The sequence below is a fragment of the Haliotis cracherodii genome, unplaced genomic scaffold (assembly GCF_022045235.1).
Source record: "Haliotis cracherodii isolate W230 unplaced genomic scaffold, xgHalCrac1.p SCAF_6, whole genome shotgun sequence".
In the NCBI taxonomy this organism is placed as follows: Eukaryota; Metazoa; Mollusca; class Gastropoda; order Lepetellida; family Haliotidae; genus Haliotis; species Haliotis cracherodii.
The window spans coordinates 1614923-1903280 of NW_027266319.1; the positions used below are offsets into that span (position 1 = coordinate 1614923).

Genomic DNA, 288358 nt, shown 5'->3' on the forward strand with positions numbered 1-288358 from the left:
CCGTTCATACTGCCATAACACAACGTTATAGTATAGTCGTTCATACTGTCATAACAGAACGTCACAGTAAAGCCGTTCATACTGCCATAACACAACGTTATAGTATAGCCGTTCATACTGCCATAACACAACGATGGGGTATAGCCGTTCATACTGTCATAACAGAACGTCACAGTATAGCCGTTCATACTGCCATAACACAACGTTATAGTATAGCCGTTCATACTGCCATAACACAACGTTGGGGTATAGCCGTTCATACTGCCATAACAGAACGTTAGAGTATAGCCGTTCAAACTGTCATAACAGAACGTTAGAGTATAGCCGTTCATACTGCCATAACACAACGTTAGAGTATAGCCGTTCATACTGCCATAGCACAACGTTATAGTATAGCCGTTCATACTGCCATAACACAACGTTGGGGTATAGTCGTTCATACTGCCATAACAGAACGTTACAGTATAGCCGTCAAACTGGCATAGCAGAACGTTATAGTATAGCGGTTCATACTGTCATAACAGAACGTCACAGTATAGTCGTTCATACTGCCATAACACAACGTTACAGTATAGCCGTTCATACTGTCATAACAGAACGCTATAGTATAGTCGTTCATACTGTCATAACAGAACGTTATAGTAGAGCCGTTCATACTGCCATAACAGAACGTTATAGTATAGTCGTTCATACTGCCATAACAGAACATTACAGTATAGCGGTTCATACTGCCATAACAGAACGTTATAGTATAGTCGTTCATACTGCCATAACAGAACGTTATAGTATAGTCGTTCATACTGCCCTAACACAACGTTATAGTAGAGTCGTTCATACTGCCATAACAGAACGTCACAGTATAGCCGTTCATACTGCCATAACAGAACGTTATAGTAGAGTCGTTCATACTGCCCTAACACAACGTTAGAGTATAGTCGTTCATACTGCCATAACAGAACGTTATAGTATAGTCGTTCATACTGCCATAACAGAACGTTATAGTAGAGTCGTTCATACTGCCATAACAGAACGTTACAGTATAGCCGGTCATACTGCCATAACAGAACGTCACAGTATAGCCGTTCATACTGCCATAACACAACGTTATAGTAGTGCCGTTCATACTGCCATAACAGAACGTTAGAGTATAGCCGTTCATACTGCCATAACAGAACGTTATAGTATAGTCGTTCATACTGCCATAACAGAACGTTACAGTATAGCAGTTCATACTGCCATAACAGAACGTTATAGTAGAGTCGTTCATACTGCCATAACAGAACGTTATAGTATAGTCGTTCATACTGCCATAACAGAACGTTATAGTATAGTCGTTCATACTGCCATAACAGAACGTTATAGTAGAGTCGTTCATACTGCCATAACAGAACGTTACAGTATAGCCGGTCATACTGCCATAACAGAACGTCACAGTATAGCCGTTCATACTGCCATAACACAACGTTATAGTAGAGGCGTTCATACTGCCATAACAGAACGTTAGAGTATAGTCGTTCATACTGCCATAACAGAACGTTATAGTATAGTCGTTCATACTGCCATAACAGAACGTTATAGTATAGTCGTTCATACTGCCATAACAGAACGTTATAGTAGAGTCGTTCATACTGCCATAACAGAACGTTACAGTATAGCCGGTCATACTGCCATAACACAACGTCACAGTATAACCGTTCATACTGCCATAACACAACGTTATAGTAGAGTCGTTCATACTGCCATAACAGAACGTTAGAGTATAGTCGTTCATACTGCCATAACAGAACGTTATAGTAGAGTCGTTCATACTGCCATAACAGGACGTTATAGTAGAGTCGTTCATACTGCCATAACAGAACGTTAGAGTATAGTCGTTCATACTGCCATAACACAACGTTATAGTAGAGTCGTTCATACTGCCATAACAGAACGTTATAGTAGAGGCGTTCATACTGCCATAACAGAACGTTAGAGTCGAGTCGTTCATACTGCCATAACAGAACTATTCAACTAACACTCGTCTCTGCAAAAGTTTGTATAAAGTAATCCGTGGATGGGAAGTTTTGTGTAAAAATATATTGCTTTAATGAATGATTGGAATAAGAAATGAATTTGTAACCACATTGAGAGAGTATATATTTTAAGAAATAAAGCTGACTATTCGCCAGTACAGTTCAATATTTGGATATAATATTGCTAACTTAACATATTTTCAATTGAAAATCAAACATGATCAAATCAACTGGGAGGTATAGTTTATAAACAAAGAAAGTGAGTAAACACAGCGTTGCAGCGAACTAGCGACGCCTGATTCCCTTGTTCAAACACAGCCTTAAATACACTACTGTTGACAAATACACTGTTGGTTTAAATAGACGAAAGATAATTGAGAAATGTCAGCAAATTCTCACGCAGACGTTTCAAAATAACCAGCAAATTGGTTTATAGTGATGGTATCAAATTTACATTCCTGGTCCGGTTCTGACAGATACTGCTCATAAATACAGCTCGACCCACCTGGCGCTACTCTCGAGGGCAACGTTCGCCTCATCCCAACTTGGTTTGGCTGAACTGTACAAAGTCGCGTCTCCCCCCACAGAGACAAAATTGCCAGCGGAATTTATTTGATACATTTAACGATAATATCACCTTTAATTTGGGGAAACATACACCTGGGAAATGCCAGTCATAAATCTGTACCCCTCTATCTCAGACGAACTGCAGCCCAGTACATCTACATCATTACACGTTCAGTAATTAAACAGCCTGAATTGTTTTGTTATATTTCCACACCACCAATTGTCCGACAGTTTCTTAACTCTGAAAGTGACAAAACAATCAACCTTGTATACGTATAATGCCGCTCAGTGGGGGGTCGTGCACGTGACTTAGTTCGCTTTCGAAATGTCGTCACGTATGTGTAGAGCGATATAAGTGCATGTGTGTATATATATATATGTAGATTAAACAAGATCTCACAGGGAGTCGTGGTGAACCTCCGCTACGCTCACTGAAAATAGCACTTTTCATAAGGTAGGTAGTGGGTTTTTTATGCTATTATTCTTGATAAAACTTTTAATGTGAAACACTTTAAACATTTATAGTCATTATTTGTATCCGCTATAAAAGTAATCGTTGACTTTGTCAAACGGAGTTTGTGTTTAATTTTTCATCACGGATCTATATTGTTGCATATAATATTTATATTATAAATTTATATTTATACACGAGATTAGTTTTCTTCGCAACTTTCATATATTTAAACGACTCATGTTTGCACAAAACTTAAAACCTGCGTCCAGATGTTACATTTCCAAGGTGGAACGCGTAGTCTGGCTGTATAGATCATTGTAGATATTCGAAAGCCGGGTATTTCATAGAGATACGCTTCCGGTTTTTTTATCACTGTTGGGTAAAACATAAATAATGTTTGTTGTTTTTTAGAAAAGCACAGTTCGTTTAAACAATGAATACGCACTTTGATTCAGTATTGAAAAAAATCAAGAAATGTCTGAAACTTCACCCTCAGAAATCTGACTTAATAAACACTATACAGGTAAACAAGGCGACACCAAGTATCCCTGCCTTAATCAAGGGTCTAGTGAATAAAGTAGACATTTCTCAGCTGTTTGCCTCTTATGATTAAAATCTTGGCTTTAAGCCAAATCCCCGAACGATTTTAAGATAAGGTGCATGACGTGTATCCCTTGAAATATTATCGAGGCAAACAGCACACAAGAAGGTACACCAGCTCAGGAAGTAAAATAACATTGGTTACTTAACCTCTGAGATTCCCTGTAGAACTTTGGTTAAGGTATATTTACTCCTCGCAAAGTCAAATACAGGCAGGACAGGTTTATTGGATGTTCGAACATTTAATGAGATATCCCTTGATTGATGAGGTCGTAAACAAAGGGAGATCACTCCAATGTTCAAAATCTGACGCATATAAATATGGCACTGTTTGATCAGTCATACAGACCGTCCCTGTGTATGTTTCGTGTATGTGCTGCTGACCCGTGAAGATGCGGAGTAGAATAGGTCTTCAGCAACCAATTCTTGCCGTAAAAGGCGACAGTGCTTGTGGTAAGAGGCGACTAACCGGATCAGACTCGCTGACTTAGTTGATGCATGTCATCGTATTCCAATTGCGTGGATGACACTGGATTGTCTTGTCAAGACCTGATTATTTACAGACCGCCGTCATATAGCTGGAATATTGCTGAGTGCGGCGTTAAACAACAAACAAGCAAACAAGTATGTGTTGCAAAGGGAAAATACGTGTGCATTTATCAATTCTACGCGGCTTTGTAGATAGTGGGCGAGTGAGTGAGTGGTTGTTTGTTTTTAACGGAACAGTTATGTCAGGCAGCCTGCTGATAATCAATACTTGATGTGACAAACAATAGTGGTTGATAGCATGAACAACTATCCGATCCTCATTTCCGACAGCTCTTTGTATAAACTACCGGTGACCAATTCCGACCTCCGAATCCCAAGTGGGTGTACATATATCGTAGAACGAAAGCATGGTTACATGTATTTAGCGATCAAGCACAGGATACTGAGGACAGGATATATTATGGGCTTAACTTGAACATGGTCATCTCGTAATACGATATGGTACCGCTAGGCTACCCGACCGCCCCTCGAACCCCGATATAACGAAGTAGGATATGCCTATCGATCTAGCATAATGTTATATTAACCCCCTAAACTACACACACACACACACACACACACACACACACACCACCCCCACCTCGACTCTGTCTCTTGATTTAAACAATAACTAATCTCCACAAATGCTGAATCTTCGTCTAACTCTTAATAACATTCCTATAACTTTTGAAGTCATTTTTCATCTGGTTAAAACTTCAGTGGCTCAAGATGCTGTGTCGTTCCATGCCATTAAATAGTTTATGTGCAAGTTTCGCCTTGCCATGCAAGAATTCAACAATCGTTGGTCAAGCAAGGTTTTTTTTATGTGATAATGATAATCCATTTTTTTCTGTGCTGAACTAGATCATAACGCTTTGCAGTACAGTGATTATTTAATGACCTGATTCAAACTTGCGCTGTCCGTCCCAAACTACGTACTCACTTTTATTGCTACATTAATATCTCAAATTTACAGTTAAAATCTACGCCGGGAGCAAATACCCACCGTGGGAACCTAGCCAAGTGATAACATTATGTTTAGGGTCAGGTGGGGGGTGGGGGTCAGGCTCGGTGATTGGCTGATTGCGACAAAGTAGCTCATAATATCAGTCATTGGTTAATACATCACACAGACTCGATTATCAACGACCACCGTAATACAGGTCGAATACTGCGGACTTTGGTGTAAAATAAACACACACAACATATGGGGAGATTTATTAAGAATTGTAGAAACGTTCAAAGCGTAAAAATAAACATAACGAAAATATATATTGTTTACAAACGCTAAAATATCGCCTAAAGCAGGCTGTAATTTCCGATCTACATATGTGAATATATTTACACAGAGCAAAATAAACCCGACTCAATGGGCGTGTACCCTTGGAATTGGGTTCAAGATCTTTCAAAGGATTCAAACCCAAATATCACGTTTCAAATTCCGGATCTGGCCCCTGTTCCGCAAAGCGATATTAGCGCGAAAAATATATAAACGTGTAGGCTTCCGACTAGCCTTGCTCAAAAGCTGCACTGAATGATGAGTAGTGGTGGAAAGTAATTCCATCCTTATCATATAGGCAAGTCTAGATAAGTGGACAGTGGAAGACGCCGGTCTCCTATAGGGACAACTTCTTATTATAATTTATATATCAATAAATAATTATTTAAAATATTAGTAATAACTATTGCCTTAGAGACTTGCGCAAGTCTAGCTTCCGAAAATCGTAGCGCTAACATCAGTTTGTGAAAGTTTGCCACTCTGTCATGTTATATGCCCGATTTCAACATCATTCTTTCCCCTGTAACCCGAAGCCAGAAACAGCCCGGTGTGCTTGTGTAGGTGTAAACCCTTTGTATTTGTGATCATTACGAACGTGAGAAGAAGCCTGGTTGAGGCTGTGACAATAGAGGCGGGCATTTTATTTCAGTGCCAGTGAGACATACCTATACCACCGTTAAAAAAATGTTTGAAATATTTTATTTTGACATGCACCTCCCATGGTTAAAGGGACTATTCCGTCGAAATTTAGAATCATATGAATAACTATTTGATTTAGCAGTATACCTTCTCAAATCGTAATGCTCGCAATAACTGGATATCACAAACGAAATCTGAGAAATTGTGGCTTGTGGTCACCTGTTAAAAACCGCCATTGCGCGGCCAGACATGTACGTGAGCTAGAGGCGCCGAGATTAGTAGTAGATAAGTGATAAGTATCCATCCTCACATCCTCATTTGATGACGTCACAGGTGCACCTACTAACCTCACGTGACTGATGACGTCACATAACCTTGACCTTGGGGGGGTGGGGGGTGTTGATGTTGTTGTCATGCGATCAATGACCTCGTATAACCTTGACCAATAACCTCGTTTAACAGTTGTATCAACAAACCATTTCCGGACAGTTGAAAGGAAAAACACTTGTGTAAACACGAGATTGTTTTGAAAGGAAACACTTAAATCAACGAGCGCGTATTTGAAACGTCTCCAGTTACTCAGATTATTTTTTATCAGTTGTATCAACAAAGCATTTCCGGACAGTTGAATGGAAAAACACTTGTGTAAACACGAGATTGTTTTGAAAGGAAATACTTAAATCAAAAAGCGCGTATTTGAAACGTCTCCAGTTACTGTTAGTCGAGTGAGTGAAGGTACAGATTAGATTTTATCAGTTGTATCAACAAGGCATTCCCGGACAGTTGGAAGGAAAAACACTGTGTAAACACGAGGCTGTTTTGAAAGGAAATACTTAAATCAACGAGGGCGTGTTAGAAACGTCACCATTTACTGTTATTCGAATGAAGCTACAGATTATTTTTTATCAGTTGTATCAACAAGGCGTTCCCGGACAGTTGAAAGGAAAAAACACTCTTGTAAACACGAGGCTGTTTTGAAAAGGGAACTACTCATATCAACAAGGCCGTCTCCAGTTAGTGTTTGAGAAAGGTCACATGTATATGAAAAAAAAATATATGAATAAATGCAGGAGTTGGTGATAGTTTTTTTCATTTACCATGGAGGAGTCAGCAGTACACACATCCATGCCTCGTTCCACCTCAACCGACTCATGGAAGCTCTTTGGGAAAAGAATACCCAAAACAGAAGCTGTCTTTTTTTCTCAAATCGTTATCATTTATATCGTAGTGATAACTTGCATCGTGAATTTGAGTCTAAACCAAACCAATTCCAACATGTGGACCGCATTGCTCAGTTCGTGTCTGGGTTACATACTACCTAACCCAAAAATCAAATCTAAAAGGAGCGACGCTTAACCCGTACGTGTGATATCGATAAAGAAGCCAGTGGTTTTAATTTCATTAAAGCAGAACGTTTTAGACACACAGAACAAGTTACATATTTTTTTCCCCGACTGTTGAGATGGAGGACAGTGAACCTACGGATTTCACATGAGTGAAAGATAACATCTACGTCAACATTGTGATGGTGCAGTTCCCACGGAAGGGCCTTCCAAAACAGCTGAAAGGAAAAACACTTGCGTAACCATGATACTGTCTTGAAAGGAAATACTAGGCGTTTCCCGGACAGTTGAAAGGAAAAACACTTGTGTAAACACATGATTGTTTTGAAAGAAAATCCTTAAATCAACGAGGGCGTATTTATAACGTCTCTAGTTACTGTTATTCGAGTGAACCTACAGATTATATTTTAACAGCTGTATCAACAAGACGTATACGGACAGTTGAAAGGGAAAAAAACAACAACACACGTGTAAACACGAGACTGTTTTGAAAAGGGAACTGCTGATATTAACAACACCGTATCTGAAACTACTGTGACACTCCCATCAAGTAAATAACCCCTGTGAGAAGAAGAAAAAACAAAAAACAAGAAAGACTATAAAGAACGTATATTTCAAGTCTGAACACATTCTATCTGATCCACGCCTAAACACCATCACCACCATCCTCAAATTATGGCAAAGTCTCTAAAGCGGACGTCAACAGAAGTTGATGATATCATCGTCACCAACAAGGTCTTTAAACCCGAAGTCGTTATTGTTTCAAAGGAAGAGCTTATGTCTAAGCTAGACGATAACGGTGGTCTCCAGGAATGTACAATCCGATGCAAAGTGAGTGATCTACCCAAAAACATATTGTTAGAGATCTTGTCCTCTGAAACTTTCAAAATCCACGATGAAGATGTTTGCAAGACTATCCTATCGACTGTCGAGAAGAAAGGAGGTGATAACAGATTTGATGTTCTCCTGAACCATCAATACTTGGATGCCCTTGAAGATTCCACTCACATGGTATTCACAGGACAGGGTACTTCCAAAAACAAAAGGAAATTCAACATCCTGAAGTTCTTCAAATGCGTCGAAGACAGACGTATCTCTATGGGAGAACAGATTCAAAGTCAGAGTGAGGTGAGAATTATTTTTCAATTATTTATGATAATGGACTGGTTTTATTCTACTCTTAAGTCAACACGCATTATCAATCACATCTGTTACTATACTAACATTTAAAAACTATTTATTTTTCTGTATAGACAATGTAGAATTATGTTTCTTTGTCAAGTTAGATTTACTATTATGGATGACAATGTCCATATTGCGAAATGGTGCAACGTTTCACTGTTCTCAACCAAAGGTGATATATAATATAATAATAATATGCATGCTAAACTATTTGATGGAATTTTAGAACTCTGCGTGCTATGAGCTTTGGTCGTGGCTATCTGTGACCATGACAACAAAACACTACGGATGACGCAGGTCAACCACTCATGCAAGACCTAATTGTCTGCATACAATTAACAAGAAAGAATTAAATTGAAAGATAATAGGACTTTTTATTTTATATATAGGTATAATATTTGACAAATATTTCATCGATGTAGGATTAAGTTTCATAGTTGTAGTTGATCTTGTGGACTACTGTTGAAAGCAATAACTACCTTTCAAATCGAACACTCGTGCATGGACAGGTTAGAAATTATTTATTGCCTAACTAGTTCACATGTCCATGATATCACAATTTCTCATCCATGAGTTAATACATGCATTGACGTATGTAGGTTAGTCACACAATCGTTTTATCACTGAGTAAATGAGCTAACTTAATGTGATTACATTAACAACCCTTAATGAGTTTGCTTAGTAACGCAGCAATTAACTTGTGATTCAGCCCATACAATACCAATCTAGGTACTTAGTTTCATAATATTATTAGATCACAGAATAAATATTGTTTTAAAGAATGAGTGTTTGAACAATTATCTGTTCGGTTCTGTTGTTGTTCTATACTGATTTAATGCATTGCTTACTTCTTTTTATTTTCAGTGACCAGTATCCACAGCTCAATAGAGAAAGAGGATTTCCCTGTGAACTTTCATGAAAAAACTTACAGAAGTTAGCAGTAGAAGAGGCCTGTAATCATAGAACTGTGTATTCAATAGAGGACGATGTCAATGTTCGGTTTTTTTTATTAAAGAACTATGTAATCTTCTTTGACCCTGTTTGTTTTTTTATGTCTTAAAACGGGGGGGGGGGGGGGGGGGGGGGGGGGGGGGGGCACGGGGGGACCAGTCGCTGTGCAGAGTTGCATCCCTTGGTCACGTCAGAAAAATGTGGGTTGGAATCCCGGTTCGCCCCGATTATGTTTCTAGGTTTTGTCGGCAACATACCCTAGCTCGTAGGTTTCACCGAAGTGGTAAACGTCCGAGATCTGCATCAATTTCGGGCTTTTCCTCCCACATTAAGCTGACACGCCGCGATATAACTGGAATACTGTTAAAAGCGGGCGTTAACCACAACTCACTCACTCACTCACAAGTTCTTAAAACAAAAAAACAGTCTATTGTCTCAAGTTGAATGTGAGTGAATGAACTGAGCAGGAGACTGGAAACCTTAGAGCTTATTTAGACAGCTTATATCGAAATTGAAACTCGTTATTTGACAAACAAAACCTGTATGAAATTTCATATCAGGTGTTAAACGTGTTTTTTTTTAATAATTCAACTGGAGTAATCTTGAAAACTTACCTTAATTCAAATGAAAAAAATCTGTTCCGAAACTCGGTAAGTTGGAGTGTTGTGACGCTTGAAATGATCTGCTCGACGGCTTCCTTGAGATCACTAACATCCAACAGAGCGATATGGTTATATCCCGTGGTTTTTGAACAGATAGTGTTTTCATTTGCCTGTCGCAAATGAATAACGTGTCGTCGATGGCGAGTGATAATTGGGCGTTGTATGCCATGGAGAAACTTTTCTGTTGGAAACTGTCAATTTCGGACAGGAAGTAGATGAAAATATCCTTCACTTGACGAGATACATTAAAGTCTAAAATCTGATTACTCAGACCTTGAGGATCATTCCCAATTTGAAACCTGAAATTCGATGTAGTATCATCAAAGATTAGTGTGAACGCCATGATTCGCAAATTCCCTCTTTTGAAAGAAAATTCCCTAAACCTTATTTAAAATATACGCAAAACTTATTATTATGCATGTGTCGAGAAGAAATGCACTTTGTCGCCACCCATCTCAAATATATGAGATGTACAGATGTAAAGTTTTGCTGGTCTCAAGTTCTAGGGATGTTGATGCAATGTCAAGATCATTTCGTCGGTAGGGAGCAACAATGAGCTTCAAATTCGCAACATTTCGGAAAACACATCAGACGTTTATTTACACGAACACATAGGTTTGAAACAGTATACCCAATATAGCTATAAAAACCCAACAAAAAACAAAACATACGACATATACGATGCAGTGCAATGTCTCCCGATATTCTATACGACTCTCGAAAGCTACAGGCTTACCGAATTTCCTCTATTTGAAGCTCTGAACAGCTGAAGAAAAACTAAAAGCAAAAAAAAAACACACCCAACTATTACTTACAATAGAACTCGGTTCTCCAATACAGACCGGCTTCTGATATTGAGGAAAATACGGTAGTTGGCAAATGTCAAACATGTGGTGTATACATATGTACATCGAATAGGCGTGGGACACTCAGCACACTCATTGCAGAGAGCGTATAAAATTTGTGATTTTAGGAAACAGAATGCTTTCCTAAGCATTGCAAGAGTTGTTTTTCACAAAGAAAGTATATTATAACGTTTTCACTTATTCATCCTGTGATATATAATCATGGCGTGTCTCTCTCTCTCTCTGCGTGTGTGTGTGTATGTGTGTGTGTGGTCGTTTTTCAAGACGTTCATCAAAACTTGAACTTTTATTTTATTGAAATAGAGAGGCCACTGACATTACAGCAAGAACGGTGTAGTGTGTGTGCGTGTGTTTTATTTTCCAAAGGATCGTACAAGGACTGGGGTTTGTAACCAGCATATTCATTCTCAGTTCAGAAACATTACTTCGTGAACTTGCGTCCTTGGAGTCAAAACTGTTGTTGTTTATCATTTTTATTGTGTATATTTTTTAAAATTTCATTAAGTTTTTGTTTTGAAATAATTTTTAATTTTATCTTAATACATTTTGTTTGAAAACATGGCTGAAAGGGAGATCATTTCTAAGTACGATTTGCTTGGTGTACCTCAAAAAAGAATTGATAAATTCAAAAATGATATGAGTTTCCGTGTCGATAACGATTTGATTCGACGAGTAATGGGAAGAGGACGTGGGCACTATTTAGAAGGTGAACGTGTACTGGATAAATCAATGATCGCATCTGACTTTCGAACTAATGAAATTTGCAAATATCTCATAGACAGTAACGAAGGAACTAATCGAATTATTAATCAAAATTCAAACAAACCCGTGGCAATTGTTCCTCCATTTAATAATATATCTGTAGGAGAAAATTCAAGACTACCTAGACAATAATGTGATGTATTTTTTTTTTTTTTTGTCTTTCTTTCAAGACGGGGAAACACCAAGTAGATCATACTTGAAAGCTTACAAATTGTCATTTAAGTTATCTTTTTTTTCTTCGACAAGCATTTTGGTTTTCACTCTTTTTATTTTTTTATTGAAAGTTTTAGACATATTTAAATAAACAACATCAGCAGCAACCGACAGTTATGAGAACATTATGGGAAAACATATGATGGATCCAGGGACTTAAAAGTGTCACATCATATTTGGAGAGCGGGATTTTCACCGTGAGATGAAGGTAAAACATTTTATTGTTCAATTATACAAACAAAAATATTTGCTGCTTACTATAGAAGATTATTAGACTATTGTGGGATAATCCGATGCCGTTGCTAAGCCATTTGAACAAAAAACAACAACCAACAACAACGTTTCTCGTGTCTATTTTCATTGTACGACACGACGTTTGAGATAATACTTTCCTTCTAACAAGTGGTTTTATATGAACTAAACATATATGTTGAGTGAACTTACATCAACGCAATTCTTATACATTTATGTCACTAAAATCTGATTCAATAATCTTCTTTTTTTTAAATTTTAGTTATTGAAAGCATCAAACATTAGAAAAGAATACCATTACAAATACAACTGTAATTAAATCTTCATTTTAAATAGCGGTAAGGGGAATAGTTTTATCAACAGATCATCGCTCACGCTGCGGGACAGTGGTGACTCAGCATAACACCGCTTCTTACAGGCATGAGAGATCAGTACAGAACGGACTAATGCAACTAATCGGAGGGTGCGCTTTACATATTGTTTTGCATAATCATATAGATAGGCTACTGCACCTGCGACAGTGAGTTGCATGACAATATATATATATATATTTATACACCAAAGCGACCGTATCGCTAGCTCTCCGTTTGGCTTCGATGAGAGCACGTGGAGCCGCACAACCGAGGTAAACAAAGGCCGTATTACCCTCACTATAAGACGCCTAGCATTAATTTCAGGGGTGTTTGCTGGAAACCTCGCCTCCGTGCGTTATAACAAAATCAAGTGGGAAACATGATATTCGGTGGGAGAATACAGCGTTTTGCACGAGAAATTAAATTCGGAGAGAGGATGTCTTCCCAAGTATGTGTCTATTATGCTTCATTCAGAGTATTTGTAATGACAGGAGAAACCAATGAACGACTATTTCACGAGTTGGAATTCAAGCATTTTACTTCAAACACTGCCCGAATGCATCTGACCCTTAACCATACTTACAGTTTGAGTGTATATATTCGTATTCCTTTGCAGTTATAAGAATAATTTTCATTAATTGTTATGTTTATGTCTAATATCTTCCAAAATAGATGTAGAAGTCAGAAGATCATTTCAGCAACGTGTGCATGATTTCCATAAGCACCTTTCCGTAGTTTGGTTATCGAATAGCACCTGATTAACATCCGTACATACTATTTGGGATTTAATAAATACATCCATTTTGATTTGGAACGAAAATACTAATGCGAGTTCGTCTGCGAGTCGGAAAATTTAAATAATCCATGCTAAGTGACATACATTGTATTTTACCAAATCAAGAGTTTATTGATACCAATTATTGTATATTTTTTCTGTTATTTCACCATGTCACATCACAGTGTTCATCACCTTTAACGCACAACCTCTTGCAGCGAATATCACAGGGTTTTATTGACTGTTTTGTATCAGGTTTGGGTATATGTTAAAAAAGAAAAACAAAACAATGGCAATACACTCCCATCAAGAATATTTATTCGATGCATGAATACAAACGTGATTAAACAATGATATTTAACCCTAAACAGTTTTACAAAGATTCCAATTTTCTAAAGTCTCCTCCCGGCACGCCAAGCACAGATTTGCGTTTTATGTACAGTCTTTTCACACGCTTGTTTTCTGGGTTTCTATGGTGATTTCTCCTCACAAGATGCTTCTTCAGAAGGGTCTAGAGTGTGATAACGAATCAGCTTCGTGAGGTTTGAATCTTTTAACACGTTTCCGTTTGGCAACACAATTTCCAGATTACCCGTCACTGTTAAGTGACCCATGTCAATTTTATGTTTGAGAAATAGAAACAGAGACATTAGTTTTCCTATAGTTCTTTTAGAACTAATGTTTTTGAGAAGATGATCGGGAACTCGCAACAAAAAGTCATTGTTGTTTAAGGGTTGGTTTTCATCTCGACCATCCCTTGTCGATGTGTTGTCGTCCTCCGATTCATTCGCTGTCTGAGGAGGTGCCGGTGTCCGATGATTTTGATTCGCTATCCGATTGGCTGTCATCTTCTTCTTCTTCTGTTCTTCTTCCTGTTCGGACATCAGTCTCTGGTAGGTATCCCTTGCCAGAAGAATCATCGGCTTGCTCATCGTGAAGGGTTGAGAGGTAGGATCGATAGGATCTTATGCAAATGGGTAGAATCGAATGATGCGTGATTAACAACTCCCGTTTGACGCGTCGGCCGATCGTCTTGCTGGCCAAGATACGAATGTACTTCTTGTGTCGCGACAGTCGTATTTTATCCTCTTCCGGTAAGTGTATGTTTCCTCTCAGAATGTTAAATATCAGAGTAATCACTGCCATAAACTGGTCGCCCGACGCGTGTTTCAACAAAGCTTTTCTTTGTCCGGCATTAGCTTGGTTCAACATCAGAAGAAAAGTCACGTGTTTTTCTAGTAGCTCACTCATGTTGAGATGGTCGATCACAAATGTTCCAGCGTGCGTCGACCGATGTCGTTTTATAGCATTTTTGTTTGGTCTAACCTTTCTTGTTGACTTTGGGGCTCGTCCACCATGTGGATATAGCTACAGTGAGGAGAGAGTCGGAAATGTTCGGTCATCGGATCATCTTCTGGTATCCAACGATGAACGCGTAGCTTGCACTTGAAACAGTAGGCTACATCAGTCTCTGGTAGGTATCCCTTGTCAGAAGAATCATCGGCTTGCTCATCGTGAAGGGTTGAGAGGTAGGATCGATAGGATCTTATGCAAATGGGTAGAATCGAATGATGCGTGATTAACAACTCCCGTTTGACGCGTCGGCCGATCGTCTTGCTGGCCAAGATACGAATGTACTTCTTGTGTCGCGACAGTCGTATTTTATCCTCTTCCGGTAAGTGTATGTTTCCTCTCAGAATGTTAAATATCAGAGTAATCACTGCCATAAACTGGTCGCCCGACGCGTGTTTCAACAAAGCTTTTCTTTGTCCGGCATTAGCTTGGTTCAACATCAGAAGAAAAGTCACGTGTTTTTCTAGTAGCTCACTCATGTTGAGATGGTCGATCACAAATGTTCCAGCGTGCGTCGACCGATGTCGTTTTATAGCATTTTTGTTTGGTCTAACCTTTCTTGTTGACTTTGGGGCTCGTCCACCATGTGGATATAGCTACAGTGAGGAGAGAGTCGGAAATGTTCGGTCATCGGATCATCTTCTGGTATCCAACGATGAACGCGTAGCTTGCACTTGAAACAGTAGGCTTTATCAGATTGCCCAGTGTATATAAATCCGGCCTTAGCCATGGATGTTGGTGACTGCTTCATCTGCAGTGGCCACTTGTCAAAAGTCTTTAGTCTGTCACTAAACTTTTGTCCATACACCTCAGTAGAGAGGTCTGCTTTGGCGCAGTCTGGAACTACGTCGTCAAATCTTCCACATACATCCATAATGACGACGACGACGAGAAAGGTCTGCTCGCTTCGAGGGTTGAAAGTGAAATGTTGGAACCCCGGTGCAAAATCACCTTTTTTTTGCTGTTGTTGTTTAGTAACATCACTGGGGCAAGTACACCGTACACACTTCATCGGGAAATATTCCAGTGCGCAAACGACCATACTGCGGATCAGCATAAGGCGAAACATCCAAAACGAGATACCCATATTTTTTTCCCCCAACGGCATCTTGAAAGGATTCCGCAAAATATTTTGCCTGTCCCGGAAATATTTGCGATGCCAAGATTTTGTATTCGTGCGCCGAACGCGGGTTGGATAGCAGAACGAAGTAATGGGTGTTCAGAGACATGGTTCTGTTGCATTCTCCTTTGGGATAGGCGGATTGTTGTATGTTGATGACCGAAATCCCCAGATGATGCGATAGCGTGGTGTAAAGATGTAAAAACAACTGATTTTTGCAAACTTGCTGCATGAAGTCATCTGTCACGAGAAGACATCGTTTGCCCGACTCTGACGAGTAAGATTTTAGCTCGTCTTCTGTAGGTAGTGAATCTTGAAATCGAATATTTGGAATGGTTCTTTCCATGTCATTGTAGACATCTTGCCAGACGGCGTAACAGTAAATAATCAGGTTGGGTGGCGGATCAAACGTGGTATCGGCTTGTTTTAAGAGTCGAGCGGTCCAAAACGTTTTTCCGCTCGAAGTTCCACCTAACACTGATATGGTAGCTGGTGTGTGAAAAGGTATCAGGCACTTCTTTTCTTCCATGTTATCTCTACCGCTGTCGACCTCGGAACTGATCTGAATGACTACCGGTCAAAGTTATTTATACACAACAAAGATATGATTGGAATTGAACTACTTTTTATTTTTTTATTTTTTTACAAGCACGGTAATTTTTTTAAAAATCAATACAAGGAGTGCTCACATGAGTGCAGTATTTGAAGTAGTTACAAATGAAGCTAGTGACAAAGGCGTCATTCCATTGTAATTCATTGACATCAAACTGATGGACAATCTGGTTCAATCTTAAATGATCTTTAAATATACAAAGTAAAAAATACAAGCAGTAAAACCCACAGCCCTTGGAATCTGTAGATTGTAACTGTTGAATATTGCGAGTGTAAGAACCGACGTAGGACTTTAAATAACGATCGAATACAACGTCAACCGGTTCTGCCAAACTGTCAAACAGTTCTGCTCTGTTGTTTCCTCGGAGATACATAGCAATCCAGTGGCGACCTTTGTTTTGTCTAACATCCGTATTGACGATGAGACTGACTCCCTTTTTCAGCAAAGAAGGGGAGAGCACGGGTAAAGTATCTTTTGCATAAACGCCTAACACGTGTCTCTGTAAGCTCGAGTCGCACTGTATGGCGCACATCAACTGAGAAGCCTTCATCGCCTCGCTTACTTGACGAACACGTTGCGGGCTCGGTCGATTTCGATGAGGGAATTCCTCTGAGTCAAGACGACGCAACTGAGAGGATTGATCAGTGCCGATTTAAATTCCAGTTCCAACCTGACGGTGCCTGATTTCACCAGGTTGAGGTACTCCGAATCTTCGCACATCTTGTCCAGGTCGAAGACGAACAAGGCGCTCCCCAAGAGAAAGTCGCTTCTGGTGATGGCGTTTCCTTCGTCCTTCTTCCAGAGATCCATGCCGTCGAGCATGTTGACGTAAGACTCGACATCGTCCGCCTCCGTGGGTTGACTGGGCACACTGACGCCGTCGACGTACAGGGTCACTTTTTTAAGCATGGAGGACTTGAAATTAAAGGGGTTTCCGGCATACGACCCGTTCAAACTGGCGCTCTCCACCAGTCCCACGATGTATCTGTTGGCCACCGGGTTGGACACGTTGTCGATGGAGTGCGTCTGCTGGCTGGTGGGGATGCTGGTGACCTTGACCTCGGTTTTGGTGTACGGGTAGAGGGCGTTGGACTTTTCGAAGAGTTCGTTGTGAGCCAAGATCAGGGCGGGGTTTACTTTGACTTTGCACACCTGCAGGTAGGCGTCCAAGATCTGAACTTTGAATTCGTGGTCGATCACGCTGCTCATCAAGCAGAATTTAGGATCCGATCTGTACATCTTCAATGTCAGGTCTACCTCGTTCAGCAGGTAACGGTTAACGTCGAAGATATCTTCGTAGATGGGTCCCGACATGGTCAGTACTTTGCTGTCCGCTATGTAGGAGGCTCTCGACGACATTCCGCCGTTGATAGATCCGGTGACGTTGCTGCTCTCCAGGTCAGAGTTTTGTTCGGCTACGTCCTTGTAGAACAGCTGCGTGGTCAACTGGGTGCTCTTGGCCTCGTGTCCATACTCCAACAGGGTCTTCATCATACTTTTGTAAGCGTAATGGTTGTTGGTGGAAGACACCAGCTGATTCTGCAGGTAGACCGTCACTTGAGAAAAAAGCGACTGTAAAAACAAATTCACGGGGGCCACGTTTTCATCTTCTGCCAAAGCCGTACCGTCCGTTTGAGTGACTTTGACTTTGAGGTGTAGACGGGTGCGCTTCAAATCGACGTAGTCGCCTCCGGAATTGGACACGTGAAATTCCAAAGGCGTGGAATCGTTGATTTGGCTCAAAGGGCGAACGTTGACGAAGTAATGTTTCTGAACGCTAGTCTGATAAGGGGGTAGAGTGAAGAGGTTCAAAGTTTCTGGCACCAGCTCTTCAAATTCTTTATCGTTCAACAGAGCCATGATTACTTTTAACTAAAGATATCGTCTTCTTTCACCGGGGTACACTTGAGCACTTTTGCCGTCTTGGAAGGTGTGGCGTTGATGTTGTCAGTTCGACGAATTTTCTTCGTAGTGACGCATTTGACTCCTGCCTTTCGTTTTAAAGCCTTCACCCTCTTGCCTTGAGCCTCTGCCCTGTCAACCTCGCTCTGGGATTCGGAAGTCATTTGAACGACCATCTTAGATGCATCTGACCGTTGCGCTGTTTGTGCTGCTGCTGCTGCTGCTGCTGCTGCTGTTGGTCGATGGGGTTGGATCACCATCCTTTGTAATTTCCCGTTGACTAGTCTAGACGACCGCTTTTTGTCAAAGTAATGTTTAAACTTGGCGTAGTCGGGAAAGTACAGCGGACGGGAAGACGAATCCATGGTCACAATACTCCTACTACTCCACGAAAGGATAACGTCTCAAATGAAGTGTGGCGTAGGTCTCCTCCGTTAAGAATGAAGGCATGGAGGTATTTGCCGACTTTAAATACAACTCGATATTGTCGGTTTCTTTCAATTTGATACGAATGTTAAATTCGGTACCAAAAGTGTACGAGGGTCCCTGTCTCAGATCGATACGTCTCAATAAGGCCAGTTGAGTTTCCCCCACCAACGAACTGTCGCCTAAGTTGCATAACACGTCCACGTAGGGGTCACCACCGGCGATATTTGTCCGATTCAGCTTTCCAAAATTGAGCTCGACCAAAGACACCGTCCAGAATCCGTCGAAGGTTAACCTTTGATTTAATTTGACGCGGAAGTGATAAGGAGAATTCTCCGGAAAGGCTGTCGTTTTGGAATCGGTGCTTTTCAGAAAGATGTACTTTTCCATTGTGTATTTTTTTATATTTTTATTTTAGAGGTCTTTCAGTTCGCTCTCTTCTACGTAGGAATCAAAAGACGAAGGCCAGCCGAGCCAACGTACGAGAGCGTAGGTTTTCCCTTTCACTTTTTTTCTCTTCAGAATTTTCTCCACCTGCCACAAGACATCCGCAGCTTTGTCGACCTTCTGCAGTTCGCTCGCGTAAAAGCTGCCTTCCAGGGGTTCGTCGTGAAAATCTTTCAGCTTGTACTGAGGGAAGGTTTGTTTCTTGTAACGTTGGGCCACTTTAAACAGTTCTTCCGTCCACTTGAGATCGAGTTCCTTGCTGAAAGGTTTCCTGAGGTATGAGATGCGAACCAGGTCGCCCAATTTAAATAAGTATTTCTTGATGACGGGTTTGACTTTTCTCAGAGGTTCCAGATAGACGTGATTCCACACTTTCACTTCGTTGGTTTTATCGACATCTGCCGGAGAGAGACGTGGTAGAGAAGAATGTAGGGTATGATTATAATTGGATACTAAATCCGCCAGAACGTCCAGATAATGTTTGGTGTTATTGTGGGTCATGTATCTGGTGATCAGCGATTTCAGTGTTCTGTTGAAACGTTCCACGTAATTACTTTTGATGTTTTCGTTGCGAGCTATGGTGAGTTTTATCTTTTGTTTTTGTAAAAACATCTTGAACGCGCCCTTAAATTCGCTTCCACCATCTACTCTCACTTTCTCGGGACGTCGCTGCTCGAGGATTTGTTTGAAAGCTTTCAAGACGGTTTCTGGTTTCTTATCGTTTAACGGAAGGGCGAATGCAAAGCGGCTCAATATGTCGATGGCCACCAGCAAGTATCTCACACCATCGTTCCACTTCGTAAACCTAGACAGGTCGGCCAAATCCACGTCAAACATTTCGTGGATAGAATTCACTCTGACTTTCATTCGTTTGAAACGGTATCTGACGGGTTTGTGTAAACTGTAAGCATCTTGATTGTTGACAAACCGTCTGACACCCCTCGCTGGAACTTTCAATTGACCTTTCAACACCTTTTTGAGTTTACCCGGACCCCAAAACGCCCCCGGATTTCTGGGAGTGAAATAATAATCTTCCAGTACTTTGTCAGAAGTTATCTCTCTCGAGCTCATCGTGTAATGATAGAATATAAAGGATGATGTTTCGTTTTATATCATTGTCATCTATGCGTGTCTGAAGATGAAATACAAAACAAAACAAATTTTCGACATTGATTTTTATTTTCAATATCATACTTAAAATAAACAAACAAACATAACGCTCGAGAAAACATCTCACCATTCGGCTGTCAAAAGGTTATTTTTCTAAAAATGTACATTCACATTCTTTTGTCTAACTTTAACATTTTCTCGACCCGTTCTTTCAATCCCTCCTTCCATTGAGACGTTTTAAATTGAGAGTCACGATAGTCTTTGCATCGATACGGGACCAAGTTAAAGTCCCTCACATCTCGAAAACTCGGGTCTTCTAGCAGCAGTTTTCTCCAGCTTTCGTGCACCTCTACATCGTCTACGTCGGATAATGTCATGTTAAAGTATTTCTCCACCAGTTGTTGTTCAGACATGTTGCAGGTGTGGTCCCGTTCACCTTCCGCATCGAACATGCACCCGAAACACAGTTCACGAGACAGTCGTTTGATTATCTTGGTGACTTGAATACAGTAGCATAAAGTCAACAGGTTTTCCACGAGTTTCATCTTCTCCGCCATAGCGACCTCGTCCGCGGACAGTGCCCAGCGAGATTTCTTGATGATGACTCGCTTCGTGACGTTGAATTCGTCTTCAAACTTGCGCTTGGCATCCTTCACGCATTCGTCTCGACTTGGAAACCATTCGTGAGATTGACGAATGACTGCCTCGTTTAGGGTGTGCGGCATTTTCACGACCTGCTTCCAGCAATAGAAAGTAGATTTGTCTTTTCTTCCCACTCTGTTTAAAGATAGAATGACTGAATTTAGAATTTCTGCGACAGCTCTTTGATATTTATTTATTTTATTCTTTAAAAACCAAAAAGTGACAAATACCAGCATTAACAAATTAAAAGGCAATATCTATGTCGAGTGAATACTAAAACTATGATTAACAACTTAAAAGAAATTAGCTATGTTAATTGTAAATCAAAATGGAGTGAACACTAACCTTGTTTCCATGATACAGTAACCGTGTTTTTTCTGACACAACTCGAGTCTCTGAAGGTACAGGATGAAATGCGTGTGATTTAAGCGCAATGACGAGCATGACACTATTCTATTATTTCAAATTCATTGGTTGGTTGGTTAGTTTGTTGATCACGTGTTCATGAAAACCTTTGATGATTGGATCTACATGAAAAAAACATTTCATTGGTTGTTGAGTGGGTGTTTATGTAGTATATTTATGGGTTGAATACTATTCAAACTCTCTCTGATAACCTTTCTGTTATCTCTTGTTCATAATACATTCGACAAAGAAAGACAAACACGCATGAAAAGAACACATTATTCTTTTATTCTAACTTTTATTCACACTGAGTAACAGACATATTATTTATTTACAATATATCAAATCAATTCACTGACTATGCATTGTTTCATCAATTTATGATACGTAAATGAATACTTTCATGATCTCATCATATGATCGCAATCAATTTGGCCTCCAATCGTTCCTTCCTACTGGAAGTTAAAAAATGTCTGTTCAAGTCATCAACATTCTCATAAGGCAGGTTTTGAATGTCCAGGAAGTCAACTCCAGAAGAATTCTTTTGTGTCCTCGCCTCTTCGAGGATGTTGCCATGGGACACAGCTTCTAAAGCATCGTCAAAGTACATCATCGCACGTTCATCCGGCTCCATCATCAAACACTGATGATTGCGTTGCGATGGGTGATTTATCTCACACCCATAACAATTACTATTGCACAATTCATTCACTTTGACACATAGGCGGTCCAAGTAAAGCTTTTCAAGGACCATTTCAAATTGTTCTCTGTTTGATCGAAGATTATGATTTGGTTCGGGAATACTCACTTCCAGGACGCTAATAGTGAAAGGTCCTGTTAATATATCCGCTGATGTGCTATTCCGTTGACGATGAGTTCTCAGGGTTCTCTCCAAAGATCGACATCCAGCAAGATAAGCAGCAAGGAGAGATCGTCTCGATTGTGCCCCATCTCGGATAAGTTCTCCTCTTCCCCCTCTCACCCTGTAGTGGTAGGAAGTTGCTCGTCCACTCATCCTGTTTATAGAAAAAAACATTTTTTAAATTTTTTTTTAAACTTTATATCCTGGACATTTTTTTTTTCTGTATGAGTTTTGATTTTATTTATCAAACATATTTTGTTACTCTCAAACATATTTCTAGTGTTTTATTTTATTTGTTTGTTTTTTGTTTGTTTTTTCTTTTGATAAAATCTATTTTCAGTTTTATGTCAAACCAATTTTTTTATGTGTTGATGTCAAACCTATTTTGTTTCTGCCATTTTTTTTCTAGCTTTCATTACTAACTGTTTTTAAATTTTTTATTTCACAACATATTTTTCCGAAAGTATTTTTAAAAACAACAAAAATGAAATGTGTTTACTACCTTTCACGTGTCGAGGAACACTCCAGAGGTTTCATCATTTCGTGGATGTGGTCATTGTTTGCTAGACGATCTCATTTTTCTCATATTTTCTTGGAATGGGGAATGTTAGTTACAAAGTTCTAAGTAGGGTTGAATCCATAGGGTCGAGATTCGATGCCATCTGCCAGCAAGTATCGCTTATCATCTTGAGGAGTTAAACCCAATTTGGTCACTTTGACTGTCAAGAGTGTGTTATGAATGGATCGAATTTGATGAAATGTTGCCATGTTTTGTTGGTGTTTAAAAAGACAATCTTTAAACATCCGGTGACGCAGATGGTTTCGGACAAAAGCTTTCTGCACACCTTTAGCAGTGCGTTTCTCTACCCTTTCACCGGGAGTTTTGTCAAAAATAAAACTATAGTTTTTGGGACGAAGTCCGACAAACTCTCTGATGGTTTTGCCACCCACTTCATCTTTCATCAAACCGATGACTTTGTGTCTCTCCATGGAATGAAGTGGGTGGTCTACAGGATAGTTTGAGGTGTCAAAGAGGTGGGTGTTAGCTGACATAAAGTCTTGAGGATCGCGGACAGGAGTACCCACGGGGGACCAGATTTGATAAAACAAGCTATCCGTGTCTGTCATGAGGACCCTGACATTGTCACTATCGTATTCCTTCAACATGACATTGTAGTGAAAGTCATAAAGAAGTCTTTTTGCGTGTTCCAAAATGGTGAAGCCAACGGCGACGGGTTGGTTCAAAGTCACAGACACCTTTTCCATGCTCACCACGACCAAATTTTCCGAAAAGATGTTTACACTTTTGAAATTGGGTTTTGATGAAAACCGTCGCAGTCTTTCCTCGGTCGCAATTAATTCAATTTGTTTGTAATTTCTTACATTTTGCAACTGTTTCCCATACACGGCATTCGAGAGCAGTTTAAACAAATCTTTCGAAAAGTCATCCGTGGCTTCTTTTCGTTTCTGAGTGTTAAAGTCAATGTAGGGCTTCATCCATTTGGACTGAGTAAATTTCAAAACTTTGTGTACTTTTTTCAGTTTCAAACCCAATTGTAAATATTGCTGCAAAGTAGCAAAGTAAATGATATAATTTTCTTTGTCTTTCAATGTGCCAAAAAGTTTGGTTCCCGTGGCTTTCACCCCTTTGATACCAAGCTCTGCGAGCAATTCTCTATGATAGGGGGACATATCTTCAAAGGGAATGCTTTCTTTGGTGGGAGCGAGGGGCAGAGACTGATGGACAGAATGAAGGTGACGTTGATATTCCAAATCACACTCTACAATGTAACCCACGCTACCTTCGGGGTCGAGTTGCAACCAATCAATAGACTCTATTTCCGTTTCGTCTACCCAGTCAAAATGACCTTGAGGTAAAGGACAACTCATGGCTGCACCATACAAATTGTTAATGTCAAAGTACATCAGGTGAGATTCGGGTTTGGAGGGGTCGAAATCGGACATGTGTTTGTTATTGGCTTGAGCGTGGCGATGATTGATACTCGCCACGCCTCCTCTCACTGCGTTTGAGACAAAGTTATACATATCTGGATCAGTCATAAGATCTAAGCTCACCCCCGTCATCAAAAGACAAGCATCCATGGCCATCCCCGGGAGAGTAAAGTACTGACACGGGTCCAATCTGTAGTAGCTCAGACACATGTCACGGAATGCTTCGAACACATCGGTCAAAATCAAAGTGTCTACGGCAACGTACAATTCCATGAACTGTCTCACCGATGTAATTTTGAAAGTCTCCCAAATGTGACGGGCGAAGGCATAGTCTCGTTCAGAAATGGTGTCTTCCGATAAGGAAGAATAAAAGTCGTCACGACTCGGAAATTCTGTTCGATCTAATTTTTCAAAACTATCCACATACTCATAAAAGTAGGGTAACTTTCGAGTCAGCAATGCCACATGTTCGGGGAAGTTCTTTGCCAAATAGACAAATTCTTCTTCTCCTTTGCTTCTCAAATTGTTGGCCAAATTTTGTAAGCTGGTGTTTAAAAATTTGAAACTGTCCAAGAAACGAAGTTGGTCTATTTGAAACATGATGAAGTGTTCCGAATTTTGACCTATGCACGTCAACTTTCGATCGGCAAACAGTTCTGCTGCTTGAAGAATCAAATGATTGTCATACCTCGAAGCATTGTGACAAATGACATTGACAAATTTGGCTTCGTTGTAGTTGACGTTGCAGTAATTATGACACAGACCCCTGACTCGACCCGTCAAATGATCGTGATCGATGTGTCGCTCATTCTTCTGTACTTTCTCCCCGCAAAGATAGCAATGGGTTTCCGAAACAAAAGCTAACTTTTCCTCATCTGTTAATGTCATGGGCACGGGATGATTTAAGATGTCCATGATTTGATCGTAATCCTCCAAAAGATGCGTCATGAAATGCTCTGAAGCCCGTTCCCCGCTATAGGTTCTCAATGGAAACGAGTACATGTCGGGTTCCCGACATACAATTTGATAACTGTAACCGCATGGAATGTGCTCATGGACGTGGTGGTGACTTCCTCTCCTCCCCGGTGTCTCATTATGTTCTAAAGGTGACAACACGGATTCAAAATCGCAGTAGATCACAAAGGGGACTTTGACTGTTTTGGCATAGTGGCCCAACCCAAATGTTCGAAAAGCTTTGTTTGGTTCAGGCATTTTAATTCGCTGTGCTTTGTGATAACAGTAGGGGGTATGCCTTTGTAGTCTGTCTTCAGCGGTGAAAGACCACAAACATTTTCGACAAATGAATTTGCTGTGACAGTCTCCGGTTTTTCTGATCAAAGCTGGCAAACTTGAGATCAGAACATAATGAGACAGCGGGGGTTCGTCTTCCTCCTCTACTTCTTGAGTTAACAGGAGGAGATCGATGTGACGCTCTTTGGGTACTTCGGAAGTTACTGAACTGATTCGTAATGGAAAGATGACATGCTGTTGGTTCTCATCTTCGTCAAAACCATAGACATTGATACTTACATTGTTTGTTTTTTCAAATTTTGAAATATGACTGAGACTCATAGGAAATTCACACCCTTTCAAAGCTAACTCGTGTAGTTTGTCCTTGTAGTGACTCACTTGTTCTCTGACCAGTTGAGACTGAACGGGGAACAGATGAGCCAAAACGCAATAGGCAAAACAGAGGTTGTCGTCCACATTTTTAATGTCTAACAGGCAGTGTTTTTTCTCTAACGAAGGGGGGAGGGGAAGATATGAACTTCCGCGAAAGGGTTGAAATTTGACCACGGATAATTTCACGCTCAACACAGTTTCAAAGTTTAAGTTTGAACTATCTCCTTCGTAATTGTCCATTAGTTTCATGATTGTATTTATGACTTCAGCGTACAACGCATCCAAATCATCAGCTTGGGTGGCTGGAGACATTTTGGTTCTAAAGTAAGGCTCACTAAATGTAGTCAGACCATCAGAGTTTGTTTTGCTGAATCTAAATTGGGTACAAAGTCCCCACTTGATACTATGTTTTGTTTCAATTTCTGTTTTCAAGTGATGAATCATGTCAGGTTGAATTTTCACAAAATAATAGTAGGGATCATTTCCCTCTTGGCCCTGAGGAATAAAATCAAATTCCCTGACATTTTCATTTATTGCTTGTCTGGAACATGACTGTTGATTATCTACATTAGTTTTCCTACGTTTAGCTGCCGCCCCTCCACCACTTTGTTGATTTGAATGGGTTTGTCTCCTGTGTTTAGTGAGATCTTTCACAGATGGGAAAGTGGTCGAACATGTATGACAAGTAAAAGTAAAGGTAGAAGTAGAAGTAGATGGTTGTGGATCTTTGTGTTGACTTTTTATGTGTCTTTGTAAGTTGTCACTACGGTTGAATGATTTGGAACATATTTGACAATCAAAATGTTTGGAAGCTGGGCCACAATTTCTCTGATGTCTAACAATGTTCTGTTTGTTGCTGTAGGAATTTTGACAAAACTCACATGTATACACAGGTGTTGTAAATGGGGTAGACATTATTTTGTTTTTACATAAAGTCTAGCAAACAATGTTCTTGGAATACTTTTTATCTTTCTGAAATAAATAATAAAAAATAGATAAAAATAGATTGGTATGTCTGTGTAGACTAATGAAGACAACATGATGATTTCACAATTATAATACATCCTCAGATAATGTTTTTACAAGAAATTGAAACAATGATATGAAATACTTGTAATAACATAAAACGTATTATGAAAATACATTTTAAAAAAGATATGGTCTATTAATAAAAAAATTAAACTGTTACCTTCACACAGAAAATATATCTCCCCCAAATTGAGACCAAAAAGTCCTGTGTAATGGAGAATAAGCACAATGTTCATTCATGAACCAAGAGAGACCAAATGCAGTATTTTAGGTCACAACACTGTTATTTATAGGGTAAAAAAACCAGGTGTATTCAAATTACAGTAGGGCTCGAGTAACGGTAACTAGAGACGGTCTCAGAAACGCCCTTGTTTTTCAAGTATTTCCTTTCACAACAGTTGTGTTTACACAAGTGTTTCCTTTCAACTGTGCTGGGGAGGGAATCAGTCGTCCATCTCAACAGCAGAGGAAAAAAATATTTAACTTGTTCTGTGTGTCTAAAACGTTCTGCTTTAATGAAATTAAAACCACTGGCTTGTTTATCTATATAACACATGCGGGTTAAGGGTGACTCTTTTAGATTTGATTTTTGGGTTAGGAAGTATGTGAACTGAGAAATGCGGTCCACATGTTGGAATTGGTTTGGTTTAGACTCAAATTCACGATGCAAGTTATCACTACGATATAAATGATAACGATTTGAGAAAAAAAGACAGCTTCTGTTTTGGGTATTCTTTTCCCAAAGAGCTTCCATGAGTCGGTTGAGGTGGAACGAGGCATGGATGTGTGTACTGCTGACTCCTCCATGGTAAATGAAAAAAACTATCACCAACTCCTGCATTTATTCATATATTTTTTTTTCATATGCATGTGACCTTTCTCAAACACTAACTGGAGACGGCCTTGTTGATATGAGTAGTTCCCTTTTCAAAACAGCCTCGTGTTTACAAGAGTGTTTTTCCTTTCAACTGTCCGGGAACGCCTTGTTGATACAACTGATAAAAAATAATCTGTAGCTTCATTCGAATAACAGTAAATGGTGACGTTTCTAACACGCCCTCGTTGATTTAAGTATTTCCTTTCAAAACAGCCTCGTGTTTACACGAGTGTTTTTCCTTCCAACTGTCCGGGAATGCCTTGTTGATACAACTGATAAAATCTAATCTGTACCTTCACTCACTCGACTAACAGTAACTGGAGACGTTTCAAATACGCGCTTTTTGATTTAAGTATTTCCTTTCAAAACAATCTCGTGTTTACACAAGTGTTTTTCCATTCAACTGTCCGGAAATGCTTTGTTGATACAACTGATAAAAAATAATCTGAGTAACTGGAGACGTTTCAAATACGCGCTCGTTGATTTAAGTGTTTCCTTTCAAAACAATCTCGTGTTTACACAAGTGTTTTTCCTTTCAACTGTCCGGAAATGGTTTGTTGATACAACTGTTAAACGAAGTTATTGGTCAAGGTTATACGAGGTCATTGATCGCATGACAACAACATCAACACCCCCCACCCCCCCAAGGTCAAGGTTATGTGACGTCATCAGTCACGTGAGGTTAGTAGGTGCACCTGTGACGTCATCAAATGAGGATGTGAGGATGGATACTTATCACTTATCTACTACTGAGATTAATATTAATTAGTATTAAACTTAAAATGCATATGGTTCTTAGGTACACGTAAAGTACATACCATTCTTGAGTGGAATATCACTTAATTGCATTAAGGCAATAGTGAGCGAGTATGATTTTACGCCGCTCTTAGCAATATTCCAGCAATATCACGGTTGGGGACACCAGAAATGGGCTTCACACATTGTACCCATGTCGGGAATCGAACCCGGGTGTTCGGCGTGACGAGCGAACGCTTTAACCACCATGTTACCCAACATCGCCCCCATATTAAGGCAAGATCTAAAAAAGGGATAAAATACGTATTTTTGTTATTAGCACATTTTTTTTAAAATTAGGCCGGATTATTTAATATTTTGTTGCTCAGATTTCCTTCCCCTAACAATCAAGATGAAAAACGCTAAAGAGGATACGAGTGGAAGGATTATTCTATCGAATGAATATGTCATGTAAATTATTAATATAACATATCAGGCTATCATTTTGAAAATATTGTTGATTAAAATCTCAACGAGACCTGATAGGAGACTGACATAAGTTCATTTCAATCAAACACCTGTGATTTGGCAGGTTCATCTGAAACAACGAGAAAAAATTATACGGTTCAGAAGCAGTCATTATTTAAAGGTGGCATATCTATTATTGTTATGTGTTTTGTGTTTGGTCGTTTTCGGCAGTTTTCTAAGATCCGGGATGTCGAGTGTTGAGTCGTGTTAAGGTCTCTTTCATGTTGCTACGGGCGGGAGGAACGTGAAAGTCAAAAAACGAACCCTTAAGCACTAGTCATGAGTCACGACTGTTTTGTTTGTTTGTTTTTGTTGTTTTGTTGTTTGTTTGTTTTTGTTTGGGGGGTGGGGGTGGGGTGGGGGTGGCATTATATGGGAAGAGACACATGCCTTAATTCAATGATGACAACACTTCGATGTTTTGTTCCGTTTCAAAATCTAGAAGCTTATAAAGCGCAAACAAAATATATATTTCACGGCACAATATACAGAAATATCATTTGATATAGAGTTGCATCCCTTACTGATGTAAGGATACGAGGTTCGAATGCAAGACGATCCCGTTTCTTGCTTTGTCAACCCAGTTCACGTGATCATATCTCTCAAGTGGTAGCTGTAACAAATAGCGCGTTCCTTGTCCCCTACCTTTGATGCGAACGGGGTCTAAACATGTTCAGGATTGCGTAAACAGATCAACGTGGGGCAGGCCTGGCGGTCGGTTAAAGCGTCGGCTCATCACACCAAGACCCGAGCTCGATTCCCCACATGGTACAATGTGTGAAGCCCATTTCTGGTGTCCCCCGCAGTGATATTGCTGGAATATTGCTAGAAGTGGCGTAAAAGAATATTTACTCACTCACTCACTCCAATATTAAAAGGCGTCCAACTCAAGTCTAGAATTATTTGGCAAGTCTAGATTGCCTCAGCCCTTTATTTTCTAAATATACATTTTTTTAAAATGATAACTTTATTTCTGGGACTAAATGTCAGTTTCATCATGGCGCTGCGAGGGACAATCGTGGCCTCGTTCCACCAGCTCATCACTACGACTATCGTAACCGTCCAGCAATGCGAAACTCACCCACTCACCCACTCACTCACAGTCACGCAGGCATTGACGTTACATCGATTTTTAATTATATAGAGATACCTCAGAATGGAATCAATCTTAACACTATTTATCAGCAACTTTGGTATACAAAAATGCCTGGAGGCAGAGGCACATATATTGCTTTCATGTTCCTGGATCGACTAATTCCTCGATCTTGCATATTTTGATTGATCAGAGTTGATCAGAGATGCTGTCCGCATGCAGACACACAGTAATGCATCACGGAGACCATTAATAGATTCCAACCCGCCCGAGGGGAGCGGACTGATTCCCACGCATTAAACATCATCTTGTGTGAGCCCCGACATTTACAGTTCTGACGTCACATCGGTGAGGCCCAGGAAATCGGTGTGTGTGAACGCCTTGGGTTGGGTGCTGAGGGGCGAGGATTCCTTGGTCTGTCCTGAATTCAAGAACTGTTCGTTTGGTCAGTGTTTTCTCAAAAAAGGTGACTGTGATAAGTGCAGAGGGTGGAGTTAGTGGCTTGTCTGGGTAGAGATAGTGGCTTGTCAGGGTAGAGATAGTGGCTTGTCAGGGTAGAGATAGTGACTAGTCAGGATAGAGATAGAGGCTAGTCAGTGCGGAGATAGTGACTAGTCAGTGTGGAGACAGTGGCTCGTCAATGTGGAGATAGTGGCTAGTCAGTGCGGAGATAGTGACTAGTCAGTGTGGAGACAGTGGCTCGTCAATGTGGAGATAGTGGCTAGTCAGTGCGGAGATAGTGACTAATCAGTGTGGAGACAGTGGCTAGTCAAGGTGGAGATAGTGGCTAGTCAGGATAGAGATAGAGGCTAGTCAGTGTGGAGATAGTGGCTAGTCAGTGTGGAGATAGTGGTTGGACAGGGTGGAGATAGTGGTTGGACAGGGTGGAGATAGTGGCTAGTCAATGTGAAGAGAGTGGCTAGTCAAGGTGGAGATAGTGGTTGGACAGGGTGGAGATAGTGGTTGGACGGGGTGGAGATAGTGGCTAGTCAATGTGGAGAGAGTGGCTAGACAAGGTGGAGATAGTGGCTAGTCAGTGTGGAGATAGTGGCTAGTCAGTGCGGAGATAGTGACTTGTCAGGATAGAGATAGTGACTTGTCACTGCGGAGATAGTGACTAGTCAGGATAGAGATAGTGAATAGTCACTGTTGAGATAGTGACCAGTCAGAGTGGTGTATAATGACTAGTCAGGGTGGGAATAGTGGCTAGTCGGGGTAGGGAATATCACACTATAAACATCCACCTATATCAGTACATGACCTGTACCTCGCGACGTGAACTGACATCCCTGTATCGGGCAACACCATAGTCGCGTATCCCGCCACGGACGCGGACGCTCACCCTATGCGTTCAGTGGCCTTTAAATCTACCTGCAACACAGCTCTGCCTCAGATGCTCCACCACCCGCTTGCTACAAGGATATATGTCAGTGACGAGCGTCTAAAGGTGAGTCCCGCCACAAGGGTGCCGTTTTACAAAACAACCTTAGCGGCACGGCTGTCGCAAGTCTTTGTTAAAGCATGGGTGTTAAGATCACCCTAGCGCTAAGATCTCTTCATACAACCGCACCCTGTCCAGTATAACATCATCAACATGTTTAACAGAACTGTTACGTGAGATGGAACATCAATATTGATACCGGTCTTCCAATTTTTTCAACGTTAAGATATAAGACTTTAAGTGGGACATGCGTTGCGTTGGACATTCCTGATTATAAAATCGGCGACAGTCGAGCAGTCGATCTTTACTACATGCCGCACTATAATTACCACACGGGGCGGTTTGGATATAAATCATTAGATGTAATCAACCGTTAAAGCGAAAGGGGCTTATTCGCAAATATGCATCGGAGATGCAAATAACAATTTTTTTAAACTGCAGATTGACACATAACAATATTGACCAGAAATATTAATCAAATAAAACATTGGAACGTAGTTTTATGTCTCCGAGATGACGTTGCTCATTGAATTCATTTCGATGCTAGTGAATTATAAAACTGATCGAAAACATTATTTAACTTTAATAACACACAAATGTTAAAAATAAATAAAAAATCATCTATTATGTCTATTATTCCGGTTTAAATATTAGCAGCTGGGTTAAATATGACGTTTAAGACATTGTTTCGTTGGAAAGAAATTCTCTTACGATCAAAGTGTCTTTATATCATCAACACATATATATCAACAGTTGTTGGTCATAAATTCCTCATGTTTAGAGCTTGTCTCATTATACCTCTAATCTTGGCATTCCACTATAGATAGTACATGAAGCGATAACGTGAACTATGGCATGGGGTTATCTGCCCCTTGCTGTGACAGTGTTCCAAAGGTCAAGGACACGGTTGTCACAGTTGACCTGACCTGGAACCTTTGGTGGATACGCGACGAGACCGTTGCTACTAATTTCAGAAATTCAATGTTTGGAAATGGGGCTGTTATTCCGCTGTTATTTCAGGTGTTGAGTCAGGGGTACTGATAACACAACGTGTTGAGAGATGGCGATGTGGTTATGGAGTTTCTATACCCCTGTCACAACAATGGGCTAATTAGGTTAGGACCTCACATTTACATTCGAACCCGGCTTTAGGGACTCAAGAGCGATCGCCCTTCCCAAATGGCGAAACCACATTCATCGGTTTACTAAAGACATGCTACTATTAAAACACGTCATTTGTAAATCCTTATGGAGGCTCGAACCCGGACTTGGATGAGCCGAGCGAACACCGTATCCACTGGGCTATACCACCACCGCCTGCTTATAGACACTAATGTGAAGGGATAAGGTTTTTATTAAAATTATCGTCAACCCTTTATAAGACCATGTTTAGTTATACAACTTGAAAAGAGATAGATATTGTTTGGCGGCATATTCAGACAATAGGTATTTATTGTATACTGAGGAGCAAAAGAAACTATCAGTTGATGTTTCATTTTCATTTGAAAATATCTTAAGTTAGCGATATTCTATTTTAAAAATGAACTGTACTGGCGCTTAATCAGCACTCAAAGAACACCTCTACATTGTATCATTTTTTAAATAGAATTGATTTATAATTTTTAGAAATTAAAACTAATATTTCGCGTATTAAACAGCTTCTAATGGGTATCTGAGACACCTTATTTTAGAAAATCAATTAATTTACTTTTTCCGGCACAAATGTACAACATTTCAAACATGGTGGGGATTATGTGGTTGCAAATTCCTTTCTCACCAGAGTCCTCATTGAACCAATCTAGCTTTACATTAACGTGCCTAGCCACTGACTACTTCTTACGAACGTGCAGGAATAAGTGATGGTTAAATAGACATAATCGAATATACCAAAAGACGCTAAAAGATGGTACATGTTGTTACCATAGCGCTCGGGGTCCAAACAAGGACTGTTCGGCTCTAAATCAGGGCACAGTGTCTGAGTGAGGTACCCGTGTTGAACCGTGGCATGGTATCTCTGAGGGCTAGCACTATAGAACCGACTTTAGTCCTGCCTAGTACTAGTCGGGGCTTGAGAGGGAATTTGGAAATGAATTCACCATACTCTCAGAACATATCTGACTTTACATATCCCGTCCTAGTAACCGACGATGTATTAGGGCCCCGTTCCACAAATCGATTTTAGTTTAAGCGACTATCGTAAATCTATGCTATAGTATGGGGTTTCATCTTAGCACAAAGTGTCTGGTCTGGTTTAACGCCGCTTTTAACAGTACTCCAGTTATGTGACGGCGTGTCAGCTTAATGTGGAAGGAAAGCCAAAAGTGATGCATGTCTCAGACGTTGACCACTTCGGTGAAACCCACGAGCACGGGTATGGTGCTGACAAACCTAGAAACATAATCTGGGCGAACCGGGATTCGAACCCACAATCATAGGTTTCTGTCGTGCCCAAGGGACGCAACTCTGCACAGCGAATCGCGGCGCCTTAGACGACGAGGCCACCCATGCCCCATCTTAGCACGAAGATCGCTCCGTAACCCAAGTTGTGAGACTGGCAATTGTTATGACTAGTACTTGAACTCTCACCTTTGACCTGACGGATGTCACCATAGCAAGATGGCGTAGCTAGGACAGTCAGTGTTTGCCTGGGTCATGGCCCGTCCCAGAAGCTATCTCTATGATTGGGAGTTACTATCGACAAAGCTCCATGATCGCTTTGAGGAAAGGGGCCCAGTGCCCACTTGCACAAAACGATCTAAGCGCTATGAACAGCATAACGCCCATACTCAATTGCAGACTTACCACTTATGAAGATCCCTGTTCGAATCTTCAGCAACACTTGCTCTTGCCGTAAGAGGCGACTATGCTCATCAGAAGAGGCGACTAACGGGATTGGGTGGTCAGGCTCGCTGCCTTCGTTGATGAATGTCATCGTATCCCAGTTTCGTGGATCGATGCTCATGATGTCAATCTCTGGATTGTCAAGTCCAGACTCGGTTATTAACAGACCGCTGCCATATAGCTGGAATATTGCTGCGTGTGGCGTTAAATAACAAACAAAGTAACAAAATACTGTAGACTTACAAGTTAAGATTGTGCATATTGACGATGGTAACGATGTATATATTCTTCATCTTCTGCACTATCGATGGGGCACGGGAGGTCAAGTGGTCCATGGCATTACATATCGATGTGCAGAGTTGCCTCCCTTAGTCGGGCCCGGATCCTCCATGATGCCACCCAAATGGGGTCACCGATCTGTCAATACAATACCTTGGGTCGTAGGTTTTGACAAAGCTTGCCACTATCTTCATTTCGGGCTTTCCACCCACATTAGTGAGTGAGTATGGTTTTACGCCGCTTTTAGCAATATACCAGCAATATCAGGGGGGGGGGGGGGGGGGGGAGACCAGAAATGGACTTCACACATTGTACGCATGTCGGAAATCGAACCCGGGTCACTTATCACTCACTTCGTCAAACATAAAAAAAAGATATTTATTGATATTAAAATCACGTTAGTATTGCTAAAGAGACGGAATTAAAAAACAGCGACAATTTCAGCCGCTATCTAAACAACGGCCATGGAATTCGCGGGAAGTCATAATTCGTCACGTCATATAAAGGTACTGTCAAACGTCCTTGTAACTCTAGCGTAACATTGACAGACTAGCTACAATGGCTGTCACGGGTCGGGCGTCACGTACAGACAGTTGGGGGTAAATTGTTCACATAGACGTCATTCATCCAGCGAACGAGCCCGGAAACGACCACGTATCTCCAAGTTAATAAAAATCGAGGTTATTATTGTATGGAAGGGTATTTTAAAATATATGTGGAATTCAAACAACGACATTGGATGTAACGGTTTAAACTTCACATTTAAGTCACAGAGAGATCACAGCGAGTATATTTACATCACGGCACTGCCATGTCGGTTGATGTTGGAAAAAGACCGTGCTGCACGTGCCTTATATGACAGTTGGCCCTGACTGCGCATGATGGCTTTGTTGTGCATTTTTAATACTCGTTCGATATACAACTTTGTGACTTTTGGAAGATTCATTTTTTTTATTTGGAGATTCATTTGGAAAAGCTATATGACGGCGGTCGAATCTGGACCAGACAATCCAGTGTTTGCCAACATGAGCGACGATCCAATTGGGACACGATGACATGCATCATCCGAGCCTGACCACCCGATACCGTCAGTCGCTTCTTGACGACAAGCATGAGTTGTTCAAGACCAATTCTAACCATGTTCAGGGCGGTCGGGTAGCCGAGTGGTTAAAGCGTTCGCTCGTCACGCCGAAAACCCGGGTTCGATTCCCGTCATGGGTACAATGTGTGAAGCCTATTTCTGGTGTCCCCCGCCGTGATATTGCTGGAATATTGCTAAAAGCGGCGTAAAGCCATACTCACTCACACACTCACTCACTCACTCACTCACTCACTCACTAACCATAATCAAAGAGGTTCATTTCTCTAACATACGAAACGGGATTGACATTTTCAAGATTCAAAACTCAAAACTATATTTTCCCATTAAAATTTCAAAACTCATATTCACATTCGTGTCACTTCGGGACATTTGAGTCCAGTGCTCTGCCCCTTCGTCAACATTCAGAATGCACCTGGGGAATGTTGAGGGAAAACTCCTCACAAACCAGAGAAACTGTAGCAAGTGTTAAATGATTGTGTCATGCGCCCATTATAGTAACCTCGAGGGGACGGACTTGACTTTTATTATCTTTCTTGCGATAAAAGTTGGGCGTTGCATGTGTAGGTGCCATTCATAGCCTAATGAGTTTATTTTTGTTGTTGATGGATGAGGGGAATGTATCATTTAGCCAGTAAGAATAAGTTACATTGATAAGTGGTAGCGTTAACAGCTGGGTAGTTTTGACGTTCACTGTTTCCACGTGTCCGTGAGGAATTGGTTTGACGGTGCATCATGGGAAACCCAAATGGCCGTATTTTCCTTTCCTGACGACTCGCGTCATTCCGGTTACGGAAAGGGACGAGTGGTCGTAATCATTTATTTACAAAACACAGCCGTGAGGGAGGGAGTTGTAATTAACGCCGTTTCGAACAGAATTTCAGTAGGAATGGGTGCTGTCCATCCGTACTTCCGTCCGTCCGTCGCGTTTCGTATCCAGAGCAGAACTCAAAAACAATGATAGATATCTCAATCAAACTTGGTGCATATAGATAGGTGTAGTTATGAACTGGTGCCTTTTGACAGTTTGGAGATTTCTGAAAAATATATTTTTCGAGTTTTCATGGCAACGACTTTGACCGGACTAATGTCAGTTTTCAAGTGCTAGCCCACTGAGATACCATGCCGCAGTTTAACATGAATACCCCACTCAGACACAGTATACTGACTCGACGCCGACCAGTCCTTGTTTTGCCCCTTAATGCCGAGTGCCAGGCAGGGTAACAACAAGTGCCATTTTTAACGTCTTTTGGAGTTTTGAAGCTCCCCGGGCGAACGCTCTACCACAAGACAACGGAGGCGGTTTGAAACAATTGAGATTTATGAATAAATAGAGAGCCTCGGAGTTTTTCCACTTTTATCAACTCGTGTTGATATATTTGATATCGAAAGACACGAGGGTGAGACTCTCTATTTATTCATTAATCTCAATTGCCGAGGAGTCTTTCAACTTTTATCAACGAGTGTTGATATATCTGACATCAAAATACACGAGGGTGAGATTTTATTTATCATCCAACAGCATTCTTCCATCTTTTCAGTTTGTAGACAGTAATAAGCAGGGTCTCTAGTGTTAAAAAGTACTGATAACAGCTTCAGCAGCTGAGCCATTAGTGATGTCATTTGATTGTGACGTCATGGAAACCAATGACGTCACAATGGTCTGCAAAGCATTATGATGCAATTTTATTGCTGCGATATCTACAATGAAGATATCGCTTGATCTCACCCCAGGGATATCTCCTGTTCGAACCACTTTTGGATGATAAATGAAGTTGGAAAGAAATTCATTGATGTGGCCGACACTATGACACGAATGAGATATCTGAGTAATGTTAGATTAATTATATCTCTACATTGTCTCTAGGTGTTTATTGTTTGACGAATGCGTGTGGGAATTGGTCCTTTGCACTCCCTGAGTTCAACTGTACACTATGGATCTGTTATTATGTGTTGACTTACGTCATATCAAACATAATCGAAGAAGTTTTGTTTTGGCGATATTTTTAGAGGTGTGGAAAGTCTAAGATCGATTTGTGGAACGGGGCCCAGCCTCATTTGTTCGCAGACATTTAGTCCCTTTTTTTAATATATTCGTAACAAGTACTAAGTACATAGCTTTGGCGGCAGTATATTGTGTACGTCCTTGTTTCTGATTGGTCAGTCAGAGTAACAAGGCGCCAATAGCACAGCATATTGTGTGACGTCATGGCAGGTTGAACTTGTTGCTCAAACATGCGGTTTGCGTTTGAATATTTTTTTAATTTAAAGTTTACACGATATACAGCTTTTCCATTGGACGAGAGGTCCATGGGTGTATAAACGACATAATTCTTTTTCACGAGACCGTGTTCTTGATATTACGTAAACACTATGTCCACATTCCTTGGACACCCCTGGAATTCCCTAGTGAGGGTCAAACATTGTATGAACGTCGTCACCAGCTCCTACAGTTTGACCTTCACTCTATGAAGGTTCATGCTTCAAAAGATAAAAAAAATGATGCGTCAATATCAAAACGAAAATCACAGATCGTTTTTGTGATTAAAAATACCACTTTTGTACAATACCCTAGACAAGTAGACTTTGACTCCGGTCAAGTGAATGTTTGATGTTCTCTTGTCCAGCGAAAAATAGGTGGCCCTGCAAAAGTTTCTTCGCAGTGTATATTGATAGAAAATAATCCTTTTTTCGTTCAATCACTATGTTTCTTACCCTTAAGGGAAGCCTGACAGAGCGTATTAAATGTTCTGTAATGGTCTTGGGAATTACAGTTTTTCTATAAATAATTCGGCTTTTCATTGGTCACCGGTACTACATTCTATTCGTTCGTTCTGTCAGTCTATCATCGGTCCATGTTCCGATATGGAAAGAGACGTCACATAATTCTGGACTGTGATTCCGAATAAATAACTGCAACTTCATAAATATTCCATATCCATCCATCATTCATCCATGCATCCGTCATCCATCCATCATCCATCCATCATCCAGTAGTGGTATACGTGTCTGGCATCCACGTCGCGGTTCATGTCCCTCAACTTGGCTTAAAATTGTTAACTTGCAGTTGTTAATGTGGATGAATTAAATGCTACAACACGTTTCTTAGGTTCGGCATGTTGTGTTTGTATAATTGTAAGTGATACATATATAATACATTTGAATGGTAACAGCGAGAAATTTTACGCAATCCCATGTGACGTGAGAAGTGGCGCTACTTTACCTTTGCGTAGGAATACATTTTGGTTACAGCCGCTTGAAATTTCGAATTGGTTAGGGATGGGATCTACAAACGTTTGCATTAAATATAATGCTAGGTTAAAAATGTTAAAAATGACCAACACGAAATTCGCAATTACTGTTTATCGTCCCCTCGGATGGAAATACCGCAATTCCTTTTCGTAAGATCATAAATCATTTGTCGTTCTAGGTATTTTCCCCAAAGAATTTGAAAAATACCTGGAATAGGAATTTAGTAAATCGTCGACAATTCAATATTCGTAGAGTGCTTAATTTTCAGAGAACGAATTAAAATATTACAGAACAGTTCAGAACTGAAAATATATTTCATTGCGTGGTATTGGTATCCTTCCGCCATCAACAGTCATCGTGACTTGCATGACGCGATAAATAAGAGACATATTTGATAGATTACATTCAGAGAGCAGGGGGGATATCGTCTATTTGTGTGTCATGTGGATCAGCTGATCTTCTATTTTGAGTGACAGCTCATCATTTATGTATTTTTAAGATTTTATGATTTAAACATGAAAGAGGGTTTTCAAAGTGAGTTAATACCGCCACGCACTAAATGTTACAGAGCAAATAAAGAGCTGATAAACTCGTCGTGCACGTAGCCAGGTAACACCGCGATGTCGCTACAAGTCGGGGAGAGGATGTTGTTGTGACAGTTGCAGTTGGTGATGTCGCAGTAGTAATGGAATCACGGCCGTTGCAGCTCATCGTCATTATGGTGACACTTGAGGTTTACATTTTCGCACACCTGTTCCAAGACTGTTGACACGTTTACTAATTTAATACGGTAATAAATGATAAACACGTGACGTGAATGATGCGGTGAAGCTGCTAGACATGTTTCTCGTCTTACAGGTTGTCGAGGTGAGTGTACAAAAAATGAAGCAAATTAAAGTTGAGGATTGAAGTAGCTCAGCTGATATTGCGTTTTCGTGAGAAAAAAAATGTGTTGAGAATGTAAATACATTCCAGACATTTAGGAATGTGTGTAAATCCTAAACGGAATACACATTTGGTGTGTTTCCTCCAAACACGTTCAGGCTCTAAACTCATGACATGAGCTTTCGCCTCACGGCCTAAACACCACCTAAACACAACATCCCTATAATCTAAACATGTTTAGATAAAATGCATGTCATTGGGCATTGCGTCAAATATAGATCAGATGTATAAAATATACAGTCGAACGTCGTTGTGTCCCAAGTATCCAAACTAAGCATGCATTTACCTGATGTCTCGAACCCCGGATCACTCGAAGTCTTTTCCAGGTCCTTCATGTTCGACTGTATCATAATGCAAGTCCGGTTGACATGCATATGCCACTAGGACCTAGAACGTGGTGCAGTATTAACATTACTATGTACAGAGAAACCGAGATCAGTTAATGATGACAAGAAAGATTGACACTTGTGGCAGCAACAGTCTCCGTAGCACAGTTGTAGCGTGAAGGACTGGAGTGAGTGAATGAGTGAATATGGTTTTACGCCGCTTTTAGCAATATTTCAGCAATATCACGGCGGAGGACGCCAGAAATGGGCTTCACACATTGTACCCATGTCGGGATTCCAACCCGGGTCTTCGGCGTGACGAGCGAACGCTTTAACCACTTGGCTATCCGACCACCCCGTGAAGGACTAGAAGTAGAAAGGTTGCAGGTTCGTATCCCGCAGAATGTTTCAAAGTGTTATGTTCATAGACGTGTTGTTGCTGAATGACTGATAGTATTCCTCGCATGCAGGAAACGGAAGCTGACAATGAAAGTATTTCAGGTTTCTACGACAGACCCTTAACCTTTATTAAGTTACCCAACCCTCACTGCTTCTATCCCAATAAAACGCTAACTACATATTTATTTAAATATTTATATTTATCATATTACCTACAATGAATTTCAAAGCGTATGCAGGTCTTTACCCCATTTAGACCCTAAACATGTCAGCTACTAAACAAAACCATAAACACGTTTAGTTTTAACATGTCAAAATAACGGGACAAGAGACGTGTTTAGGTTTGTGGTTAGGTCCCAAACACATGTTTTACAGAGTACTTAGCAAGTCCGGGTTCGTTCCCTAAATAGGTATTCTATTCCTAGTTCCAAGTTCTCTCGTCACTGCACAGGTCCTGTTCGAACCCATTATTACCAGAATATATATTAATGAAACCAAGCCTTAGTATTCAACATTTTAATACGGCCATGAAGGCGCATGTCAGCATAATTGATAGTGTGTTCGCTCGCGACTAAACAGATCCGGGTTCGATACCAACATTTCCAGAACGTGTATAGGTGAGCCCCGATCTTGCTGTGTTAATGTGTTGCTTCTTGAAGTATGGGATACAGCCCTGTCAGAACTCTCACAAGCCCCCATACTATATATCGTTCAAAATATATACCAATATCTACGTTCCTTAAATATTATATACTGTCTTTTCACTCACGCGTTTAATTTCATTTTCATATATTTTTATTACCTTGGCCCCGTTTCACAAAGCGATCTTAGCGCTTAGACGATCGTAACTCCCATACTCTAACACAGACCTGAGACAATCGTACGTTAAAATCGCTTTGTGGAACGGGGCCCGGTACACTAAAGACTGGAATGTCTGTCTGTCTATGTCTTTCGCAATGTTTTGTCCTAGAACCCCACTAACCCATTTCACTTGGACTAGGGCTATTGATGCTCTTCGCCGTGTAGGACAACAGTCAGAGACAATGGTCCCGATACTGCAGACCCCTCAACATTCTCCTATCAGATGTGTCATGTCTCGTCCGCTCCGACCTCGACGATGGACAATTCATTCGTCCCGGGCGTAAAAGTCTCCCGCGGTGTGTTCCGAAGCTACAGTGTTCCCTTCTTTTGAACTAATTTACAAATATAAATATTTGACTACTAGTTCGGTGAACTGGCGATGACAAACACCCAGGCAATTACCTCGGTCAAGTCGATGTATATTGGGAAAGTACACAACAATGTCAAGGGGATCGTGTTGCCCAGTAGTCACCGCAAATTCGTTGTGAAGAGTTGCGTCCCTTAGCTACTCTAGTATGCGCTGATTATGACCCTTGCTGCGTTAGGGACCGACCATTTGATATTCTGGGTGTGTGGGTGAAGAGGCGATCCCGGAATTTAACGAAAAAAGTATTTTGTCCCCGAAAATACTTGAAGATAGCTGTTGACAGCGGGGAAAAAAAGAAATGGCCTTTCACCAAAATAACCTCGTTGCATGGTGTTTCAATATCATTTGGATCCTAAACAGGACTTATGGTACTGTTAGTACCCTCTGTACCGACTCAAAGTTGGCCTTGACAAATCTCTATGGCGTGAACAGTTCGAAGAAAGGTTACTAGTGACATTAAACGTTGTAACAACAGAACGTAAAAACACATTCCCCTACGGCGTTTTGTGAACGTAAACAGGTTGCGCTCCGTTGCGTTCAGATTTTGTTAAAGATTTGTCAACCATGGAAAAAAACAAAGTAGCGCAACATCTTTCCATACTTAATTCAACAGGAATTTCTCCATGGATATGTTCTGAACAATATGTTGGTATGAATGGCACAAAAAGTCTGTCTCATAATGCCAAGTGGGTTTAGGTTTTTTAGACTGGTATATGTTTTTAGCTTGTAAAATGTGTTTTGATAGTAGCACAGGCGGAATGCATAATTGTGAAAATAACGGATTCAGCTCTGCTGTTTAAATGTCTAACATTGTGAAAAATATATAAGTTACTCTCTTAACCGTGTCAGACCTAGATTCGTCGATAAAGCTGTGGAGTAAGTCAGTGGTTAAAGAGTTGACTTGTCACTTCCGAGACCCGGGTTCAATCCCACGTGTGTACAATGTGTGAATAACAATGACAGCCTCGTTAATACGGACAGTGAATCCCCAGAGAAATCTCTGGAATGAGTTTATATTCATACTTCAGTTTCCGTCTAGTCTGTCTCCCAGGCCCTAGAGAATAAATTGAAAAAGGAGTCCAACTCAATGTCTAGAATGATTTGGCAAGTCTAGATTGCCTCAGCTGAAATTAAGGATTGTTCTGGCCTCCTTTTGGATTTGGATTTTTTTTATTTTGTAGATATATAATTTATTTTTAAATTTGTTTTATTTATTTCTGGGACCATATTTCAGTCTAGTTTCCTTCATTAGCTATTCGAAAGCTGTGTTCCAGATTAACAGAGTCCGGCCTAAAGAGGGCTCCCTGTGTACGGGCGGACCTTGGGTCTACGTGCGAATCCACATCGATATGAATGTGGCAAAGATTATCATCTGTCATTATCTCAACGCAAATAGTTTTCATATGCACGGATTCCTTGTTCACCTAGTTTCTGAATTTTCATGATAAAGATTGCTTATGTTTTCAAAGCAAATAAAGTCACCATGTATACACGTGCTCGTTACCACTTTATGATTTAACAATCAAAACTACGTGAAATGCGTGCGTCTTTGTTTCCCATAATGCATCACGTGACGTCACGGTGGCACATTCCGTCCTTTGTATTGTTGACAACCAATAATTCACATGAATTGACATAATTAACGATATATTTTTATTTAAAGCAAGTTTCAATACTCTCGCTATTCATTGGTTTAATTAGTGGATCGTCTCAAACGACTTTGTAATATTTATTCATTTTACTTGATTAACTCGTTTATAAGTATTCAGATTGATATTTTTATGAATTAATATCTTTAATGACATTTTAAATGTATTATTGATTTTATAAAATCGGGAATACATCCCGCGCTGATTTCGGGTCCCAAGCTCTCCTGCTGAATGAAATGAGAATCAGATAATGCCCTGAGTATATTTTTAGGTCGGAATCCCCATGAAGATCCGGGTTACAATTTATCTTCAGCAACCCATGTTTGTCTTAGATGCGACTAACGGGATCGGGTGATCAGGATCGCTGACTTGGTTGATTCATGTCATCGAAACGCAGTTGTGCAGATCGATGCTCATGATGTCAATCACTGAATTGTCTGGTCCAGACTCGATTGTTTACAGACCGTCGTCATAAAGCTGAAATATTGCTGAGTGCTGCGTTAAACAACAAACAAACAGGTACTTTTGACACGGTCCCCAGAAAGTATACAAACGTAGACAATATATGCATGGAACAAATTCATGGCAATAAAAGGACCAGGTCTCCATGGACTGTTTTGACTACCTACCCAAAGTCGGTAACTTGGCGGAGAGAACAATGCGACCCCCTGACAACGTGACCAGGGGCTTCATACTTGGGCCGACTATCTAATAACTTCATTAATATATTATCACATACATCACACACGTGACGTGGGAAGGCCCCGCGTGTGTCGATGTATGGGTATATATGAATGGTCCAGGTGATACTATGTATCTTTCATTGACGTGGGGACGAGCACATGTAAGTAGTGGGAGATTTATATCTATGCTTGAGTACTCTAGTTATACTGTAACTCACGGCGGCCTTTAAATCAGCGCGTTATAGCGACGTGGTCACAACTACTCTGTAACTATTGCCGCTACCTCTACCCTCTCCCAATATGTCTCTCTCTCTCTCATCTCGGTCTCTCATATCCCCTTCTCTCTCTCTCTCTCTCTCTCTCTCTCTCTCTCTCTCTCTCTCTCTCTCTCTCTCTCTCTCTCTCTCTCTCATCTCGGTCTCTCAAATATCCCCTTCTCTCTCACTCTAGCTCTCCCTCTCTCTCTCTGCATATCTGTCTCTCTCCTCTCTCATATATCTCTACCTTTCTCTCTCTCTACCTATCTGTATCTCATCATCTCTCTCTCATATATCTCACTTCTCTCTCTACCTGACTCTCTCTCTCTCTCTCTCTCTCTCTCTCTCTCTCTCTCTCTCTATATATATATATATATATATATATATTTATATATATATATATCACTCATCTCTCTCTCATACATCTCTTTCCCTCTCTCTTTCTCTACCTATGTCTCTCTCTCACCCCTCTCTCTGTGTCCCTGTCTCTCTCAACTCTCTTTCTCTCTCTCATATACCTGTACCTACCTCTCTCTCTCTCTCCATACATCTCTTTCTCTCTCTCTCACCTCTATCTGTCCCTGTCTCTCTCTCTACCTATCTGTCTCTCATCATCTCTCTCTCATATATCTCACTTCTCTCTCTACCTGACTCTTTCACTCTCTCTTTCTCTCTCTCTCTCTCTCTCTATCTCTCTCTCTCTCTCTCTCTCTCTCTATATATATATATATATATATATATATATATATATCACTGATCTCTCTCTCATACATCCCTTTCCCTCTCACTTTCTCTACCTATGTCTCTCTCTCACCTCTCTCTCTGTCCCTGTCAACTCTCTCTCTCTCATATACCTGTACCTATCTCTCTCTCTCTCCATACATCTCTTTTCCTCTCTCTCTCACCTCTCTATCGCCTCTCTCTGTCCCTGTCTCTCTCAACTCTCTCTCTCATATACCTGTACCTCTCTCCAGTTGACGGTAGTTTTAATACGCATCTTTCTATATGTATGTATGGAAATATCAACGACGGGTATCCTAAACAGCATTCATGTTTTGTTTCTATGTTTCTTCGTATGTCAAGGTACGACTTGACCCCGGGTGCTCCTACCCTACTCGTCAATCTCCACACCTACTGTCTTAAACCCGTACATTGTCGTGTCACCTGACCTTTGAACCCGGCGGAGCTGAATCACAGATGCGCGTGTCAGTACCCAGCTGTGCAGCAGATTACAACAGCCGCGACGTGGGTCGGGCTCAATGGCTCAACGTGGTGTACGTATCGATAGCAGGGCTGAGAGCATTGGGCCCAGTGACAGGACCACTGAATAGGATGGATAGGATGAGCATCTCTCCATGGTTACGGTGTGGCTGTACCTGGAGTTGTGACCACAGGGACACCAGGCCGTCATGTGATGTTATTGAAGTCGCTTGACCTTCACCTTGTTTCTTGGGTCTTGTTTGGTTCTTGTTAGGTTCATAAGTAGTTTTACGACCGCCTTGTCCGTGGAATCCCCGCTAGACTGGGTTTTCCAACAACTCGGCTGAGTAGGAACAGAACTGACCCGTGAAGATCCGGGGTAGAATAGGTCTACAGCAACCCATGCTTGCTGTAAAAGGCGACTATATTTGTCGTAAGAGGCGACTAACGGGATTGGGTGGTCAGGCTCGTTGACTTGGTTGATGCATGTCATCGATCCCAATTGTGTGGATCGATGCTCATGATATTAATCACTGGATTGTCTGGTCCAAACACGATTATTTACAGACCGCCGTCATATAGCATGAATATTGCCGAGTGCGTCGCTACAAACAAACAAACAGCAACAGAACCCAGAACGTTTGTAGAACCAGCTAACGCTATCCATTGTGCTTGTCATTAACCTCCCGAAGGTTTCTGTTTACATGGTGGGCGGTCGGGTAGCCTCGTGGTTAAAGTGTTCGCTCGTCACGCCTAAGATCCGGTTTCTGGTGTCCCCGAATTCCTGGAATATTACTGAAAAGCCCTGAAACCAAACTCCCTCACTCGCACTGTTTACAGGTCGTCATAGTTACGGTTCTAAGTTTGATTTTTTTGCATTTCATATCAGCGTTACATGTTACGGTATAAATTGTGCTCTCCGTTAATTATACATTACGTCTGACTTTTAAGCCGATGCAATGCGCTGTGCAAAATTACATCCCTTCGTGGTGCCTGGATCCGAGGATGATTCGTTCCAATCCTAGAGTCGACCTCATTATTCATGCTTTGTCTAAAACTCATCCACTCACTCACTGTTGAAGTCAGTTCAGGGTGATGGGGGTGGAGATTCGGGTGGCTTTGCGGGTGGCGACTAACGTACCGACTCATCAGATTACAGTCGGTCCCCTGTATCTCGAACCCAGCTGTAACCTCGAGATTTCCCGACATTCGAGATAGTGAGGCATGGCCAGCCAGACAGATCACGTAACAGTGGTATAGATACACAGCAATACGATTGCATACCCAATCACGATTGTAAGAACACAACACCTGTATGTGATGACAAATGAAAATGTGTTTCGCAGGCAATTATCAACAATCAGTCGAGATAACAGGGGTCGACTGTATAGCGAGTTTCACATCAGATGTTATCGCATTCATTTTTTTTCAAACGCGGAGGGAAAGGTTGGTGTCAAAGGGTATGTTCATGTATCTGTGGTTTGTCCGCAAACTACGCCCACCAGGTTGCCATGACAATAGTCACGTGACTGGAACCAACCAATCACCAATGATCTTTACCGGGGCAGAGATTTAAAGGAGGACCATACTCCACACTTTTGTCAGTTTTTGGTCCGGATGTAGATTTGTAATTACTGTCATTTGTGTCTCTGTGTAAACAGGGCAGCGGGGGTAACCTAGTGGTTCCAGCGTTTGAACGTCACACCGAGGCAGGGTATAATGTGCGAAGCCCATTTCTGGTGTCCCGCGCCGCGACATTGCTGGAATATTGGTACAAATAGTGAAGTCGGCAACTTCCGGACTGATATTTTAGATTTCAGTTGAATACCAGGACTGCCATGTAGACCAAGTAAACACCCCCCATCCCCCAACATACAGTAATGGTGATCGGGGATTACAACGTGTTAGAATGCTACTTGTTCATGCTGACTACCACTGGATTGGCCCAGGTTTAATTATTCACACCCAGTCATGATAACATTCTGACATACAGTCTATGAATTCCTTACTTATACAATATAAGTATCGATCTCCACTGATTATATTCTTTTTCCTGATGACAGATAGCTAGATTTGATTTATTGATAATCTAGATTTCCTTTGGTTTCATATGATACAAATATTCTACAGTTATTAAGCAGGACTGTGGCAGTTATTGCTGCGGTGTAAAACAACAGTCACTCTCACACACGTCACCCGTCGACTCAAACAGACGCGGACGCTGTGCCAGTTCTAGCGCAGCTTGCCGACTTGTCCGTGAGTGTCGTGCCTTCACATATGCAGGTGGTCGGATCTACTTGTCAGTGTATAGTATAGCCAAGTGAAGCTCCAACATAACAACCCTCACCCTTCACCCCTCACCCCTCACCCCACTCCTGTGGGTCCGGCCGTGGTCAGTGACTGTCAGATAAGATTTAGCACAAGCCACACGAGAGACCCTCCACGGTTGCGATATGCTAAGGGCGACAGCTTTACGACGTAAACACCACTAGCGCGGCGAAAAGACGACGGACGGCCCTAAAACCGTATATTAACACAACCTTAAGTAGCTCAACAGCCTCATCCCAGATGAAAGTCCTGAATCCCGGTGATCATAGTCCTATAATGACGACAGCCGTATCGTATGTTGGCCCGAATTTCTCTCGACCGAGTTAAAGGTTCTTTACGACGAAATCAGTTGTGTTGTTTGTCAGAGTGCGACACTTCCCCTTCGAGATCAGAGAAGCTATGTTAACTGTAGCTAGCGAACGATGACTTTGATTGACAGTCATGAATTTCTGAAGTCACGTGGTTATGATAGTACGGATCACAGTTATAAAGTAGTGTACTGACACATATATTAGATTTTCCAGTAAAATGAGGTTAAACCACATGTGCCCAAATTCCAGTTATATATCCTGTTTCTCTGTCAACGGGAACTAAACCCGGACTGTATGCGTGACTAGCGAACACGCTACCTACCGTCTAGTCGGAGTAACACGCAAAACATCCCTGCGGTTTTGTTCGTATTACGGAGGATAACATATTTGGTTTGTTTATTTGTTTGTTTTGTTGTTTAACACGTCACTCAGCAATATTACAGCTCTATGATGGCGGTCTGTAAATAATCGAGTCTGGACCAGACAATCCAGTGATTGACATCAAGATTGACATCAAGAGCATCGATCTACGCATTTAGGGTACAATGATATACATCAGCCAAGTCAGCGAGCCTGTCCACCCGATCCATTTAATCGCCTCTAACGACAAGGGGGCACGGGGGGCCCAGTCGTCTAAGGCGCCGCGATTCGCTGTGCAGAGTTGCGTCCCTTGGGCGGGCCAGAAACCTATGATTGTGGGTTCGAATCACAGTTCGACCCGATTATGTTTCAAGGTTTGTCAGCACCACACCCGTGCTAGTGGGTTTCACCGAAGTGGTAAACGTCTGAGACCTGCATCACTTCGGGCTTTCCTCCCACATTAAGCTGACACGCCGTGATATAACTGGAATACTGTTAAAAGCGGCGTTAAACCCAACTCACTCACTCACTCACACTTACGACAAACATGGGTTGCTGGAGACCAAATCTAACACGGAATCTTCACGGGACTGATAACATGTATGGTTGTCGCGCTGTCTGTGTGTGCGCTGTAACGCCAACCCCGCGGTGATCCTGCGTTAGAACTGATTGCTGTAAGAGGCGACCAAATGGATCAGGTGGTCAGGCCTGGTGACTTGGTTGTTTGCCGGTCATCGTATCCTGACGGCGTGGATCGTTGCTCACAATATCGATTACCGGACTGTCTGGTTCATTTTCGGCTATTTACAAGCCATTTTGCTTGAATATTGCTGAATGCGGCGTTAAACAACAAACACACAAATAAATATTAATATAAATGTTTCTAAGAGTATAACACATAATCCACCTAATATTTCTTTATACGCATACAGTGTAACCTCGTTAATCCTGACGACGCCGTTCCCTGTGAAATTGTACTGATGAACAAATTTGCGGTTTAACGAGTCGCGGTTTCGGATTAAGCTCCTCTGTGTAATACCTAGACGTCCACGACAGTGATGATGCTGGCAGTGTCTTAATCTGATCGGTGTTACTGTATATTAGTCACAGATTACAATTCTTTAAAACGGTTTCCTACACTCGAATACGTTTTTAAACTTTATTAGTTTACTTATACCAGTCGATATACAACCTACACTAAAAGAAGTGGCCTCACGTATAAATATCTTCAGTTTGCCAAATTACAGTGCACAGTAAGCTCACAGACAATCATAACTAAATGTTAAAAGCTGCGTTAAATTCTAATTCACTCACTCGAATGGTAAAAAATCTCTTCCAAAAATGTTAAATCGTAAAAGGACAAATCAACAAATAACAGTGTTAACTAATCATGTTCTGCCACAGACAATAAACTATTCCCTTTGTAGATGTAACTGTTTGATGGACGTTATGAAGACGTCCAACCTATAAAAAACCACCTCGATCTCAGCGAAAGCACTGAAATGCTTGTGAAAATTTAAAAAATAAATGTCAAGACCGGGAAGCTAGAGATAAGTATAAACAGTCCACGTCCCGAGAGCGACATCACCTCAATTCATTATGGCGGAGGTAAAGGGGTACTCTCTGTTGTAGTGGAATGGCATAAAGGGCGCTTATCAAGCTTAAATGTCTCTAAACTCGGATCCAAATCTCGGTGTTTGCACGCAAACCCCGCTAGACCTGGTTTACATCATCTCACAAACAAAAGATTAGAAAACATATTCCTTTCACACAAAGCATTCTCAGTTGAGCAATGATAACGGCATATTGCAATTCCTGGTATTCGTGGTGAGACGGTTCTATCGGAAGCTGTTAGCGAGATGGAAAAGCGCTAAGAGGACGCATTGTTGATTTTGACTCGAAAGCAGAAATATGTATTTTGTTGATTGGCGCCCCACGTGCGGGTAGGAGACGAGGTTCTTATCAAAATCCATATACAAGACAATCAGAATTTGAAAATATCTAAACCAACCATAACCAGAACACGCGTTGGACCTCAGATTCCGGAAAAGAGGGGGAAAAGATCGCAGGCGTTTACACAGCTTCGAGCAATATTGTATCTATAGGAGGTCTTTAAAGGCCGGATCCAGCATTTTAAAAAAGGGAGGGACCGAAAATACCAAAATCCACTCTCTGGATAATTTTACTGCCTACAACATGCTCTATTTGGTGTTCAAAAAAAAAAAAAAGAATGGGGGGGGGGGGGGGGGGGGGGGGGAGGAGGGGGGCTCCGGATTCCCTGGACCCCCTATGCCATTTCCTCATACAGGAAACAAACGTATTCAGCGTGAAGAACGAGCGCGTTGACCTCTGGGACATGTCCACCTCCTTTGAACTTCAGAGATTCTTTCTGTAGACAGACTTGTGCTGTTGTTAGAACGTGAAACTGTAGTGACTGTAATTTCCACTGCAGTTGCCATGACTACAATAAGTCTACATCAATCATTTAAATGAATTCGTACCGGTTTGTTAAAATATTCTCCATGTTATATTTATAGTACACGCTAAGTTAGATCTCGACTTTATAATAGTGTCATTGCGACTGATTTACGACTACCATTGTCTGAAGTACATTTGACTCCAAAGGCTTAGTTACCCTGTAGCCATTACATGTATATGTCTCCATAACTTAATTGTCATTATTTATAAGACACAAATCCCCGTTGTTAATCCTCACCAACATGTCATTGTATATTTACTGACAGCCAACCTGGGCTACTTCATCACTTCCCGTTCATTACTGTTATTTACAGTATGACATTTATTGCCTTAATTGTTCATCCCCTAAGCTGTGTCACCCCAGAAGTCCCATGTCCAGAGCAACGTCATCGTCTTTCCATTGTTGTTCATTACTATATATGTGCTACCATTACACAGTTACTACGGTGTTAGTCAGGCTTGGTATTCCGAGTGCTGGCATAGGGACGACCTCGAGCAGGATGTGCCGCTCGTAGGAAACACCCTGAGGTGAGCTGGAGCTCCGCTCACCTCTTGTATGCCTGAGCTGGAAGGTCCGCTCATTGCTGTGTTTGTGTTGTCAGAGCAGGTATTCCGCTCATTGTGCAATTATTGTTTATTGTTTACATGTTGTGCATAAAGCGTTCCGCGACAGTGATGTCAATTTTGTCCTTTATTCCCCCAAGAGCTAAATCCCCATCAACATGCGCGTTGACAATAGCATTTTTCAATAGTGCCCTTTTCATTCTTCTGTGCAAAATCCCTATCCAGTATATAATGTGCAGTTGTAACATAACGTGTCTATGTTTTTTTGTAAATGTATACAATGTCCAAATTCATGTAGATATTCATGTAGACTGGTATCCCGACTGGTCGATGACCGGAGCGGATGTGTTCGGACGTGAAGCTGGAAGCCCGTCCACCGATCGTACGAGCAGGTATTCCGCTCATTGTGTATTTCATGTTTATTGTTTTTGTTTTACATTAAATTTGCCGGCACAGTGACAGCAGCTCCAGCCTTTTGTGTCTACATTTCTCATTTTTTAAGGTACAATGGGTGTTGACAGATATTTGGTAGATTTTGACATGTTTTTAACCGAGGTGATCAGTGAGTGAGTGAGTGAGTGAGTATGGTTTTACGCCGCTTTTAGCAATATTCCAGCAATATCACGGTGGGGGACACCATAAATGGGCTTCACACATTGTCCCCAGGTAGGGAATCGAACCCGGGTCTTCGGCGTGACAAGCGAACGCTTTAACCACAAGGCTACCCGACCACCCCACCAAGGTGATCAAGTGATTTCTTGCACTTCGCGCGGTAAGACCCGTTTTATTACAATATAGATCTTGATTATCGATCAGATCGTCTTGACTGGACGCCGCCATTTTGTTTGAAGCAAATGCATGTGATATGAAAGATGGCATCTAATTGGTCAGTAGGAGGGACATAGAAGGGACATAACTCGTAATAGCCAGTGGTGGCGCTAAGATCGAGCCTGGAAATTCCAGCCCCCTTTTTCGGCAAGGGTGGAAACTGGACTTTTATAGATAATGCCCTTGCCTCGGGAAGATGAATGGTACGCAGTGGTACACAGTGGTACGCAGTGGTACGCACCGGTACACAGTGGTACACACTGATACACAGTGGTACACAGTGGCACTCGTCTCCACCTCACGGATTATCTCCGCCCGTACATCTGATTGTGAACACGTCACACTGGCAGGTGTGAAAGTGACTGTATACTCAGACACTTGCTCTATCTACTGGGCCTGTGCATGCCTCATCATCACGTGACCAGATACCGTGGTGTGTCTGCAGCGCTCGCCCTGTATATGTACACGGACGCAGGACACACCTCACTGTTTGGCTTATACACTGCACAGCAGGGACAGGTAAAATATAATCTTACCAGACAACATTCCTTAAACCCTTCAACGGTGTAAACAGGCATATTTCCATGCAATCCTAATTATTTACGTGCAATATTTTTTGTTTAAATAATAATGTAATAAACGCTTGAGGGAGTGCTTCACAGAACGCTATTATTTTCCCTCCCGTCCAGCCCGTACTGTAAAGCAAGTCTACATTTTCTCGACATACTCTAGGTATGAGTTTACACGAGAGATACTGAATACAGATTATCTTTCTATCCAAAACGAGATCAAGGTTTATTCAATAAGTTACCAGCGTCTTTGACCGCTCCAACATATTGTGGAATCGCCCCGAAACTGATGATGACTGTCAGCGTGAAGGATAAAGCCCTACCAGTTTAACTACTGTGAGGCACCATTATGGATTAAAACTATTGATTGACAGATTTTGAAACCATAAAAGATTACCACGGTCTGATGCACTATAATAAATTGAACGCAATACGATATGACGGTATACGGAACTATGGTATGACAGCAGTACGATATTTTGACTGCACAACGATATGAAATGTGCCCTGCATGTCGAGCAATGTGCCATGGTTTCGTCGAACAATATGTCTTGTATATGTCGAGCTATGTTTCCTGTATATGTCGAGCTATATTTCCTGTATATGTCGAGCAATATGACTTGTATATGTCGAGCTACGTTTCCTGTATATGTCGAGCAATAAGTCTTGTATATGTCGAGTTACGGTTCGTGTATATGTCGAGCAATATGTCTTGTATATGTCGAGCTACGTTTCCTGTATATGTCGAGCTATGTTGCCTGTATATGTCGAGCTATGTTGCCTGCATATGTCGAGCAATGTGTCTTTTATATGTCGAACAATGTGTTGGAATATCAATGTCTAGAATGTTCCCATATTGTCAACAATTACCGGATACAAAACAGAGGATTAACATCGGGGCTCAAAGGTGCGCCCCGAAGAGCGAGAGATAGCATGCATGTATTAGATCTAGAAGAGAGGGCGTGAGTTGGTGATTCATGTTGATACGTATTCCCTGTTGCAGGTTGAGATCTCACTGCCTTCCAAACTATGGGCGACACCGCGACGAATAACAACGTTGACTCCGATGACTCCGTTGTCGACCCTGCTACCGGACTGACCCTCCGTCAGAAGAACCTGATCATGGACAGCTGGGAGATTATCGGTTCGCGTCAGATGCAGAAGAAGAACGGAGTTAACTTTTTTCTCGAACTCTTCAAAGCTTATCCCGACCAGCAAGAGTTCTTCCCCTTGTTCCGCGACAAGTCCCAGGAAGAACTGGCGACCAGTTCCAAGATGCGTGCGCATGCAACTACAGTGATGTATCAGATCGGGTCCTTTGTGGGGAATCTGGATGATCCAGAGTGTCTGGTGGCTCTGGTGGAGAAGGTGGCGCGCAACCACCTCAACAGAGGCATCACGATAAAGGAGTTTGAGGTTTGTTTCTTTAGTTTTTGGTTGGCAGTTGTTTAACGTCGGTGTTGATTAACGCAATTAGCATACTGACATGCATCAACCAACAGTAAAAATGTGTTTTGAATGTAAACACATACAAGACATGTCTTAGATCTGAACGTGCTTAGGAATGTGTTTAATCCTAAACGGAATTCACATTTGGTGTGTTCTATCTAAACACGTTTAGGGTCTCACAGCCTAAACACCACCTAAACACAACATCTCCACAATCGAAACATGTTTAGAATTTTAACATGTTTACGACAAAAGGCATTTCCTTATGGTTTATCCTGATAATCTAAGCCTGTTTAAATAAAGTGCTTTGGGCATTAAGTCTAATATAGATAAGATGTATGAGATATATTGAAATAGGGTGTGCAAATCAGATTCACAGGCACTTGCACACATAACGCATATACCACCAGGACCTACAACGACCGCTGTGCCGTATCAACATACAAGTGTACAGACAAACCAAGCTAATGGTGACTTGGAAAATTTAAATTGATGAAGACAACAGTCTCGGTAGCACCATCTTCCCGAGCCAAGGACGTTGACTGAAGAGTTAACTCCCTTGCCTCGCGAAGATGCTCTGTGACCTCGTACTCAAAGACACAGACACTTGTGTGTAGTCCCTTTATAAGTGCAGTAATCACGAACGCGGTGTTAAACTCCATTTCACCTCAGCTCAACTGTCGATGCAGAGGTTTTTGTTTTTTGTTGTAGGAGTTGAGGATAATGTTTTCTCCGTTCCTGAAGAAGTATCTTGGAGATGAAGCGACGCCGGCCCTCCTCGAGGCGTGGGACAAGCTACTGGCTGTCATGAACACCATCGTTGGAGGGGTTGCCAAGGAACAGGGGTTGCTTAACAACACGACGTGAACCAAGGGAGACAACCCGGATAATGACATTTACAAGCAATAATTTCAGGGGGACTTTGCATTTAGTTGTTCAACACATGTGACAGCGCGCGCGTTAGCGTGACGTGTGGGCGGAGCCTGTAAAGTTGGTTTATGTTAAAGGTTCTTTAATAAATTCTTCGTGTCGAATCCTTCATGTAAATACCCAACACCCAACGTCAACAATTTATGAATTAAGACTGGACGCTTTGAGAACTTCGACCTTGTTCGTGACCTTGTAGTTGAAGTGAGTCACGCGACAGCCATCAATTATCTACATACAGTAAACTACGGTTATAACGAACACGCTTATAACGAATTAACGGATATAACGAACTAACTGTTTAGTCCCGACTATATGCTGTAGTTATGCTGTATATATGCTTGTAACGAATTACGGTTATAACGAACTAAAATTAGTAGTCCCTTTGAGTTCGTTATAACCGTAGTTTACTGTAATACACATTGATCATGTCAGACACCACGTATGTATAAGTGACTGTTTCAAAGGTGCATTTTTCAGTTTTTCAATTGTCCAACATGTACAAAAACATAATATTTTTAACTGTGCGGGGAAAACGAACGTTATATTAAAGGGCATCTACATCTTCACATAAATGTCAGTTAAAATATATTTATCTGATATGGACCCGACTTATAAATCATGAAGCTGTCGCATGGCAAGTTTTGCCCCGAACCAGTCTGTCTGAGAGGATTTCATGGAAGTAGTGACACGTTCGTTAGGCTTTTGATAGGAAACGGAATCCCCTGTAGGGTGCTTGAAGGAACTTCTGTACACACAAAACCGTTGTTGTTGGCGCGCGTCATGGAGCTGTGTTTTATTAATTATAAGTTTTCTATGGCAGTAAAATGTCACAAAACTGAATTAGTTATCAAAATATTTTTTCTTCAAAATTTAGAAAAAAAGGCAAATCTACCCTCGCATCTTAAAGAATATATTCTCGCATGACGAAAAGGGTTGCAGGTTGTACACTTGAATATACTCGCATCATGTAGTGCATTATACTGTCAGGTCTGATTCCCAAGTTGAAACGAAGGTTAACACTGAACTTAGTACGTACAGAACTAAATCGTGAAAAGTGTACATAACAAAATCAATAAATAATTGACAAATTATATTGAAACACATAGGCTTATGTTTTTAACTATGCATATGTTTACTCGGATAAAAAGCTGCCTGGCATTGGTTATACCGGCGAAACTTTGTCTTTTTGACCAACAAACTAGTGACAGTTTTGACAAATTGTTCTGTAGTAACCAGTCATACCCAGGAGTGGCTTTAGTTGGTCGGAACTGGAAAATTGCAATAGCTTCTATTTTTGTATTGACTGGTTGTATCTGATCTTGATGGAGTAAATAACAGAAGAAAATAACATGGGCCTTGGCAAGTTTACACTTGGCCAGATTTACTGTTAATTTTTGCCTGTGATATCCCCTAAGTAGGCCAGATCCTCTTCAAATGATCGCCCCACTCCATTGAATGATTGGTATTGTCGTCGATGTAAGTCTCTGTACCTTGAATGCCAGACGTGACGTCACTGAAGGTAGCCGGTGTATTTCAAATGTCTCCACCTTAAAGCCCATGTTATAGCTACTGCCTTGACAATGACACTGTCCACACTTGTGGCAGCAATGTCACTGAGAGTGTCACGAAAATGTTTAGGCTTGTAGCGAGAGGGTAACAAGTGTCTGAAGCCCTTGTACGAAGCTTGCGCTGTAAACGCTAAGGGAGGTCACATTTTATTAGCGCCTCATTTACGAGCGCCTCAATTACCTGCCACTAACACTCCTCCGAAAACAACCTTACTATGTAAACTTACAAGTATATATACTTAAACGGCCACATAACAATAATAATGCGTCAAGTACATTTCTGGTGTCTTCGATGAGGTATTGCAAGCATGTGGCTCAAAGCGGGGTAAAAACCAAAATTCCACTATTACAAAGTTTCTAAAGGGACGTTTAGGGTATTTCGTTAGGGACAACACAAATTCTCTCCATACAGAGGTACAGACTTCACTTAATTAATTTTGATCTTACTGTATTTTTTATACGAACATATGTTTGTGATTAGGCTCACAATACGTTCAGTCATCTGGAACCCCAAAACTTTATCAGTACTGTTTTCTGAGGAAATGATACTTAGAGAGCCAAGAATGCATTTTGACAACAGCACCCTGAAGTCGATGTAGCCATGAAATAGATCACGAGTGACTGACTTACCTGAAAACGACAGTCACCAAAAACCCATGAAGATCTTCAGCAACCGATGCTTGTCCTAGGAGGCGACTAGCGGGATCGGGTGGTCAGGCTTGCTGACTTGGTTGATGCATGTCATTGTCCCAATTGCGTAGTTTGTTGCTCATGATGTCACTGGAGTGTCTGATCCGGACTCGATTATTTACAGACAGCCGTCATATAGCTGGAATTTTGTCCTTGAATGAATGGCAATGCGTCATTAATGTGCATGGCCTCCTCGTCCAAACATACACGCGTCTAATGACGTCATCGGTATTTGCCCTTCGTTCCTCTCTCGGTGTCTGTACCACCTGACTTCTTGTCATGAAAGATTGGGACGGGTTCGGATCTTCTGGTCAAGATGATCCCATCATGTTCCATGGGTGACATGTCTGGTGAAAGGGCTGGCCATGGTCAAATATTGACGTTGTTCGTGGCCAGAACATGATTTGTGTGAGGTCTGGCATTGTCTTGAAACAGGATCCTGGGGTTGTGCTGCAAGAACGGTAACACGACGGGACGTAATTGCCAACGTTGGACTTCAACGTAAACTCCGAAGCCGATGTGGCGTCAGCGTCATTCCTCTGAATGGTCGATAGGGACCTTGTACCATTCTCTCGTAGTCGGTGACGTATGGCGTGCGGATTGATGACACGTTCAAGCGCACTCAGTGCGGAGGAGTTTAATTCGCCTCAAGAGCCATGCCGGTTTACGCGCTGTCTTCCGCAGAATCGACCATGGTAGGATGGAGATAAACGCAATGTGTTTAGATTAGATTAATGCTAGATCGAATTCATCGTCTCTAAATTTCATTTGAAACCAAACCTTAATAACTCTTGCAACAGAGACAGGCGAATACAGTTCTCCAAAGAAACCTAATTTACTTTGTGTGGTTCAGCTTCAATGGTCGTGTAGTCTTGAAGGACTGTGGCTCGGTGTCGCCATTGTCGTATCCGAGGCGTATCTCACATAACCCACATTCCCAATCTGGGTTGATGTCTGATAACGTAGATGAGGGGATATTGTCGTGTAACGTTCGTGGCGTGACGAAATACCCAACACTAAATATAGCCGTTTAATCAAATGACTAGCGAGACGAATATCTGTACGGATTTACAGACGGAGATTTCTTTACGTCACTTCCTGTACGCTATGTATGACGCAAGGGTCAAGGGTATATATAGTTATATCAGACAGCTACGCCATAAACCACAAAGAACAATGAAGGACGAAGTGTGGTTTATTTCACTGTAAAACGTCGTTTTTGTCATGACGTCATTTTTTTAGATTCGCTCTTCCCACCGTGTTTCATTTTGCGATCACCGCGAGCGCCTCGTGGTTCCCAACTTACTTTTCTGAAACGCATCGAAATATCTGCCATCCATGGTATAAGTACTTACGCTTTATTCTTAAGAATCCTTTCAAGTGTTTTAGTGTACATTGAGCTGTATTCAGTAAGTTAAATATTCAGGTGTTACGTACATCAGAAACCGCGTGTAGAGTTCTTGATGCGCACGTAAAATCTCCAATAGAACCACTCCGGTTGAACTTTATGTGATATTTTCCAGGCAAATTAGTAAAACAAGTTGTATTCATTAGGAGTAACCGTTCGTGATATTATAGAATCTGTTCGCCATCCTATAGTATAATAAAAATAGATACCGCTCAAGACAAATACACAATTTACGTGTGCCTCGTGGATCCCGAGGGTACTTGTGTCGGGGGTTTGGGGTTGTTACCCCCAACTCTTGGATTAGTCTTGGATCTTTCAATACAAATAGTGGCGAACTTATTTTATAGCGGCTGCTAATCATTATTAAGAAATAAATGAAACCCTTGAATCACCTCCAGCCTGGTGTAGATGCATGTGTGGTAGTGTAGTAAACAAATGATGGACAGATTATATTATTTCATGAATTTGTTTAGAACGCAATTTCCATTTCTGACTCCTCAAAAACACTTAGACAATGATAGATCTTATCATTACCTTGGGCACTGGACAAGTGTGCACGCTCATTCCCAACTTCATGGGGAGTATACTACGCAAGCAGCCTATGAGGCGCTGAGGATTGACAGTCACATTACAATCTCCTACTGTACCCATTCAAACAAATTTACTTAGACACCAGATGTATTACATGTGTTTCAGTGTGGGTCAGGACGGAAGACCCATAAAGTGGGGCTGGATCAGTTCGTGTATATACCATAATAGCTTTTTGGGGGAGGGGGGCACAGAGCTTCTTTGAAAAGCAGTGGCAGACTTAAAAATGAAAAATGAATACCAATCGTTATTTTTTGAATATTTGCTACTGCCACCAAGATCTGCACCTGAGGCGGACTTTATAGTACTTTTGGTAGTACATGTAGGTGCATTTTGTTGCAGGTGCCATCTCTCCCAGAAACATCTCCACAATATAAAAGCCTGACCTATATTATTTCCATTCAGAACTACCCTTGATGTTCGATACAGAAGTCAGATATGTTGCCCTGAATGCTTCCCTCTCACATGGGGGATATAGAAGCCTCGACACTCGCTGACTGGAAAGTTCCCCGATGAAACAACCTTCATAGTTTGCCAGATCATCATGAAGAGAGAGTGTATCTGCTTCTAACCAAGTAGCACATAAAAACGCCTGAAGAAGGAAATTTCAGATCAAGGTGCAACCTTGCGCCTTCTAATTAGATCTTAGTTCTCGCTACCACTAAATGAAGGTCTGAGGTCATCTCATTACAGGTCAGGTCGGAATAATCTTTCATACGACCAATCAGAGCGTCACTTACCAGATCGGGAAAGTGATTGTCGGAATATGTTACTAATCATGCAACCTCCACATGGTTAACACAGAATATTCCGAAAGACCGTTACATCAAAATTATTGTCTATCTCTCGCTTGGGATTAACATTTGCACGTGTGAAGTACTGCCATACAATCTCAACCATATATTAGACATTCCAGAATGTTCTTTTGTTCAGGTTAAAAAAATTAATCAAGAACATTGTCAACATATTTTACAAGCGTAGTCTGAAATGGAAGTCCCCAGTTTGAAACAAAAAGATCATAAAGCTGCTTTCTGCTTGGCTGTCAACTCATTGTTAGTCATTTCATTGGTCGGTCAAAGTTTGCAAAAGTTTGTTCTGATGTGATACCCTAAGATCTTTGTTTAGCGGTAGCAAAAAAAAAGATCTGATTTAAATGAGATTGAGGTGCAACCAGATCATCTGTGTACGACACAACACATCAACAACGGACACACATATTGATGACAATGTTTAATATTGAGTCCATCATCAAACTACCCCACACTGTGCTCCCACAATGCAGTACAGGTGAGGTGCAAAGAGCATAGAGATAAAGATGGAGTCTGTCAGCGATCACAAAGCTGAACACAACTTGCAGTCACGTAACAAATAACACCATTCTGCAGCCAGTTGTCATCAATACCTTGAACATGTTGGAAACAATGTCCATTCCTTGCATCAGAAACTGTTTTGACTTTATTGATCTAAAATATGTGCTGTCTTTGAAAGTTATTTCTGTAATGGGACGTACAATCTCACTCAAATGATGACAACTTCCTCCACAAAACCCACACAAGAACTCATCAAATACGTAGTTATTATTCTGCCACGGATACTGCACAAATCAAGCTTTTTGGATGGAAATCCAAACATGAAAACACACAAGATAATGAATATCAACATGGCAGGCTACACATCTCATTCACACGCAAGGATGTACAGGTTAGTGTTTGTCAAATCAAGATCAATGAAATAAGGATTTATATGCTTTTGGTTGAAAAATGTCTGAACAGAATAAAACAATAAATTCAGAAAATTCAACTTCTGATTTATGAACTTTCGTCCTATCCGTTATGGGACAGGTAAGAAGTTAAATGTATCTGATGAGAGACTGTGTGGCCATGTTGTTAGCACTGTGATCTGTGGGTGACTGATTGAATCGGATATACACATGAAGCATCTCTCACAGGTCCTTTATAACATCCTCCAGTTCCTCCTTGGAGAACATGTGGAAGTTGCGCTGAGGCGTTACTGTCGACATCTGGAAATACATGACATCAAATAAGTTCCACTTACTCTGAGAAAAGAGTAGTCCAATGATTGAAACAAATGAATTACTAATGTGTTCGTTTGTTGATTGTTTAACACTGCACTCAGCAATATTCCAGACATATGACTGGAATAATCAAGTCCGGACCAGACAATCCAGTGAATGACATCATAAGCATCAATCCTGTATCTGGGATACAATGACGCACATCAACCAAGTCAGCAAGTCTTACCACCCGATCCTGTTAGTCGCCTCTTACAACAAGAATAGTCGCCTTTCACGGCAAGCATGGGTTGCTGAAGACCTCTTTTAACCTGGATCTTCATGGGTATACAAATGAGTAAAAACATCCTTAAAAGGTGTCAATGTAGAGTCAGAAATATTTGCAATGCACCAACAGTTTGATCTGTGTTAACCCACCTCAATATTTAAAAACCATATATCAAATAGGTTTAACCATGTTTAGGGCGGATTAAACAATCCAGTTGCCATTATTTACGAAACTAGGCACTGTCACAGTGGAACCAGGGGAAGAAGGCGGTAACTGTTTGATCAACCTTGAAAACTCGAACCACTCACCTCAACGTTTGTGGAATTAAGTTTCTCCTCCATTACTTGTTTTAGAATCGTCAGAGCTGACTTACATGCCTCTTTCAGTGTCAGAGACTGGAACAATCAAAACACATTCACATAGAGTAGAACTCATCAGGGAATGGACTCAATCTATGTGTCAATTCAAGCAAAATCAGACGTCCCCCATAACTATTATTATTCAGATAAGATCAGTAAATGCCTTAGCAGTTTCAAGTGACGTGTCTCACCCACTTCATGCGACACCCTCAACCTTGTGCGACACCACAACCGATCTTATGCTACGCCACCCACCTTATGGTACACCATCCACCTTATGCTACACCATCCACCTTATGCTACACCACCCACCTTATGCTACACCATCCACCTTATGCTACACCATCCACCTTATGCTACACCACCCACCTTATGCTACACCATCCACCTAATGCTACACCACCACCCACCTTATGCTACACCACCACCTTATGCTACACCACCACCCACCTTATGCTACACCACCCACCTTATGCTACACCACCCACCTTATGCTACACCACCACCTTATGCTACACCACCACCCACCTTATGCTACACCACCCACCTTATGCTACACCACCACCTTATGCTACACCATCCACCTTATGCTACACCATCCACCTTATGCTACACCACCACCACTTTATGCTACACCATCCACCTTATGCTACACCACCCACCTTATGCTACACCACCCACCTTATGCTACACCATCCACCTTATGCTACACCATCCACCTTATGCTACACCACCACCTCATGCTACACCACCACCTTATGCCACATCACCACCTTATGCTACACCACCCACCTTATGCTACACCACCACCTTATGCTACACCATCCACCTTATGCTACACCATCCACCTTATGCTACACCATCCACCTAATGCCACACCACCACCCACCTTATGCTACACCACCACCTTATGCTACACCACCACCTTATGCTACACCATCCACCTTATGCTACACCATCCACCTTATGCTACACCATCCACCTTATGCTACACCACCACCTTATGCTACGCCACCCACCTTATGCTACACCATCCACCTTATGCTACACCACCTAACACTTGATGCTACATCACTTACACTATAGTATGTTGCCCCTTGTATGGTACACACTCAACCTCAGGGTACACACTCAACCTCAGGGTACACACTCAACCTTAGGGTACACACTCAACCTCAGGGTACACACTCAACCTCAGGGTACACACTCAACCTTAGGGTACACACTCAACCTCAGGGTACACACTCAACCTCAGGGTACACACTCAACCTTAGGGTACACACTCAACCTCAGGGTACACACTCAACCTCAGGGTACAACCTCCGGGTACACACTCAAACTCAGGGTACACACTCAACCTCAGGGTACACACTCAACCTCAGGGTACACACTCAACCTTATGCTACACCACCACCTTATGCTACGCCACCCACCTTATGGTACACCACCACCTTATGCTACACCACCTAACACTTGATGCTACATCACTTACACTATAGTATGTTGCCCCTTGTATGGTACACACTCAACCTTAGGGTACACACTCAACCTCAGGGTACACACTCAACCTCAGGGTACACACTCAACCTTAGGGTACACACTCAACCTCAGGGTACACACTCAACCTCAGGGTACACACTCAATCTCAGGGTACACACTCAACCTCATGGTACACACTCAACCTCAGGGTACACACTCAACCTCAGGGTACTCCACCCACCTTATGGTACACCTCCTGTAGAGCTTGCTGGGCCCCCTCGGACCCGGACCCGATGGCCTTGGCATCGTACTGGATGAAGGTCCCAGAGGGGTCCATGTGAAACCTGGCAGAGAGAACACAGGGTACAGGTTTCCTCCTTACATCACTGACTACTTCACGTTAGTCTTCTACACAACAGCTGGTTACTGTCTCATCATGCAGTCACACCACTCCGATGTGAGTAATTCCTCCACTTTAACAATACAATGACATAGATGTGCCCCTGTTGTGTACAGACACTGTGGCATACCGAGCAGCATCATGGCTACTAGAAGACATGAAGACACGGCCTGTGACACAATACAACACAATAGGGTTGTCACGATAAATCGGAATATCGATATATTGCTATTGGTCAGCTCTAAAAGTCAATAAATCGATTGTTAAATCAGTTTCCGATCAATAGTACCGATTTCAGTTAGGAGTATCGATAGTTTCGATTGTATTTACCATATCAATAACATACATGCAATGCTGTTCAAATTTGTTTTTCTTTTGATCATGAGTGGTAGTAATTTACACATGGTAATGTGGAAGTTTCTTTTTCTTAAATTATTAGGGTAAAGAAAAAACAAATCAGTCATATTTTAAAATTTACTTTTTATTTATTGTTAGTGTCATCACATTCAAAGGAAACCTCAGTTCCAAGGTTTAATTCAACTCTAAAATCCATCTAAAATGGTATACTGAAACTATCAATATTAATCGCAATAGTTGCTTGCAATATCAATAGTTATCGCAATAGTTTCTTTCAATATCAATAGTTATCGCAATAGTGATTTCCAGAACAATAGTCTCCCCTACAACACGGACAATGTACAAGTCAGCATCTATCAGCAGTGAGAAGCAACACTTACAGTTGCGGCCCCTTCTTGTCAATGCCGGCAAACAGCAGCGCTACTCCAAATGGTCGACTCTATCAAAGAAGAAACTAGGTATCAGCAGAAAACAAAAAGTTGACACGTTTATCATGTTTATGACACCATTTTACATTTGTTTTCAATGACATTACACTGATTATCTGACAACATCAAGAGTGTCAGTGCTCCAGATAATGTTTAAGCCAGTGGGTATTTACTCATAGGAAATCATTCCATTGAATATTTCAACTTTCTTTGGATATTCTACAATTTTTTACCGTTGCATCCATTCTAAGGGGTATTTTCAGATCAATGAGTTAGAAATTTGAAAAAATAATCATACTTTTGGTTTAACATGTTTAATGAGCAACTCGTGATATTTGGCTTCTTAAACCATGTAAGTCAAGCAGCACACACTCCAACATCAACAATGGCTTCACTTGTCTAAGTTACAACAAGCGACAGGTAAAGCTTCTGTGCATCATTTACTGCAGAGTTCATGTATGTGATGCCCGCATACATTCATCACATAAATACCACACAGTGTTGAAATACTATTAGGTAAGGAAAAGATTAACATGATAAAAGATGTCATGCATATTTGGGTCATGATTCTTTGGCAAACTTGTGAGGAGAACTCAGAATGAACTCCAATTTGGTAAGTATGTAAAGCCTTGGCTTGCCTCTGGGCCACCTTCTAGTCTTCTTCTGAAGGGGCTTGGCAAGATCTACACAATACAACAATATATACAACTAAACTATGTCAATGTCTGCTTGTCCAAATGTAATGATAGACTTGAGCAAATGGGGCATGGTATTACAGCCTTGTTGAGCCCTGACCCACATGCTGCACACTGACCATAGCTCCTGGGTCTGCATCATCGTCCCCAAAGGCCAGGGCGAGGTTACTGACTGCCTGGGTCACACTCTCCACGGTCATCTTCTCATTGTAGGTGAACCAGTGATTCTGAAACACAAAGTGGTTGCACCCATATGTCATCATGGTCATAATGATTGCAACTTTCTTCTTTCTACAGTGGGTAATGATACTGATTACACGATTAAAGCTGTACAAAAGCAGATTCTTATTCCTAATGGTGTTTTACATGTACAAAGAGTGAGTGAGTTGGGTTTTACACCGCTTTTAACAGTATTCCAGTCATATCGCGGCGTGTCAGTTTAATGTGGGAGGAAAGCCCGAAGTCATGCAGGTCTCGGACGTTTACCACTTCAGTGAAACCCACGAGCACGGGTATGGTGCTGACAAACCAAGAAACATAATCGCGGCGAACCGGGATCTGAACCCACAATCATAGGTTTCTGGCGTGCTAAAGGGATGCAACTCTGAACAGCGAATCTCGGCGCCTTAGAGGACTGGGTCACCCGTGACCCCTACATGCACAAAGAAAATTAGTTTTGGGAATTGTACAGGGCATTGGCATTGGCATTGCAACAGTTTGGCTGGTTACGTCAATTGTGAGAAGTAGATTTCTTGCACTATTGGATGTGATGATAAAGCCAAATGCATATTATTCATAAGATTCTGTAGACTGTATGAAAAATTGTCAGGTAAATAAGAGAGGTACCTTTGAATTACAGTCTGAGAAATATATACATGAATGTGGAAGAATGGACATCCACGTCTCTTCAAGCAAAATGAAAAAACAAATCTGCCATGATCAACAAAATTGTTTTCAGTTTATTAAGGCCATGGATACAATCAACAGTTTAGCTCAGAGACATTGTCAACAAAGGATGTTTTAGTTTTAACTAATCATCACTGTAATGCCATCGGACCACGGACAATTGTGACACATCAAAATTGGGATAAACTGTTGCCCCCAAGTGCAGACTTGATAATATACAGGCTACTGCAATACGAGTTATAGCTGTAATATTGCTCAAGTCGGGGTAAAACATCTCCCTGTAGAAATAACAAGACCTGTATTCTCACCTGTGCTTCTGTTCTTGCCCTGTCGATGAGTGTCCGGGAATCAGCAATGAGACCACTCATGGCACACCCTTCAGAAGAAAGTCATACTCTGGCTCATTGTGCATGTGACAGGTGAGAGGTATGTCTAGATTAATTGTGTCGGCCTGCTGCATTGACACAGACCAATGTTCATGGTAAGTAGGTGCCATTTGCAAGACATAGTAGTCCTGGCATGTAACCATGGTAACAGACTAATGTTCATGTTAAGTAGGGGCCATTTGCAAGACATGGGAGTCTTGGCAATGTTACTGACTCGATAAAGATTCATAAGATTTTCTCTCCATGCTACCAGATTCTCCTTGTATTTCACTTTGTATTAGGACTGGCTACTTAAATCTGCAATTGGCTAGAAAACAATGATCTAGCTAGTGACCATGGTGACAAGTCCAGTTGGCTAGTGCTGTTGCAAAATTATTTCACATACTGCTTTGGAGTGGTACATGTAGTAAGTTTATGACAGCCCAAATGTTTAGAGTAAACAGGGTAAAACTACTCGTAATATTTTTTTATAATGTCCAGGGACATGTTTGGGAAAGTAGCTGGGACACTATAGGTTGTACAATCATGGTGGATACATATTTGACTGAGCCTTACATGTCAGTTCGTATCAGTACAAGTAAACAGTACCTATATGGTTGTCAACCTCCATAATCTTCTCAATGCTGGAAGGCTCAATCAATGGGGAGGTGACTCTCTTTTCTACTGCCAGGACAACTCCTTCTCCTGTCTGTATGCCAATGGCAGTTGATCCAAGCTTGAAAACAAATGACGAAACTGTACAACTGAACATGCTGAAGCTGGTCATCTATAATTTGCTAACCCATCATTTAAGTTCTTTTCAGTGAGTGAGTGAGTATGGTTTTACGCCGCTTTCAGCAATATTCCAGCAATATCACGGCAGGGGACACCAGAAATGGGCTTCACACATTGTATCCATGTCGGGAATCAAACTCGGGTCTTTGGCGTAACAAGCGAACGCTTTAAGTTTAACCACAAGACTACCCCACCGCCCCATAGGTACTTTTCAAATCAAACTATAATCATGACAATATCTGGTTTAAAGTAGGCAAATTTGAAAAAAGGCATCTTTTAAACAAACCAAGGACAGTACTTTGCAATGACGATTTTATAACAGCATGTACAAGCTGTACCTGTATTTCCAGGGAGCCATCTAGACATGACCCTTTCTTACATTTATTCACATTCACAAACTTAACCCGAGTGGCCCCTTTGGCTTTAATACTACCAGGTCAAATGTTCTTTGTCAGGCCTTTTTGGTATGTAACATAGGGAACTACAGAAGTGAATAGGGTATGTATGGGGTTTACCCCTTCACAACTACATGTATCATCAAGCACCCTATTTTCGAACTACACCAATTTTCGAACAGCCTATTTTTTATATTGATTTGTTGCATTAATGGGCGATGTGTGACGTCATGAAAGCTGCCGACTGGAGAATGCATGCGTTCGGCATGTCAACATTGAGGTCATGCGAAGTACTGTACACCTGTCAGAACATTTCATTGTCAGTCAGACATTTTGGTGCCCGTGTCATGATGAAAAGGAAGAGTAAAATAGTGTGAACACAATCATGTGGCAAATATTCATATTTTGTGAAGAGGTTTCAAACTATCACTTACTTTTTAGTTTTAATGCCGAAATGCAAGAATTATGTAGAGAACTGTGTGACAAAACATGTCTCTTCATTCAAGAAAACCCCACTAAAGTACTAAGCCAATCGGGAGTAGTGCACTTTACCGGGCGCACTTTTTCACATCCAATTAGCGCTGTGGGGGCTCGAACGCGCTTCGCCGGCTCACCGGTTCTGCTAATTAATGCGTTAATTAGCCGACGCTCTACCACTGGACCACAGGCGCTATCACATGTAATCAGTGCTCGTTCAACGGGTCATTAGAATCCCCAATGACATGCACGCGTAATCAGTAAACAATGAATTGCGCATGCGTATGACGTCACGGTCCGCGCTCCCATTCATCTTTTCTTGAAACCACACCCGCAATTGTTTTTGTCAGCATGACCGACCAATGGGATTAAAAGGATTAACGCTTGTAAAGGTAAGAATTTATGGCTTACCCTTGCCCAAAGCAGGCTAACCCTAATGACCGAAAACGGGTGTTGGATCGTAAAGACGTGTAAGTTTCCCTAAGACCGATAAACAGGTGTTGGATCGTAAAGACGTGTAAGTTTCCTTAAGACCGAAAAGGGGTGTTTGATTGTAAAGATGTGTAAGTTTCCCTAAGATCGAAAACGGGTGTTGGATCGTGAAGCGAGAGTCACCAGAGCGTGAGGCATGGTAATGGTATAACGAGACAGCGATGGCACTATAGCGCGGTAATTGAGCGGATGGTAGAGCTTGGGCTGCGCCCGGTAAACTGCATTGTTGCCAGCCAATCAGGTGTTTGACAATAGTTGACATCACAGCAATGCAGTGGAAGTTTACAGACAAGGTAATGGAAGTCACACCGTTTATCAAGGAGTCCTTTTCTTTCGGAATGTAACTGATTTCTATTGTTGAAGCCATCACCTACTGGTATGAGGCAGAATTTGAGTTTTGATTAACTCTTCCCTCGAAATATCAGCAATGCCATCTTAACCATGTTTACAATAACCATTCGAAAATAGGGTACATCAGGATATAGCGTTGAGATGGTAGGATTGGGGTTGTTTTAAGGGTTAGGATGCAGTGCTAACTCAAAAGCAAAATGTGTGCCAGATAGAAGTTAATTGTTCCCATAAGATCTAGTATGCCTGTCCCTGTGTAGTGTACATACTTTGATGGCCTCAATGGCATATTCGACCTGGAAGAGGCGACCCTCTGGTGAGAAGGTGTTCACACCTCGATCATACTCAGATCTGGTTAGAAACATGATTCCTCTGGACCTGTGAAAACAAAAAACAACGAAAGCATGACAATTCCCTTTCCTTCGTTAATGTGATTACTGTAATATATACTTTGAAGAAATTGATCTCAAAGTGAAATTGTTTAGGGACTGCAAAAACACAAGTCATGCATCGACATCAACAAATGTTCGACGTATTTCACAGTCGACAAAACGCGCAGACACGTGTGTAAAGCACGATATGCAATTTTAACATCCCTTACACAAATCATCAGTTGACAGTTTCTCTAAAAACAGAGGAATATAAAACGGCACGCTTACCCAAACCTAGATATATACACACACCGGTATCCACGCGTGACAAAGCAAGGTTTGCTTTGCAATGGCGGAAAAAGTACTATATGACAGAGGAAAATTCGATGTGCTGTAAATACCAAACGAACAAGCATTTAGAGTAATCTCCCTTACACGATTTGGCGACAACGACCCAAGCCGAAAAGTGTATATTTCAGACAATCAGCAGATTTAACTTTACTGTTAAATGTAGCATCTGATTGGAAAATATTTCATAAAAACATGTTCTAGTGTGGAAATTCTTCCTTAAACTTATATTTGCAGAGACAGATATGAACATGGAGTCAGTATATATGAATTCTAATGAATATTTCATTGATAGTTTCAAAAATTGATGTGCATAAATCCTTTTGAATGAAACAATTTAATTTTAACATATTTTACTAGTGTAAATCATTTGATCCCTGACTGTAAAATAGCCCATATATCGTAAACGAAACTAATGGCGTGTTTTAACTATAATTACAACCCATAAGATATGAAAAAATAGAAGAAGAAAAAAGTACTACAATCTGTACTTTACTAAGAAAGCGTTATCCCAAATATAACATTTGTTAAACCCATAAGATGGTTGTCATTCTTTTTTTTCACATCCCGCAAATCACGGAAACCCCCTCACGTGTGAGAGGACACTCGGGCATCTTCTTTATAGTAATGGGGCGGTCGGGTAGCCTAGTGGTTAAAGCGTTCGCTCGTCACGCCGAAGATCCGGGTTCGATTCCCGACATGGGTACAATGTGTGAAGCCCATTTCTGGTGTCCCCAACCGTGATATTGCTGGAATATTGCTAAAAGCGGCGTAAAACCATACTCACTCACTCACTTTATAGTAACAGCCTCTGTGAAACACAGCGACACAGTGATGCCAATCGATTAATACATATTTTATACACAGAGGGCTGTGGGGCTCCGGTTTCAAGTGACAGACCTGCATGTTTGATACAAGTACTTCAAAGCCTCTTTCACTCACCGGCAAACCCAGTTTTAGTTATGCATATCACACCAACGGGTGACAAGGACTCTAGTATCACACAGGCAATGTCTCAGTTGACATATGTCAATGTTTTTGTCTTAACCGAGACTTGTGTTGACTCCGGTAACGTGGAGACCAGACTCCTAGATTTGTGTGGTGCTGTGTCCGCAACTTTTCCCCTGATCAAAGATTAAAAATACTTATACATCTTTTTAAATTATCTTGTCTTCTATATAGAGAGATGGAGTGACGTAGTTAAGTACACATGTTGTAGTTTCTATCATATTCGTTTTCCTTTACCACAAACTGTTATCTGTAACGGGAAAATGTATCATTTTCGGATAGTAATATTCCCATTAATGAATGGTTCCAGAACCTCTGAGTGACAACAAAGTTATACATTATTATTTATCAACTACAACTATAATCAAGACAGGAATTCAATTTACTAAAATAAAATCTTTAAACATTTTGAAGTCTGATCATTGTTAAAAGTGAACAGTAGAGAGCTCACAAACATCTGTTACGATATGGCCGCAAATGATTACCAATAAAAGAATCCTTGTTAATTACTTGTGAAACTGATACACGATGTGAACACCTGATGCAATGAAGTGTTTGGTTGGCATTTGCAGAAGTTGGTATTAACTCGGTAATTGACAGTATTGACAAGATATTTTATGGATGACAACCTCTTTATTCTGTTATCCTGCGATGTTTCGTCTGTGGTAGCTGGACTAGGTATAAATACGGACGACAGTCACAAATCATTCTGTGGCTGTCTGATAAACTGATTGTTTATTCACTCAAATAAGAAACGTTCCTATCTTGTACAGTGTTAAATCTTAACGGTATGCTATTACCCTTGGCACATCCTGCAAGTTTATATTGGTAGCTGAACATGTCATACTTGCGTGTATTACATATTCCTATTGTAATTTACTGTGAATAGATTATGACAATACTGTTAACTTTATTACGTTGGGTACTTTTCGAATATGTATTGTGGCCGAACTAGAATTGGTGAGTGCCCACTCGGGTAATGTATTAGTAAGAGTAAGTGAGTATGGTTTTACGCCGCTTTTAGCAATATTCCAGCAATATCACGGCGGGGACACCAGAAATGGGCTTCACACATTGTACCCATGTCGGGAATCGAACCCGGGTCTTCGGCGTGACGAGCGAACGCTTTAACCTCAAGACTACCCCACCGCCCGTATTAGTTAGAGTGTGTCGGGTATACTATATTCAGTCATATGTAAACTGTTGTATTACGTTGTGTACCTGGAATATGTATCGTGACGAATGTATGTATCCTGTGTAACCAGTCTATACCATGTCCATCGGATGGTCTTCGTATATGTGTACTTCTATTACTGACTGTAAACACGTTCTAATAGTTCACTGTAAACATTCTTTTGTTGACTGATTCTATAAATAATTATGTGGCTGTCTAATAAACTGATTGTTTGTTCACTCAGGTCGTGTGTTGTTGTGTGGGTTAGCCGTGTAACTCAGCTAGGCAAGCTGATTCCGGAATGAGTCTTCACTGTTCTTGATTGTTTATTAACGCTTACACACATCTCAGGATGACGTCAATTGGTCGAGATTGATGTCAACATGCTTTTGGTAGCTGTAGGTAACGAGTAAAAATTGAATTGCTTATACATATGACAATTTCTTAACTGAACTCAGTTTGTCTCTACTCAAACTGACTAAAATATGGTTCCTGTGGAGGCTTATTCTTACAATATAATTTGTTATTGCTCTAAATGATGCACAAAATGGGTTCTGGAAGAGTAGATCAACTACGGGTCATATTCACGCTGTTTGTACTTTTATTGAAACTAGAAAATGTATTAAAAATACACTTTTTCTGCTTTTATTTACTTTCATAAAGCGTATGATAGCATTAATAGAGGTGTGCTGTGGGAGAAATTATGTAACATTGGTGTGAAAGGGAAAATGCTTCTAGCACTTCAATCTTTATATGATAATGTGAAATGCAGTGTACGTATAAATTGTATACTTACACCCTGGTTTAATGTAAATCGGGTTAAAAACAAGGATGTTTACTCTCGCCAATTATGTTTAATTTCTTTATTAATGATTTGCTTGACAAGCTAACTGAAACTGGTATTGGTATTTGTGTTGATGATGTAACTATTGCAGCCTTAGCATATGCTGATGATCTTATTTTACTTGCAGAATCGGCAGATGATGTGAATCGTCTATTACATGTTATGAATACTTGGTGTGTTGATAATAGTAACCTTATTAATAATGACAAGTCCAAGATTATCCAGGCCTTCTTTTCACGGGGCATCTTGACTACAATGCTATGGCAAAAGCAGCAGCTAAATCGTCTAACAGAGCATTAGGCTTTCTTATATGTAAATATAAGGCAATCGGAGGTATGCAATCCACTACTTATTCCAAATTGTATGCTACGATGGTTTGGCCAGTATTGAGTTATGGGGCATCTATCTGGGGTCATTTCTACCGTAAATGCCGTTCACCATCGTGCTTTGAGATTTTGCTTAGGGTTGGGCAAATACCCTCCACATGTTGCTGTTAATGGAGATATGGGATGGATTCCTCCGATAGTTAATCACATCATGTGTTTCTAAACACAATGCGAATTTATTTGTATTAACGTGCTTTTCAGTCACGATTGATTTGAAAAGAAACACTTTTTCTGCAAAAGAGAAGTTTTTAAGATAAATACAACATAAAATAGGAGGAGGATATCCAATAGAAATCCTTTTTCGCATATCTCTACAATAAGATACAAACAATAATATTTCACATAACCGAAAAAAACTTAAGAGTTTAAAAATATTCGCAACAAATGAAAACAATTGAACAATTGGAACGAACTAGCCCAACAGCAACACGTAGAATTTATAATGGCCAGTGAGATTTAATGACATAATTGTCCCACATTAATGTATTCGTTTGGTGGTCAGTAGTCAAATATTAACGTTAGAAAAGTGCTTCTATTTGTTCATATAAATAACATGATAGAAATGAAACGTACTTTACTTTAAGTAAATTGTCATTATGGTTTGATGTCCAAAGCTTATGTCGTAGGCTGTGACAGAAACATATTTCTAAAAGTTTACGTGTTATCATAATGAATACGAATATGATGTTATATGTTAATCATTTTTTTGTGTTAAAATCCTATTTCGTTTCAATAAACGTAACAGGAAATAGACGGCCTTCACCTATATCCGACCTGGAAGTGAATCAAGATGGAAGCAGTGGGACAGGTTCGTGCAAAACAAATATCGTATTTTAGTCGCTTTCAGTTTTTAATAAGTGCTAATTAATGGATAGTAAGTTAATGACCTTTCAAAGTATACAATGGGATTACTTTGTATAACTGTCCACGAATAGTAAGATAAATCTCAGTACTTGGTGAATGGAGAATTCCACGTCTAATAATGAAATGACTCTTGAGAATGAGTCATTATTATATTTTACCATTGCTAATGTTATGGAATATATCCGCAATTTATTACTAGATAAAACACGGTGAACGGGACACAATATTCAACCGAAACACTGCAATGTCATGCTTATACTGAACATGTCAGTTAAAGAGTCCATCTGATTATGGTCTGTGATCTCCTGTGGAGCCAACCAGGACGCAAATGTTAGGCATTCGGTTTAGGATCAGAGGATGTCAAAATGATGAAGTTACTGTCCTTTGTCTGGTTATATGTAAAAAAGCAACCTGCCCATTACTGCAGTTGCAAGAACGTTTATGACCACAATAAACCATGTATACCAAATTTGACTTAATCATGGATGCATCACTTGTTCTCTTATCGTTGGTTCCCTATACTCACAGCAAAACATAGTTTTGTTATGAACAGAAATTTGAGGCCCCCCCTGTTGATTTTCTAGCAAGGAGGTCGGGAAAGATCAGGAAAATAATTTTTCAACATGTATCACTTTTGATGAGTACGGATGACGTAACAAAATCTTATTTCAACAGCGATCTGTGGAATCTGTCTCTATGCCCATTTTCAAGCAAGTACAACTGTTGATTGAAAATGAGTCGAGAAAGTTTCTGGTTGTTAGAAAGGTTTGTCTGCTTGTTTAAACAAACAGAGACCATATACCTAGGGACAGGCCTCAGAAGTAGATTATCATTAACAGTTACTACCGCGCTCATGAGAGTAATACAATGGGACATCCTACTGCTTTTTCCTGGCAACAGTCAAGATGCACGACACATGCTCAGATGCTCATATCTGAGGACTTCCCCTCGAGTGCACACTGATATTTCGAGTATGAGGCTAAGCGCAGTCAAAAACTAGATGGTACTGCTTTAGGGGAACAAACAGTCCATTGATGACAAAGTTGGGCTATGAAAATGTGAAAATTGCAATAAAACATCTCTAGACATGATGATTTACAATTTCAATTATAGTTCCAGTTCTGCAAGGCATTGTTTTCTATGCAGAGATTAAGATTACTGTGTGTATTTGTCTTGTATACTAAGCCGGAAATATCAACTCACTCATGATTATGCTAACTGCAGCAGTGCTTTTAAAGTGAACAAGGATAACACTATTTCTGGTTCTCAATTTTGAACAAGGTAAAGATGGATATTGTAAGGGACCTTGATATAAGTATACATTTATAAATAAATTATGTAATGTGCTATAAAGAACATTATGATACAAGCTACATCTGATAATTTCTTAACACACCTTGTATGTTGGTTTATTTTTTGTAAGAGGAGTGGGTGGGCCAGTTGTCTAGGGTGCAGTGCAGAGTTACATTACTTAGTCATACCAGGATCCTTTGATATTGGGTTTAAATCCCAGATTTTCCATGATAATGATTCTTGGTTTGTCAACACGATATCTGTACCACAATAAGCTGAATTGGATTGGCATGACTGACATAATGTTCAATAGCGTTAATCCAAACCTCATACTCATGCACACACGTTTGAGCAAATAATCAATATTGCTACGTGTATACATTGGCTGGGTGACTTGGTCGGTGGAATGTCATCATACCACATGCACAAGAACATTCACATGCACAATAACACACACAAGAACACACATGCATGCACAAGAACACGCACATGCACAAGAACTCTGTAACTTCCGTAATTTGGTTTCAGGCTTGATTTAGCTATAAAAACATGCCCAAGTGCAACCTAGTCGTCTTATTTACACTAGTTTTTGCGTCTGTGTGACGTTTGTCATATTTGTTTAAATGTTTTAGTGGAAGTTGATAATATCCTTACAAAGTAAGGTTCTTGATATTCTAAAATTTTGGTTGGCGCCTTGTGTTCTTAAAGCATGTAAAGTGTTAAATCATTAGGCGCTCTTCTGTACCTTCTGTTTTGGGTCCATGTAGCCATTTGTAACTCTCCACTCCATATCAATAACAGAAGCATCCATAGGGCGTCAGTCTCCTTATAATGTTAGTGGGTATTTTTTAAAGAAATATTCAAAAGTCAAACCCAATCTTTACTATTCAACAAAACATTGCTTTGGGAAACAATTTTTAAAAACCCTCCAGGTTTGAGCAATGTGGGTCCAGCCCAACATTAGCGTGACATCATCGTGACGGTTGAAGTCCAGTGAAAAAATAAATAGGAGTAAAACCTCAGGCCACTGAAAACCAAATGATATCCAACACGTTTTCTGCTGCATGAGGAATGTCACAGACAATTGAATTTTAAGCCATGACATATCACATTGAGCCAATTATGCATGGATCGTGAGATAGGGTAGATGTACACTATCCTTGACATTAGTCTGAATAATAGTGCCAGGAGACAATAGCATGCCATGAACTACATCCATGCCATAAATGTGCCACTTAACCTGTCATGGTTTATAAGATGGTTACCATGGTAACTGATTAATGGCACATGAAATAATGAAGTCCATGTGACGAAACTACGTTTGTCGGGCCAATATCCAGTGTGTCAATATTGAACTTGATGCCAGTCTGACACAATGCCATGGGAACTATGCTAGAGCGATGTATTGATTCACCCTTAAAACATGTGTCTACGTCATGGCCGATCAGTGTTGTCATTCATTGTTACTACTGAGTTGTCCTGACAATCTCATATAGAACGTAATGGTGTCCCATGTTAAAAGCTGTCACCAGCATGCTTGGCACTGGCATGGCAGAATTACAGGGATCAATAATTTGTCCTGTTTATTGTGTGAGTGTTTTGTAATCAGCTGAGTAGCATGTTAACATGTGTTAGAACATGTTCATTGATAAGGAATGTGACATTGATGTGAGGCCAAGGGGGAACCTGTCATCTCCTGATTCTGTCAGACCCAGTAAACAGGACAGACTGAGTCATATGAATTACATAGTAAAGTGGATGCTTAATATTTTAGCCCCCATGATAATCCAGATTAGAATTGGTCTTCAGCTCAACTCATGCTTGTCTTAAGAGGCAACTAATGGGATCTGGTGGTCAGACTCGCTGACTTGGTTGGTGCATGTCATTGCATCCCAATTGTGTGGGTCAATGCTCATGATATCAATCACTGGATTGTCTGGTCCATACTGTAATAATTACAGACTGCTGTCCTATAGTTCGGATACTGCTAAGTATGGCGTTAAACAACAAACAAACAAACTTTTACAATGCATACACACCTATTGAAATGTGTTCCAGAGCTCCAGAAAACTTTTGGGGTAATTGAGTTTTTACTGTAGGGTTTCTATTTTAATTGGGTTTTTACGTTTTTCATAGGGTAACCAATATGTTTTCATTCATCTATTCATCACTGTATTGGGTTTTTCCAAAAATGAATACCGGTAAACATTTTAAGATTTCAAAAAAATGAAGTAATGTTTTAGATGTATGTATGTACTACATATATATCTAAATATATAGGCTTGACTCAACAAGTAAATTAGCTCGTAATTGTTTTTTGGAAATTAGCTCCTTTGTACGCATGCTGAAAAAGCTTCATTGGGTATTTGTGCATGCTGTTTTTATACATTTGAGTTTTTCATTTAATGCATGCGTTTCTTGAAAGGAATTGGGTTTTGAATATTTTTGGGGGGGTATTTTACACAAATACGGAGCTTGTCTGTAGCTCTGTGTTCCATGTCTGTACACAGGTACGAAAGAGTAGAACATTAGTTGCATCATTCTAAACTGGATTGAGCTACTTCTAGCACTATGCAGTTCTAAAATCTTGTGTCCTTGCTGTTACCATGGTTACTCGGGAAGCCTTTTTCATTGCAGCATGCAATTAACCATCATGACTTAGGAATTAAATGTACTTGAAATATACTTAAGGTACAGCATATACTACATCCTGTTTGACTCGGAATGTTTCTAGGTTTGTCAGCACCACACCCGTACTCGTTGGTTTCACCAAAGTGGTAAACATCTGAGACCTGCATCACTTCAGGTTTTCCTCCCACATTAAGCTGACAAACTGTGATATAACTGGAATTCTGTTCAGACTGGCCTTGAACTAAACTAAACTCACTCACTCAAATAAGATAAAATCAAAGTGTTGTTTTCAAGAAACCTGAATGTCCCTGTTCTGAATGGTGAAGTCCTTCATGGTGATTTTTGAAAGCAAAATGCAAATAGGAATGAAAGGGACAGGACTTCGACCGTTCTGAAGCCTTGAAACTGATAACCATCAAGCTTGCTCTGCTCGCCTTATTCCCTGACAGATTGTTCTGTTCCACTGATGGTTCTAATGCAAGCCTTTCAGTACACTTTAAGTATTGTTTTGCACAATCGTGTGGATGTCGTAACAGGCGACTATGCTTGTCATAAGAGGCGACTAACGGGATTGGGTAGTCAGGCTCGCTGACTTGGTTGATGCATGTCATTGTTTCCCAATTGCGTGGATTGATGCTCATGATGTTTATCACTGGATTGTCTGGTCCAGACTCGATTATTTACAGACCGCCATCATATAGCTGGAATATTGCTGAGAGCGGCGTTACACAACAAACAAACAAACAAACAAACAATGAAAGTGATGGTTACCTAAATGTGGAGACTCGTCCAAAATGAAACAGTTGAAAAAACATGAATGGATTCTGTAAGATGTGTGAAGGGAATTCTGTGTGAAGGGAATTCTGTGATTGGCTTCATACGACCAAGGCATAGATATATTTTAATCTCGGCTTTGATAAACACTGTTGTCTTATTTAATCAAATTGGCAAATAGTATTTTGTAACCCATCCGTAATGAAAACACACATGCTTTTTCTTCAACATTGCTGAAACCAGTTGTACGCTGTGCAGAGCTTGCATTGTCGGCTTCTATGGTTTTGGTTTGAGAATTGAATTGTGCATGTGATGTCGCACTCGGACATTATTTTCATGCATGATTTAAAAACACACAGAACCTTCGACGTGCTGTCCCTTTAAGTACATTTGAAATGATATCTTTGTGACTACATATATTACATGAAAATGAAAAAAAAGTACTTTAATTAAATATCACCAGGTGATGTCTCATTTGGAAATGTATTCATTAGGAAATTCTTTCATGGTCCATCTGTTACCACTCAGGTCCCTCATGTTACATTGATAATGGTTACAGCAGGGACAGTAACCATGGTAACAGGAAGGAAGTGTTTGGCTCTGATTAATATTTTGTCATGATAGATTCTACCAGTTTGTTGGAAGCACAAGATCTGATAAAGGGTGTATCATGACTCTCTTGTAGAATGAATAAAAGCTGTCCAAATTCTTTAAAATTAAACTGTCAAAATGCAAGTAACATAATGGACACCCTTTAAGAGTACTCATTGACTAAGTCACCTCCAAGGCTTTTTTTTAGAATAATCTGTATCTCAGCTCTGAAATGACATTGTATAGCTAGGCAGCACAAAAGACCCTGAAAGAGTGGCATCATGGGTACAAAGGGAGGCTCAGTAAAACAATTTTAGTCTGGTAACAGGAGCAACCAAAAAATTGAATGGCAGAACAATCGTTTTCCTTGTAACACCGTAGATGACCGTAGATAAGCCAAATTTTGAGGTCCAGAAAAAAAGATTCTATAGAAAGCGGTCGGCTTATGTATGGTAACACTTTCATCAAACTCTTTCTGTTGGTAAAAGTACTACATCGTCTCGCTTCAGGTGAATGAACAAGGCTATAACAATCTTAGTGAAAATGTGCAATTTGCTATTAAATATCACTTGACATATTGATTTAGCATTTCGATTGTATATCTTGTCTTGCTAGGCATTGTTTTATATGCAGGGATAAAGATTACCATGTGTATTGTTACAAGTGCTTCCTTGGAAATGTTCCTAATGTGGGGTATCATAAGTAACCGATATAAACAGATAAACTAACATGTAAAACTTTCATTGACACTAGCAAATATGACGACACATTAGCAGTTTAATTAAGCATCAACTTCAGTTCTTATAAATAAATTCAGTAGAACATGGATATAATAAACTACAAGGGATCAAATAAATCAGTTTGTTATATATGTTTTCGCTCGGAAACGTCCGCCATCTTAGCAAAACACCATACACATACACATTTATACATGTTTCCTCCTGCATCGACCGCTGATTCAGTTAAAATGTACCTAATGATACAACTTCAAAACAGCCAATTGTCAGGGACACCTGGCACTGAGTGAGATTTCACAGTTCGCTATACACGTCACTAATTAATGGTAGATGGGCCTTGTCGGTGATTAGATATCAGTTCGCTGTATCTGTTAGTTCGCTGTAGAGAGTTTGTTATGTACGTACATTTAATATATGTATTATTGTATGAAGGGGCACAGGTGGCCTAGTCTTCTAAGGCGCAGCGATTTGCTGTGCAGAGTTGCGTCCCTTGGGCACGCCAGAAACCTATGATTGTGGGTTCGAATCCCGGTTCGCCCCGATTATGTTTCTAGGTTTGTCAGCACCATACCCATGCTCGTGGGTTTCACCGAAGTGGTAAACGTCCGAGACCTGCATCACCTCGGGCTTTCCTCCAACATTAAGCTGACACGCCGTGATATAACTGGAATACTGTTAAAAGCGGCGTTAAACCCAACTCACTCACTCTATTTATTGTATGAACAAATTATCTGTGCTTTGCTATTGACCCAGGTCCGATGGCAACATTTCATTGGCAAGTTTGAATATCATTGATAACACATGAACTGTAAACAGATGAATAAAATGAAAAAGTGCTGATAATCTTTTTCTCCACCACACATTCTTACATTGTTATTCACAACAATTTATTATAGAATTATCAAATTATATGACTTTCTGTCAACTTTTCTTGCACTATGGTTCGATTCCCCATATTTATTAACCTATTCATTGGGATCGCTATTAAGTAAGAGAGTTCTTTCTATAGGCATTAAAACCTATTGTGAGGTTTTACTTTCAAAGTAAAACTTATTATGAGGTTTTATTTTCGTTCTGGAGGTTTTACTTTGAATGTAAAACCTCAAATCCCAGATTTAACCAAGTAACTGAAAAAATGACTACAAGTAGCAATTCAAAATTTTAATTCAATTAAAATTGAATGTCATGTGTACAGTGAATGAAGACTGGGTAACAAAATGAAAGTCATCGTCGCTCATCTTTCCACTTCAGAGTCTCTGGTGAAAGGACAGCGAGGTTTCAAAACACATGCTTTTAAACAAGTGCTTATCAATGCTGCACAATTTGCACATGAAGTAACTGCTAGCCGTTAGGTCACAACTACCTCAATGTAACCATTGTTGTGGACACATCCAAGTGCTCTTGAACGCCTGGCAAGTCAGCGAATTTCACGTGGAAGTTATGATATCACGTCTTCAAGGGAGCGCTATAATTAAGCGCCTCATTTATAGATGCTTGTTATATTATTTAATCAAGTTAGACGGTTTATAAATAAGTATGGAAAAACACTTTCCCTTGGGTTTTGGTAGACAGAGCATGCCCTGGGGGTCGGGAAAAAACGCGGGGGCTTCGACCCCTTGGTTTTTCCCTCTCCCCAGGGCATGCTCTGTCTACCAAAACCTCGTGAGCATGTTTTCTCCAATCCTTATGGCCATCTTCCTAAGACATGGGAGTTAACTGAGTATAAAACTCCAGTTTCTTTCCTTGTCAAACAAGGCTGGAATAACATGGACCAATCATAGTGCCACCTGTGGCTATTACGACTTATGCCCCTTCTATGTCCCTCCTATTGACCAATCAAATTCCACCTCTCAAATCACTTGCATTTGCTTCAAACAAAATGGAATTCGTGAAGATCCGGGATAGAATGTATCTTCAGCAACCCATGCTTGCAGTATAAAGCTATGCTTGTCATAAGAGACGACTAACGGGATCGGGTGGTCAGGGTCGCTGACTTGGTTGATGCATGTCATCGTGTCCCAATTGTGTGGATCGATGCTCATGATGTCAATCACTGGATTGTCAGGTCCAGGCTCGATTATTTACAGACTGCTGTCATATAGCTAGAATATTGCTGAGTGCGGTGTTAAACAAACAAACAAACAAACAAACATCAACAATATATTGGAGCCCTGTCAAGGCGATCTGATCATTAATCATGATCTGTATATGTAATAAAAGGGGTCTTTGCTCACGAATTGCTCACGAACATTTTGTCAGCACAATTAATCTACACTGACTGTCTAAATAAACACAATAATAAGTGCTCTAATTTTAACTAGACAGGAATAAATTACACCGATCTCAACAGAAATGTTACAAGACTTTGGAGAGCTGGCAGACAGCTACGAGGGATGTTCATTAAAGATTTCCCCTGACCCACTTCCGATGGACCTAGTGGAATGAAACTTGGCATAGGTATTAGTCTTTCTCCACATAGGAACCACCAAGAGTTACACACTTCTCCCATCGTTTTATGCAACTATGGAGACCTCGATTGTAAAAGCCCTAATTTTGCGTCTCAAACCAGGACTTGACTTCAGAAATCAGTGTTTCATCATCTGTGAAACGTTTTCCCTTCAGAAATGACCACATGGTTGGAAAGAGGTGGAAGTCAGATGGTGCAAGGTCAGGAGAGTAAGGAGGATGTGGAAGGATTTCATAGCCACAGGACCGCGCTTGTCTGGGCAACATGAGAGTTGTGTACTGGAGCATTGTCTTGCAGGAGACGGACACCTTTGGTCAGCATGCCACGCCTCTTAAGCTTGATAGCGTCCCGCAATTTCCGCAGCAGTGAAGCATAATAAGCTCCTGTAATTGTGGAACCCTTTGCCAAGAAATCCATCATCACTACTCTGTGCTGGTCCCAAAACACCGTGAGCATGACCTTGCCTGCAGTGGGTTGGACACGTGCCTTCTTTGGGGGTGGTGACTCCACATTCTTCCATTGCATCGACTGAACTTTAGTCTCAGGATCATAGTGATGGACCCATGTTTCATCCTCTATGATAAGTCTGTCAAAAAAGTTTGCCTGTTTTTTTTTGGCACATGTCCAAAAGATCCTTCGAGCAATTGACTCGTTCCTGCTTTTGGAAAGGTGTGAGCAACCTGGGAATCCATCGTGCAGACACCTTATGCATGTTCAAATTATCATGGATGATTTTTTCCACAGACCCTACAAATCTGATCTTGACATCTTGTGCTAACTGGCAAACAGTTATACGTCGCTCTGCCAAAATGGCGGTCTCCACTTAATGGATAGTGTCCTCATCAATGGCTAAATTGGGGCGACCAGGAATAGCAGCTGTTTCCACAGATGTCCGACCACACTTGAACTGGCGATGCCAGTGTTTAACTACGTCATATGATGGGGCATCTTCCCCATAAGTTGCTTTCATTTCATCGAACATTTCTTTTGGTGTGCGACCTTTCAAATATAAAAACCTAACCACTGCTTGGTATTCTACTGGCTCCATTGTCACACCCTACTCGATCATAACACCTGTAAAAGTGGTAAGATTAATAGTTTGGTGCTGCAAATTCAGACATAACCCATAGATACATGTATCATTACACATGTGAAATTTCAACCAAATATGATAACCCTAAGTGGTTTAGAGGAAATCTTTAATGAACACCCCTCGTATTTTGGACAGAATTAACCCAGGTCCATGGTATAGCCTACCTTTCAAATTCGATATTTTGGGGAAACATTTCCATATTCTGGGTGGTGGATTTCAGAGCCTATATAAATAGCACCCTCAATTATCCAGAGTAATGTATCTCCATTCTATAATGACGAGAGACCGGGGACCAATCACTATGTGGCGCCACCGCCTCCATCTCTCTTACTGGTAACTTCTTCCAGAATTTCACATGCACATGTAGTGTTTCCGTTTACCAATAATTGCTGGTAATTTACCAGTAAAACAGGCCATGTATCGGTAAACTTTAATCCTGTCAGTCCACTGGACCGGGAGTATGTGTATATTACATTATTATCTTAAAATAGAAATCTTGAGTAAATCTCTATCTACATTTATGAATAAAAGCTGTCTAAAACTAAACAGTGTCTCAGCGTGTTTGTTATTGCAAGAGTCTAGGAAGTACCTAGTCCATAGTCAGCCAAGCTTAGTCTTTGGTGGATATGAATCATAGATAGGTACTTGATAGGAATGTCAATTTGAATGTATCAGTATTTGAAGAGTTGTAAGTAATTTATAACTGAATGGATACACAGACATGGGGGTAGTTCTAGCATTGTGTCATTCCAGTCTGACTAAAAATGCAACATTTGTATCGAATGGGTGAGAGTGTGTATAATATCACAATAGTGAGTGAGTGAGTAGTGTTTTACGCTGCTTGTAGCAGTATTCCAGCAATATCACGGCGGGGGTCACCAGAAATGGGCTTCACACATTGTACCCATGTCGGGACTCGAACCCGGGTCTTTGGCATGACGAGCAAACACTTTAACCACTAGGGTACTAGGGCTGGGACGAGTCCAAATTTACTACCCAGGTACCCACACCCATATTACCCGACCCTACCCGGGTACCCACTGTAGGTCTCAGGAGATGTCTCAAAATGTCTGATTGGGAACATTTTTAGCATAGCCCTGACAAAAACATATTTAGTATTAAACAATCTGGTCAATCACACACTGAAGTTGAATTAAGTTATATTTTTATTCAACCGTATGAAAAATCAGAAGGAATGGGTGCATAGTCAGAAAGAAATGTGAACATTAATGACTATTAGTTTAACCATTGAGTTATAGATATTTTTTGTCATTAAACAATATATCACATGACTAACCACGGGTCCGGGTAGTCCTGTGGGTACCCGGGTCCTACTCAGTACCCACCCAACCCGGGTACCCGAGTTACCCGTCCCAGCCCTATAGGCTACCCTATCACAATAGAAAGGAGACATGATACTTGAGTAATTTCTGTAAAGACACTGTCTTCTATATATGTGATTCATCATGTGTCTGTCTGTCTGTTATCCAGGTTGCATCTGCGTTCAATGGCCGCGTGCTGAAGGAGCCGAGAGGGTTCATCAGGATCATACTGTTTGTGAGTACAAATAGATATCACACTGCATCCCTGAAATAGTGGGGCATGGTCTAAGACGCCCGATTCACCTTACAGAGTTATGTCCCTTTGGCCATGTTGGCAGGCCAGGATCCGAGGATCATGGGTTCAAATCTCAGATTCGCTGTGATTAGGATGCATGTTTTGTCTAACATTTAGGACCCGCACCATTCAGGATTTCCTGCCGGCACACCTTGATGTGACTAACCCATTGTAAACAATACACAACTGCGTCATGAAACATGTCATGCTTTTCAGGAAGACAGCTGTGACAGAAATAATGAATCAGTCAGTCTTGCATTGCTCTCATGTATGAAAATTTTGTGCAAGGTCAAGACAGGGCCCTTCCTTAGTACCCATCATGGTACATGGGGCATGGGTGGGGGCACGGGTGGCCCAGTCGTCTAAGGCGCCGCGATTCGCTGTGCAGAGTTGCATCCCTTGGGTACGCCAGAATTATGTTTCTAGGTTTGTCAGCACCATACCCGTGCTCGTTGGTTTCATCGAAGTAGTTAATGTCTGAGACCTGCATCACTTGGGCTTTCCTCCCACATAAGCTGACACGCCGTTATATAACTGGAATACTGTTAAAAGTGGCGTTAAAACCCAACTAACTCACTCACTGGAATAGTACCCTATGGTATTCTGTCCCCATGTACAAGATTCATTGTTTTATTGATCCAGGTTCACTTAATGTGTGTGCATTTGACTGGACTTATATAGTCTTTCATCTGATGATGGAATGTCACTCCTTACGAGGCTGAAATCGAGTCTGCATTTATCATGTATGGAATATCACAGTTATTGGTATGGGCTAGTGTATAACTAAATATATAACATACTTATTTCATCATAAAAGAGTATGATTCTGGGGCAGGAGACTGCCTCTGTGGCCTAGTGGACAGAGCGTGTGCCCAGAGAGTGGAAGGTCAGGGTTGATCCCCGGCCGTGTCATACCATCCAAGGTTAACAGATGGTACTTGTTACCCTGCCTGATGCTGGGCTTTAGGGATCAAAGCAGGGACAGGTCAGCTTGGACCTCCACTACTGCGTGGGGTCGTTCAGTAGACCAGAACCTATGCTTATCCTAAGTGGTCTGGATCGAGTGGTCTGATTGGGTTAATTCTGTGTCATCACCCTGTTGGTATTATATCAGGAATCACTCCATTTACTTACCAGCTGACATTATATATCTGGAATATTGCTTCGGGTGGCATTAAATATCAAACAAATGAACAATGAACCCATCGAAAGGAGTTGTTTATGATATAGACATATTGTGAGCTGTATCAATATTGGTTGTCATGGGTGACTAGCTTTCTGCAGCAAGACCGTGCTGTACATGGGATCCATTGAAGTCCTATCATGCTGTCAGGTAGTATGGATTGTAGACGATTTACAGCTGTGCCGAAAATGTATTTCTAGCTTCAAGGGAAGTAACTCTAGCAACCTTGTGAGGAAGCTCTCGTAAAATATCTGGCTAACTTCTTAAGAAGCTGTCCAGGGATCGGTCATGACCTGCTCAGAGGCTGATAGTCAGCCCCAAGTCTGCAGCAAATGTCAGAAAAAAATCCCAAATTAAGAAGTTCCAATTTCATGTGTGCATGCATAACATACAGTCTTAAAATACCTCTTAATAGATATGTGAGAGAAAAAATCCCAATTTTGAAGGAACTATTTACGTTTTCCCCAATTTGCCTGCCAAAGACACGTCGTGTGGATTCCTAGTTATATCCCTGCTGTCCGTTTTTGCAGCCTTAGGTGAAGTAGTCCGTCGTTTTTTCTTACTTTGAAAGTAAGTTTGTCAAGATATGGAGTTCTTGGTATAATGAATGTAGTTTTTCAAATGGAAATGGAAGACTCAAAGTATGGATCCTTCCTGTATGTTTATGACGAAAAGGTTGTGATAGATTAGGGCTTCAACCCGTCTAAATTTTTGGTACCCGATAATAAACCATTTCGGATAGTCAGCTTATGGTATGCATGTCAAGACGTAACTTTCCTCTTATTTTGAATAGCAGCAAGTAATATGTTTATCAACCGTCAAGTAAGCTTTTGTGTTACATTTTCGTTACTGGTTAGTGTGTTTTTAAACTCTTTTATCACCAATGCCTCAGACAATTAGAGTGACAAGCTCCTTCCCAGCGCATGACACCTTCGTTACACTCTCGGTAGAATTGCTGCAACTATTGTGGCCATGACCATTACAAGAATCTTGAAATTTGCTATTAAACCCCAAATGTAGTAATGTTTATACTTTTTTATGTCTTTGGGAATGCAATCAAAGTGAATTTTGAAAAGGTTTACGACTGACCATATTTCCCAGATGAATTTACCTTTTTGTTTGTTTGATCAGCTTGGTTCGAGACGGATAGAAAATCAACCAACTTCCCCCTTACATTCTTACTATACCAATTACATGATAGTTGTAATGAAACAAAAATTCAAATTGACAAACAAAGAAAATAATTTAGCAGGGGTAAATAAAGAGTATTTGGCGTTGCGGCAGTCACCACTTGTTTGTAAACATAACGGTCAGTCGGTTGCGTGTTGAACTCCAAGCATGGTTGTAGCCACCTATCACAGTGGGAAACTTTAACTGGTGGCAGTGATAGTATAGGGAGCTCCGCAACGGGATATCACTGTGAGGAGCTTGAGTACGTGTGTCCTCAGTGACAGACTCACATCTTGCTGGAACCAACTCGACCTCAAGTACTCATGTACTTGTTGAAACCTTAATAGCAGAGGAATTTAAAGTAGGTGTCCGACATGACCATGGTTGTATATGTGCTACCATGACACTGATTTAGCCAGAAAACATTCATGACTTTCCAATGTCAAATTTTGTATTTTGTTATATATTGGTAAAGTTTATCCTTGAGGCTTGGTAGGTTTCATGACATTTTCCTTTAATGACTTAGACTTTTTTATTTGGAAAAAGCCACACTGACGAATGGATGCCTACATTAAACACATTAAAAACACATGCACAGATGATGGATTGTTGGAAAGGCCTTTACTTCCAGTGATGATTAAATCCCTGATGATTCCCAACTCCCCTTAAAAAATACACGTTACGTAACACATTATGAATACATGTCAAACTAAAGTGAACAAAAGACTTTAAATACATTTTTTATTAACAAGAAACTATTGTATCGTGAGACATACATGATCTAGTGATGCATCAGGAGGTGTATGATGTCATCACACACAAAAATGACCTGGTGATTTTTTATTTTTTCACCATCAGTTGCTAATGATATTATGAGGTATTTGGTGATAGCAAACTTATCTACTCCCCAAAATGCATGCAAATTGCATCAAATGTATTCTAGAGTCACTGGCTTGGAATTACCATCAGAAGGTAATTGAAATCAATCAAATTCCGAGCTAAGTTCACTTCAAGGATATGTCGAAGTTTACCTGTATTGATTATTTCTTCTCAGTGCAGCCTATTTTTGCAACAAGACACAACTTCGCACCACCATTCTTCCAAGGGCTTGGAAGAAAACTGTAAATTATGAATGACCTTTTTCACAGGCTTACTCATCTCACAAAGTCTTCAACAAATACCCCGGATGACATATGTCTAGGTAAATGAGTCCCAATGATGCTGCCAGGACAATAGAGGGGATCAACGGAATGGTTTTATGACGTAGCCTGACATCTCCATCACCTCCTTGTGTTTTAAGACTCCCAAGAGCTTTTGTGGTGATGAGGCGCCAATGGTGGTAGTCATAATCGGATCTACTTCAGATGCTTGTCTTTTAACATCTACAAAATGTCTTCAGGATTGGAGACTGATGAATAGCGCCTCTTGGGCCAAATCAGGCATTTATTATACTCATTTGATACCTGTGGCTTGAGACAAGGTTTGAGGCAACGTGGCGTACATACAAATGTAGAGCAACAGCTAGTTCTTGGTTATACTCGTAGTCTTGGAACATGGCTGCTATTCCAACTGTTTCATGATGGTTTGAACAATCGCATTGGTCGAGCAGATTTATGTTTCTCTGCAGATCGTGTTGACGTCAAGTGTCGTGTTGTGTAAATGAGTTTTTAGTTGACATGTTTTCAATAATCACTGACAACGCTGAATACACACCTGGGTGCACGGAAATTAGAAAACTAGAATTTGGTATCAAAAACATTGTGATAAGCATGATAAGTATTGTCGGATCATAGGTTTTTGGACATAATACGATTTATGACGGCCATGTTTATCGTGATTACTCACGCAGTAATGGGGGGTGTAGCATCACACAGACATTGTAAATACTCAGATGATGGCTTGTTTTTAAGAGAAAGTGAATGAGCTGTTTTACATTTGTTCATGTGATTAGAGAGAAAACTATGAATGTTCTTAAGCTTCCGAAAACCCATAACACAAGGATACTTGTCGTGGGTATTGGGAATGTATGACATGTGCTGAAGGCTGTGTGTTATGATGGTTGTGTTTGTGATTTGAGAAATATTTAGTCAATTACAGCAACACAACAGTCAGAGCATTTCATGATAACTAATGGCAGTTTGTGAACACATCGTTCATGTAAGGCTGAAAAAAATATAATAGTCTTGGTTCTCAGGCACCACCCTCATAATCACCCAAAATCTGCCACACATATAATTTTTATTTCCATTTTTCCCCCAAAATATAAAAATCCTACTACTTAAACACAGAACACAGAAATAGGCTTCACACATTGTACAGTACCCATGTGGAGAATTGAACCCAGACTGCTTAAACCACTAGGCTACCCCACAACCCCAAAACCATTCAACAACATGGAAATAATATAAAAAATGCCAGTTACCAACATTAATTGTTATGTTAATTATTCACAAGGTCAAAGGTCATTTCACACACACAACAATGTTTGCAATGTTGATATTTTTGTAGGATTACCAACAATGGCCACACTTCTTAATGGATGTTTCGACCCGTGAAGATTCCGGGGTAGAAAAGGTCTTCAGCAACCCATGCTTGCCGTAAAAGGCGGCTAACGGGATCGGGTGGTCAGGCTCGCTGACTTGGTCGATGCATGTCATCGATCCCAATTGTGTGGATCGATGCTCATGATATTGATCACTGGATTGTCTGGTACAGACTTGATTATTTACAGACCGCTGTCATATAGTTGGAATATTGCTGAGTGCGGCGTTAAACAACAAACCAAACCAAAACTAAGGGATGTTTCCGATGCGGCTGACCGCTTCCTGTCATATTCGTATTGCTGTTAAGCAACACAAGATGGATCATGTAGTATATGCACACTGCATCCTAGACTACATGTCAGCCAATGAAAATGTTTGTCACGCACTGAGGCACCAGTTTTGGAAGCCAATTATGCAGCACATGAGAGCCCAACATTCATTGATAAAAGTCACATGAGATGGGCCTTTATGCTGTGACGTATGCCATTCTGCCATTATTTAGCCGACATATTCAGGTTTAGAAATTCCTTGTATCAGAGTGCCAATGATTTTAATGCCTGTTCCACAAAAGCTGTGGGCGGTCGGGTAGCCTAGTGGTTAAAGCCTTCGCCGAAGACCTGGGTTCAATTCCCGACATGGGTACAATGTGTGAAGCCCATTTCTTGTGTCCACCGCCATGCTATTGCTGGAATATTGTTAACAACGGCGTAAAGCTGTCTTAGCACTAAGAAGGCCCATGGTTTAACACTGGCTTACAGTAGTCATTTTGCTAAGATGATTGTAACCCCCATTCTTTAACATAGGCTCTCAGTAGTTGTATCACTAAGATGATTTTAACTCCCATAGTTTAACACTGGCTTACAGTGGTCATTGTGCTAAGATGATCGTAACTCCCATACTTTAACATAGGCTTTCGGTAGTCATAGCACTAAGATGATTGTAACTGCAATATTTTCACATTATAAGGCTTATGATAGTCATAGCGCTAAGATCATTGCAATCCCAATACTTTCACGTGGGCTTACAATAGTCAGTGCTAAGATCATTTTGCCGGACAGGGCTCAGGTGCCTGAAGGACACACTTAGAATTTTTTTGTTTAGAAAAAATACCTTGTGACAATTGTGATGATGCATGTCTTAATAAGCCAGTGATAAAGGTTCTTTCGCAAAAATATTAAGACAAACAAGTGACATAAATGGACAAACAAATAATGCACAGTCTGATTGAGAAAACAAACCTTGAGATCCAGACATTAAACAGGATGTTAGTAATCTCAATGAAAAGGAAGGAGGCAAACTTTAATTACACCCACTTATTATCTTGGCAGACAGACGTCCGGGTCCTAGCTGTCAGACCGACATATATTCCGGATCATACACTCGACTCCGCTTGGACAGAGATTTCTTATAAATGTGGAAAGGGTTTTTGTCGCTTTTATTTCCATTCCGATCCTATTTACTGTGACTGCATTAATATTAATTTCTTCTTTGTATAATCCTCGTCACGGGGACGACGCGGGTTCGATTCCCAGCATGGGTAAATGTGTGAAGCCATCTCTGTTGTCCCCCACCGAGACATTGCTGGAGCATTGCTTCAAGTTGCGTAAAACTATACTCACTCACTCAAACTCATGGTGACAAGACATTTACCTAGTTTAAAAATAGATGGACAGTATTCCCCATCTTCATCTTGTTGGTACACTTACATTCAATAGGGAATGTCTAAACGTCTTTGTCAGTACCTGTAGCACATGGAAGCGGTACAATATCTGTCCCTGACATCAGTACACTGCGTGTGGGGCTCATGCCTTGTCTGTTCCCCATATTGGGATTTCATGTTTTCATAGGGTTTCAGTGTATCAAATCTGTGCGTGCCAACAGTGTTACCTTTGAGATACTCCCCAGGGAGCTGAAAATGAAAATGGCGCGCACACTGATCCATTGACCAGGGGAATAATAGTGTAGTGCCAGGAGCATACACTAGGAGTGGAATTTGGTGCATTATATCCTTGTGTTATGGGTTTTCGTACGCTTAAACATTCGTAATTAACTCTCTAGTCACATAAACAACTGAAAAACATCTCAGTCACTTATGAAAGACCAATTTATCTTATCTCCTCGTATTTACAATATCTGTGTGACAATACACCACTTGTTATAGTGCGAGTAATCACGATCTGAAAATGTATGACGTCTGAAAACATATGATCTGACAATAAATGGACTTATACCTTATTTTTGATATATCATTGCCAGGGAACCATTATTTTTTTAAAACTCAGAGGCCTACATTACTCCTTATGTCAGTGAGATAGTACTGGTGTCTTGACTGTGAGCAATGCCATCTTGTCTTGCTTTGCCTCGTTTCATCCCACTCACTGTCTCACATTCCAAAGCCCTTTACCTCAACCTCACATTGCCTGGTATTTTTTTCTGGCTGGATCTTCAAATTTGGAGTGTCATCCTCTTAGAAAGGTTTAAAGAAAGATTGCAAAAAGGATAGTTGAAAATCAATAGTTTTTCTTGCTCACTTGTTCAAAGTCTTGTGCTTCAGCTTTTTCTCGGTCTGAGTTTCAGCCTAATCTGACTGCTGGACTGTCTCTATAATATTTTAATAGTGACAAAACTTGAGTGTATCATTCATACGAAGCTTTGAAAACGGGGGTATTTCCTCATGTTACAGAATGGACAGCCACTGTTATCGGGAAATGGGTGATGACAGATAATGTTTAAAATTCTTTTTAAAGTAATTTTCTGATTACGTAAACAATGAAAATGAAAAAGAAATAGGATAGTGGATATTATGAAAATCATCACATTTTCGCTTCCTTGGTCCTTTGTCTCGATGCTATGACCGTGTTAGCTTACATTTTTGTATTTAAAACAAACTCAATTAAGTTATTTATTCATTATTCAAATAATGTGATAAACTTAATTTTCGTATGTATAAACGGTAGGATTAGACCTTTCGAATGGTGTATTACATGTACAGCAAAGATATTTTACAAGTAGATATTTTCCTTGATAAATGTTGGCTTCATCTATCACACAAGATTCTCGGGGCCCTCGATGTCACACAGGTAAAAGCTTCTGGTTGACTGGTGTTGAAACAGTTAAGGGGATATCAGCCACCGTGGTCACACCGAGGTTTGTTCATGGTGTTAAAACATTTTGTGGTTGTTCGTTCTTTTAACAATATAAAAACATTATAATGATCTTTACGAATCAAGTAACCTGCCAGGGACAGTTTAAAAAAACACACAAAGTTATCCGACACTTTTGTGTTAGCACTGATAGTGCCAGACAAAATGTCAGCGGATTGATATTTTTTCAGAAACACTGATCGATACCTACAAAAAAACCTGAAAGTAATTAATTTGTAATTCATGAAAGATCAGTTTAATCACTTTCTTTATCTAGGATACATTTATCGTGCTCATGACCCATCTCCTTCATCACAGCAATCAAATCCTGGTTCTTTTATCCCTCTAAGCCCTGAGGGAGGGGGATATAGAAAGCGAAGCTGTCCGTCCGTCCTTGCAAGCCATCAAACACTGTTTGTGCTATAAACTTAGGGAGGTATACTCAACAACAAAAGTTCCTGACACCTATATTTTAGTGTATTTTTCAAACAAGTAAAGTTTGGTTTTCAATATTGTAGTACATGTATGGAATCAAGGCACAAAAACGCAACTGCTACAGAAAAGCTTGCATTCCATGCAAAAGTTGACTTTTATGCAAGCCCCATGCATTTCACTACCCAAGAATGGATATAAAAACATGTGCATTAACGGGATTCCATATCCATTGTATAGCAATAATAAACATTACGAAATGCCACGCCTGTCCGAAAATGAGTGTCTGCGAGCCATTGGTATGCTTGAAGCAGGATCGAGTCAACGTGATGTTGCAAGACAATTTAACGTCCACAGAAACACCATTTGGTGTTTATGGCAACGTTGGCAACAGACGAATGCAGTCAGAGACCATCCGCGGAGTGGCAGGCCACACGTAACCAATAATCGACAAGACAACTGGATTTCGAACAACACACCTACGAAATCAATTCCAGCCAGCAAAAGTGAATATCTTCACAAATCGTAGGTCGTCACCTCAGATGTGCAGGGATTGTCGCCAGAAGACCCGCCAGACGTCCCATTTTGAAAGGAAACCACCGTCAAGCACATCTACAGTGGTGCAGACAGCGTCTACGCTGGACGGCCATGCAGTAGGGACAAGTTCTATTCACTTACGAGTCTCATTTTCACCTCAGCCACAGGGATGGACTGATTCGAGTGTACCGACGACGAGGTGAACGTTTTGTCAATCATTGTGTCATGGAAGAAGATCAGTTCGGGGGCGGCAGAGTTATGGTATGGGTTGGGATTACAGCAAGACAGAGGACCTGTTTGATAGTGGTAGAGGGAAATCTCAATGGACAGCTCTACCGCGACGAGATCATCGGCCCTGTTGTTCTACTGTTTTTGCGTCGTCATGGCCCAGGCATTACCTTTCAACATGCCAACACCCGGCCTCATATTGCTCGACTTGTTCAGAATTCTCTTAAAATAACAACGTGAATGTCATTCCCTGGCCGGCTCGCTCCCCTGATCTCTCACCAATGGAGAACATGTGGGATGAGATGAATCGGCGCCTTCGACGTCAACCACATGTTCCACAGACACTCCAGGAACTTCGAAACATGTTCCAGCATTGATTTGTAAATTGACATTTTGGCATGTTCATGTTTTTTATGAAATCACGCATTTTCTGAAGTCAGTATGGCAAATTGAACCATTTGAACACTTACAGGAGTCTTTCATCTGTTGCAAACCGAAATTGTTTCAGATTTGGTAAAAAACATAAATTTGCATTAAATCTTGTTCAATGTCACAGGACCTTTTGTTGTTCAGTATATTATTTGGAAAATGTATTTGGTGTTCTCGACATTGTTTTGGTAAGAAAGATATCATGTCGATTAATCCGATTCGATTTAACATGTGTCACAGAGTTAAGGCCCTTGTTTTTGTGATACCATTACAGCATGTGAACAGCATGAGAACAACGATGACCCTTGGAGATATTACAGATGCTCGGTTGCAGGGAGACTGTGATCAAGTCTTTTGTCCGGTGTCAGTCTAGGCCTTGACAGGGATGTATCTAGACTTGGTCAGAGGCCAATATTCAGCCCAGTATCTTAAACAATTGTCAGAAAAAAATTCCCAAATAGGAATACAAGATTGCTGAGTTAGGTTATTACAGTAATAACTAATGTTATTGCTTTGCAGTTGTGACTTGCAGAGCCATGACAACAGGATCAATAAACTAGAAAAGGCTTTAATGTTTAGTTTTATATTTCACATTGAAATATTAGACATTGTTAAAATACCCCTGAATTTAGGAATATATTACTTTCAAGAAAATTCCAATTTTAAGCAAAATTATTTTTTTCCCTGATTTATTCTGCCAAGGGCATGTAGTTTTTAATGGTGGATAAATCCCTGCTGGAATTACATGGATCAAACTTGTTTTGGCTGTAGAGCCTCTTCACCTTCAATGTTAGGAAATATGTTTTGAACAAATTCAAATCATGAGAATGTATTTTAAATACATGCATCTATTTTCTGACTAACTCTGTGGTGCACTGGATAGAGGTTCCGCATTGAAGATGGAAGGTCCGGGGTTTGATCTCCTGCAGTCTTATTCCAAAAGACATTAAAAGATGGTACTTCTTGTTGTCCTGCATTTTGCTCTGCATTAAGGGGCTAAACAAGGACTGGTCAGCTCGGAGTCAGTATGCTGTGTCTGAGTGGGGTATCCATGTTAACTGCAGCATGGTATCTCAGTGGGCCAGCGTTCTGAAACCAGCATTAGTCCTGACTAGTACAAGCAGATTTAAAGAAGATATTGGGAGAGAATCACACAACCTCTATTGAATGGCTGGAAAATACAATACACAAGCTGTGGTACAATAAAGAAATACTTCATCTGAGACAACATGTCATTATTTTCCTGTTAAAATTCTACTAATTAAATGTCTTTAAGTTAACGTTGCAAGATGTCACACTGTATGTTAACTTTTAAGTGTCTTGATAATATTGAATGTTAGCCAGAGATTCCCTTTGGACTGAATGGTATGCCAAATGATTTTCTTGTGATGCCAAAGAAATGTCTTGCACATGGGAACAGGCTGGCAGCTATCCTGAAGCCTCCTGGGAGGTCTCATGTCAGCTAGCATCATATTTATTACTAGCACTGGCTTTGTCTTGTCACACGGAAGACCCGGGTCCATTCCCTGTAATAATGTGTGAAGCGCATGCTTAGTGTCGCATGACATAATATGTCTGGTTCGATTCCCTCTAAGGGATATACGCGTGAAGCCCATTATGATCGGAATACTTCTTTAGGCAATGGAAAATCATCATGTCCTTGGAATGTGTTTAGAAATGATACACATAAAGAAGAGAATGTACACAACGTTTCAGAGTATATACTTGATCCTTCATAACGAGTATGTACTCCGAAATTGTGTAAAAGGTCAAAGGTGAAGGGTACACACAAATGTATGCCAATAAAATCTCTTGGATATTTATTGGTGGAAAAAAGAAAATTGACGACTAGCCATGGGATAATATTTACTCTTACTTTCAGAAACGTGCGGTATTAGATTTGATTTACCGGTAAAACTATATTTACCTTATATATTCTTTGCATTTACTCTATTCTTTCCTTGAGTTGTTTGTAATTTGAAAATGAAATGCAAATATTGTGTCAAGTGATGTATAAATATTCCATTTGAAATAACGTCCATGTTTCCTTTCCACGAAGACGTTTATTTGCTAAGTTCTTTATCTATGCTGTAGCTGTGTGGTTGGAGGTGTTACTGCTTGGCGTGTTTAAGCAACACAGTACCGATGTGTTTGCAGATGCGGTTCATGGTAAATGGTTGTGGTTATATTGTATTAGGAAAGGTCATGCATGTAAAAGTGTGTCTTTCTTATCAGGCGTGTGAGAGGTTATGTCGAAAAATCAATAAAAAAAATCTTGTGGACACTTATCTATAGGTTCTTTCCAGCACTGACAATAAAGTTCTAAGTGCGTTTTCTAGAAACATTCATCAATATTCACCAAGGGACTTTGTAAAGGACTGCCAAAGTTCTTATTACATCTTTAAATAGATTTTGAAGTCTAGTTCAATATTTCATTAAATACCTTAAGCGCAGATTTCAGCATTTTTGCTTTTGTAGTGTGATTGAGAAGATTACGTGTATTCCCTAAATGGACTCTGTCAGTGAATGGTGCAGCTTTCTGGAATGTTGAGATTAAATCTCTCTAATTTCACACTTTAATACATCATGGCTAAAGGACTAATCACAGTTCATTGTACTGCATCAGATCAGCTGAGAGTCTTTCAGGCTCAACAGTTGTGAAGCAAGCCTGAGAACCTCTCGGTATAAATAGGCACCCCTTGGTACTCTTCGTCTGGCACTGTTGGTGTGTTAAAGGTAGACGATCTCTGCCGCTCTCTGCTGCCTCGAGGACAACATGAAATGACGACCCTATTGAGACGAGGAGAAGATCAACGGTGAATCCGATTGGGTCGAATCTTTAAAACCTATTTTCAACAAATGGGATCGATTTGAAGCACATGCTGTTTATTGCTGTCTGATTGTCTTCCGGTTGTCTTTGTTGCCGATCTTGCCCCAGGTTATGGGATTGTCTGGTGTATGGAATATACTCTATAGACCTTCAGCACTGTAACAACACTTGCAACTCTGTAACAACACTTACCCATGTTTACTTAATGTCGTTAGAAAGGAAATATTTGTCTGTGATCTGCTGCAAAAACTTCCCCGAGTTAATTAAACCATGGGCTGTGAAAGCAATGAAAGCATGTGCACGACGACCAAAAGTTTTTGTTTGTGACAGACTTTTATTACTTTTCAATATTCTTCATGGTGGCATTGTTTATTGTTCCACTTCATGTCAGTGGAAAGGACATATTTGCTGTGATGTGCAATGAAAAACACCAGAGTTAATTAAGGCATAAGCTATGAATGCTCTGAAACCAGGTTTTATCTGACTAATGTCAGTAGTTTTTGTGTTGTAAACCCTCCTGTGAAGGACTCTGTGTCACAAAGATTGGACAATAACTGGCTAACTATGGATTATATGTCCCTAGAGAATGAGCAACACAACTTTCATTCACAGTGGACATGGTTGACATCTATACGCTGTGACATGGATAGTCTCTATGTTAGTAGTCACTGGCATTTAAGGGAAGAAAATGAAGAAACATGTATAGAATGACATTATTTAATGTTCAGTTGCTTGCATACATATTCTCATGAAAAATGAAATAGTCTAATAGTAATAGTTAAAGAACCCTAGTAATTACCCAACGTGGCCTTTTATGCCTATATTTCCTCTTCAGATCTTTCTTTAATGATCGGGGCGGTCGGGTAGCCTAGTGGTGTTCGATTGTCACGCCGAAGACCCGGGTTCGAATCCCACCACAGGTACAATGTGTGAAGCCCATTTCTGGTGTCCCCCGTCATGATATTGCTGGAATATTGCTAAAAGCGGCGTAAAACCAAACTCACTCACTCACTCTTTAATGATCGAATGATGACATCCAATGCATGAAGTCTACTACAGTGAATAATGAACAAAAGCTTTTCCTGGTGATTTAGACATGTGTTGCTCCTGTGAGCTTATGCATGCAACGTGTGACACACCAGGGCACCATAAGAACATGTACACGGGAAACTGAAACAGCATTTTGTGAAGATTTAATTTGACATAGGTCTACTCATTGGTTTAAAAATACTCTGTGAACAACCCAATGGAGTAATATGTATTGGATATCCAGAAATACCTATGCCCAATAAGATTGATAATACGTGAGTAAATAATCAATATCTCAAAAGATTATCTGGAGCTCTGCTTCCTATGGCATTATTCAGACTTTTCGTGGCAGAGAGACACCAGAAAGGGACTTCACCCATTGCACTGATGTCGGAATCATTCCCAGGTCATAGGCAGATCAGGCAAACACTTTAACCACTGGGCTACCCTGCCATTGCCTGTCTTTGTTCCAGATCCCAAGAGAATTAATGTGGAAATTATCTCAGTTTGACATCTGTCAGTGTCTTGCTCTTTGATGACTTCAGATATATGTCTTCATTATCTCTTCTCTCTCGTGCTGTCTCAAGTCCGGCAGTATTGACAGCAAGTCAGAAGGGCAGACCTCAGTACTGGATCCTGTCAGGTCTTACTGTCATGGAGCCATTACAGAACTGCCCTCGCAGTCAACCTCAGAATCATATCTCATTGCCATGGGATAATGGACACAGTAGACACTCTCTGTGTAGACTGATAGGGACCTAGACATAGTAGACCCTCTCTGTGTAGACTGGTAGGGACCTAGACACAGTAGACACTCTCTATGTAGACTGGTAGGGACCTAGACATAGTAGACACTCTCTGTGTAGACTGGTATGGACCTAGACACAGTAGACACTCTCTATGTAGACTGGTAGGGACTTGCATACAGTAGACACTCTCTGTGTAGACTGGTAGGGACTTGCATACAGTAGACACTCTCTGTGTAGACTGGTAGGGACCTAGACACAGTAGACACTCTCTATGTAGACTGGTAAGGACCTAGACATAGTAGACACTCTCTGTGTTGACTGGTAGGGACCTAGACATAGTAGACCCTCTCTGTGTAGACTGGTAGGGACCTAGACACAGTAGACCCTCTCTATGTAGACTGGTAAGGACCTAGACATAGTAGACACTCTCTGTGTTGACTGGTAGGGACCTAGACATAGTAGACCCTCTCTGTGTAGACTGGTAGGGACCTAGACACAGTAGTAGACTCTCTCTGTGTAGACTGATAGGGACCTAGACACAGTAGACACTCTCTGTGTAGACTGATAGGGACCTAGACACAGTAGACACTCTCTATGTAGACTGGTAAGGACCTAGACATAGTAGACACTCTCTGTGTAGACTGATAGGGACCTAGACACAGTAGACACTCTCTGTGTAGACTGATAGGGACCTAGACACAGTAGACTCTCTCTGTGTAGACTGATAGGGACCTAGACACAGTAGACACTCTCTGTGTAGACTGGTAGGGACCTAGACACAGTAGATACTCTCATGATTAATGGATGGAACGCATAACTGCTCTTGATGCGCTGTAGGTACAGTGGATATTATTGTGCATCCCTCGGGATGCTGTATATATTTCATCTGCATCCATTCTTTACATTTGTGCATGCTGGATGCACATTTATGTGTCGGGTAAAACCCTGGTCTGGCGTAGCCCAGCAAACATCCCTTGTTGTGAAATGTGTGGTGCATTGTCATGTTTATAAACATGAGACTGTGCTAGCTAGACAAACAAGTCGGCTGCTGGGGTGGACGTCTTATCTTCCTGCAACTCTTACGTCTCAACACATAGCTGGAACCTCTTATGCCATGATTGAGTACCTGCCTGATCCCCGTGTAATCTGACACTGCCTATAAGCTGATACTGTCACGACCATTTACTGCTTCTACATCATGTAGAGTCCATTGTACTTGGGATGACTTTGTAAATATGTTTTCTTATCTGCACCCAATACTAATTTGCCTCTCTTTTTTATCAGTGTCAATCTGAAGGCATGCTTTTATAAGGCTTGATTGTCCACCAGAATAGTCCCAGTTCTGAAGGCTTGTTATTAGAACTGAGTGGAATGGAATTTGTCGTAGTTCAAGGGATAATGGGTTGTTTGTCTCTGCATGACCTGTGTCATCCTACCCCAGCACCTGGAGTGTATGTCTGTACTGTCAGCCAGACTGTGTTTGTACACAGGCCGGGGCACAGGTGGCCAAGTCTTCTTAAGCACCGCAATTCGCTGTGCAGAGTTACATCCCTTGGCTGTGCCAGAAACCTATGATTGGTTTGAATCCTTGTTCGCCCCAATTATGTTTCTAGGTTTGTCAGCACCATACCGGTGCTCATGGGTTTCACCAAAGTGGTAAACGTTTAAGACCAGCATCACTTCAGGCTTTCCTCACACAATAAGCTGACATGCCCTCATATAACTGGAATATTGTTAAAAGCGGATTTAAACCCAACTCACTCACTCACTCATTGTACACAGGCCATCTTGATGGTGTGGGACAGATAAGCATAACTCTACATTTACTCGTTGTTAACTCGTTAACTCGCTGTTTCATAACCTGCTTTGCTTGTACAATCTGGCTTGACTGAAGATGTTTTTGCTCCATGAAATAATGAGGTTGGTTTCAGTGAGGATGCTCGACTCAATTACTCTCAATAAACATACAACAAACATTTAGAAAGACCTCAAAGCAGATGGTAGTTAAAAAAGTTATTATTCACTCGCAACTGATGTGAAAAATATCAGTTACCTAGTAGCGTCTTGTAAATACAAATATCTTCTGTCCTGGATTATGACGACAGGATGAGTTATCAACAAGAACACCTGATGGCAGCACAGAGTAGCTGTAATCATAGGAAAAAGTTGTTTGTTCTTGAACTTCTTTTTAGTAGTACATATTGGTATCTTTCTACATCACAGTACTGTATCTGGAGCTAGTTTGCAGTACAATAGAATTCCTTTAAATCAATGTATGTTATTGATGGCTGTGTTTCACATGAAACGATACTGTTGAACTATCGTGACGGCCATAATGACTATCTTTTCGTGTAGCACATGTTATTGATCTCAGCCTAGATAAATAACCCTTTTTTCCTTCCAGCTGACCGCAGGGAATATACAGCATTGGACATATCCCTTACAATGTTTGCTACCTAAAAAATTGCCATATAGACAATATTTCCAACATTTTCCAATAATTTCCACGGGTAATATCTGTGATAATGAGGTGTCGTGTGTGGTTTGCTGGAGGAGGGGGTCACAGACTCGGTGTACCTGTCTTGTCCGCCGGCTCATAGTTCTCTTGGATGCCACTCAACTCCCTTATAATGATGCTGGTTGATGCTGGTTGATGGCGGCGCAAGTCAATATCCAGCCTGGAGATACATGCTTGTTTTTGACATTTGACATGACTGTGGGCAAGAGATCCTCTCCAGCAGCCCGACTGATGGATTGGAGCATAAAAACAGCCGAAACTCTGACATCAAGCAGTCGACTGTGTCCAGCTGACACTGCTTTATTGAAAGGTGCAGACTTTGGAATATGCCTTACTCCTCCCAGAGATCTTCTGTTGTACTTTAGAGATTTGAGTTGATGGCTGTCTGAGAAGGAATCCTTCAAACTGGATTGCCAGGCAATCAACTGGGACTGAAATTAAAGCCCTTGACATGGTTAATTGTCTTTGAAAATAAAGATACTGCTTGAAACTAGAGTAAGTACTTTCATGAACAGCTGACAATGATTCACTGGCATCATAAAGATGTCAGCGTTTTATTACTTCAGTTGTTAGATAGAGGAATCCTTGTGCAGTTGAGAAAGTTTTGTTAGGAAGAGTGAGCAGTGGCAGAAACAGTTCAGCCACCTTTGTCTCAGATTGCTTAGTTTTTTGGCACATTGACTGATTGGGATCCAAACTGTCCTAAAAATATTTTTCGTAAAGTCATAGAACAATATCCTTTGAAAAGTTTATGAAATCATGAAAATGTCCCCATGCCATTTGTCTCAAGCAACTTCACAACTCAATGACTAGGTTCAGTTGCACTACTTGAAAGACCAACATTGTCAAAAAGGTTTTCAGCTATTTTGTTAGTTATCTATTGCATCAATTACTCTGTGTCTGAAGGTAGAGGCCACGGTGGACCAGTCATCTTGAGTCACCACAATTCTTTGTAGAGAGTCGCATCCCTTAAATGCCCCTCAAAGAAGTTATTTGTCGTCTTCATGGAGACATGGCAATCTCAACCATCAACCGACTCAAAAACCTTGAGAACAAGTACAACCATGAAGATCCGGGGTAGAACAGGTCTTTAGCAACCATGCTTGCTGTAAAAGGCGACTATGCTTGATTGATGGGTTCTTTTGATCATGGGTTTAAATCTCACATTTGCCCTGACTGTGATATTTTGTTTGAAAGCACCATATTTGTGGGAAATGGCAGGCTTCAAACTGGGAATTGGCTGTCCACAATGGCTGCGTCAAAGGAATACAACGTGCATGAATGACTACCTGGGAATGACCAGTGTTCAGCTGTGATGTGATTTCAGGCACTTGATGCTCCAACTATCAACCACCAGTTTACCTGCTAGTGGCCCAGTTGTGCCTGACAGAGTGTCCGTCGCCTAATGACGTCTCTGCCCGAAGTGGCTAAACATCATTACAAGGGTCGGATGAAGTACATCTAGTTTCGACCCACACAATGTCATGATTTCCATTCCGTTTCAGATTCATTTGTATAAGAAGGATGAAAGTAGCACTTTATAAATGAACTGCACAAAAAGGGTTATTTCTGAGTTGCTCTAATCTAAGGCACCAGGTGTTCCAGACATGGTAATGGAATCTCCGAGCCCTCATCTTGACCTGCACGGCACAGACGTACGTCCTGGACATGGATCATGTCGGCTCCATTTCAGATTGATACTCATGAGTTCTGGTTAGTCTTCCATGGCAGTGTCATGTACTTGATTATACTCATTATCATGATCACAAACTCACAATTCATTCTCAAATTGTGTCTGTCACATCTTAATTTGATGGACTATTATTGGATTTGGATTACCACTGTGGTATTATGGACCTATTAACATGATCACAAACGTACGACCGTGGTTCAGATTGTGTCTGTCGCATCTTAATTTGATAGACATTTATTCAAGTTTGACCTTCACAGCTGGAAGATGTATTAATGTTTTCAGAAACTTTAGGCACTATCTCGGATTCTGTCTGTCGCTTTTTAATTCAGTAGACATTTTCTGATGTAAGTGTTGAAAGACTGTGGTTGTCATGAGTCTGACTGAAGCTGACATTACAGCAAGACTGGAGGAGACGGGACCCAAATCAAATTCATCATAATTGGGAAAGAAGGAGACATTTTGTGATTAGGTTTTTCAGATGAGGCCATGTCGTACATCAAGTAGACCGACTTTACTTCTTTGAAGACTTACCAGAGCTTGCAGGCTTTTTCAAAGTGATTGAAGAGAGGAAATAGATCCTTCAACAAATGATGAGATGGCTATTTCAAGGTGGCTGATGATTGGACATTTGTCTAGAAAGTTGAATGACAATGCTTTTGTAGAATGTCGATTTAGAAGTTTTTTTCTTTCTTTTTTTCTAGGTACTTTTTTCAGAACCGTCTTAAACTTCATGTATGTATTTATGTTTACAAAGCTTTGACTCTTGGCACTTAATATGTGGTCTCCTGAAGCAGATCTGCTTATTGTCTTGTATCAGTACTGGTCAACATCATCAGCAGGTAAGATGATTCAAGGCTTCAGAGGACATGCAGTTAGATGGCTCACAGGTCAGAGTGCTTGCTTGTTATGGTTGCAGTCTGTGTTTGATGTTTGTCCATGCAGTTTCATCAGGACTTTGCTCATGACTTCAGTCACTGGTTTGTCTGGTCTAGTCTTGATTATTTACAGGCCACCGTGATATACCAGGACTACTGCAGGCTGCTGTGTAAGACAGCATCACTCTTACTCACTCAACAGAAGCCATGTCAGCGTCAGTCTCATACACAAAAACTTCTTTCAGTTATTCTGTTAGGGGATATAAGTAAAAATATTTCTTTATCAAGCCAAAGACCCGAGTTTGATTCTACAAATGGGTACAAACACCCAATTTTGGTGTCCCACGCCATGATTTTCCTCGAATTTTGCCAAAGGCGGCATAAAATACTCTCACTCACTCTCACTCATTCACTCACCCAAAACACAATCACTTATCTACCCAAAACACACTTGCTCACTCACACCATGTTCAACAGTGCTAAGCCTTTAGCAGATTGAAAGGTTCAGAAATGACATGACAGTGTTGCCAACGAGAGTCTCAGATGGGTGAATTGAGATGGAAGTGGGAAGTGTCTGACTTTGAAATTCGCGTTCACTTCCCTGCTGAATGTCACATGGAACACACATTTCCGGCTGTGAATGGTGGTGGTCACATATTAATGCAACCGTCAATCACGGATTGTGACTTAACAAACTCTGGCTGTACTCCGCCATCATCAAGGAATCGGACTGTCATGGCAGACACAGTTTCTTAAGAGATTTGTTGTGTGTGACAGGCTTCAACTGAGAAAGTCATTGGGTGATTAACATGTGTATTTTGGGCAGTGAGATCTCTCTTCCTGTGCCAGAGAGATGAGGAAAGGGTATGAATTCTTCTCCACTGAACGTCAACACCAGAGAAGTATTAGTCTCAATTATCGTTCGAAATGGATACCATTGGGTGTAAAAGGCGAAATAGTGTTGCAAATTATATAAATGGATCACTAAAAATTAGTGATGACCCATATGATCTACAATATCCTTAAGAATGTAAATCCGCCCAAGTATCTTTGGGCTTAAAATGCAGGAACTGTTGCAGGAAATGTCTGTTTGACCAACTGTCTCCTCTGCAGTTGCACTGGTTAACATTTCCGATGGTCACAAAGTTTTACCCTATTTGGCTTAAGGACAGTTTTTCATCAGCGAATGGCCAAGATTAATAGTCACTCCAATGGGCTATATTTGTGGAGGGCTATATGATAATTACAAGAATGACAAATGAATTTCGACAAATATTGATGAATGTTTATGGATTTTTAACAAATCCGAATGGGGGACAAGTGGTGTGTGAGACCAACTGAGGTTCATCATATGCAGTTCTTTGTTGTAATTTGTTTTGGATGTTTGGCCACTGCACAGCATCGTAGTTCCTTCTCCTGAAAAGTGGGGGACGGGTGGCCCAGTCGTCTCAGGAGCCGTGATTCGCTGTGCAGAGTTGCAGCCCTTGGGCACGACAGAAACCTATGATTGTGGGTTTGAATCCCGGTTCGCCCCGATTATGTTTCTAGGTTTGTCAGCACCATACCCGTGCTCGTGGGTTTCACCGAAGTGGTAAACGTCTGAGACCTGCATCACTTCGGGTTTTCCTCCCACATTAAGCTGACACGCCGTGATATAACTGGATTACTGATAAAAGTGGTGTAAAACCCAACTCACTCACACGCTCCTTTAAAGTGATCTCTGCAGGCTCTGTTAGAGAGTAATGTTTAAGTAGCCGTTAGGAGCTTAGTTTATGGTTCTCAGTGACTGCTTGATCAGATTTAGGGTGTTCTAAAGTCCTTTTCAGTGAGATCTAATTTACTGAATTTTGTCAATCAATATTTCTCTTAAATCTGTAACAGCTTTGCATGTAATTACATGTTTTTCTAACTGGCTTGAAATGATGATAAATACATTATGAAGAAGAGTGGCCTTATCAAATTCTAACATATATTCTCATCCAAATTTTACAAATGGGCATTCCAAAATAGATGCGATAATGAAAGTATTGAATTAGAAATGGAAGATCTGTTACATGGCTGGTTAGACTGCATGGATTGGTGCTCTTTCTATCTACCACTAGTTTGCCTAGCTCTGTGTGTGTGTTTGACTGGCCACTGTCAGGCAGCTGTCATGATGAGGTAATAGTAGCAGCTGTGGGTGGATTGGTGCTCTTTCTATCTACCACTAGTTTGCCTAGCTCTGTGTGTGTGTCTGACTGGCCACTGTCAGGCAGCTGTCATGATGAGGTAATAGTAGCAGCTGTGGGTGGATTGGTGCTCTTTCTATCTACCACTAGTTTGCCTAGCTCTGTGTGTGTGTTTGACTGGCCACTGTCAGGCAGCTGTCATGATGAGGTAATAGTAGCAGCTGTGGGTGGATTGGTGAAGCTGTCAAGTTCCCCGGGCTCCGGTCCTGCCCCACACAAAGCATGTGTGTATCTCCTTTAGCACAAGACTTTGTTCAAAACATGCCTCTGTCAACCACCCATCAGTGAATGGGTACCCGGTAGAAAGAGATGGTAATATGACTGTAAACCCTCAGCATTTCATACAACAGCATGGTTTCTATACTCCCCAGGGAGCTGAGAATGAGTGTACACTGAACCAGCGAGTGGGTAGTAATTCGGGGCCATGAACATTCACTTGGTGAATTAATTCATAAAGAACAGACTTATTATTATTATTATTATTATTATTATTATTATTATTATTATTATTATTATTTTAATGCCTGACCACCAAGTTATTTATTTGTTTTAAGTGATTCTTTTTTTAAATAATATTAAGATGCATGCAAGAATGGGGGAACAAGAGACAAAAAAAAGTGGGGGGATTTGTTCAAGTGCTCAAGGAAACAATCTAGAATTCTTAGAAATTTCTTTGGCTGTTGATTGAGAATTGTCAAATAGTTATAAGGCTTTTGTATCAATTACGGTATTAGAATTGGAGTTGCCCCCCTTATTTGTGATACAAATACATTGGGATAATTTTTATTTTACTTTTTCCAGCGGAATGCAAGTTGTGTTTGTGTTTTTTCTGCACAGTTTGGAAAAAACTTGATGGATGCGTTCCATCCAAAAAGTAAATAATTTGGCCTGATAATGTTAAGTAGAAAAACATTGCCCTTCTCCGACATCCAAACTTCGCTTCGCATGTCAATTTTATGTGAATCAATAAATATTTTTGAAAATGTGATTATTGAATGCCTGGTATCAATGATAATGTGATCTAACACACAATCATCATTATCAACGATCTATGTTAATAGTTTTCTTTGTTTACTGTTTACAATGTTTGAAAGTAATATTTACGTGGATTTAAACAAGAAAGCATCAACTTGAACACTAAATGTAACTGGAACATTTAATTGAACGTGTAATTGTTTAGGTCCTTGAGAGTTCCACACTTCACCTTGGAATGCAATGAGATCAATTTAGAAACCTTTTAACCTGTTACCAGCTGAGAGAGCACATTTTACACAAAGTAGTGCCAGAAAAATCATCATTCCAAACTGTATTGATGTCATAAAGTTTGAAGATGGTTACGGTGATGAAACGGTCGTTTTTATCCTCTTCTTTCTGGGAAACTAATGAGCAATTTGATGGAGCAATTATAAGCACTGAGTATTTGATGCTGTCACACACGACAGTCCTTGCATTCTAATTTACCAAAGGTATTTGGATGAAAATATCATTGGTGGAAACCCTCCACTGCCCTGATCAAAGATCCAGGCCTTCATTTCATGCACAGAGAGTTTCTTCGGGGACTGAGAACAAAAAAGGATCATTAGATTACCCGATACTGTTAAAAAAATCTCAGAGGAAGGAGATGACTTCTTTAAAAAATACTAAGGATTCAGATTGCCATCTTAGTTCTTCTCTAAGATTAACTTTTTCTGTATCTTTTTCTTTTCTAGAAACATTGAATGTTTTATTCCCATGATTGGCTATGATCATTTTCAAAGGGTTAATTTAATAAGTAAAATTATATTTTGTATAATTTGAGTTGTCTAAAAATATTCTTGATGGTTTTGCAAATATCCATGTGTTCAAGTTGTTCTTGAAAAAATACCTACTCTGCTGGCAAGTTGACATTCAGTGATATATATGAAACCGACTGAACGCTTTCGATAATCATCATTGCTTCTAAAAGCAGAGTCACTTGTACGATTCTGATGCAGTAAAACATTCTAGGTTCTGAAGAAAACAAACTTTAAGTTTGAAGAAATGTTTTTAGAAATAGTTGAAAATGCTCTCCTGCCTTGGATATGTTAGATGGGTTTCTGGTATTTAAGAATTGAGTCCAACAAGCTAGGATATCTAATTGTCTCTGGAGCCTGTATAATGTAAGTTTTTGATGAACGGCACCTAGTTACTTGTTCTGTTGTTATTCCAGGGCAGAAACAGTTTCTTGTGTTCCATTAGAAACAGTTTTCTCTGATAACACAAGGAAGACAATCGTTGTCCCCCAGGGCGAGGAAAGTGCAGACCGGGCGACACAGGCAGGCTTCATACTTATGGACTAATGACTGCCTAGTTTGTTCCTTCCCCCCAGCCCCACGGGTCTTCACAGTGCTTCAGAGTCCTTGACAGATGGTGCCGATGTTTGTGCTGCATGAGACTGGCCCATGGAACAGAGAGTTGCTGGGGGTTGTGATGGTGAAATGAGGTTTAATGTCACGTTCAAGATTATTGCACTTATATATGTGATGTGTGCTTGCGTGTACTAGTCCGGACTAATGCTGGTTATACAGTACCAGGCCACTGACATGGTGCAGTATTAACATGAATACCCCACTTAGACACAGTATACTGGGGACGGTCGGGTAGCCTTGTGGTTAAAGCGTTCGCTCGTCATGCAGAAGACCCGGGTTCGATTCCCGACATGGGTACAATGTGTGAAGCCCATTTCTGGAGTCCCCCGCCGTGATATTGCTGGAATATTGCTAAAAGCGGCCTAAAACTATACTCACTCACTCACTCACTCACTCACTCACAGTTTACCTACTCCAAGCTGACCAGTCCTTGTTTTATCCCCTTGATGCCGAGCACCAGGCAGGGTAACGACAAGTACCACCCTTTAACATCTTGATATGATGCGTTGGGGGATTGATTCATCCATCATCTGCTCTCCTGGCAGACAAATGTTGCTCCTAATGTAGAAAGTCTGGCACCCCTCATGGATTGTGCAATCTTTTCCTGCTCCAAGTTTGCGTTCTTTTACATGAACTTGTTTGTCTTGCTCACTCACTGGAAATATATTTACGAAGGATCAATTTAAAACCACTCCAAATAAGTAATGCCTATTGACAAATGATATTTTGTTGGTGCGAAGGTAACTGTTATTTCCTGTGCTTGGTAAGGAAGATGCTGTTGTGATATTTATGCAGGATCGATATGTTTGTGTCTTGCAAACTGAAGGTTTGTGTTTTCACTGAAGTGGGTTTTCTCAGTGTTGTAACTAACACTGGTAGCCATGGTAACAGCAGTTACAAGGTACACAGAGGTGGGTTTTTATTCCACAAATTTTTAAATTGAAGATCTATAAACACTGGTTGAAGATCTATAAACACTGGTTGAAGATCTATAAACACTGGTTGATGATCTATAAACACTGGTTGAAGGTTTATAAACACTGGTTGAAAGTTTATAAACACTGGTTGAAGATCTATAAACACTGGTTGATGATCTATAAACACTGGTTGAAGGTTTATAAACACTGGTTGAAGGTCTATAAACACTGGTTGAAGGTTTATAAACACTGGTTGAAGGTTTATAAACACTGGTTGAAGGTTTATAAACACTGGTTGAAGATCTATAAACACTGGTTGAAGATCTATAAACACTGGTTGAAGGTTTATAAACACTGGTTGAAAGTTTATAAACACTGGTTGAAGATCTATAAACACTGGTTGATGATCTATAAACACTGGTTGAAGGTTTATAAACACTGGTTGAAGGTCTATAAACACTGGTTGAAGGTTTATAAACACTGGTTGAAGGTTTATAAACACTGGTTGAAGGTTTATAAACACTGGTTGAAGATCTATAAACACTGGTTGAAGATCTATAAACACTGGTTGATGATCTATAAACACAGGTTGAAGGTTTATAAACACTGGTTGAAGGTTTATAAACACTGGTTGACGGTTTATAATAAACACTGGTTGAAGGTTTATAAACCCTGGTTCAAGCTAAGATCACCATTACCAGAGTACAGACAGTTGGACAGAGAGTTTAAACACTGCTACCATCATGTATGCCTGACCTGTACATTCACTGGCATTGTGCTTAGGGTGTCAAATGAAATGGATAAAAACATTTTTGTAGACATTTAACAAAACATTTTTCAGAATTCAGAATGTCCACTTGAGTATGTGTTAGGAACCCATATAGTATGGTTGTATGTGTTGTATGTGTTGTATGTGTTGCAGGCGTTCATTAGGAACCCATATAGTATGGTTGTATGTGTTGTATGTGTTGCAGGCGTTCATGAGGAACCCATATAGTATGGTTGTATGTGTTGTATGTGTTGCAGGCGTTCATGAGGAACCCATATAGTATGGTTGTATGTGTTGTATGTGTTGCAGGCGTTCATTAGGAACCCATATAGTATGGTTGTATGTGTTGCAGGCGTTCATTAGGAACCCATATAGTATGGTTGTATGTGTTGTATGTGTTGCAGGCGTTCATTAGGAACCCATATAGTATGGTTGTATGTGTTGTATGTGTTGCAGGCGTTCATGAGGAACCCATATAGTATGGTTGTATGTGTTGTATGTGTTGCAGGCGTTCATTAGGAACCCATATAGTATGGTTGTATGTGTTGCAGGCGTTCATTAGGAACCCATATAGTATGGTTGTATGTGTTGTATGTGTTGCAGGCGTTCATTAGGAACCCATATAGTATGGTTGTATGTGTTGCAGGCGTTAATTAGGAACCCATATAGTATGGTTGTATGTGTTGTATGTGTTGAAGGCGTTCATTAGGAACCCATATAGTATGGTTGTATGGTTGTATGTGTTGCAGGCATTCATTAGGAACCCATATAGTATGGTTGTATGTGTTGTATGTGTTGCAGGCGTTCATTAGGAACCCATATAGTATGGTTGTATGTGTTGCAGGCGTTAATTAGGAACCCATATAGTATGGTTGTATGGTTGTATGTGTTGCAGGCGTTAATTAGGAACCCATATAGTATGGTTGTATGTGTTGTATGTGTTGCAGGCGTTCATTAGGAACCCATATAGTATGGTTGTATGTGTTGCAGGCGTTCATTAGGAACCCATATAGTATGGTTGTATGTGTTGTATGTGTTGCAGGCGTTCATTAGGAACCCATATAGTATGGTTGTATGTGTTGCAGGCGTTCATTAGGAACCCATATAGTATGGTTGTAGGTGTTGTATGTGTTGCAGGCGTTCATGAGGAACCCATATAGTATGGTTGTATGTGTTGTATGTGTTGCAGGCGTTCATTAGGAACCCATATAGTATGGTTGTATGTGTTGTATGTGTTGAAGGCGTTCATTAGGAACCCATATAGTATGGTTGTATGTGTTGTATGTGTTGAAGGCGTTCATTAGGAACCCATATAGTATGGTTGTATGTGTTGTATGTGTTGCAGGCGTTCATTAGGAACCCATATAGTATGGTTGTATGTGTTGCAGGCGTTCATTAGGAACCCATATAGTATGGTTGTATGTGTTGTATGTGTTGAAGGCGTTCATTAGGAACCCATATAGTATGGTTGTATGTGTTGTATGTGTTGAAGGCGTTCATTAGGAACCCATATAGTATGGTTGTATGTGTTGTATGTGTTGCAGGCGTTCATTAGGAACCCATATAGTATGGTTGTATGTGTTGCAGGCGTTCATTAGGAACCCATATAGTATGGTTGTATGTGTTGTATGTGTTGAAGGCGTTCATTAGGAACCCATATAGTATGGTTGTATGTGTTGTATGTGTTGAAGGCGTTCATTAGGAACCCATATAGTATGGTTGTATGTGTTGTATGTGTTGCAGGCGTTCATGAGGAACCCATATAGTATGGTTGTATGTGTTGTATGTGTTGCAGGCGTTCATTAGGAACCCATATAGTATGGTTGTATGGTTGTATGTGTTGCAGGCGTTCATGAGGAACCCATATAGTATGGTTGTATGTGTTGTATGTGTTGCAGGCGTTCATGAGGAACCCATATAGTATGGTTGTATGTGTTGTATGTGTTGCAGGCGTTCATTAGGAACCCATATAGTATGGTTGTATGTGTTGCAGGCGTTCATGAGGAACCCATATAGTATGGTTGTATGGTTGTATGTGTTGCAGGCGTTCATTAGGAACCCATATAGTATGGTTGTATGTGTTGTATGTGTTGCAGGCGTTCATTAGGAACCCATATAGTATGGTTGTATGTGTTGCAGGCGTTCATTAGGAACCCATATAGTATGGTTGTATGTGTTGCAGGCGTTCATTAGGAACCCATATAGTATGGTTGTATGTGTTGCAGGCGTTCATTAGGAACCCATATAGTATGGTTGTATGGTTGTATGTGTTGCAGGCGTTCATTAGGAACCCATATAGTATGGTTGTATGGTTGTATGTGTTGCAGGCGTTCATTAGGAACCCATATAGTATGGTTGTATGTGTTGTATGTGTTGCAGGCGTTCATGAGGAACCCATATAGTATGGTTGTATGTGTTGCAGGCGTTCATGAGGAACCCATATAGTATGGTTGTATGTGTTGTATGTGTTGCAGGCGTTCATTAGGAACCCATATAGTATGGTTGTATGTGTTGTATGTGTTGCAGGCGTTCATGAGGAACCCATATAGTATGGTTGTATGTGTTGTATGTGTTGCAGGCGTTCATTAGGAACCCATATAGTATGGTTGTATGGTTGTATGTGTTGCAGGCATTCATGAGGAACCCATATAGTATGGTTGTATGTGTTGTATGTGTTGCAGGCGTTCATTAGGAACCCATATAGTATGGTTGTATGTGTTGTATGTGTTGCAGGCGTTCATTAGGAACCCATATAGTATGGTTGTATGGTTGTATGTGTTGCAGGCATTCATGAGGAACCCATATAGTATGGTTGTATGTGTTGTATGTGTTGCAGGCGTTCATTAGGAACCCATATAGTATGGTTGTATGGTTGTATGTGTTGCAGGCATTCATGAGGAACCCATATAGTATGGTTGTATGTGTTGTATGTGTTGCAGGCGTTCATTAGGAACCCATATAGTATGGTTGTATGGTTGTATGTGTTGCAGGCGTTCATTAGGAACCCATATAGTATGGTTGTATGTGTTGCAGGCGTTCATTAGGAACCCATATAGTATGGTTGTATGTGTTGTATGTGTTGAAGGCGTTCATTAGGAACCCATATAGTATGGTTGTATGTGTTGTATGTGTTGCAGGCATTCATGAGGAACCCATATAGTATGGTTGTATGTGTTGCAGGCGTTCATTAGGAACCCATATAGTATGGTTGTATGTGTTGCAGGCGTTCATTAGGAACCCATATAGTATGGTTGTATGTGTTGCAGGCGTTCATGAGGAACCCATATAGTATGGTTGTATGTGTTGTATGTGTTGCAGGCATTCATGAGGAACCCATATAGTATGGTTGTATGTGTTGCAGGCGTTCATTAGGAACCCATATAGTATGGTTGTATGTGTTGCAGGCGTTCATGAGGAACCCATATAGTATGGTTGTATGTGTTGTATGTGTTGCAGGCATTCATGAGGAACCCATATAGTATGGTTGTATGTGTTGCAGGCGTTCATTAGGAACCCATATAGTATGGTTGTATGTGTTGCAGGCGTTCATGAGGAACCCATATAGTATGGTTGTATGTGTTGTATGTGTTGCAGGCGTTCATTAGGAACCCATATAGTATGGTTGTATGTGTTGCAGGCGTTCATTAGGAACCCATATAGTATGGTTGTATGTGTTGTATGTGTTGCAGGCGTTCATTAGGAACCCATATAGTATGGTTGTATGGTTGTATGTGTTGCAGGCGTTCATTAGGAACCCATATAGTATGGTTGTATGTGTTGCAGGCGTTCATTAGGAACCCATATAGTATGGTTGTATGTGTTGCAGGCATTCATTAGGAACCCATATAGTATGGTTGTATGTGTTGCAGGCGTTCATTAGGAACCCATATAGTATGGTTGTATGTGTTGCAGGCGTTCATTAGGAACCCATATAGTATGGTTGTATGGTTGTATGTGTTGCAGGCGTTCATTAGGAACCCATATAGTATGGTTGTATGTGTTGCAGGCGTTCATTAGGAACCCATATAGTATGGTTGTATGTGTTGCAGGCGTTCATTAGGAACCCATATAGTATGGTTGTATGTGTTGCAGGCGTTCATTAGGAACCCATATAGTATGGTTGTATGTGTTGCAGGCGTTCATGAGGAACCCATATAGTATGGTTGTATGGTTGTATGTGTTGCAGGCGTTCATTAGGAACCCATATAGTATGGTTGTATGTGTTGCAGGCGTTCATTAGGAACCCATATAGTATGGTTGTATGTGTTGCAGGCGTTCATGAGGAACCCATATAGTATGGTTGTATGGTTGTATGTGTTGCAGGCGTTCATTAGGAACCCATATAGTATGGTTGTATGTGTTGTATGTGTTGCAGGCGTTCATTAGGAACCCATATAGTATGGTTGTATGTGTTGCAGGCGTTCATTAGGAACCCATATAGTATGGTTGTATGTGTTGCAGGCGTTCATTAGGAACCCATATAGTATGGTTGTATGTGTTGCAGGCGTTCATTAGGAACCCATATAGTATGGTTGTATGTGTTGCAGGCGTTCATGAGGAACCCATATAGTATGGTTGTATGGTTGTATGTGTTGCAGGCGTTCATTAGGAACCCATATAGTATGGTTGTATGTGTTGCAGGCGTTCATGAGGAACCCATATAGTATGGTTGTATGGTTGTATGTGTTGCAGGCGTTCATTAGGAACCCATATAGTATGGTTGTATGTGTTGTATGTGTTGCAGGCGTTCATTAGGAACCCATATAGTATGGTTGTATGTGTTGCAGGCGTTCATTAGGAACCCATATAGTATGGTTGTATGTGTTGCAGGCGTTCATTAGGAACCCATATAGTATGGTTGTATGTGTTGCAGGCGTTCATTAGGAACCCATATAGTATGGTTGTATGGTTGTATGTGTTGCAGGCGTTCATTAGGAACCCATATAGTATGGTTGTATGGTTGTATGTGTTGCAGGCGTTCATTAGGAACCCATATAGTATGGTTGTATGTGTTGTATGTGTTGCAGGCGTTCATTAGGAACCCATATAGTATGGTTGTATGTGTTGCAGGCGTTCATTAGGAACCCATATAGTATGGTTGTATGTGTTGTATGTGTTGTATGTGTTGAAGGCGTTCATTAGGAACCCATATAGTATGGTTGTATGTGTTGTATGTGTTGCAGGCGTTCATTAGGAACCCATATAGTATGGTTGTATGTGTTGTATGTGTTGCAGGCGTTCATGAGGAACCCATATAGTATGGTTGTATGTGTTGCAGGCGTTCATTAGGAACCCATATAGTATGGTTGTATGTGTTGCAGGCGTTCATTAGGAACCCATATAGTATGGTTGTATGTGTTGCAGGCGTTCATTAGGAACCCATATAGTATGGTTGTATGGTTGTATGTGTTGCAGGCGTTCATTAGGAACCCATATAGTATGGTTGTATGGTTGTATGTGTTGCAGGCGTTCATTAGGAACCCATATAGTATGGTTGTATGTGTTGTATGTGTTGCAGGCGTTCATGAGGAACCCATATAGTATGGTTGTATGTGTTGCAGGCATTCATGAGGAACCCATATAGTATGGTTGTATGTGTTGTATGTGTTGCAGGCGTTCATGAGGAACCCATATAGTATGGTTGTATGTGTTGTATGTGTTGCAGGCGTTCATTAGGAACCCATATAGTATGGTTGTATGTGTTGCAGGCGTTCATTAGGAACCCATATAGTATGGTTGTATGTGTTGCAGGCGTTCATGAGGAACCCATATAGTATGGTTGTATGTGTTGTATGTGTTGCAGGCGTTCATTAGGAACCCATATAGTATGGTTGTATGTGTTGCAGGCGTTCATTAGGAACCCATATAGTATGGTTGTATGTGTTGCAGGCATTCATGAGGAACCCATATAGTATGGTTGTATGTGTTGCAGGCGTTCATTAGGAACCCATATAGTATGGTTGTATGTGTTGCAGGCGTTCATGAGGAACCCATATAGTATGGTTGTATGTGTTGTATGTGTTGCAGGCGTTCATTAGGAACCCATATAGTATGGTTGTATGGTTGTATGTGTTGCAGGCGTTCATTAGGAACCCATATAGTATGGTTGTATGTGTTGTATGTGTTGCAGGCGTTCATTAGGAACCCATATAGTATGGTTGTATGTGTTGTATGTGTTGCAGGCGTTCATGAGGAACCCATATAGTATGGTTGTATGTGTTGTATGTGTTGCAGGCGTTCATTAGGAACCCATATAGTATGGTTGTATGTGTTGCAGGCGTTCATTAGGAACCCATATAGTATGGTTGTATGTGTTGCAGGCGTTCATTAGGAACCCATATAGTATGGTTGTATGTGTTGCAGGCGTTCATTAGGAACCCATATAGTATGGTTGTATGTGTTGTATGTGTTGCAGGCGTTCATTAGGAACCCATATAGTATGGTTGTATGTGTTGTATGTGTTGCAGGCGTTCATTAGGAACCCATATAGTATGGTTGTATGTGTTGCAGGCGTTCATTAGGAACCCATATAGTATGGTTGTATGTGTTGTATGTGTTGCAGGCGTTCATTAGGAACCCATATAGTATGGTTGTATGTGTTGTATGTGTTGCAGGCGTTCATGAGGAACCCATATAGTATGGTTGTATGTGTTGTATGTGTTGCAGGCGTTCATTAGGAACCCATATAGTATGGTTGTATGTGTTGCAGGCGTTCATTAGGAACCCATATAGTATGGTTGTATGTGTTGTATGTGTTGAAGGCGTTCATTAGGAACCCATATAGTATGGTTGTATGTGTTGTATGTGTTGCAGGCGTTCATTAGGAACCCATATAGTATGGTTGTATGTGTTGTATGTGTTGCAGGCGTTCATGAGGAACACATATAGTATGGTTGTGGGGTCGTGGGGTAGCCTAGTGGTCAAAGTGGTCATTCACGCCAAAGGCCCAGGTTCTATTCCCCACATGGGTACAATGTGTGAAGCCCATTTCTGGTGTCCCCACTCCTTGATATTGCTGGAATATTGCTAAAAGCGGGGTAAAACCATATTCACTCACTCATGCCACAATTTAACCACCTCCGTGGTCTCGTTGAGAGATCCCACATTGTCGCCCACAAAGAAGTCATCTCCCACATGGTCGCCTACGATGACGTCACCTCCAAAATGGACGCCCACAAAGAAGTCACCTTCCACATGGTCGCCAACAAAGAAGTCATCTCCCACATGGTCGCCAACAATGACGTCACCTCCAAAATAGACGCCCTCAAAGAAGTCACCTCCCACATGGTCGAACTCAAAGAAGTAACCTCCCACATTGTCGCCTAGTATGACGTAACCTCCCACATGGTCGCACACGAAGAAGTAACCTCCCACATTGTCACACACAAAGAAGTAACCTCCCACATAGTCGCCTACAATGACGTCACCTCCCACATGGTCACACACAAAGAAGTAACCTCCCACATGGTCGCCTACAATGATGTCACCTCCCACATGGTCGCCTTCAATGACGTCACCTCCCCACATTGTCGCCCACTAAGAAGTAACCTCCCACCTTGTCGCCCACAATAATAAGTAACCTCTTACATGGTCGCCTACAATGACGTTACCTCCCACATGGTCGCCCACAATGACGTCAAATCCCAAATGGTGGCCTACAATGACGTCACCTCCCAAATGGTCGCCTACAATGACGTCACCTCCCCACATTGTCGCACACAAAGAAGTAACCTCCCACATGGTTGCCCACAAAGTAGTAACCTTCCACATGGTCGCACACAAAGAAGTAACCTCCCATATGGTCGCACACAATGACGTCACCTCCCACATGGTCGCCTACAATGACGTCACCTCCCACATGGTCGCACAGAAAGAAGTAACCTCCCATATGGTTGCACACAATGACGTCACCTCCCACATGGTCGCCCACAATGACGTCACCTTCCACATGGTCGCTTACAATGACGTCACCTCCCACATGGTCGCACACAATGACGTCACTTCCCACATTGTCAATCACAACAAGGTCATCCTCTACATCAGCTTGTTCTGTAATGTTTTCTCTGATGTTTATCTCAGCCAAAGGAAGCATAACAAGAGTATCACAAACTATTTAGAAAGCTTGAATCATATCCGTGGTAATGACAGTGTGGGTTTTAGTGTATCATTTAATGAAGGTGAGCTTCTGCGTGTCTGCTTGACATCAGTTCCACAACAGTCTCCCTCCAGCAATCCCCACAACTAATGGTACATAGGTAAATAATTGCTTTGAAGATAATGAATGTCGCAAGATGAGCATTCAGGATCAATATATAAATACTCTATCCTCGGGTGAGCTACATGACCTCTTGTCTGTAACCTGACAGAAATGACTACTGCGAACAATATAATTAATGTTTTCTGTCTAGAAGCCAGTAGGTTCATTTAATCTTTCCCGCCATCACAGAGTGTATGAATATTGCTGTTGACCTTTGTAGCCAATGTTTTTGTTGCTGTGTGCATTTAATGCAATAAGATTGTCTGCTGGGTTTTTTGTAGGCATCCACAACGAATGCTTCTGTTAAGATTCCAATTGGTAGCTAAACTACTCTTATCCCACTCAGAGTAATAGAAAGTTAACTTGCTGAACAGGGCATCTCTCATAGGGGATGTTATCAAATTAACACATGGGAAGATGTGTTTCTTTGAACAGTGATGTATGGGGACTGCGACAGCACCTTCATCAGTCCGTTGTCTACTTCATCGTTCTCATATCAGTAGATTACCAGAGGTACCTGTAAACAGTAGGGCTGTTTATTGCGGACGCTGCAACTATTGTAGTACTACATATCACCATTGTGATAGCCATGCAACAGCTGAAAACATCCAAACATTTGTTTGGCATTTTGTCAAAAGAATAACGCCTAATATCCTCACTTTTCAGTCGATTCATTGGGTGTTGGTTGTGAGTTAAAGGGGGGCTGTGGGCCATTGTCTGCAGCCCAATGTCAGTCTGTGTCCAGGTCATTTGTGACGTGTTGACATCATCTAGTGATAATTGAGATGGTAGTTATCTGATGTATACTACTGAAATAAAGTTCAAGAATTCCTGATTCTTTCACATTACTGTCGTTAATCTGTCACGACATGAGTCATATGAAAGAATCAGGTGTTTTTTTACTTCTTTTGAGTAGTATTCATGATGACATTGGCATCAGCAAATTCTCTTATTTGAGTGTACTATAAAGTGAGCTATGAACTGTGAGACACATGTCTTTTTAAGCAAGGTTCGTTTTCGTTTGAAATAAAAGGTAAAATGCCATTGATTATGAGTATTTGGTCAGTTCATAAATTCATCCCGACTGTGACTTTAGTCACCTTCTGAGGAGGCAAATATGTCCCAGTTTGGACTACACTGGAGTGACCCTTGTAACTCTTGGAGCCCCAGTCTCAACAGCCCCACGTGTCCTATGCCTGTTAGAGAAACCATTGTTTGAACATTATGATCACTACACATGAGTTTCTTGTAGGTGAGAGCTGGTGAAATATTGTGATAAGATTACAAGGTATTTGAACAACCTGTGCATGTAAATATCAGGGTGGCCCAAGTGTCTGGTCCGCGCTCATTGATGACCTCATAATCAATAGACTTCAGACAAAAGACGACAGTCTTATATGGGGATTACATCTTCCCTCCATAACTGACCACGCAACTGACCACACAACTGACCACACAACTGACCAGTGATGAAGAGACTGCTGGCCATGGCTGTTAGAGTTTTAGAGCAAGGTCAAGGTCAAGGTCATTGGGGTTCAGTTTCATTTCGGAAAGAAATAATGTTGTTGCCATGTACCTGAAAGCGAGCTATAATTTTTATAATGGATTTATCGATCTACAGAAATTGTTTTGGAACAGAATATATAGTTCCTCAAATGCAAACTATGTGGAGCACATAAGATAGTGCATAGAATATGTTAAGACTGATGACAGTGTTAGGAACAGCCATAGCAATTTAATCAGATAACATTTTTTTTTACATATTATTTTCACAACTGCCATTAAGGACTTTCTAAACAACAAAATCAATAACCAAGAATAAAAGCTCTGACCACTGATTTCATGGCAAACCTGCTTCTCGTCGCTGTTTTAACAAGGTCATGCCCACAGCTGGTCGGCAGTCTTAATAATCACCAGGTCTGTACTGCAATGTAGCCATGATGGCAAGAAGTCAAAGAATACACACTATAGCTAATCTGTCTTGCCATCAGTTGTTCTATCATTTTTCTGTGTTGCAGATATTGAACATGATGGCTTGGTTTAGATGAAAATTTGTTTCAAAAGAAAAGCAACAAAACACTTTCCAATGGTTCCTTGTCAAATAGTGACAAAGTTTACAAAAGGTTAGCATATCCTGCCCCACTGCTGGCACATCACAAACACATGCAAAGGCAGGTCAAGTGTTTGCTTGAACCAACACAGGAACATATGGTACAAGTCAATGACAGGGAACTGCATCAGACATAATTTTAGTCACTGGTGCGTCAAATTTGGAAGATGGTCATGCTTGTAGTTCAACACTTCATGCCCTGGGTACCAGGTTCTGAATGACTTGTTGGAGGTTAAGTTGTGATATCTTGGATTGCAGCAATTTGAACAAAGGTGCTGTCATTAATAATTGATCAAAATTGTTTGATGATATCCTACATGTTCTTAACATTTCTCAGTGATAATCTGATATGTCATTCTGTTTAAGTATTCACTTGACATATCATGAGAATCAGTTTCATGGAAAGATTAAAAGATTGAAGTAGTATATTAACAATATATTTTGCATTGACATACATTCAGATATTGTTTTGTTTCTTTGATGGCCCAATGGCCAAGTTGGAACTGCTGCAACAGTTGTGTCCCTTGGTGCCATTGTCTGCAGCATGCAGGTTTGAATCCATGACTCACCCATGACTCACCCATGACTCACCCATGCATGTAGGTTTCATCAAAGTTGTGCAAACCAACACCGAAACTGTGTCCATTTGGGCTTTCCTCCCACACTTGCAGTAAGGAGACTAAACTGTGTCCATTTGGGCTTTCCTCCCACACTTACAGTAAGGAGACTAAACTGTGTCCATTAGGCCCTTCCTCCCTCACTTACAGTAAGGAGACTAAACTGTGTCCATTAGGCCCTTCCTCCCTCACTTACAGTAAGGAGACTAAACTGTGTCCATTTGGGCTTTCTCCCACACAGTAAGGAGACTAATCTTTATCCATTTGGGCTTTACTCCCACACTTACAGTAAGGAGACTAAACTGTGTCCATTAGGCCGTTCCTCCCTCACTTACAGTAAGGAGACTAAACTGTGTCCATTTGGGCTTTCCTCCCACACTTACAGTAAGGAGACTAAACTGTGTCCATTTGGGCTTTCCTCCTACACTTACAGTAAGGAGACTAAACTGTGTCCATTTGGGCTTTACTCCCACACTTACAGTAAGGAGACTAAACTGTGTCCATTTGGGCTTTCTCCCACCCTTACAGTAAGGAGACTAAACTGTGTCCATTTGGGCTTTACTCCCACACTTACAGTAAGGAGACTAAACTGTGTCCATTTGGGCTTTCCTCCTACACTTACAGTAAGGAGACTAAACTGTGTCCATTTGGGCTTTACTCCCACACTTACAGTAAGGAGACTAAACTGTGTCCATTTGGGCTTTCTCCCACACAGTAAGGAGACTAATCTTTATCCATTTGGGCTTTACTCCCACACTTACAGTAAGGAGACTAATCTTTATCCATTTGGGCTTTACTCCCACACTTACAGTAAGGAGACTAAACTGTGTCCATTTGGGCTTTCCTTCTACACTTACAGTAAGGAGACTTAACTGTCCATTTGGGCTTTGCTCCTACACTTACAGTTCGGAGACAGACCCATTTATACAACTGAAATACTGTTAAAAGTGACTTTAAACCCAAACTCCCACACACACCCATCTCTACAAAGGCCGGCCACTCATTCCAGCCAGATAAAGGTCGTGTGGTCGTCCCAGGTCGTCAGGTGTTTAATGACAATCACCAGGATCACATTCATACCCATCTGTCTTGTCGCCAGGGCCATAATGACATCATTATCATTTGACAAGGGATTGGCATTACTGATCGTTAGGTTTGTTATATCTGTCAGACTTGATGCAGTGTTGTGATAATGCTTGTCATCATCGGAAGATTTCAGACATCTTTTGGACTTCAGGGTAGAAGGGTGGCCTAATGGCCCAAGCGTCGGCTGGTCCAGCACATGATGTGTTCGAGTCTAACAGTATGGGTACAGTATGTGAAGCGACCCATGAAGATCCGGGGTAGAATAGGTCTTCAGCAACCAATGGTCGCCATAAGAGGTGACCATGCAACGGGATCGGGTGGTCAGACTTGCTGACTTGGTTCATGCATGTCATCATATCCCAGTTGTGTGATAGATGCTCATGTTATCAATCACTGGATTGTCTGGTCATGACGCGATTATTTACAGACGTTATCATACAGCTGGAATATTGCTGGGTGTGGCGTTAAACAACAAACAAACAAAAACAAACACTTGGTGTGACCGGAATACAATAGACATCCGACCCAATTCACTTCTGTAAACATCACAGTGATAAGCTGCTGCAGGGATGACAGTGTCAAGGTAGTGAGGTTTAATGTGGCAAGATAGTTGCATAGATATAGCACCGTGCATACAAGTGTGTGTGTGGTTTTGTGGACTTGTCCAGACCTCTGCCTGTTTAACTAGCCCACTGAGATCCCATGTTTCACGTAACATGAATACCTCACTCTTGACACATTATACTGACTCACAGCAGATCAGTCTTTGTTTTATCCCCTTAATGCCAAGTGCCAGGCAAGGTAACAACAAATACCATTTTTCATTGTCTTTTGGTATCATGCAGCCACCGGGGCGGTCGGGTAGCCGAGTGGTTAAAGCGTTCGTTCGTCACGCCGAAGACCCGGGTTCGATTCCCGACATGGGTACAATGTGTGAAGCCCATTTCTGGTGACCCTCGCCGTGATATTGTTGGAATATTGCTAAAAACGGCGTAAAACCATATTCACTCACTCACTCATGCAGCCACCACCCTGCTCTCCGGGCAGAGTAACAACAAGTACGATCTTTTAACGTCTTTAGGTGTGGCTCTCTATCAGGGGATTATAACAGCCTCATTTCCACTCATCCAGAGGTGTCAGTGTAAAACCTTGTTCACTCACTCACTCATGCCAAGTCATGTGACCAAGGAAAGTGTTGTTGCGTGCCAGATTGTCTATGCCAGATTGTCTATGCCTTAACACCCGTGAAGATTCCGGGATAAAATAGGTCTTCAGCAACCCATACTTGTCGTAAAAGGCGACTAACGGGATCGGGTGGTCAGGCTCGCTGACTTGGTTGATTCATGTCATCGATCCCAATTGCGTGGATCAATCGTCATGATATCAATCACTGGATTGTCTGGTCCAGACTGGATTATTTACAGACCGCCGTCATATAGCTGGAATATTGCTGTGTGCGGCATTAAACAACAAACCAACCAGCCAACCAAAGTCTATGCCATAACTGTGTGTTGATGAGACGGTCCAACTCGATGTTTGGAGGCAGAAGTTCTGCCGTCTCCTACTGATGAGGGCTGAATTTCCCTCTCAGCGGCTCACACACCTTCTCCCTGTGGAGCTGAACCACGCTTGTTTTATGGCTTTATTTAATTATCTAATTTGTGCATATTCTGAAATCTTTGCTGAACACATTCATCTTTTATCTAATAAAAAAAAATGCATGGTAGTTTTTCTATCAATTTACCCAAGGATTTAATGGCCAAACTTGATTACAACCAAGAACATTTGGCTGCAAGACACTACAAGTGTTCAGATGAAGGTTTCTTTGTAATAGAAATATGACATTTAATCCATCAACACTCAACTCAAGCTTTCATAGCGACCAGTTAGATAGAATTTCAACAAACCTCACTGCACATCGATTTCAGAAAAAAAGCGGCAAACTCAGAAATGAAATCAATTACCTATACATATGAAGACTTTGATACAGTAGGATGTCCAGCTTGGGGCCAGACTCTCGTGTTTAATGATGGTCATGTAGACTGTAGATGAAGGTGACGACTTGTTTAAAGAATTGGCACAGATCCGCCTGGACTTGAGGAACAATGCCGATGGTGTTTCCTTTTGAAGTATTTGTGCTCATGCCCATATCTTAACTTATCTTATTCCCAAAACCCCCCTCCCAAAAAAAGAAATTGGTGATAAAAGCTGAAACATAGATGAGCTGCTCTCTAATTGGAGAGAGGTTTGGTCGCCATGGCAACCCTTTTTTAAGTTTGGTCACTGCATTGTTTTCCTCATACATCAAATTGTTACTGAAAATTTGCAAGTTGGCAGCTACATTATTGATGGATAAGAAGCAGTAATTGGTGATAGTGTTGATGTAGTTGTTGATAGTGTTGATGTAGTTGTTGGTGGTGTTGATGTAGTTGATGATGGTGATGATGTTGGTGATGGTGTTGATGTAGTTGGTGATGATGGTGATGAGGTTGATGTAGTTGGTGATGATGATGGTGATGGGGTTGATGTAGTTGGTGATGATGATGGTGAAGGGGTTGATGTAGTTGGTGATGAGGTTGATGTAGTTGGTGATGATGGTGATGAGGTTGATGTAGTTGGTGATAATGATGGTGATGGGGTTGATGTAGTTGGTAAAAAAAAAGTAGTTTAATAATAGTTTCGTGTTTTTGCAAAATTTTAAAAAAATTACAAAAACGTATCAAAAACTATTTAGAGTCACAAAAATTCTTAATCGTACATCAAGATACGATTATATACAAAATCAACATTAACAAAAAAATATCCTTGAAACCTCTGTTGTAAGCTAAAGAATTATCACGCAGGTCAAGTAACAAAAATGGCGCTTTGCGAAATGAACAGTCTCAATTGACAGCTTAAATGAGAAATTTACATTTTGTAACGAACCTCCATAAATGACCACCTGTCATTATTTTGCCTTGTCAATGTAGAACTAACGTAAAAAGGATGTGAACAGTTTGTCTATTGGCAAGACACATATGATAAAAGGAGACAATTTGAGGGAAGGTAACTCTTGTATGACAAAGTGTCAGGTTTACTGCAGTGAAAATATCCCTTTTATCTACTTCAGAAAAGTCTTTGACTCTGAAGTATATAATAAATCAGGTTACTTGGGTAGTGTAAGACTGGGGGAGACATGGTGCAGCCGAGAATTACAGTCTTCCGCAGGATGGTTCCTCGGGGTCTGCCATGTGTCACACGGGTATCAGGGTCCAGTGTCACACAGGTATCAGGGTCCAGTGTCACACGGGTATCAGGGTCTGCAATGTGTCACACGGGTATCAGGGTCCAGTGTCACACGGGTATCAGGGTCCAGTGTCACACGGGTATCAGGGTCCAGTGTCACACGGGTATCAGGGTCCAGTGTCACACGGGTATCAGGGTCCAGTGTCACACGGGTATCAGGGTCCAGTGGATCCTGAGTAGGACCCGTGGTTAGTCATGTCATATAATGTATTGGATGTAACAATAAAAATAATCTTTCATGGTTACACAACAAGTTGCTAAATAAGTTTTTATGCATTCATTTCTTTCTAACTATGCTCACATTCCTAATGTTGAACAGTTTGCACAGATCAGTATGGGCAAGATAAATATGGACACACCACATAGCTGTAGTTTTCTTAGAAATTAGGAGTCCATTATACACAACAAAATATGGTGTTTATTTATGATCTGAATGTGAATTGTGTTCTTTGAGTCTACGAATGTAATTGTAAAGATCGGTATAGATGCGGGTACCCAGAGCGGGTAATAGGGCATCAGGAACCCGGCTAGGAAATTTGGACCGGTCCCAGCCAAGGTTCCATACAGTCACCGGTCCACTAGCCCAAGACTAGTACACTTTATAAGTCACTGGTCCACTAGCCCAAGTCTAGTACACATTATAAGTCATTGGTCCACTAGCCCAAGTCTAGTGACACATTATAAGTCATTGGTCCACTAACCCAAGTCTAGTACACATTGTAAGTCACTGGTCCACTAGCCCAAGTCTAGTGACACATTGTAAGTCATTGGTCCACTTGCCCAAGATCTGAGGACATCCCATTGGAGTGAGTGAGTGAGTGAGTATGGTTTTATGCCGCTTTTAGCAATATTCCAGCAATGTCATGGCGGGGGACACCAGAAATGAGCTTCACACATTGTACCCATGTCGGGAATTGAACCCGGGTCTTTGGCATGACGAGCGAACGCTTTAACCACTAGGCTACCCGATCGCCCCATCCCATTAGAGATCACGTCAGAATGACCTTTTATCGGACCAATCAGAGCACTGCTTACCAGATCGTGAAAGTGACAGTCGGAATGTGTTTTTTAATCATGCAACCACGAAACATTTAACACGGGGTATTCCGAACGACAGTTACAGGTTTCATTATTATATCCATACAATCTAGGCCATCTATAAGCCTTTCCAGAGAGTTCTTCTTATCAGTTTTAATTTTCTTAATTGAGAATACGTCAAAATATGTTTCGAAACTTAGTCGCCAGTTTGAAACTGGTGTTGTAAAGCTTGAGAAAGCTGCCTTCTGATTGGCTAATGTCGATTTCTTGTCAGTCATTTCATTGGTCGGTCAAAATTCACAAAAGGTTGTTCTGATGTGACCCGTAATGGGATGTCCTCAGATCTTTGTTTAGCGGTAGCAAGAACTAAGATCTGATTTTAATGAGATTGTAAGGAGGTGGTCCCCGGTCCATGTAGGTCCGGCCATTGTATGGTTCCTGCTGCAGAATGTGTCAGTTAGCTAGCCTCCAACCACAAGGGAGTTCCGAGCCTCGAGTCAAAGTGAAGAGTGGTTCTTGGAGGACTGCAATCATGTCAGCTCGGACTGCCTGTCGTCCTTTCAAGACCACTTTAACTTCAGTCCTTGTCTTTTTTACAACTAGATTTGCAAAATGAATATTTTAACAATTGGTAATGATTGGTTAAATTCACAGTGTTTGTTAAGAGCAGTTCCAGTTTTATTTTGTTTTTATCTTCTTCTCCTTTATGAAGAACTCAAATCAATCCTGACATACATGGTTTCTAATTTCGTCTCACAGCATATTGAATATCTGTACAACAAGAAATATAATTAGTCTGGCACAAAACACATTAAACATTGTTTACCTTCACTGCTTGGCACTATATTTAGTGTTAGAAATTGTGCCATTTTTAAGGGCTTTGCTACATGTTATCATTATAATGACTAGTGGACAAAAACTGTTACTTTCTATCTCTGATTTTTCAAGCAGACATGGGGGCAGTTGGGTAGCCTAGTGGTTAAAGATTTAGCTCGTCCCTGCGAAGACCCGGGTTTGATTCCCGACATGGCTACAATGTGTGAAGCCCATTTCTGGAGTCCCCCGCCATGATATTGCTGGAATATTGCTAAAAGCGGCGTAAAACCGTAATCACTCACTCAAGCAGACATGTTTTAAGACTAAGGAGAGAGGATATCCTAGTCGTGTCATACCCAAAGACGTTAAAAGATGGTACTTGTTGTTTCACTCTCTGGCAGGGATAACGTGATGCTAATGCAATTGAGGCTTACAGAAGAATCATCCACAGCGTTATCAAAGTGGAATAATTTTCTCCTGGACTAGTAAAATTGCTGTTTGTGATAGTCAAGCCTCTCTTAGATATCATCGGGGTCTGTAATCAGTGTACAAAGTACAGGAAACAGCGCCGTGTCTATTGGCTGAATGACATCCAGTTATTACATAGGCGGACATATCAGCTACGCAACATTGTGCCACCGTTGCCGCTATGCAGGATTGATTTGCCAAGGTCAGCATCTTCACAATTCTTATGCTGCCTCGTAACTTGTACCTTAGATATGTAAATGACCGATTCCATTTGGGCAACTTCATCAGCAGTGAAAGCTCCTGGACCAAATGAACACAGATTTGGTTGTGTGAATCGGGGAGATTACGAGACTTGTATGAAGTTTTATGTCTGTCTGCGTATTGGGCCTGATGTGTGGGTGTCTTATCAGCCCACGTTGCCTGCACCAAGATCGGGCTTCATTAATCTGCGACAAATCTTCTATGTCCTTTCTGATTGCCTTTCTGGTTTGACTTGATAATTTGCCCTTAGTCTGAAGGGGGATTTGTGTAGGTCGTTTACTCTTCTCACTCTCAACAGCCTTCTTGTTATTCATTTCGGGATAAAATAATGAGAGAGAAATCTCCATTGACAACCCGAACTGTGACATGAGGGGTACTAGTCACGCAGTCTTGCTGATGAATATTCATGTAGGATCGTGTTGGCAGAATGTATTGTTCTTTTAAATGCTATGTCCCTACTTGTTTGCTTGGGGTTAGACTTGAACTGCAAGAATTTTAAATTTTTTGGTTCAATCCCGCAATCATGTGATTGACATCATGAGCATCAATCTAAACAATTTTGATAGGGTGACATGCATCAAGCAAGTCTACAAGCATGACCACCTGATCCCTTTAGTTGTCTCCATGACATGCATGGTTTGCTGAAGACCAGTTTTAACCTCGGGTCTTCATGGAGCAAGGAAATTAAGATGCTTTTGTTAACACGAGGAGACTGACAGGTCTGCAGCAGTTTGAGCTGATGCCCGCCAACAACAGCTTGCTTGCACAAGTTCGCAACCATTGCCTCAGACAGGAAAAGCAGGCGATACTATCCAGACAACACATTCTGTATTGGTGCTTTTTGCTGATGCTGAGAAACTCTTAAATTGGATTTGTAAAGGCAGGAACAGATTTCAATTTATCCTCATCCATTCTCAGATTAGATATTTTTTGGAAGTGAACAGAATGTGAATTGAAAATATGTAAAAACTTGTTTTTCAGATTTGTTATTTCTCAATCCCTATACGCTAAACATTCACACTCTTAAGGTTTTCAATTTTGTGAGTATCAAGTTCTTGCCATTTGCTTGAATGAAATTATAATTTGGAATAGATCTTCCCTCTTTAATTGGTGCTTTGTTTCCTGCAGTGTGAATGGTGTCCCAAGTTCCATTTGCCAACCAGTCATCAAACATGTGCCAGTCACAGCAGGCAAACAGTGAACCATGTAACACTGCATGCATTTGGCCTGCTGACAGATTTAGCTATCAGAGAATGTGTGTTTCAACTAAAGATATCTACTGACAAGCACTGATTGGAATTTGTGAACATTGCACATCCCATTTTGTATATGGCCGTGCGCTAACAACGTATTTCATTTGAAAGAAGTTGATTAATTTCATTTTTATGACAGGTTTATTATTGCTTTCATCTGAAGTGAATATGTGTCCACTGCAGGAGGTGTCCATATTAATATGATGTCATCAAATAACATCACTACATATCAAAAGGAATGGGAACAGTTAGATGTTTAAGAGTTTAGTTGCTTCTTCAAAACATGGTTTGTTTTAGAAGCCTTGACATTCAGCAACAAGAATTAAGAACAATAATTACCGTATTCGCGGTAATAAGCGCCCCGCTCTAATAAGCGCCCACGGCGTTATTTGCTAATATATTGGCTAGTGAACAATCCCCATTAGTACCCCTTCTGATTGATCAATGTGCACAAGACTTATTTATTCGTGTATAATACACACCCGTGTGTTATATGCACCCTTAATTATGGGCAATTAAATTATGGAAAAATATGTATGACGTGTATAATACGCATAGACTTTTCTTTTGTATTATTTCAGACTGTCAGCATAAACCATGAAATTTATGATTTTTCGACCCTGTTTTTTTTCCACCAAAATGTTATTCTAATGAGAGCCCCCTATTTCTTTTTTTGAGAGCGCCCTGGGCGTTTATTACGTCGAATATGGTATGTCATTTTTCTTTGCAATTAAAAAGGGTTTGCTTTTTCGGTTCATATCCAAAGTGTTGAAAATCTTTTTTATGGTAGGACTAAACTATCGAATGGAGAAATTGTAATGTTGTAATGTATTGAAAAGCCCAGTTTCACGCATCGGTGCCCAGGACCCAACTGTCGACAATGTGAAGGGATTAGAAGAGATTAACAAAACAATTAGTGGTATTTTATTGACTTCTGGGCTCACCAGCAATTCTCTTCTCCCAGCTTACGATTATTAATGACCAAACTGACGACAGTGTTAATTACAGTGACAGTGACAGTTAACTTATTGCTTCGTTGGCATTTCTCTTCTCCTGAAATCTCCCTACTAGATTACAAGAGTCAAAATAAACATAGTTTTATGAATTATAAAAGTAAAAATATTATGAAAATATGCATAGTTTTAAGATCCAAGTGATCAATGTTACTTCTAGACAGGACACAGGAGACAGAGGAGACCGACCATGAGAAAGCTACTCACAAAACCATCGGAACTGTTCCCAAACTCACAAGTAGGAGGATGTTTCTTTCATTTTAGTTTTACCATGTGGCGACTGCCCAGAAACTAGGTCTTGTGGGTGAATACAAAACCTGGACTACCTCGACTGTGTCAGCCACCTGGTCAGTTCAGACGGATGACTTTTCCACGCAAAGTGCATTTGTATATGAACTCTCCTAAACTGTATAATGATGGTATAATATGAAACAGTTGTTACTTACATTCTATCAAATGGTGGCAATCTATATATAGGTCTTGTTTTTTTCTGTACACAGCACTGAACTGTCCAAAATACCTGGTGCAATTATCGCCAAGAGACACCAAACTGTCGAAAATATTTGTGTGCATAAACCCATGACCGGCATCGAACTGTCGAATCTAAAAACTGCCTCTATTTTAGATTTGTGACACTTTGGGCCGGCACTGTTTTTTCACAGAGAATCCTGTAATCAAACAATTGCTCCCTTTCTGCCCTAGTTGCCTGCAGGGGCGGTAGCCTAGTGGTTAAAGCGTTCGCTTGTCACGCCGAATGCCCAGGTTCGAGTCCCGACATGGGTTCAATGTGTGAAGCCCATTTCTGGTGTCCCCCGCCGTGATATTGCTGGAATATTGCTAAAAGCGGCGTAAAACCATACTCACTCACTCACTCACTCACTAATTGCCTGCAGTTAATCTTACTACCACATTTCACGTATTATTAGCACCCCCAAATATAGCATTCATGTGTCCTTTATTTAGATAACATGTTAAAATGTCCCAGTGATACATTTTTAAAAATAGAATAGAGAAAGATTTCAGATGCTTAACTTCATTAAAATGATGTATGAAGGTCCTATGTAATAAGCATCAATTGAACCAAGTCGGTAATGAAGGGGATACAGTATGGTGGCAGGGCAGCCATGTTGTTTTGGCTGCTCTTTCCTTAGTAAGTACCATTGTTTGTAACCAAGGTTCCTCTCCTTTGGGAGAAACAATCCAATGAGGACATGGCGAGCGACACACATGGCACCATGCAGCACTGAGGTAATCATTGACCAGTGTTTGATGCCACGGTATGTCTTCTACAAGCTGTTTGTTCAGATAGGATCCGACTCCTCCCCAGATGAGAGACTTGATGGATGCTCAAACACTGCGTGTTGACAGTGATCACACGGCCCCGGCCCTGTTTAGTGCATTGTGTGTGTCCTGAGGAATAACAGCATGGCCACCGAGGAGCCTTGACAAACAAAGACAAGATGGTAGCAATACTTCCGGCTCCATTTCCAAACTACCTCAAAAAGAACATTCCTATTTGTTTTGTCTGAGGTTTCCTGTTTCTTTGAGTTCCAACATTAATTTGTATTGAAGATTTAAGGACAAATGTGGTTCTTGATTTCATATTCTGTGGCGTCCTCCACAATGATATTGCTGGAATATTGCAAAAAGCGGCGTAAAAACTAACCTCACTCGCCCACTGATTTCATATTCTTTGGACCAGAAACTGCCTACATCAAGGAAAGTTTCAAACTTGGAAATTAGGAATTTTTATTATTTGTAGCTCAAGAAGGTTGCAAAATGGTTTACAGAAAATATATCAATCAATAGCATGAGACCTAATCACTGTTGAACAAACTGTGCAGAATTGTCCCCCTTAGCCATGATAGGATCCACTGATTATTGATTTGAATAATAGATTTCCCCAATTGTTATCCTTTGTCTATAAACAGCACTAAACTGTGGTCTGGGTTAGCACAAAGTTGTTACAGGTGATTTCCTTCCACACCATGAAATATCTGAAATACTGATCAAAGTAGCTTTAAACATAACTCACTTACTCACTGACATTCCACACCATGAAATATCTGAAATACTGATCAAAGTAGCTGTAAACATAACTCACTTACTCACTAACATTCCATGCCATGAAATATCTGAAATACTGATAAAAGTAGCTGTAAACATAACTCACTTACTCACTGACATTCCATGCCATGAAATATCTGAAATACTGATCAAAGTAGCTGTAAACATAACTCACTTACTCACTGACATTCCATGCCATGAAATATCTGAAATACTGATCAAAGTAGCTGTAAACATAACTCACTTACTCACTGACATTCCATGCCATGAAATATCTGAAATACTGATCAAAGTAGCTGTAAACATAACTCACTTACTCACTGACATTCCATGCCATGAAATATCTGAAATACTGATCAAAGTAGCTGTAAACATAACTCACTTACTCACTGACAATTCATGCCATGAAATATCTGAAATACTGATCAAAGTAGCTGTAAACATAACTCACTTACTCACTGACATTCCATGCCATGAAATATCTGAAATACTGATCAAAGTAGCTGTAAACATAACTCACTTACTCACTGACATTCCATGCCATGAAATATGTGAAATACTGATCAAAGTAGCTGTAAACATAACTCACTTACTCACTGACATTCCATGCCATGAAATATCTGAAATACTGATCAAAGTAGCTGTAAACATAACTCACTTACTCACTGACATTCCACACCATGAAATATCTGAAATACTGATCAAAGTAGCTGTAAACATAACTCACTTACTCACTGACATTCCATGCCATGAAATATCTGAAATACTGATCAAAGTAGCTGTAAACATAACTCACTTACTCACTGACATTCCATGCCATGAAATATCTGAAATACTGATCAAAGTAGCTTTACACATAACTCACTTACTCACTGACATTCCATGCCATGAAATATCTGAAATACTGATCAAAGTAGCTGTAAACATAACTCACTTACTCACTGACATTCCATGCCATGAAATATCTGAAATACTGATCAAAGTAGCTGTAAACATAACTCACTTACTCACTGACATTCCATGCCATGAAATATCTGAAATACTGATCAAAGTAGCTGTAAACATAACTCACTTACTCACTGACATTCCATGCCATGAAATATCTGAAATACTGATCAAAGTGGTGTTAAACATAACCCACTCACACGATCTGTTGGGAATAACGTTTCCTTGAAAGCTCTTCTGCATATATGTAAAGTCTGGCTAATGAAATGACAAAATAATGTACAGTCATTTTAAAGTTTTACATACTGTGAATTGGTTTTTAGAGAAAAAATCAAATTGTTTGATTTATTATGGTTTCGGGGAATAGTTAGTGGATATGTTTCTTCTTCCCACTTCTTTAGATTCCCATAACGTGTCATTGAAATTCAATTTCCCCGCGTGACGAGCTCCTATTTCAGCTGTCCTTGTGTCAATGTTTCTCTTCTGTCAAGCACTTCACTTCTACACGGCTCAGTAAAGTGTCAACTCAATGCCTTCTACTGACGGTTTGGATGTCAAAATGTTCCCTCTTTTCCCCCCAAGTCAAATTAAGTTCTTAAAGTTTTATCGCGGAGTATACTCAATTTGGCCTTGAGAGTGATGAATCGTTTTGGCCATTGACATCGTTAAGTGTCACCTGCAAATATCACCGGCACCGAAGAAGTTGACCACAGAGCCCTGTATTAAAACCTGCTGTCACAGCCCACAAAAAACCCTGGCAACCAGACTCGAGGACCAATAAAGGCTGCAATCACTAGGCACCAAGACTCTATAGAATTCATTGTAATCACGGCTAATGATCATTTTGTTTCTTTCCTATCAGTGTGTCACTGGGGAAGGGCTTATAGGATTTCCCAGGTGTAAATAATGAATGGAGATTTTAATGAAATCCTCCCCAAGTCTTCAACAGAGGGCAGAGTAATAGCCTCCCCGGTACTGCCCTGCTATCAAACCTGCGTCCTCATGATGAGGATTTTAGCTGGTGTGCTGTAAAGATTGATAAACGTTAAGACCGTTTAGAAAGAACTTGCTGTGTTTTTCAAAATTTCTTGCTCGCTGAAGCACTTACAACGAGTGCAAGGGGAAAGCAGGGAGTGTTCTCGATGTACCCTTCGCACAGCAGGATAAGAGGCTGTTGCTTGTGGTAGCGATATGGAAGGAAATTGCCACCTAACAACCTTTTGGGCAAAATTATCCATTATAAATACTGGCTCACATTAACGTTCTTGAGATCGACCATAATCCATATATTGAAATGTTCAATTAATCAGAGTGGCTGGAACACTGCCCGGCTTGCTGTGATTTGTCTCAGGAAGTCTCAGGGAAGTTTACAGGAGTTCAAAGTAATCAGAAACACTCCATGAAATTAATAAACAACCGATGGATGTTCAAAATGGTATTTCATATTTCCTAAGATTCTGTGTGAAGGTCTTTGTGTTTAACAGGAGGAATTGACAGATGAGAGAAAGCAATCGTGAGACTGGTCGTGTCTGATGCCCTGGGGCAGGAGCAGACAATGGTTTAGTAACCCACAGCAGTTGTAGGAGTGTTGGTGGATCTGTGGACTTGTGTAGAACCGCAGCATTTTTAAGGTTTACTTTCACTTCAGAGCAGAGCCAGGGTTTTTACAAAAGAGTGAAATCGTGTCTTAGATGTTGTCAATTCATGGATGGATACATTGTTATTTATTTTCCAGTCGTGATTTGCATTCACCACTTTAAAGCAAGAATTATTTTATTTGTATTTGAAGTTCTCTTTGCTTCAATATTTCTTTGCGGCCCAGGGATCACAGGCATGGCAATTTACTGTGCAGAGTGCCTTAACCATGTAGAATTAATGCTTGTGGGTCCAACTCCAAGATTTGCTCAGATACAGTTCTCCAGTCTATCAGCACCATGCCCCTCTGACAGGTCAGACTGAAGTGGTACACGCCTCACACGTCAAGCTGACATGCACATATAGCCTGCTGTTCAAAGCAGTGATAAAACCCAAATCACTCACTCACTCACTCCAAGAGGTCCCTGATCCTCCAGGGTAACTGTCAGCAGCTTTCCACCATCTTGGTCACCGCATCATAAGTTAGTTAACAATTCTTTCATAATTTGTGTGCCTATGGAATAGAGTTTTTTTTATAACATTTAAATTGAAAACATACTGATGTTTGTGTTTGTCACATCTGTCGTGTTCATCGTGGAGTGCTGTTGTCAGTTATATTTGATCATTAACGTTGTGAGTGTCATGACATAGTAACCACGGCCAAATGTCAACACTGGATCATGACATACGGATGATTCTTCAGCCACAGGCTCATTATGATTCTATTTATGGCTTCAACAATTCATCTTGGGTAAAATGATGACCGGAAAGTCTTCAATTATTGGGAAACAAATTGCCAGTGTGATTACCATGATTACCGGTACTGATAATTGGTCATGTGATGGTCGGGGAGCGTATTCTGCCAGAAAGGAACTATATTGATGCTAACAAGCTACTCATTGTCATCCTTGATTGGCTTATCTGAATTATTTTGCTGTTTACTTTCACAACCATTGCTTCGTCTTACCACCCGGTCACTTCATGGGCTGAGGTCATATCTATAAAGCAAGGACCTGTTGGCTCTGAGTCATTATAATGTGTCTGGGTAGGGTATCCATGTTAAACTGGGGTATCATGTATCAGTGGGCTAGCACTATAAAACCGGCATTAGGTCTGTCTGGCACAAGCAAGCACACACACACACTTGCATACATGTCGCTATATGTTTGAACGTGTTAACCGAAGTTTACTTCACCTCACGACCAATAGATCATAATGCCTTCTATCAACAAGATCTGATATTGCTGCGTCGTAGGGTTAACTTATGAATGGCTTTGTACTCAGTTTCAAATTTGATTTCTTGGAAGGAAATATTCAGTTGCTGGTAAAGGAAAGATGATGATGGTTGCGTGGAAGTGTCAAACACTTGGATCTTCCTGAGAGCTCAGATTGCGCTCAGCGACAACCCGTAAATTGAATCTTTGAAGAAATATCAGAAAGGGCAATGGTATTAAAACAGGAATCCAAGTTTAATGACCATTGTTTGAAATGTGTAGATATCATAATGAAAGATGCAAGTCTTGTCTTACACAAGAGGTTGTTATGGTGTGTCAAGATGACCTTTTGTAGAAAAAGACGGAAGTTGTTTCCAAGTCAGGAACATAGCACACTAACATGGATGTTGTGACGTAGGAGAAACTTTTAGATGGAATTAATATTTTTAGAATCTTTTAACGTTCAATCCTTGCACTCAAACCCTTTGTAGTGATCTTGATAATTATCGTGGTAATTGCCTTGCCTCGTAACCGAGCCTGGTCATTTAAAGTTGCAGTGAAGCCATAACATTTATTTCACAGAACGCTTGTGCGGAATATTGGCAGGATTTGATAGATGGTCACCTGTGAAAGGGGCACCCATAATTCTTTCACGAACACAGACCTTTGGGTGGGAATCAATGAGGAAGTGCTAAACAATTGTGTTGGCCTTCTTCAAGGGATCTAATTCAATTAATCAGGCTACTGATCTTCACCTAGGTTTTCTAAAGACTCTGTCTTGCCAGCTCTCAGCCTACAAATTAGCCGGCAAATTACCAGATAAATTTAATAAACTCCCCATGGAATTCCAGTGAGCATCCAGTAGGTTGAGGGACTGAGGATTTGGCCGTAATGAACTTGTTTCTTTCAGACCTTTCTCTGACTCGGCAAATTACGGTTATTTGCTGCTCTTGAATTGGAAATTCTGACACAAGGCCATTTTCAACATGAATTTATTATCCTTGTAATCCTTGCTGAAAGCAAGTAGGAAGTGGTTTGAATACCGTTGTGATGTTTGTGTGGTACTTCTGAACAGATGGCTGCCCAATCATCTTAAGTCCTGGAATTTGCATCCCTTAGGCATGTCAGGATCCAAAAGTCAAATGGGTTCAAATCCCATAATCACCCTGGTTATGATTCTTGGTTTATTAGCACCATACCAGTGCTTGTGAGTTCCACCAAAGTGGTAAACGTCAAAAACCTGCATCACTTGGAGCTTTCCTGCCATTAACTGACACACCCTTGTATAACTGAAATGCTGGTCGCAGTGGTGTTTAACACAACTGACTTAATTCTCACATTCTCTCTCATTCCCTCATGTCACTCACTCACTCACTCACTCACTCACTCAATGTGCGTGCCTCCAATCCAAGCAGTCCCAGTTCTGAGACTGTCATAAGAAACAGACACATGATCCAGTGACAACTGGGGGAAATAGCAATCCTTGTTGTCACATCAAAAATGTTTCATGCAAATTGTATTTTGGAAGCAGAGGGCAACTTGTACCTCTGAGCCGATAAGAGAGAACAGTTGAGTGATGCATCGATATGTCTCATGTTATATCTATTGCTAAACCTTCTTTCACGGCACCAGATTGGCAGTGTCAGATGAGAGTCACTGTAATTTGTTTGTTGACTGACACTGGGTAGAAAATCACATCCTGTCCTTCTCTGTGATCTGCCCATAGAATCTGCCCTATCATATAGTGATTATTCCTCAAGTAGTTAGTCAGTATAGGGTTTATCCCACACTGAGCAGTGTGTCATGTATCTACTGCCTGGGGCTAACAGCCAGTGATTCAGGGTAATAACTTGTGCAGACTAATCTGAAAAGTATTTTAATTCAGTGTCGGTTTGAATGCCATGTGTCATCAAGGTATACAATATCACTACTTCTTGTGACTGTCACGTGTGTATGTTTGTGTATACTGGATGTAGCTCACTATAGGAATATTTCCTAGATTTGAACCCATCTTATGCAGGACTAGTGAGTGAGTATGGTTTTACGCTGCTTTAGCAATATTCCAGCTATATTCCAGCAATATGGCGGGACACCAGAAATGGGCTTTACACATTGTACTCATGTGGGGAATCGGACCCGGATCTTCAGTATGACGAGCGAACACCTTAACCACTAGGCTACCAGACCGCCCCTATGCAGGACTAAATCTAGGGGTAGAAGGAGTAGGACCAATTGTGGTCTGGTATCGATGTAATGCTTGAATAATATCCTGCTGAAAAACAAATAGAGGCTGATGTAAGGGCTAAGATTGAGGTGTTTCTCTAGAGTTCCATGTTTCTCAATGTGCCCTGTTTTTTTTCAAATCTGTGTAAGGGAATTCATGATTGTGATGGAAGTCATCGTTTTCTAATCCCTGAAGATTTAGCATGCATACACTTCCACGGTTTGTCTGTGACTGGAAAGATCAAAGGAGGTATGGTGGAAAAATGTTAACTCAATGGTGCTTAATATGGCAATAGCTGCAGAATCAAATCCACAGTGGACAAAAGTTCTCAAGTTGGAATTCCAAGAAAAAGCTCTCATGATCAGTGAGGGTTTGCAAACATCATCCATAAAACACGAAGCATGACACACATGGTCAGCTGGTTCTAACGGAAACATTTATCTTTCAACATTTCACGATTTTGACACAAATGAAGGACGTCTCTTCTCCACCAACATGTCAGATTTCATTATTAACCAGTCCTAAAGCACATTCATTCAATGAATCAATTCATCATTTGCTCATGGCGTACATATCCATCTTGATACTGACACTGTGTGCAGAATGCTGTATAAGACCGTCTGCTCCAAAGGCTTACATTTGGCAGTGTGGACTGTGATAGGACATTGCCACAACACGAAGGTTCTGCCACAAGAAATCCGGACTTCATGTTCTATTCTCCACAGCAGCGATGACGCCATGTCCCTAGCCTCTGCCTACTATACAGTGCATTGGGGGCAGGTCGTCACAAGTCATGAACACTGTTGCACTGCTAGTTGTGCTGCTCCCATGGGTCTAGGGTGCCTGAGATAGAATGACACGCCATTGTGGCGGCCTGACAACATATTGATATTTTACTTGTTTTTTAAGTGACATCCAAAATTTAAAAGCATCTTGGTCAGCTATGTATTGTCCCAGAAATAGATAATAGTATAAAATCATGATAGTGACTAAGTGAGTTTGTTAATGAAATCATTCATTTTGCTAGAATTATCAGGTGCTTTTCCAACTATTTTATTTCATATCTAAATTTGGATTTGGAAGGTGTCTGCTTTGTCCATCATGAAGAGTGTGGGTTGTGTATGAGATCAGTTTCTATATGTACTTCCACCTCTGTGCCCCCAATTGTCTAGGTCTGATGCAGTGGTAAAGATTGTCTGCAGGTTATGCTGGCTTGGATGTATTAGTGTCCTCCAGAGCATGTGATCAAGACAGGGAGCCACACGTTCCAGTCCCTGTGAGTCTCCTACCATGTCTCACGGGTCAGCAAACTTTGTCTGCTGGTGTAGTTGCAACAAAAGATGCTACATCTGAATTTCTATTTCTGTTCTGTGTTCTATTGGAACTATGTGATGTTTGTTTGTTTGTTTGTTTGTTTGTTGTTAACAGTGTGCTCAGCAGTGTTCAGTTATATGGTAAATAGTCGATTCTGGACAATCCAGTGATCGATATTGTAAGTACGTCATCAGTGTACGATGTCATCAATCAACCAGTCGGTGAGCCTGACCTTCCGATCCATTAAGTCGCCTCTTATGACCAACATAGGTTACTGGGATGCAATTCTAACTGTGTCATGTCATGGAGTTGATAGTTGATTTCAGTTCGAGTTATTTCCAGGCGGCTGTAACAATATTGTTGACCAAAAAACCATGACCTCATTTGCCCTTGATATTAGAAGGTTTTAAGTAAAGTGTGTGATACTACAAAATTCACCTTTATTAGATTTCAATTTTAATTGATGCCATAAAAACTAATCACTTAACAAAATGACAGTTAAGATATCAAATTTTGATGTTACATTGTGCGCCAGCATCAAGCTACTTCAACTTTAATGACGATAGAGCTTACTTCGTGGCCTGTAAAACAGATTAGTGTATTCCATTTACAGTAGAAGAAAAAGGTTGGTAGTGATGTGTTTCTTAGCTCACCTGGTCACCTGCAGCTTTGCAGAGACAATAATCTATGATCAGTCGGGGGTCGGGTCTGAGGTGTCTAACCCATACTAACTCACTACTATCCCTAAGGATCAGGGAGGGGTACCTAACCTTAAGGATCTTTTTGGATGTTAGAAAGATAATCGTAAAAGGGTGCTTTGTTTGAAAGGTGATCCAAGGGCTAAGGATTGTTTTGGGTGTCACATTCTCTTTCCCTCACAAAACTAACACAAAGGTTTGTAAAGGGATGTTTCATCAGCAATGAGAGCCTAACCCAAGGGATCATAAAGGGATGTTTCATTGGCAAAGAGAGCCCAACCCAAGGGATCATAAAGGGGTGTTTCATTGGCAAAGAGAGCCTAACCCAAGGGATCATAAAGGGATGTTTCATTGGCAAAGAGTGCCCAACCCAAGGGATCATAAAGGGGTGTTTCACCAGCAAAGAGAGCCCAACCCAAGGGTTCATAAAGGGATGTTTCATTGGCAAAGAGTGCCCAACGCAAGGGTTCATAAAGGGGTGTTTCACCAGCAAAGAGAGTCCAAACCAAGGGATCATAAAGGGGTGTTTCATTGGCAAAGAGTGCCCAACGCAAGGGTTCATAAAGGGGTGTTTCACCAGCAAAGAGAGCCCAACCCAAGGGATCATAAAGGGGTGTTTCATCAGCAAAGAGAGTCCAAACCAAGGGATCATAAAGGGATGTTTCATTGGCAAAGAGTGCCCAACGCAAGGGATTGTAAAGGGGTGTTTCACCAGCAAAGAGAGTCCAAACCAAGGGATCATAAAGGGATGTTTCATTGGCAAAGAGTGCCCAACCCAAGGGTTCATAAAGGGATGTTTCACCAGCAAAGAGAGCCCAAACCAAGGGATCATAAAGGGGTGTTTCATTGGCAAAGAGTGCCCAACCCAAGGGATTGTAAAGGGATGTTTCATTGGCAAAGAGTGCCCAACCCAAGGGATCATAAAGGGATGTTTCACAAGCAATGAGAGCCTAACCCAAGGGATCATAAAGGGATGTTTCACAAGCAATGAGAGCCTAACCCAAGGGATTGTAAAGGGATGTTTCACAAGCAAAGAGTGCCCAACTCAAGGGATCATAAAGGGATGTTTCACCAGCAATGAGAGCCTAACCCAAGGGATCATAAAGGGATGTTTCATTGGCAAAGAGAGCCCAACCCAAGGAATTGTAAAAGGATGTTTCACCAGCAAAGAGTGCCCAACCCAAGGGATCATAAAGGGATGTTTCACAAGCAAAGAGTGCCCAACCCAAGGGATCATAAAGGGATGTTTCACCAGCAAAGAGAGCCCAAACCAAGGGATCATAAAGGGATGTTTCACCAGCAAAGAGAGCCCAAACCAAGGGATCATAAAGGGATGTTTCATTGGCAAAGAGAGCCCAAACCAAGGGATCATAAAGGGATGTTTCACCAGCAATGAGAGCCTAACCTAGAGGATTGTAAAGGGGTGAAGTCTTCCCAAACCCCTACACAAGGAAGTGTAAGTGTCTGTGTAGGGTCAGTGAAGCAAGAACCACAGACAGGCAATCAACTACAGTGCCGCCTAGTATTAGTGGTAAGCTGCCATCTTGCCAAAGGCCCATTCAGTTGACAAGTTTATTATTAATTTACAGAAATATGATACACCGGTCTGGTCAGGTTCCCCATCCTGACAGTGAAGGCAGCGTTCTTAGTCAGCTATACTTTGTTTTATGTATGGGATGACACTGTTTAATGTCACCAGTGAAAAACAATTGTTGTGAATCATGACATTAGTATAGTATTCAGTGACAGTTGCAGAACTTGTGTGTCAAGGGAATGGCGTCTTTAACCTTTTCAGTCCTGTCAGACTAAGTCTTAGTACCAGAGAGGGCACTTGTGACCCAGCTGACGAACACAGCAGGATTTGTATGACAGAGTTGCATCCCTTAGGTCTACCAGGAACCTGTGATCCTTGTTTCGATTCCCACATTGGCTCTGATTATGATCCTTGGTTTTTCAGCACCTGTTTGTGGGCTGTCATATAACATCGGACACTCCTCCTACAGTAACCTGACTTGCTGTCATATAACATTGGACACTCCTCCTACAGTAACCTGACTTGCTGTCATATAACATTGGACACTCCTCCTACAGTAACCTGACTTGCTGTCATATAACATTAGACACTCCTCCCACAGTAACCTGACTTGCTGTCATATAACATTGGACGCTCCTCCTACAGTAACCTGACTTGCTGTCATATAACATTGGACACTCCTCCCACAGTAACCTGACATGCTGTCATATAACATTGGACACTCCTCCTACAGTAACCTGACTTGCTGTCATATAACATTAGACGCTCCTCCCACAGTAACCTGACTTGCTGTCATATAACATTGGACACTCCTCCCACAGTAACCTGACTTGCTGTCATATAACATTGGACACTCCTCCCACAGTAACCTGACTTACTGTCATATAACATTGGACACTCCTCCTACAGTAACCTGACTTGCTGTCATATAACATTGGACACTCCTCCCACAGTAACCTAACTTACTGTCATATAACATTGGACACTCCTCCCACAGTAACCTGACATGCTGTCATATAACATTGGACACTCCTCCTACAGTAACCTGACTTGCTGTCATATAACATTGGACACTCCTCCCACAGTAACCTGACTTGCTGTCATATAACATCGGACACTCCTCCCACAGTAACCTGACTTACTGTCATATAACATTGGACACTCCTCCCACAGTAAGCTGACATGCTGTCATATAACATTGGACACTCCTCCCACAGTAAGCTGACATGCTGTCATATAACATTGGACACTCCTCCCACAGTAACCTGACATGCTATCATTTAACTCAAGTATCACAAAATGTTACCTTGGTAATCTGGTACATGTTTTGGGTGGTTGGCAATCAGACAGAAAAGTGTCGATTTTATCGCCTCTGTAAAGTAAAAAATAGAAATTATGGACTATTTAAACATCGATATTGTACCTGTTTGTATATTGATTGCTCAAGATTTTCAATAATATACAGAATTGTGTTTTCTGAAATGTGCTTTCTTCCCTCGATGGTTTAAGGGTACTGAAGAGCAGCTACTTCAGCTTGAGAATATCATGTTTGTCCATTTTCACTTGCAGAGAACAAGAGCGTTAAGCATGTAACGAGAGTGTTGCTGTAATATAGATTCAGAGGATCACAATACCCATTATAGAATGCTTGAGAGTATCACAATGTCCAGGTAAACTTACAAGAATAGGTTTACGATATTTATTAAATGGAATTTAGAACTGACAGTATTCCCGTTATGACGGGGCTCATGCATGCCGGTGTTGTGTATTGTGTCGTGTGTTGTGTCGTGTGATGGCATGTCCCTTTGTGGACACAAGTGATACCAATGTAGGGCATCGCAGGTGCTTTTGTTTTCATTTCCTGCATGGACAATTTCAATGTTTGACAATTTGTGAGACAGGACTATTTGTGGACGGACATCTTTCATCCCACTATTGAACCCCGCCATGCAGCTCCATGCATGATGTATGCATTATTGAACCAACGTGTTTTCATAATCCTGGTGTTTTGCCGTTTCTTCCCTCGATAACTACCCTTGTATCCAGCATCATAATGGGGAACCCGTAAAAAACCTATATACCCCACACAGCCCTTATACAAGTCAGAACATCATTGATCAAAGGCAGTGGAATATGTAATCCCCTACACTACATCAATACAGTGAATTGAAAAGTACGTTCTCACCATAAATCTAGATGTGGTCAGTGATACTTTAGGGTTGGAGTTGTATGTTTCAATCAGAGTTGGATCCAGGGTATTTACTACTGGTATATAAAGGGAGGCATTGCCTGCCACATGTTCTCAGCAACAGTTCTGGAACTTGTCTGAAGATTTGGACAGTTATGGTCTGAATGGCCAAAGACAACTTTTTCTGTCTTGAAGATGATGTGAGTGGGGTGCTACTCTTGCCTCAGTCGTAACTGTACCATGATCATGCAAGATGAGCCTAACCAACTCACACCCACATGTCTCATTAAGCCGGCTTCCCTTCCCCGCGTCAGCTCATGCTCTCTTTCACCTTTTAAACTCACAACAATTCTCATCTCACAAACCAATCGCTCTGACATCTTAGAGAATGCTTACTTCTTAATCCCAACAGTAATTTCCTACTACTAGGATTAGCCTAATTGGTGTGTGTGTCCGACCGCCCTGTGAAGGCAGTGGTGCCCCTGCTAGATCAATATAGCCACAAGACTTCCTTGATCAACCAAGCCAAACAGGCTCTAAGCTTCCGATAGCTAGCAACTCATCAATCGGAGCGCCACGTGTATGCCAGGAGTATTACAGTGGCCAATCTATGCTGTATTATCCTGTGCCTCGCGAAGGCTATGCTCTGTATTGAAATGTCTTGCGCAGGCAAAGGTACCGCGTGTTTGCTTTCCTGTGGCTCTTTTGCCAGTTGGCCAAATTCCTCCTAGGGATGTGTGCTCGGTCTAATAATGTCATCTGCATCACCTAGAATTTTGAAACACTCTTCCTCAATGCCGAGGACTTTTTTCCTCAACTTAAGCGGGTAATTTTCCAGATTGAAAGGAAGTCAAAAAGGAATGAACTTGTGGATTACTTGTGTTTTAGAGTTGGTTAAATATTGACAGATGTAAAAAACAAAGTAACCAAGTCATGTTCAAATGTTGGGAAAGTTTTTCCGGAACTTTGACTTCTTTTGCCATCTTTTATGAAGATAAAGCCAAGTTTCTGCAAGATTGGAAATGAAAATAGAAATTGGGTGCATGGCTTGAGGATTAGAAAACTTTTTAAAGAAAACCATCCTCCTGATTACATGTTGTCTTCTAGATGAAAACTGGGTTCATCAAACTCCACTGCTGAAGCAGAAAGTAGGAAATAGGATATCCTTCGTCTGAACTTTACATCGGTATCAATGCCGATGGAATGAAGAATGTGCCTGTGTCAAGTTTCAACAGGAATTATGCCAAAGGCTGGTATTTTCTTCCAGGATCAACTGATAAACTTGAGCTGGAAATAATGCACCGGCCTGGGAATTGAGAGAGCACAAGAGACTGTTGACACTCGGCATGGGACAGATCCCGTTAGTACTGCATATCCCAGGGTGCTCTTCTGTCTTTGGCATTCCATTAAGATAATTGCTTCTAAACTGTTTTAAATCGCCACACAGACGGAGAAAAAACTACGACTATCTGAAGCAGAGGGAGGGATCCCACCGTGTCGGTTGTGATTTACTGCGGATTTACCTGAATTATTGAATGATTGCGTGAAATGGAAGTACGATGGGCTTCTGGATTACGTGTACTTTGTGGAATCACCCCTGGACCCGTCTAAAGGCGACTAAGACCCCCGATTTTTTCAAGTCCGTGCTCCTGAAATGCTGCAGCCATTATGATTGTGATGATATTAACTTTAAAAATTATAAATGTGGTAAGATATTCTTTATTAGTTTACATGGATGTTGTGCAAACGTGGTAATAGCAAGATGAGATGCACCTTTCTGTGGCAAAAGTTTTCTGTTACAAGACAAGACCTTTAGCAATTTTTTAAGCCAACTTTGCTTGGTTTCATGGAGCTGATAATTAATTTATTAATTATTAATCAAGTTTAACAACATGATAGCAAAGGTACTCGAGTGCCGATTTTGACACCTGCCTTCATATTAATAACATATTCACCTGTTGCAGTTTAAATGCAGGACCAGATTCATTAAGAAAGTAAGATGACAAATGTTTGGAGTGTGATGTTTTAGATTTCTTTTTAAATTTAGCATTATCAACTTAAGTAGGAACATAATTAGTGCAAATATATATTTGAAAACTCACTGCTCACTGCTCCGTGACCTGGGCAATATTAATGTGGCGCCATTAGCATTCATTTGGTGAGCAGAATGTGGTGCGTTATATGTGGAGTTCTTTTCCCCTGCCAGAAGTAGGGCGGGGGATATAGGAATGGAGTTTGTCCATCCGTCTGTCTCCATTTGTCCTCAAAGGGCAGATTAAACTGCTCTCACCAAAACCCCATATAGAATATGATAGGTATATTTGAACAAAAAATCTTTATTTCTCGATGAATTAGCAGACTGACAACAATATTGAGACGCAAGTATATACTCCAGTCTGTTGTCTGTTCTAAATTTAATCACTCAGTGTGTTTCAAACAGCAGCAGGTCTTAGAAACCAGACCATCTCAGAAAGTGAATTGTCAATTATCAGAAAGCTGGCCCAATACTTGTAGTATTTGATGTAATTTGATAGACACTCTGACCCTGGCCGCAACAGGGAGCAGTGGCCTAGTTGGGCATACAGCATTATGTGGAGGATCCTTCAGGTGCCTGGCACAGACAAAGCAGTGAATACCCCTCCCCCCCCCCCCCCCATCATTCCCTTTCACTTTGTGTGCCCCGGGGCCCCCTGTAGGGTGGGGACAGAAGGCAGGAAGTGTCTACTACAGACCCTACTACTGACACCCTTGAGAAGGTAGTATGTGATACAGAACTTGTACTCCCTGGTCTACTATAGACCGTAATCCCCCTAGGAGTGACAGATTGAGAAGACAGTATGTGATTTAGTTCCCTGGTCTAATATAGACCTTAATCCCCCTAGGAGTGGCAGATTGAGAGGACAGTATGTGATGTAGTTCCTGGTCTACTATAGACCGTAATCCCCCTAGGAGTGACAGATTGAGAAGACAGTATGTGATTTAGTTCCCTGGTCTACTATAGACCGTAATCCCCCTAGGAGTGACAGCTTGAGAAGACAGTATGTGATGTAGTTCCTGGTCTACTATAGACCGTAATCCCCCTAGGAGTGACAGATTGAGAAGACAGTATGTGATTTAGTTCCCTGGTCTAATATAGACCGTAATCCCCCTAGGAGTGACAGATTGAGAAGATAGTATGTGATTTAGTTCCTCTGTCTACTATAGACCGTAATCCCCCTAGGAGTGACAGATTGAGAAGACAGTATGTGATTTAGTTCCCCTGTCTAATATAGACATTAATCCCCCAAGGAGTGGCAGATTGAGAAGACAGTATGTGATGTAGCTCCCTGGTCTACTATAGACCGTAATCCCCCTAGGAGTGACAGATTGAGAAGATAGTATGTGATTTAGTTCCCCTGTCTACTATAGACCGTAATCCCCCTAGGAGTGACAGATTGAGAAGATAGTATGTGATTTAGTTCCTCTGTCTACTATAGACCGTAATCCCCCTAGGAGTGACAGATTGAGAAGACAGTATGTGATTTAGTTCCCCTGTCTAATATAGACATTAATCCCCCAAGGAGTGACAGATTGAGAAGACAGTATGTGATGTAGCTCCCTGGTCTACTATAGACCGTAATCACCCTAACAGTGTTAGATTGAGAAGACAGTATGTGATTTAGTTCCCCTGTCTACTATAGACCGTAATCCCCCTAGGAGCGACAGCTTGAGAAGACAGTATGTGATTTAGTTCCCCTGTCTACTATAGACCGTAATCACCCTAGGAGAGGCAGATTGAGAAGACAGTATGTGATGTACACTACTGCCTAGAAGTTCATTCCCCTTACACGCATGGGCAACGCGTTACGCAACCAGTGTGCATCGGGTTGGTCACGCGTGTGATACGACCATTGCATCTAAATCCGATGGTGTTAAGAGAATACATGGTCCTGGAACATGTTATTGCAATTGAAATGCTTTTATTGTGATTTGACATTAACCGTCTGTAGTACGACTTTCAGTGATAATATGTATGAGGTTTGGCGGCGCATTGTTTTTATCGGACCCTAATTACTTTATGATGACTTGGACTCTTTACCTCAGCTTCATAGCCGTGAGGCTGGAAAAGAGCAGCATGTAATTAATGAGGGTGGGTTAAATCATTGAGGATACACTTGAGGGAGAGAATACTAATTACCGTACTACAGGAAGAGACCTGTAGACGTAAGCGCGGGGTGGTGTTTTAGCTGGCCATTCGATAATGGCCGCCAGGAGAAGTGAGCTTTGATGGGCGTCATCTAAAATAAATAATAAGATACAGCAGTGTTATTTTCACGGGTCTGTTGAATAAACTCCCAGCGTTACGGTCAATGTATCTTCTACTTGATCCTTGATACATCATTTTGGCATTCACAATATATTAGTATTTCAACGTACTAAAGAGCACTGATCTAAAGCAATTCCGCGGGAGTAGTTGTTACCTGTGCATTACTGTATTTTCCCAGTGAGTACCCGGATGATATAGCAGAAATCTAGACTTGTTCGCGACCTGTGCTCGCCATTCGTAAGCGCATTTTTATTGAAAGTAGAAGGACGTATGGTCACATTGATCAACAAAAATGAAATATAGTTTTGGAAATATAGGTATATTGTGGGGAGCATCGGTAATGGTGATGCAGTTTTGGTAAGTCACTTGCTTGATAATTGTGTGATCTTTGTGTACACTATTTTGACCTGCAACACAAAGTAAATATTTCATCTGAACATTGCTTATTTTACCGTGTGTATATGTTTACATTCAAAATGTAAACAGATTTCACTAAGGAAATTTATTAAACGCCTAAATATTCAGGTTTTTTTACAAATTAACTGAAAAATATGTCCATCTTTATTAATATGATAACGAATTCCAAATATTTGTTTATATTTAATATCATCACCAAGTACAGTCCTGTATTGTTTGGCTTCTTTTCTTAGCATAATTAATATATTGTGATGTGTTTAAGCTCTTTTGGTCATCTTTATCATTTTTAGTCAGTCGGTTAAATAAATGAATGGATTATTCAGTCAATTTGTAAAATGACTGAAATATTTAGATATTTAATAAATTGCCTGAGTGAATCATATTTTACACATTGACTGTAACATATACACGCTTACAAAAAGAAATACTTGTGAAAACAACGTCTATCGCGCATCGAAAAACTTCCGAACCAAACGGAAAGGAACAAGAATGATTCTGTTCAAAGCTGCAGCGAATGAATGAAAACAAAATGCAAATATCATTATTACAACCTACCAAAGTTATAATGTATCCGGGAATATCAACATAAAGGAACAATATCCATTGCGTCTGCAGCTGTACAAAAATAATTATTCGATGTCAAATGTCTATGTGAGATTCAAATACTTTAATAATAATTATTTGGAAACAATATTTGGAATATATATGAAATATATTAAAATATTGAAATATATCGTTTTTAAACGTTATTTAAATGCATCGAATATTATAACCCGTGGTTGTTTCTTAACTGATCATTTAGTTTGTTTTAATTGTTTCACATAGGTGCCAAGTTAGCTGAGAAAGCCCACGTGACAACTATTTTTATAATGTCCACGGTTCTTAAAAACATACATTGAGTTAGATAACAATGAACAACCAGTCAGTGTATTATCGGTCACCCTTTGAACAAAGTATGTTGTTTTTACATCTGTACTTCACGCCATGATATGAGTGTATTCCCTAGGTTTAGTAACCCTACCTTCATATGTAAACACTTACTTTTGACATATCCACTGTGCAAGATAACAGTAATTAATCAATCAACGTATTTCCTGTTGATCCTTTGATGTCTGGGAATGATCAGTTGATTTACAAAAAAAGTAAATCAACTGATCATACATCTGTTGCTGGGCTGCCACGTGCATATCACATAACTCACATTCCACATCACTTCAAACCTGGATTTAGATTGAATAATTACCCCAGGTACAAGAAAGAACAAATTTGAACCTTTATCCGGTAATCTGAGTGGTGCTACAACTAAGTATACATGTTATAAATTCATTAACTGAGCAGCAAGTGAATTACGACAAATACACAAGTGTAGGGTTATACCAGAAAATGTGGATGACAACAAGGGCGTAGTAATTGTATCATCCACGCAATCCGAAATCCGAAAATGCTTTCACTCAGGGATACTTTTTTTATTATTAAACTGTAACCATCAGGGGTATTTCCAAATAACGACATCCGATGAGCTTTCGCCGTTATTTGTATGTTTGTTTAGGCTGAAGAAATTAATTACCATGCGCCCTTTGTTGAAATCTTCATAGATCACGGGTAACCAATCAGTTTTAAAAAATGCTAAAGCTTATTTAGCTGTCCTTGGTAGCCCAGTCTCTTGTCACGCTCGGTTGCGTTAACGAGCAAATTGACTCACGGCAGCTAGAAAGCCCAAGCGGAAATCCAAAGGTCGTATTACCTGAAGAATCAACCTTCATTTGCGAAATATCTACTGCTCTCAAAATTAAAGTCAGAACTTTCTAACCAAGGATTACCAGTTGAAACTGGTCGATGGCTGAACATTCCCAGTGAAGACAGCCAGTGTCCACTCTGTGAATCTTTCGCAGTGGGAGATGAATTGCATTATTTATTCCAATGTGAAGCTTTTCACCAACGGCGATATGAACTCTTAAATAAGCAATATCTTAAGTTTCCAAACATTTAAGAAAATTATGACAACTAACAGTGTAAGAAATCTGAAAGGCCTATCTAAATTCCTTAACAATGTGTACAATACAATTGATAAATTGTATTAGTATCCACGTATCCTATTTTTATTATTTTTGTTAAATTGTACATAATAAAATTGTAGATAATTGTATGTCATGTTATTCTAAGAATAAATGAGTTTGAGTTTGAGTCCAACACCCGAGAAGAAGCCAGAGATTAGTGCCCCTTTTTGAATAGTTTACAATCATGTGTTTTAGGGTTAGCTGTGTTGGCTTAAACGTATTTTTATTTCAAAAGAAATCTGGATCGGTAAACAAGCAAAACTTGCTTATGTAATACCTCTCCAGGTAACAACTTAACAACAGCTGGATATATATAAGAGAGTGATGAACATAAACAAAATGCACAAATGAAATACACGAAGCCAATACACTGAAGCAAGTGGTGTCTGTGAAATAAGGTAATGCAGTTTTCCTTTACTACATGCATAAAATTAAGCTACTCAAACCTTTTGCTATTGACAATGATGTCGTGAACTGATTTAAGAAGAGTCATGTTTGTAGAACTGCTTAACTACTGCCATGTAACATCATTTTTAGACCATACCCATGTGTGTAGAAATACACAGTGTTTCTGATATTAGCGTATTTTTTGACAGTCATAAAAAAATTAATTGCATCTTCAAGGTGATATCCACAAGTGCAGTCTGGTATGTCTGATACATGTCGTCTAAACTTATCAGCGTTTAAGTCACTGCAGCCGAGCCTAAGGCGACAGTGGACAATTTGGCAATCTATGAAAATATTTGAAGTCAAAATTATTAGTAATTGCATCAGAACGATTAATTAATGATTTGATTTCTTTTAATGAGCGAGCATAAGTTACTTCATCGGATAGAGGGTTCCGCAGGTTGATAATATCCAGAAGAAATTATTATTAAGCATAGGTCTGTGTTCTACATTTGATTGTTTGTATGTTGAATCTATTTCTAAGGTTATATGTGCTGTTATCAGAGAATTGAATATACACTTTTCAAATATTTTGGCTAAGCAACTTGTGAGTGCTACAGGTCTATAATTTGAGCATTCATGTTCATCGCTGACACTGACACCGTATCAGCCCGGCAGTGGACTTGACATAGTTATTTGCGCACCGATTATATAACTCCTACAGACAGGGTGGGGGTGGTTGTTTAAAGCGAAACGGACGACCCCGTCTGTTATCTAATAAATGCTGTGCGGCGCCTTTGATCTTGCCTCAAAACATACACCTTATAGTAGTAAACGACGATCAGGATGGCCTGGAAATAAACACAATTCTGTCTGCCCAGTGTATCCACAATTAACTAGAATGCTTCATATCCACAAATATATATATAGAAAATAGATATTTGCCCACAGCAAATATTCATTTGCTTAATTGCATCAGTGTGGTTTATCAGAACATATACAATGCTTTCTCACGCTTGGTGAGGCAGACTGAAATTGAACATTAGGATAACGTCAGCAGGGATAAAAGAGGTCATACCAAAGAACTTTATTTACTAGTGGAAAAGTCAGACATTCCCATCAACCACTACAAGGCCCGGCCGGATCTCAAGGTTGACCAGATCAACACCCCAAAGGAACATCTCTACGCCAAACAAGGAGTCATGGTACACAAGAAGGGGGGACAGGACATCGAGTACGACATCACAAACTACACATACTTGTACCACTTCTTCCAGAGTAGTGGCGTACCGACCTCAAACCACTTCGTCGCCAATACCGCCGCCCTCCTTGCCAAGAGCCTCTACCAGAATCCCTACCCCCAGGATGAGAAGCTGACCAAGAGACTACTAGAAGGATACCGCCGCTAGACTTCTAGCCACACATTCACGCCAGCCGACGCCGTGCCTTCCCACGCTTGCCACCCCCCCCCCCCCCCCACCCCCCCAACCCCCAGGCCCAAACTTTTCCATATTATTGAATATTCTTTTATCACCCACTCCCACCCAGCCAAACCCCAACCCCCTTAACTTTATTAGAATAGGCTGTAAACTTATACATTTTTTTGGGGGGTGCACTTCTTTATTTAATCATTACGCTTTTTTACCCTAAAAGTATAAGTGCTTCCCCGTGTGCGAGATAGGCTTAAGTCGGAAAGCGCACGTTAAATCTCCGAGGTACCTATCTACCAGAACTTTATTTGCTGTTCTGGTCATACATAAATATATGTAAGTTACGTACATGGAGAGGCTAGATTATTTACAGCTAACAGCAATATAGTGCAAATATTATGTTCAATAAAAGACAACGTTGATATATCTATAACACACTTTTTGTACTATTAAACAAACTGTGGACTTTTAAGAAATTTTCGCTTATTGTAATAACATCTAGCTAACAAATCATGTCTATCTCTGAAATCCACAAGCATAGTTGCTGTCAAACCTAAAAAACATATTCAGGGAGGTCAGTTTTGACTTGCCAAGCACCTAAAGGTGAGTTTATTTTTAAACTGTCAAAAGCGATTGTCCCTTCAATGCTAGTATATGGCTGGAAGCTGTTTCTCGGACTGTTATGAGTTATGATGTATTTTATGATATTACTTGGGAATGTTCAAATTAGTTACTGTCATTTAATCCAACGTTCTAACTGTCAACTGTCTCAACAGGACCATAGGTTTGGTTATATATCTCCTCCCTGTTTCTATGTCTTAAGTTGTTAATCGGTAACTGCGGTCCAAATGTATCAACTTATTCATCTATTGTTGCAAACTTGACTGATTTAAACATATCTAATTGATCATGAACTACTCAGTCAGTCAAGCACCTGTATCAGAAATGTAAAACCAGCCATGTTTCATGTAGTCCCAATATCATTGAAAAATGCCGATGAAACGTGACATATAAATTTACTCACAGACAATATATTTTTCGTGAGAGTGAAGAACAATTTTATTGAAGTTTTATTAACAATTTCATAAACTATAATAATATTAATATTAAAATTCATCATCACTTGCCAAGTTTATGAAAATGTCCCCATTTGGGAGATGTCACATATAAACAAGGATTCGAACTAAGTTTGATCGTCTTTGACACTGAGGTTTATCCCCACTTTGCCAGCAAACTGCAGAAGATTAACAGTGAGTGAGTGAGCATCGTTTCTATGTTTATACAAGAAAAGATGTTACGCCAAAAACGCTCACAGTAGTTAGTGAGTAAACTCACGGCCTGTCATGACCTGGTTGAGTGACTTCCTCCAATCAACGTGAAAGGATTACCCACAGAGAAAGAAAAGGATTAATGTCACCCATAAATCTTATCCTAACGTAGTACTCCAACTTCTAAATGCCTCTCAAAGAAGGATTAAAATCCTAAAGATATCCTATCTACGTGGTATAGGTACTCACAACCTCTAATAATAAACTGTTACATTTGGTATCCCCAGCAATACTCACTATGGTCATTGGGCAAATGTAAAAATCACAAACCCTAACGAGATTCTGTCTACATGGTCACACCCGGTGATTGTGAAGATCTCAAATTCTATGAACAGTCAGACAGCATGGCTGTTCATATTCATTTACAAAATCCTCTTATAATTAGTATAAAAGTGTCCCACACAAAACCTTCTTTTATTTATTCTTTCAAAATACAAAACAGAAAGTGGGGTGTGGGGAAATGGGACATATTCCTACGTGAAATAATGAGACATTAGTAGTGGTGGCGGCTATATCATAATTGTACTGTCTAAAGCAATAATTTGGCGAACGAAAACGTTACATTTGCAATCAAATGGAATGACTCGTGAGGGCAAATGAATATGTTCGCAATCCACAAACAATCATTTTATTAATGGCGAACATTTACCAACCCGCGACAATCGTGTCAACACGGGGGTTCCCCTAGCAATAAACTCGCATCTAAATTCACTACTGTTTTACTGTCGGCTAGCCACAATGGCTAGACGGGACCCTAGTGGAATGGTTCATGCCATAAAAGTCTAACAACCGAACACTAATTAAGACGGGCCAACCTTGTATTTACGGTCTGGTGAACACAGCTCAATGGCCGCTCATTAACTCAAATTTCACATCTCACTGTTTTGTTTTATCTCACTATTCATTTGATAATTTTGTCAACTTCAACTGGAACCCGGTCCCGTGTTACACGCGTGGCACACGCGTGTGCAACGGGTTGCACACGCGCTGCACACCCGTTGCACACCCGTGGCCAACGGGTGCTCACCCCGTGTGCAACCCGTTGAGCACCCGTGTCACATGCGTGTTACACACGTTCTCAACGCGTGTTAGGGGAATGAACTTTTAGGCAGTAGTGTAGCTCCCTGGTCTACTATAGACCGTAATCACCCTAACAGTGTTAGATTGAGAAGACAGTATGTGATTTAGTTCCCCAGTCTACTATAGACCGTAATCACCCTAGGAGAGGCAGATTGAAAAGACAGTATGTGATTTAGTTCCCCGGTCTACTATAGACCGTAATCACAGCAGGTTGAGCTGGTTATCTGACTGAGGCACTACCGACAACAGACACAACCCAGTTCCACGACTCCTGTCATAGACCCCCTTGTACAGTCATCAAATGCCGTATCTGATCTAACAATCACCCATCTCCACCTGGCTTCTAGTCTCAATTCAGTACATGTCTAGTCATACTGTCAAGGCAAACACTGCAACACAAAACTTTACCAGTGCTTTACTCCTTTGATTGAACCTTGGAGGACATTGTTGTGTAAAGTGACCAGGGTAAGAGGCCGCCGCTTCAGTGGGACACGGAACTAACTCTGAAGCAGCACTGACATCATGAGTTCTCCATAGGACTGTAGAGAAGCTGGATTACATTCTGTACAAGAGATCGGCCTATGTAAAAGTTACACTTTCATGAAACTATCTTTCTATTTTTCATAGTGCACACCTGAGTATCATTGCTATTTTGTGTATTATGCCCAGTAAAAACTACAGTAAACTACGTTTATGTGAACAACCAACTGACCGATATAACCAACATATTTTTTAGTCCCGGCCATTTGTTGTATAGACGTTATATATGCTTATAACAAACTACGGTTATTATGAACTAAAATAAGTGGCCCCTTTGAGTACAATATAACCGTATTTTAAGGTACTTTTTATCCCTCCAGGTGAACAAACAAGAGATATCACACTTTGTCAATGAAAATGAGAAATTAGCGATAGAAAATGTAGGTAGGTTGGCGGTCTGGCTTATGTATCAAACATGCCATTGTGATGCAGATTTCGAGTTAATATCCCGGCATAACTATGAGATGGCTTACCTACAGTCATAAACTGTATCCCTTCCATGTCTGTCAACATCAGGGCCTCTTTGGATGGTATTGGCCCTGGTAACAGATGGAGTTAGTGTATGCTTTGTATGTATGACATACTGAGACCAGCTAATGCACTCATGCCTTGTAAAACTGCCACAATGCAATGAAATAATGTATTACAGTTGGACGCCACCGTGACGTGGCCTTTCCTCCTGAAAGCTTTCTCCCCATGGTGGCGGGGAGCTGCTGAGGAGGTGTATTTGTATCCCGCTACAAGAAACTTGCAATTATTTCTTCTGAATGTGTGAGTGTATTACTTCGGGGGAATCCCACAATCAGGTCATCATAAAACTCAAATACTGTTCAATGCAGAGACTCATGCTGAGACTCACTCACTCACTCACCCCCTCACTCACTCACTCACTCACTCACTCATCTTATCTGGAATAGATGCAGCGTGATGTGCTCAGGCCAATTCTCGTCTGAACCGACACTCCACGTATCCCCCATCCAATATACTGTACTGTACTTTACATATTTTCACCACATCAATAGTTTGGGCATTTATGGGCCCCCATAGCGGAGAGAGATGATTAACTGACTGTCTGTGGAGAAATTCAGTTGTCACTGGTGGCCTTTATTATGAAATTGCTCCAGTCGACTAGTATTGTATCAATGTATGCTGAATAGGGTCTGGAACATTAGACCCTTGTGTGGACTGCACATGCCACAGGTCAGAAGGAAAGAACTGAAGGCCAAGTCCAGATGATGTACCATACATCATTTTTTAACAATAAGTCTTTCTAGGATAACTCTGTATGCTCTTGTGACTTGAAGACCTGGTCAGTGTTTAAAAGTTATAAAACACAGTGACATCCTTCAGGGGAAAAGACCAACCCCATGGTCTAGTGGTAGGTTCGGGTTTGATCCCTGGCCGCATCATACCAAAAGGTGTTAAAAGATGGTACTTGTTGTTAGCCTGCCTGGCGCTCAGCATTTAGGGGCTAAAACAAGGGCTGGTCAGTATACTGTGTCTGAGTGGGGTAGTCATGTTAATCTGCGGCATGGTATCGCGGCATGGTACCTCATCAGTGGGCGAGCACTATTAAATCGGCATCAGTCTGGACTAGTACAAGCAGCAGCACCCCCCCCCCCCCCCCCCCCACACACACACACACACACACACACACACACATGCAATAATTTTGGATGTAATGTTAAACCCCATTTCACCTCACCTCACCTCACCTCACCTCACCTCACCCCGCACCTCACCCCGCACCTCATCACCACACCTCACCTCACTCCGCACCACACCTCATCTCACCTCACCTCACCTCACCTCACCTCACCTCACCTCACCTCACCTCACCTCACCCCGCACCACACCTCATCACCTCACCTCACCAGAGCCAGAGCCAGAGCCAGAGCCAGAGCCAGAGCCAGGATACAGTTCTGTGACCTCATAAAGAAAGACGTTTGATGTCAACTTACTTTTGTATAAATCACCATGTGTGCTGACTGTACAAAAAATATCTTATTTCTCTCTCATAACTTTGTAAAGTTATAAAAACATTATGATATTTCAGCCTACGTCTCCTTTCAGTTAATCAGACATGATACCTAAAAACTGCAATCATTTCATAAACAGTTAAAAGTCTCAAAATGGGACCTTGCAGAAAATGATTCCAATGATGCCCCATGTATCTGTAATACATAGGAATTTAAGGGTATGAATTGTATTATTGTGGTCCTAGGTTCCTCAAGTTTTAAGATATGATAAGAAGTCAAGATGTGATATATTTTTTCACCTCTAAGGTCCCTTCGTTAACCATATCCAGGATTACTTCTGTAGGAGACACCCGTCACGTCACTACCCCACGTTTCTTACCAGATTCCATTCTGGGAATGTCGTCACAAACACTGCCAACGAGTTGATGGAAACCCCTGGGAAATCCCAGACATAAATACAGAATGATTATTAATGATGTATGGACTCACTCTCCTTGAAATCAGTGTCTTTACAAGATGGAACAGTCAGTGTATGAATACACACTGTAACCATGGCGACTTGGTCAATGCAATGCACATTTAATGATACCAGTGTTGGTTGTAACGCAACTACAAGACATCAGTGTCAGGTAACTATGAAGTATTCATGTAAGGTAACTGTGAAATATTAATATAAGGTAATTATGAAATAATAAGTTAAGGTATTTTGAACATGCATAAACTTCTATTATCTGTCATGAAAGTGGCATTAGTCTGGACAAGTACAAGCATGCATGCTCACACGCATACATACACGTTGCTCTATAAGTACGATATTCTTGAACGCGACGTTAAGTCTCGTTTCACCTCACTCCACCCATACAAAACATGATCTGGGTCAGCTGGTCATACGAGATGACCACCTGGTGAAATAGACGGCCAGACTCTGATTGTAGGTCATCATGACATGGGCTGTTGCTCCTGCTATCAACCACTGGTTGCCTGGCCTAGCCTTGTATTAAGGATCTTCATGATCTAACTGGAATTGTGTTTACTGAGGCCGTAGCCAACTCACTCGTTTCAGTAAAACTTCTGGCTAAACAGGTCACGCTTGGGATATTGTTGGTGTTTCAGCAGCAGAAACTAACACTTTTAGCCCACTTGTCCTTATAATGATAACATATTGCAAAAAGCTTAAAATGGCAAAGTTCTACTTGTCCTTATGCTCCCTTCACTTTTGGACATTTTGGCAAGGACTACAGGACAAGTGCCAGTTTCTAACGCTGTGTTTGTAACATCCAGCATGCTATTGAAGCAATCATAGTTAACCATCACTGTGTCCCGAATCCCTCCTTCTCCAGAGATGCTGTATACAATACTTGAAGAACTGGTTGTCTCTGTTCTCGAGAGTGGCTTATATACAGGATGACTGTAGCACATTTCTACCCATGTACACAGCCAGGAGTTGGTGTGACAGCTTTGACCATTTATGTGTGTCCCGAATACCTCCTTCTCCAGAGATGCTATATACCATACTTGAAGAACTGGTTGTCTCTGTTCTCGAGAGTGGCTTACACACAGGATGACTGTAGCACATTTCAACAAGTACACAGCCAGGAGTTGTTGTGATGGCTGCTAACCATCCCGAGTGGTGCCGGTAGTCCCAGGAAACGTATCAAGTATGCAGCATTGTCATGCAACTGGAAAAGGCTGCCCAGTACAAGAGCAGGTGTAATTAAGGAAGGATATATTGACAGGTTAGATAATGGTATCAATAAAAGCCAGTTTAATGTTCCATGGATGGTTAGTGTGTTCCCAGGAACGCCTGTGATTAATCTTCTCTTTCATGATGAATTGAGCAAACATGTTAATGATTTCCGTTCTTGCACTAGGATCAGTTCAAGCTACACTTAATGCCTCACAAGAGTCCATTAAGTGCATTCAAGATGGTCTCACCAGAATAATAGGTCTTTGAAAATGATTTTGCTTTGTGTCATTTGTCAGTTTTATGGGTATAACAGATTCATTTATTTTTTATATTTTTTTATATTTTTTTTATTTAATAGATATTACAAAATTGTGGACATTTGATCATGAAATGAATATTGCAGATTGTGTTTGGATTTCTGGTGCTGTGGAGAAGAAAGCCTGGGTAATAGGATCCTTAGTTTAATAATAGGAAAGGTTTGAGCATCCTGGTGTGGACATTGATAAAGATTTTTAGTTTTCAATCAGACGAGCTTAGCACAATCTAATAAATGTCTTTAGATTTCAATTAGTAGTGTGCACAGGTCAAAGTCCCCTAGAGCTGCAAACTGATGAGATTATGAAGGAATGTGCGCCAGAGCGCTGTGATAATCTAATGTGCCATATTCACAGCAGTAGTCATCCATAATGTGTTGGCTTTGATGTCAAAGGGCTGGAGAAGCTATAAGAGCCACATGAGAGTCACATGACAAACACGATTAAATGAACACCAGCGCAGTGCAACCAACTTGTCTCAATATTGTTACACCTCCGCAGTGCAACCAACATCTCAATATTGTTACACCTCCGAAGTGCAACCAACTTGTCTCAATATTGTTACACCTTCGCAGTGCAACCAACATCTCAATATTGTTACACCTCCGCAGTGCAACCAACTTGTCTCAATATTGTTACACCTGCTCAGTGCAACCAACATCTCAATATTGTTACACCTCCGCAGTGCAACCAACTTGTCTCAATATTGTTACACCTGCGCAGTGCAACCAACTTGTCTCAATATTGTTACACCTGCTCAGTGTAACCAACATCTCAATATTGTTACACCTCTGAAGTGCAACCAACTTGTCTCAATATTGTTACACCAGCACAGTGCAACCAGCTTGTCTCAATATTGTTACTCCTCCGCAGTGCAACCAAATTGTCTCAATATTGTTACACCTGCGCAGTGCAACCAACATCTCAATATTGTTACACCTCCGCAGTGCAACCAACTTGTCTCAATATTGTTACACCTTCGCAGTGCAACCAACATCTCAATATTGTTACACCTCCGCAGTGCAACCAACTTGTCTCAATATTGTTACACCTGCTCAGTGCAACCAACATGTCTCAATATTGTTACACCTGCGCAGTGCAACCAACTTGTCTCAATATTGTTACACCTGCTCAGTGCAACCAACATGTCTCAATATTGTTACACCTGCGCAGTGCAACCAACTTGTCTCAATATTGTTACACCTCCGCAGTGCAACCAACATCTCAATATTGTTACACCTCCGAAGTGCAACCAACTTGTCTCAATATTGTTACACCAGCACAGTGCAACCAGCTTGTCTCAATATTGTTACTCCTCCGCAGTGCAACCAATTTGTCTCAATATTGTTACACCTGCTCAGTGCAACCAACATCTCTCAATATTGTTACACCTGCGCAGTGCAACCAACTTGTCTCAATATTGTTACACCTCCGCAGTGCAACCAACTTGTCTCAATATTGTTACACCTGCGCAGTGCAACCAACATCTCTCAATATTGTTACACCGACACAGTGTAACCACTGTTACCAGGCTCACTGACTTGATCCCAATTTGATTGATGCTCATGATATCAATCACTGTATTGTCTGGTCCAAAATTGATTATTTACAGACCGCTGTCATATAGCTGGAATATTGCTGAGTGTGGTGTTGAACAACAAACAATATTGTTACACAGTTTGTAAACAAGGACAAGATTACCACTGACTTTCATTCTGATTATTGAACTGCGGGTTTCAAGATTTTAAGGTTTTTTTCTATACACATGTATGTATGATTTCAATATCATATGTATGGGAATGCTACCTTGACATGACACTTAATATCCAACTCATAGTAAGCTACCTCTGTATGACACGTACTGTACAATCTTGGTCATCAGCTAACAGTCCATATGCTACCTCTGTATGACACGTACTGTACAATCTTGGTCATCATCTAACAGTCCATATGCTACCTCTGTATGACACGTACTGTACAATCTTGGTCATGAGCTAACAGTCCATATGCTACCTCTGTATGACACATACTGTACAATCTTGGTCATGAGCTAACAGTCCATATGCTACCTCTGTATGACACTTACTGTACAATCTTGGTCATGAGCTAACAGTCCATATGCTACCTCTGTATGACACGTACTGTACAATCTTGGTCATGAGCTAACAGTCCATATGCTACCTCTGTATGACACGTACTGTACAATCTTGGTCATGAGCTAACAGTCCATATGCTACCTCTGTATGACACGTATTGTACAATCTTGGTCATGAGCTAACAGTCCATATGCTACCTCTGTATGACACATACTGTACAATCTTGGTCATGAGCTAACAGTCCATATGCTACCTCTGTATGACACGTACTGTACAATCTTGGTCATGAGCTAACAGTCCATATGCTACCTCTGTATGACACGTACTGTACAATCTTGGTCATCATCTAACAGTCCATATGCTACCTCTGTATGACACGTACTGTACAATCTTGGTCATCATCTAACAGTCCATATGCTACCTCTGTATGACACGTACTGTACAATCTTGGTCATGAGCTAACAGTCCATATGCTACCTCTGTATGACACGTACTGTACAATCTTGGTCATGAGCTAACAGTCCATATGCTACCTCTGTATGACACATACTGTACAATCTTGGTCATGAGCTAACAGTCCATATGCTACCTCTGTATGACACTTACTGTACAATCTTGGTCATGAGCTAACAGTCCATATGCTACCTCTGTATGACACGTACTGTACAATCTTGGTCATGAGCTAACAGTCCATATGCTACCTCTGTATGACACGTACTGTACAATCTTGGTCATGAGCTAACAGTCCATATGCTACCTCTGTATGACACGTATTGTACAATCTTGGTCATGAGCTAACAGTCCATATGCTACCTCTGTATGACACATACTGTACAATCTTGGTCATGAGCTAACAGTCCATATGCTACCTCTGTATGACACGTACTGTACAATCTTGGTCATGAGCTAACAGTCCATATGCTACCTCTGTATGACACGTACTGTACAATCTTGGTCATCGGCTAACAGTCCATAAGGCACCTTTGATTGATGTGTTGTTGCTGAACTATATTATTAGCCCTGAAACAATCTGACATTGTTCTCATAAATCGACCAACTTCTCATTTCATTACGTGTGCTTCTCAATTCCTTCTTTAAGAGGTTTGGTGAATATTTTAGAAATGTTAAGCCATCAGAACTGCATGAGTGGATGGTCCATACAGTAGTGAGTAAAGTGTAGAGAGTAAACCTGTAGCCGACACTGAATATCTCCATGGTTACCATCTACCAAACCTCCATATCACACAGACTTCAATAAAAGATCATTTCCTTTCCAATGTTCACTGAAATTTTTTTGTACGTCCAACATAATTTGGATTTTCTTGACAAGATGTGAAATATAATGGATAATAATAATGTGAGCAGGCTATTGATTAACATTCACTTGTATTTTTATGATATTTACTTGGGAGCACATGTACTATTTTTTCTGTTGACCGTGTCTGTTTGCCGGCTGTTTGGAGCGCACGAGCTGCGTGTGTAGGATCGATGCTTCAACAAAGTCTAGGCATCCTGGACACCAGGCAGCCGGCTGTCATGCCATCACTTCCTCTGACTCTCTCTAATCCATGAAACGACATAAAACACTGACGGAATGCCACGCTATAAAGCTGTTTTCTCAGAATTAGCAGAGGTTTTTACACATCTAGCAGAAGTAACTGTCTGCTTGGCTCTTTGATACAGTCAGGAATGTAGGGCATTGAAACGATGCGGCCTGTCACAATCAGGGGTCACATGTTTGTTGCGCTTTTGTTAAAAGATCATGTGCCATTAAAGTGTTTGGTGGTTGTAAGATGATAAAAGGTCTATATCAGCATGTGATGCCTGGTTTCAAAGGTTTTTCTTATTATCATCCGGTTTTGTCTCAGACTCATCATCAATATCCCATGGGCTACGAACACTGCCAAATGCTGTATTACATTCAAATAACTCTTTGATAATACTTAAAATGTTTTCTAAAAACTGCAAAAAATGTACTTTGTCCTATCTATTATTCATACTTATGACTTGATGTGGCTGCAAGTTTATGTAAAACTTGGATTGTTAAACAGAAAAATGTCAGCTGTCAGGTGTATATGTAAACATGTCAAAGAATTTCAAAATTTGTTTGTCACCTTTCCAAGTGTGTGAGATGGGCCCTTGTCATGGGATGCTAGTTGCAAATACAAAGTACACTTCAAGCAGCCTCCCAAACAGAACACTGTAACATAATCTTATATATATACTACAAGTAATGCCATGGCATTTGATTGACTAACAAAGCCATTGTGTTTGTGTTTGTTTCCATAAACCATAAAGAACTTTGGACTTGCCAACCCGTGAAGATCTGGGGTAGAATAGGTCCTCAGCAACCCATGTTTGCCGTAAATTTAAAAGGCGACTGGGCTTGTTGTAAGAGGCGACTGGGCTTGTTGTAAGAGGCGACTAACGGTTTCGGGTGATCAGACTCACTGACTTGATTGATGCATATCATAGTATCCCATTTGGGTAGATCAATGCTCATGATGTCAATCACTGGTTTATTTACAGACTGCTGTCATATAGCTAGAATATTGCTGATTGCATCGTTAAACAACAAACAATATAGCGGACTACTGTTTTCTGACAGCTGATAATATCATGGGCGGGTTTGTGTTGTATTATTGCATTGATCAATCCGTCTGATTTGGTATCATTGCCTACAGTCTTTTATGTTAATAATTTAATAGGCAGCAACAAGTTCTTGTTGTTGACTTATTTATTTCTACTAACTGGCTTCACTATTTGCATTTGAGGCAGTGTATCGTCAAGACTTGTGTACAGGCTTTGCATGAATCACCTACATGGATTAACACAATGGGCTCGCCAGTTTTAACATTTGTGCCCCATAAATGCAACAATACTGAAGTCAGTTCTTAAACTGGGCAGCTGTTTTGAACATTGCCTCTGTTTGTAGTCATGGAATAACACATTTTGTGGAAGAGGACTGAACTTGAATCTGTTGCAAACGATGAACAACTGGTAGATAGCCATGACCATGGACAGCCTCTCTGTGTTGCCAAGTTATTGTTGGGCCAGGAGATATTCAGCTCCATCGTCAACATATTCTCACACACTGAGCTTGCAACACAATAATTAGGCGCTGTGGGCTTTTATGTTTTCTGAAGGGATTGACATGTTTTATTTTCCTATCTTCAAAGAGAATTTTACATACAAAATGGACGTCATGGATGTATAATTGGATTAATTGACAGAATACTTGATTACAGGAATATGATGAGGGAATATTTCATACTCATAAAATTTGCAATTCAGGAAAAATGGTAGTCTCTCCTTGTATCATCTTCAGCTCTGTTGAGTGGCACTTTCATTACAAGTACTGCCGCCGGATTCCTTTATGTGGCCAGATTCAGCAAGAATTAGGACACGCTTATCAGGTTTGGTCCAGTCTTAATCCCAGCAGAGTTTAATATCGGACTGTCAGTGGAAGTGAAATACATCAGGCAGTTACAAGTAGCTGGAGAAGATTCTTGAACATTCTTTCCGGGATTCTTTGAACGTGTCTTTAAAGCTGTTGTGACTTCTCGCGAGGTGATGTGAGACGGAACGTGAGGTTGGCGTCTGCTCGAATGTCTCATCAAAGCTGTAGAGCAGGTGCACCAGTAGGAGAAGCCATCACACAACAACTTCCAGGCCACATCGAGAACTGCACTCAACACTTACGTAATTAAATCAAAGAGGAGATATCGCTTTGAAAAGAGATCTTGATAAATTAATCGGTAGAAATATGTGTGATTTTTGTATTTTCTTTAATCCTAGCTTTGCTGTCAACTGACTTCCTATAGCAGGATATCCGGCCGGATTTCCAACACTGTTTTCCTGAATAAATGATCCTTCAACTGAAGATTTAGGTTTGATTTGAGGGTTGTGATGATGTGGGTTGCTATAATGTTCAAAAACTTGCTCAGTTTGTACTTTGCCAATCAGATGTCAATACCATCCTCCCACTCTCACTCACTCGATCACTCGATCACTCACTCACTCACTCACTCACTCACTCACTCACTCGATCAATCACTCACACATTCATTCATTCACTCACTCACTTACTCACTCACTCACTCACTCACTCGATCACTCACTCACTCACTCACTCGATCACTCGATCACTCACTCACTCACTCACTCACTCACTCACTCACTCACTCACCAGAACAGTGGGAACACCAGACCCAGTCCAGACCCAGTCACTAATTCCAGCTCTGAATCCCATACATCAATTATCATAGTACACAAGTGGCCAGGAGATCCTGTTCCACACGTCAATGTGGTTGTGGTAGATGTTCATAAAGGGGATGAAGTTGCAGGAACTGCCGTCTTCATTGCTGGCGTCGTACTTCATCACCCTGGCAGGCAGGCAGGCAGGCAGGCAGGCAGGCAGCAGATTAGGAAAGTGGCCATCACAAGGTGGTGTATACTCCATTACGGGCTCCAGCAGGCTTCATACACACATTAGCAAACCCTTAATTCCCTGTCGTCTTTTCAAGCCCAAGTAACCAATACCCCCAGGTTAAGTTAGTAATGAAATATATTTGTTTGACCTTAATACTCCTCTGCTGGTTGAGGGCCGAGAAAATTGATTTCTGGACGAACCTTCATCAAGTACATGTTAGACTCTCGGACAATTTGGACAACGAGATCTGGCCTGGGTGTTGTGTAGTCCTCCGAAGCATCAGTTTGGAGGAAATAGGTCATTAAAGCGAGTTACAGTAGAATGGGTCCCTCCCTGTGTTTGGTTGGAGCCTGAAGAGATGATATTAACCACTAATCATCATTAATGACCGATTGACCCCAGTAACTGACCACTTCAGTTTAAGGGGACAGAGACAAAGTTGTCGATAATAATGAACCAGCGAGTGGCATCCACTGGAGAAAAGCATTTTAATATCCCGATTGGTTCACTTTGTTGGCGTCTGCTGCTTTGTGAAGAAGATATCAATACGGACTGGAGAACATTTGTTTATAAATGTCATCCATTCATGTTTTTAAGGCAATTAGCCTCCTCTTCAGGGTTTGAATAATTGATATATTGGGAAACAATTGTATGCTGTTGAATTGGACTTTCCATGGACTGTATGTAGTAAATCAAAGACTTTGTATCGATCCCCCTAACCTAAGATGAATAATGGTATGTCTATCTAGTGAATACCAGATGACAGTGCATGAATGTCAATAAATTGGGGAATTTGGTCCAAACCGGTCCTAAAAAGGTATTCTCTGATGGCCCGATGTCATGGCAACCTTTGAGAAGCAGCAACTACATCCCAAGTTGGCGATGGTGGAAACAGAACGTCAGCTCACATGGGTCTAAAATATTCATACAGTAGAGCAGGAGTTGGTTGTGTTGTTCTGGTGTTGATGCAGCGTTAGATGTTGTTAAATGGACGGCCAGTTGTTTATAGTGCTGGCCAGTTGTTAATAGTGCTGGCCAGTTGTTAATAGTGCTGGCAAGTTGTTAATAGTGCTGGACATAGCACTAGGTTGTTGATGGTCTAGTTAAGTGGACGGCCAGTTGTTTTTAGTGCTGGACATAGCACTAGGTTGTTGATGATCTAGTTAAGTGGACGGCCAGTTGTTTTTAGTGCTGGACATAGCACTAGGTTGTTGATGATCTAGTTAAGTGGACGGCCAGTTGTTTTTAGTGCTGGACATAGCACTAGGTTGTTGATGGTCTAGTTAAGTGGACGGCCAGTTGTTTTTAGTGCTGGACATAGCACTAGGTTGTTGATGGTCTAGTTAAGTGGACGGCCAGTTGTTTTTAGTGCTGGACATAGCACTAGGTTGTTGCTGGTCCAAGTTAAGTGGACGGCCAGTTGTTTTTAGTGCTGGACATAGCACTAGGTTGTTGATGGTCTAGTTAAGTGGACGGCCAGTTGTTTTTAGTGCTGGACATAGCACTAGGTTGTTGATGGTCTAGTTAAGTGGACGGCCAGTTGTTTTTAGTGCTGGACATAGCACTAGGTTGTTGATGGTCTAGTTAAGTGGACGGCCAGTTGTTTTTAGTGCTGGACATAGCACTAGGTTGTTGATGGTCCAAGTTAAGTGGACGGCCAGTTGTTTTTAGTGCTGGACATAGCACTAGGTTGTTGATGGTCTAGTTAAGTGGACGGCCAGTTGTTTTTAGTGCTGGACATAGCACTAGGTTGTTGATGGTCCAAGTTAAGGGGATGGTGGTCGGCCACGTGCCACCACATTATAAGCCAGCTCTGTGACTGCACATAGGACCCCAGGTAATAAGCCAGTACAGACATAGTGAGTTGTGTTCCTGGGGGACTTATGGCATGTTAGGTTTGTTGCTGTCGTAGTAGTTGAATCTTGGAACATTTTCAGCTTTCACCATTAGGTTATGACAGGACTCGTGACTTGCATACTTCATTTAAAACACTAAAGCCTGGCACTGTTGCTCGTCTGTATAGAAATTAAGATGTGGTCACTGTGTTTGCTAGTCAAGGCAATGTCTATCCCTCATGGAAGACTAGAACTAAGATGGATATATGCCTACCAAACGCTTATTGACCACGACAAATGCTTGAACATTTATTCTCACAACTACACAATCTACTTAGACTGCAGTCTGGTCTGATGTCAGAACACACTTATCTCAGACAACAGTGTTTAATGGCCACGTTACCACGTTACCAAGTTACCACAATGACAGCTTCTACAATAGTCTGAGCTGATCTCAGTCCCTTTGTCTGTCCGTCAAATTAAGATAACTGAAAATGATTAATCCATCATTATTACCATCATCTGGTTCATCTACTGAAGTGAATAATGTGGAAATCTGTTGTCAATAATTGGAAAACCTGTTGGAGCGTCACTACTGGCACCATTAATTTAACCTCAGTCTGTCGATTGACGTGACTATTATGTTTATTAATTTGTCTTCAGTACAGTCTTATTATTGTCACCTCTATGATGATGATACAGTGATGGTCTACTTGCTTAGACAACCACCATGGTCTAGTGGACAGAGCATCTGTCTGCCTCCCTGGTCTAGTGGACAGAGCATCTGTCTGCCTCCCTGGTCTAGTGGACATAGCATATGCCTGCCTCCCTGGTCTAGTGGACAGAGCATCTGTCTGCCTCGATTGTCTAGTGGACAGAGCGTCTGTCTGCCTCGATTGTCTAGTGGACAGAGCATCTGTCTGCCTCCATCGTCTAGTGGACAGAGCATCTGTCTGCCTCCCTGGTCTAGTGGACAGAGCGTCTGTCTGCCTCCCTGGTCTTTTGGGCAGAGCATCTGTCTGCCTCCCTGGTCTAGTGGACAGAGCGTCTGTCCGCCTCCCTGGTCTAGAGGACAGAGCGTCTGTCTGCCTCCCTTGTCTAGTGGACAGAGTGTCTGCCTGCCTCCCTGGTCTAGTGGACAGAGCGCCTGTCTGCCTCCCTGGTCTAGTGGACAGAGCATCTGTCTGCCTCCCTGGTCTAGTGGGTAGAGCGTCTGTCTGCCTCCCTGGTCTAGTGGGTAGAGCGTCTGTCTGCCTCCATCATCTAGAGGACAGAGCATCTGTCTGCCTCCATCATCTAGTGGACAGAGCATCTGTCTGCCTCGATTGTCTATTGGGCAGAGCATCTGTCTGCCTCGATTGTCTAGTGGACAGAGCATCTGTCTGCCTCGATTGTCTATTGGGCAGAGCATCTGTCTGCCTCGATTGTCTAGTGGACAGAGCGTCTGTCCGCCTCCCTGGTCTAGTGGACAGAGTGTCTGTCCGCCTCCCTGGTCTAGTGGACAGAGCGTCTGCCTGCCTCCCTGGTCTAGTGGACAGAGCGTCTGTCTGCCTCCCTGGTCTTTTGGGCAGAGCATCTGTCTGCCTCCATGGTCTAGTGGACAGAGTGTCTGTCCGCCTCCCTGGTCTAGTGGACAGAGCGTCTGCCTGCCTCCCTGGTCTAGTGGACAGAGCGTCTGTCTGCCTCCCTGGTCTTTTGGGCAGAGCATCTGTCTGCCTCCATGGTCTTGTGGACAGAACGTCTGTCTGCCTCCCTGGTCTAGTGGACAGAGCATCTGTCTGCCTCCCTGGTCTAGTGGACAGAGCGTCTGTCTGCCTCCCTGGTCTTTTGGACAGAGTGTCTGTCTGCCTCCCTGGTCTAGTGGACAGAGTGTCTGTCTGCCTCCCTGGTCTATTGGATAGAGCATCTGCCCAGGGAGCAAAAGGTTGGTTGTTCGATCGCCAGGCATATGATACCAAAAGATGTTAAAAGATGGTGATTGTTGTTACCTTGACTAGTGTTTGGCATTGATGAGATAAAACGAGGATTGGTCGGCTCGGAGTCAGTGTACTGTGTACTACATTCTTGCTGTAGGAGCTGACTACTGTGGATTGGGTGGCTATGTCATTGCATTGTCCTGCCCCAGCAGTCTGGATCAGTGATCATGCTATCAACCACTGGTTAACAGGCCCAAACTTGACTGTTTCCAGGTCATAATATAAACATGTAATGGTACCGACGGTGGCATTATACAACATTTTCTCAATCTGCTGGAGTATAAAGTAAAACATTTAAGTGCTACCATTTATGTAATGATCTGGAATCAGGGATTACGAGATTGTTTGACAGGTGTAGCGAGCCAATCGAGAAGTCGCAGCTGATATCTACGTCGCCAATCAGTTCACCTGTCAGACAGGCAGTACATCTACTACAGACAGTCTACATGCGTTAGATATCAGACGATCTGCCTGGAGACGTGTCTGGCATTACATCATGGACACCAGGTGGCGATGACAGAAGCCATTGTTCCCCTAACATGATAACTGATAGATGACTGAATACATACACTCTATTGATGCCTATGAATAGGTCAGGTTTCAAATAGATAAGCTTTGGAATTTCAGGCAATGCCCGATCGTTCTTTGTCATGTAGCACTTGTGGTATTTGGTTTCCTCAATGTTGCCGACATCAGAGTCAATAAACTTTGTGCGGTGTCTGGCTCCTGTTCTTCTTCATACACACTCATGCAGCTGTGATGATGTAAAGAATACATTGGTTTTATCTGTCAGATGGCAGATGGAGTTTTCTTTCATTCGACTGGATTCGTTTGAAATTAATCTCAGCTTTCTTCCTGGTGTGTTTATAAAAATTCAAATTAATCCTACCACTCTCATGGTAGTAATCTATCACAACTTTAATCACAGTGAGAAGAATGTCTATTTTTATCAGGGTGAAATGATAGATTGAAACAGTGGGCTTCAAAATTGTTTTTTATCATTTTAATGGCTTTCATGGATTAGTTAAGTGTTGTGACATTGTAACTGCAGTAAAGAGTTGTTGAACTTGAGATACAGATTCTGGGCAGGATTGAGACAACAGGTCTGTGAGTCAGGGAGGTGAGTGACTGTGTCTTGGAACGAAAAAGGGGGGCAGTTGAACTTTGAAAGAAACCAGGAGTTTGTCAACCTGGTGATTTATGGTCAATAAAATAATTGTCTTGTATTGCAAACGTGGACGTCTCATAGGAAAGTAGTTTTGTTACGTGTATCTGTGGGCTGATCTATGTGATGTCACTGGTGGTTGTTAGCTCAACTGGTTGTCGGTATCAGTCGTTCACTCCACCTGCTGGTGTCAGGGTGATAACACAAACAATATTGGTGGAATTTAACACAATGTGATTGATTGGTTGTCCTGGAAAGAAAGACGGATAACATTACGTAACCAGCCCTGTAGGTCACAGTAAGTAAGATCAAGTCACATGAATGTGTTTGGAATGGGGTTCCCTGATAAAAACATGTTGCATTTAATAAACCTCCTAAAAGGGCCCTATAACCAAGGTGAAGGTCACATGACAATGGCTTATGACCTGTTGAGGCCTGTAGAACTGACTTGATAATGATGACGGTATCAGGTGTGGGGGAACATTTCATGTGTTCGTGGAGACATTTCTCAGTGGCTGTTGTGCCAGACTCCATTAAGATTTATGCCTCCATCAAGTCCAAGGCGTTCCTGAGACATATACATCACTCAGTGATCTGGCAGTGAATTTCTCCTAAATACCTTTGGCTGAGGCAGGGAGGAGGATGCTGTCCGCCTCCCACTTATTAACTTTCCTGCATCCTGTAATTACTTTCTGAATTTGTTTCCTTGAAAAAGTTGTTTTGATGGTCAAGGACTTTTATCTCACAGAACTGCTTGTGTGGACATAGCAGTTTTTGTTGAATCACTTTTGTTGAGTCACTCTGTATTATATAAACGTTTGACAAATTTCAGGAATGATGATGGTTATTTGTTAAAAATCATTTCTGGTTTCGTAAATGTGTTGAAATCCGTCAGAGCTGTTCACATGGAGTGCATGAGAGACATGGAACTTGTGAGTGGGAGTATCTGGTGTTTAGAAGTTTTTGAATTCAGGGAATATGGAGAGATAATTCTCATTTCTGGATGTTTGTTTGTACGTCACACTCAGTATTCAAACAGCGTTAAACTCTCTCTCTCTCACTCTCTCTCACTCACTCACTCACCCACTCACTCACTCACTCACTCACTCACTCACTCACTCAAACATTTCAGTCCCTCTAACTCAAAACCAACATCATCTGGACATCGATGGCTATTGAGTGTTTCTCCATTGACCAGCCTCCTGTACAATGACCTTGACCTTCACTGGCATTCTCTGCAGTTTTTAACTCTTTATGTGACAAGTTTGAATACATCTAAGACTTTGAAGTTCTGATCTCCACTTTAAAGGACCACGTGGCCATTATTGCTGTTTCACAGTTTTTGTAAACCTGGCTGAAATAACAGTTGAGATACTTAAACTATTCATGACACTGAAATATGGTCAATAATGGTAATTATAAATCTCTGAATTGTTTGCTGATAAAAAACCACACTGTTTTTTGTGTGAGAATTAGATTACTCCAATGTATAAATCGTTCCTGAAAGGTCAGAAGTCCTTTGATCATCAAAAACATCATCAGATCTCAGTGTTAGCAACCTGTTCAGGGGAAGAAGAGAGACTACTTGAACTCAGCAAACATCCATAAAGAAAAATCTGTGTCTGTGGCCTTTATGTGCAAAGAAGTTGGGCAGTAGACGAGGATCGTGATCAAAGATGTACAATAAGATTACAGGGCAGAAGCAGGTCGGTCCTCCAGTTAAACATCCAACACTTGGACAAGATTAACGTGTGTGGGGATATGAAACATTCCTCCAGACAGGGTCAATGGCTTGCAACATTTAAATTAAGAATCGGATATTACAACTTCAACGCCTCTTGCTTTGAATTACTGAAAACTTTATGCAGGAAATGCGTGAAAAAAGCGTTGTGGTTATGCATTGGCTCACTTGGTTGATGGTATAGGAAATGGATGTTTTTGATTTAGAATGAACTGGTGAAAGCTATCCAGCGATCTGGTTAATATGTCATTATGGACGACAAGCTGTTATTGCATGTCAAGGCAATCAGCTTACTGCATGGCAATCCATGCAAGCACATCAAAGTCACAATCTCGGCTAAATATGCACCGTGATGTAAAAATATTTTCATATTTTGATGAATGTTTTGGAAATATGAGAATGCATAGGAATGACTGTGATTAGCATTCGTCCATGTGTTGCTGTGGTGTAAGAAGAATGAAAGTGGGGAGCCTCCAGATCAAAGAGACAGGAAGCGCTAATGAAACAAAAGCTGTGTGTTTTCTGCAGCTGTCAAAGAGGTTTGGTTCTAAATGTCAAGGAAATTTAGGCTTTTCTGCAAAGGTCAAGAATTTGACATCTCTTTGACTTTTAACAGAAGAAAATAACAAAGGGGGCCAGAGTTGACATCCAGGAATAATGATTCAGCGCATCTGACCGAGTGACACGGCGCTGGTGGTAATGGTGGCCATGTTGGCTATAGCTGCAGTGTCAAGTCTTTACATTGTGGACTTCGGGGACATTGTGTAGGTGTTCAGGACACCACTAAATACTTTTGTGTTTCCCAATGATTTGATGACAAAAATCAGTTTAAAATTGTTTAGACGAAATTGAAGATATGAAATAGGTCCTTGGTAACAGAATCCAATGGTTGTAGTTGCTGTGTAGGAGAGTAGCCACTGCTTACTCTGATGCAAATATCCCCATTGATGGGCACCACAGCTCCACAAATGAAGGAATCCCTAGCAATTGCATCACGCCATGCAGGCGAAGAAGTTTAAAGTGTGTGACTGACTATATATGGCCCAAGACGCATGGACATTTTGACTGAAATTCCAGAAAGTCCTACGAATTATGAAGCCAAGTGATGTGAGGGACAGTTGTAGGGATAGTACGTCTCCTACTCACTCCGTAAACAGATCAATGTAACAAATTCAATTCAATCATATAAAAATGATTTGGTTTCAGTCTCCCACTTTTCCTTTGATCACGAAATATGATGTAAATCCATACACAGTAACCCCCCCATTGATTTGTATTTGGATATTAGGACTCCTGTTTGAAAAGTGGCATTGGTTCATTGTGAGTAGGATGAGGCCTGCTGGAGATGTCCGTGCTGCCTCCGCCAATGCCGTCAAATAACGTCACATGGCACAAAAGTGCAGCTGACTTTTATCACTGTGCAGATTTCTGTTCAACATAGAGACATTTGTTTCCTCATGTAACTGAAGAGTTATTTGGCTCCTCAGGAAATCAACACAGTGCTCTTTCTAGTGGTCAATTTTCTGAAATTTATTTGCCCTTTACTTATGAGGAACTTTCCGCGATTTGGAATTGTCTTCATTGAAAATTTTGCAACAAATTATTTTCTTTATCAGTTTATTTTTAAGTCCAGCTCTTTGAATATTTCATTTTCTGGTTATTTATGATGATGAAACTGTTCTGCCGCAGTTTGATTTTGGTGTTTTGCTGGTTACACAGAACTGATACACTTGTGAGTGACCTTGCTTGTCTGCTTGAGTTGAATCATCGCCATAGCTTCTGTCCTGGACAACGTAAAGTCCTGTGTGAGAGAGAAATGTCTGCTTGTCATAACATGGAGTTATTGCTGGAAATAGGATTTATGTCTCGGGAGTGACAGCGCCCTCTGCAGGCAGTACTGAAACGTGTTGGTGTGCACTGTTTACATTACAGGGATCCACAGCATGGTAATTACATTAGTAATCGTAAACAATTGAATTTAGGGTGTTTCCCAGAGTTTGCAGTGGAGGTAATGTTGTTATACAAATCTTTAGGGTAGTTTAGCCATTACACTGAGATAGTTACAGTTCACTCACGCCAGATAGAGGATTAGATCAACTAGTGATTAATGCAATCAAGAGTTTTGCAATTCACTGAGGGGAAATGAATATGGGCTGTTTTTCAGTTGGGTTCACTTCCATGTATTACAGCATGATATTGAAATATTTGCTGAAAGGAGTTTTTGAGATCGTCTGATTTGTATGAGCTATATTTATAGGAAGTCAATGCCGAGCTCCAGCAGTCTTATAAAAAAGCACCAATGTTAGGAAATTCATTGACTGAGACTTTGTTTAATAAGTGATGACTGTAACTGTTGTGTGATGGGAGAGAGGAAACTCACTGAACCCACTCGGGTAAACTCACTCGGGTAAACTCACTTGGGTAAACTCACTCAACCCACTTGGGTAGACTCACTGAACCCACTCGGGTAAACTCTCTTGGGTAAACACACTCGGGTAAACTCACTCAACCCACTTGGGTAAACTCACTCGGGTAAACTCACTCAACCCACTTGGGTAAACTCACTTGGGTAAACTCACTCGGGTAAACCCACTTGGGTAAACTCACTGAACCCACTCGGGTAAACTCACTCGGGTAAACTCACTCGGGTAAACTCACTCGGGTAAACTCACTTGGGTAAACTCACTCGGGTAAACTCACTCGGGTAAACTCACTTGGGTAGACTCACTGAACCCACTCGGGTAAACTCACTCGGGTAAACTCACTCGGGTAAACTCACTTGGGTAAACTCACTCGGGTAAACTCACTCGGGTAAACTCACTTGGGTAAACTCACTTGGGTAAACTCACTCAACCCACTTGGGTAGACTCACTGAACCCACTCGGGTAAACTCTCTTGGGTAAACTCACTCAACCCACAGGGGTAAACTCACTCAGGTAAACTAACTCAGGTAAACTCACTCAACCCACTTGGGTAGACTCACTGAACCCACTCGGGTAAACTCACTCGGGTAAACTCACTCAACCCACAGGGGTAAACTCACTCAGGTAAACTAACTCAGGTAAACTCACTCAACCCACTTGGGTAAACTCACTCGGGTAAACTCACTCGGGTAAACCCACTCGGGTAAACTCACTCAACCCACAGGGGTTAACCAATTCGGGTAAACTCACTCGGGTAAACTCACTCGGATAAAGTCACTCAACCCACTTGGGTAAACTCACTCGGGTAAACTCACTTAGGAAACTCACTCGGGTAAACTCACTCAGGTAAACTCACTCAACCCACAGGGGTAAACTCACTCGGGTCAACTCACTCAGATAAACTCACTGGGTAAACTCACTCGGGTAAACTCACGCAACTCACTCTCGTAAACTCACTCGGGTAAAATCACTCGGGTAAACTCACGCAACTCACTCTCGTAAACTCACTCGGGTAAACTCACTCAACTCATTCAGATAGACTCACTCAGGTAAAGTTGTGAACATGACATTGGTGCATGACATTGGTGCATGCCATGCCATTGTGTCTGTCACCATAAGGTGGCAGTAGCCTAGCCGGTACTCCCGCTTGTAATAACACTCCCTGCCGCAATCTCCCGAATAAAACAAGGGCCCTGTTTGCATTGAACAGAAACAAAATCTCACTTTACAACATCTCATAATGGAAACAAAAAAAGAAAATTCATATTACATGTAATTTTATCAAATTTGGAGCCTTAAAACAAAATCCATATATTCTTTTTAAATCAATTTAAAAATTTCTAAACTAACAAATCAATATTAATTGATTAAGGGGTGCATGTGCATTCTGGTGGAGATTGATAGCCGAACGTTTGGTTCGTTTGTCTTTGTTCACTTTCATGCAGCTTGTAAACAAACTTACTTGTTCACTGATGTAAAGAGGGGAAATGAGTTCTTGTGGAGTGGTGTGAACGATTCCATCACTTTCCCTTGCCTTCTCCTTCTCCTCAGGCTTCCAACCACTCTCAATACAGTTTAATTTATCAGCTAGGGTTTAATTTTACTCCTTAAGTCGTAGCAAGACAGGTGGTTTGTATTGGTCTTGTCAGATAATCAATACATTAATGGACAAAGATTCTTCATCAACTTAAATCTCTGAATGGCTTGCCTAGGTGGGTTGAGCTCACATGGCCAATCAATGGAAAAGTGGCTGTCCTGACATGAAATCGGGCTTCTGCTTAATTACATTCCCAAGGAAGAGGAACCAGTCTCAACATTTCCTGTGCCGCAGGTCTGTGCAAGGTATTGGTATTCATACGGCACTAGACGTCGGTTACCGCCTCCTAAAGTGCTCGCTTTCACAGCAGGATCACCCCACAGGTGCTGCATGATGGGATAGGATAAAGTTTATCAGTACTTCCGACACACACTGGTCTGACGGACATTTGGGATATAGCCTGCTTATCTTCATGCTGTATTTTGTTTAAACTGATTAGTTAGAGACCCCAAATTGTAGCGATTTATTCAGGAGGGAATTCCTGGGCCATAAAGAGACTTTACATGGAGATAAAGTCAGCAAGGTTCTGATTGAAATGTTCTGAAATGTGGTATAGGTACCATCCAAGGTCACTTCACTAGTGTCTGCTAATAGAGGAACCCCTCAGTCTTGAAAAAGCCTATTTCGTAGGTGATAAATTCTTGTCATGCAGCACTTTGTTGCAGATAAATAATAAATCTGACACCATATCTAAAAAGTGCGAAATTGAAAAATGGATTTTCTCTCAAGTGCCTTAAGCCCAGTTATTTATGCCTCCCCATTTGCGAGAGCACCACCGATACTGACGTCTTTACAACTAATGTCAAACAAAATAAAAATGGAGGCGTAAAAAAGGAGTTAGACCTTCACACATCAACAACTTTACCTTTCGCAATCTGTCATCACTTGCCCTGCTTTTGTCATAGATATATTGATCACGCAGAGTTTAATCACCGGAATCACAGTGATTAACTGGAAGTTTTTCCCTCAGAAAACAAGGTCATTTGAACCTGTTCATGGAGTTGGTTATATTGCATGATGATGTTGCGTTCAAAGGAATGATAACATTTTATGTTTCATGGAGAATGTTTGGAATATGAGATTACCGAATATTTGTATGGTGAATGGTGATAATCAGTTTTCTATTTGGTGTGAATAGTCCTTTGACTGCGACAGAGGCGGTAGTTCGGGACCGACAGCGATGGCTGGTGCTCAGCTGATTATCAGCAGAATCAAGTTGTGACTATTGAGAGTAACACTGAGTGTTACATTATCTGTGTTGTTGGACATTGACTGACAGCTATGTCTGTACTCTGAGGGGCAGTAGGGAAGGGGGGTAGTCTTGACACGCCTTAGGCCGAGTTTGATTCCCAACATGGTTACAATGTGTCAAGTCCATTCTTGGTGTCCGCCTGGCGTCATGTTGCTAAATGTGGGAGAAAACCTCACTCACTCACTCACTCACTCACTCACTCACTCACTCACTCACTCCTTCTTGTCTATGTTTATCTTTCTATATTTTATTAAGTTTCATATAAAATATTAATTAATATTTATTGGCTGACCCATGCCAGTCTATACAAGGTTTTCACTTCAGCATGTGACACAGTTATTGGTTACACTGACAGTAGATAGGGAGATGTGTTGATGAGCTTCTACAAATCTGTTTACATAGATTGTTGATTTTGACAGATTTATATCAGCTGTGGCTGTTGGTTAGGTTTGATCTTCTTTACAAGTTGAAAACAGTATGGTCCACGTCAGAATGCACTTCTGTAACTCTTCCCCCTGTCAGCTGTGTAGTGCAAGATACTGTCATCATCACAGCCGAGTTTCTCAATCACATATTGTTTTTGCATTCGTGGCCTTGAGTTGAGTATGAAAATGCATCCCAAATGTCCCCCGAGACTGAAACAGCATTTACAATGCCCTTAGCAATGAAAAAACACCCACTTCCACGTTCACATCCTTTTACAAAAACAGTAGGAGTGGTAGCTGTCCTAGTTAACAGGCTGCCAGCTAGAAGTAGGTCGAGACTGTGACATGGTAAATTCAGTATCGTACCTCGGGGTGGCTTTCATCCCATCAGCAGACTTAACATCAGCAGGAGGTGTTTTTACACGTGAAGACCAAGTTTCAAACTTTCCTGGTAAAATATATCTTTGTGTTCTTTATGTGGCGTTGCGTCACATCCTTCACTTGTCCACTGGTAAGAAGCTGTAGAGTAGGTAGTTATGGCGTAAAAACGACTCAAAGCAGGATTCTCTTGACTGTTCAAAGCTCCAACATCGATCAGCTGCAGCATTTGCATCATGTGCCAATCATGCAAATTTCTGCTTGCTTTTTACACAAGGAAAACACACTGCAAATCGAATAATTGGCTCAAGGGAAGAGAATTAGCTTTCTGGTTACACGGAAGACATTATCAAGTGTTATTTGGAGGAATATTAACATGTGTTTGAGTGTTGTGTCTTCCTGGTCTAAACAACATGAACTAGCAGAATTGTCCTGCAGTACACTACGTCGTAATTAGTTGCCCCGGACGTCCTTTGTTCAATAATCAATACTCAAGAATCACAAGTTATAGTCACCATGCTGAAATTAAGTAAATTTACATTTAGATAACCTTCCGTGCAAGGCATTATGTCACGGTGGATGGTCAGTTTTTGTTGTTTTGATTGTGCCGAGACATGAACAAATCTGCTCGGGATAGGAGAGTCTCGACGTTCTCCTCTGTAGCAGTATCAGCATCAGCATGGCCATTAGCAGGTTCCTGTCGTTGTGCTAAGGGTGGTAGTTACGCTGGGCATGGTAATCAAATGGTTGGCTTTTCTGAATGGAGTGACAGTATGTTATTTGTGCATTAATGCGAAAAAGGACGGAAAATATCCTTGCAGTGAAATCAGAATGGAGTGAATAAAGATATTTGAAATAAAATGTATTTGGGAAAATGTTTTCCAAAAGTGTTTTTGTTTCACAGACTTGTTCTGATTATCGACAGCATAAATTGTTCTGAAAATTGTCTCCGCTATGAAGTTCCTTGTCAGTTTGACCGTCACTTCAGTCTGGTTTCAAGGCTAAAAGCCTTCGTTAGTGCTCAATACGTGTTCAGTTTCACTCACTTCACACAACGTTAACAAGCAAAATGGAGAACTATAGGAAAAAAGCATGCACTGACATGCGTGTATTGAGAAATGATTCTAATTTCGGGGAAAAGCTTTGGTTGAAGGGTATTTTTTGTTAAAGAAGAATTGAAACAATTGAATCACTGGTTATGATGTTTGCATCATGAAAACAGGAAACGTGATTATGTTACAAGAAATTGGAAAATGATTGCATTTCCCTATTTTCTTATCACTAACTAATGCTGCCATGTCCAACAAGTCACACAGACAAATTACAATCTATTTGGATGTTTTTTGCACCAATCTGCCTCCCATTTTGTCCCAGCTTGACATCAATTGATTGCTGTACTGCATCGCCCGCTCCCTCTCGCCGTGCGAGTCGTCCGGACACACAGCAGATCTAGTCAGCTGGAATGTCTTCTCTCCCACTACACATTACTCCCCTGCTCAGGGTCTTGAGGACTGGACAAAGACATGTGCTTCTTCTTAGCTCACCTTGTTGAGATACTCAGCCATGTGCATCTTTGGTTTCAAATGATTTATTTCAAGAATGTTTTTCCCTGGTGTAATAGGTACCATATTTGACGTAATAAGCGCCCTGCTCTAATAATGTTCAGTGTAATAGGTAAGTTATATACAAACCAACTTGGTTCATGTGGTCCCAGCCTGTGGTCCCAGCCTGTGGTCCCCTGTAATGACCTTTGGCATGTAGAAGTCGATCCGGTCGATATTGTTTGTTCTAAGAGTCCAACTTGAAAACAATTCAAGAAACTTTGGTTTCATTTTGAAACAAAATTCTACAAGACAGAAGATTGTAATCTTCCAATGGTGACAGCATCAAAGAAAAGTCACTTGAAAAATTAAGTTTACTATTTACTTCACAAGGTTTTCTCGTTTCTAGAATCTCCGTGTGATTTCACTATGGCAAATATTGGCTGGAATACCTCTAAAAGTGTTGTACAGCCTCTTGAAGTTTCAGCCATGTTTCTAGACAGCAGTTGTATTGATAGATCAGCCATTATTTCATCTTGACAATCGCCGCGAATAGCTGCAAAATTGCTGATGCGGCGTTAAGAAATATTCACTCACTCACTCACTCATCTTGACAAGGGCGGTCGCATAACGTAGCCGAAGACCCGTGCTCGAATCCCGACATGGGTACAATGTGTAAAGCCCATTTCTAGTGTCCCCTACCATGATGTTGCTGAAATATTACTAAAAGTGGCATTAAACCATACTCACTCACTCACTCATCTCGACAACTTAATATTTCTGTAATAACGGACATCTGAAGGTCTGGTGAGCTATGGCCATGTTGCTGGGATTTATAAACCCCCCATTATTTCATCTCAACAACTTAACTTTATTATTCTGCAATAACACAACGTTAACAAAATTGCTTTTCTCAAACCACTTTTGCTTAACTTTCTGAGCAAACAAATTGATGTCAAAAGCTTGTTTATAACTCAGGCATTTCGCAACCTTTGTGGAGAAATTTACCAAAGTCAGAGCTGATTCTGAGTCGTCCCACCCAAAGCTGTCCGGGCTGTGCTTAAATCGTCATTTAATCCTCATCATCAGGAGTATGGGACATATAAGCGGCGTCTACGTTTGGCACCGCAGTTCCTGGCACTACCCGGAGATAATGGTCCTGTCTGATAACTCAATATGATCACGACAAACACGGTTACCTCGACTGGGCAAGAGCACCTAATAACATTGCTGGCAACATGGAGCCGCGTCTGCACCAACCAATAACACTTCCTGTATTTAGTTCCAACCAAAAGGACTGGGCAATTAGATTACTCCTACACTACTGAGACAAGGTTATTTGAGGTCTTGAGAAGTGATATGAAAAGCCTTATCACTTATCAGAGCGATGGTATGTGTAAATTGTGAGCTATCATTCCAGTTGGACTACGGAATAGGGAATAACAGTGTATTGATTCCACATTCCATCTGTTGTTATACTCCGGCATAACACTTATGGTGTCTGTAGAGACGTATAGGTTTCTATTGTTCAATAACTCCCATGTGGAACCTCCCTCTTGGCGTGGAGATGTTGTTGGTCAGGTGTCTGATGGCTTGTCTTGGATTTAATATTAATAACTAATACTGTAGTTTCCCATATCTGTAGTTTATCTGTATCATGTGTCTACTTTGTAGGAACAATATTCATTTCATTGATTGAAACTTGCTTGAGGTAAATTGTTAGTTGAGAATATTAATAAAAACCCATACATTTCACTGTTTGATTTACTTCATTAGGAGCTGGCGTGTTAGGTGAGTAGTACAAGAGTTAATTAGGACAGGCTGAAGGTCTGAGTTTGATTCCAAACCTGGGTTCAAGTGTAGTGTCCCATGTAGGATGTTGCTGTTCTGTGGTCAATGAGTTGTGGACATTCCCTTCATCTACTTCATTGTGTTACTATGTACACTTCGTATTGACCACTTACAGTTTGGTGTTGCAGGAGACTGTTTGTGCCAAAAAGGAATATACCACATGTATAGGGTACAAGAGGAAAGTCTATTTGGCTTCTGAACAATTTCTAAGGGCAAAGGTTTTGTAACCCCTCACCATGGCTTCTTCCTCTGTGATTGACAGATCATGCTTCCAACTGGTGACACATGGCACCTAATGGGGAAGATGGACCCTTTAGTGACATGATGCAAGGTCCTGGAATATTGCCACGGCAAATGACCTGTGTAAACAGGAAACAATGGTTGATCAATGCTCGTGTCAAAACTGATGGCAAACGTCAACATTGATTTATCCTGTAATCACTTCACGCCACCACTGGCATCTTGGGTCAGAAGTACTGTCTGATACTTATATATAGCATTTATCATCCACAGAATAATATGCAAATATTTTGTAATATTTATTATTATGCTGTATTATCATATCATAGTTGTCATATACATTAAGATGTGAAGATCTTATTACTCATTACTTTGGATGTGAAGATCTTATTGCTCATTACTTTGGATGTGAAGATCTTATTACTCATTACTTTGGATATGAAGATTTTATTGCTCATTACTTTGGATGTGAAGATCGTATTACTCATTACTTTGGATGTGAAGATCTCATTGCTCATTACTTTGGATGTGAAGATCTTATTACTCATTACTTTGTATGTGAAGATCTTATTACTCATTACTTTGGATGTTAAGATCTTATTACTCATTACCTTGGATGTGAAGATTGTATTGCTCATTACTCTGGATGTGAAGATCTTATTACTTATTACTTTGGACGTGAAGGAGAAGGATTCAGTACCCTAATAGTAGCCGACATACTGAATGAAGCAGCTCAAACACCCAACACTCACTCATAGCTGGATCTGCCCTATAGAGGAGAACTCTGTACCCTGATAGTAGCCGACATACTGAATGAAGCAGCTCAAACACCCAACACTCACTCATAGCTGGATCTGCCCTATACAGGAGGATTCAGTACCCTGATAGTAGCCGACATACTGAATGAAGCAGCTCAAACACCCAACACTCACTCATAGCTGGATCTGCCCTATAGAGGAGGACTCTGTACCCTGATAGTAGCCGACACTCTGTACCCTGATAGTAGCCGACATACTGAATGAAGCAGCTCAAACTCCCAACACTCACTCATAGCTGGATCTGCCCTACAGAGGAGGATTCTGTACCCTGATAGTAGCCGGCACTCTGTACCCTGATAGATAATGGAATGTCACAGATGTTCTCAAGAAGTAGTGTTGCTATAAGATAAAGGTGTTTGCATGAGTTGGAAGCTAACTTGTATTTTCTTGGATATTTGATAGTAGATGAAAGACATGTTTACTAGCAACTCCAGACAATTTTTGATCCTAAATAATCATACACAAAACCTCTGAGGAATGATTTGGATTGCAGCATCGATTAGTTCTTTTCTTTATCAAGTAGTTTCTTGTTTGGGTAAATAAAGATGAAAGGTGCTACAGGGGTTTTATAATGATGAAAGCCATATGTAGTGACCCAGAATGTCACCACATCTCTGCCGAGAATCCCTTTCAGCATCATCAAAGGCATTTCCCGCAATGTTTCCAAAAGATGCAGCGCTTGGAGCTGACATGTTTCTAAGAGTGTTGTTATGATGTAATTATGCAACTATTTCTTAACCGGATAGTCCGCAACAGAATTCATACTGGCAAATATTAATCAGAAAATACTTGTAACGATGAGCTTGTCCATAGATAAGTTGAAGCTAGTTACTGCCTCATAGGGTTAAACTTGTCAAGCAAAGTGGTTAAAGTGTTTGCTTGTCACGCCGAAGACCCGGGTTCGATTCCGCTCATGGGTACAATGTGTGAAGCCCATTTCTGGTGTCCCCTGCTGTGTTATTTCTGGAATATTGCTTAAAGCGGCGATTGACCATACTCACTCACTCACTTACTTACTTGTATGTGATACACATACATGCCTTGTGTTCATACAACCTTGATCAGTTAAACAATTTATCATCTTTCAGATTGTGGCCATATTTGCTTTCGCAACAACCACCAGCTTCAGGACCAGTTCATCTCTGAAGACCAAATGTAACAACGAAAGCAACCCCTGGAAGGAAGTGGTCTATCAATACTCATATCCTTTTGAGTAAGTACCCCTACATCAACACACACTTCTACATCAACACATACTCCTACATCAACACATACTCCTACATCAACATACCCCTACATCAACACATACTCCTACATCAACACATACTCCTACATCAACACACACTCCTACATCAACACATACTCCTACATCAACACACACTTCTACATCAACACACACTCCTACATCAACACATACTCCTACATCAACACATACTCCTACATCAACACATACTCCTACATCAACACACTCCTACATCAACACACACTCCTACATCAACACATACTCCTACATCAACACATACTCCTACATCAACACATACTCCTACATCAACACATACTCCTACATCAACACATACTCCTACATCAACACACTCCTACATCAACACACACTCCTACATCAACACATACTCCTACATCAACACATACTCCTACATCAACACACACTCCTACATCAACACATACTCCTACATCAACACACACTTCTACATCAACACACACTCCTACATCAACACACACTCCTACATCAACACATACTCCTACATCAACACACTCCTACATCAACACATACTCCTACATCAACACACTCCTACATCAACACATAGTCCTACATCAACACACACTCCTACATCAACACACTCCTACATCAACACATACTCCTACATCAACACATACCCCTACATCAACACACACTCCTACATCAACACACACTCCTACATCAACACACACTCCTACATCAACACACACTCCTACATCAACACACACTCCTACATCAACACATACTCCTACATCAACACATACTCCTACATCAACACATACTCCTACATCAACACATACTCCTACATCAACACACACTCCTACATCAACACATGCTCCTACATCAACAAATACTCCTACATCAACAAACCAACACCATTACACGGTTTGCGTCTCGTCTTGCAGTCTGCAAAGTGTTCAAGTCGTCCTCAGTTGCAATGGCACATCCACCTACCATCTGGGGCAGAGCGAGACGGCGCCAGCGCAGTTCTACGTCTTCGTCGGAGTTATCGCCTTCCTCTACTGCATTGGTGCTCTTATTCTCTACATCTTCTTTGACGATCTCTACCGCAAGAACAACCGGATTGTCATTGTGGTGAGTAATCTGACTGTAGGAGTTTATGCAACGCAGCAAGCGCTTTCCTCATTTAATAGATGGATGTCATGGTATCGTCTTCATCCCATGGGTCTCCTTGTGAAGAGTTGTTTCCCTTGAATGCCATGTTTGAAGCAAGCTCCTCACAGCGATAGTACGTTCCCGGAGCTCTCTATACTATCGCTGCCACCTGTCAAAACTCCCCACTGTGAATAGGTGGCCACAACCATGCTTGGAGTTGAACTCGCAACCGAATGACCGTTATGTTTACAAACAAGTGACGACTGTCGTGACGCCGAATACACTTATAGCTGCTAAATTACTTTCTTCGTTTGTCAATTTGAATTTCTGTTTCATTAAAACTATCGTGTTATTGATATAGTAAGAATGTAAGGGAGAAGTTGGTTGGTTTTCCGTTAGTCTGCAATCTCGAAACCAATCTGATTATCAAAACAACAAAGTAAATTCATCTGGAAAACATGGTCAGTCGTAAACCTTTTCAAAATGAAATATGATGGCATTCCCAAAGACATAAACAAAAGTATAAACGTTACTACATATGGGGTTGGAGGGCAAATTTCAAGATTCTTGTAATGGCCGCGCCCACACTGGTGGCAGCGATGTTACTGCGAGTGTTACGAAGGTGTCACACGCTGGGAAGGAGCTTGTGTTTGAAGGTATCAAGGGCAGATAACCCCAACCAATAGTTATATCACTCATCACACAAACAGTTTCATATTTATAAGTTATGTCATGGGTTTGAATCCCTATTTCACCTTGATGATTCTTGGTTTGTTAGCACCATACCAGTGCTTGTGGGTTTCACAAGTGTTGTGGCTGTGGGGTGGCTCAGTGGTTAAAGTGTTTGCTTGCATCACCCAGGCTTGCCTCCCTCATTAAGCTGACTCGCCGTGATATAACTGGAATGCTGTTAAAAGCGGCGTTAAACCCAACTCACTCATTCATTTTCTTCCATATGAAGCTAACTTGCTGTGATATGATTCAAAGTGGCAGCATTAAACTCAACTCACTCACTCACTTGAATCCACGAGACAAATAGTTAGCGAGTATCCCTTGTTTGCAGGACTTTGTGATATCGGTTGTGGTGACGGCCCTGTGGCTCATCTCCTCCTCTGCCTGGGCTCAAGGTGTGTCTGACGTCAAGTTCTACACCGACCCCAGCGAGTCCGGCCTCTTCCAGATGATGGCCGAGTGCAAAAAAGTTGCCTGTCAAGTCGGTCACCTTGGCAACTTTGCTAGCCTGAATGTATCCATCGTAAGTGTTTAGTTTTAGTGCAATTTTAGCTCACCTTGCTGAAAAATCAAAATAAATTTCATCTTTAGCTCACCTGGTGAAAATGCCCAAGTGAGTTTCATATTTAGCTGACCTGTCAGAATAGCCAATTAGGTTTCATTTTGGGCTCATTTGGTTTCATTGGGTAAGTTTTCCATTGGTTGTACAAAACTGTATGTGGTATTAACTAACAATGGTCTGTTTGTTTACTGTAACTATTCTAACTGACGTGGCTTTTTCCTGATCCCATATCAATTTATATTTCTTATCCTTCCCTTTTCAGATCTTTGGATTTCTGAACTTTTTAGTGTGGGCTGCCAACCTGTGGTTCTTGTACAAGGAAACTCCATGGTTTAAAATCCGCTCGAAGCCGCCCAGTTCTCCAGGTACGCAGTCCGAGATCGACCCACAGAAAGTGTAGTGTTCCACCCCAGGCAGTTGCCATGAGCTAGGATTGAAAGCTTGATGAATGGTTAAAACTGTGATTACGACAAGAAATCTCAAATCATTTCAAATGGAGTCTCATCTCTTCCGTGATAATAAAAGTATAGGTTCATGCAGGAAGTGTCAAACATGCGATGGTCTTTCTGTCAGGAAAAGCGCCAACACTGGAATAATTATGCAATCATTTTGTATTCAGAGTAAAAGGACTTGATCAGCAGTAGAATTTTGACTGTAGGATTGTAATATAAATCAGGATAAGACTATCAATCCCTTTTCTTGAAACACATAGGATATTTGTGATATTAGGCTTGCGAGAATCTCCTCACGTTTGTGCTCGGGTCCTCATTTTGTCTTATCAGTAGTTGTGTTGGTTTGTGCAGCACACCCGACACACGGCTTCCACCTTCAGGTGCTATGTAGTTGTGACTCTAGTTCCCTGGTTGCTGGTACCATGTAGTAGTGTTGGTTTGTGCTGCTCTCCTGACACACGGCTTCCACCTTCAGGTGCTATGTAGTTGTGACTCTAGTTCCCTGGTTGCTGGTACCATGTAGTAGTGTTGGTTTGTGCAGCACTCCCGACACACGGCTTCCACCTTCAGGTGCCGTGTAGTTGTGTTGGTTCTCCAGACTGCTGTTGAATGTTTTCCAGAACACTGTTGAATGTTCTCCAGACTGCTGTTGAATGTTCTCCAGACTGCTGTTGAATATTCTCCAGACCGCTGTTGAATGTTCTTCAGGCCGCTGTTGGATGTTCTTCAGACCGCTGTTGGATGTTCTTCAGACCACTGTTGAATGTTCTCCAGACCGCTGTTGAATGTTCTCCAGACCGCTGTTGAATGTTCTCCAGACCGCTGTTGGATGTTCTCCAGACCACTGTTGAATGTTCATCCCATACTGGTTGATAGTGTTCAGATGAGGTCATATGTTTATGACAAGGGTTCTCAACACTTATCCATGTGTGCAAGACACTGTACAAGGATAAGCTGTAGGATTGGTGAGATGGCGTCAATGGGCTATCGTGTTGTCAATGGGCTATCGTGTTGTTGCCTGCTCAGTGCTAAACGTTCTGTCTCTCCTTCGCTTTGTGGACCCCAGCAGCTCCTTGTCCTTGTTGACCACATGCAGTCCTGTTTTGTCCAGGATTTCCAGGACGATATTGAGTACCAGGAGTTTCGGGGAGTAGCACCTTGTGAAGACGTTACACTTGGAGTGGTTCCACTTAGGAGTATCAGAAATACGTTCATGTAGGAAATACAGGATTGTGAATATGTACCATACTTACTTTGGGATCAGAATTGTGAATAGGTGGCACATGGAATATCAGAACTGTGAATAGGTGGCACATGGACTATCAGGATTGTGAATAGGTGGCACATGGACTATCAGGATTGTGAATAGGTGGCACATGGAATATCAGGATTGTGAATAGGTGGCACATGGAATATCAGGATTGTGAATAGGTGGCACATGGAATATCAGGATTGTGAATAGGTTGTACTTTGGAATATCAGGATTGTGAATAGGTGGCACCTTGAATATTTGAAATATTGATAGGTGCCATATGAATAGTATCTGGATTGTGAATAGGGCGGGGGAAGTGGACATCCACAAGTGCTGTATGTTCAGTGGAACATGAATCCTGTAAACTCCTCCTGTACTTTCTGGGAACTGGTCGTCCATTGCTAGATGTGTTATTGCCAATAATATAACTATTTTACATGTGAGCTTGATCTGTCCAGGTAAGTGTTGCTTTTTCAGAATGTTTTTCCATTTTTGTGTGAAATAAATCTTACATATTTTGAAATGAAAGTTCTTGTACAGTACATTTTGAGTGATTTTCAATCTAAGACCTGGCATTCTATTTTCTCCTTCAACTTGTACATACTGACTTGCTGCACCTATGACTGCCAGCACCTGCCTAATGACTGCTTGTGACCCAGTGATGTGTGTGAACAGTGTGCATGCTCTCTCAAACATTACTTCAATCTGCACAGTCAATATTTTCAGTCACATTTCACCTTCATACACAAGTCGCATTCTTCCAACAATTTGCCTCTGAGAATTCTGATTCTAAAGAAACCGGACCTAATGTTTCGCAGTTATTAGACTCTATTCCAAACAAACATAGGACAAGTCTGGTGGTGGAGTAGACTGTGTAGATTCCAGAATACTGTATATTTTCATAAATATGATATGTCTTTGTGTGTGTAGTGATGGGGACCCTGTGTACCCAAGCGAGCAGGACCAGCAGGGCTTCTCTCCACCTGCACTAACCATATCTCTGTGCTGCTGTATAAACAATATTGATACTGACTTGGCCCGGCTATTCTCTTGTGTACGATGGGCAAGCTATCCATATCTCCAAACTACATCAAATATATCATGGGCTTTGATTATAGGACTGATGTATTATTGGAACATTAGATTTCTAACCAACTTGCATGCTCCTCATATTGCTGAACCATATATGTATGTATACACGTATGTATGTGTGTATGTATACCAGGCTGCCATCAAGGTATATCATGTATCTGGTGAAAACATTCAGAGCTAGTTGTGCCCTGATAGTCCAGAGATGTGGAGGTGTGTGCTCCTAGGGTTGACCAGGGACAATTACACCCACCCTCCTCACATACACCTCGGGTTGACCAGGGACAATTACACCCACCCTCCTCACATACACCTAGGGCTGACCAGGGACAATTACACCCACCCTCCTCACATGCTCCTAGGGCTGACCAGGGACAATTACACCCACCCTCCTCACATGCTCCTAGGGTTGACCAGGGACAATTACACCCACCCTCCTCACATACACCTAGGGTTGACCAGGGACAATTACATCCACCCTCCTCACATGCTCCTAGGGCTGACCAGGGACAATTACACCCACCCTCCTCACATACACCTCGGGCTGACCAGGGACAATTACACCCACCCTCCTCACATACACCTCGGGCTGACCAGGGACAATTACACCCACCCTCCTCACATACACCTAGGGCTGACCAGGGACAATTACACCCACCCTCCTCTCATGCTCCTAGGGTTGACCAGGGACAATTACACTCACCCTCCTCTCATGCTCCTAGGGTTGACCAGGGACAATTACACCCACCCTCCTCACGTGCTCCTAGGGTTGACCAGGGACAATTACACTCACCCTGCTCTCATGCTCCTAGGGTTGACCAGGGACAATTACACCCACCCTCCTCACATACACCTCGGGCTGACCAGGGACAATTACACCCACCCTCCTCACATACACCTAGGGCTGACCAGGGACAATTACACCCACCCTCCTCTCATGCTCCTAGGGTTGACCAGGGACAATTACACTCACCCTCCTCTCATGCTCCTAGGGCTGACCAGGGACAATTACACCCACCCTCCTCACATACTCCTAGGGCTGACCAGGGACAATTACACCCACCCTCCTCACATGCTCCTAGGGTTGACCAGGGACAATTACACCCACCCTCCTCACATACACCTAGGGTTGACCAGGGACAATTACACCCACCCTCCTCACATACACCTAGGGTTGACCAGGGACAATTACACCCACCCTCCTCACGTGCTCCTAGGGTTGACCAGGGACAATTACACTCACCCTCCTCTCATGCTCCTAGGGCTGACCAGGGACAATTACACCCACCCTCCTCACATACACCTAGGGCTGACCAGGGACAATTACACCCACCCTCCTCACGTGCTCCTAGGGTTGACCAGGGACAATTACACTCACCCTGCTCTCATGCTCCTAGGGTTGACCAGGGACAATTACACCCACCCTCCTCACATACACCTCGGGCTGACCAGGGACAATTACACCCACCCTCCTCACATACACCTCGGGCTGACCAGGGACAATTACACCCACCCTCCTCACATACACCTAGGGCTGACCAGGGACAATTACACCCACCCTCCTCTCATGCTCCTAGGGCTGACCAGGGACAATTACACCCACCCTCCTCACGTGCTCCTAGGGTTGACCAGGGACAATTACACCCACCCTCCTCACATACACCTAGGGTTGACCAGGGACAATTACACCCACCCTCCTCTCATGCTCCTAGGGCTGACCAGGGACAATTACACCCACCCTCCTCTCATGCTCCTAGGGCTGACCAGGGACAATTACACCCACCCTCCTCACGTGCTCCTAGGGTTGACCAGGGACAATTACACTCACCCTCCTCACGTGCTCCTAGGGCTGACCAGGGACAATTACACCCACCCTCCTCACGTGCTCCTAGGGTTGACCAGGGACAATTACACCCACCCTCCTCACATGCTCCTAGGGTTGACCAGGGACAATTACAACCACCCTCCTCACATACACCTAGGGCTGACCAGGGACAATTACACCCACCCTCCTCACATGCTCCTAGGGTTGACCAGGGACAATTACACCCACCCTCCTCACATACACCTCGGGCTGACCAGGGACAATTACACCCACCCTCCTCACATACACCTCGGGCTGACCAGGGACAATTACACCCACCCTCCTCACATACACCTCGGGCTGACCAGGGACAATTACAACCACCCTCCTCACATACTCCTAGGGCTGACCAGGGACAATTACACCCACCCTCCTCACATACACCTAGGGTTGACCAGGGACAATTACACCCACCCTCCTCACATGCTCCTAGGGTTGACCAGGGACAATTACAACCACCCTCCTCACATGCTCCTACGGTTGACCAGGGACAATTACACCCACCCTCCTCACATGCTCCTAGGGTTGACCAGGGTTATACCTTGATGAAGCCTCTGTCCCTTTGAGCTCTGTGTTTCTGTGTTGTCTGTGACTTAATTGTTTCTTTATTATTTTGTTTCTCTAGAAGCAGGCCCGCCTCAGCAACCTCCCACCAACCAATATTAAGATGTGTCCAGTAGTAAGTAGTGCCGACTAACCAAGTACTACCCTTCTCATAGCTGTGCAACACGGCATTGGAAAAAGAACTAACTTGTGGTGGCAGTAGTAGCTAGGGTCTTCTTCTATCAAATTTTTGTTTTGTTTCTGTTTTATGTTAGATTCATTGTTATTTTGTATTTTGTAACATGCCAGGGAATAAATTATGAATTTAGAACAAGAAAGTAATGTAAGTCATCACCAGTGGTTTCTTTATTTCAATCACGGAACTCTTTAGCATCCCTGTCAGACAGATATAGGTAGAGGGTTTCCTCAGAGAGGATGGCATGGCACATGGCTCAGACATGTCACCTTGGTCACACGTGACACTTGGGTCAGACGTGACACTTGGGTCGGACGTGACACTTGGGTCAGACGTGACACTTGGGTCGGACGTGACACTTGGGTCAGACGTGACACTTGGGTCGGACGTGACACTTGGGTCAGACGTGACACTTGGGTCGGACGTGACACTTTGGGTCAGACGTGACACTTGGGTCAGACGTGACACTTGGGTCGGACACGACACTTGGGTCAGACGTGACACTTGGGTCGGACGTGACACTTGGGTCGGACGTGACACTTTGGGTCAGGACATGACCCATGGGTCTGTTTGTGATGTTGTGTTGTATGTGACATGTCATGTGTGTGACGTGTCGTGTGTGACATTGTGTCATGTAGGGGATGTTGGTCTGACGGGATTGCTACAGGGTTCCCAGTTCCGCTGCCAAAAGACGACCTTGAGATCTGAAAAGGACTGCCTCTGTAGGCTGGAGTCCTGCTAGAAGTATCAGTTGTTAGTGATGTGTGCATGGGATACATTCAGGTTAGGAACAGATCAGGCAACCTAGAACATTTAGTAACTTCTTGTTGCCTTGATATACACAATTATATAGCCTGCATGGGGGCAATGGGGGACAATGTCCTTGGTCTTTACAACAATCATGTTTATGTGAATACTGTTTTAATATCAACACATCCTGTGTTTTAGTTAAGGAGGGGTATCTCCAGCATGATGCACCACCACCACGTATCCCCTGGTAACCACCAAGCTGCTGTAGAGAGAAACATAGAATAGGACTGTAACCTGGTCATGCCAGGTCCTGATTTCTAGTGTTTCTTGTGTGTTGGATGTGTGCATCAAGTCTATGTCTTACCCATTTCGTCGTTGACTAACGATAGTTAAGAGTGTCTGGATTATATTGAGTGATGTCTGTTAAACCTGTGTAGTGGTTTGTACAAGGTATGAAATCCTTCCATCAAAGTTTTAAGTTGCTCGTGAAATTCCCACATCCCACTCCCAGCAGAGCAGAGAATCTTTCATACAGTGGACCCTATCCCTTCACACAGTGGACCCTATCCCATCATGCAGTAGACTATCCCGTCATGCAGTGGACCCTATCCCATCATGCAGTGGACTATCCCATCACGCAGTGGACCCTATCCCATCATGCAGTAGGCTATCCCATCATGCAGTGGACCCTATCCCATCATGCAGTGGACTATCCCATCATGCAGTGGACTATCCCATCATGCAGTGGACCCTATCCCATCATGCAGTGGACTATCCCATCACGCAGTGGACTATCCCATCATGCAGTAGGCTATCCCATCATGCAGTGGACCCTATCCCATCATGCATAGACCTATCCCAGCATGCCCTTCATTTGGTTAGGCAGAATCAAAATGAGGTCACACCAAATAATCTGAATTTTTATTCTAGTTCTTGAGTGTCGACATTTATTAAAATACGAAATATTTTTGTGTTCCTTAACGAGGGGAAGTAGCGGATATGACTAAGACAAGTTTCGTTTATCCCTTACATCAGTGTCCGACATCACTCAATGCAGACGCATGCAATTCAGGTTAAATTGGCCTTGTAAATGACAGGCACTGTGTGTCACATACCGTCATCCATGTAGTGCCCGGGGCATTATTGGGCCGCCATCTTGGAACAGGGGTCATCCTTGTTACAACACACATTGTCCATGCCAGACTGGTGTAGAAACATGCAACTCTTAGCCTCCTGGTTGTCAGATGCTGCAGTTATTAGAGAAGGGGAGGTAACTGCATCCACAATGGGTCTTGGTCGGTCACATCTGTGGCCCATATTGGCTTGGAGTCTTCTCCCTTGCACTTGTAATGAATATATACCACTCAAAAATGGTTAAGGATCACTCCATTCTTTTACTTGACTATGTCAGAATCAGGTGACTCTTAACTTTTTTGAGCAGTATATGTTCCATCTGTGTCAGATATTTGCTTGGAAATGTAGGCTAGTCGGAGTCATCTCCCTTGCACTGCACCAAGACTTTCCACATTCTTTATTTGTGTGTTTTGAAAAGAGTTTGGAGTATTTTGCCAACTGTATTTTTGTAACTGCTGGAGTCTTCCTCAAAATAGGAACAACACAATGTCAGTGTGGTTGCTATTATATCAACATTATGACAAATATATTTTCTACCTTCCTCTCAGAAACCCGTTTCATTTGTACTCAAATACAGATATTTTGTCACTCTCTGTCAATACGATTTTGTTATTTAAAAAGATTCATATCTTATGCACACAGAATTTTTACATGATTTCAATGACCTTTGCACCGGCTCACTTAGGAATTAGGGCACTATTAAACGTACTTGTATCTCAGTTAATTGTGAGTGTGGGTGTATCGGCTTTTGATGGGGACATTCTCAGTTGAGTCGTGTATAGGGTATATTCATCAGAATTGTGCTAGAATGATCTCAGAACATTACACCCGATTATTTCTCTTCTTTAGCCAGAGCCAGGTTTTAGCATCACAGATGTTGTGTATTTTAACTTGACTTGTTTACTGTATATACATAACGGGCACTTTCTATATTCTAAGGTTTACAGATTCACGTCAGCCACAACACAAACATTGAGGAGATGTAGATTTATTCCTTGTTCCGTCTCCACCACTATCCATGTCCAGTCAATTCAAATGAAACTTGTTCAGATACATTATTTTTTTTAAAAAATTCAAACTCCTCTTTCAATAACAGAAATCTGTAAACCATGGAATCAGCCCATGGTTGCCACAGCTGTAGAAATGGGTCACCCTTTTGTTTGCCGAGTCTGTTTCAGTTCATTACATTCCACTTGGAATAGGGTGGCCTTGACCTCAGGGCCAGCGTCACGATTTAAGTGATGAATTGGATTGCATCTTCTGGATGTGATATGCCTTGTTTTGCTTCTGTTGTTTGTATTTTGAATACTAATATTTTGTATCTGTTGTTTGATATGGGTTGAAATGTAGATATGTATATTCTTCATTCAGTAGGACACTCTGGAGCTACCATACATACTATTAGTACGAATGATCACTACATTACTTCTCATCAAGATGCTAGTGTATTCTACATGCAGCAGCAATACTTTGTCATCAGATTAAATATTCACTTGAGGAAAAAGAAGGATCTGTCCAGACCTTTTTTCTACTTCAGTATACCATGAGTCAAAATGAAAATAACATTCACCAGCAGACCATGTGTATACCAAACACTCTGATTTGTTCTTAAAGCCGAGAAAATGGCATCCATTTCAGTCTCCCCCACTTTTCAGTGTGCAGCTTCAGTGTCGTGGGGTGGTCTAGTGGTTAAAGCATTCACTCGTCATGCTGAAGGCCCCAGTTCGATTCCCTGTCAGGTGTCCCCAGATAGTGCTGGAATAGTACTAAAAGTGGCGTGAAAACTTCCTCCCTCACTCACTCACTCACTCATCAGGGGGACACACATGGGCAATGGGGAGGAAATAAGTTATAGCTGCTGAAGACGGGGACGAGTAATTCGCCAGTAATACTGAAGTCAGTTTTTTATCAGTTGGATATTGTAAACCATATTTCATGTACTGAGCATCCAACACGGTATGTTTAGGACTATATATTCCTGTTCTTAATCCATGCTTATCAAGTTCTTGTATGCTGTTCATTCCTTCATGTTATGCATGTAATAACAGATGATTAATGTTCATATTCTAATATCTTGAAGTAATGGTCTGCTAGTTCTTGTTGGAAACATGCATTCTGTAGCATTGGTCCTTTAGTTGTTTGTATGAACAATAAAGCGAATAAATTTGTTTATTTACCACGTCACATTGTTGTTTGTACATGAAACGGAAACACCATTGTGATTGGTGGAAATGTCTGACACATAACACCAATCATGGTGGCGCCACGGTAGGAGATATCACCACCAATCATGGTGGCGCCACAGTAGGAGACATTACCACCCATCATGGTGGCGCCACAGTAGGAGACATTACCACCCATCATGGTGGCACCACAGTAGGAGACATTACCACCCATCATGGTGGCACCACAGTAGGAGACATTACCACCCATCATGGTGGCGCCACAGTAGGAGACATTACCACCCATCATGGTGGCGCCACAGTAGGAGACATAACCACCCATCATGGTGGCGCCACAGTAGGAGACATTACCACCCATCATTGTGGCGCCACAGTAGGAGATATCACCACCCATTATGGTGGCGCCACAGTAGGAGATATCACCACCCATTATGGTGGCGCCACAGTAGGAGACATTACCACCCATCATGGTGGCGCCACAGTAGGAGATATCACCACCCATCATGGTGGCGCCACAGTAGGAGACATTACCACCCATCATGGTGGCACCACAGTTGGAGATATCACCACCCATCATGGTGGCGCCACAGTAGGAGACATTACCACCCATCATGGTGGCGCCACAGTAGGAGACATAACCACCCATCATGGTGGCGCCACAGTAGGAGACATTACCACCCATCATGGTGGCACCACAGTAGGAGATATCACCACCCATCATGGTGGCGCCACAGTAGGAGATATCACCACCCATCATGGTGGCGCCACAGTAGGAGACATTACCACCCATCATGGTGGCACCACAGTAGGAGATATCACCACCCATCATGGTGGCGCCACAGTAGGAGACATTACCACCCATCATGGTGGCGCCACAGTAGGAGACATTACCACCCATCATGGAATCGCCATGTTCTTACAATTTTATTCTTGAACTTTGTCAGTTTGGCATAAAAAATGCATGTCCATATATGGCCTTGTTAACCATCGAGCTGAGGTTATCTAGGTATTCATGGCAACATAAGTTAACTGAAGTCATGATTTTGTTATCTTATTTTGTTGGTCAATCTTTTCAGTAGGCCTGGGACAGGTTACTCGGGTACTTGGGTCGGATGGGTACTGAGTAGGAGTATTGGTTAATGACAAAAGTTATCTGGAACTATATGGTTACTCTACAAGTCTCTAATGTTCGCATTTTCTCTGACTATACACACATTCCTTCTGACTTTCATATGTTTGAATAACGATAAAGATTCAGTCACATTTAGTGTATGCATGACCAGATTGTTCTATATGTGTACCCAAGTGCATGTTGCTTGGGCTATGGTCAAACTAGTCCCAATCGTACATTTTGTTCCTCTCTCTTGAGACCTACAGCAGGTACCCGGGTAGGGTAGGGTAGGATAATGTGGGGTTGGGTACCCGGGTAGTAAATTTGGACTCGTCCCAGCCCTAATGTCTTCACTCCATGTGGGAGAAAACTCCAATCTGGGATTCAAAACCATGATCACAAGATTCTGGTACAGCCAAGTGGAGGCAACTCTGCACCGCAGCACCACCAAATGCAGGAACATGCCTTGGTTTATCAGTAGATAAGACAGATCTCCTTATTCCTTGGTTCTCAAAAGGATTCCAAACCATCCTGAAGACAGGAGTACATCAGGAGATCTTCAGCTGGTGATACCTTGACAGCTTTCTTCACTCTGAACAAAATCGTTGTCTGTCACGTCCACCTGTTTCATCTGGTCGGGTCCCAGTACTGAAGGACACAAAATCGATCCCTGAAAAAAGGTACTGACTGAAGATGTTTGTATAACATGCATCCCTCATGTTGTCCATCGTAGAACAACTTAGGCCTTTGCATCGATCTACTTGAATAGTCCTAAGGTTGTTTCAGTCTTGAATGACATTGGTATTGGAAACACATGCCCAATACAGAAAAACTATCTGACTTTAGTTGCAAGAGAATGGATACACATATCATAAATGAAATACCTTGACTCATTAAAAGTCATATTTGAGGCAGTTTGACTATTAAATGTCAATCGAAATACATGTAGCGTGGGAAGTCCCTACGGTGACTGGTCAAATTGTTCCATACGTTAAAATATCCTGCATACCACCTGTACCAAAGTGATACGCTTATGGTTCTTATCATTTTAAATATAGCTGCAACTAAAATAAAACCATATTGGAATTTATTATTCCTGATAAAATAATAATTTCAGATACAATTTCTTCCAACCATTGCATCTTTGAAGTTGTATCTTTGGGTACGTTTAAACTGAATCACTGGTAGATTGGGAGGAAACGTGTGCACAGCTGATTGCTATTTCCAGCTTAGTTTACAAGAAAATACACACGGTAATCTTAATCTCTGCATATAAAACAATGCCTTGGAGAGCAGGAAATACACTATAAATGGAACCGGTAAATCATCATGTTTAGTGATGTTTTATATCACTTTTCATATTTTTATTGACCAAGTTTTTTATACCTGTTTATTCACCTGAATTTGCTGAATTTATTTTTGAAATCGAATATTAATACTCGATAAATCTTTATTTACACTATGAATCATAAACAACTTTTTAAAACTCTGAAACGTGTAATGTAGATTGTCTTAGGTAGGCAGAGCATGTATACTGTATGCTCTACCACCTACGACTCTGCCTCGGTTAAACCGCTGATGACCTATAACAGTCATCAATTATTTGATAGGGTTGTAGCGACGGATCACTGTGTGCACATTCGACCGAATGAATTTGACCTTCAATCTCAGCCATGAGCACCCAGTACCCACCTGGCAGTGAAGTCCTGCAGTGTCCTGAGATACCGGAGCCCCCCCTGCTCCTCCACCAGGCTCTGTATCCTCCCGGGGTGGGATGTGTCCACCTCCAGCCACACAGTGCTGCCAACACACAAGTCCGTGAACTTACACCTTGTGTGACAGTGAACTACGCCTGTGTGGAAGTGAACCTACCCCTTGTGTGACAGTGAACCTACCCCCTTGTGTGTGACAGTGAACCTACCCCTCATGTGACAGTGAACCTACCCCTTGTATGTGACAGTGAAACTACCCCTTGTCTTTGACAGTGAACCCACCCCTTGTGTGTGACAGTGAACCCGACCTTGTGTGGCAGTGAACCTACCTCTTGTGTGGCAGTGAACCCACCCCTTGTGTGTGACAGTGAACCCGACCTTGTGTGGCAGTGAACCTACCTCTTGTGTGGCAGTGAACCCAACCCTTGTGTGTGAAAGTGAACCCACCCCTTGGGTGTGACAGTGAACCCACCCATTGTGTGTGACAGTGAACCCACCCCTTGTGTGGCAGTGAACCCACCCCTTGTGTTTGACAGTGAACCTACCCTTGTGTGACAGTGTACCCACCCCTTGTGAGTGACAGTGAGCCCACCCCTCCTGTGGCAGTGAACCCACCCCTTGTGTGTGACAGTGAACCCACCCCTTGTGTGGCAGTGAACCCACCCCTTGGGTGTGACAGTGAACCCACACCTAGTGTGTGACAGTGAACCCACCCATTGTGTGTGACTGTGAACCCACCCCTTGTGTGGCAGTGAACCCACCCCTTGTGTGTGACAGTGAACCCACCCCTTGTGTGACAGTGTACCCACCCCTTGTGTGTGACAGTGAACCCACCCCTTGTGTGGCAGTGAACCCACCCCTTGTGTGTGACAGTGAACCTACCCTTGTGTGTGACAGTGAACCCACCCCTTGGGTGTGACAGTGAACCCACCCCTTGTGTGTGACAGTGAACCCATCCCTTGTGTGGCAGTGTACCTACCCCTTGTGTGTGACAGTGAACCCACCCCTTGTGTGTGACAGTGAACCCACCCCTTGTGTGTGACAGTGAACCCACCCCTTGTGTGGCAGTGAACCTACCTCTTGTGTGGCAGTGAACCCACCCCTTGTGTGTGACAGTGAACCCACCCCTTGGGTGTGACAGTGAACCCACCCCTAGTGTGTGACAGTGAACCCACCCATTGTGTGTGACAGTGAACCCACCCCTTGTGTGACAGTGAACCCACCCCTTGTGTGTGACGGTGAACCCACCCCTTGTGTGACAGTGAACCCACCCCTTGTGTATGACAGTGAACCCACCCCTTGTGTGTGACAGTGTACCCACCCCTTGTGTGTGACAGTGAACCCACCCCTTGTGTGTGACAGTGAACCCACCCCTTGTGTGTGACAGTGAACCCACCCCTTGTGTGTGACAGTGAACCCACCCCTCGTGTGACGGTGAACCTACCCCTTGTGTGACAGTGAACCTACCCCTTGTGTGACAGTGAACCTACCTCTTGTTAGACAGTGAACCCACCCCTTGTGTGTGACAGTGAACCCACCCCTTGTGTGTGACAGTGAACCCACCCCTTGGGTGTGACAGTGAACCCACCCCTAGTGTGTGACAGTGAACCCACCCATTGTGTGTGACAGTGAACCCACCCCTTGTGTGACAGTGAACCCACCCCTTGTGTGTGACAGTGAACCCACCCCTTGTGTGACAGTGAACCCACCCCTTGTGTATGACAGTGAACCCACCCCTTGTGTGTGACAGTGAACCTACCCTTGTGTGACAGTGTACCCACCCCTTGTGTGTGACAGTGAACCCACCTCTTGTGTGTGACAGTGAACCCACCCCTTGTGTGTGACAGTGAACCCACCCCTCGTGTGACGGTGAACCTACCCCTTTTGTGACAGTGAACCTACCCCTTGTGTGACAGTGAACCTACCTCTTGTGTGACAGTGAACCTACCTCTTGTGTGACAGTGAACCCACCCCTTGTGTGTGACAGTGAACCCACCCCTCGTGTGTGACAGTGAACCCACACCTTGTGTGTGACAGTGAACCTACCCCTCGTGTGTGACAGTGAACCCACCCCTCATGTGTGATAGTGAGACCACCCCTTGTTTGACGGTGAACCCACCCCTCGTGTGTGACAGTGAACCCACCCCTCGTGTGACAGTGAACCCACCCCTTGTTTGACAGTGAACCTGCCCCTTGTGTGACAGTGAACCCACCCCTTGTGTGTGACAGTGAACCTACCCCCTGTGTGTGACAGTGAACCCACCCCTTGTGTGACAGTGAACCCACCACTTGTGTGACAGTGAACCCACCCCTTGTGTGTGACAGTGAACCTACCCCCTGTGTGTGACAGTGAACCCACCCCTTGTTTGACAGTGAACCCACCCCTTGTGTGACAGTGAACCCACCCCTTGTGTGTGACAGTGAACCTACCCCCTGTGTGTGACAGTGAACCCACCCCTTGTGTGACAGTGAACCCACCACTTGTGTGACAGTGAACCCACCCCTTGTGTGTGACAGTGAACCTACCCCTTGTGTGACAGTGAGCGTACCCCTTGTGTGTGACAGTGAACGTACCCCTTGTGTGACAGTGAGCGTACCCCTTGTGTGTGACAGTGAACGTACCCCTTGTGTGACAGTGAACCCACCCCTTGTGTGTGACAGTGAACCTACCCCTTGTGTGACAGTGAGCGTACCCCTTGTGTGTGACATTGAACCTACCCCTTGTGTGACAGTGAGCGTACCCCTTGTGTGTGACAGTGAACGTACCCCTTGTGTGACAGTGAAACTACCCCTAGTGTGTGACAGTGAACCTACCCCTTGTGTGACAGTGAACCCACCCCTTGTGTGACAGTGAACCTACCCCTAGTGTGTGACAGTGAACCTACCCCTTGTGTGACAGTGAACGTACCCCTTGTGTGTGACAGTGAACGTACCCCTTGTGTGACAGTGAACCTACCCCTAGTGTGTGACAGTGAACCTACCCCTTGTGTGACAGTGAGTGAGTGAGTATGGTTTTACGCCACTTTTAGCAATATTCCAGCAATATCACGGCGGGGGACACCAGAAATGGGCTTCACACATTGTACCCATGTCGGGAATCGAACCCGGGTCTTCTGCGTGACGAGCGAACGCTTTAACCACTAGGTTACCCGACCGCCCCTGTGTGACAGTGAACCCACCCCTTGTGTGTGACAGTGAACCTACCCCTTGTGTGACAGTGAACGTACCCCTCGTGTGTGACAGTGAACGTACCCCTTGTGTGACAGTGAACGTACCCCTCGTGTGTGACAGTGAACCCACCCCTCGTGTGTGACAGTGAACGTACCCCTCGTGTGATAGAGAACCCACCCCTTGTGTGTGACAGTGAACCTACCCCTTGTGTGACAGTGACTGTACCCCTCGTGTGTGACAGTGAACGTACCCCTTGTGTGACAGTGAACCCACCCCTTGTGTGTGACAGTGAACCTACCCCTTGTGTGACAGTGAACGTACCCCTCGTGTGTGACAGTGAACGTACCCCTTGTGTGACAGTGAACCCACCCCTTGTGTGTGACAGTGAACCTACCCCTTGTGTGACAGTGAACGTACCCCTCGTGTGTGACAGTGAACGTACCCCTCGTGTGACAGAGAACGTACCCCTCGTGTGTGAGCAGAGACGAAGCCTTGGTGAGGATCTGTCTGACAACATCTAGGCCGTCTCCTCCACCATGCAGAGCGGTCCGGTCTTCATACCTGAAACAATTATTATATACTAAAGTCAGTTAGGAAATAAAGCTTGATTTCAAATTTTTAAATGTTTTAATTGAAAACCTTGAAAAATGAAAAAATAATCCAGGGATCAATGATGATTGGTCTTAATCCATGGAAAACTGCTTTCACATACACATTCTCTCCAGAACACTCAAAACACTTTAAAATGAGACAATAAGACTATCCACAGATACCCTAGACACAAACTTACCTCCATATAGGGTGAGTGAGTGAGTTAGGTTAAATGCCACTTTCGACAGTATTTCAATCACATCATGCCATGTCACCTTGATGTGATGCAGGTTTTAGACATTTACCAGTTTAGGGAAACCAACATTAAGCGTGTGTCAGGTGCTGACAAACCAAGGAACATAATCAGGCCAGACTATCCAGTGATTGATATTACGAGGAACAATCCACACCATTGGGGTACAGAACAACACTAAATCAATCATGTAACAGCCTGACCATCCATTACATTACCTCTTAGTTTCAGAGGACCTATTCTGACACTTTTTTATCATCATCATCATCATCATCATCATCATCATCATCATCATCTGGTCTGGATGTTATTACAAGAATGTGTAACACATACAATGATGCTGCTAGCAAAAAGGCTCTACAACCAGCACCAGACATATGTGAATATGTTACCATGGTTACATGCATAATTTGGAAAATATGCAAAAAAAATAAAAATCTAAAATAGGTTACCAGGTGTGTTTAAATATTTGAGAATTAACATTTCCTTCTTTTTGAAACTTGCATGTTTTGGACAAGCCAAACTGTACAGCTAGGTCCAAAGAGGTGAAAGGCTCTCAAGGTGCATGTTTGTTAATACTTGAACACTAGAGCAACACTTTGACACCAGCCTTTTCTCAAGAGGTGAAGATACACAAACCTATGGTGAAAAGTTCACCTTGGGTCATGTACTTAATTAAAATAAAATGGTAAAGTTGTACATATCAAAATGTTCACTCATTTTAACCTCTGTACTTGATCACATCAATCTAATCCAGAAAGAAATATGGCTTGCTGGAAGTCTTCTGTATTATTATAATAACAATATTTCACAGTTTTACCTAAATTTTAAGTTCAACATTTCTAGTGGGTGTAAATGTCCTTTTGTCGTCTAATCCCCGTTACTGACCATTCCTTGCTTCCTCCAGCACTGAAAGCAGCCATACTGTTTTCCTCACAACATCCAAATTATACATACATACATCAGAAGATGACAAATCCCCCGCCTGGTGCCATTCGGAAACAGAGCCTGGCTACTTATACCCCACTTTGGGTTCACTCCCATGGGATACATTCAGTTCAGTGAAGAAAAAAATAATGCTGTTCAGTAATTTTCAAAATCCCAAATCATGATCTATATAGCAAGTTTTAACAAGAAATATTCAACGGTGTTGGAGTTCTGTTACCGAAACAACACTACCCTCATTTTCAGTATAAGTCGAAATTGTCATTGAAAAAAAATGAAAAAAAACCATAAAAATCCTAAATCATGAAAAGGCACGAGTTCACCACTAGACTGATCTATATAGAAAAGCAAAACGGATGGCTGGCAGACGGACTGACATAGTGATCGCTATATGCCTGTTTATTAAAACACGGAGGATATAAAATGTTATTTCCATATTTAATCTGACCTTGACTTTTATAATACCCTGTTACGATGATGAGGCTCAAGGTGAGAGTGTTCTGAGGAGTGTGAGGCCTGACTGATAATGACGAGTCCATGATTGTTTTGATATAGTCCGGGAGCACGGGTGGCCCAGTCGTGTAAAGCACCGAGATTCCCTGTGTAGAGTTGCACGCGAGAAACCTATGATTGTGGGTTTCGAATCCCGGTTCGCCCTGATTATGTTTCTAGGTTTGTCAGCACCATACCCATGCTTGTGGGTTTCACTGAAGTGGTAAACGTCTGAGACCTGCATCACTTCAGGCTTTCCTCCCACATAAAGCTGACATGCCTCAATATAACTGAAATACTGCTTAAAGCGGCTTTAAACTCAACTCACTCACTCACTCACACTGATATAGTCCATGAAGATAATGTTTCTACATGTTCAGCTGTAGATATAGGGATCAGCCTGGTCGTATAACATCAAACGCAGTCATTGTGCTTACTGACTCAAACATTTGCATGCAATAAAACAATGCCCAGCACACCATGAAATACATTTGTAATTGTACATCATCATGTCTGATTAAAGTTTTCTCGCAAGTATCACATTTTCAAATCCCACTAGACTACACCTCATTTTGGACTAGTAGTTCAGGCAAAATAGATAAATTTTAAGAGCAATAAATTAGACCCTGACGATTTTTACTTGTCTCGGACTACTGGCCACATCTATCACTGATTTGCTTCCATACAAAACACAAAATAGCAACTTTCACAAAGCTTGTGAGGTGACGGACTATTGAACTCAAGCTGCCCGTGCCGTGTTAGGTTAACAGTCACATTACCATCTCATCCTACCGGGTACCCACTGACTGCTGCATGTACAGATGCATATTTCATACAAAAGGTGAGGTGAGGTGAAATGGGGTTTAACATTGCGTCCAAGATTAATGCTCTTATAAAGCGCCATGTGAGTGTGTGAGCGTGTGAGCGTGTGAGCGTGTGCATGCACACTGGTCCAGAATAATGCCGATTTGATAGTGCCAGCCCACCGTGGTACCACGCCGTAGTTTAACATGAATACCCCACTTAGACACTGTATACTGACTCCCAGCCGACCAGTCCTTGTTTTAGCCCTATAATGCCGAGCGCCAGACAGGGTAACAAGTACCATATTTTAACATCTTTTTGTATGATGCAGCCGGGGATCGAACCCCTGACCTTCCACTCTCTGACGATCTACCACTAGACCACGGAGGCGGTCCACAAAACGTGTACTCAAGTCAGCACTTTATCCTGTACACCGAGTGAACCCATATTCATTTCCAAAAAGATATTGTTAGAGTCTGAGAGAGGAGACTGTACCGGGAGACCTGGGGGTCCAGCTGGTCCAGGTCCTCCGTGCTGATGTAGGGAGGGTTGCTGACAATCACATCAAACACACCCAGGTCAGGGGCTGGCTCTGAAACACATCATGGTGTGAGTGAGTGAGTGAGTGAGTGAGTGAGTGAGTGAGTGAGTGAGTGAGTGAGTGTGTGAGAGTGAGTAATCGAGTGAGTGAGTAATCGAGTGAGTAATCGAATGAGTGACCGTGTGAGTGAGTGAGAAATCGAGTGAGTGAGTGAGTGAGTAATCGAGTGAGTGAGTGGTTAGTTGGGTAAGTGAGTGAGTGAGTGAGTGAGTGAGCGAGTGGTGAAATGAGAAAAAATGGGGGTTTGACGAAATAGTTAATATTATTGCACATGAATAGCAACGAGTGCCAGGTTTATAGTGCTAGCCCACTGAGAAAGCATGCCAGTTAAACATGGATACCCCACTCAGACACAGTATACTGACTCCGAGGCAACCTGTCCACCTTTAGTACTTCATGCCAAGCACCAGGCAGGGTAACAACATCACTAGGATATCTCACCACTCACCCACTGACATCACCATACTACACATCCTCATACAGAGAAAGACAACAAACAAACAATTACAGCAAGGAATTCCTGCCTGCTCAAAGATGCCTTAACCATACTACAAGGACAGCGAGTGGTTGCTATGTTACCTGGTATTGACATGCTTGGTAGAAACTGAATGAATGTTGTTTATATAACTGTTACAGTCTTACCGTCAAAGTCTCAGTGGGACAAACCACTGATTCACAGCATCAGCAACCATCCATGCCTTCAGATGTATCCCACATTTCATAACAAACTGAACATATTTTATGAATGCTTCAATCAGTTTAGCAAACTCCCGTCTCCATAACATATGAAGATTTTGTTCCATAGACTGATGTCACATGAAGTCAAGGAAGAGGGTTACACCAGTGGCCCTGTGAATTGCTGCGCAGAGTTAAGTCCCTTAGTCATGCCAGCATCCTACAACTGTGGTTTCAATCCCTAATTCACACAAATAATAATCCTTGGCTTGTCAGCACCATACTGATATCCAGGTGTATAAGGTAACTCACATGTACTGATATCCAGGTGTATAATGTAACTCACATGTACTGATGATCTCCACGGGTCAACTCACCTGTACTGATATCCAGGTGAAGAAGATAACTTACCTGTACTGATATCCAGGTGAATAAGGTAACTCACCTGTACTGATATCCAGGTGTATAAGGTAACTCACCTGTACTGATATCCAGGTGTATAAGGTAACTCACCTGTACTGATATCCAGGTGTATAAGGTAACTCACCTGCACTGATATCCAGGTGTATAAGGTAACTCACCTGTACTGATATCCAGGTGTATAAGGTAACTCACCTGTACTGATATCCAGGTGTATAAGGTAACTCACCTGCACTGATATCCAGGTGTATAAGGTAACTCACCTGCACTGATATCCTGGTGAATAAGGTAACTCACCTGTACTGATATCCAGGTGTATAAGGTAACTCACCTGCACTGATATCCAGGTGTATAAGGTAACTCACCTGTACTGGTATCCAGGTGTATAAGATAACTCACCTGCACTGATATCCAGGTGTATAAGGTAACTCACCTGTACTGATATCCAGGTGTATAAGATAACTCACCTGTACTGATATCCAGGTGTATAAGGTAACTCACCTGCACTGATATCCAGGTGTATAAGGTAACTCACCTGTACTGATATCCAGGTGTATAAGGTAACTCACCTGCACTGATATCCAGGTGTATCACGTCCAGCCTGTCTGTCAGCCCGAGGCTGGTGGCGTTATCAGCCGTCAGCTCACAAGCATGTGTTGTCTTGTCAACAGCGACTGCCTGCATCTGAAGCCACACATGTGTGATAACTGCTTCTCAGTATGGAAGTCACAATCCTCCTCATGGTAGGTCAGCTTCATCACCCTATTTGGTTTATGGTTTATGGATCCATCGACCCCAAATTCACAAATGTGGATTACATTTGAAATTTTGAGTCTGTCATTTCAGTAACTAAAGTAGGTTAAAAAGAGTTTGAAGGGTGAAGTAAGGTACTGACATGTCATGATAAAAATATAACAGCCTTTTTGTTTGGTTTTTATTTCACTGTAATGACAATGTTTTTCAGAAATCTTTATCAACAAACACTTTGGAGAAACTTACAAAACAGGGACCGACAGACCAAGGATCATTATCAAATAGACGAGATTTAAACCCATTGCCAGCAGATCCTGCCGAGGGCTAAGGGAAGCAACTCAGCTCAGTGATCTAGATATACCTTGAATACCAAAAATAAAAATCAAACTTGTGTTTCAAAGTTGAAACACATGATCTAATTTGCATCTACTTTCAAGAAAATAATAACATCTTATGACCTGTGGAAATTCTTTCAGCAGTGCAAGAGTTATGGCCCCTGATCCACATCCAATCTCAAGCAACCTTGTCTGTTGATGTCCCGAGCCCTGGAGATGTGACTTGATGAAACCAACCAGCTCCTAGGTAATACAAACTTACGTTAGAATATCCTCAAGGAGATTGACTTAGGAGATATACATACAGTCAAGTCCCGTTAATCCGACATGATCGAAAATCGGACAACTACATGAAAGTTCGCGAAATGTTGTTCTGACGTGACCTGTAATGGGATGTCCTCAGCGAGAACTTGTATCGGATTTTAATGCGATTGAGGTAATCTAAGCATGTGATTTATCCTGTTTTCTATATTTAAAGCATTAATTGTTTATTGTTAAGCAAGTTTATCTCTGCAGCCGTTGTAATATGCAGCTACCAGCCGACTCGTCTCGCATCAAAACACGGGGCTGTGTACTCGCGGGCAGATGACCACGGAATACTCTGATCACTGTGTCGGATTAACGAGACTGATTAATGAGTGATTTCCTAAAATTGTTGCAAATGAGGTGTGTCGTAGTGCGAGACTGTCGGATTAACGGGTCAGATTAAGCCGATTGTCGGAGTAACGAGTGTCAGGTTAACGAGACTTGATTGTATTGTGTTTCCAGTGTAGGGCTAGGTCACCTGTAGACAAAACCACACTAAATGAATTTTGAAGTGAAAACCCAGAGTGAGGTTTCAAATGTTAAATTTAGCACAGGCACAAATTCCAGCTACAAGTAACCAGCTCGACATGGAAAACACAACATGTTTATCTCCATTACACCACAAAATGAAACGCAAACTCTTTAATGTTTAATGTTTAATAGCAAAGATATGAAGTGAGTAAGTGAGTGAGTGAGTTGGGTTTTATCGCCACTTTGAAAAGTATTCCAGTCATATCACCATGTGTCAGCTTGATGTGGGAGGAAAGCCCACAATGATGCATGTTTTAGACATTTACGACTTCAGTGAAACCCATGAGCACAGGTACGGTGCTGCCAAACCTAGGCACATCAGAACAAACTGGGATTAGAAACCAAGGGAGGCAATTCTTCACAGCAAATTGCAGCAATCTCCAGGGGGAATGATGAATACATGAACATGCCTAATGAAAGGTGAGGTGAGGTGAGATTGGGTTTAACGTCCAAGATTATTGCACTTATACAGCGACATGCATGCGTGTGTGACTGAGTGCGCGACTGCGTGCGCGACTGCGTGCGTGACTGCTTGTACTAGTTCCAACTAATGCTGATTAATAGTGCTAGTCTACTGAGATACCATGCCGCAGTTTAACACGAATACCCCACTCAGACACAGTATACTGACTCCGAGCTGACCAGTCCTTCTTTTAGCCCCTTTAAGCCGAGCGCCAGACAGGGTAACAACAAGTACCATCTTTTAACGTTTTTTTGGTATGACGCGGCCGGGGATCAAACCCCGGACCTTCAGCTCTCAGGGCGGTCTCTCTACCACCAGACTATGGAGGCGGTCGCCCTAATGAAAGGACTTTCAAAAAACCTATTTCAGTTTTCAATGAAAAGTACTGTGGTTGGCAACACTTAAATTCCACAAGTATGAGTGCCCATGGCAAAACCTGAAGAAAACCACATGTCAATGCTCCAGCTGCAACTGGAGATATTGCCGGCAATCTCTGAAAAACCTGATTGCATGGATTGTGGATTGTGCTTTCAGTCACTGGTTTGTCTGGTCTAGATTTGGTTTCAAAGCTGTGATACAGGCAAAATATTGCTGACTTTGGCATGCAGCAACATTGACTCACTGACTAGGACTGAGCATGTAGATGTGTGTCATGCATGGCATGGATTCTGGGGTTACAGTCTGCCTGCTCACCTCTGTCTCTGGCCGAGGAATAAACACCGGCGGCCTCATTCTCAGCAGGATGTCACAGAAGTCCCACTCTCCCAGGATGTACTGTACCGGTATTCTGGAAGGGGGGCATTAGCTGGGTTATCTGGCCCTGATCAGGAGGAGTGTTGGTCATCACATGGGACACATGGGTGCAAGTTGGGGTCCAGCCTGTCACGCTAGGCTCTCAAAGTGGGACAAATGTATTTACTTTTTTCCAGTTCTATATTATGTCACCTCGCCTTACTACCCCCACCCCCCAAACTAACACTATGTTCCCCCCCTCCCCCCTCCCCCACCACCCCCAGTGGGACCATAATGCTAACCATTTCCCACCTTTACACTATCCTCTTCCCATACAAAACATTATCTACCTCCCAACCACCCAACCCCAAAACTAACACTATGTCCACCCCTCCCCTCCCCCCTCCACTCCCACCATAACACTAACCATTTCCCACCTTTACACGATCCTCTACCCACCCTTACAGTAACACCCAACCCAACCCAACCCATGGTAAGCAGCCCCTCCCTCACCCAGCCCTATCACCCTCCCCATCCTAATGCTGTCCCCTTCCACCCTAACACTATAACACCCCAAACCCCCCACCCCCACCACCCACCCAAGTTAATGTACGTAACATAATTATCCCTGTCTGGTACTGACCGTTGTTGTCTCAGCTTCACCATCTCCCACACACGCTCCACCTCCGGACCGGTCAGTCCACGGTCAGCAGACACGCCATGGAACTGTCAGCACACACAATCCATAGATGTGGGACTCATACGTTATACTTGATAAACACAAATGACTTCACAACACGAAATATACACAAACAGGTCAGCACAGTGATTAGGTGAGGAGGGACTTGGAAGTTACCCCAGGAAAGTTACTCACACATATAGTCAGAAGACATGACAACATTCAAGTCAATGCTAAAAACGGGATCGCTTCAGAGAAGTGTATACACAGTGATATGTCCAGCCCAGAGTATAAAAAAGCACAGAGAAGTTTTTAACCGGATTTTAGCGGCATAAAAATTTAGAGATATTATTGTTGTCATCATTATTATCAATGATTATTATTACTGTTGCTACAATGATAAATGTAATAAACATGGCAAAAGGAGCATAAAGATGAAAATTCTGAAGGATTCATAATAGCTACCTCACATATGAAGGACTTGTATAATGGCACACTGCACACTGTTGAAGCATTACAGCTTTAATGATGGTTACTAGACATAGTTAAGATCAAAGCTATACCGTTGACTTTCCTAGAACATGAGCGATGAAGAGTTCCACAGACGTCCTCGGTTCTGGAACTCCCAGCTCCAGCAGGAGCTGCTGCATCTCCTCCAAGACATCTCCAACACGACGCTCACGACCATCAGCTCTGGTACTCAGTAACCTTTCCATGCACATGTCCAATCGGGAATTCAGGTATTTGGTGAACATCATGTTTCCAGTCAAAGAATGTTTGCTTGACTGGTGCACTGTGCGTGCAGCAAGTGACCTAGACAGTGAGTTAGACCCAAGCTTATTGTAAACAGTAAATGATCTTGACAGTGAATTTAACTGATGATGTTTGCATGCAGTGTGTGACCGTGCATACATGTTCGACTGATAGTGTTTGCATGCAGTGTGTGACCGTGCATACATGTTTGACTGAGAGTGTTTGCAGATATTGGCACTGGGCAGTACTCTGTGCATGGCATTGTGCCAAGTAGAGTGCCAGCGTTTACTATCATGACATATTTCAGCACAAGACTTTGCACATAAAGAAACAGACTGTTGTAGATGCTGTCTGCATCTAGAAACGAACGGTGATAACAAAACAGTGTGTAACTGCGATGTCAACTTGTATGTCTTGCTGAGGGATGCACACATGCATGGTCTTGCACAGGCTAGAGAGATCATTGTTCCTGCACAGGCTTCAGAGATCATTGTTCCTGCTCAGTCGGTAGTCGTGATGAGGCCTGCAATGACAAAGCACCAAAGTGAGCACTGACTCAAGGGATTGTCAGGTATTGTCAGGGATACTTCCACTTTTAATGGAGTCTGGACCAGACAATCCAGTGATTAATCTTGAGAGCAAGTCATCAGTCCTGGCCATCTGATCCTGCCTCTTACAACCAGCATAGCTTGATGCATGGGCACCAATTCTAACCATGGAATTCCCACAGGGATTCAAATCCTTAAATACATATCGGTATGACCCACTAAGACCCAGGTAGGGAATAGGTCTTTAGCTACCAATGCTTGTCATAAGTGGCGACAAACGGGATCGGGTGGTCAGGCTCACTGACTAAGTCACTTGGTTCATGCATGTCATTGTATCTCAAATATATGGACCAATGCTCATGATATAAATCACTGGATTGTCTGGTCTACACTCTATTACTTAGAGACCATCGTCATATGGCTGGAATATTGCTGCGTTAAACAACAAACTAAACTAAACATATAGGTACATGAAGGTCGGAAAGTCAGGCATGGTATTTGTTTTGTACCAATTTCATCATTGCTGGCATTTGTGCTATTTTACAAAGACCTATCATGGTACAGAAACAATGTAAAGTAAGGTCATCAGGGCAACGCATCATAAGCATTCTTAGGCAATGTTTTGAAAGACAAGTAGGTATCATGGTTATGAAATCATAAATATTCACTATTTTTCTGTCGGTTACAAAGAGGAGTTACAATATACATAGTAGTTTAAATTATTCATCTTAAGTTCAACTGTGACTGTGTGTATTCTGCGTCTAGTGTCAAATTTTCTGCGTCCTTGTCATATGAGTTGGGTTTTTTTATTTTTAGTGTGAATATATGAACCATTCAGATACACCTCGCATGTCCTTTCAGTGTATTACATTTCGTAAGCTACCCGGTATTCGGAATATAAAAAGAAATGAACTCTTTTGTATAGTTTTGATTGAACACTTGCGACAAAACTGTCATACCAGTAAAGCACATTATTATCACTTTCTGAATTGTTCCATGTGAAGATAAGTGGGCGCTGACATTTTTGATGAGGCATTGTGGGATTATATATTGACAGCAGTTCAACTTCCGGTGACTACTTCCTGTTTCAAAGGCTGTCTGCTATTTTGCCCTCACACCAGTCAAGGTATGGTGTTACGTGTTGTGTAAACTGAACACTGATCCCCCTATTTTAAATTCATACACGCTGGGATTGTTTTCATTCGTAGCACGAGAAAATGACACCTGATGAACATGTTAAATATGACATGAGCACAAAACACCCTTGATAAAATGGAAACCAATAGTCGACTATCCCCTTCAAATATTCATGCCATAGTCTCGTAGATTGTTTTGTTTTGAAAATGGATGTTTAGGTATTGTGATTATTTCTTTGAGTAATATTCTTCATGATTAAAAATGGAAGTATTCTTATCACTGACCCTAAAAATGAAATACATCCTTCTTCAGATCAGCTATCCCATGAATAAATGTTAAAACAATATATTCATTCACCCCGTTGCCTGACATGTATTGAGTAAGCTTATTCTTATCGTGACTAGTTTAATGGCATGCACATTGCCTTAATATTCATAGGTCAGTCCTGATGAAATATATTGTGTCTCATGATTATTTAGTCAAAATTGACAGGGGAGGGAGGCCAGATTGTCATAAAGTAGGCTAATTGAATGAATGCTGGTCAATAATAATAAGAATAGTATGGCTGTTCGCCTATTGCCGATGCTGTGTACATGTTGTGGTGTGTAATTTCGTTTGTCTGCCATTTCGTTGCCAGTTCAACAGTTATATGCACCCGATTCACATGTTTAATGTCATCATGTGCTGTCCATGTGTTGTCCAAACTGCCTTGCCTGTATGATGATGAAATAATAGACTGCCATTAAATGTTCTTGGATGACTACCAGAGACATCTACGTCTTCTTTTCACAGATTGTGTATGTTATTTTTCTTAATAGGTTACAAATCTATCAACAAAAACTTTATTGTAATGTCCCATCTATATCCATCTGTATCCATATATATCTGTTTCTATCAACACTGATACTATTGATAATTCTTTACATTTCTAGGAAACCTTGTGCTTCGATAATAAGGAAATGCCAGCATCAACAGAATAGAGGACACAAGATTTGGTCAGTATGATGGCAGCCATCCTGTCTACCAAGCAGCTTTGTTCCAACATGATGGCAGCCTTTCTGTCCAACTGGTGAATCGTGAAAAAAAAACAGTCCATCATTTCTCCACATAATGGTGTCAACAGTCAACACAACAATCGATGTCACCACTCTACAGTCTGATGCAAAAACAGAGAAGTCATCAGGACAAGTCCTTGCCTATATACTTATCCCCATTGGATCTGTGATTTTTATTGGACTTGTCATCATTGTGGTAATATTAAATATTGCTTTCACTACTGTTGGCCAAATCCTGCATGCAGTGATACCAGTACACACGTCAGTATCATATGTACAAACACAACAACACATTGTGTTATGTGTTTCTCATATCTTTGCTCAGCTTAAGGTGTAGTTTGTCAAAACAATAAATAAAGATGGTAACAATTAATACAACAAATAACTTCTCTATTGTTTAAGATATGTGGAAAAATATTTAAAATGCTATTGTAGCAGGGTACCTTATATTCTCCCTATAGTTATATCATTCATACATCATCATCATAATCATCTATATGTTCAATGTTTGTCTTGTCTACAGTTGAATATCAGTATCTAACTCTTTAAACAACTCAACACCCTTATTTTCAGTCTCTGGGAATCTCTCACCAGATCTTCACCTTCAACCTTCTGTCTATCGTTAGACATTTTTCACACCTGTAGGGTTTCCCTCAGTCTATTTATATCTTGCATTAAGCACTTCCTTTGATGCTTAATGCAATCTGTCTTCTAATTGGCCACCCTGGTCCTCTACAGGTAGCTTCCTTCCATACCTGACTTATCACTTCATGTGCTGCTGTTGAGGAGGAAGGACATTTTTCTTTTCTTCAGATAGTTCTTCAACAGCAGCCACCCCCTTATCAAAAATCCATTATCATCATCTGCCTGTGTCTGTGTTTCCCAACGACCCGACCCGGGATAACCACCACTACCCTGGCTACACTATGATTGTGGTATCAGCATTGAGAGCTTTGTTAAAAAACAGATGTAGTCAGAGTTACCTCCCTTCTACAAGCATCCCACAATGAAATACAACACAAATTATTTTTATGTAACTGGAAATTCTTTTATATCAATTCCTGTAGAGGGATAATATATCTTGTTGAGTGGATATGAGAACTTGTTGTTTCATATACGGGAAGCACACAAAATATATGTTGTTTCCATGGTTTCATGTCTGAAGACATGGTAGATATTCCGCGAAATGCTGTTAAAATACAAACCAAAAGATAAGGCCTGCCCAAGGATTGTGAAATAACCATATCATTGTCTTGTACAGCTAAAATACTAAGTTGATGTTAACAGGGATAGACACAGCCACTTGTCTGTCAGTAAAAGACTAGTGAAAATTTAGAGGACCAGTTGTTTTCTACTAAAATCTAGCTGTTTTTAATACGTAAACCACTAATCCAAAATGAACTGCGGACTAGTTGGATTTGACCTAAGATGCCTTTCCCAGAAACTCAGTTGTCCAGTCTCTGTACCGGGATGATGTCCTGATCAACTAGTAATTCTGTACACCATCATGTGTATTAATGATCATCTGAAAGGCAGAATTTCTTCATCGTCCCGTGGCAGGGGAGTTAACTGACTATAAAAGTCCAGTTTCCACCCTTGCCGAACTTGGCTGCAATTATGGAGTTATGTTTTGGCTGGACTAACAAGTCTATGCATAGTCCAACCAAATCGCATAACGAACAAGACATCCGGTTCCTAAGCAAAATGGATTTCAAGTGCAGATTTCGGTCAACTGCAGGATTTGCAAAGCATGTGTTCCGCCAACTGGGAGTCGACAGATATTTTGCAAATTCTTTCATTCTTTAATCAAGGTGCTCACATTATTTTATGCACTTCGCGGGGTAAGACCCATTTGATTACAATGTAGACCTTGATTGTTGAGCAGATCGTCTTGACTGGGCACAGCCATTTTGTTTGAAGCATATGCATGTGATATATAAGAGATGGAATCTCATTGGTCAATAGGAGGAACGTAGAAGGACATAACTCATAATAGCCACAGATGGCACTATGATCGAGCCTGGAAATTTCAGCCTAGTTCGGCAAGGATGGAAACTGGACTTTTATTGTCAGTTAATGCCCTTGCCTCGGGAAGATGGAATTTCTCCAAAAGATCAATTTTTAGAATATGAATGTCAAATTGTTTATTTTATATATTTTCATGATTGTTTTTAAAACATAAAATCATATGTGACATGACTGTGGTGAAATATAACAATAATGGCCTCACTAGCTTCTATGTGTTGTCAGCCCTTCATGTTTGGTCAGAGCTTAATGACATTACATGTATGTCGATTTGTTTTACAGACTGTGTTGGTGCTTAAGAAAAACAGGTAGGGTCCTTGTTGTTTAAACTTCATATACTCTTTTACTGTGTTTTCATGTGTGAATTTTGAATTGAACTGAATTGTTTAAAACACAGGGTTTTACCTTGACTTACGAGACTGGGACCCCCAATAATTCATGTCAAGGGTCCTTACAAGAAATGTAAGGGGTCTGTAAACTAATGAAATGGTGTGGTGTACTGTACTGTATATTTTGATAATTACTGTACAACAGGATCTTTGTGTTTCTTGTCAAGAATTTGGTACAATGAATATTATTGTGTGTCCCTCAGAACACAACATATTCTTTTTTCTGCATCTATTCTGTACATTTGTGTGTACTGGACACATGTGTTAATGTTGCAGGACACCCTGCATATCTAACTTATGTTGCTCGTGACATACATTTTGAAATACTTCATTGTAATAAAAACATTATCTAACAGCAACTCATGTAGCAATCGATTTGTGACCTGTAACAATAACACAAAAAAATACAAGTCATTATCAATGATAGAGCCGAAATACAAGTCATTATGAAAGCCTGGATGAAATCTTTGTATGTATTACCCCGTAGTTGAAGCATGATTGATTAGTGAAGAAGCTGATTGATAACTGAAAAAACTGATTGATAAGTGAAAGTCAGATCACTACATCAACTGAGTTGGTCTTGGTAAACACATCTAGCAGTGCTCAAACATAAGGGAGGTCCTGGGTCTTTGAGGTATGCTCCTATGCTATGTGAATCTGGGGACCCCTAAATCTTTAACTTTTAACATGAGGGTTAGGACAAGGACACTTAACTTTCATGCTTAATTTCAAACACTGACTAGTGCTGATGTTTGTGGTCCAGACTGGACCGTCTCCGCCACCATCTGATGCCGCTGTACAGCTTCGACCCGGGGGATGAGAACGGGGACTGGGAGTCGGAGCTCCTGGAGGAGGAGAGGGAGCAGCAGATGCGGCTCAGGATGGAGGTGAGTGATGAAACTATAAGGAGGAATGCAGATACTGCCTCGCACTGAAGCACATGGAACAAGTGTGGTGTCCCCTTAGCTTCCCTTCGTTCGAGACCGCCTCCATGGTCCAGTGGTAAAGCGCCGCCTGGGGAGCGGAAGGTCTGGGGTTCAATCCCCTGCCGTGTCATAACCAAAAGACATGAAAAGATAGGACTTGTTGTAACCCTGCCAAGGGGATAAAACAAGGACTGGTCGGCTTGGAGCCAGTAAACTGTGTCTGAGTGTTGTATTCATGTTAAATTGCCAGATCCCAGTTGACTGGCACTATAAATCGGCATCAGTCCGGACTAGTACAAGCAGCCACACAAACACACACATGTACATGAACGTCGCTTTATAAGTGCAATAATCTTGGATGCGACGTTAAACCCAATTTCACTTCACCTCACCTTTCGTTCGAAATATACATCTGTACATGCAGCAGTGAATGGGTACCCGGTAGGATGAGATGGTCATGTGACTGTTAACCTAACACGGCACGGGCAGCTTCAGCTGTATAGTCCCAGGGAGCTGAGAATGAAAATTGACACCTGGATTCCATGGACCGGGGTAATTATAAAAACCTAACTGACAATAGAATCCACCAGGAAAGATAATTGGTTTGCAGATGCAGGTACATTGGAGTTTTAAGCCGTGGATCAATACACGGTGATATGATGACATTAATATGATGACGTTCCATTGCAGAGTCCAAGTCCACCAGACTCCCCCAAGATTCCTCTCACATCTATGCATTCTGAGTTGTGATGTATACACAACATTCCGAAGAAGACATGTGACGTATACAACTTTCCACTCAAGACTCGGGCACACGACATTCCACAAAAGCCTTGAGACGTGTACACGACATTCCACACAAGTGTTTAGATGTATACACAACATTCCACACAAGACTTGAGACGTGTACACAACATTCCACACAAGAGTTAAGATGTATACACGACATTACACAAGACTTGAGATGTGTAGACGACATTCCACACAAGAGTTTAGATGTATACATGACATTCCACACAAGATCTGAGACGCGTAGACGACATTCCACACAAGATTTGAGATGTATACACATTCTACAGAAGACCTAGGGGTAGTTTTAACTCCTGCAAACTCCTCGCACCAAGTGCAACCTCAAATTCACCGATGATAGGATGGTTGTACAACTGTTATAGAACTGCTCCACACAGGCTAAGCAGGGGACATGCAGTGTGTGGAACTCATTTGCATTTATCTAGGATTAGTTTCTCGTCAGGAAAAGAAACAACTTTCTGTACCTAAAATAATACCCCTGATTTTGTAGCAATGGATCACAAAAAAAAACTGATTTCATCTTTCAGACAAACTCTCCATAGGAGGCCCAATCTAAAAAACGGTTGCATAGGTTCTTGAATCAGTCAGAAATCAGCTCTCTAGGCTTTTGGTTCCCAGCAACCTACGCTGGTCATGAGAAGTGGTGCATTGTGGGTCATTGTACCCCAATGCTGTGGATTGTTGATTGTAAGATCAAGTCTGTGATTGACTGGTCCAGACCTGATTATTTACAGGCCACCGTCATATAGCAGTAATGGGGCTGAGTGTGGCCTTAAACAACAAACAAACAAATTAAAAAGATTAGTCTTCATTCATTCACCACCTCAATTCAGAAATGTTGATCTTGACAACAGAAACCCACACATAACACAATCATACAGTACACCTTTTTAGTGTGAATGCCATGAAATGCCACATGTATCAAATATTGACGATATGATCGTGCAGTCTTTATTATTTTGCATTTGGAACATACAGAAATCAGAGTTTCAGGAATGAGAATTTAGAAGCCTGGACACTGATTGGCTGATCAGAAAGCTTGCTTGATGTGACCTATGGAGAGGCTGTCGGGCCTTCTTTCCCTGTTGTATCGGAGTAACAGATTTTTGATGAGATTATAGAAATAATAGCCATTCTTGCAACATAGAGCAACAGTCATTATAACCTGTGGACAAGTTGGGGTTTTCAACTTAATTGTAAAATGTTTCTATATCATGTATCTATATTGTACCATGAGCTATATTGTACAAAATGTTTTTAATTTGCCTTTGATGAAACTTTTTTACAATTGCTGGCTGCAATATCAGCTTGCACTGGTGCAACTTGTAAGCCTCATGTCAACCTCTGACACCTCTCAAGCATTCCACTCATCAGTCATGACATCACCCAGTAACATGACATCAGCTGACTCTCAGACGTAAGCCCATAGAAAGTGGTTACCATGGTTACAGGGATCAGTGGGTGTTACAGCCTTTGGAAGTTGTTACAATTGAAGAGGAAGTCGTTACCATGGTTACAGTTTCGGGAAGAAGTGGATACAGTTTCAGGAGGAAGATAAAGTCGTTACCATGGTTACAGTTCAGGAGGAAGATAAAATCGTTACCATGGTTACAGTTCAGGAGGAAGTGGTTACAGTTTCAGGAGGAAGATAAAGTTGTTACCATGGTTACAGTTCAGGAGGAAGTGGTTACAGTTTCAGAAGATTTAAAAAGATCAGAACATGTTACAACAGAACTTAATGATGATAAGTCTCTCGATTTGTATGCAGTCATATTTAGTCATATTATATAATACCACTGTAATTCCTTGCCCCTGAATGTTGTAATGAGAGGAAGCCATCATGTATTGAGTGGTATTTCCCCGCCCCACCCTGTCCCCAGTGATGAGAGGGTAGCCATCAGGTATTGAGTGGTATTTCCCCGCCCCACCCTGTCCCCCGTTATGAGAGGGTAGCCATCAGGTATTGTGTGGTATTTCCCCGCCCCACCCTGTCCCCAGTGATGAGAGGGTAGCCATCAGGTATTGTGTGGTATTTCCCCACCACATCCTGTCCCCAGTGATGAGAGGGTAGCCATCAGGTATTGTGTGGTATTCCCCACCCTGTCCCCAGTGATGAGAGGGTAGCCATCAGGTATTGAGTGGTATTTCCCCACCCTGTCCCCACTGATGAGAGGGTAGCCATCAGGTATTGTGTGGTATTTCCCCACCCTGTCCCCAGTGATGAGAGGATAGCCATCAGGTATTGAGTGGTATTCCCCACCCTGTCCCAAGTGATGAGGGGGTAGCCATCAGGTATTGAGTGGTATTTCCTCACCCTGTCCCCAGTGATGAGAGGGTAGCCATTAGGTATTGAGTGGTATTTCCCCACCCTGTCCCCAGTGATAAGAGGGTAGCCATTAGGTATTGTGTGGTATTTCCCCACCCTGTCCCCAGTGATAAAAGGGTAGCCATCAGGTATTGAGTGGTATTTCCCCAACCTGTCGCCAGTGATAAGAGGGTAGCCATCAGGTATTGTGTGGTATTACCCCACCCTACCCTGTCCAGAATGATGAGATGGTAGCCATCAGGTATTGTGTGGTATTTCCACACCCTATCCCAAGTGATGAGAGGGTAGCCATCAGTTATTGTGTGGTATTTCCGCGCCACACCCTGTCCCCAGTGATGAGAGGGTATCCATCAGGTATTGTGTGGTATTTCCCCACCCTGTCCCCAGTGATGAAGGGGTAGCCATCAGGTATTGTGTGGTATTCCCCACCCTGTCCCCAGTGATGAGAGGGTAGCCATCAGGTATTATGTGGTATTTCCCCACCCTGTCCCCACTGATGAGAGGATAGCCATCAGTTATTATGTGGTATTTCCCCACCCTACCCTGTCCAGAATGATGAGAGGGTAGCCATCAGTTATTATGTGGTATTTCCCCACCCTACCCTGTCCAGAATGATGAGAGGGTAGCCATCCGGTATTGTGTAGACACACTAAAGCACTTGATCCATGTCACAAATAATAAGTGCATGTTACCCTGATACATTGAACTCAATTGTTTAATTTAAATCACTCTGCCCCACAGTTAATAGAACAATATCGCTATTGGTTTGAATTATCATATGATTTGTAGATATAGGAAAGTTTAGCCATATATTATGTTGATGTTTATTGTCTGTAATCAATGTGCGATGTGACTGCTCAAGTGTTGTGACAAACTATGTCTCTGGTCCCAACGAATTGACACAGTTGTTTTTTAACTAATAAATAGATGGCCAGTGATCAAAACTAGAACTAGAAAAGTGTAGTTTGCTTGAAGTGAAAATAGATATCAGTATTATATCTGTATGCAAGTCCTTTGTGAGACACCGTACATGTTAACTCTGCAATCGACCAGGTCACTTTGTAACTTGGATGTAATGTGCTCCCACCTTTCTCAAAATCCACCTCTACTGTGACCCCCTACTGAAGTAAAGTGTTTAGTGTCTTACCAGGCCTTGACTCCCTACTGAAGTGAAGTGTTTATTGTCTGACCAGGCCTTGACTCCCTACTGAAGTAAAGTGTTTAATATTTAACCAGGCCTTGACTCCCTACTGAAGTAAAGTGTTCAGTGTCTGACCAGGCCTTGACTCCCTACTGAAGTAAAGTGTTTAGTGTCTGACCAGGCCTTGACTCCCTACTGAAGTAAAGTGTTTAATATTTAACCAGGCCTTGACTCCCTACTGAAGTAAAGTGTTTAGTGTCTGACCAGGCCTTGACTCCCTACTGAAGTAAAGTGTTCAGTGTCTGACCAGGCCTTGACTCCCTACTGAAGTAAAGTGTTTAGTGTCTGACCAGGCCTTGACTCCCTACTGAAGTAAAGTGTTTAGTGTCTGACCAGGCCTTGATTCCCTACTGAAGTAAAGTGTTTAGTGTCTGACCAGGCCTTGATTCCCTACTGAAGTAAAGTGTTTAGTGTCTGACCAGGCCCGACTCCCTACTGAAGTAAAGTGTTTAGTGTCTGACCAGGCCTTGACTCCCTACTGAAGTAAAGTGTTTAGTGTCTGACCAGGCCTTGACTCCCTACTGAAGTAAAGTGTTTAATATTTAACCAGGCCTTGACTCCCTACGGAAGTAAAGTGTTTAGTGTCTGACCAGGCCTTGACTCCCTACTGAAGTAAAGTGTTAAGCTCCTCTTCCTGAAAGCATCATACAGGGGTGACCATGTCATATTCCTGCGATGGACAAAAACGCCTTCACTTCATTCAGGTTTAACACACACTCACACACTGAACACACTGAACACACTGGGCACACTGAACACACTGGGCACACTGAACACACTGAACACACTGGGCACACTGAACACACTGGGCACACTGGGCACACTGAACACACTGAACACACTGGGCACACTGAACACACTGGGCACACTGAACACACTGAACACACTGAACACACTGGGCACACTGAACACACTGGGCACACTGAACACACTGGGCACACTGGGCACACTGAACACACTGAACACACTGGGCACACTGAACACACTGGGCACACTGAACACACTGAACACACTGGGCACACTGAACACACTGGGCACACTGAACACACTGAACACACTGAACACACTGGGCAGCCTGCAACAAATGTGAAAAATATTAAACTGTTGAGCTCCTCCTTCAGAGAAAAATACTGCATGTCTTGAAAAAGTGTCAGAAAAGAGTGTCACCCTGATTAACAAATCTCCAGATGAGTACTATTTGTTATGGTGTCTTTAGTTGGCGTATACGGTGTCATATTGGGTGAGCAGAAAAATATTGGGTGAGGTGTGAGCCAAGTCCACTATTTTTCTGCTAACCTTATATAACACGGGATACTGCAATAAAAGACACCTTAACAAATTTATCATGCCGAAAAGTTTACACTTTTTGGTATCTTTGTCGGACATGTCATGTCAAAATGGAAACTTGACACTTATAACTGGTATAAATGACAGGACCAGTACATATGTTTCTGATACAACGATTTAATGTAAACACAAACGTTAGCAGTGGAATATATAATGCACTAAATATGAACGTTTAAACAAGTATCTTAGTTTTAATGGATAGAATTATATGAGAATTCTGCCGGCCTCTGTAACTTGATAGCAGCTCACTTTTTCCTAATGACGGGATGCTATCTATTCTTTTGATATGTGACGTCATTGGCATCACGTTTCTTGTTTGTGACGTCATCCTATATTATGCTCTCTGACGTTGCTATTTGTAAATCCATGACCTCCACTGCTAGCTTTTTTTCTCTCTATTTCTTTATTAATAAAAACACCAATGTGGTTTCTTTAAAAAATAATGTCTTTGCGAATCACAATTTATTATATTAAAACATGAAACAGTGTCCAATAACGAATTTCAGTACCAGAATTTTCATGTGAAATATGAGGTGGGTTTTGGAAAATCCAACATGGCTGCTACTGACAGTATATGGTCTCATATTAGGTCAGTATCAACCATCTTGGATTTTTACAAATGATTACAGGCTCATATGGGGTTAGTAGTTCTGCTCTCTGATTGGTCAATCTCACTTTAAGGCATAATACAGAGTAATGTCCCTTTGTATGGATGGAGGGTCACGTTGTAGTTGTACCCATCTGAAATGCAGACTTCCGGTTCAACAGGTTCGGACTAACAGGGTTGCAGTGTATACCAAGACACTTTGAAAATGCATATATAATTCATTGTAATATTTGGCCACAAACATTAAATTGAGTTCTGGGTATTTAGACATGAGATCATCAAAAACAACAATGCCTTGTAAGGGTTCCAATCTCATTCGATGTGTTTGGGGATGGACTTCATCCCCAAACATCTTTTTTTATTTCAAGTTTAAGTTGATTATGTGTTTTCATTGTGTTTCAGGTTGTTTTTAACAAACAGTAATAGTATTCATATAACTAAACAGGGCTAATAACATAGCATTATATTTGTCACTGTTGTCATGGGTATTCCATGTGAGTGAATCTCAGGCTGGGGGGACGTGCAATACTGCCTGTTATTAACTGCAATATTATTTGTTAATCCTACCGTGTCTATTATAAGAGCCTTTGCTTACCGTGAACTAATTTGAGTGTTTTGAGATTGTTATTAGACATGTAATGAGAAATACTTCTTAAAACCCATAACACGGGGATATAGATATGCACATTAGTGTTAATTATTTATTTCCATTATTCAGAGTAATGGGCATGTCAAGATTTACTGCATGGAGGACTGCAAGCTGTCTCTGGTCATTGTAGTTGATGTATATTTATTTACCACACATAATAATATTATAGGCCTCATGGTTGTGATTACTGGCAGTCTTGCTTCAAACTGAAATATTTCTTCTATGTTAGGTTGATAAACATCATAACATTTGTTGTGAGTAGAGGAGTGTTGTAACTACCAGTACATGCATCAAACAGGCTGGGACTGCCAAGTTTCCTGAGCCTAGTCCTTCTTTAAGATAGACATGACCAAGTCATCATCACATTAAGATTTACAGATAGGTATTCAGCAGAGGAAAGGCATAAACTATTTCACATAAAACCTTTCTCAGGCCACATGTACTGATCATGTGTTCCTTGTTACAAAATGACTTGTTTGGTCTGTAATTGTTATGTTTTAAGTGAAAATTTAAATCTAAAATTATTTTTTTTCAAAAAGATGGTTTTATAACAAAACAAGTACCTATTCCTTGATGTTCTCTTGACACAGGTTTGAATTTAATGTCACCATTCACAGCCATGGCATATGTTTCTGCCTAAACTATATTTTACCTTCTCACTTTTCAGAAAGAGATTTGTAAGTGTGCTATGCTCAGATTCAGTTTGCTCACGGACCTATATACACGTCCGTGGTTTGCTCAATGTGAAGAAACAACTCGAGATTTCCTTTGTGTTGTGTGAAATGTTTGCAGTTTTAGATCAAACATTCCTCATTGTTGGTTATTCCTTGTTTCCTACCTGTGTGATATTGTTTGTTATTTACAGTCATGTTGATTTGTTATGCTTTAGAATCAAATATATAAACAATCATTATTACGTATGCTCAACACTTGTTTTGTTGAACAGTTTAGGCTGGTGTTCGTGATCTCTGCACCTTTCTTTAATGTAATCTAGTCTTTATTTGCAGTTTTTTAAAGTATGTCAGAATCTATTTGTACACCATGGTGTTGTTACTATGGAATATATTACAAAGTGTATATACTGATATTAAACACTTGCATGATCTGAGTATGAATGGTTAATACCAAATAATTCCCCTATTTATTTTCATCATTTGAGTCAATATTTATATCATTGGCATGTTTTGTGCAAATTAAACTATTTTTGAATTTCATTGATATTTCTGTTGTTTATCATCATGTTACATCTGATTCACTGGAGGAAGAACTGGAGTGACCAGAAAAAGACCTATCAGGGCTTGCGATGAGTGAGGGTTCGAGTCCAAAATTCACCCTGATTATCATATGTGGAATGTCGGCAATATGGCCGAGCTTGTGTAAATGTCTAAAACATGCATCTCTTGGGGTTTTCCTCACATGTCTCACACAACATGATACGAAGTCGTATAACCAAATTTTGTTTATGTATTAAACTCAACGGTGCTCTCCTCTCCTCCCCTCCCCTCCCCTCCCCTCCCCTAAGTGCTTATTTATTTCTTTAGGGTAGCCTGCTGGGACTTTGTTTTAGAGTCTGTAAATCCGGAGGTGATGTCATCCAACCATAGGGAGGGGTGGGTACTAATGGCCAAAGCCATTTCGTCACGCCGAAGGCCCAGGTAGGATTCCCGACATGGGTACAATGTGCTGCTATATGGTATGGCATTGTCATTTCACATTCTTTCTGCCGTTAATTCTAGCTAATGGAACAATGACAGGATGCAAAATTTCGTCAATGTATCGCTGGCCAATCAATTGTCCATTCACAATAACCAAATTAGTTCGCCTTTCATGTGTGATACCGCCCAGCATCATGACACTGCCTCCCACATGCCAATCATGGTCAAGAATTGTTGCCCTGGCAACAATGACATTTAACATCATGAAAGCTCGCCACTACGTCGCCAACAACGTTTCCTGCCATCTGTGAATTCGGAGACAAGACCATGATTCGTCTGTAGACAATGTTTGGCACAGTTTTTTAACCGAATTTGCGCACCGAAATTGAAATTCGGTTCGAAAACTGTCGTGCTGATTTCGGTCGATTGCAGCATTTGCAAAACATGTGCACCACCAACTCGTTGTTAGCAGATATTTTCCAAATCTTTTCATGTTTTGAATCAAGGTGCTCACGTGATTTGATGCATTTCGCGATGTAAGACCTGTTTTATCACAATATAGATCGTGATTATCGATCAAATCGTCATGACTCGGCGCCACCAATTTGTGTGAAGCAAACGCAAGTGACGCGAGAGGTGGAATCTGATTGGTCGATAGGAGAGGCTTAGGAGGGACATAACTTGTAATAGCCAGTGGTGACGCTACAATCGAGCCCAGTAATTCCAGCCTAGTTCGGCAAGGGTGGAAACTGGACTTTTATAGTCAGTTAACTCCCTTGCCTCGAGAAGATGGTGTTTTGCTTAATTGCATTAGTGATTGTGAGTTTCCCTATAGTCGCACGCACGTTGTTAATGCAGGATGTGAAATGTCATTGTGATCAGATGTTGCATTCAGATGTAATGCCACGGAATTGTAAATGTACACCTCAACGATAGCTACATTCACATCGTTAGTTTTTTGTGTCAGTAATATATTTATATCTGGGAGTTATTTTCATGTAGGTGAGTTTGTTTCTTGTCATGCCTCACTCGGCAATATTCCAGTTTTAGGATTGCAGCCTGTAACTAATCAAGTCTGGATGAGGCAATCCAGTGATTGATATCATGAGCAGCAATCCACACCATCAGGGTACGATGACACACAATCAACCAAGACCACCGATCCATGAAGTCGCTGAGCATAAGTTGCCCTGCATGACAACTGAACAATAAAGGTGGATAATCAGCATGACACAACTAACTGACAGTTCTACACTTCAGGGGCGGTCGGGTAGCCTAGTGGTTAAAGCGTTCGCTCGTCACGCCGAAGACCCGGGTTCCATTCCCGACATGGGTACAATGTGTGAAGCCCATTTCTGGTGTCCACTGCCGTGATATTGCTGGAATATTGCTACAAGTGCTACTCAGTCACTCTACACTTCAATGTGGAAGATGAACTTCACACTTTCTAATAAGATATGATATCATAAACAGAACAAATGGACAGATTACTAAAAACATAACCTCATTTTATTCGTATTTGTTTTATCATATTCATATAAACATTCTAACAAATGACAAATCTGTTTGAATCATGTTTACTACAAGTATAAATGTATAAAAATATAGAACAACTGACAACTGTCAGGAAGTAATTGGTCCTCAAATCAATTACCAAATTTTGTATGAATAGGAATTTTGTCTGCAAGGCCAAGGATGGTTATGGAGACAACAAAACATATTTCATTTGTTATTTGAAAGTTGGAATAATAATTTGAACTCACAAGCTCAACACAAACAATGGATGCCCCAAGCAACTATCCATCAATCTGGCGAACGAAAGATTTTGGCAGTGTGACAGTGACAACGAACGATGTATGTTTGAATGTTTTTGTCCCAGACAAAGAAAAGACAATCTAACATGTAATATATATTCCTTAAACATGGACAATGTTATAACATGATGAACAACGTTCTAGTGAACTATATGTGGTCCCAGTATATGTAAGGTTAGGGAACGACCATTCGATGTTCTTGAGGGGGATGGGGGGTGGTTCTAGCTTCTTTTTTTAAAAACTAGTTTCTTCTAGACAATACATGTCCTAGGGGAAAAAAATTGGCCTGAGGTTTACAACAACGAAAAGGATGTTCTCCCTGGCTGACCTGAAAACAATCTATTGTTTAGTCCTCCTTCCGAGACAAACACTGCTGGTCACAAAGAGGATTGAATGCTTCGTCTCTGAAAATATATAATTTTGATAGAAACAAACAACTCTATTTTAAATTGAGATGGGAGATTCAGAACCGGTGGCAAATTTAGACTTGCTTCATTTAGAACTATAGCATTACAGTAAGACCTGGCGTAAGGGAAAATAATATGGTTCTGTGGACCGTGAGACAGACTAATCATGAAGTTGTGACTGTAGAATGGTCGGTCTCCCAACAAAAATCCCTCCTACCCCAACCCATACCCCAACCATACCACACACACCCTCCCCACTACTCCTACCAATACCCCTCCCACACCACACACACCCTCCCTCCCTCTCCCTACCAATACCCCCACCACACACACCCTCCCCACAACCCCACACACCCTCCCTCCCTCTCCCTACCAATACCCCCACCACACACACCCTCCCCACAACCCCACATCACACACACCTTCCCTCCCTCCCCCTACCAATACCCCCATCACACCCCACCACACCACACCCCATCACACACACCCTCCCCACTACCCCATCATATCACACCCCACAACCCCACATCACACACACCCTTCCCACTACCCCCATCACATCACACCAAACATCACACACACCCTCCCCACTACCCCATCACATCACACCCCACATCACAAACACCCTCCCCACTACCCCCATCACATCACACCCAACATCACACACACCCTCCCTCCCTCCCTCCCCCTACCAATACCCCCATCACACCCCACCACACACACCCCACATCACACACACCCTCCCCACTACCCCATCACACCCCACCACACACACCCCACATCACACACACCCTCCCCACTACCCCCATCACATCACACCCCACAACACACACACCCTCCCCACTACCCCCATCACATCACACCCCACATCACACACACCCTCCCCACTACCCCATCACATCACACCCCACAACCCCACATCACACACACCCTTCCCACTACCCCCATCACATCACACCCAACATCACACACACCCTCCCCACTACCCCATCACATCACAAACACCCTCCCCACTACCCCCATCACATCACACCCAACATCACACACACCCTCCCTCTCTCCCTCCCCCTACCAATACCCCCATCACACCCCACCACACACACCCCACATCACACACACCCTCCCCACTACCCCCATCACATCACACCCCACATCACACACACCCTCCCCACTACCCCATCACATCACACCCAACAACCCCACATCAAACACACCCTCCCCACTACCCCCACCACACACACCCCACATCACACACACCCTCCCCACTACCCCCATCACATCACACCCCACAACCCCACATCACACACACCCTCCCTCCCTCCCTCCCCCTACCAATACCCCCATCACACCCCACCACACCACACCCCATCACACACACTCTCCCCACTACGCCCATCACACCCCACCCCAAAACCCCACATCACACCCCCTCCCACAATGCTAAATGGTCATTCCCTGAACTGACCCACCAGCCCTTATAATAACATGCCAAATCAACATTTTCTGTTGAAAAATATATTTTTGGGAGGCATGTAAATTGGAATACATCCGATTATACCAGTCACGCGATTCCCTATGATTGATCATATATTGACTTTTAGCCAGTATATCAATATGCCCTAAATGCGTGTTCAAACTGATAATACATTGTAATAACATGAAGCTACCATCAGTGTTGGAGAGTTCAATCCTGTTGTAGAGAGTTTTACCACTTAGTTTCTAATGGTTCAACTGATTATTATGCAATGAAATGAGATCATAAAATTTAACTTCTTCAAAAAACATTTAAACTGGACTAACCAAACAGCCAAAATTTACACTACAGGCCTTTTTAATCCCAAATTAAAAAAACATACCAGTGTATGTCTGAAAAACAAGTTTGCATTGCAAGCATTGACTGACAACATGACTCAAACAGTGGGCGGACCAACGGTGAAGACATATTGACACATCGTGAGACAGAGGACATGAATGAATTAGTCTTTAAGGTTTGTACAGATCTACAAACACAAACAGGGCAGGGCTTTTTTTAACCGGTTTTCAAATATTGAAGATCATAAAATAAGAAATGTAGAAAGAAAACAAAATCTGAAAAGTATCATTTTTGTTGATCTGTTGAATGCGTTTCTGCATGTTTACAACAAACAATTAGCTCACCCCACAGATTGAAACTGCACCACTGTCAGGACAAACTAAGCTAACACTGCCTCCTGACAGCACATTCAAGACACAATAATCTTTATTTATTTTTCCCCACCTTTGTAAAATAAAATATACAAAAATGTCTGCCTAATATGATTTTTTTTTTTAAAATTTAAAGAATTTAATCTGCGAAATGTGTTATATGAGTGAAATAGAATAATACAAGTAAAATAACAACCATATAAATTGTTTTAACAATGTCTTATAGTAACTTAAATATGCCTCTCCAGCCACAGAAACTGATCTCATGTGGAGAAGGGCTGCTAAGATATTTCAGCATGGATGCATTCATCAGTACCAAACACCTCCTTAAGTAGGCATCTTCAGAGCTGTAGATAAACTGCGTATTTGCATAAAATACACATTTAATAAACTGAAATATTCAGAAAAATTTAATCCCTAGGATACCAAATATGCATCAAACAACATAAAAATGTTCATGAAATACAACAAATGTGTATATTACAACTACTGTATTCAACGTAATAAGCGCCCCGCTCTTATAAGCGCCCACAGCGATATTTGCTAATATATTGGCTAGTGAACAATCTCAATTAGCACCCCTTCCGATCAATGTACACAAGACTTATTTATTCGTGTATAATACACACTCGTGTGTTATATGCACCCTTTATAATGGGAAATTAAATCCTGGAAAAATATATATGTCGTATATAAACATTTCAGGTTGTCAGCATAAACCATGAAATTTACGAACTTTCAACTCTGTTATTTCCCCACCGAAATAACATTCCAATAAGAGCCCCCTATCTCTAATTTTGAGAGCGCCCTGGGCACTTATTACGTCGAATACGGTATTAGATAAAACAATTGTATCAGCTGATCACGAAACTCATCTACCAACAGTTACATTTGGTAAAACATGTGTGGACTACTATAAATTTAGTTTTAAATTATTTACAGGCATCATTAAGTAACAGATTTTGAAGTTATAAAATACCCAAATGTGGGTAAAAAAAATTTGTATACCCCTAAACATTGTGGATACCCACTAAAAATGAAACCCATGGGTAAAATACCCAAATAACCAAAAGCTCATCTGGAGCTCTGGCCATTTTTTATAGCCCTCAGTGTAGCACATAGCAAAGATTACACAGGTGTACAAGATATATACTAAATTGTAGAGCCATAGTTTACAGTACAGTGGAGAAATAGACAGAAAAATATTCTAGAAACTAAATAGTAATGGTATTGCATGTGTTTAAAGCATATGACAGAACAAACAACATTCTATATCTCAGAGTTGCTCACTAATACACTACATCAACTAACTACAGAGAGCAAACCTATCAACATTGTCATTCAACTTTGTAAAAATAGAATAAAATTTAAACTGAAAAAATGTGTGAAAACTCAACAGGTTTAGTATCAACAGATATATGACTCTTAAAAAGATTTTTGTGGTTTTTTAGTTTAAATTTTTCAGTTTGCAAAACAATGTAAATACAATGGTTTTTTAACAATATTTACAGTAGCATTACAATCATACACTTCCATGACCACAACTATATACAGTCTATATTTACTAATCAACACTACAACAGCTATATACAGTCTATATTCACTACTTCGACTACTACTACTACTACTACTACTACTACTACTACTACTACTACTACTACTACTACAGCGAAACCGTCAACTAATTGGATAGATAAACGGCTACAAAAGCTGAATATATGAGACCACATTATATGAACACTTAATCTCAGTTTAACTTCAAATATTTGACTAAAAAAATATGAAATAAAATTTAGAAAAAGCCAGTTAGCTCTATAACATTAGACTCATTGACTTCAATAAGTTTAAAAACATAAAACTTAAAAGTTCAGTTGAAAACTGAAAATAATTCTGATTCAAATATATACATGTGTTCTTTTAATATTAAGCACAAGAAATGAATTACATATTCAGCAGATTGTTTAAGCAGATCTGCAGAAGATAAGGAATGCCAACAACAGACAGTTCTAGAACTTGGTCGCTTGTCTACTGTCACCTTCAACAGAATGGCTTTTCCTGCCTTACACTCCATCAAATCAAAGTCATAACTACAGTGTATCTACAGAATTAATTTACATACAAACAGACACGTTCAAATAAACATGTGACATTTTAACAACTTCCTTTTCACGTTGGCACACCTTCATCGGTCTGATAGCAAATACAGTCACTACACAACTGAGCCACGAAGGCCTTGATGAAACACAGTACTCATACTACGCACACCTTGTAACACATGACAAATCATTCTAATCATAACAAGTCATCATCTATTTATCATGAAATTATCAGAATCAAATGGGGAAATAATCAATCTTGTTTGCATAGACAGAAAACAACCAAGGTTATTAATTATACATACAAATATTTTGTGTAACACAAAAATAAGATATAATCCTTTGAACAAAAAAATAAAGAGTTATGAAATACAAAGACAAATGTCTAAATACCCTTACAGAGCCACATACCCACAAATAAAAACAACAGTCTACAGTATGACTTACCCATTTTACCAGTAAGCAGTAGCATTAGTATTGTCCAAAGACTACATAATTACTTTATCTATATGCAGTCAAAGACAGTTCTGGCAAAAGCAAGATATCGTTGTGAGTCATACAAAATATATGAAAAACATGTAAAAATACTTCAAATCTTTCATGAGAAATGAAGCAATATTCAAAACCATTTTTAAAATTGTGTTAAAATTTCTGTTAAGATGAGGTAGGCTATTTCTAAGGTAGGGATTGTGACTCACCCATTCATTACTGAGGTACTTCAAGAAATAACAAATGTTCATCACGTATTCCATTCTGAACACGTCCCCCACTCCATCCAATTTGTTGCAAGTGTTGTGCATAGATTTTTAAAATTAGTTTTTCAGAGGATCTAAATGACAAAGAAATTAGAAAATGATAAATAATAATAACAATTTAACCCAAAAAAATTACAAACAAATCCTTAATTTAGACAGTTAATGTCAAGGAATATTAATTATAAATTCCACTTTTAAAGCCACAGAATAAAAATGTTGACATGAATTGTGTCTGGCTTGTCTCCCTTGGACCATAACATTGACAGCAGTTCACAGCAGAAATGATATGACATCAAGACACGAGGTAGGTTGAATGAACTTGAATCATTCATCATGAATCTTTTCTGACATTCATTAATTCTTTCTGAACTCTGCTACATACTTCAAATGCAAATCGAAAGTTCACCTTGCACTCAAATACTTTTTCTTCTTAAACTCTAGACAACAATAATGGAATTTGTGAAGTGTATATTTCATAATTTTCACTGTCATTATAAACCAAAGCATTCTATATAGCACAGAATATATTCATTGATGGAAAAGCATTGCTAGTTCTAAAGCATGATTGACATGAATAAAACAGAGAAAAAACTTTCACACAGACAAGGCCACAATGAATTAATTTCTTGTTTGTTGAACAGCGACCCCATATCCATTGTTCAGAGGCTAGTGGGTGAGTTTATGAGGGGAGATTACTCTCATTAACCACAAAATTACCTCCCTTTGCCTAATTTATTCCAACCAAACTCTCATGCAAGTTTTCATGGGCATTTGTAAAGGACCGACCCCAAGGGAACAAACAAGTAATCAGTTCTATAGCAAGTAATCATATTCATCATAGCCAGAACACACACAATGTATTATAGGAGGGTTAAATGTTCCATCCAATATCAGTCAACATCAGCACTGATCACACAAAACGTAATAATGACATTAGTAACATCTGTGATTAATGCATGTCTGCTTCAGCAGCTAAATGATACAACCAATTCACTCACACAATGTTGGAGTTTAGGGGCCGGTCATTTATTACAAGTGGGGTAAATGAATCAATGGAGGGTCACCAAGAATATGAGTCTCTAAAGGAAGGTCATATAAAAAACTACATATATTTGAGGAAGGTCATGATAAAAATGTACAAGGACATGGGAGGGAGGTTCATCCGAACACATGACAACCATTAGGGGAGGGTCAATATTTTCAGTTATTGCATCAAAAACCTCTCACCCACATCCCATTCTGTAATAATGACCGGTCCCTCAGTTCACTAAAAATTGTCTACACTCTCTAACATACTGCAAGATGTTGTAGGTGGTCACATGCATAGTTTTGACACATTTGTGAACACAAGTGGCAATGGCTAACCTTTTAGTTCCTGATGAGCACCACTGTTTTCTGGTTAGGCGTAACTATGGTAATAATAAAGTAATAAATGCTGCCAATTCAGGCAAAAAATGCATATTATATGTAAAAACACATCCATGCTTAAAATATGGGTATAACTAAAACGTTATATCAAATATTGGCATTGCAATCATAGAATGAAGCCTTGGACAATACGTTGTGTTTCTTATTAAGTGTTCTGTTGACATTAGTCAAACATATTTAAGAGTTATCTCCCCTTGCAATGGTTACATCAAGCTCCTCACAGGGTAACCAAGGTGTCACATGCTAAAATGCAGCTTGCAGTTACATCACCATGTAAGTTGCCTTCAAACCAGAGTTACATGAAACACTGATGAATTAAATGAACTTGTCGTATACACTATAAGAAATTCCTTTCCAATGAGATGTCCATGAGATGACTGCAATATGTCAATTACAAGTTGAAATTTGCAATGGTTGAAATTAATATTCCACTTGACTCTGGTAGTTTTGATCGACAGAAACAATGAAGAACTTGTATTATCACCGGCCCTAAGTTAGTTATTTACACATAGCTTTTAGTCAGCACATATTTATAAGTTTATATCTACACCAAACTATAAGAGCTACCCCCTTCACTCTCCAACAAATTCCCAAGTCAAGGTCGTAGTTAACTTTTTTTTGACAGGGGGGGCAAATATTTGTACAAGTATCACTTGTCCCCAACTTGTATTTTCATGATTCAAATAAAACTGTTTTCTATAAAAAAATCCACAGGGCAACTGCCCCCCCCCTGACACCCAGCTGGCTACGGCACTGCAAGTGATATACTGAACCGAAGAACAGTGGGTCTGTTAGGCTTGACATGTTGAAAATTATTTGGAAGGTAAATCGAAGCTCAGAGAACTTTTGAAGAGTGGTGCAAGTTACTATACCTGTTGCAATAGTTTTGTACTAATGTTTTCAACAATTGCAAAAGTAACTGTGCACCAATTGTCCCCCCTAGCATTTACCCACCATTCAGAGATGAATTGAATCTATCTGTTAGAAACACAACATTATTCAGGCCATGTTCGATGTAAAATACTGGCAAGTCGCAAGTGAGACATATGTCATGATCAATTATCAACAACCAATCTATTCTCTGAGCAAACAGGGTTATATTTCTGTCTCCCTAGACCTGTTTCATGAAGAAACTGTAGCACAATGATGGTGAGAACTATTTCACTTTACAAACACTTCCAATGGCTGCTGTACTGAGATCGTATTGTGAAATGGCCCAAAGCAGGGAGGCTACATTTGGAGATGATTATATTTCACAGAGACACACGATGTATGGATTTCTGCCTTAGTATTCTTTAAAGACAACCAAAACTCCAGATAACCTGCATATTTAGATTGAATAAGCATACTTAATCATTATTACCCAGTTTATTTGAAGTTTCTTGTGTACATATATACATGGAAAACCCAGGAGTATAACAACACTCTGTGCACCGACCGATTACCAAATGTATCCTTTAATCCTTTAATCCTTTACTGATGGAATGCACTACATGACCTACAGGCCACACTTTTTTTAATTTTATGTTTCATGGATATATTCCAGCTTTTCCACACAAGGTAGGTCGAAATAAAAATAAATAGCTGTGTCAGTCATTTATTCATTTGTATGAAAGTCATTCTGCCGTGGAGTTAAAACTGCAGCTGTCTTCTTGAATCACTGATTGTGATGTTAACATGAAATTTATATATAACATTTTATATTGTATAAGAGGATCTATATCACAAGCAGGAAACATAATAAAAATTAATATTTTTACGTTTAATTCATTTCTTTTCCAGCTACTTTTCAGTGCTGGGCCCATGAACAGCATTATGAGAAGAATTATTTCTAAGAAATGTCCATTAGTCAGGAACCAAGGACCCAAGGAGTAAAATGTACAACATTTTGAGGACTTGCCCAATATGTAACCAAGTTGTCCTCCATAGATCGTGACTCTGTGAACTAACTGCCTGCTTTTGTTTCTCAAAAAGTTTGTGAAAGGTATTGTAGGTAATAATGCTTTCTGCAGCAGGGCTATTATTTTCAAACTTAATTTAACTTATTTGTATATTTCAAAAGGCTTACTGACTTACAAGCTGATAATGCTTCATGTCAATATAGTTTGGTTTCATTCTTTTTCTTGCATCAATATCTAAACAACCTGTGATTTTGTACGTATTTATTTCACAGCAAGACATACACCAACATGACAAGACTCAAAGGCCATAGAAACTCCTCAATTCTTAAAAGAAAAATATTTAAAATTCCCATCTCTTTAATTCTCTAATGGTATGGATGTTCCCAAGATCTAGACATCACAAGAATACTAACACCATACAGGACACACGTTGTCATCGTCAGTACTGCACGGGTTTATACTAGGTTCGCCATCACTCCTGAATACATACAGACGTTTAGAAGTGTAGTTCCTGTTTTAACCAACAGATAAAGTCAAAGACAGTTCCAGGAGGCAACCAGACCAATCAGTGCTCAGAATACATCGCACAAATGGCAATATTTTCATGCAACATGTACTATTCTGTGGCCTTCTACTCTATACATTGCTCACTATCAGGCAACATTAGTGTTTGCACAAATTCCTGTACTGTGGTGAGCTTTTGGCTTCCAGGAGCTATACACAGCCATATTTCATGACTCCACTTAACATAGATACGAGTCACCATAACACTGTGTATTGTCCATATGTATTCCGAGGTGATGGGTGTACGTAGTGTATACCAACATGTGATGTGTTCACGCTATGTCGTAACACCATACCCTCATCATAATGAAATGGATTTATTTTCGGTAAAGAAGAACAGCCTTTCTCGGATTCGACCTGGAGCATCCTCTTGTCAGCTGCGGAGGCTGGGCTGCTCGTTTCGCAAACTTCATCGTTTTACAGAGCTGTTCCTGAAAATTAATAGTCTACTGGTCAGTCTTCCTGGGTGCTTTATCCCCTGTTATTTCACTTAAACCATTTTCTACAATTGTGTGGTTGTTGCTTGCTGCAGTTTGTGGTGTGATGTCATAGTTCTGTGTTACTGACACACCGCTCATCAATGAGAACTTGCCTCCCCCGATGGAGACGGGTCCTCGGGCTGCTGTGGTGGTGATGATTTCTCCTCCTCCTCTTCCCTCTGTAACCATAGTAACGATAATGATAATTTTGTTTGTTTGTTGTTTAATGCTGCACTCAGCCAGCAAAGTGATGATGGCCTGTAAAAAAAGGGGGGAAAATACCAGTGATTGATATTATGAGCAATGTCCCATCAGGATACAAGGACCTGCTGTCAGCTAAGTCACAATTGGTGAGTGAGTGAGTGAGTGAGTGAGTGAGTGAGTGAGTGAGTGAGTGAGTGAGTGAGTGAGTGAGTGAGTGGGTGGGTGGGTGGGTGGGTGGGTGGGTGGGTGGGTGGGTGAGTGAGTGAGTGAGTGAGTGAGTGAGTGAGTGAGTGAGTGGTACCTACTCCACAGTCAGCATGATAAAGGCTATATCATAATAGCCTGTAAATATTCAAGTCTGGATCAGGTAAACCAGTGGTTGATAGCATGAGCAACATTCCACCCAATGTGAGATGACACCATATCACATAGCCTGAGTACACAATCCCCATCTTGTGTGTGGCTCATGAATCATTAACAGTGAATCTCGGATCTGAACCTACAGTCTGGCACAACTAAGGGGACATGACAATAAAACACTGAAAAATACAGGAAAGCATTTTTACTAAAAAAATATTTTTAATCTGAAAAAATGGTTCTGTCTGAACTATAGCAGACATTTGAAATACCCGGTACATATCTTTAATAATCTTCCTATTAATCATATTTCATTTAAGAAAGCGTCTGAGCATGACATGGCTCACTCATACCTAGCTAACACAAACAGAACTTGTCATGTCGACAACTGTCAGCTTGATAGCACTTTCAGCCATTAATGTCCACTGGGGCAGTGTTGAAGGAGACTTAGTCCACATGTGTGGGATACCTGAACGTAGCATCTGCCTCCCTGAGCACTGCGTCCATCATCTCACTGCTCCTGGAGATCATCGCCATCAGCCCTTAAACACTGCACAGTTCTTGTTATATCATGTAACTATCATGCCTGTTGTATGTTATTCTTAAAAGTAGAACATCTTTTGGTATAATACAGAACCAAAATTTGAAATCAAAATACTTTGAGTTTTATTAATTGATGATTTTATTAATATGAAATAAGGAGTAGCTACGATTTTGTCCCAGTGCTCCATGTTTGTAATAGGGTGTCTCACAATCAGTACTGACTAGAATCGGCTCTATGTTTGTAACAGGGTGTCTCACAATCAGTACTGACTAGAATCAGCCCCATGTTTGTAATAGGGTGTCTCACAATCAGTACTGACTAGAATCGGCTCCATGTTTGTAATAGGGTGTCTCACAATCAGTACTGACTAGAATCGGCTCCATGTTTGTAATAGGGTGTCTCACAATCAGTACTGACTAGAATCGGCTCCATGTTTGTAATAGGGTGTCTCACAATCAGTACTGACTAGAATCGGCTCCATGTTTGTAATAGGGTGTCTCACAATCAGTACTGACTAGAATCGGCTCCATGTTTATAATAGGGTGACTCACAATTAGTACTCACTAGAATCAGCCCCATGTTTGTAATAGGGTGTCTCACAATCAGTACTGACTAGAATCGGCTCCATGTTTGTAATAGGGTGTCTCACAATCAGTACTGACTAGAATCGGCTCCATGTTTGTAATAGGGTGTCTCACAATCAGTACTGACTAGAATCAGCTCAATGTTTGTAACAGGGTGTCTCACAATCAGTACTGACTAGAATCAGCCCCATGTTTGTAATTGGGTGTCTCACAATCAGTACTGACTAGAATCGGCCCCATGTTTGAAATAAGGTGTCTCACAATCAGTACTGACAAGAATCGGCCCCATGTTTGTAACAGGGTGTCTCACAATCAGTACTGACTAGAATCGGCCCCATGTTTGTAACAGGGTGCCTCACAATAAGTACTGACTAGAATCGGCCCCGTGTTTTAAATAGGGTGTCTCACAATCACTACTAACTAGAATCGGCCCCATGTTTGTAATAGGGTGTCTCACAATTAGTACTGACTAGAATCGGCCCCATGTTTTAAATAGGGTGTCTCACAATCACTACTAACTAGAATCGGCCCCATGTTTGTAATAGGGTGTCTCACAATTAGTACTGACTAGAATCGGCCCCGTGTTTTAAATAGGGTGTCTCACAATCACTACTAACTAGAATCGGCCCCATGTTTGTAATAGGGTGTCTCACAATTAGTACTGACTAGAATCGGCCCCATGTTTTAAATAGGGTGTCTCACAATCAGTACTGACTAGAATCTGCTCCAAGTTTGTAATAGGGTGTCTCACAATCACTACTAACTAGAATCGGCCCCATGTTTGTAATAGGGTGTCTCACAATTAGTACTGACTAGAATCGGCCCCATGTTTTAAATAGGGTGTCTCACAATCACTACTAACTAGAATCGGCCCCATGTTTGTAATAGGGTGTCTCACAATTAGTACTGACTAGAATCGGCCCCATGTTTGTAATAGGGTGTCTCACAATCAGTGCTGACTAGAATCTGCTCCAAGTTTGTAATAGGGTGTCTCACAATCAGTACTGACTAGAATCGGCACCATGTTTGCAATAGGGGTGTCTCACAATTAGTACTGACTAGAATCGGCCCCATGTTTTAAATAGGGTGTCTCACAATCACTACTAACTAGAATCGGCCCCATGGTTGTAATAGGGTATCTCAAAATTAGTACTGACTAGAATCGGCCCCATGTTTGTAACAGGGTGTCTCACAATCAGTACTGAATAGAATCGGCCCCATGGTTGTAACAGGGTGTCTCACAATCAGTACTGACTAGAATCAGCTCCATGTTTGCAACAGGGTGTCTCACAATCAGTACTGACTAGAATCGGCCCCATGGTTGTAATAGGGTATCTCACAATCAGTACTGACTACAATCGGCCCCATGTCTGTAATAGGGTGTCTCACAATCAGTACTGACTAGAATCGGCCCCATGTTTGTAACAGGGTGTCTCACAATCAGTACTGACTAGAATCTGCCCCATGTTTTTTAATAGGGTGTCTCACAATCAGTTCTGACTAGAATCGGCCCCATGTTTTTAAAAGGGTGTCTCACAATCAGTACTGACTAGAATCGGCTCCATGTTTGTAATAGGGTGTCTCACAATCAGTACTGACAAGAATCAGCCCCATGTTTGTAGGGTGTCTCACAATCACTACTGACTAGAATCGGCTCCATGTTTGCAATAGGGTGTCTCACAATCAGTACTGAATAGAATCGGCCCCATGTTTACAATAGGGTGTCTCACAATCAGTACTGACTAGAATCAGCTCCATGTTTGTAACAGGGTGCCTCACAATCAGTACTGACTAGAATCGGCTCCATGTTTGCAATAGGGTGTCTCACAATCAGTACTGACTAGAATCGGCCCCATGTTTGCAATAGGGTGTCTCACAATCAGTACTGACTAGAATCTGCCCCATGTTTGCAATAGGGTGTCTCACAATCAGTACTGACAAGAATCGACCCCATGTTTGCAATAGGGTGTCTCACAATCAGTACTGACTAGAATCTGCCCCATGTTTGCAATAGGATGTCTCACAATCAGTACTGACTAGAATCAGCGCCATGTTTGTAACAGGGTGTCTCACAATCAGTACTGACTAGAATCGACCCCATGTTTGTAATAGGTGTGTCTCACAATCAGTACTGACTAGAATCGGCCCCATGTTTGTAACAGGGTGTCTCACAATCAGTACTGACTAGAATCGGCCCCATGTTTGTAACAGGGTGTCTCACAATCAGTACTGACAAGAATTGACCCCATGTTTGTAATAGGGTGTCTCACAATCAGTACTGACTAGAATCAGCGCCATGTTTGTAACAGGGTGTTTCACAATCAGTACTGACAAGAATTGGCCCCATGGTTGTAATAGGGTGTCTCACAATCAGTACTGACTAGAATCAGCGCCATGTTTGTAACAGGGTGTTTCACAATCAGTACTGACTAGAATCGGCCCCATGTTTTAAATAGGGAGTCTCACAATCAGTACTGACTAGAATCGGCCCCATGTTTGTAATACGGTGTTTCACAATCAGTACTGACTAGAATCAGCTCCATGTTTGTAACAGGGTGTTTCACAATCAGTACTGACTAGAATCAGCTCCATGTTTGTAACAGGGTGTCTCACAATCAGTACTGACTAGAATCGGCCCCATGTTTACAATAGGTTGTCTCACAATCAGTACTGACTAGAATCGGCCCCATGTTTGTAATACGGTGTTTCACAATCAGTACTGACTAGAATCAGCTCCATGTTTGTAACAGGGTGTCTCACAATCAGTACTGACTAGAATCGGCCCCATGTTTGTAATACGGTGTTTCACAATCAGTACTGACTAGAATCAGCTCCATGTTTGTAACAGGGTGTTTCACAATCAGTACTGACTAGAATCAGCTCCATGTTTGTAACAGGGTGTCTCACAATCAGTACTGACTAGAATCGGCCCCATGTTTTAAATAGGGTGTCTCACAACCAGGACTGACTAGAATCGGCCCCATGTTTACAATAGGTTGTCTCACAATCAGTACTGACTAGAATCGGACCCACTACCCAAAGCTTGTCTTAGCAAGTTGAAAGCTGTTTCCCTTGGTTGGTTGCTATGTTCAACTTCAAGTTTGTTTTAACAAGATAGTTTTATCCTCCACAGAAAAACATACCATTTCATATGGATGACAGATTTAGGAATAGAGACATATAACTTATTTATGTTACATACCTCACATTTATGGTGCTGTTTAAACATTAGACATTAGATAAATCTTACCTATGTAAATAGGATGTGACATGATGACCACGAGGTCATGAACTTGCCATATTTGGATTCTGAATAGGCACTGAACGTGTTGAAATGATACAAATTTGTCAACATAATCTTCTGACCATTAAAATTTTATAAGCAATTTGTACATGTGTTTTTGCGGACATATAAATTTAGTTAAACTTAAGATAAAGGTGAGTACATCATTTTGTTTTTCCTTTAATCCAAATAATATTTTACTTATATATCTCCAATTTAGTGCTATAGGTTGCCTGAAAAGCAATAAAATTATGTTTTCCATAAATTATCCATTAAGCATGGTGTCATCATTTTCCCCATTGTGTTTCACTGCGACCATTTTGTTTTTCAGTTAAATTGTTCATGAAATGTTTGAAAAAAATATCTTTCATATTTTATCTTCTTTATGTAATATCTCAAAATGTTTAGGAATAAGGGGCACTTCTATTTGTGTTTCAAAAGATATTGAGTTGGTCGGTGCTTACGCATTTATTAATTAAATCAATCCTGAACATTCTAGAAAATTGGTTATTTATTTCAAAGTTCAGTGAATTAATCCAAAATCAAATATGTGTCATTGTATATCAGAAAATCATGACAAATTTAACATTTGCTTTCAAATAGTGCTGATATACAGACAGAAACACGTATTTGGTAGACAAGGCTGGGAACTCATGATAGCATGTCATCAGTATAGAAAATCTCAATCTCTCTCTCTCTCTCTCTCTACCGCCCCCCCCCCCTCTCTCTCTCTCTCTCTCTCTCTCTCTCTCTCTCTCTCTCTCTCTCTCTCTCTCTCTCTGTAGTTTGTAAATGGTGAAGAAACTGTACTTTTCACCATGATCAATAAACATGCTTCAAAAATGGATTTCTGATTGTATCGAAACAACTTATTTTTTACATATTTTGATCCTGGCCCTGTTGGATGCATGTCAGTTGGAATAAATAGTTTGATGAATTTCTTTTATAATTTTGTGTTTTTGGTGTTCTTATCCATGACATATTTTGTGCTTGACTTGTTTCCAGTATCAATGACACTCTGAGACTACTATCTTTACATGTTAAGTCATCATGTTTCTTTAATCTTGTCAGGTTTGCCCTTCCACATAAATGAGAAGCACTTGAGTTGAAGGTTAGCTATTATATTTGTTTTAGGATTAGGAAGAGTTTTGAGAGGATGGTTTAATATGGGTAAAATATAACTCTTGACTACTGTTATTCTTCCAAATGGCGCCAGATCTCAACCAGACCATCATAATTTTATAAGTATTCTTTTATCTTTGTAGTTTCTTTCTACCATTTCTGCTTTGTCATGTTTCAACCTAGTAGAACAAATGGGCGCTGTGACCAATCTAGTTTATGATGTATAAATACTATGCCTGGAAACTGTTTTGAGTCCATCCATAATATTTTATTTCGTTCAATGTTCACTTGGAGTACCAGCTGGGATGAATAAGCTTCAAGTATGTTCATAGTTGTCGGGAAACACATTTTTGATCTGTCTAATATAATTGTTGTATCATGTGCAAATTGTATTCAGAAATATTCAATATCAAGTATGTCAAGGAAAATATTTGATTATGAAAAGAGATACATATTCTAAATATCTCTATTGCATATCACTCATCATCACATTGAAAGCTTTTCATATATCTATTAATCTCTATCACTTATTTATCAATTAATAGTTAACTAACAATTTTAGTTATTTTTTGTTCTTCTATTATTACCCGTCATTTTAAAAAAAAGATAAATGATACAATGAAAATAAACAAAATGAAAACAAATCTATCTTATAAATAAAATATTCATAGATTTTCCCTGTCTACACCCATGCCATTAATTCTGGGTTCAATTTATTGAAACAACAACACCCACTTCCTAAAGACATTTCTAATCTGACCCCATCACATCAGCGTAACCTTCAACCAGCACCATCTAATGGTACACATTCATCACAAAACATCCAACGCGCCACATCAAAGGGTCTTCACGCCTCACTTTCCAGCGAGGCGCTACTAAACCACCATTTATACACTTACAAACACTACCAAACATTTGTAGGAGTCTCATTCCCCAAGATAACAAGCTCAATTGGGTAAACACCAAGAGGCCACGTAAATCATGGACGTTTGAACGCTCCGGGTTGCAGTCGCGCTACATTGAGAGCAAGCACCTGTTATTCAACTTCTTGACCCAATGACCTCTCGTGAGCCCCGGACCCCGCAAGGTCAAGAGAGCAGGGTGTCGTATGACGCTGGTCAGCTAACTGTCACCTCGGTGTAGGCACCGTCCAGTGTGTGGCTGTCCTAAGTTCAGGAATCCCAAGTACAAGAACGATTGAAGAATCCCAAGTTCGGATTAAAATAATGAAACGGTATATTACATCCCTTTTACTATCAATTGTTCTCTTTTTGGACGGGGGTTTAGAGTTAAAAAGATATAAAATTTCATAATTTCAGCACGTGTCCGATAGAGGCCCCCGCGTTATTAGAGTAAAATAGAAATTCATTATTTTAACCACAGTCCCATGTACAAGTAACTATAGATAAATAAGTGATTTCATCAGATGTATAAGTATTAAACATACAAAAACAGAGTCCAGATATTCGTGCTTGTCAAAATTATATATAGTCTAAAATCCCGTATGAAAAAAGCTTTTTCTTGGGAAAAGGGAGGACACGTCCTTGCGACGAACAACCGATCGTTTTATGTTTTGTTCTTGCAAGGTTTTAACTTTATATCACATACCTTTTTTTTCTTTTTTTTTAAATTACCCCTTTTTCGTGACGGTAGTAGGGGGTGTGATCGGAGGGGGCAATGCACGGGGTGGTCATGGGTGGTGAAATTTCTTCTTATAGGGTACTACCGAATATGATTCCTGTAATATTTACTCCAGACAAAATTTTATTTAAAATAATTTGTCGTTATTTTATCAGAGCTCCAGATAAGCTTTTGGTGTTGTGAGTATTTGACCCATGCATTTTAAAATCATTGGGTATCAGTAATTCTATCGGGGTATTCAAATTTCTGTTACCCACTAGTTTTTACACATGTGGGTATTTAAGTTAAATATTAAAAAACACTATTCATCTAGTCCCTACAAACTGGTGTCGTGTGGGTTCTAGAGCTTTGTAGGACTCAAAAATACGATACTTCCACAAGTAAGTGTGATAGCAAATGATCATGATGTAACTGTCATCGTGGAGTTTGGCAAGGTTGACGAAATGCCCCTTTATAATTTCAAAATAAGTTGCTGATTTGCTAATCGAATATGCAGGGTTACTTCACAATATTTTGATGATACGCACAAGTTTAATTTTTGTAGCGTATCTGTAATGTTCAATGCGTATTTGATACGCTTGTATTTTATTTTACTGCGTATTTCTGCATTTCTGATGCGTATTTTACGCAGATACGCAGCTTATCTGGAGCTCTGTTTATAGTTAAATATAATTAATTTTAAGGGTCATTGCAGCATATGAAGCAATGAAACGGTGCAGTGCACTGTATGTCTTGATAATTACTATAGAGACTGGAATGAATCAGTGATCATGTGGACAGTGGTCATAACTGCTCTTGATGCGCTGTGGGTACAATGGATATTATTGTGTGTCCCTTGGGACGCAGAATATCCTTTTTTCTGCGTGGAATCTCAACATCTGTGCGTAGCGTATAATAGGAACATAATAATCCATAATTTATAAATATGCTGAACACTCAACACGCAATAAACGTACATTTTAAATAAATATTGTAACTCTTTTTAATTAATTTCATTCCACCTCCCTTTTTAAATTAGGAAGTAGGATCTCGTCGCTTCGGTTACGCTTCCTTAACCAGAAACACTTTCACTTTTAATCTTCAAATTCAGATTTACTGCCTATTATTATATTGCGTGGTAATGATAGAGCAGTTTCTGATCTGCTACTACGATTTAACATTCGCAAGCCGGCATAATGACAACGCCCCCTCACCTCACTGGGATAAAACAGCCGTCAACACTGGAGAAGCCACCAGCCTTTCATCTAACGCAGTTTATGACTCACTTTACATAATAGATCCATTTAGACTAACACGAGACATTTTTCAGTGGATTAAAACCAGCCAATTGCTTGCATGAATATTCTAGCATTTGATTTCGGATTCCCAACATTTTCAGAGGTTTGCGTTTGACGCAGTTCTCCCCCTTTAAATGCCTCTTCAGGAACGGAAGTGTTGACATTGGATCTACGAAACTGTGTTTCTCCGAGAATCTGTGAGCGAGTTTAACACCAGGAGCATTATTTCTGAAGATAACGTGTGTAGCAGTAATCAAATCTGACATGATGGTCGATAGAATGAATAACGATCAATTAATCGCATGTCATTTCACATATTGTACCACCCCATTGTACCTCTCTCTTGTTGTGTTTTATGTAGGCCTGGCTTACAACAGGGTTAGAACTTAACACTAGCTCACTAGCCTGGGGCTAGTACAAATTCCTGAGGGCAAGTACAAATTTCCCAATCTCCCCATTGCTTTAACATTACAGGAGCATTTTATCTTGATCTGGGCTAGTAAAAGCTTATGAGGTTAGTTGTTAGCAGAACACATCGTGGCACGGAGAAAGGGCTTCACGTCGTATCCAAATGGGGATCGAACCGTGTGACAGGCAAACGCGCTAACCAGAAGGCTACCACAACGTTGCGTCTACACATACATGAGTACTGGGGCCTACCCTTTGTGCTGTAGCCTGGGGAATTCCGGGTTTGAATTGGTCCCCAGAAACCTAAGCTGGTCGTGAGAGGCGACACAAGGGATCGGGTGACTTGCGAGATAAATGATAAATTGAAGGAGTGAGTGAGTGACTTAAAATTTAACGTCGCATCGGCATTATTTCAGCCATATAGCGACGGGGTAATTTGAAGCAAAGGTGGCATATTGTCATCACCTGCTCCCTGTTTTATTCGTGTCATCGTACCCCGACGTTGTGGACAGTACTCATGATATCAATCACTGGTTTGTCTGGTCCAGTCTCGGTTATTGACAGATCCTGTCGTATAACTGGAATATTGCCGAGTGCCGCGATAAATAACAAACAATATTCTGTCACAAATGTTCCCCGGACCTATATCATAACAATTATAACATAATCTATAAAATTATCTTTGCGAGTTACATGCTCATTATTTGTTATTTTCTGTGACATACTTACATATTTCCTTGGTCTTCCGCGTGGTCTCTTTGGTGTATTCATCCTCTGCAAAATAAATAGGGATATATCTTCTTAAATAAGTCAAACATATGAACGTCCTGTGCAAAGTGTATCACCTGAATATACCGCGAGAACAAGGAGAGGGAACCAATTGAGTTGAACGTCGTTGTGTCGAACTCAAAGTGATCTCAGGAAAGTTCGACCTATCCGAGTGTTCGACACATCCGAAAACAGGGTATCAAGCTCATCCAAAAAACCCAAATGAATTATATCGTTGTACACGTGAACTGTTATTTGTTTGTTGGTTAACGCCGCACTCAGCAATATTCCAACTATATGACGGCGGTCTGTAAATAATAGAGTCGGGACCAGACAATCCAGTGATTGATATCATGAGCATCGATCCACGCAATCGGGATCGGTGACATACATCAACCAAATCAGCGAGCCTGACCACCCGATCCCGTTAGTCCCCTCCTACGACAAGCATAGTCGTTTTTTTACAGCAAGCATGAGTTGCTTAAGACCTATTCTACCCCGGATCTTCACGGGTCCGTTAAACAAGTAAAAAATGACAATTTTCACAGTTTTCAGTTCGACCTAACAGGACAATTTAACGCTTGTATTTGCAATTATTTACTTCAAAATATGTGCGCGTTAACAGAACATTTGCAGCTCCGACATATCAGAAGTCAAATAATTATGAAAAGTGAAATAATTTGCCGGGATCCGACAATACGGTAGACGTATCGAAGATTACTGCTTCACATCATCAACAAAGGTCGCAGAGTGAAATGACTGCATCTCGAGTTCACTACATCATAATAATAATCTTTCGTGTTCAACCAGGACATCACAACGTTCCCGTTTTCTTCCCATAAGTATAAACACTACTCAAAAGAAGTTAAAGAACACACGATGTTTTCATATGACTACAGTTTATCTGTCATGGAATGATTGTGCTTCAAACACGATATCACCTTGAAGATCGAACCGGAACTTTTACAACGGAACAGGGTCGGTTAGGTAGCCCAGCGGGCAATGAGTTAGCTCGTCACCCCGAAGTCCCGGGTTTAATTCCAAGTCCATTTACTGTGATATTGCTGGAATATTGCTGAAGGCGGCGGAAAAACATACCCACTCATTAAATCGTGTCATTAATGACGAATGTCCGCATAAGAATCGGCCACAAATAGAATTCCCGTGGAACTAAACTCGATGTTAGGCGCGACAAGCAAACACTAGCCACGGAGCTACGGAACTCTGTGTGTAGAAATGCTAACGCAATTATGTGTATGTTGTGGTGGTATGACCCCTTCCGTTCATTAGGTCATTTGTTATTTCCTCTCATTGCATACTTAGCAGTAATCAAACAGGTGGCGCTGTAGTAATGTGACTCCTGGTATCATCCACAATGTTAGAGTCAGGTGGAGAAGCTTTCTGAAATTGGAAGTTATTCACTCACTCACTCATTCAGGGCTAACGATACACAATTTCTCGTCATGGTCCGGGTTCGATTCCCTACATGAGTACAATGTGTGAAGCTGTACTGATGTACACGGCCGTGATGGGGCGGGCGGGTAGCCTAGTGGTTAAAGCGTTGGCTCGTCACGTCCAAGACACGGGTTCGATTCCCGACATGGGTATAGTGTATGAAGCCCATTTCTGGTGATATTGCTGGAATATTGCTAAAAGCAGCGTAAATCCATACTCCCTGCCGTGATAATTTATGATATTGATAAAAGTGGCCTCAAACCGTTTCACCCACTCACATATTCAAATTAGGTACAACAGTTACGAAGCCACGTTGCAGTCACAATCACAGCGGTGGCCATTGTATGCTTCAAATGAAGTACCCGGTATATCTATTCGCAGAGCAAACCCAAGTCTCATCCATGACGACCGAACGTCTTAAAGCGGCGCTGCAGAAAGGCGAGATGTCATCGGTAGTGCTGCTCAATGCGAGGCCCATGCATGGTGTCGTCAAGGCTCAAGCTTTTCATTCAGTTCAGTCTATCGGCCGACCGTGACCTTGAGTTAGACATCTACACATTTCACAGAAATCAAAGGCGACCATCACCTGCTGGTGGGGCCCATTATACACCTAACGTCACCCTCACTGTTATACTGGGCGAGATTCCTCGACCTCAGCTATTTGCGTGGGCGTACAAAAGTCAGAAAACATTCTGTATTTCGCTTATGTATCACACTGTCACATGGCTTGAGCTGCCACCCACTCAACGTTCCTTCTTTATCGAAGCCAGTCCTACACGAGTCAACAGCACCAATAACGTCTGAAAAAATATGTGGGGCACAATTCCCCATTTCAACTTGACGACCCAACACTCCACACGAGACATTGGACAAAAGATGGGGATTTGCCGACTTGCTGTGAAATAAATGAGCATGCCATGTCGGATGAAGGATCTTAAATATTGCATATGAATTGGATCAGGTCTGTTTTTTGCGACTGCAAATAATGCAAAAGATAGACCCCCACACCACCTTCCTAAAATCCCAGTGTAAGAGTCTGACCGTCGTGGCGAAGACATTGGTTTGATGGGGCAATGGGGTAGCCTTGTGGTTAAAGCGTTCGCTCGTCACTCTGAAGACCCAGGTTCGTTTCGATCCCCACATGGGCACAATATGTGAAGCCCTTTTCTGTGTCTCTCCCGCCGTGATATTGCTGGAATATTGCCAAAAGCGGCGTAAAGCAATATTCACTCACTGGTCCCCTACATATAAGTACGACGTGAAAATGCTTCTTCCTGGTTCTTGAATGGCGATGCTGATGCTTTGATATAAGGGGCGTAAAACCCCATTCACTCACTCATGCGCCCGGTTGATGGTATATTTTGAAATATATTGTGATTGAAGTTCAAGATTTTATATATCATCATCACGTCTGATATAAACTGCCGGGGTAAAGAGAGTATACACCCATGTTTGATAGACAGTAGGACATGCATCATACCAATGTGTATCTCCTAACACATGACGTCACACCACGTCTCAAGTAACTGGTTCGCAATTTCACAGTACACAGTAATGAGCAGAGTGAAATGGGAATTTTCAAGTGTATACTTTCTTTTGGCCGGCAGTTTAGTTCGCGTTACTGTAATTAGGGGTACAGTTGGTGTCTAGAGTACCCGACCCCGAACCGACTAAAGTGGGGATCGGGTGGCCACAATGACTGTTCATGCATGTAGGTATTGTTCAACTCTGGCCACTGATATGCCCGTCGATCATGCATTGGCCATGGTTTGTCTGGTCCAACACATATCTCCCACATAAATCTCAGTCCTAACCAGCGCCACCAATCAAGACGTCATCGGTTTGGGCATTGTCCAGACCACGGCGAGAACGACTCAGAGACGTCACTTCCGTAGTGTATCAAATGTGTCATTCACCATTCTCATATAGGATGGTTCTTGTCTGTACTTGCGCTGCATCACTTTTCACCCTCCCCTGCTCTGTAGACCGCAAAGTTCAGATATCTTTTTTCTGCTTTAAGCTTTTTATCTTCTCATAATATACCGTCTAGGTAATACATTTGTTTTCCAATGCCAAACAGAACTAAGATTCTTTTTTCTTCTTTTTAAAACAGAATTCTGACCGCAGCACTTTAACTTGAAATATGTCAGAATGTATCATCCAGAATTTTTCCGGTATGTCGAAGTCCGGGTTATAGAGGTTACATCCACACATGAAAATACAGTCATATTACGCCTGAACAGTTACCCCATATCATAGAAACGGCCAGCTCCTTGAAACCAGATCTAGCACGGAGAGCGTTAAAGAAAATCCCTTTTTTAGCATCATGTGACTTTAAGTTTCCTTGTTCGTTTTATCACATACCAGGATTACGTGACCTAGTAATACCCCATAAGGCACATGCCCATGCACAACCGAGACAAATGGAATGCATTTGAGGGAAAGAACGTGTGTCGTTATGGCATATACATCTGTATCAGAACAGGGGCATGCCCAACTGGACCGGCAAGACTTCCTACAGAACATTGTTGTGGTGTTTTATTTCTACGACGCAAAAGCAAAGTTAGGATCCACATGATTAAATCTAGACTAACACTTAGGTAATGAAAACATTTCTTTAAAATAATTATCCTTTTTTTCTTCAAAAGAACCTTATCTCTTCTGTTGTTTGGACTCAAGGAAACTAGACTTTGTTTAGCTTGATCTACACTTGCCTAGGCTTTTAGTAAAAACTCTCTCTCTCTCTCTCTCTCTGCCTCTCCCTCTCTCTCTCCCCGCTCTAAATTCATTTAGACAGTTATTAACTATCTCCATTTCCCTCAGCAACAGCTGATTTCGTGTATTTTTAAAGCTGTCCATTTCGTTTGTGTATCAAAAGGGTTTAGAACCTTAAATACACGAACAAGCTTTCCAGCAAAATCATGGCGTATGTACAGAATCGGGCAAATAAACCAAGTATAACCCGGATGCCCCAAGTTTGCTCGTCTAAGACAATAACATTTGTTAAATGGTGAATTATAGCATACAACAGTGGTATACATACAGCCGTGTATGGGAGCCTGTGTATGACACCAGCCAAGCGGGACTTGGCATCTAGCAGGTGAGAATGGATGTCATGTCGGTGCATCGTGCTCGCCAGATTGTGTAATTCATTCATAAATTGACAAAAACGAATGCATTGCACGCTACCCGATTAAGAATATTTGAAAGCAGTTTATGATTTAACAAATACGTTTTGAGTACAGCTGCGTCAGCTCAAGTTTACAATGCTTATGCAACTATATCTGTAAGAAGAAAATACACCATGGTGGTACATTATGCTGCACACACAAGCACCTGCGGATAGTTTTGCAATGTGTATACAAGCTGTGCATGTTTCTTGCATGATGATGAGTGTCGGTCTTTGTTAATAGCAACATGCTTGCTGATGCGACTTCGAACAACAGACATACGCCTAGGCATCCGTCTAGCCAATGCTGACAGTCTTCAAACATCTGCCACCCGCAAAAACTCCATCCACCCCAACATAGTTTCCCTCCACCCCCTCCCGTCGCTATATCCACTCCCGCCCACCCACCACAAATCAAGCACGTGGGTCCGTCTTTATAGACAGCACATGACCAACAATCACATGGGAGGTTTTCCCAACCCACTTTCCACGGGCTTAAGAATAGCATTCCTCGAAAGGGGGCCGAGAAACAGCCCGTGAAGTACTATAAATGATAAGTCATTCATAAGATGCGCACGGGTACAAGGTCTCTGATGACTGGGTGCATTAAAGGTAGAGTTTCGCGTGCGAGGAGATCAACATCCCGCTGCAAACGAGACTTCACCGAGATGATCCCAAAACAAATGCTAGTCGCATCGACGAATTCCGCGGCGTCGGACAAACTACATCGCGACGTTAAACACCCTAGTAGAAAATCTCGCGGTCAGTGAACTCTGCTGACACATTGAAATAAATTAGTGCAAATCGTCCATAATTGTTATCATACGCCAAAAGAATTCGCATTGCTTAGATATTCCGTGCAAAATGGAATTGAGTACATGTGTATCGTTTTTAACGCTGAACCAGCTGTCTGGCGTGTATAAATTCCAATATTACCTACATGGTGGCATACAACTCCGTTCACTTTTAACAGTGTGCGACATTACATTGCAAAAATTCTATGTCGGTTAACTGTTGCATGGCACTGTTAATATGGCAGGGTCATAACTCATTAAATGTAATTGATAATGAGTTAAAAGTAATCAATCAGACATGAAACAAAATAATTATATCCGTATTACCATAAACAATACATATATATATATATTTAATGATAATATAACAATACATATATATATTTAATGATAATATAACAATACATATATATATTTAATGATAATATAACAATACATATATACATATATAACACCATATATATATATATATATATATATATATATATATATATATATATATATATATATATATTGCTCCTCTGTTTGGCGTTAAAGAGACACGTTGGTTGTCAAGGCCGCTCTACATGATGACGAAGTCGTACTGCTGATATGGCACAAATATTCTTATATAACGTACACATAAATCCCGATATGACAGGCTGTAAATCACGCCCATTGGCGGTTATCCGTGCCACACATGAACTAAAGATTGTATTCGGCTTGTCACGACACAAATCCACGTGGAAAGCTTACACATGTATACATGTAGCCCGTCCGACGTCAAAAACATCTGTAAAAAATAAGCTTTTATTTTCCAAATAATCGCGTGTTTATACTTTTGATAGGATGAAGTTTACGAAATCAGTACTTATAAGCAGTATCACATTCTCATAAACTACAATCGATAACAAGAGCAACTCACCAGTAAAGATTTTGCCGGAGTCTTATTTTTGCTCCCTTTTGGTCTTCCGCGAGGCCGTTTTAATTTCGGTTCTTCTGGCTGCATAAAAAATAAAAATAAAATAAACCCTTTTAACCTTCAATTTTGTTCCACATCACCAGGCCTACAGTGTTTCTTCGAATAACAAAAATATAATCAGATCGCTATGTTCAAATACTTGTTGTCTACACTATATATACATCGAGTTATATCCATATGCCAACCTTATTTGTAAACATAAGTCGTAAATACACGCGTATAAGAAAAACAACATTATTCACCAAACACGTTATGGGGGTACATTGTCTACATTAAACAAGCCTATGTGTCTTTTATACTCCGGGTCATCACTTATATGTTTCTAATTTATATTAAATTAGACTGAGACTTTAATTGACAGAGGTACATTAATTATAGGAGCGTTAAGATACACTGTCATGTTCTTACCTCTGGGGGTTTAGGCTTTCGGGGTCTGCCCCTCTTTTTCTTGGGGGGTTCCTCTTCCCCCTGTCCCCCCTGCGTCTCGGCCACGTCCGCCATGGTGTGGACTCAATGTCCACTAGGTTAAACTGTCCACGCCTGCGTTCAGGCTTCGATACTGAGACGGTTACCTGTATATGCCAAGGCAGTACCCAACAAACACTGCTAGACACGGCAGCTGTCAAACGGAAGAAAGTGCTCTTACGGTCGCTCGCTCGCAGTGAAACTACCCAAAACTTGTCTCGTGATCACAGAACCCCCTTTCTCGTGAGTAATCCCGGGGGATGGAGCTGTAGGTGAGTGGGTAGGGGCGATTGGGAAAATCTTCCCCTCTAACTCGGCCGCAATGAATGGGGGCTACCCATATCAGCTGGCACGGCGTGACCTCGTTAGGCGGCGCTGCAGTCAAAATAGACTTAGCCCAGTGAGCGGGTTTCGCGGCCGGCTGTCGAACGGATTTAGGGCAAGAAGCAACAGGTTGCAAAAATATACAACCTCCGACGTCTGGGAAGAGAGCCCTAGTCCACACTTTACGTACCAAATCAACAAGTCGAGAGAAACGTTCCGCTAATAAGTTAAAGCCATTTACATGTCAGAGTGCTGGACATGGCCGTTGAGGGGAGAGGGAGGCTTGTTGACGAACATATGTATTGCCATGAACTTGAATATTGTTTATATGACTGAGACGAATGTTACAAATAAACATGTTTTCAAAACAATGAGGATATTATTTATCAAATACCACATGAGAACCATCTACGTGGTTTATTCTGAGTCGAGGACACTTGACCTTCTCAATGCTCCGCCATGTCGCCTGTTTCAACGGGAGTCGCGATGTGAGGTAATTGATCGTGGTGCGTTAATTCGTATAATTAATTATCTAAGAATTTATTTCAATATTTAGCCTTTACTTGGAGCTTATTAGATGCACTAATCCAAATGGCATGTGTTCACGCTTCGATGGAAATATATTCAGGACATAAAACCCCTATAGATGAACATATTCAGTGTTAATGTGTTTTCAAGATGTACTGTATAGTGTAAAATATTTAGATATGTTTATACTTTTTTTTAAAAACTAGAAATCTGTGTAATTTAGTATAATGAATGTAATTTTTAAGCTGATTCATATACAAATTGAGATAAAAAAAAGGAGAAGCAAATTAAGTTCCAAAATATGTTAAACATCCCAAAGTACTAGCCTACATTCTTCCCACACCTTGAGCCGCGGGCTGACGTGTACGCTGTGTCGCATGGACCTGGCTCGGTCTGTACGCATACCTGTTGACCAGGCGCATTGCGCAACTGTAACCGGTTCCTTGACAATCATACTTGCTAAAACCACAAGTATGCGTGTGTTTTTTATATATGTACTGTCATTGCGTGTAATTATGTTGCTTTGCAAATAGAGTTCACACCCACAAACCCACGTGTATATTTGACATGCGATGTACGCCAGCCCTGTTCGCAGATCTATTGCAAGTGAGTTCAGCGGTTTGCCCCTTTCCGTGGGAGCGATAATGACAGAATGGATTGGATTTTCGCAGTGAGCATCATCAAATTATAATTTATTACTGCAATATCAAATCTACCAACACTATATCAGGTAGTGTTTAGTTGTATTACATATACGTGTTATAACACGACTTATCACAGCTGCCACTGCAATAATCGAAGCTATATAACGACATATCGAGGTATAGGTTCGAGATATCGATACATTCGAGAGAACGGAGTTCGAGATAACGAGATTCGATTGTATATGTAGTCTAAACGATATCACGTATTGTTCTATCGACATCAATATCACAGAATAACATATACTTGTAATACATACTATATATTATAACTAGACTTGACCATAGCTCTATAGCTCGTTCTGATTTGGCTGGAATATTAGTGGTAAATTAGGCGTTTAGTAACTATAATCCACTGCCCATGTGGCCAGAGGGATCTTATCTTCATTAAACAGAGGTAAAGGAAGGCATCAAGTTTATTTAGGCGAGTCCCATGCCAAATGCATTCCAAGTCTCGTGAGACTTAACGAGAGCCCATCCGTATTCATCAACACTGGTGGCCAGGGTTCTAGTGTCCTGAGATACACTCTGAACCTTAAGAATACACTAAGTCAGAGATAGCTTCACACATCAGTAGGTACAACTACCGCGACGGTCGGTAAGTAGTCACGCGCAGGTTTCCCTTTACCAGATTGGAGTATGTGGGTAATGATATACTCGCACGTGTACATACTTCCGGTTTTATATACCTATACACGATTTTAAACAATGTAATTAGACACTTACATTTGTGAAACTAATGTTTATGCATAGTGTATAGGTTGACAAGTAGCTTGCTATAAGTAGCCTAACTAAGACAAATAATGTTTTGATTGACGTGAACAAAACGTTATTAATCAACGACATGTAAGCTTCTAAGGCTCGCCTCATGGGAACATGTAAGGTTTCCCGACTGTAATAGTTTAGTGTCAATGCAGAGTGTTTGCGTGGTAGAAGGGGTTAACGTTAAGTGTTTGTGTGGTAGAAGGGGTTAACGTTAAGTGTTTGCGTGGTAGAAGGGGTTAACGTTAAGTGTTTGCGTAGTAGAAGGGGTTAACGTTAAGTGTTTGCGTGGTAACAATGATGATTGTTAAATGTTTGAGTGGTAACAATGATCACTGTTAAGTGTTTGCGTGGTAACAATGATCACTGTTAAGTGTTTGCGTGGTAACAATAGCCACTGTTAAGTGTTTGCGTGGTAACAATAGTCACTGTTAAGTGCTCGCGTGGTAACAATGATCAATGTTAAGTGTTTGCGTGGTAACAATAGCCACTGTTTTAGTATTTGCGTGGTAACAATGATCACTGTTAAGTGTTTGCATGGTAACAATGATCACTGTTACGTGTTTGCGTGGTAACAATGATCACTGTTAAGTGTTTGCGTTGAAACAATGATCACTGTTATGTGTTTGCGTGGTAACAATGATCACTGTTAAGTGTTTGCGTGGTAACAATGATCACCGTTAAGTGTTTGCGTGGTAACAATAGTCACTGTTAAGTGCTCGCGTGGTAACAATGATCGCTGGTAAGTGTTTGCGTGGTAACAATAGCCACTGTTTTAGTATTTGCGTGGTAACAATGATCACTGTTAAGTGTTTGCATGGTAACAATGATCACTGTTACGTGTTTGCGTGGTAACAATGATCACTGTTAAGTGTTTGCGTGGTAACAATGATCACTGTTATGTGTTTGCGTGGTAACAATGATCACTGTTAAGTGTTTGCGTTGAAACAATGATCACTGTTATGTGTTTGCGTTGAAACAATGATCACTGTTAAGTGTTTGCGTTGAAACAATGATCACTGTTAAGTGTTTGCGTTGAAACAATGATCACTGTTATGTGTTTGCGTGGTAACAATGATCACTGTTAAGTGTTTGCGTGGTAACAATGATCACTGTTAAGTGTTTGCGTTGAAACAATGATCACTGTTAAGTGTTTGCGTGGTAACAATAGTCACTGTTAAGTGCTCGCGTGGTAACAATGATCGCTGTTAAGTGTTTGCGTGGTAACAATAGCCACTGTTTTAGTATTTGCGTGGTAACAATGATCACTGTTAAGTGTTTGCATGGTAACAATGATCACTGTTACGTGTTTGCGTGGTAACAATGATCACTGTTAAGTGATTGCGTGGTAACAATAGCCACTGTTAAGTGTGCGCGTGGTAACAATAGCCACTATTAAGCGTTTGCATGGTAACAATGATCACTGTTAAGTGTTTGCGTGGTAACAATGCTCACTGTTAAGTGTTTGCGTGGTAACAATAGCCACTGTTAAGTGTTTGCGTGGTAGCAATAGTCACTGTTAAGTGCTCGCGTGGTAACAATGATCACTGTTAAGTGTTTGCGTGGTAACAATGATCACTGTTAAGTGTTTGCGTGGTAACAATGATCACTGTTAAGTGCTCGCGTGGTAACAATGATCACTGTTAAGTGTTTGCGTGGTAACAATGATCACTGTTAAGTGTTTGCGTTGAAACAATGATCACTGTTAAGTGTTTGCGTGGTAACAATGATCACTGTTAAGTGTTTGCGTGGTAACAATAGCCACTGTTAAGTGTTTGCGTGGTAACAATGATCACTGTTAAGTGTTTGCGTGGTAACAATAGTCACTGTTATGTGTTTGCGTGGTAACAATGATCACTGTTAAGTGTTTGCGTGGTAACAATAGTCACTGTTATGTGTTTGCGTGGTAACAATGATCACTGTTAAGTGCTTGCGTGGTAACAATGATCACTGTTAAGTGTTTGTGTGGTAACAATGATCACTGTTAAGTGTTTGCGTGGTAACAATAGCCACTGTTAAGTGTTTGCGTGGTAACAATGATCACTGTTAAGTGTTTGCGTGGTAACAATGATCACTGTTAAGTGTTTGCGTGGTAACAATAGTCACTGTTATGTGTTTGCATGGTAACAATGATCACTGTTAAGTGTTTGCGTGGTAACAATAGCCACTGTTAAGTGTTTTCGTGGTAACAATGATCACTGTTAAGTGTTTGCGTGGTAACCATAGTCACTGTTATGTGTTTGCATGGTAACAATGATCACTGTTAAGTGTTTGCGTGGTAACAATGATCACTGTTAAGTGCTTGCGTGGTAACAATGATCAGTGTAAGTGTTTATGTTAATCGTGCATACGTGTCAATAGAGGTCAACAGGTATTTGGTGTTATTATGTTGCACTCGAGTGACACATTAATTTTGCCGAAAAAGAAAACAGTTGCCAGTCTATGTGTACCATTGTCTTAATTACAATACGCATTTCAAGTGTCTGTGACGTTTGATCAGACAGCAACCGAAGCGTCTTAAAATCCTCCCTTCACTAAAATCAGTACAAAAGAATCGTAAAACAGTTAATGACTTTTAAGAATTGTATTAGACAAGGCAATGTGCGCGCCATATAACGATAATCTAAAACCCGGGGGATTTCCTTAACCAGTGGCTTTGTTTTTCGATGCTGTGACCGCTTTCAAGAAACGCTTTCCAAACCACGTCCGATAGCGTAGCCCGATGAATGTCTTGCCTATTGTTGTTTGTTGTGGTTGTTTGTATCTGCAATGTACCTTAATGTTTTCACTTTAATACACTGTGGTCATAGTCACACACCCTAAATTGGTTTACAAGTGTGAGAATTGTGTATAGGAATTTTTCACAAGTTTAATCGTTTTATACCAAGAGAAAAGTATTTGCCAAGGAGACATCAAATCTCATTCAAATCACATATTCATTTCTCGCAGAGACCATATCGGTATACGGTCTCTGGTTCTGGCTACCGCAAACAAAGATCTGTGGACATAATATTACGTGTCTAGTCAGCACGAACTGTTGCGAACTTTGTCTGTCTAATCTTTATTTCACATACTGAAGAGGCCACATGCCTATAGTACAATTTGAAGAATATACAGTTTTATACAATTTATGTACATATCTCACCAAATCACCTCACGTCATTCCACCTCGCATTTCAACGCAGTCACATAATTTCACACATACAGTACAATACCATACCCTGTAATTTCATAATTTCTATATTACCATATCACAACTTGTTATATCATACTACATATTCTATAACATCATATCATATTCTATCATTATTATAAGATCATACTATATAGTATTATTTCATATAACATTATCATAACATACTATACATACCATCGTACCATATATCACAACTATATTGTATCACATTTCAACATGTCATATCACACAACACATTAGCAATGTCATAGCTTGTACCATCATATCTTGTCATATCATACCATATGCCATGTCATTCCATGCCAATTTATTTCATATCAATCAATCAATATTTATTCAACACTGGAAGACCGCAAGCCATATAATATGTACACTAAAAAACAGTATTTACACAATTTCTATAATACACATAATATATTGCATCATATCCCCTCATGCATCATATCACACCACATCACTTCATATCATATCACATCATGTCATGTCACATCATATCATTTCATATACATATAACTATACTTAACCATTTGTAATATCACGTCCCACAATATCATTTGACAGCCTAGTAGTTTAATATCATTTCTAACTCTTTTGTTTGTAGTTTATTCAGATGGCAAATATCTATAAATATGTACTTAATGTATATACACAATAGTTTCCTAATACCAAGCAGCTAAGATTATTCTTTCATAAGGTTCTGTCGGTATAAAGAGGCATAATATATGAACATGGACACATTTTGTAAGATACTTCTTTTTGTGTTTGACAGCAGTGTAACAAATTTAATAATATTAGGGTACCTGTAATAATAAGCTTGCAGGTATTTTTCAATAAGGTGTAAATACACCGGACATACAAGTAAGAAATGAAATTCATCTTCTACTGAGTTTAAACTACATAGATTACAGATTCTTTCTTCACGAGGAATGTTTACATAGCGCCCTGTTTCTATTAAAAGGTCGTGAGAAGAACATCTAAAACGTGAAAGAGACGTTCGAATTTTTTTAACATTAACTTTTGATAAATAATCTTCCATAATTATTTCTGATTTAAACATTTTGTAATAAAAGCATTTGTTTGTTAGAGTCAATGATGCAGTCCAAGATTGTAAATAAATATCCTTTAATCTCTGGGTTAATGAAAGTATAAACATTGGTTTGGAATACACATTTTGGTTTTGCCAAATATCACCAAAGCCACAACTGAAAAGTAATTCTCTAACACCTGTAACCCAGTTTCTTTTCCCATTATTATCATAAACTATCATCATATTATAACACTTTTTTGGCGATCTAAATGAGGGCATGTCAATAAGTCTCAGCCAGTATTTAATAACTTTTATATTTCAATATACATAGAGAGGGAATCTTCCACATTCTCCATACACCACCAAGCTGGAAGTGTTTATTTTAACACCTAAATACTTTTTGCAAACATATAAATGAATCCTTTCTATGGCATCAATGCGCTTTAAACCCCAGACTTCTGCCCCATACAACAAAATGGGGAGTATCTTTGCGAACTTTGACTGACCAATGAAATGACAAACAAGAAATCGTCATTAGCCAATCAGAAAACTGCTTTCTCGAGCTTCACGGCGCTTGTTTCAAAGTAGCGACTTCCATTCGAGGCTACGGTTTGAAAGATATTGATTCATCATTTGAAAAGTGACCAAAAAAAATAATTCTGGAATGCCTTATAGCCGGTCAATAGTATATGGTAGTACTTCCCACGGGCTATATAAAGTCTCCTCCGTTTAAAACCTGTATACCATTGAAGCGAGATGAACGTACAGACCGTAACTGTCGTTCGGAATACATCGTGTTAACTTTTTCGAGATTGCATGAAAAGAAAACACATTCCGATTGTTTCTGTTCCGATCTGGTAAACGAGGTCTTCAGAACTTTGTTTAGCCGTAGCGAGAACTAAAATCTGATTTGAACGAGATTGTGCCAGAATTTTATGATCGTGGGCTCGAAGCTCAGATTCGCCATCATCGATGTTTCAAAGTCTTGTCAGCACTATACATCTAAGCGTGGGTTTACCAACCTTGTAAACGTATAAGATCTGCATTACTTCCCTCCCACATCAAGCTGGCACGCGTGATACAACTGTAATACTGTTTAAAGCGTCGTTAAACCCAACTCACTCACTCTCTACGTAGCGTAGGAGGAAAGGCCAAATTAGACGTGGTAGACGTTGCGCAAAAGCATGGTGCTAACAAATGATTTTAAGTCGGTAGGATTAGCAGATCCTGGCATGAATAAGGGACGCAACACTTCACATCGAATTGCGACTACGTTTACCACTGTGCCACTCGTGTCCCCATCTTCATTTTAATGTACAGACAAAAATAATTACATTTAAAGATTGAGAACTAACACCAAGAGCTGCTTAAATCCAGCACGAGACTTACATTTTGGTGCATTTGTAGAGTCACTTCGTATTTTCATGTAAAATTATAACACTTGTGTTTACAGACATGGAATTACGTTTTGACCTAATTTAGGTCACGTGGTATATAGGTCTTCCAGTCTTTGGGTATCGCTCGATGGCTTCCTTTAAGACAATATAAGATTTGTCCCTGCAGAGCCCGACAAACAGTAGGGTCGCACGGGGACACGCTTGTCTCGAACTGCATGTACGGATAACTCGACATAAACATACTCACGTGACACGTATGGGTCTTCTCAGGAGCTCCTATGTCTGTTTGTTTGTTTGTTGTTTAACTCCGCACTCCAGAGATTAACATCATGAGCATCGATCCACACAATTGGGATACGATTACATGCATCAACAAAGTCAACGAGCCTGGCCACCCGACCCCGTTAGTCGCCTCTTACGACACGCATAGTCGCCAGTTACGACGAGATGAAGACCTATTCTAACCCGGATCTTCACGGGCCAGGAGCTCCAATGGTTTACCGTAGTCCATATATAATTATCCAAATATAACGGAACATGTCATTCGAACACGACACGACGTTGTTGGGACGGTTTTCGCAGTACTGAGTCTTACGGACGATTTGTATGTAGGATTTCATGAATAGAAAGGATTTGTTTTCACGTGTGCCACGGGGTACTCCCGCAGATTTTAACGTGTTTCCCTTTCTAGCTCAAGAAGAAATACATGTCACGCATCCACTCGGCGAATGTATTTTAAGATGAACTAGGTAAAAATCAGTTGTAGTTTAGAAACTTCACTGAGCTAGATAGTACCCTTGTATCCCTGGGCAATCATGTGTTCATTCTCAAATGATGATGATTATGCTGCTGCTGCTGGTGATGATGTTGATGATGATGATGATGATGAAGTGTATTTATAACGCGCTAAATTCCATGTATCAAATGTATAACTTCTTTCAGTGGCATTTAGAAGTTGGAGTGATGAAGTAAGACGAGTTCTATGGATGAACAACTTCTTTATTACAATTAGTGCGACGTTTCGGTGTAGATCCTAACACCTTTATCAAGCAATTGATGGATAGGGATAAACAACATAGGTATATATACACTTATTGACATCTAAGTTGTTACAGTGACTAGATGACTCAGCCATCAACAAACTCAGCAACCTAGACAAGAAGTACATCCAATCACCTCTCTGTGTCCATCAACTAGTCACTGTAACAACTTAGATGTCAATAAGGGTATATATACCTGTGTTGTTAGGATCTACACCGAAACGTCGCATTAATTGTAATAAAGAAGTTGTTCATCCATAGAACTCGTCTTACTTCATGAAATGTATGCTCAAAGCCTGTACAGGCATGCAGAATACATCATTTACAATCATTTAATATATTGTGAATTTACTTCTAGTTGCAGAATATTGTGAGGGGCAAAATTAGTAATTATAGTAATAATAGGGGCAACCGTTTGAAGCATTCACTAGCTTAAAACGTGGTTTTTAATTTCTTGAAATAATTCAAGGTTGGTCTATAGCATACGCATGCAAAGTACATTCACCACTCCAGTGTCACAGACGATAAAAGAATTCTGTTAAGTATGTCATTACGAATTTAAGTGTCGACAATCTAATGCAAAGAATTTCCAACACTGGATTTGTATATATAAATCAAATTCGTAAAATATTATTTTCCCCAATGAATGAATGACTTTATTTCGTATGGGGGCCACCGGCCCATTATACATTGTTCATTAATAGGTATCCATTGTAACGATGGAGCGCCAGATGATAACAGAGTATATAAAACTAACAATGGTAAAAAAATAGAGCGGATCATACTAAAAAGATCGTTTTATTTTCCCCAATGTTAATGTTATGATTCTTCAACGAGGAGGTGATGGTCGACTTTGTGTATGCTTAGTTTCAAAGGGTATATATTTCCCAGTTACAGCGTCTGTGTCCAACGATGACGACCCCCACAACGAGGCGGTAGATCCACACACGCTCAACACGATGAAGTCGCGTGTTTCATAACATTAGTCCACGGGCTCTCATTGAAGAAGACACTTTTCTCAGGGGGTTCGATTTCAAAGCCACGCCCCCTTGTGTGCATCCACGGCGAGCCGGAACCGGGGAATCTACCTGTTGCCAGTATCTTCCCTCCATCACAGCTCGACTGATACTCACCCCGGTACAGGTCATGGCCTACTGTTTACATGCGATTAGCGACCGGAATTCCTCTTCTGGATGGGCTGGTGTTGTGTTACAGGCCGCTGTGCCGTTACGGCGAATTCACGTCGATCTGTTTATTAATGGAGGGTAGGCCGAAGTCATTCGTGACCACTCGTGTCAGTCCGGGACAAGTCGAATGCGCTTTACGGAAAGGGGCGAGCAGTGGCGAAATCGGACTCGAATCGAGTGACTTTGTTGACTGAGACCTAGCCGTCATGAAGATTTTTTTTTGTCCATTCATGGTTTTATTTTAATCTGTCTCACAATCTCTTAGTCTGTCTAGGCTGTATCACAGTCCCTTAGTCGGTCATGCAGACCCTGAAAGATGTGTAGCTAACAGAGCCAATGCAAGTCTATATTACTGCAGTGTCTGAAAGAGAAGAGTCTCAGGGTTCCTTTTTATCATATTTATGAAAATTTATCCACTGTTTTTCCTGTCCAATTATTTCATTCCTGAGCCTAGATATTAGCCTAGTCCAAAATTCCCTGAACCATATGTGTCCCTGCCGCCCAGCCCTATATACTGTAATGCCTTGTGTGAAGCAAGTCTATATTTCCACTGGTCCTGAATTTCCTATCTCACTGGAGCGCGAGTGGACGTATTTTCAATTTGAACAGAGTTGCTTGTTTCTATCAATATTATATAATTTCAGAGAGTATAATCGTTAGACTAGGTTTTGAAAGATAATAAAACGGACGCGAAACCATCCCCGACAATGATTATTGTTGATCCTAATCAGCCAATTATCCAAAGTATAGCGGACCGAAAGCTGTCTCAGCGATATTTTGATTTGTTAAAATGGAAAAAAGGTCATGGTATGCTGAAGAACGATCTTCGTTTCTGCATGAAGTTGTCATTAACGAAGGTCGTAGCTGAAGGTCACCTTGTTAGTGCGTTTGTGTGGGTGGCAAATTAAACCCCAAAGCTATCGCAGTGCTACTATGGTCGCAACCGCTATACGTCAACATACTCACGACAGTCTAAGCTACTTCCACTTTGTGATACCTGGCCCAGTACGCCAGCGAGGATCGGATGGTCACAGTGTGTGATCCGGTTCATTATGTGCTCGCGTATGAATCGCTGCTCATGTTTGTTTGCTTTTTAATGCAACGCAACAACTTCTTAACGCAATATTCCAGCTCGGAAACAAAAATCTATATATGGGGTACCATGCCACGCAAATATCCGTGTCACTGAACCTGGTCACCCCATGCATTTGTTTAAGATTTGACTTCAAAATGTTTTTGGCTTTATTTGTTTTCATGAATGTGGACATTCACATTTTGTGTGGATAATTTTCCAAAGAGTATATTTCTTTCTTGACTGTGTTTGGTACAGTGAAGTAGGTAGTGTTTTTCATCATCAATGGTTGAACATGTCGAGCATAGCCTCTGATGTAGCTTTGTATGTCTTCCAAGTTCAGTATTTAATTGACGGTTACTTAATCGTAGTTTAGATTGAATCATATGTGGCCGGGGAACTATTCAAGCGCCAAACCACCACGGGTTGTTACCAACCTCTGGTTGACTATTCTCCGACTCTAGTATACAGGCCGGGATGTACGTAGTCCTGCATCATAACTGTGAATATATTTATTGTATGAAAACCAAGCCATCTAGATCTAGATATATATACAAAAGCTAGTCTAGTAAGCTTCAGTTAGCTCTATTCCCATATGCAATCAGCATCAGCTTATTTATTTGTTTTAATTTTAGAGGAGAGAAGTGTATTGTGTAATGTGCTGCATGTTAGTGTATAGCCGGGGTGAAATGACTGGAATAGAGACATGCAGAGGTTTCCATGCTAGTCTATTCCTGCACAATGGCCGTGAAATAGATGTATTTTATGAAAACCAATCTATATTTATATAAAAGCAAGTCTAGCCATCTCTAATTGTTTTAATTTTAGAGGAAAATAATGAATTGTATGATAAAAGATTTCATAGACCATATGTTCGTCTAATGCTAATCGGGACCTCATCATCTTCCAGAGGCAAGGGAGTTAACTGACTAAGCTGGAACTAGGCTGGAATTCCGGAGTTACATTTTGGCTGGACTAGCGAGTCTATGCATTCTTCAACCAAAATCGCGCAACGAACTGGACAAACGGTTCGTAAACAACATGGTTTTCAACGTGCAGATTTCAGTCGACTGCATGATTTGCAAAACAGTTATACTTTCAACTAGGCGTCGATAAAGATTTTCCAAATCTTTTCATCTTTTAATCAAGATGCTCAAATGATTTGATGCATTTGGCGAGGTAAGAATCGTTTAATTACAACATAGATCTTGACTATCGATCACATCGTCTTGACTGGGCGCCGCCATTTTGTTTGAAGCAAATACAAGTGATATAAGAGATGGAATCTGATTGGTCAATAGGAGGAACAAAGACGGGACATAACTCACAATAGCCACTGGTGGCGCTATGATTCAACCGCGAAATTCCAGCGAAGTTCGGCAAGGTGGAAACTGGATTTTTGTTGTCAGTTAACCACCTAGCTCGGGAAGATGGGACTACACACATATGGTCTCTGTTAGACTAAGGCCTAGTCCCTGAAACAAAGTTATGTAGAATGTGAAATACAAATATTTCTATAAGGTAACCCACAAGACGCAGAGGCGGTCGGGTAGTCTAGTGGTTAAAGCGTTCGCTCGTCACGCCGAAGACCCGGGTTCGATTCCCGACATGGGTTCAATGTGTGAAGCCCATTTTTGGTGTCCCCCGCCGTGATATTGCTGGAGTATTGCTAAAAGCGGCGTAAAACCATATTCACTCACTCTCCTTAATTTCAGAGATGAGATTGTTATCAGGTTCATTTATGAAATCTATGCTCCAGAGAGACAATGTGTCGTACAGAATGACTTTGAATGGAAACCAAATAAGATTATTCATTTCTTATTCGAGTTAACTTTCACAAGGAAAAGTGTTTTCCATAAAAAATCCATGCTCACCCAAGAAAGGTGGCCTAGAGATATATATAAACTGTACTCGGATATATCTGAAATGTTTCTGACATCCAACAATCTACAGAACTGATACACCCTCAAAGTCATAAATAAAAGCAAAAAAAACTTCCATAATAATAAAACTTTAAATCCAGTCCATTTTACGACACCGACTGTGCATTTACATTTGCAACGTCACCTAGACTTGACATTTTCTGGCAACTCGTGGCTTGTCGTAAGAGGCGACTAACGGGATCGGGTGGTCAGACTCGCTGACTTGGCTGATGCTTGTCATCGTATCCCAATTGTGTAGATCGGTGCTCATGTTGTCAATCACTGGATTGTAAGGCAGACGTCATATAGCTTGAATATTGCGGCGTTAAACAACACGACAAACAAACAAATCGTACATAACTGTTATTTGATTGGACGGTCATTTTTAGCCCCATGTCATTCGAATCGAGATCGGGGTGCTAGGGTGGCCTAGTGGTTAAAGCGTTCGGTCGTCACGCCGAAGACCCGGGGTCGATTCCCTTTTCTGGTGTCCCCAGTCGTGATATTGCTGGAATATTGATAAAGAGCTGAGTAAAACCTACCTCACTCACTCACTCGACACTCACTCACTCGAATCGGGATCAAACCCGAAAGAGCGAGTCTCGGGTATCTATGAAAACGGTATCTGGACGTGTAATACTCTGCATAATCGGGGGCGGCGTGTCACCGGTGTGCACTGTGTTGTGAAAATGTAAAGACAACTCAAGTACAAGCATGTGAGCAACCTTACCTGCTGACAATAGACTCCTTGTACCTAGCTGTTCCACAAGACCTGCCGATTACGATGAAAGGCAACATTGCAGTTAGAACGCATGGAATCCTCGGATTAGTTTCAAACGTATTATTTTGAAAAAATAGAGGAGGTACTGGGTTAAACAGTCGTTAAGTATCGCATCGCCATGGGTGGCTTAAACACGGGCAATTCTGGACATAACAATCGGATCTCTGGTTAACAACCTTTAAATCCTCGGAACCCGAGGAGATGGGATCGAGGACAATTTTGTCTGTACTCGTCATCCGACTGCCATATCTGCCTCGCTATCTCCTGCACGCTGAGGGGAGTTATAACGATCGGTCGGCCATTACACTTCACCCAAGCCCTGTTTCCAAACAAGACAACGTATCTCCGGTCTCTAGGGCGTTGTATAACTTGTATTATATGCATTCTTGTTTCGAATTTGAAAGTGGTTTTGGGCGAACACCTGGGGTCATCACTGACGTTCAATGATTCATTCACGGTTTTCCCTTCTTGCGCCCATTGACATCTGTTCCGGCCGATAGTTGAGACAGATTATTCCCTGGCGTTGAGGTTTTAAATTCTTTACAGTAGAACCTGGTTCCTCCGGGCAGTGGTTCCCATTACCAGTGTCCGGATTGCCAAATATCCGGATTAGGGAATCGTGCTGCATTACACATGTTGTGTTTGCTTGTTTTGTTTGTTGTTGAACGCCGCACTCTATGGCGGAGGTCTGTAAAAGTATCGAGTCTGGACCAGACAATCCAATGATTGACATCATGAGCATCGATCGACGCAATTGGGATACAATGACATGCATCAACCAAGTCAGTAAGCCTGACCACCCGATCCCGTTAGTCGCCTCTTACGACAACCATAGTCGCCTTTTACGGCAAGCATGGGTTGCTGAAGACCTATTCTAAACATATATTATGATATCCTGAACTCTACTGTTCTAAACATATATTATGATATCGTCAACTCCACTATTCTAAACATGTATTGTCACCTCTACTATTCTAAGCATATATTATGATATCCTGAACTCCACTATTCTAAACATATATCATTATATCGTCAACTCCACAATTCTTAACATGTATTATGATAACGTCAACTCCACAATTTTTAACATATATTATGATATCGCCAACTCCACTATTCTAAACATATATTATGATATCGTCAACTCCACTATTCTTAACATTTATTATGATATCGCCAACTCCAAAATTCTAAACATTTATTATGATAACGTCAACTTCACAATTTTTAACATTTATTACGATATCGTCAACGCCACCGAGGATGTACAGATGGAAAAATAAAATTCTCATATACACATAGCCAGGAGCGTCCTACATTCCATTCATAAACACAACTAGCCCCGGGCAGTGAACTATCATGTTAAATACAAACTCGGCCGAAACAAGTGGGGTTTAATTGACTCCACTCAAAATAAGATTGCCTAGTTGCTACATTCTATTGTTTGAACATATTGTATTGTTAGTAGGCAACTTGATCAGATGACGTCGTGAAGACGACATGGTCGTCCCCGATACACACACCTTTCCCTGCAAGACCATTGCATGACAAAGAGTATACACAGAGCATTGTTGAAACTTAGGACAAGTTGACAGACGATTTGAGAACATATTCTACAAAAATTTATAGTCTAATAAAAGCATATACAAGGTCAAATATATGCGCATTTATTTTCAAAAATACTTTCATTTCCCTTTAAAAGTGTATGGATGGAAATTGTGATTCTCTTTTATATTTGAAATGAAATATATGAAAAATGAATCTCATCGTATGGTAGGTATCATAATTAGACCAGTCCCTTGGATTTCATTGAAAATTGCTGGGACAAGTGGCATCACAACTCGACCACATCCGAGAAGATCTCCAAAGAGTCCACTGCTGTCCTGCACCATGCCTGTGGAGTATATTTATATCATGAAAACAAAACCAATCTAGATATCTATACAAAAGAAGGTCTAGCAAGCTCCACATCAGCATAGGGAATATTATTTTTCATTTTAGAGGAAAGAAATGTATTGTGTAACAGAAGAGTTCACAGACTATATGTTAGTCTACGTGCACTGCAGTTGTGCGTAATCTTGTTGGAGCCTGGGATACGACTATAATTTAGTTATTTAAACCCGCTATTTTCCATCTTGGGTACAACCGGAGTCTGTTGACACTCACAGGGTATCACTAGTTGTACAGTAATAAAAAAACACCATCGGAATTCCAACTGCTTCGGGCGTATATTAAATCTGAAAGTATGTTCCTATATATAGGTTTATTACAGCAGTCGGTATATAGCAACCGCACCCACCACTTGGGTGAGAGTTGATGATTTGGCGAATTCCTGCTTGCTTGATAATTGATCACCTTAACGTCGCAATACAGGTATTGCATATGCCCCGTGAATATCCGGATTAGAATAGCTCTTCAGCAACCCATGCTTGCCGTAAAAAGCAACTAACGGGATCGGGTGGTCAGACCCGGTGACTTGGTCGATGCATATCATCCGAATTGCGTAGATCGATCGCTCATGATGTCAATCACTGGATTGTCTGATTCAGACTCGATTATTTACAGACCGCCGTCATCTAGCTGGAATATTGCTGAGTGCGGCGTTAAACAACAAAGAAGGAAAACAAACAAGGTATTGCACACAACGAGTGTCATGGACGCCCTATGTCGGCGGTAACAGTAGGCTCTGCACGACTTGGTTCCATAACGTTACGTGCACTCCCGAGTGATGCAAAACACGCACGTCAAAAAAGAACACGTTTCATTATTGCAGTTTTTAAAATATAATGTCCCTTTGTTCAAAATTTCCAACATACATCGAGACTGGTATTTCGCCGAGTTCCTGTTATTGACGGAATGCTCTGTGCCGTTATCCCCCGCCCACGTGTCGGTATTCCCCGCTAGACGAAGCCCGTACGTTGCCCTGTCTCATTCCCAACAAAATAAACATTCACATTTTCAGCTCTCGGGCTGTCGGTAACAATCTATTTCTAGACATTGACCTACAGACAGCATCAGCCAGCCTTGTGCTGAGAAGGAGTCGGTCGCCAGTTGCCCAACATGGGAAATTGGCATCAAATAGCTACAGCAAGGGCAAGGCCGTGCGGGGGTGGTTGAGGCGGAAACGGAAGCGAAGACATCTTTACGATCATTGGCGGAAATATCGAATTTAAAAAATGAATTTCACTAGCACGTTCTCACGATAGTTTGATATATGTTGTCAACTTGCAACAAAATATGTTTAAGGAAGGAAGTAGTGCGGTGTCATAACAACTGTTTTAAGACACATCAAGGCTTGCTTCGCATTCCGCGTGTAGGCGAATGAATGTGGGAATCGCGCTGTAAACACGATGGGAAATACGAAATGTTTCTTAGCAAAATAGGGAAGTGATGTATAATTGTCTCCGAATTCCGGTCGCTGGTGTTTTTTTAGGAGAAATGTCGATTAGGGTTCTATTTTGTATATTGCTGTAACATTGTCAAATTATGATTGTTAATATAAAAGCCTTGTGGATCTAATGGTTTTGGTATTTTTTAAATACACCATAAAAAGAATTTAACACAAAAAAGAGCTATTGGGGAGAAGTTGGTATTGTTTCTAATTTTTAAACAAAATCAAGTAATTATCGGGCGCATTCCGCGAGGAAGACTCGAACCCGAAAACAAATGGGTGTTAAGTGACAATGAACAGTATTGTTAATGAATGAGCTATATTACACAACACTGCATAGCAGTAAGGGAATGACCATTTGATATTCGGTATTCGGCGGGGAGGGGGAGCGCTGGGACTTTTGTATGGATATAGGATATATTTTCAGCTACGACTGCAAAACTAGATAGGACATTACCTGACAATAATTTATTTTTTGTGGCCGACAATTTCTTTTCTTTTGTCAACAATATATTTTTTTCGATGAAGCATCGATCGTACTTACTTCGTTCCATTTGCCGGTATCCTGATCCCAACTTGTCGATGTGTCCGACTCTGACAGTGACACGAGTTTCCGAGTTATCATGGAAGGTGAATGTTTCCCGGAAGAAGTACAAATGAACCCCTACCAGTGACCGACAATAGTGACGAAAATAATCAGGCTGATCCACATCCTGGACGCATGGATTGCAAATGATTGCAAAACAAAGATTGGTTTGTTTGTTTAGTTTATTGTCTCCAAATCACAATATCCCGTTGTAGTCTTGAGGTAGCACTACAAAGAAGCGACATGTCATAGACCCTGTGAATCCACGTCACTTGCTAACGTGTTACATTACACTATGCACATGGCTTAGTGTTTTATGATACCTGGACTGCCTGCTGGCATTCTTTATCCACTGATCTACTGCAGTTGCATGTTGTTGTGAGACGAGTGACTGTAGGTGAGACATCATAGTACAAAATGACGCCTCCTCTGCCACTTTCAATGAACTTTATTTGAACTTGTGCATTAGCCATGGTTCTGACATGGAGTGAACAGGACGTCACTTAAATATGTTAGGAATAACTCATTGTCAATTAAGACCGCCATTGATCTCTAAAGAACACCACGCTTAGTAATCTCTACAAGCTAATTGAGTTTACTCAATTTAAATGTGGAACACTCATTGAAAGGTATCGGTAATCTGATTAATTAATTACCGGCTGGAGTAGGGGAAATGCACACAGCTGAAAATGTGGCGCATTCGGCAATAGTCATTTTTGAAATGCTGCTTAATTAGCACTAATTGGTTACAAAGATCAATCAACGTCTATCATTATAACGACACGGATTGAGGGTGTGTGGAAACCTGCGCTCCTAACATTGAAAAGGAAAATATGTTACGATGTTAAAATTATATAATTCGCTTTAAATCAAGGTAACTTGACACGTTCCCACTAGCCATACTCTTGACATACATGGAATCAATACTGGTATTAAAACTATTATATATATACAACACAGGTCTCCCCACAGCCAATGAAACGATCGCCTATATACTGTACCCGTGGTAATATCCAATCAGCTTGCAGGCCTGGCAGACTGTGCTAACTAAGCCACGCCTCCTCGTTAGCTCATTTGGTGAGGTGAGGTGAAATTGGGTTTACGTCGCTTCCAAGATTATTGCACTTATATAGCGACAAGCATGTACGTGTGTGTGTTTGTGTGGCTGCTTGTACTAGTCCGGACTGATGCCGATTTATAGTGCTAGCTCACTGAGATACCATGCCGCAGTTTAACATGAATACCCCATTCAGACACAGTATACTCCGAGCCGACCAGTCCTTGTTTTAGCCCCTTAATGCCGAGCGCCAGACAGGGTAACAACAGGGTACCATCTTTTAACGTCTTTTGATATGACGCGGCCGGGGTTCGAACCCCGGACCTTCCGCTCTCCGGGCGGACGCTCTAACTTTTCACACCTTTCTCTCCGCCACCCTATTGTACATCATACTGGCTACATTATGATGTAAGACAAATCTATTTCTATTTTTCATGATACTTGCACTTGTCGTCCGTTGTTCGATTCTTGAAAATGACACACTTTGTGAAGCCTAGCGCTGTACGTCGTTCCATGGCTACAGGCCTGCTGCTTCAAACAGCCATTTACAAACTCCGTCACAATGGACCTGAGATTATATACACAACCACACCAATTTCAAAATGTCAAAATCCGGCGAAACATTTTCTCCCGCTATATTTATGTTTGCATCTAACTGTACGTGAAAAAATATGTTTTCGGGTAATAGCGAGAGTTGTTTTACAGCGTCAAGGCGCTTTAAACATCAATATCCTGACATTCTGATATTTTCACAGGAGCTACAATCGGCAGTGATTACCGAAACTTGCCCCACAGATACTGCCTACAAATTGGAGGCAATGTCACAACATGAACTTTGTCACCGTGTGGTGTCTGTGAGAGGATCGGTCTAACTCGCAGTTCACTCGGGATGTTTCGGCCGCGTACCGTAAATAGAAGCCGACAGTGCCGAGCGGCGGAGGCATAACAACGCATAGGACACGTCATTCGAAAAACCGTAAATCCTCGCCCTGAGGACCATGTGTCGCTTGTTTGGTGTTTATCGTATCCTCGAAAATCCAGGGTATTCTATCTCGATTCCCCCTATAGAACTATTCACCACCGTAGTTTCGTTTTGAAGTGACGTCACGCAGTCGGGGTACGATAACACGCAGTCAAGCATTCGTCACCACTCGCCCCTTTCCGTAACCTGCAAGAAGACTCGTCCCCCTATCGCATTCGTCACCACTCGCCCCTTTCCGTAAACTGCAAGAAGACTCGTCCCCCCTATCGATGAATGTCATGTGCGAAAATACGACAAACCAATCAGAATGCGCTTATGATTTCAAGTTGTTCGTCAAAGAATCCCTCAGAAATAATTTTTGATTTTACATATGTCGTGCATCTAAAAATATACCCAGGACACAGTTAAATGTGTTCAACCATACTGTATAATTCCGCATGTCAAGATGTGCTTTAAATTGCATCTGAAATATATACTGAACCACAAAAGAAACGTCACCACAAGTAACATTGCATGGAAAGTTGTCAATATATATCTTGGTAATGTGTGTCAAATTGAAGCTGGACAAACCGCCCGGCAAGTAGCCAATGCATTTCAAGACTACGTAAGGACAATATACAGGCTCCAGCAACGGTACCAGACCACCAACACTACAGATGACCGACCACGTAATGGAAGACCAAGGATCACCACCCGACGTCAGGATCGTCAGATTGTGCGACAGCATCTTCAAGATCGCTTTGTTACTGCTGCGGAAACTGCTCGACAGACCAAGGGGACACACCAGCGACACATTAGTGCGGATATACAGTGCGTCTACGATTGACGAGCAGTCACCTCCACTGTCACAGGCCACACCGAGGACTAATTCTGACACTACGTCATCGTCGGGACCGCCTTCAGTGGGCAACACAGCACCAGCATTGGCGCCACCAGCAGTGGAGAAGAGTCCTCTTCTCAGACAAGGGCCGTTACTGTATCTCATCAGCAGATGGCAGAGAGAGAGAAAGAGTCTGGCGACGCCGTGGTTAACATTATTCGGATGCTTGTGTTGTTGAAAGAGACTCGTGGGGTAGTCCGAGCATCATTGGTCTTGCACAGAGGGTCGGCCCTGTGGTCTTCCAGAGCATCGGTCCAGGGAGAGGCAATGGTGTCACAGAAGCACGGTGCCGAATGACGTCCGACCAAGGCCGACAACAGCAGCTGAACTGCGTCAGGCATTCCTCAGAGTGTGGGCTCAAGTGCCTATTGTCTTCATCAACCGCCTCATCCATTCCATGTATCGACGTTGCACGGCAGTCATCAATGTACATGGCGGACACACGAGATACTCACTTGTGATGCCATTTTCTCAGAGACTAGCGTTGTGTTTCACTTTAAGAACATTTGACACTTTTCTTTCAGCCTTGATGATCAGTTTTGCCAAGTTTCATCTTTTTAATGTACCTCAAAGTATGTTTAGAGTGTTTGTACAAATAAGGTTTCTCATATATCTATCCACAGTGACGTTTCTTTTGCGGTTCAGTATATATAATATATTTGGAAATATATGTGAACCATTACGCAACGAGTTGACAACTGTTTTATGTATGTCCGTTTGCGCTAAGACGGAACCCGATCGCAAAAAATGGCCAGGAGAGGGGCAGGAGTCGCTATTCGGCATGTCCCGGAAAAACACGAGTTGGTCACGAATGACAATGAACCAGAGCCTGTCACGACACCACCCGATCCATCCAATAGGCACACTTACGACAAGCATAGGTACAGACCTGATCCCACCCGGAGTCCTTATGGTGTTTATACGCCCGGCTTTGATATGTTTCAGGTTGTACATCAAGATATATCCTCGTCTTCGTTATTTTGGATGAGAGCGTCGTGGCTTGGTGCCACGTTACGAGGGTAAATCGATATTCGTTCAGAATGAACTTGTTACACATTACTTTAACTATAATTTCCTTTGACTTCAATACACTTTACCCAGCATTTTTACAGTTTTGTGACCTTTTAGAAGTCTTCGTCTTGTGCACCTGAAGGCTTCGACGGTGACGAGCACCTCGCCATTACTGGTAAAAGATCTAACACACAGGAGTGACTGGAGGTTACGGAAGAGGTACGTGTGCTATGTCAGGAGAGTGTCAGGGTAATTCAAAACCACAATCTGCAGATGCAGCTACTGCCACTTGTGACGTGCACACGGGCACATTGTCCTGAAGTTGTGGCACACCAGAACGGATCCTCGGCGTTTTTCCTTGATAGCCTCTCTCACCTTATAGCCTCTCCCACCTTATAGCCTCTCTCACCTTATAGCCTCTCCCACCTGATAGCCTCTATCACCTCACCTTTACCCGCATAAAGTCAGATAGACACTCATGGTTATCCCATCATTGTCCAAAAAAACCCAGTACTCGTACTTCTTTGCTTGATGGGGCCGGTCGGGTAGCCAAGTGGTTAAAGCGTTCGCTCGTCACGCTGAAGAGCCGGGTTCGATTCCCGACATGGGTACAATGTGTGAAGCCCATTTCTGGTGTCCCCGGTCGTGATATTGCTGGAATATTGCTAAAAGCGGCGTAAAACCTTACTCACTCACTCACTCTTTACTTGGTGTGAGGCAAAAGACACGGGATCAAGGCGATGAACTCAGATCACATCCTGGGGTAACATTCCCACAAAATAATTATCCGGATTCTGCTGTTAACTGGTCAATGGGTCTGGTGCCAACACACTTGGTGCCCATCTTGCTTACGGGGAGTGAGTCAGTCAAAGAATACTAACCAACAACTGATGCCAATAGTGTCGATACATGCTGAATAGTAAGACGTCGGTCAGCCATAACTCTGCAGTGGACAGCCTCTACCTGGGTTTCAGACGTGACACCTTCAGGACGATCCACATGCCTTGGGTCATCTTCTGTGCTACTTCTGCCTCACTTAAATTCAGCAGCCCTTTTCTCAACAGTTGAATATGAAGGGCAGTCGCCCAAGCGGGCTTTTCATTTCTCCATGTATTTCCAGAAGTGACATGACCTTAATTCAAACTCGTTTCTCAGTTTCCTTCATTTCCAAATTGTTTCTTCATTGCAAACTGACAGGCCATAGGCCCATAGTTCAACGTATTTAGAAGGTATGGATGTTTCCTCTAACTAACAATGCATGATGTATGTACAATGCAGTATTTTGTAATAAAGTATTATTTGAGGTTGACATGAGTATGCAAAACAAATTGATATTTGGATAAGATGTAAACTTCTTTGTAATATACTTATTTCTTAATTGAAGATAGAGTTTACAAACAAACATAAAATGATACTCATTTTCTACAACCATTAAGTTTACAAGATGTACACATATTTTTAGACTTTTTAAATATACCTTTATAGATCTTTAAACCATAATAAACTGCTCTGAACTGCGCTAGCGATACTCGATTTTTTTTATTGTAACATATATTAGATATACTTCGTGTATAAATTGTTGTTTGAAGAGAGAATAGGTATATTTACATTCCTTCATTTTCGCAGTTTCTCTCACCCACGTCATATTCTCGATGACTTCTCGAAAACAAATGCAGCTATGAACCAGTAACTTGGTGTCATGGCTGCCACGAGATGATGATCTTCATACACATGTTAAAACCTCCCATCACAGTGAGTGAGTGAGTGTGTATGGTTTTACGCCGCTTTTAGCAATATTCCAGTAATATCACGACCGGGGACACCAAAAAATGGGCTTCACACATTGTACCCATGTCGGGAATCCAACATGGGTCTTCGGCGTGACGAGCGAACGCTTTAACCACTTGGCTACCACTTGGTAAACATATCTCTCATGGTTTTTGAGTTCTGCTCCAGAAACGAAACGTGTCGGACGGACGGACTCCACACATTCCTATATTCCCCTTCCATTTCGTGGCGGGGGATAAAAATATAATTCCCTGGATAACCGAGGATGAGACGTATTGTGCGTGGTGTTTTAGTATTGGTAATTTCTTTTAAAATTTGTATACAACTTGCTGAAACCATGATTGGTATTGCTCCCTTGGGGACTCCATCTATATCAAAGAACAGGCCCCGTTCCAAATAGCGATCATGGCGGTAAGATGATATTGGCTTCCACACTTTAATGTAGGCCTACGACAGTCGGAGCTCTAAGATCGCTGTGGAAGTGTATCGGGGAATGGGGCCTGGGTCTGTAACCCATGTTTGAGTCGGCTGAAACTGGGATCTGGATACTGGTCCTTATTGACTGCGTGTAATCGTATACTTCGAAGACGTTGATCATTGCTTATTTGATAAACCATTGGTTTGTCTGACCCGATTTTCAGCGTGCGGTGATGATAGAGCTGACTGCGCCATAAAACAACATTCCCCCATTCACTGGAACTTGGTTAGAATGTACGAGTGCTGGCTGCACAGCTCTGAGCCTAACTACGACGGAAGGGTGTACAGTACACTCTAAGTCTGCAAGTGTAAAGTACAAACATTGAAATGCTTGCAGGCTGCATTTGAACCAAATACACCACCATCCAGACTATTTCTGCAGAGATAGGACCAGGTATTCTCTGTGGGTAAGAGTGGACACAATTGGCTACGGCCCTTTCATCAAGTAAGATTTGTAAGACTGAAAGGTCCTACTCCAACAGCTATCCATGCGGACATGGTGTCAAGGGGATGAGTGAGAAGTGGGCAGAGGGAAGAGATGGGGAGGAAGAGAGCCTCGAAGATCGAAGAGCCAAGATCAGGAAGACCTTCATCTGTCACCACTGAGGAATGTTTCTTTATAAAAGATATGCTAGGGATGATCGACGACTCACCAAACGCCATGCAACCAATACAGTAGGCATCTCTCATGGAAGTGAGTGAGTGAGTATGGTTTTACGCCGCTTTTAGCAATATTCCAGCAATATCACGGCGGGGGACACCAGAAATGGGCTAAACACTTTGTACCCATGTCGGGAATTGAACCCGGGTCTTCGGCGTTACCAGCGAACGCTTTAACCACAAGGCTACCCGATCGCCTCCTCATGAAACATTCTGAGGTTCCACGTTCCTGATCAGAAACGCTCCGGGTTCATCATTTCGTGCGAATTCAGGTCGATTTGCAGCAGGCCCAGCTGATGTTGTTCAGCTGATGAGTCTTGGGCTCACCACCATCAGCCAGAGACGAAACAAGAGTGAGAACAGTGGAACATCTCGATCACGTCTCCTGCGCAGAAGACAAAGTATGCTCCATCAGCTGGCGATGTGATGGTTTCGGTTGTCTGGGATTGCAAAGGTATCCTTCTAGTGGAGCCAGACCATTAATGGCCAATATTATGCTAATATGCTTAGGCAACTGCGTGAGAATATCAAGGCTCAACGTCGACGAAAACTCATTAAAGTGGTATATTTTAAATATTTTGGCTTATAGTGTATTGAACAAATATCTGATTTTCCATCTGTTGCTGAAAAAGATATATGGTCTCAATACAAAATACCAGGGCAGCATGTCCAGATTTCATTGTACTTTGCACAGTAGTGGCATCACGCTCATCATACATTTAGAGTACGAGTCCCATTGTGTTTATGGTCTAATATTTTTTTCTTACTTAATTCACCGTGTACATGTGTTAGACAAGGCATACACATCTCACAAACAATATATACTACTAAGAAAAAGTCATGACAGGTTAACTATGGTCATATGACGAAATCGAGTGTTCTTTAGTTTCTTTTCAGTTGTATACTTGAGAAAAGCAGACATTCAGACCACAGGCATGTTCCCGAGGCGAGAGAGTTAACTGACTTTAAAAGTCCAGATTCCACCCTTGCTGAACTAGGCTGGAATTACTGGCCTCGATCGTAGCGCCACCAGTGGTTATTACCAGTTACGTTCCTTCTAACGCCTATCCTATGGACCAATCAGATTCCAACTGCGTTTGCTTCACACAAAATGGTGGCGCCTAGTCAGGACGATCTGATCGATTATCCAGATCTATATTGTGATAAAACGGGTCTTACATCGCGAAATGCATCAAATCACGTGAGCATCTTGATTAAAAACATGAAAAGACTTGGAATTATATCTGTTGACAACGAGACATGCTTTGCAAATACCGCAGTCGGTCGAAATCTCCACGACAGTTTACGAACCGGATTTCGATTTCGGTGCGCGATTTTGATTGGACTATGCATAGACTCGTTAGTCCAGCCAAAATGTAACTCCATAATACCAGCCTAGTTCGGCAAGGGTGGAAACTGGACTTTTATAGTCAGTTAATTCACTTGCCTCGGGAAGATGGACCACAGGTCGCTGTTACAGAATATCAAAATAGTTCTCGATCAATATATAACTATAAGACGAGTAATGATAATAATCTCGAGTATTTGCCAAAACAATAGGGATGAAAATTATATGAATGGATCACTGAAAACCACTGATGACACCAGGTGTTCGCGAAGAGCAAAGTAAGCAAAGTGTGAAAAAATAAAAACATATCACCAAACAATTCAAACTGAAATCTTAAGCACCAGTGGCTGAATGATTGACTTATCGACGTATGGAACACCAATGGCGTCTGAAGGACAGAAATGCAACCATGCACAGCTTAATTTCAAGGGGGTGGTCGGACAGCCTATAGTGGTTCAAGCGTTTGCTCGTCAACCCGAAGACCCGGGTTCGATTCCCGACATTGGTACAATGTGTGAAGCCCATTTCTGGTGTCCCCCGTCGTGATATTGCTGAATTTTGCTAAAAGCGGCGTAAAACCATACCCACTCACTTAATTTCAGGTATGACGTTACCGGCGTCTAGTTAGTGATGTACCGGATCTCCACCATCTTGAAGTCAAGTGACAGATATCATTGTGTTTGTGTAACTAACGCCGTCAATGTTCACTGCTAACCCTTGATGTGAGAAACAGAGAAACGGAATAGGCCCGAGGTCAAGCGGGGACTACTCTGACATAAACACATTACTATAGCCAGGTAATCCGACAGACGTTTTCACGAAACATAATACCACAAAATAAATATTTCTGAAGACAGTTTCGTTTTAGTCCCCACAAAAGACTTGATAACTATGGCTGACACAGTCTTCTAAGATAACTCCCAGCTCTCACATTGTATTGTTCAGTGCGGAACATTTTAATAATGCGAGGAATGCGGTCCTGTTCTATTCCGAGGCGACCTTGAGGGATTAATTCTAACCCGACACGGGTTGACGGTAGTATTTAAGATCCAAAAGAAGATATTTCTAAACTGAAGATTTATCAAAGTCATGAATGAAACATTTATGCTTCAGGTGATTAAATCTCACAACATAACGGCATAACACAGTGTTTCACAGATCTGTCAATACGTACTTTCGTCTCGAATTAGAAACGAATAGTGCCAAATTAACCCCTATCGTTCAGGCTTACACTGGAGATATGGCTGTTTCCTGCCCAGCGTGTGAAAGTTAGCGATGTGCAGGGGGTGATGTGCGACTTTAGCCCTACTGTGATCTATTTACTTCCAATGTGTACTCGCTTGCTCTTTGGTGGTCTGCTAGGGAGGCGAAAGGAACAGCCGTTCGTCTTGTTCACCGAGTATGGTGTCATTAACATCAAGTTAACCCAGGCAACCTGAATGCCAGACTTGCCGACCCATATCACAAAATCGCTGGATTGCAAGCATGAATTTGATTTGTTAAAATTTGAAGAAAAAAACACGCGACTTCAATGGGAATAGCTTGCAAACAAACTATAGCCGTTTCTGAGCGTGAAGACTCGTGATGCTTTTAGGACACCTCGTGAATGTTTTTAACACATTATACCCGAGCAAAGTAGGTCAGCACATCCGCAATGTGTAATACACGAACAAGTGAGGTTTGTTTAAAAAAGACAGCTACACAGCCTGATATAGCAGCGTAACCTCGCTGCGCAGGTGGACGGAGCGGGTTGAACAACCTACACAGACATGCTGACTTGCATATATCGTTTACCATCAGATTCAATACCCCTGCTCGTTGGTGTTTAAATCCACCATAGTTTGTCTTTTCCGAAAATGGTTTGTATAGCAGCTTACAGATGTTTCTGTGTTCCGTTTTCCGCCGTAGGGGGAGGTAACCAAATGTGGATCTGTTGGTTACAATGGCTTTAGTTGTTTGTTTTTTTTGTTTTTTTTGGTTTAACGCCGCACTCAGCAATATTCCAGCTATATGACGGCGGTCTGTAAAATAATCGAGTATGGACCAGACAATCAAGTGATTGACATCATGAGCATCGATCTACGCAATTGGGATCGATGACATGTATCAACCAAGTCAGCGAGCCTGACCACCCGATCCCGTTAGTCGCCTTTTACGACAAGCATAGTCGGCTTTAGCGACATTAGACCTCCGTCTGTCGGCTATCCGTCTATCCGTCTATCAAATCGTCCATGTAGCCACAATTCACTGTGCAGAGTTGCGTCCCTTAGGCGTACCAGAAACCTATGATTGTGGGTTCGAATCCCGGTTCGCCCCAATTATGTTTCTAGGTTTGTCAGCACCATACCCGTGCTCGTGGGTTTCACCACAGTGATAAACGTCTGAGACCTGCACCAGTTCCGGCTTTCCTCCCACGTCAAGCTGATACTCCGTGATATACCTGGAATACTGTTCACAGCAAAGTTAATAAATCGACTCATTAAATCATTATATGCTACAAAGCGGTAGCACAGGCAGTCTCAGCAACTCGGTGGTTTACTGTAACAACAACTCGGTGGTTTACTGTTACAACAACTCGGTGGTTTACTGCTACAGCAACTCGGTGGTTTACTATTACAACTCGGTGGTTTACTGTTACAGCAACTTGGTAGTTTACTGTTACAACAACTCGGTGGTTTACTGTTACAGCAACTTGGTAGTTTACTGTTACAACAACTCGGTGGTTTACTGTTACAACAACTCGGTGGTTTACTGTTACAACAATTCGGTGGTTTACTGTTACAGGAACTCGGTGTTTTACTGCTACAACAACTCGGTGGTTTACTGCTACAGCAACTCGGTGGTTTACTATTACAACTCGGTGGTTTACTGTTACAGCAACTTGGTAGTTTACTGTTACAACAACTCGGTGGTTTACGTTTACAACAACTTGGTGGTTTACTGCTACAGCAACTCGGTGTTTTACTGTTACAGCAAGTCGGTGGTTTACTATTACAGCAACTCGGTGGTTTACTGTTACAACAACTCGGTGGTTTACTGCTACAGCAACTCGGTGTTTTACTGTTACAACAACTCGGTGGTTTACTGTTACAACAACTCGGTGGTTTACTGTTACAACAACTCGGTGGTTTACTGCTACAACAACTCGGTGGTTTACTGCTACAACTCGGTGGTTTACTGCTACAACAACTCGGTGGTTTACTGTTACAACAACTCGGTGGTTTACTATTACAACTCGGTGGTTTACTGTTACAACAACTCGGTGGTTTACTGCTACAACAACTCGGTGGTTTACTGTTACAACAACTCGGTGGTTTACTGTTACAACTCGGTGGTTTACTGCTACAACAACTCGGTGGTTTACTGTTACAACAACTCGGTGGTTTATTGTTACAACAACTCGGTGTTTTACTGTTACAACAACTCGGTGGTTTACTATTACAACTCGGTGGTTTACTGCTACAACAACTCTGTGGTTTACTGTTACAACAACTCGGTGGTTTACTGTTACAACAACTCGGTAGTTTACTGTTACAACAACTCGGTGGTTTACTGTTACAACTCGGTGGTTTACTGTTACAACAACTCGGTGTTTTACTGTTACAACAACTCGGTGGTTTACTATTACAACTCGGTGGTTTACTGCTACAACAACTCGGTGGTTTACTGTTACAACAACTCGGTGGTTTACTGTTACAACAACTCGGTGTTTTACTGTTACAACAACTCGGTGGTTTACTATTACAACTCGGTGGTTTACTGCTACAACAACTCGGTGGTTTATTGTTACAGCAACTCGGTGGTTTACTGCTACAACAACTTGGTGGTTTACTGTTACAACAACTCGGTGGTTTACTGTTACAACAACTCGGTGGTTTACTGTTACAACAACTCGGTGTTTTACTGTTACAACAACTCGGTGGTTTACTATTACAACTCGGTGGTTTACTGCTACAACAACTCGGTGTTTTACTGTTACAACAACTCGGTGGTTTACTGCTACAACTCGGTGGTTTACTATTACAACTCGGTAGTTTACTGTTACAACAACTCGGTGGTTTACTGCTATAACTCGGTGGTTTACTAAAACAACTCGGTGGTTTACTGTTACAACAACTCGGTGGTTTACTGTTACAACAACTCGGTGGTTTACTGTTACAACAACTCGGTGGTTTACTGCTACAACAACTCGGTGGTTTACTGCTACAACAACTCGGTGGTTTACTGTTACAACAACTCGGTGGTTTACTGCTACAACAACTCGGTGGTTTACTGTTACAGCAACTCGGTGGTTTACTGTTACAACTCGGTGGTTTACTGTTACAACAACTCGGTGGTTTACTGCTACAGCAACTTGGTGGTTTACTGTTACAGCAACTCGGTGGTTTACTGTTACAGCAACTAGGTGGTTTACTGCTACAACAACTCGGTGGTTTACTGTTACAGCAACTCGATGGTTTACTGTTACAACTCGGTGGTTTACTGCTACAGCAACTCGGTGGTTTACTGTAACAACAACTCGGTGGTTTACTGTTACAACAACTCGGTGGTTTACTGCTACAACAACTCGGTGGTTTACTGTTACAGCAACTCGGTGGTTTACTGTAACAACAACTCGGTGGTTTACTGCTACAACAACTCGGTGGTTTACTGTTACAACAACTCGGTGGTTTACTGCTACAACAACTCGGTGGTTTACTGCTACAGCAACTCGGTGGTTTACTGTAACAACAACTCGGTGGTTTACTGCTACAACAACTCGGTGGTTTACTGTTACAACAATTCGGTGGTTTACTGTTACAACTCGGTGGTTTACTGTTACAACTCGGTGGTTTACTGTTACAACAACTCGGTGGTTTACTATTACAACTCGGTGTTTTAGTTTTACAGCATCTTGCTAGCTTACTGTTGCAGCACCTCGATTGGTTGCTGTTACTGTAGCTTGGTAATATCTAAATGTAACTGCATGACAACTGTGTATATGTGCTTGTTGTTTAGGTGGTTGTATATCAAGCGTCTAATCATGACTTCCGGTAGGTCACGACATGATTACCCTTCACACCTGGTGTCATAACTAGTTTTCAGTAATCCATACCTATAATTTCCCTGCTATCTTGCCTTTTACGCCCAATGGAATCTGTTTCGGTGGATAATCGAGACTGGTTAATCTCTGGCGTTGACGTTTTATATTTACAATCAAACCATGACATTAAAATTAAAAACCTTTCTTGCCACAGGTAGGGCCGGATACCTGGTCGGTATACTCTATCGAATGCTCTTTCGAAATCGAAAAATGCATGAAATAATTTCTTTGTGTTAACTTTCAATATTTCCGATAAGCCTGATTATGGAAAGGGCTAATTTATTTAAAACGCTCTACAACATGATCCTGGACGTGAGGAACCCCCACCATGTACTGAATGCATCTTAACGTGACATATTGATGATGTTGCACAACAAGTGAGTTGATACAGGATATATCCATGGCTTATACTGGTCAAAAGAAGTAAAGAACACTCAATTCTTTAATGTTACCATGGTTAATCTGCCACGCCATGAACAAATACGGCGTTCTTTAACTTCTTTTGAGTAGTATATTATATTTCATGTTTGCGTGTGTTAGCAAGGCCTACACTGCGTTAATTGCTTGGTC

The 288358-nt window shown here is 41.2% G+C and overlaps 8 protein-coding genes and 1 pseudogene across 12 annotated transcripts; 3 read left to right on the forward strand and 6 right to left on the reverse strand.

Moving 5' to 3' along the window:
- The first annotated feature begins 2971 nt into the window (after positions 1–2971).
- On the forward strand, positions 2972–56626 carry LOC139445361 (globin-like). Of its 4 annotated transcripts, none has more exons than XM_071226494.1 (3): positions 2972–3033; positions 54197–54609; positions 55354–56626. In XM_071226494.1, the coding sequence occupies exons 2-3, from the start codon at positions 54223–54225 to the stop codon at positions 55507–55509; spliced, it is 543 nt and encodes a 180-aa protein (XP_071082595.1). In that variant the 5' UTR covers positions 2972–3033; positions 54197–54222; the 3' UTR covers positions 55510–56626. The 4 variants fall into 4 exon arrangements, with proteins under 4 accessions (XP_071082595.1, XP_071082593.1, XP_071082596.1 ...); XM_071226492.1 differs by lacking the exon at positions 2972–3033 and adding an exon at positions 31518–31603; XM_071226495.1 differs by lacking the exon at positions 2972–3033 and adding an exon at positions 52115–52188.
- On the reverse strand, positions 17083–18384 carry LOC139445377 (uncharacterized protein F54H12.2-like). Its single transcript, XM_071226513.1, has one exon. It carries the CDS (start codon positions 18382–18384, stop codon positions 17083–17085), a length of 1302 nt encoding a protein of 433 aa, XP_071082614.1.
- A 4428-nt stretch (positions 56627–61054) lies between the features above and the next one.
- LOC139444884 (proteasome subunit alpha type-5) lies at positions 61055–70342 on the reverse strand. Its single transcript, XM_071225889.1, has 9 exons — positions 70282–70342; positions 69892–70000; positions 67725–67851; positions 67059–67126; positions 65964–66071; positions 65102–65160; positions 64206–64308; positions 62435–62521; positions 61055–61846 (listed from the first exon to the last, which is right to left on the reverse strand). Exons 2-9 carry the CDS (start codon positions 69985–69987, stop codon positions 61769–61771), a joined length of 726 nt encoding a protein of 241 aa, XP_071081990.1. The 5' UTR covers positions 69988–70000; positions 70282–70342; the 3' UTR covers positions 61055–61768.
- A 4173-nt stretch (positions 70343–74515) lies between these two features.
- LOC139444674 (synaptophysin-like) lies at positions 74516–197922 on the forward strand. 2 transcript variants are annotated; one of them, XM_071225607.1, is made up of 8 exons: positions 74516–74561; positions 85695–85760; positions 185887–186011; positions 186959–187148; positions 188233–188424; positions 188726–188828; positions 193746–193799; positions 194808–197922. In XM_071225607.1, exons 1-7 carry the CDS (start codon positions 74544–74546, stop codon positions 193784–193786), a joined length of 735 nt encoding a protein of 244 aa, XP_071081708.1. In that variant the 5' UTR covers positions 74516–74543; the 3' UTR covers positions 193787–193799; positions 194808–197922. The 2 variants fall into 2 exon arrangements, with proteins under 2 accessions (XP_071081708.1, XP_071081707.1); XM_071225606.1 differs by having other exon boundaries at positions 193746–197922.
- On the reverse strand, positions 195750–198536 carry LOC139445380 (keratin, type II cytoskeletal I-like). Its single transcript, XM_071226520.1, has 2 exons — positions 197984–198536; positions 195750–195856 (listed from the first exon to the last, which is right to left on the reverse strand). Exons 1-2 carry the CDS (start codon positions 198534–198536, stop codon positions 195750–195752), a joined length of 660 nt encoding a protein of 219 aa, XP_071082621.1.
- Positions 198537–198757: 221 nt separating this feature from the next.
- LOC139445653 (MTRF1L release factor glutamine methyltransferase-like) lies at positions 198758–213717 on the reverse strand. The gene is made up of 10 exons (XM_071226842.1): positions 213415–213717; positions 213064–213324; positions 212465–212547; positions 211783–211876; positions 209913–210032; positions 209271–209385; positions 207501–207597; positions 204386–204481; positions 200730–200837; positions 198758–199707 (listed from the first exon to the last, which is right to left on the reverse strand). The coding sequence occupies exons 1-10, from the start codon at positions 213715–213717 to the stop codon at positions 199665–199667; spliced, it is 1320 nt and encodes a 439-aa protein (XP_071082943.1). The 3' UTR covers positions 198758–199664.
- Positions 213718–216048: 2331 nt separating this feature from the next.
- Positions 216049–220247, forward strand: LOC139446790 (small integral membrane protein 29-like). The gene is made up of 4 exons (XM_071228115.1): positions 216049–216189; positions 218301–218326; positions 219171–219294; positions 220024–220247. The coding sequence occupies exons 1-4, from the start codon at positions 216049–216051 to the stop codon at positions 220081–220083; spliced, it is 351 nt and encodes a 116-aa protein (XP_071084216.1). The 3' UTR covers positions 220084–220247.
- Positions 220248–239420: 19173 nt separating this feature from the next.
- LOC139444882 (high mobility group protein HMGI-C-like) lies at positions 239421–257065 on the reverse strand. Its single transcript, XM_071225884.1, has 4 exons — positions 256532–257065; positions 256067–256144; positions 249706–249750; positions 239421–239735 (listed from the first exon to the last, which is right to left on the reverse strand). Exons 1-4 carry the CDS (start codon positions 256622–256624, stop codon positions 239655–239657), a joined length of 297 nt encoding a protein of 98 aa, XP_071081985.1. The 5' UTR covers positions 256625–257065; the 3' UTR covers positions 239421–239654.
- Positions 257066–262892: 5827 nt separating this feature from the next.
- On the reverse strand, positions 262893–264428 carry LOC139445382 (uncharacterized; annotated as a pseudogene).
- Positions 264429–288358: the final 23930 nt, after the last annotated feature.

Excerpts from the sequence above, each read along its gene's own strand:
- LOC139445377 (XM_071226513.1), bottom strand. The coding sequence starts at position 18,384 with ATGGCTCTGTTGAACGATAAAGAATTTGAAGAGCTGGTGCCAGAAACT.
- LOC139445361 (XM_071226494.1), top strand. The coding sequence starts at position 54,223 with ATGGGCGACACCGCGACGAATAACAACGTTGACTCCGATGACTCCGTT. Across the intron at positions 54,610-55,353 it reads TCACGATAAAGGAGTTTGAG|GAGTTGAGGATAATGTTTTC; the intron begins GTTTGTTTCTTT and ends TTTTTGTTGTAG.
- LOC139444884 (XM_071225889.1), bottom strand. The coding sequence starts at position 69,987 with ATGTTTCTAACCAGATCTGAGTATGATCGAGGTGTGAACACCTTCTCA. Across the intron at positions 67,127-67,724 it reads GGAGGTTGACAACCATATAG|GGTGTGCCATGAGTGGTCTC; the intron begins GTACTGTTTACT and ends TTTCTTCTGAAG. Across the intron at positions 65,161-65,963 it reads ATGCAGACCCAGGAGCTATG|AGTCGACCATTTGGAGTAGC; the intron begins GTCAGTGTGCAG and ends CTTCTTTGATAG.
- LOC139444674 (XM_071225606.1), top strand. Across the intron at positions 187,149-188,232 it reads ACAACCGGATTGTCATTGTG|GACTTTGTGATATCGGTTGT; the intron begins GTGAGTAATCTG and ends CCTTGTTTGCAG. Across the intron at positions 188,829-193,745 it reads GAAGCCGCCCAGTTCTCCAG|AAGCAGGCCCGCCTCAGCAA; the intron begins GTACGCAGTCCG and ends TTGTTTCTCTAG.
- LOC139445380 (XM_071226520.1), bottom strand. The coding sequence starts at position 198,536 with ATGGGTGGTAATGTCTCCTACTGTGGCGCCACCATGATGGGTGGTGAT. Across the intron at positions 195,857-197,983 it reads CACCATGATTGGTGTTATGT|CATCTGACAACCAGGAGGCT; the intron begins GTCAGACATTTC and ends TAATAACTGCAG.
- LOC139445653 (XM_071226842.1), bottom strand. The coding sequence starts at position 213,717 with ATGATCTCTCTAGCCTGTGCAAGACCATGCATGTGTGCATCCCTCAGC. Across the intron at positions 207,598-209,270 it reads ACACCTGGATATCAGTGCAG|AGCCAGCCCCTGACCTGGGT; the intron begins GTGAGTTACCTT and ends GATGTGTTTCAG. Across the intron at positions 200,838-204,385 it reads TCTCTGCTCACACACGAGGG|CACTGTGTGGCTGGAGGTGG; the intron begins GTACGTTCTCTG and ends GTGTGTTGGCAG.
- LOC139446790 (XM_071228115.1), top strand. The coding sequence starts at position 216,049 with ATGGTGTCAACAGTCAACACAACAATCGATGTCACCACTCTACAGTCT. Across the intron at positions 216,190-218,300 it reads TTGGACTTGTCATCATTGTG|ACTGTGTTGGTGCTTAAGAA; the intron begins GTAATATTAAAT and ends TTTGTTTTACAG. Across the intron at positions 218,327-219,170 it reads TTGGTGCTTAAGAAAAACAG|ACTGGACCGTCTCCGCCACC; the intron begins GTAGGGTCCTTG and ends TTTGTGGTCCAG.
- LOC139444882 (XM_071225884.1), bottom strand. The coding sequence starts at position 256,624 with ATGGCGGACGTGGCCGAGACGCAGGGGGGACAGGGGGAAGAGGAACCC. Across the intron at positions 256,145-256,531 it reads GAAAGCCTAAACCCCCAGAG|CCAGAAGAACCGAAATTAAA; the intron begins GTAAGAACATGA and ends TTTTTTATGCAG. Across the intron at positions 249,751-256,066 it reads CTCCGGCAAAATCTTTACTG|AGGATGAATACACCAAAGAG; the intron begins GTGAGTTGCTCT and ends TTTATTTTGCAG.